Source organism: Aethalodelphis obliquidens, unplaced genomic scaffold, assembly GCF_003676395.1.
Source record: "Aethalodelphis obliquidens isolate GAN/ISIS:26980383/991018 unplaced genomic scaffold, ASM367639v1 scaffold43, whole genome shotgun sequence".
NCBI classification, from domain to species: domain Eukaryota; kingdom Metazoa; phylum Chordata; class Mammalia; order Artiodactyla; family Delphinidae; genus Aethalodelphis; species Aethalodelphis obliquidens.
Window position 1 is genome coordinate 15520176 of NW_020837987.1, and position 209201 is coordinate 15729376.

The following is a 209201-nucleotide window of genomic DNA, read 5'->3' on the forward strand; positions in this document are numbered from 1 at the left end:
AACAAAAAAAAAAAAAAAAAAAAAAAAAAAAAAAAGAAGTTCATGCATGTTCTTGGATGTTCAACAATGTTTATTTGCATCTTGGTACTTAAAAGACTTATTTATTGGAGGCGAACAATTATCTTTGTTATACTGAGCCTTCTCATTTAATAGACAATCTACTTCCTTTATTTTGGTCATCTTAAAGGTCTTTCAATAAAGTGATATAAATCTTTCAAATTCTCTCATAATTTTTATTGTGAATAGAGAACTTTTCAAAAGTGTTCTGATTATTGCTAGTGCCTGAAGTTGCAAGCAAGCATCTAGAGAATTCTACTAGATTCCTTTTATTTTTTTTTTCTTGAAGTATAGTTGATTTACAATGTTGACTTAATTTCTGCTGTACAGCAAATTGATTCAGTTGTGTATATATATATATATATATACACACACATATATATATATACATACATATATATACACATTCTTTTTTTATGTTCTTTTCCATTATGGTTTATGACAGGATATTGAATATAGTTCCCTGTGCTATACGGTGGACTCTCATTATTTTACATGGTTGTCTGTGGGTTCTCCTCTTTCCACATAGGCAATCACATCATCTGCAAATAATAAGTTTGTTTCCAATTTTAAACCCTTTAGTTGTTATTACTGTCATGCTGTGCTGGTTAAGACCTCCAGCAGAGTGTTAAGCAGGAATAGAGGCAGCAGACTTGTACCTCAATGGTGAACAACTAGGGAACGTCTTCAAACTTTCATCATTAAATATGATGTTAGCTATAAAGTTCTGGTAGCTAATATCTATTAAGTTAAAGAAGATATATTTGGGCTTCCCTGGTGGCGCAGTGGTTGAGAGTCTGCCTGCCAATGCAGGGGACACGGGTTCGTGCCCCGGTCCGGGAAGATCCCACATGCCGCGGAGCGGCTGGACCCTTGAGGCATGGCCGCTGAGCCTGCGTGTCTGGAGCCTGTGCTCCGCAATGGGAGAGGCCACAGCAGTGAGAGGTCCGCGTACCGCAAAAAAAAAAAAAGATATATTTACACCGGTTTTGCTGAGCAGGTTTTTTTTTGGTAAGCAACTTGATTTTTATCTGCATTTTGAGTGCAAAGTTTCTTGCAATGTTATTCTTTTCAAATATACTTTTATTGATGTAAAAATTCACAAAATATAAAATTAACCATTTCAAAGTATACAATTCTGTGACCACTTACTCTATTGACAATGTTATGCAACCACCACCTCTATCTAGTTTCAAAACATTTTCATTATTCTAAAAGAAAACTAGATATCCATTAATCATTCAGTCTCAATTTTTCCTTCCCCCCAGGTCCTGGTAACCACCAATTTGCTTTATGTCTCTATAGATTTACCTATTCTGCACATTTCATATAAATAGAAATACAATATGTGATCTCTTGTGTCTGGCTTCTTTCACTCAGTGTACTGTTTTTGAGGCTTATTCATGTTATAATGTATATCGATACTTCACTTGTATAGGTGATTAATATTCCATTATACATATATGTGTATGTATAGGTACATGTATATACACATACCACATTTTGTTTTTCCAATAACCACTGCTGGGCATCTGAGTTGTTTCCACCTTCTGGCTATTGTGAATAGTGCTGCTATGAATAACGTTATGCAAGTATTTAAGTACCTGTTTTCAATTTCATTGGGTATATACCCAAGAGTGGAATTCCTGGGTCATATAGTAATTCTATATTTAACTTTTTAGAGAGACCACCAACTTTTTTTTCCATAGCAATGGAACCATTTTATATGCCAGCAATGTGCAAGAGTTCCAATTTCTGCAATTATTCTTAATATTAGAATAATACCAGGCATTTTAGGAAATGCTAAGAGGAAAGGAAATGTTTGTAGTGCCCAAGGGCATGTTATAATAATGATTCCAAAGTTCCTGTTTGACACAGCAGTGGAAATACAATGCACTTGAACTCACCACACATAACCCTGTCTTCTTCCCTCCTTCAGTCTCATGTGCTGCTTGTTTTTTAGTATTTTATGTACATCTTTTATCATCTTTGGATATTTCAAAAATAAGGCTCTAGAAAAATGTAGGCTTTAAGAAGTGATGTATCATCACAGTTGGCAGAAATACTAAAAAAGACAGTAAAAATAAGGACAACAAACTTATGTGATGTAATTCTTTAGACTTATTAATGAGTCAAATTACATATTAAATTTTGATTTATAAGGAAGTAGAACATTTCTGTTTATATTAGATTATATTACTCAACATTCTATGCCTATGCTGGAAATTTATTAAACTCTAAAAATTACATTCTTCATGTAATTCCAAAAATAAAAATAAAATTAAATACATAAAGCCCATTTTATGTAGTATATAGTCTACAACATAACTCTTACAAACCTTGGTTGAAATCCAACTCATCCTTATGTTCTGATTTTTTTCTATATTCAAACAGCATTGTATTTGCAGTGAAAATACCTAATATTTGTAGTAGAATATTCTCTGGAATCCTTTCTAAAACAATTATATTAAACCCTTAGAAAATTATTTCATTCTATAGTTTCCAGATTTTACTTAATTACTCAAATCTAGAATGCCACCAAATGTAGAAAAGCCCTAACAATGAAATGATGACATTCCATCAACTATAACATGCATCACAGTTTAAGATACAGTCAGATGTGAAGAAATAAAACCATGAAATGCAAAAATAAAATATAATTTATCACTGATGCTTTTGCCACATTCATAAAGTCTCTGTGTGGAGCAAATTGTTTCTGTTTTCAAGAGCTCATGGTGCTTAATGATAGCCAGTCCTCCATAGGAAGCATTTTCAGTGACTATAATCACAGTTTTTCTGTAATGTATGAGCTTACTGAAGTAGAAGTTTACTGGAGTAGTATAGAAATATCATTCCTTAAGGATTTTATAACTTCATTGAATCTAGAAATTATCCCCCTGAGAATGGAGTCTTTCTGCTATATGAGTTAGTGGGCAATTAAGGAGCTCTGAATTGTAAATAAAGCATTTTGACAATCACTGCAATTCGCACCCTTTTGTGGCGAAAGGCAGACTTTAACTATATCCACTGGACTCTCTCCTGAATTAAGTAACTGGTGTTTAATATGTCACTTTCAAAAGCTTTCCACATTCCTTGTTTCAAAAAGATTTATCTCTTATATGAATCTGTGGATGATTAGCGAGCTTTGACATCTATATGAAGGATGTACTACATTAACAAGGCTTTCCTCCTATTTGGGTTTGTTGATGTAAGGAAGACATGCATTATCGGAAGATATGCATTAAGACTACCACATTCACTGCACCTACAGGATCTCTCTCCTGTACAAGATGTTCAAAGAGTTTTGAGTTTCTAGGGAATACTGTCATTATCACAACATTCCTGAAATTTCTATTTTTATGTACAATGAGATGTAATTTTTCTTAGCTTGGCTGCATTCACTGCAACTGTAGGGTCCCTCTCCTGAATGAATACCATAATGTCTAACAAATATGACTTGAAAAAGAATAATTTCCCACTTTCCCTGCATCCATAGGTTTTTACCTCCTAAATGCATAGGCTGTGACTTTCAAATAAAGTCTTTTGACAATTGCTGCCTTTATAATGTTTCTTTTTTGGTGAGATTCCCTATGGTATAATGAGGAGATGTCTTCAGGTGGAAGATGTACAACTTTCATTCCATATATAAGGTTTCTTTCCTACAGGAGTTCCAAAAGGGTCTATATAATCAGAGCGTTCATAGGCATTTCTATTCTGTATGAGTTCTCTAAGTAGATAAGATTAATCAAAAGAGATTTCTCACATTCCCACAGTCATTGCATAGAGGATTTTCCTCTATGCTGAGTTTGCTGATGATTAGCCAGGGCTGATTTCCGAAAGAAGGCCTTCTGACATTCATTGCACCTATAGGGTCTCTCTCCTGTGTGAGTTCTCCGGTGACCAATGAGAGTTGACAAAGTAGCAAACGTTTTCTTACAATTGCAGCATTCATATGGTCTCTCTCCTGTATGAATTCTCTGATGTACAGTAAGATAGGATTTAGCTGCGAAAGCTTTGTCACATACACTACATTTGAATGGTTTCTCACCTGTATGGGTTCTCTGATGTATAATGAGAGTTGACTTACAGGACAGAACCTTCCCACATTCACTGCATCCATACGACTTTACCCCAGAATGACAATTTTGTAGATGGTTAGTGAGACCTGACTTCTGGATGAAAGCTTGTTGACATTCATTACATCCATAAGGCCTCTCTCCTGTGTGAATTCGCTGATGAATCATGAGATGTGCCTTAGTGGAGAAGGCTTTCTCACAATTTAAGCATTCATATGGTCTCTCTCCTGTATGAATTCTCTCATGTACAGTGAGATGTGCCTTTGATGTGAAGGCTTTATCACATGCACTGCATTTGAAGGGTTTCTCACCTGTATGGCTTCTCTGATGTATAATGAGAGTTGACTTAGAGGACAAAACCTTCCCACATTCACTGCATTCATGGGATTTCCCTACTGCATGATGAGTTTTCTTATGATTACTGAGATCTGACTTCTGGATGAAGGCTTGTGGACATTCACTGCATCCATATGGTCTCTCTCCTGTGTGAATTCGCTGATGAATCAGGAGCTGAGCCTTTTTTGAGAAGGCTTTCTCACAATCTGAGCATTCATATGGTTTCTCTCCTGTGTGAGTTCTCTGATGTACAGTGAGATGTGTCCTAACCATGAAGGCTTTATCACATACTCTGCATCTGAAAGGTCTCTCTCCTGAATGAGTCCTCTGATGTAAAATGAGTTTTGACCTCCAAGGAAAAGCTTTCCCACATTTGTTGCATCCATAGGATTTCCCTTCTCTGTGACGGGTTTTCTGATGATAGATTAGTGCTGACTTTGTAACGAAGGATTTCTGACATTGACTACATCCAAATGGTCTCTCTCCTGTGTGAATTCGCTGATGAATCAGGAGCTGAGCCTTTACTGAGAAAGCTTTCTCACAATCTGAGCATTCATATTGTTTCTCTCCTGTGTGAGTTCTCTGATGTACAGTGAGATATGTCTTAACCATGAAGGCTTTATCACATACTCTGCATCTGAAAGGTCTCTCTCCTGAATGAGTCCTCTGATGTAAAGTGAGTTGTTTTGACTTCCAAGGGAAAGTTTTCCCACATTTGCTGCATCCATAGGATTTCCCTTCTCTGTGATGGGTCTTCTGATGATAGGTGAGCACTGACTTTGTAATGAAGACTTTCTGACGTTGATTGCATCCATATGTTTTCTCTCCTGTGTGAGTTTCCTGATGAGTGATTAGCTTTAACTTACTGGGAAAGGCTCTCTTACAATCACAGCATTCATGGGGTTTCTTTCCTGCATGAGTTCTCCAAGGCATGGTCATGAGTGGTTTACAAGTATTCACTGCACTTTTATTGCATCCATATAGTTTCTTGCCTAAAGAAGTTGAGTCATAATTAGCAAGCTCTGACGTCTAGATTAAAGCCAGAGTACCCATGGAAGAATGAGCAAGACAGCAAAAGAAGGTTTTTTTTATCATTTACTATAAAAAATATTAGTGAGACAATCAGTAGAATCTGAATAAACTCTGTAGATTGGATAATAGTTCTGTAACAATATTAATATTCTGATTTTGATAACTGTATTGTTTATGTTTTTAAAATGACCTTGTTTCTAGGAAATACTTAGGTATTTAGGGGTAAAGAGTTCAGGAAAAAAATATGTACCTCTGTGTGTGTGTGTGTGTGTGTGTGTGTGTGTGTATGTGTGTAATGACAGATAGACTATGATAAAGCAAATGTGGTTAAATTACCACTTAAGTATATCTGCAAAAACAATGTGCATAAAATTTGTGTATAATCTTGGGATTTCACATTAAGTCTAAACCATTTAGAAATAAATATTTTCAAAAAAATAAAGGAAGACATTTACATAAAACTATATAGAAGGGTTACTCATAAAGGCCTGAATGCAGAATGAATAAATTATTTTATATTCACACAATGGCATCCGGCACAGTACTCTGGTATTCTTGATCTAAATGCTCATTATACAGTGTGCTGATTATAAAAATTAACTATGTTATACTTCAAATATTTTTATACAAAGAAGTAAACAAAAATATAGTCAGTAGTCAGGAAATGCTCACGTATAGGAGGAACCTGGAAGGAATTTGGATATTATACTAATAGTAACAGGATGCCATTCAAGGTAATAGTAGGAGACAGATGTACTAGTTTTCACTTTAAAAATGTCATCCTGGACTTCCTTGGTGGTGCAGTGGTTAAGAATCTACCTGCCAATGCAGGGGACACGGGTTCGATCCCTGATCCAGGAAGATCCCACATGTGGTGAGCAACTAAGCCTGTGAGCCACAACTACTGAAGGCTGCACACCTAGAGCCTGTGCTCCACAACAAGAGAAGCCACAACAATGAGAAGCCCATAGGCCTCGCTCACCGTAACTAGAGAAAGCCTGTGCACAGCAACAGAGAACCAATGCAGCCAAAATAAATAAAAAAATAAAATTAAAATTCACCTTTTAAAAAAAATGTCATCCTTGGGCTTCCATGGTGGCGCAGTGCTTGAGAGTCCGCCTGCTGATGCAGGGGACACGGGTTCGTGCCCCGGTCTGGGAAGATCCCACATGCCGCGGAGTGGCTGGACCCGTGAGCCATGGCCGCTGAGCCTGCGTGTCCGGAGCCTGTGCTCCTTAACGGGAGAGGCCACAAAAGTGAGAGGCCCGTGTACCGCAAAAAAAAAAAAAAAAAAAAAAAAAAGTCATCCTTTGCGTATCTGTATCACAAGGTTTTAAATCTTGTGACATAAATACTTTTTTAGGTTTGTGGACTGTGGTTGTGAAAATTGGTAATGATCTGCTATGTCATATAGTATTTTTCTTAGATTATACGTTAGATCTTTCTCTCTACCCTTCCACTTGAAGACTGTTCTTTCTGTATGATGGTTTATCTTCCCATACCCCTTTTTTTCTTTCCAAGTAACTGTCAAAACCTTATGTCTTTAAAAATCCAGATGTTTCTGAAGTTTATGTTCATGACCTTTGGGGGAGAGTAGCCCAAAACACTGACTTTCCTTACTTACTATTTATAAATAAATAAAAATAGTAAAATTTAAAAAATCATCTGGTTATTACGTGGAGAATAGAGAGAAATACGATTAAAGAAATGAGAGTATCTTCAAGTAAACTATAAAAATTTTGGCAAAAAATACTGGATATTGAGGCTTGAGTGAAAACAATAGTTACAGGAAAGAGTGGAGGCCCTCAGGATATAATAAGGAGACAGGAAGATCAGACTTGGTAATGGATTAAATTTGTGGTGTGAGTGAAAAGAGGAACAAAAAGTGACATGAATTTGAGATAGATATTAGGTCTCCAAGTGCAGAAAGGAAGTATCCAGGTGACTATATGAGGATAAGGGAAGGTTTGGCCTGTAGACAGAAATTTGGGGGTCATCAGCATATAAATAGTATTGTTAAGGCCATGAAATTTAATGAAATTACACTGCTAACAAATAATAGAAATACACAAAGATGAGGCTTTATGCTTTCCAACTCTGAAGACTTTAGAAGATGCCCAGAGCATGGAGAAAGTCCATCCATCAGACACAACCAATGACTACAAAGGAAAGATGCCAACTAAAGTCTTGAAAAAATATCTGGGGGAAGCAGGTTAAAATAAAGGACCCTCAGCTTCTCACCTCAAGTGTAGTTATCCTATCCTACTGATTCTTTCTTCTCTAATTAATTCTGAAAGCAATAGCCAATGAACCTTCCCAAAGATTCAATATCATACTTAAGAGACCACCACTGTGGTCAACATTCCCACCTTCTAGCTTGCTCTGATACGTTCTCACATGGCCCACAGAAAGCCACCTGCACAGTGGGCCAAATCTCCTTACCCCAGGATAAAAGGTGTTGCTGTATTAACTAGAAGAATTGTTACATTTGACCAGGTAAAAGAAGTGAAAACAAGAGATGTGGAGAAAACAGGAACTGACATTGCCAAAGAGGAGGCAGAAGAAAAGGAGGAAGTCTGGATGCTGCAAAGAAAATAATGTTCTACTGAACACTGAAACAAACCAAAAGAGAGAAAAAGAGGCACATCTTCCTTGAAACAGCAAGCAAGAGAGCCTTGCCAATGATTTAGGTATTTGTAATGACCTTCAGAGTTTTAGCCTTGTTAAACACATATGGAAGGGTCAACACTTCATGGCTAAGTACTTTACTTTCAAGGTCTCCCATCTTGCTGCTTCTCAGTTGCTCACTCACTTGAAAAGTACTGACACTGCATTTCATCTTCTACTCTCCATGGCTCTTTTCCAGGTTTGAAATTAAGGATTATATCTGCTTTGGTAGCCTGATAGCCTGTTCATGGGCAATGACAAAGACTTGGACACTTACAATTGGACTTGGTGGGGGACGTCTAGGAAGAGTACAGAATGTTTCAGGAATGGACACACTTTGACCTTGGCATATTAAAAATCTAATGAAGGTGAAAGCACGTTAATTTCCACCTGGGAACAGAAGAGGGTCTGAGAATCTATTGTCTATAAACTCAAATTCAGTATCTTGAGGCCCTTTGAAACCTAGGGCAACTGAAAAAGGAAGGGCTATTATTGGCTGTGTGCTCCAAATGATAGGGCAATCATCTTTAACTAGTGTCACAGGTTACTAGAATTCTCCAACAACACATCCTGGTACAGGTTCTTCTGAGCAGAACCTAGTGGCTATCACTCCTCCCAGGTAAAGTCCACAGAAATATACTCAAATGATATTAATTCCTGTAGTTATTACACATTCTTCTTCCAATGTGTGGTGACAATTACTGATGAGAAAAAGACCTACAGGTATATGTTCTGGCTGTTTTCACCATAAGTTACAAAGGCTATATCTCTGTGTCATAGTTCTCACCAGTCATTATGGAAAGAAGTAAAATGCCATTTTATCTATCTTGCAATTGAACACTTAATTATCAACTAATCCAGTAAATCAGAAGTTTTTGAAAGGCATATTCACTATATCCTGCGGGTAAAATATCCCTAAAACAGTAATCTCTGTAAAATATTTTTAACATATATTTAAAAGGTGGAGAAGAACTAAGTGCTCATATAAACACAGCAAAAATCTGTCCTCAAGGAGCTTTTATCCTGAACACTTTTCAACAGATAGAACAATAGAATCAAATATGAAATGACTACACATGCAGGAATTATCAGCTCAGAATATTATGAATATTTATTTATTTATTTATTTATTTATTTATTTATTTATTTAGCGGTACACGGGCCTCTCACTGTTGTGCCTCTCCTGCTGCGGAGCACAGGCTCCGGACGCACAGGCTCAGCGGCCATGGCTCACGGGCCCAGCCGTTCCGCGGCACGTGGGATCCTCCCAGACTGGGGCACAAACCCGTGTCCCCTGCATCAGCAGGCAGACTCTCAACCACTGCGCCACCAGGGAAGCCCATGAATGTTTAATATAAAGCTTTAATATATTGAGAAATAAGATATCTAAAATATGGGGAAGGAATAAGATATTATTAAAATGGCCATTTAGATATATATAAACCAGCAGAAAAATTTAAAAATAAAATACAGTTGATCCTCATTATTCGTGGATTTATTGTGAATTCACCTACCTGCTAAAATTTCTTTCTGACTCAAAATCAATAATCACGGCACTTTCATGAACATTTGCAGACATGCATAGAATAGTTTGAGCAATGAATAATTTGAGTTGCCCAATGTGTATGTTCCCATTTAAGTCTGAACAAAATGATGTTCTGCCTTCTTATTTCAGCTCTGCTATTGTAAACAAGTGTCCTTTTCGTTGTCTACTTAGTGTCACGTTTTTCACATTTTTAAACTTTTTTTTTTGGTAATTTTGTTGTTTAAAATGGCCCCCGAGCACAGTGCTCAAGTACTGTCTAGTGTTTTTAGGTGCAAGAAGGCAGTGATGTACCTTACTGAGCAAATATATATGTTAGATAAGCTTTGCTCAGGCAAGAGTTATAGTGAGTTTAATGTCAATAAATGAATGATACATATTAAATAAGGTGTCTTTAAGCAGAAACACACATAAAACAAGGTTATCAATTGATTGACTGACACAAATGTAACCAGCGGCTTGCAGAAACCTAGTCCATAATCCCCCTAGGAGCAATGTTCAATATTTGCTAATTCAGTGTTCACAGTGATTTTACAGAATGTAAGTACAGTGAATAACAAGAATCAACTGGATACGGTAACTAAAATTAGAGACCAATTGACAAACTAATAACCATATAGATACGGCTGAAGAATTAGTATACTCGAATAAAGAATGCAAAGAGATAAAGTATATGAAAGAGAGGGTGAGAAATAATGGAGGTGAGTTCTAAAATTTAAATGGATGTACAAAAGACTTGAATAGCCAGGGCAACCTTGAAGAAGAAAAAAACTGGAGGGCATAACACTACCAGATTTCAGGGACTTATTTCAGTAAAAACCTACTGTAATTAGACAGTGTTGTATTATTAGTACAAGGATAGTAAATACAACAATGGAACAAAATACGAAGATCCTGGAAAAAGATTCAGTATACACTACCATCTAGTTTATGACACAATGCCAACGTAATTCAGTGGGAATAAAGAACAGTCTTTTCAATAAACTATACTAGTTCAACTGGATAACAATATGGAGAGAAAAAGAAGGAATTTTCATCCCATGCCTCACACACAGGGAAAAATAAATTCAAAATGGATCACAGATCTAAATATAAATAGTAAAATATTTAAATTTCTAGGGGAAAATTTACATGACTATCATGAGATATGCAAAGATTTCATAAACAAGATGCAAAAAACACTAACTAGGCAGGGAAATATTGACAATATTTTGTTATTAGCGGGCAAGACAGATCTTTACCAATTCTTGCAACCATGGTCCACTTTAAAAACATCATTCTGTGTGTGCTTGTCAGTTATACTGGTAAGATCTTATGTAACATAAATGTAGCCTACCACTGGTGTAGGCAAACTTTATCACTTTAACTGCTCGTATTAGAAAAAAGGGAAAGGTGTAAAATCAATAATCTAATTCTCACTTTACAAGGCTGGGGGGAAAAAAACAGCTTGAACCTTAAGTAGAATAAAAAAACTTAAACTGCTATATAAGGTTACTAAATTTGGTACATCCATAGCAAGACTGATTAAGAAAAAAGAGAGAAGACAAATTAAAACAAAGTGATGAAAAACTAATCAACACTACAATTCCTAAAGGCATTACAAGGACAACTTGGTTTCTATTTTTTAATGACAAAGCATATTTACACACGTCATAGTGAAATTGCTGAAAACCAAAGATAAAAAGTAAATCTTCAAAACAGCTAGAGAAAAAAAGACACATTAGATACAAGGAAAGAGTAATATGAATGATTGTTGACTTCTAACCAGAAACAATTCTGGGAGGCCAGAAGATACTAGATTCACACTTTTTAAATGATAGAGAAGCATTGTCAATTTAGAATTCTATCTCCAGGGAAAATATTATCTAAAAATGACTGTGAAATAAAGACATTTTAAAATAAACAAAATCTGAGAGAATTCACTACCAAAAGACCTGCAGAATCCCACAGTGAATTATAATTTCTATAATCCACTTGATGCAACCTTCTTGAGCATATGTAATATTTATAATAGCTGTTTTAACATCATTTTCTGCTAATTCTATCACCCGTGTCATTTCTGGGTCTCATTTATTTCTTATTTATCTTTATTCCTCTTTTTAAATTTTTTTTATTTTTTCATTTTTTATTGGTTTTAAATTTTTTGGTTTTTTTCTTTAAATTTTCTTCTTTTTTCTGGGTCTCTTTCTATCAACTTTCCTTCAGGTTTGTGGGTGCTATTTTCCTGCTTCTTGGCATACCAGGGTAGGTTCTAATTAGATTTCAGACTTTGTGAATTTTACATTACTGGTTGATGGACTGCTTCCTATTCCTTTTGAATACTATTGGGCTTTGTCCTGAGAAGCAGTAAATTACTTAGAAACAGTTTATTTTTTTAGTGGTTTGCATTATGCTTTGGTAAGAGAGTTCAGAGGAGCCTTTACTCTAGATCCAATTTGAGCCACCCACTGAGACAATGCTCTTCTGTAGTTCCACTGTGAGTCTCCAAATGTTAAGGAGGTGTTTCCATTCCAGTTGGTGGAAACACAAATTATTCCCAACTTTGTGCAAGCTCCAAGGATGGTTCGGCCTGTTCATTTCCAGTGGTTCTTTCTCCAGCCTAGGGAGTTTCTTCACATATATATGCCGATTACAACTTAAAAACTTGTGGAGGAACTCTAGAATTCTGACCTAGAAATTGCCCTCCTACTGCCCCTCCCCTGAGCTACTCAAACAAATAACCTAAAAACAATACTCACCATAGCCGTGCTTCTAATCTCATTATTGGCAATTAGCCTGGCCTATGAACAAACTCAAAAAGGACTAGAACGAGGGCTTCCCTGATGGTGCAGTGGTTGAGAGTCCGCCTGCCGATGCAGGGGACGTGGGCTTGTGCCCCAGTCTGGGAAGATCCCACATGCCATGGAGTGGCTGGGCCCGTGAGCCATAGCTGCTGAGCCTGCGCGTCCGGAGCCTGTGGTCCACAACGGGAGAGTCCACAACAGTGAGAGGCCCGTGTACCACAAAAAAAAAAAAAAAAAAAGGACTAGAATGAACTGAATATGGTATTTAGTTTAAAACAAATGATTTTGACTCATTAGACTATGACTAAATTCATAATTACCAAGTGCCTTTAGCATATATAATTATTATAGCTTTCACAGTATCTCTTGTAGGACTGCTAGAACTCTAGAACTCTCTCACTCTTTGGGCACAGCTCTCTCCTCTCCTGTCATCTGCCCCATGGATTGATTTCAGCCACACTGAATTCTACTAACTCTAAACTCTGTCTCAATTCAAGGAGACTGAGATCTTTTGGGGCTCCTCCTCCCTATGCTGTAGAATGGAAACTCTCTCCAGGCAGTAGGCTGGGGGGCAATCATAAGGCTTACTTCATTTGTTTTCTTTCTCTCAGAGATAGCTGTTCTGAGCTCCCTATTATCCAACATCTGAAGAAGTCCATTCACGTATTTTGTCTTTTCTTGTTATTTAAGGTGGGACGATATATACATCATACTGTTGAAGAAAAAGGTGTTGTTGGAGTTGGCTGTGAAAAATACTGGTCAGGATTTAGGTTCACTATGATATATGTGGATATATTAATTTGTGCAATTTCAGAATAGATACAAACGTATGTTTGGTAGTATTTCTAGCAGCATAAATCTCATATTCCTTTAGGACATTTAAGAGTTCTTTTCCAGTGCTGAGAATTTGATTTATACATTTCAAGAGCATTCCACGGTGTTCACATCTAACAATCAGCGTAAGATTCTATGATTAAAGAAAAAATGTTAATGTACTTAGATCATAATTACTTTAGATAATTATTTCTCTGGAAACATGTTTTTCCAAATTTACTTAAGGGCTAGGTAGGAATTTATCAAAGTGTAAATTCTCTGAAATCTAATGTTTTTGTGGTAGGCAAAATAATGGTAAATCCCACAGGTGTTCATGTCCTAATTCCTAGAAACTGTAAATATGTTACATTGCATGGTAAAGGGGAATTAAGGTAGAAGATGGAATTAAGTTATTTTAGGACCATATAAATCGTTTCTAGAGTTTTAAAGGTTCACATAGAGAAACCTCAGTATGGATTGTACCCAGAGCCTATCAACACTAGATTTAGAAGATGAAATTTGGCACTCCTGAGCTGATCAGTTTTAGGTTAGGTTTTGGATTCTGGGTTGGTCCCGTAATGGGCTGAGACATCTGGAGATGCTGGGATAGGATGAATCCATTTGCATGCAGGATAGACACGAATCACTGGGCACCAAAGGGTGGCCTCTGGTAGGTAGAATGATGGCCTCCCAAAGATGTCTACATCCTTATGTCTAGGACCTGTGAACATGTTATATTATAAGGCAAAGGGGACACAAGGTAGTAGATGGAGTTAAAGCTGCTAATTAGCTGACTTTAAGATAGGAGATTATCCTGGATTATCTGGGTGGGCCCAATGTAATCACAAGCATCCTTAAACGTGGAAGGAGGAGACAGAAGAATGAGTGTTGGAGGGTGAAAGAGTTGACCAGCCATTGCTGGCTCTGAGGAAGGAAAGGGGCCGCAAGCCATGGAATTTGGGCAGCTTCTAGAAGCTGGAAAAGCAAAGAAACAGATTCTCCTCTAGAGCCTCCAAGAAGAAATGCAACCCTGTGAACAACCTTGCTTTTGGCCCAGAGATGCATTCTGGACTTCAGAGCTCCAGGATAATAAATTGTGCTGTTATGAGACGCTGAGTTTGTGACAACTGGTTACAGCAGCCATAAGAAACTAATATAGCTGTCCTTCTACATTCATTATATTCTTAGGTTTTCACTGCACAATGCAATTCCTGGTGTTCAAGAAGATTTCCTTTATTTACAAAAGTCTTTCCCACTTTCCAAGGTAAAACTGTGATACATGACTTAGTTTGGTGATAGAATTTCCATTTTTTATTGCCTTTGGGGGATTTTTCTTCTCTATGAGTGCTCCCACATTTTACTAAACATGTCTTCCACCTTCAGTGCCTCTAGAGTTGTCTTTCTATGCTCCTCTGACAAGTGATAAGGTACAATTTATCATAAAAAACCATCACACTCTAAGGTTTTGGTCCTGTGGGAATTCTTTGATATCAACTGCAATATCACCTCTAGGAAAAGACTTCCCCACAAGAGCTGCATTTCTGCCCAATGTGATCTCACTGATATTTACTAAGCCTAACTTCTCACAGAGGTGTTCTCCACAACCACCCCATCCACAGCATTTCTGTCCTAAGCAAGCTCTGACACATAATGAATGTGGGGAGGATTCTTGCTCAAGACTTTTTCCCATCTCAGGTATCTGAGGATTTTTTTTTTTCCTACACAATATCTGTAACATATAAGACATAATTTATTACTGAAGGGGTTGTCACATTCACTGTATTTGCAAGGCTTAATCCCTGTGTAAATTCCCGATTTTCTACTGAGGCTTGACTTCTTGAAAAAGGCTGGTCCACAATCACTACATTTCTGTCCCCTAGGAACTCGCTGATGTTTAATAAGGGCTGGGTTCCCGTAAAAGACATTTCCACAGGCACTGCATTCATAGGGTTTTGCTCCTGTATGAGTTCACTTATGAATAAAGAGCTATGACTCACTGAGGAAGATTTCTCCAGCTTTGGGGAATCCACAGCTTTCTTTCTTTTATGAGTTTTCTTATGTTTGGTGAGGACTGACATGTGGGCAAAGGCTTTGCCACATTCACTGCAGGCATATGGTCTCTCTCCGGTGTGAGTCCGCTGGTGCTGAATGAGCTCTGACTTGCTTCTGAAGGCTTTTCCACAATCACTGCATTCATATGGTTTCTCTCCTGTATGAATTCTCTGATGCTTGGTAAGGTCTGACTTAAAAAAGAACGTTTTTCCACATTCCCTGCATTCGTAAGGCTTCTCTCCTGTGTGAAGTCTCTGATGTGCAATGGCGTATGACTTCTGGGAAAAGGCTTTCCCACACACATTGCAACCGTATAATTTCTCTCCAGTATGAGAGCGCTGATGTCTGTTGAGCCGGCACTTCCGGCTGAAGGCTTTTCCACATTCACTGCATCCGTAGGGTTTCTCTCCTGTATGAGTTCGCTGATGGACCATGAGCTGTGACTTCCTGGAAAAGGCTTTCTCACATTCATTACATTCATGGGGTTTCTCTCCTGTATGAGTTCTCTGATGTTCAGTGAGCTGAATCTTCCTCAAGAATTTTTTCCCACATTCATTGCATCCATGGGGTTTCTCTCCTCTTTCAGTTCTCTGATGTCTAACGAGCTCTGCCTTCCTGGAGAAGGCTTTCCCGCACTCACTGCATATATGTGGTTTCTTTCCTGGATAAATTTTTTGATGGTCATCGAGCTGTGACTTAGTGCTACTGGGTTTCACACAGCCATGGTATTTAATTCTGGTAAGAGTTCTATTATGCTGGAGGTAGAGAGATGATTTCCCATATCCACTGAACTCATCAGAATCCTTTCCTGCATATCTTCTATTCTCAATAACAAAACCTAAAGGTGATTTCAAACTTTTACAGTGTGGGCCAAAATTATTGTAACTTTGTGTTAAAGGAACAAGACTTTTGCATAAATCGAAATTATTTCCAAGTGCATAACTTTGCTGACATCTTTCCAAAGTTTTAATCCCGTTTTGGTTTTCTGTGTGCCATTGTATAGGGTGAATCTCCCATACTTCTTCTAGGAAAAAGAACAATGAAAACATCCATGATAATTTTAGGGGGTAAAAAACGGTACAAAAATGCCATGGTTTGGGCTAGCTCTGATAAGATCCCAGTCTAAGAGAAATGTCCACTATGGAAATGTATCCTATGCTCTGTGAAAAATGACAATATTGCATGCTGCAACTAAGGAGCTGGTGAGCTGCAAGTAAGGAACCTGCCTGTTGCATCTAAGATCTGGCGTAAATAAATAAATAAACATATATATATATATATATAGTGTGTGTGTGTGTGTGTGTGTGTGTGTGTGTGTGTGTGTGTGGTCTGTGGGCCTCTCACTGTTGTGGGCTCTCCCGTTGTGGAACACAGGCTCTGGACGCACAAGCTCAGCGGCCATGGTTCACGGGCCCAGCCGCTCTGTGGCATGTGGGATCTTCCTGGACCAGAGCATGAACCTGTGTCCCCTGCATCAGCAGGCGGACTCTCAACCACTGCGCCACCAGGGAAGCCCATAAATAAATATTTTTAAAAAAGAGACAATATTATAAAACAGTAAAAGGAAAAACAGCTATTTTAGAAACAAAGTTGGGCAACCTACAATGAATAAATATAATGTGGGCTGCTTTCCAAATAGAACCTCGCAAAATGGGGACAGAAGTAGAAATAGAACCACACTGTGACTGGAATACAAAAAAAGAAGATGGAAGGGATGGATCCATCCATCCAACAAACACTGAATGGGTTGGTGTTTGGGAATATACTAGAATATTAGAATAATATATTAGAATATTAGAATTAGTATGTTACTACAGTTTGACTAATATATTCTGTCTCCATGGAGCTGTCATTCTACTAACAAAAGAGAAAGAGAGCAAGAATCAAGAGGTAATCAAAGTAGTAAGAAAATTATAGAACATGAAAAATGGTATGAAGGAGGTGATAGAGTAGTGGAAGGTCAATCTTAGACAAAGTAGTCATCCTCGAGAGAAAAAAAAGTTAAGCTGACATCACAGGACTAGAATGAGCAATGTTATGCAAATAACTACATGAAGACTATTCCAAGAGGAAACAGGCAATGCAAAAACTCAAAGGCAAAAAAAACTTAGGCATGATAGAGAAACATAAGGGAGGCTGGCATACTTGGACTATTCTGAGCTTGAGGGAAGTAGAAATAGATAAGTTTGGAAAGGTCTGTAGAATTGAGAGTGTATAGATCTTGTAAACTGTTAAAAATTGGATTTTATGCTAAGAACAATAGCAAGAAGCAACCAAAAAATTTTTGACAGAAGTACAACAGGTTTTGAATTGATATTTCCAAAAGGTCACATGACTCATAGGAAGAATGAATTGGAGAAATAAAATTGTTGAGAAAACACACAGGAGGCTATGGTAGAGTTCCAGCAAGAGATAACAGTAGCCTCAGCATGGATGACTATCAAGGAGATGAAAAAATGTACAAAAACAAATTATGCATGATGGAAGAGGAAAAGATAAGTATAGAGGAAGGAAAGCTAAGACTCACCATCACAATGAACTCTGGAGGTAGAAAAGGGAAGAATCAAGGACAGGGCCTCAAGATGCGGCTGAAGCATCTGTTTAGGAGCTGGTGCCATTTAATAAGACGAGGAAGAATAAAGACATAGGTTAGGCATCTGTGGGATATCAAGTGCTCCATTTTGAGGTACACATCAGGTTTGAGATGACTAATACACACTCAAGAGAAAATATGATGTACTTGGCTGGATCTATGAGTGTGTAGAAAGTTTTAGACTTAAGATAAGAATTTTAAGTCATGAGTATACAAATATTATTTAAATATCTGGACTGCACGAAACTAAATGAGATAATTTAAGAAGAACGAGTAGAGAAAGGGGAGGACCCAGGACAAGGGCATTACTAGTTTTAGAGTTTGGGGAGAGGAATACGCAGAGAACATGAAAAGTCCATCCAGAGACATCAAACCGTATCTATGCTGATCAAACAAATAAGCAACATGGGTTTTAGTAACAAAGGGTTACAACTGGAAAATCAGAATGTAGGATCTACAGAGTGTGATTCCAAGAGCACTGAGGTAAAATATTCAATAATCGCCTTGTTACTAAATCGTTCCCCTCTCATTCTGACTGCACACCAAAATGAAACTTTTCTAAGACACCAATCACTTATTTAATAGGAATATTGTAGATAATACTCCAATTTTCTATTAGGTATGATACAACCTCACATGATCTAATATATCCAGACACACATATAACCATCTGAAATTTAAAAATAAGTCCTTGGGCCATCTACCCACATCCGATGTACTGACTGGTGGAAATACCACCTTCTTCAATCATAATGTAACTGTATATAGAGCTGCCCCATAAAAATTTCTGCAGTGATGGAAATATTCTGTATCTGTGTTTTCCAATATGGTAGCCACTAGCCATGTATGGCTGTTGAGCACTTGAATGTGGCTAGAGTTGACTACAGAAATAAATTTGTAATTTTACTGAATGTTAATTAAATTTAATTAAATGTTATATTTAAGTAGCCCACATGTGGCCAGTGCCCAACACACTGGACAGCACAGGTATAGACCATCATATCCTATATTTGCCATTATAATATGTTTAATATACTCATCTCCAAATTTTCTACTTTCCACTAATGCCAGATTCTTCCTTGATCTCTGTTCCTACATCATCTCTGACACCCGCCAATGAAGAGATTCTGAAGAATCATTCCCATCCAGGATGAAGAAAATATTCATCGTCCTTACCTTCCACTCATCCTAGAACTCCAAGCTATATTTTCCCATTGTTACAATTTTACCACCCAGCTATCAAGAAAGACTCTCTAGAACTAGCCAAAAAAGACAAGACAAAACCAAAATCACACTTTCTAAGCCAAATATTAACATAAAACCCAGAGTAATCAGCCATTTCTTTGCAGACAGTCTCCTATAGGCCAATCTATTAAGAATCTCCCACACTGCTTTCCTCATTTCCATCTCCAAAGTCTTCTTTTTACATTATTACTGACCGACAAGGCCTTCTGTCAACATTTTTACTTAAAACCCAGCTCTCTTTCTTGCAGAAATTATTTTATTATGCTTTCAAAAAGAAGCACACTTTATCCTCTCAACAACACTTTATCAAAGCTCAGTTTTCTCTGATTTTGTAAATCAATCCTTGTCTATACCTCATAATAAAATGCTAAAAATTTTAGAATTTTATGCACCTACATCAACCCTTTCCAACAGATTTTTACACTTGTCTTTTATTTCATCTGCATCTCCCTCGGAGCACATTAGAATTGTGGTTCTTCAATGACAGGGATCAAAGCAGAATTGCCTGGCAAGCCTTTCAAATACCTCATAGGCTCTGGTCACTCCCCACACCTAGCAAACCAGAAGCCGAATCTCAAGAGACAGAGCCTGTAGTTGGAAAAGGCTCCCACATGGTTCACACACATCCCTGATGAAAAGCAAAATTAAAACCAAAATGCAACAAAACCAAACCTGTTTTGGGGATTCCCTGGTGGTCCAGTGGTTAGGACTCCACGCTTTCACTGCCCAGGGTGCAGGTTCAACCCTTGGTTGGGGACCTAAGATCCGGCAAGCCATGCACCCAGGGGCAGGGTGGGGGACCACCAAACCTGCTTTCATGAAAGATGTGATAAATGGATGCAAGTGATACTGTCAGTGAATTATTCTGTGGTTACGCTAAGTAAGGAAGAATAAGATACAGACCCTTTCCTCTATATGGAAAAAGCCTCATACCAACCAGTAAAACAATACAATAAAATATACGATCAGGACTGAGTTAGTGTGGTGTAGATATGAAAACATATAGGAAGTCAGGAAAGAGGGAGTTTTGAGTGTGCACTTGAACTTCACGGACAGAAAAAGAGAACTCAGTTAAAGAAGGCGGCATCTGGATGTAAAAATGCAATATAATCAAATGCGCAGATGCCAGTCTTTGGGTTATTTGACATAATCTGTGGCATTCAGTAAAATAGATCACTTCCTCCTCTTTGGAGTAATTTTGTCACTTGTTTCCAGGACATCTTCTGACCCTGCTTCTACCACAGCCCAATGCTTTTCTTTTTATTTGGCTGGGTTTTTATCTTCTCAACTTTAAAAAATAAATGTGGACCTCTTGTTTTCTCAACCAACTCTCACTCTTCATGTTTTCTCATCAAGTCCCACTGCTTTCATGCCCCCTATCCACAGAGAAATACAACCAGAACCTCAAAGGGAGCTAAAAGAAAAACTGAAGTCAACCTATATATGTAGGAATTGGAACAAAGCAAGTCTATATCATCATGGCCATCAGGGGACCTGAGAGGGTGGAATTTCCAAAATGCATTTTGAAAACAAAATTCAATAGGAACAGCAGAGACCTTCAGAAATATAGAGCAGAGTAAATAGGAAAGACTCAAGGCAACTCAAAGGTGACCGGGCACCAGGGTGTAGAGCAGTACGGGAGAACCTAAATAAAATGCACATGGAGGAAAAGGATTCACCAGGAGGAAAAATGATCTCATTCCTGAAGGTGAAGGAAAAAGGATTTCACAGGACGGATATCTTGGGTGCAGGCAAAATATAGAATGAGAGGGCAGATCAGACTATAGAAAGAGAGGTGGGAATACCTGTTAGAGTGCAGAGAGGTTAAATCTTCCGTATATACGAATACACACTCTGATGGTGAAGACATTATCTGGGAGAAAGGAGGGCTCTGGTTTCACATACAGGAAGTAGAACATCATAGGGCAGAGGCCCTGGTGCCTGGCAACACACAGATGATTAGAGTGCAGGTCATATATTAGCAGGAGTCAGTGTGGGACTCTCCAGCAGAGAACAGAAATCTTAGGCCTTAAGAATGAATTAAACTTTTAACAGAAGATTAAAAAAAAACTAAAAAAAACAGAATCTGAAAACTTGGGAAGCAGAGGGTGAATTAGTAGACAGAGGTGCCCTGGGATACGAGGGGTGTGTGGTTTTCAGATGAATGAAGCTGAGGTGGATTGTCACGGAAGGATATTAATCAGCCTTTTCAAAAGGGATGGGGATATTGCAGAGGTAGGGAGCAGCGCTAAGTGCAAAGCAATGTGAACAGGTAGTGAGATGTATCTCATAGCAGGCAAGGTGAAGAACAGGAAGTGAGGCCCCTGAAGACAAAGAAAAGGAGGCGGCATGAGGGGGCATGCTGGGAGGAATGGAATCAGGTTAAGACCTCAAGGTCCTGGATGAGACAAACTGCAGTCAGATCCAGAAAGCTGAAAAAAAAGAAGACATCATCCTTTAGTGGCAGGCAAAGAAGAACAGCCCTGACAAAGAACATGCAGGACTTCCCTGGCGTTCCAGTTGTTGAGACTCCAAGCTTCCACTGCAGGGGGACGGGCTAGAACCCTGGGAGGGGAACTAAGATCCCACATGCTGCGCAGCATGGCCAAATAAAAAAAGAACATGCAGAAAGGTGTTAGGCTTATGGGCCACCAACTGGTGTAAGGAAAGTTCTCTAGACAGCACTTCAGAAGTATCAACCCTTCACTGACCAACTGGAATTTCCATGTCGTTTCTCCCCATCTTCTTGGTTGCCACTCACTCACCTGGACAAGTTTGACTCTGGCCTGCTCCCTCTACCGTCCATGGGGGTTCTCCTTGTTCCAACTGGAAGAGTGAATCTGGTTTGGGAGTCTGATATCCTGTAAATAGGAAATCACGGAACGCTTGGCACCAAGCATTTGAGCCTGGGGAAACTAGAAAACTGGAGACAGTTCTATTTCAAGGACCGCACCCTTCATACTTTGGTAAAGTAAAAACCTTTAACTTGGAAAGGGAAAGAATACACTCTAGAACATATGATGCTTTAGTCCAAACCATGAAATATTCCAGGAACCCTACAGATTTCACTAAATGAGAAAGAAAAGGCAACTGACTATGATGCTGCCTGTTGGGCTGCACCCTGCAGGCCTACAAGACCGTACTTGCCCAGCTTCAAAACTGAAGAAAGAGCCTGGAGTCAGCGACAGAGACATCAATGGTTTCATGGATGGGGGAGCTTATGTGTCTGAAGCAAGGTCCTGGAGTGACACCCCACCGTGTGCGGTAGATGGCGGGCAGGACGTGGCGGCAGTCTTCGCTGGGGGTGGGGAGTGGGGGAGTGTTACCAGTTATAGGGGAAATTGACGTCAGGTTGGCTCATTGGTTACCAGGGAAACCAGCAGAAGGGCAGGTTCCTCACCACCCCTATGATAGCCTATCAGAGTAGAGATGTTCTGGTCTAAAGCTAGAGAGATCAGTAGCTGGGGCCTGGAGCAAGGATGCATGAAGGTCAGTCACGTGAGTTCAGGAGAAGCAGGCACTGGTCAAGCAGGGGATGGACAGAGAGCAAGAGAACAGCCATCTTGGGCGGCCTGACCATACACTGCCCTTACCTACTGACACTAGGTTGCAGTAGTTCTCCCACATGACATTTCTGTACAGGTCCTTCTGAGATGGGTCCAGTAACTGCCACTCTTCCCAGGTGAAATGCACAGCCACGTCCTCAAATGACAAAGATGCCTGTAATAACAAATTCCAGTGCAATCCGAGGTGGAATAATATGATGTGGAAAATAGGGACAGGAACACGTTCTGCTCATCTTCCCCATGATAAATTATGTGCACTGTGACTGTGACTATTTCACATACCATAGACCATGTGTCTTAGTCCGCCTGAGCTGCTATAACAAAATACCACAGACTGGGTAGCTTATAAAAACAAATTTATTGGGACTTCCCTGGTAGTCCAGTGGTTGAGACTCCACGCTCCCAATGCAGGGGGCCTGGGTTTGATTCATGGTCAGGGAACTAGATCCTGCATGCCTCAACTAAGAGCCCACATGCCACACCTAAAGATCCCGCATGCTGCAACTACAGCTCCCGCAGGCCGCACTGAAGATCCTGCACATGGCAACGAGGATCCCACATGCTGCAACTAAGACCCAGCTCAGCCAAATAAATAATAAATAAATATTAAAAAATATGTATTTCTCACAGTAATGGAGGCTGGGAAGTTCTAGATCAAGGTGAATGCATGGCTGCATTCTGGTGAGGGCCTGCTCCCTGGTTTGTAGTGGGCACCTTCTCACTGTGTTCTCACATGGAAGGGCGAGGGATCTCTGTGCATTCTCTTATAAGGACACTAATCCCATTCGTGAAGGCCTCACCCTCATAACCTACACACCTCCCAAAGGTGCCACCTCCTAATACCATCATCTTTGGGGGTTTAAGATTTCAACATATGATTTTGGGGGGAACACAAACATTCAAACCACTGCCCCATGGAATTCTACAAGTTAGTCCTTTCCAGCCTAAAAAAGTACTAAAATAATATTTTCATAGAAATAAAAAACACTGTGCAGTAAGAATGTCTTTGTTTATAAGTATGAAAAATCTATCAATAATTTAGATATCCATCAGAGGCAGACAGGGTACACTATACCTCCATGCTATGAAATACTATGCAAACATTAAAATCAATGAGGTAGACTTATTTTTCATTTTTCTTTTTTAATTTATTTATTCAATTTATTCACTTTTGGCTTGTTGTGCCTTCATTGCTGCACGCAGGCTTTCTCTAGTTGTGGTGAGTGGGGGCTACTCTTCGCTGTGGTGCACGTGCTTCACATTGCAGTTGCTTCTCTTGTTGTGGAGCACGGGCTGTAGGCATGCAGGCTTCAGTAGTTGTGGCACGTGGGCTCAGTAGTTGTGGCACACGGGCTTAGCTGCTCTGCAGCATGTGGGATCTTCCCGGACCAGGGATCAAACCCGTCTCCCCTCCACTGGCAGGTGGATTCTTAACCACTGTGCCACCAGGTAAGTCCTCAATGAGGTAGTTTTAAATATACTGGTATCAATGACCTTCAATGAAAAAAATCAAGTCCCCAAATAGTATATACAGTATGATCCCAGACATGTGAAAAATCTTAATAATATATTCAGCTATATATGTATAAAGACACATTTCAGGCTGCTGTCAGAAATGATGATCTCCCAAGCCTGGAACCTTCTTCTATTACTGAAATGTTCCTTCTTCTTCTTCTATTAATGTAAATGTAAATATAGATATATTTTACCACACATCAATTATAGAAAGACACTGGTGGGAGACCCAAACTATTAATATTTGTTAACCTTTGGGTTGGGAGTTTGGCAAGAAAAGGTAAAACGGGATATTCTCTTTTGGTGCAGATACCTCTGTGTGCTTGAATCTCTTGCATGCAAATGTAGCCATGTATCATTTGAATAATTAAAATACAAAGACCAAACCAAGAATAATTGACTCTGACTTCATTTTTTGAACCTAGGGTTAAGAAGAAATAAAGGGAGAATTTTTGTCAATATCTGTTACACCAAGCTGCTCGCAAAGAATGGAACTTTCAGCTGTCTCCTGCCAAATCAATAACAAAAATCTGGTTGAGAGAATTCTTCTTCATGGAGGACAACTCAAAGGTCAAGCAGCCCATTAATTCTATTGGATAATCCAGGCTTTATTCCTGGGTAAAGCCAGACTATTAGAAGGCTCTATTGTCAAGGCACATTGCTTTAGAAGAATTTTGTCCAATTCAATTCTGCTCTGGCATGCCTAGTCCGAGGAGCACGATTAAGAAAAAGCCAGAGGAAACATCTTAGGCCTTTATTACAAAACTGATAATGAGAATTCTGTCTATCACAAAACGTCTCTGAAGAGCTAGCAAAAGAAATTTCTTAAGATTGAAGAGCGGACTTCGCTGGTGGTGCAGTGGTTAAGAATCCGTCTGTCAATGCAGGGGACACAGGTTTGATCCCTGGTCTGGGAAGATCCCACATGCCATGGAGCAAATAAGCCTGTGCATCACAACTACTGAGCCTGCGCTCTATAGCACATGAGCCACAACTACTGAGCCCACATGCCACAACTACTGAAACCCACACACCTAGAGCCCGTGCTCTGCAACGAGAAGCCACCACAATGAGAAGCCCACGCACCACAATGAAGAGTAGACCCCACTCGCTGCAACTGGAGAAAGTCTGTGCGTAGCAACAAAGACCCAATGCAGCCAAAAATAAATAAATAAATAAATTTATTTATTAAAAAAAAAAGATTGAAGAGTGGTGAAATGTGTACTTCCCCTAAAGAACTGGTGTGCCTTCTCCTCACAGACAATGCAAATCATGTAACGTTTCACATTTTTCTTGTTATAATGGCTGCCAAGAAAAGTAGACTCAAGTTCAAAACTAAGGCAACCCGAGGGTCTTACACAGTCACCTACCTATGCTCCAACATTAAGGACTTTGTACGAACTTAGAGCCCTCATATCTTGCTTCTGAACTTGCCTTGATTTTAAGATTACAGGCTAAATTTATTTTCCAACAGATCCTGATTTTTATCAACATATACTGTTCCTCATTTCACCAGACTTTTTTAGAAGCATCCACAAGTCCACCGGGAAACAAAGGATAAAAATCAATAAAACAAACCTCACCTGGACATTGATCATCTTCTCCAGTTCTTAAGAAAGGGTGTGTCGGGAATTCCCTGGCAGTCCAGGGGTTAGGACTCTTGCGCTTTCACTGCCGAGGGTGTGAGTTCAATCCCTTGTCGGGGAACTAAGATCCCACAAGCCGAGCGGCTCGGCCAAAAAAAAAAAAAAAAAAAAAGGCATGTAACTCTAGGGTGTGTTCTGGTGTTCTGTCTTCTGTCTCTGTGGGCCTGCCTGGAAGTTGTGGTCAGAGATCTCAGGTCAGGCTGCTGCCAGAAATGATGATCTCCCAAGCCTGGAACCTTCTTCTTCTTCTATTAGTGAAATATTCCTTCTTCTTCTTCTATTACTAGAACCTGTGAACTCAAGAGCAAATTCAATGATTGAGCCTGGGACCACAGCTCTCTCTCCCTTGCTATGTGGACTCACACTAAGAGAAGGCCCCAATATTTCATGTCTCTTTAACCTTCTGAAAGCTTTTACATCATGGGGCTGTGCCTCACAGGAAGATATGGAATGGGCGAGAGGAATGCCTTTTATTTTTGTAAAGTTGGAAGAGAGTGAATGTGGAAGAGGAGATGGGAAACAAAAACCAGCTCATGGTCTTGTCACATAGGTCCATTTCAGAAAAGATAAAGTACAAAAATGGTGGCTCTATAAACAACAAGGTCCTACTGTATAGCACAGGGAAATATATTCAATATCCTATGATAAACCATACTGGAAAAGAATACAAAAAAAATGGAACGTATATATATGTACGGCTGGATCACTTTGCTGTACAGCTGAAATTAACACAATATTGTAAAACAACTATACTTCAAAAAAAAATTTTAAAAAAAGGTGGCTCTGGAAACTGACTTAAAACCACCTGAGCCCACATACATCTAAATTTTCTGTTTACTGTACTGAGGCAATTATCCCAGTTTAAAGATCAATGTACTTAACAGATCACAAGCCATATCTTATGTAATCCTCAACACTGTTCTGTAAGGTCTTCATTATTATCTCCAATTTTAAACACCAGTAAGTTGAAACTTGGTCAGGTGAAGCGTGTTGCCCAAGTTAACACCCTTCCTCAGGAGCAATGTGGGAATCTGCATTCATATCTGCGCCTCTCCATTATGACACTTCCCTCTTCCAACAGCCTCACAATACAAACTTGTTCTCTTTCTCAGGCACTTTAAGAACTAAACTTCCCTGGTGTATCATACTGTGAGGGGGCCAAACAGTCACAGTTGCAAAAACAGGACCTTTGGAATCAGCTCTTGTCATATTCCCTGTGCACATCCAGACAGCTCCCTCCACACAAGGAATGCAAAGGAAGCCCCATCCGTGCCTCTGGTTCAATCCGTGGTTGGGGAACTAAGTCCCACATGCAGGAAAAAAAAAAAAAAAGAAAGAAAACAAAAGAAACTCACACTCTGAGGACACGAACACCATAAGGTCAATTTGAATTTTGCTTCCATCCCATGAGGCAGCGAATTATTCTTAAAGACTCTCTTGAGCTCTCCTGAATCCTCCACATCCAGAGAGCACGTCTCTGCCCATTCTCTGACCAATTACTGGTAAACATACTGGTGAACATGCACACCACCCCCATCTCCAATCCTGAGACCACTCTGTCCCAGCCCCAGCCCTTCAGTCTAGCGTCCCTGCAGTGCAGCCCAAAAAGAGATGGTACACATCTCAAGTGCAGAACTCCTTATGGATAGGAGAGAGGTAGGAAGAGGTGGTTAGGCTGGAATGGGTTGGAACTGAGATCTCTACTGTGGGAGGATGAAGGACCCAACGATTCCCAGAAGCTCCTTGCCTGACTTTCCCTCACACCCAGCAGATCAGAGCTGCACCAAATGCTCATGCCTGGAACACATCAGTGAAACTGAGAATAGCAATGGAACTACCCCCATTGGTAAGACTAATCTGCATTTCCTACCAAACTGAGGTTAAGGTCAAGTTCCCAGGTGGATGGTTACTGAAATAAAATAGGCATTTTCTTAACAAAGAGGGCAGGGATGTCAGGTTGGCAGCCAAGAGTAGCCAATAAATAATACGTTAGGGGGAAGAAGTCTAAATGGTATTGAAAAAACAGTTCATTAAATTTGGTACTGCTTTTGCTACAAACCCATAATAGGCTTGGAATGGAGTGGCTACTTTCCTTAGACTCGCTGGGGTCCAATAGATAGCCTGGGGAAATAGATAGCCGGCCTTTGTCCTGGGTTCCTGGCACACAGGTCCTAAAACCCTTGGAATCTCTGCAGTTACAAGAGTATCTTTTGTATGCTAATGAGATTATAGTGGCTGGCGCCCAGAACGACCAAGGCATGATTAAAGGGTTGAAATATTGAGCCCCATCACTGGCCCTCTGGGGAAGGGAGAGGGACTGGAGATCGAGCCTAACCATCAATGGCCAATGATTTAATCAAGCACGCCTATGTAATGGAACCTCCATTAAAATTCTTAAACCACAGGGTTTGGAGAGCTTCTGCGGTGCTGAACATTCTGAGGTGCCTGGAGGGTGGTCAACCCAAGTCCATGGAGCCAGAAGCTCCTATGATCAGGACTCATCTGGACCTTGCCCTGTGTACCTCTTCATCTGGCTGTTCTTCTGTATCCTTTATCTGGTAATATCCTTAACTGGTAATAGTAAAGTGTCTTCCTGAGTTCTGTGAGCTGTTCTGGTAAATTACTGAACTGGAGCGGGAGCATGGAAACCTCCAACTTATAGCCAGCTGGCCAGAATTACTGGTGGCACCCTGGGACTTGCATCTGACATCTGAAGTGGGGGCGGTCGTGTGGGACTGAACCCTTAACCTGTGGCGGAGGAGGTCTCTGCTGAATCCTGGTAGTGCCAGAACTGAGGTGAACTGTAGGACACCCAGTAGGACATCCAGGGAGTTGGAGAACAGGCCGGTGTGGGGGAAAAGTCAGGCACATTTGGTGTCAGTAACACTATGGAAAAAAAAACCCAACTCACTGATAAAAAAAACAATAATGAACAAAATCTCTGGTAAAAGGATATATAAAGTATAACATAACTTATGTAAACTTGTAAAACACACAAAAATATTACATATTGTTTGTACACACACACTTAAAAGTCCAAAAATAATCATAATGTAAAATTCCAAGTTAGTGGTTACATCTAGGGAGGAAGAGAAAGGAATGGAGTTGGGACCTGTAGTTGACATTTTAATTGTACATGTAACGCTTTATTTCTTTCCAAACTTAAAGAAGAAAAAAGGAAAAAGATTTAAAGCAAAACAAAACAAAGCAAACATTAAACACTTTATATGCTCAACTGAGAGCCAGTGACACTTTGTAAGCATTCCTCAGAGGGGGTGCAAGAATCACTGTTTTCATTCATCACTGGTCCGACCATGCTTCCAAATGCAATTAGAAAAAAGAATCAAATAGCAATTGTTAATCGTAGAAAAAAAGAGTTAAATAACCTTCTGCACAATATTACTATAGACCCAGAAAACCCAAGTAATTGAAATGGACAGTAATAAAAAATAAGAGTTTAGTTAGTGCTTGAAACTGACATGAAAAATGATAACACTCCTTTAGATAAATACTGTAAGTATTATATGATAGAATATTACTGGGGGATATTCCCACATTATATACTGAACATTTTCAAAATAAAATCGCTTCTGATCCAACATTCAGTTTTGGGGAATTTATGCAAAGAAAACAGTGGCAAAGTGAGCAAACATATATGTAAGGTTCGCAAAACATATGTAAGGTCCACTGAGAGACGATTAATTGAATGAATAGTTACAATCCAACTAATGGAAAACTCTGTAATAATTTAAAATTTTAACATACTTCGCGAAATTAAAAATGTCCATAATATACAACTCAGTGAACAAAGCACATTTCTACCCATTATGTATCATATGATTCTGTATTTCACAAAAGGAAATATAATAATGTTAAAATTATTATGGTAGGGGCTGCCCTGGTGGCTCAGTGGTTAAGAATCCGCCTGCCAATGCAGGGGACATGGGTTTGATCCCTGGTCCGGGAAGATCCCACATGCCACGGAGCAACTAAGCCCGTGTGCCACAACTACTGAGCCTGTGCTCTAGAGCCCGCATGCTACGACTACTGAGCCCGTGCACCACAACTTCTGAAGCCCACAAGCCTAGAGCCCATGCTCCACAACAAGAGAAGCCATCAAACGAGAAGCCTGCGCACCGCAATGAAGAGTAGCTCCCGTTCGCCACAACTAGAGAAAGCCCGCGCGCAGCAACAAAGACCCAACGCAGTCAAAAATAAATAAATAAAATTTTAAAAATTATATAAAAAATTATTATGGTTGGTCCAATAGATTAGGATGTGAATTTTACATCTTTTTCAATGAGCACAAAATATTTTAAATTGAAATAAAAAATTTAAATTTAAAAATTTTAAATTAAAAACATCCCCACTTGAAATAAAAGTAAAGATGTTGCCAAGTCATTATAAATCAATAACCATATATGCTTTGGAAGGAATGGAGGGAAGGCAGAAGGGAACAAGTCATTTGTCCCATAGGATATACTACCCTCTGGATTTGGCTGATTGCTTCCTTATCCTTCCTCACCTCCCCTACTCTCAATTTTTCCTATAAACTGGGTAGTTAAATTAGAGGTTTGATTATTTCTATATTTAACTTTTTAGGCAAGAATCCTTCATTAATGATGCTGTATGCTTCTTAGCACAACATACTGAGACATGAGGACAAAATAAAAAATGGAAGAGGGACTGTTATAGAATAAAAGGGATCTAATGGATAAACAACAAGCTCCTACTGTATAGCACAGGGAACTGTATTCAATATCCTGTAATAAAACATAATGGAAAGGAACATGAAAAAGAATATATATACATATAACTGAATCACTTTGCTAGACAGCAGAAATTAACACAACGTTGTAAATCAACTATACTTCAATAAGGTAAGTTTAAAATAAAATAAGATAAAATAAAAGGGACCTAAGAGATATAAGAAGCAAACGTAACACATGTACATTACTTGGATCATGATGCAAATAATCCAATGTTAAATTACAACTTTGAGATGATCATAAAAACACTGAATATGGACTGGATATTGGATGAAATAAAAGAATTGTTATTAACTTTGATACATTTGAAAACAACCTTCTGGTTATAAAATTTTTTAATGACCTTACAAGTTAGAGATGCATACTGGAAGATTTACAAGTTTAAGGACATGAAACCTTGGATTTGCTATGAAACGCTCCAAAGGAAAAACAAAAGTGGTGGCGGCACAGATGAGCATGATTGGCCACGCTGAAGCCGAGTGATGGGTACATATTATACTATTCTCTCTACTGTGAGTTTCCATGAAAAAAAGAAGAAAAAAGTCATTAGGGCTTTATGAGTTCTACCTAATCTGTACAGTACACATGATGCCAATATTATGTAAACTCTCACACATCACAGAAAACGATGAAAAGTTTCTCAACTAATTGTATGAAGCAGGCATTTCAAAATACTAATTGATAGATTAGAAGAAAGAGACCTATAGAGATAGATGTTTATTCATTGATTTTCATCCTTCCTTCTTTTCTAACATATGTATTTGAGGCTATAAATTCCCTCCACTGACTCCTTTAGTTGAATTCAACAAGAACTGACATGTAGGATTATTATTAAAATGCAATTCACTCAACTATATCTCAATTTTAAAAATGCAATTTCAGACATTTCCACTGTAATTATTTTTGATTTGTGGATGATTTAGATGGGTTATGGCATACTTGCCAAACAAATGGGGAAATTCTAGGTGTTGTTTTGGTATTGCTTTAGAGCTTAATTCCACTGCAGTTAAAGAAAATATTCTGTATGATTTCAATCCTTTGAAATTTGTTTAGACTTGCTTTATGGCCCACCATACAGTAACTTTTTAGAAATGTTCTATGTGCGTTTGAGAAAAACTGTTGAGTGGAGAGTTTTATATTGGTCAGTTTTTTAATCACGTTATTCTAATCTTTTAGGGGTCAGCACTGGTGGGCTGGTGACCTGTTTTTGTAAATAATGTTTTCTTAGAACACAGGCACACCCATTTTTTAATGTATTCTCAAAAGCTCCTTTCATGTTATGGTGGCGGAGTTGCATAGGTACAGACAGAGATCACTGAGCTTGTAGAGCTTAAAATATTTACTGTCTTACAGAAAAAGTTTGCTGGCCCATTAATCTATAGCCTTCTGGATTTTTGTCTCCTTGGTCTCTGTTACTGAGACAGGTATATTAATATGTACCTGTTACGACTGAGCATTTGTCATTTCTCCTTGTATCTAGCATACCTTATACTTCAGGAATTCTACTAAGTACATATCCAACAGCACCAAAATACATGTACAAAAATGTTCACATAAGCATTATTCATAATAGCCACGAGCCAGTAACAAGCCAAATGTCTATGAATAGCAGAATGGATAAATAAACTGGGGTATAGTCATAGAACGGAATACTATACAGCAATAGAAAGAAACAATCTACTGCTATATGCAATAACTTAGATGAATTTCACAACAAAATACTGAACAAAGGAAGCCAGACACAAAAGAACATGTACTGTATGATTCTACTCATAAAGTTAACAATCAGGCTATTTAATATGATGTTTTTAGGATAATAATTGCCTCTGGAGAGGAGGGAGGAGATAAGGATGAGGTGGGGGCTTCTAAGGTGCTGTAATATTCTATTCTTTAATTTTTCTCATTATACTTGAAAAAAACTTTTAAAGGAAAGTACAGATCAGTTTCACCTATAAATTTTCACAAAATTTTTTTTAAATTTCAAGCAAAAGATGGAACAGTATAATTAAACGTCATGTACAAAAAAAAAAAACCCAACAAAGAACAGTATAATCAAACTCCACACATCCATCATGTGACTTCAATAATTATCAACTCAAATCTAATTCTTTTTATCTACACCACCACTCACTTCCCCACAACCACTGGATTATTTCCCACCACACACATTATTTTTGAAGCAAATCCAAAACATCTTTTTATTTCTAGATGCAAAAATATTAAATAAAATATTAACAAATAGAATCCAGCCCATGTTAAAAAAACAAATCATTATGAACAAGTATGGTTTCTTCTAGGAATATAAGATATTGGGAAATCTAGCAACATAAATCAAAGAAAATTTTAAAGAGAAAGAAATTATGAATGAAAATAAAATTAAAAAGCCTTTGAGGAGAATCTAATATACAGCATAGTGATTACAGTTAATAATACTGTATTATATACTTGAAAGTTGTTTTTAAAAAAAGTAGATCCTTAATGTTCTCACCACGAAAAAGAAATGCTAATTATGTGACATGATGCAGATGTTAGCTAACTTATGGTGGTTTGTTTTGCAATATATAAGTGTATCAAATCAACACGTTGTACACCTTTAAACTTATAGAATGTTTTATGTCAATTACATCTCAATAAAGCTGGGGGTGGGGAAGCCCTGGAGAAAGAATAATAACTTGATAAAGTGCAGGTACCATTTATGTATCCAGACTATACCATGTGCCAGGCACTACACTTTGTACTTAAAGAACTTTTGCTCATTTAATCTTTCTAACAGCTATGAAGTGGGAACCATGACAACTTTCTTCACAACAGATGAAGCTTAACTCAGTGATTAACCTACCCAGGTCAGAGGCAGAAGCAGGTTCTTCTTACTCCAGTCCCATCACTTTCTACCTGGCCAACATTATTTGCAGATGACAAAAATGCTCAACTAGAAAAGATGAAGTAATCAATTTGAAGCTATCAGTAATAACATGAGTGGAATGAGGTGACAAAATCAGCATATCTTTTTAATTTTTTGTAGATTACATAAAAGAAACAAAAAAGAGGGAGCGGGGTCATATGGGGAAAAAATGACACCATTTACAGTTACAACAGAAGTGTAAACTACTTACAAATAAACATAATAAAACATGTCCAAGACACATACAAAAAAAATCACAGCTGGTCAAAGAAAAAACAAAAAAACTTGAGTTAGAGGAAATCCATCACGTGTTCCTGAAAGGGTAGTACCTAGATCTACATCAGTTCTACCTCAACCAAAACACCCAGGTGATGGAACATAACTGGAACAGTTTTTGTTTTTGTTTTTGCGGTACGTGGGCCTCTCACTGTTGTGGCCTCTCCCGTTGCGGAGCACAAGCTCCGGACGCGCAGGCTCAGCGGCCATGGCTCAAGAGCCCAGCCGCTCGTGAGCACGTGGGATCCTCCCGGACCGGGGCACGAACCCGTGTCCCCTGCATCGGCAGGCGGACTCTCAACCACTGCGCCACTGGGAAGCCCTGGAACAGTTTTTTCAAAAGAAAAGAAAGAAGAAAACTTCCAAAGAGTTTGTAATATGGAAATGGTTATGAGAGAAAGATAGATAAAAATATATAAAATTATACCAATACCTACACACCTGATCCCAACGCTAAAAATGAGATATACTAAATTTAAACAAGAGTTGTTTTCTGGAGGCGTATTTAGGAGGATGAGAATGTCATTACTTGGGTCGGGATGAACCCGAAAACCTATTTTCAATAGGAATGTACAGTAAACATGGACGCAAGAAGACCAGAAACCCCATTTCTAAATTAAATATGCGATAAGCTCCCCAAACGCTGTCCCCAACGCGGATACGACTCCCAATCCCCGCAACCTCAGCCACCCCAAACGCTACTCTCCAAAGAACCTCCTAAGTTCTCGTCCCAACACGGAACCCCGTGACCTCCCTTTCCATGGGGAACTCTCAACACGGATTCCCCGACTGATCCGCTAACACACAACACCCCAGCGAGGATCACCACTCGCTTCCCCCCAACACCGACCTCTACGTCTTTTGGAACAAAAACAGCAAAACACCCCAACGCGCTCTCCCTGGCCCCGAGACACGCCCAGAACAGGACACTGACCTGATGGATGAACCCCGTCTTCACCGTTGGAGGCAATCACGATACCGCTGTTCTAAACACTTGCCTCAATGTCTGCAGCCCGGCGACCAACCCACGCGGCGGACACGACCCTCAGAAGCTGAAAGGATGGTGGCTGACGAGGTCCAAAAACCGCAGTTCTAGAGACCCCGGAATCTGGCTCCTCCTGGTCCTTCTATGACGCAATATTTCCGCGCCGGTTTCGAGGGTCTTTACCGGGAGCCGCCATCTTCCCACGCACTGCCGAACGACGGGGGAGGTCTTCCTTTTCCTGCATTCCGCGGGAAGGTCAAAAAGGGTGAGAAGCAGTTGAAAACGACCTATTTCACCCCCTTTCCAGGTCACTTGATCCGTTGGGCCCCGACTTTGCAGCATTCGCCAGGGGCGCTGCACAAAAGCTTAGCTTCTCAGAAAGTCAAGCCTGCCCGGATCTCTGCAGGGAGCGCAGAGATGGTCGCGGACATGAAGGCACTTTGATTTAAAGGATAAAGAGAAGCTAACAAGCGCAACCATCTCAAAGAAATTTAGGGGCGGGGGGAGGGACCCAAGCCAAGCCTAACAACAATTGAAGGAGAACCGGCTAGTGGAATGCTGGGTGGAGGGGCTGTTGGAGGAAGCTGCATTTAAGGCCATTGTAGGGTTTAGAGAACCGCTGAGGAGGGCATTGGTCTGAGAGTGGGCAAAACGCAGGATTATACAGCTCTTGTTCTGACTGGTGTGGAGGGAAATGGGGAACACGGCATCAGGGGCTGGCAAAAGGGGCTGAGGCTGCGAAGAAGCGTGGTTCCCCCAACCACGGTGGGAAGAGCCAGGGCTTCCACAAAGATGGGAAATACTTTAAAGCAAAAGCTCTGAGAAAGGGACTTCCCTGGTGGCGCAGTGGTTAAGAATCCACCTGCCAATGCAGGGGACACCGGTTCGAGCCCTGGTCCAGGAAGAACCCACATGCCGCAGAGCAGCTAAGCCAGTGTGCCACAACTACTGAGCCTGCGCCCGGCAGCCACAACTGCTGAGCCCGTGTGGCACAACTACTGAAGCCTGGGCACCTAGAGCCCGTGCTTTGCAGCAAGAGAAGCCCCCGCACCGCAACGAATAGTACCCCCCCCCCCGCCGCCGCAATTAGAAAAAACCTGCGCGCAGCAATGAAGATCCAATGCAGCCAAAAATAAAATTAAATAAATAAATTTATTTTTTTTAAAAAAAAAAGCTCTGACAAAGGGAAGTGATTCTGTTAAGTATTGCAGCCCAACTGATTAAACCCCACTCCCTATAATTGTACAACCTGGCTCAGAGAACCTTCGAAGTAAAGAGGTTAATCATTCATTTATTGACCCAGCAGATGTTTATAAAATGCGTACTGTGTGGCAAACAGAGGTCTGGGTGCTGGAAATATGAAAGGTATAAAAGCAGACAAAAATAACACTTTTTTTTCGTGGAGCTGTACATTGTACTGTTACAGACCAGGGTTCTTGGACTCTTTAATCAATAGAAATTGGTAACAGGCCAGATAAGAAACTCAGGCAAGGCTTTATTGTGACTGGTGCTGCAGCAGGAGGGAGAGAAAACAAGTAACAGGTTCCCTTTCTTGCTGGGGGTAGGGGGGTGGGGAGTTGGTCCCTTAAATGGGATGAGGGTAAGGCGCAGGTCTAGGGGTGGGGCAGGAGGGTGGTTTAGGTAGTCTGCCCATCCCCTGTAGGGCTGTGTGCAGGGATTAAGCACAGGACCCTGGCTTTTGCTCTCAGTACCTCAGAAGTGGCAGTTGGATTTTGGTCTTGTATCTTGTTCATAATTGGCCCCAACTGTGCATGCACAGCAGTTATTTTTAGTCCCTTCTATTGTAGTTTCATTGTATTCTGTTGCGGGAGGAGACTTTTGTCCAGGTGCAAGCACTGCAGCAAAGTGTCCCAGATTCCAGCCTGTCTCACTACTGGTGTGCAGAATGGAAAAGTAAAGTTACTTGGTTTTATTTCCTCATTGTAGCGAGTGTTATGATTCCCACCTACAACTGTGACCTAAAATTCCTGGAGGGTAGAGCATTGAACAAAAGACTTTAGTCTGAAGCCTTAAGATCTAATGGAATTTTTTTCTCTAGGTTTTGGATTTGCGTGGGACATGTCACCCCTTTTTTCCTTACTATTTATCTCTCTTAGAATGGGAATATCTATCCCACCTCTGTCCCACCATTGTATTTTGGAAGCACATAACTTACCTGTTTTCAGGGGTCCAAAGCTGGAGAGGAGTTTTGCCTCACGGTGAATTGTACTTCAAGTCTTACACATATCTGACTTAGATGAGACTTCGGATATAGAGTTTTTTTTTTTTTTTAACATTGTATTTTATTTTATTTTGGCTGCATTGGGTTTTCGTTGCTGTGTGGGCTTTCTCTAGTTGCGGCGACTGGGGGCTACTCTTTGTTGCAGTGCATGGGTTTCTCATTGCTATGGTTTCTCTTGTTGCAGAGCATGGGCTCTAGGCGCACGGCTTCAGTAGTTGCGCTGATGGGCTTAGTTGCTCCACGGCATGTGGGATCTTCCCATCCCAGGGATCGAACCCATGTCCCCTGCACTGGCAGGCAGATTTCGACCACTGCGCCACCAGAGAAGGCCTGGATATAGATTTTAGAGTTAACGTTGGAATGAGTTAAGACTTTTGGGGCTGTTGGGATGGAATGTATGTATTTTGCATGCAAGAGGGACATGAAATGGAGGGGACAGGGCCAGTGGAGGAATATTATGGACTGAATGTTTGTGTCTCCTCAGATTCACATATTGAAGCCCTAAGACCCAGTGTGGCTTTAATCAGAGATGGGGCTCCTAAGGTAAGTAATTAAGGTTAAATGAGGTTGTAAGTGTGGGGCTCCAGGAAGTTTAGTGTCCTTATTTATAAGAAGAGAAACCAGAAAGCAGTGTCTCACCAGAAACTATATCTGCTGGAACCTAGATCTTGGACTTCTAGCCTCTGGAACTATGAGAAAATTAATTTCTGTTGTTTAAGCCACCTACTGTGGTATTTTGTTATGGCAACAAGAGCAGTCTAATACAGTGGTGAATTACATTGTTTATAAAATTAGACAACTTTTAACCGACTTTGCATTCTTTGGATAAACCCAATGTAGTCATGAAGTATTTATCTTTTTAAAATGTTGCTTAATGTGTTCAGTAGAAACCTGGGAAACATTTGTGGGGTCATGGTGGAAGGAATATGATTTTGGATCAAGTAAATTTAATATGGGCTTACTATGAATTGATTCTGGCTTTTATGTGTGAGCTCAGTGAGAATGGCTCTAACAGTTTGCTTGGTTGGTTGACTGAAACTTGACTTAAAGGTGAACTACATTAAAGTTTAAATGCCAGAAATTCCTTGTTCCATATTCTGTAAAGTATCCAAAAGTATATGGAGTTAGGAATGCTAATGTAGATTTATCATGTAAAACCAGCTTACCCATCCCCTAAATACATAACCCAGAAGCATCCAGAAGACAGTCTCTTCAATGAAATTAATCTGGCTACAGAAAATGGAAGTATACTATTATAAGATTCTGTCACTATACACGAAGAGGTATATATAATAATACTTATACTGACAAGTTATTGATACATGCTGTAAACTAAAGGAACCACTTAAGTAACAAAATTATGGGGAATTCCCTGGTGGTCTAGCAGTTAGACTCCGTGCTTCCACTGCTGGGGGCCCAGGGTTCAATCTCTGGTCGGGAAACTAAGATCCCACAAGCCGTGCATGGTGCAGCCATAAATAAATAAATAAATAGATAAATAAATAAAATAAGCCAACAAAGAAGATAAATCATAAGACATACTCAGTTACTCCAAAAGATGGTAGGAAAAGTGGAGCAAAGAATAGATGGGGGCTTCCCTGGTAGCACAGTGGTTAAGAATCTGCCTGCCAATGCAGGGTACACGGGTTTGAGCCCTGGCCCAGGAAGATCCCACATGCTGCGGAGCAACTAAGCCCGTGCACCACAGCTACTGAGCCTGCGTTTCACAACTACTGAGGCCTGTGTGCCAGGAGCCTGTGCTCTGCAACAGGAGAGGCCACCATAATGAGAAGCCCGTGCACCACAACAAAGAGTAGCCCCCGCTTGCTGCAACTAGAGGAAGCCCACACACAGCAACGAAGACCCAGCACAAGCCAAAAATAAATTAAAAAAAAAATAGGTGGGATGAATAGCAAATTGTACATTTTTAGTCTCAACCTAACTACATTCTCACATTAAACATAAATGATTTAAACACCCCAATAAAAAGACATATTGTCAACTCGATAAAAAAGCAAGGCCTAACTATATGTTACCTTCTAGAAAACCACTTTAAATATTAAGTGACGAATAGGTTAAAAGTAAACCATGTTAAATAGAGATGTGAAAGATATAAAAAGAAAGTCCCAAGTCAAATTTCTAGAGATTAAAAACTACAATTTGAAAGAAAACATACACTGATGGAATTAATGGCAATTAGACATGGCATAAGAAAAGATTAGTTAACTTGAAGACACAGCAATAGAAACTATCCAAAATGATACATGCATGCATGTATCATACATACATGCATACATACATGCATACATACATACATACATGCATACATACATGCATGCATGATACATACATGCATTAAAAAGCATGAGCAGTTTTTTAACCTATTAGGGTATGCAAAAGAAAAGACCAGTGAAGTTGATGACAAGGCAAAAGAAACTCACGTACAAAGAGAACAAAAGCTAATAAAAGCTTTTATTAAAAAGAGAAAAGCCTTGAGTTCTCAGCCAATGGGGTAAGAGGTATCATTGTGAGGAACACCAGGTGGAAATCTCTCAAACTGCCCTCCACTCTCTTCTCAAGATAGTGAATGAAGAAACAATATTATGGGAGGGCTTATAAAATATGAACATGTAACATATAAAATATTTTTAAACCCCATTACACATTGTTATAATTAACATGTTAATCACTTCTCTGACTTTTTGATCCAATGGAATACAGTTATAAATTTTTATACAGTTATCATACTGTCCTTGTTTGCTCAATCTAGCATCGTCAGTTTCCGGTCACTTCTGATTGGTTTTTCTCAATATTGGTCACACTTTCTGGCTTTTATGCATGCTTGGTAATTTTTGGTTGGATGACAAACATTGTTAATTAATGTGTTTGCACTCCTATAAATATTCTTGAGGTTTGTTTTGAGATACATTAAAGGTACTTGGAAACAGTTTGGTCCTTTCTGATCCTACTTTAGATCTTAGTTGAGCAAGACCAGATTGCTTATTGGATGAGACTCAGCCAATTAACAATGAGTGCCTACTCTGTCAGACATTCTAGACATCTGGTAATATAGGGGTTAACAGAAGGTTCCTAAACAGTAGAAGTACTTGTTACTTCTTCATGAAGCTTACAGTCTAAATTTTACAGACTATAACTTACATTCAAGACCTTATATTTGAGCACAAACTCAGGAAGATGATATTTGATATTTGTTATATTTCTGCTTTGTATTGAAACTGATATAGCAATGTTTATACATGATCTAAGATCCTCATATATTCCACATTAAAATCCTTAAGAAAACAATTGAGATGTTCTCTTCAAGTAATTCTAAGTTTTTACATCATGTGTTTTTTAAAAATCATTTACAATGCCATTAAGATACCTCATCTACTTACATGCCTCCACTCCTAGCTTCTCCCTAAGGGACCTGACCTCATGCTCTTCCTCAAATCCCAGTTTTCCAGCAGTAGACTTGGTCTGAACCTTAATGCTACATCAGTTTTATGCCAGTCCCTACTGACATTACTCCTGGCTACAGCTCAGTAATTATAGAGATTCTGAAAGTATTTGCCAGATTGGTTAAAGGCCTATAGTATTCCAGTCTAGAACCAGATTGAGCCCACACTTCCAGAGCTCCTTGACCTATTCCCAATCTGATTCAGTCGATCCAGCTCTGTGAAGTATGATACCAGGCCACAGTTGATTCTATTATGATCTACTTTTCTCTTCCTCATGTGACACTCAAACATGTAAGACTCGAGAGTCCCTTAGTTGAGAGGAAATGGAACCACCCCAACATTCTTCCTGACATCTATATCCATTCCATCAATGAGGCAAAGGGAAGGGTTGGGCAGGGAGCTATCTCCAGAGGGAAGAATGCAGCTGAATAGTTATCCAGTTTAGATTTTCATATTCCCAGGATTCTGAGAATAATTTGGATAGTCAGAGAAGAGAGAGCTAGGATGGAAGCAAGAAGAGTCATCTTAATTTGTGTTCAAATTGCCCATTTTATTTTCATGTTTTCAGGAAAACTACCAAGAGTTATGTTGGAATGTATTTTGTTAGTTAATTTATAGGTTTAAATTACTAATTGTCCTTGGGCTTTCAGTTCATTTTGCAAACCTGATTTCACTACCTTTTCAAGTCTAGAAAATTTTAAAAATCACATTTATAGTGACCTTTGTGGTATAATGCTTAGTCTTATTTATAAATTGAACTTAAGCTCATTCAAGGACATTAAGTTATATTTATGAATTTAATATTCATTTCTGTTGTGAGGGAATTCAGTTGTCTGAAATAATATTTAAATAAATTTAGAGCCTAAGAAATGCAGCAGCTAATCATATATTGGGTGGGCGTTGAAGATATTTTTTTTTTAAAAAAAGAAAAAGAATCCACAATTAGGAGAAATGAGTATAACATGATAACCTTAACCAGTGATGTGGGGTAGACTGTCTTTCTCCTTAAAATTATGGAATCATAAGCATAGTAACTAGGAATATTGTTCAAGGTTTCCTGTCCAAAAATATACATCAGGTATATTGTGTAATGTATTATGAAGTGGGAATTGGTACATAAAGCTCTCGAATGTTTCTCATTTTCACAGGCTTTGCTTCACAAGAACTTTAGTAAGATATTCCACAATTAGTGTGTTCACAGTGTTTTATTTGTATATGATTTCATCAGCTAATGGATGGGGCAGAAAACCCTGCCACATTCACTGCCTTCCAAATTTCTCTCCAGTATGTAATGACACCTATTGAGGGAAGGACTTTACCACTCTCATATTTTTACACACTATAAGCTCACTGATGACCTTGGTAATCACTGATAATAGGATCTGTCTTCCAAAACACAGCTTTCCTAACCTCTGCCTTCATAGGTTTGCTTTTTATACATAACCATATAATCAGCTATACATTATTGCTCAAGGCTTTTCCAAATAGAATGTACCAGTTTTTTCCTATGTGTTTTTTGTGACATAAAATAAGATATAATTGACCACTGAAGGCATAACCACATTCATTGCATTCATGAAGTTTCTCTCCTGCACAAACTCTCTGTTATCTCCTGAGGGTGCACCTCTGGCCTCTGGCTGTTCCATAAGGACTACATTCCTATCTGCTAGGAGCCCACTGATGTTTAATGATGTCTGAGGGGTTGCAGAAGGCATCTGCACAGTCACCATATTAACAGTGTTTTCCCCCTGCATGAGTTCACTAGTATCTAATAAGCTGTGACCCTTTGTGGAAGGATATTCCACCTTCACTGAATCTACTTGTTTCTCTCTTTTGTGTGTCCTCTTATGTTTAACCAAGCATGACATGTGGGAGAAAGCTTTCCCACACTCATTGCATCCATAGGGCCTCTCTCCCGTGTGAGTTCTTTGATGGACAATGAGCATTGTCTTTGTAGTGAAGGCTTTCCCACAGTCACTGCATGCATAGGGTTTCTCTCCTGTGTGAATTCTCTGATGTTTAATGAGTCCTGATTTCTGTGAACAAGATTTTCCACAGTCAGTACATACAAAGGGAGTCTTTCCTGTATGAAATCGCTGATGTGCTATGAGGCATGCCTTCTGGCTGAAGGCCTTACCACATTCAGTGCATCCATAGGGTTTCTCTCCAGTGTGAGTTCGTTGATGTATAATAAGATTGCCCTTCTGTATGAAACCTTTTCCACATTCACTGCATATATAAGATTTCTCTCCTGTATGAATTTTCTGGTGCAGAATGAGCTGTGATTTTCTGGAGAAACCTTTCCCACACTCATTGCATACATGGGGTTTTTCTCCTCTTTTGTTTCTCTGATGTATAACGAGCTCTGCCTTCCTAAAGAAGGCTTTGCCACATTCAGGACATTCATAGGGTTTCTCTCCTGTATGAGTTCTCTGGTGTTCAGTTAGCTTGAACTTTCTGTAGAATGCTTTCGCACATACACTGCATACATGGGGTTTATTTCCTGTATGAGTCTTCTGATGTTCAGTAAGCTGAAATTTCCTGAGGAAGGCTTTTCCACATTCACGGCACTCATGGGGTTTCTCTCCTTTGTGAGTTCGCTGATGTTCAGTGAGCTTGAACTTCTTGGAGAAGGTTTTCCCACAGACACTACATCTGTGGGGTTTCTTTCCTGTATGAATTCTCTTATGTTCATTGAGCCGAGACTTCTTGAGGAAGGCTTTCCCACATTCAGTACATTCGTGGGTGTTCTCTATTTTGTGTATGTCCCGATGTTTAATTTCAGTATGAGTTTGCTCATGATCAACATGGAGAAAGGATCTCCCATCTCCATTAAACTCAGCAGACTCTATTTTTTTGCAGCTTGTACTCAGGTTGATTACATCTAAATATGATTTCATAGTTTTCCCATGTAAATCAAATACATCATGATTTGGCCTCAAAGGAAAACAACTTTTGCTCTGATAAATAATATTCTCAAATGCATTCTGTTCATAACACTGTTCCAACATCTTCAGTATACTTTGGTTTTGCCAGTGTGGCTGCATATGATCATCCACTTTATCAATTTCTAGGAAAGAGAACAATTAACCCTTCCATGAGTATCATATGGAATAAAACTGCTTCAAAAATACCTTGGGGGACTTCCCTGGTGGTCCAGTGGTTAAGACTTCACCTTCCAATGCAGAGGGTGCAGGTTCGGTGCCTTGTTGGGGAGCTGGGATCCCGCATGCCTCATGGCCATAAAACCAAAACATAAAACAGAAGCAATATTGCAACAAATTCAATAAACACTTAAAAAAAATACCTTGGAGTGAGCTGGCTCTTTAATGGAAAACCTATGATATCAAATATAAAAGAAATTCCAAGTATAAAAGTACCTTATCTTTTTTTAAAAAAAAAACTTTTCACAATTGTTGTTAAATATATATAAGATAAATTTTACCATTTTTAAGTGTATATTTATGTGGCATTAAGTACCATCACATTGTTGTACAACCATCACGACCATTCATCTCTAGTTCTTTTTCATCTTCCCCAACTGAAAAACTCTGTATCCATTAAACACTAACTCCTGTCTCTTGGAAATTGTTAAAAACACAGTAATATAAAACACCAAACAACCCAAAAGATAACAGCCGTCAGGGTAAAAATTCTTTACTTTCACTGAAGCCATATTCTATGGGTGGAAAGGGAAACAATAAACAAATAAGATAAGGAATAAAGTAGGCAGTTCCAAGTGTGACAGTGGTTTGAAGAAGCAAAGGAAATAAGAAGTGGAAGATATCAGGATTTATTTGGAAGGAAGGATAAACAAGACTCACTAATGGATTTGATGTGAGGAGAGGTAACAAAAGAGGGAATCAAAGTGCACGCCTGAGTATTTGGCTTGACCCATTGGGTAGTTGGGTAGTGCCTTTTAACAAGATGAGGAATATTGCCGAACTTCAGAATGTGAGGGAAACCAAGTTCAGAATGTGAGGGAAACCAAGTACATTTTGAAACATATCATTTTTGAGATAATATCCAAGCACAGACACGGAAAAGCCAGTCAGGTGATAAGACTTGAGTAAGGTCTTGACTGAAAATAGCAATGTGGAAACATCAGTATGTAAATATTATTTAAGGGGACTTCCCTGGCAGTCCAGTGATTAGGACTCGGCACTTTCACTGCCATGGGCCCAGGTTCAATCCTGGTTGGGGAATTAAGATCCCGCAAGCTGCACGATGCAGCCAAAAAAAAAAAAAAAAAAAAAAAACCCAAAACAAAGAAATATATATTATTTAAGGTCAGAGTATTGTATGAGATCACTTTCTGAGAAACATGAAGACTGAAAAAAGATGAAGGCACAGACGAAAGCTTTAGTCAGTCAACATAGAGTTTTGGGATTCCTAGAGCCCTCTGAAGAGACCCTAAGATAACCACGCTGGTAGAGAAAGAAGAAGACGTGGGTGTTAGAACATATACATCAAAGAGGCAACTCAGAATGTTGGACATAGAGGTCATGATTTCAAGAAAATTCTAACAGACTCTTGGGTGCTCATCCTGTTGATAAAACTTGCCATTCTTCTTCATTAGGTAGACCATCATCAAATTCACTTTCCCAAAGCACCAATCTCACATTCTAACCTTGCATGGAGCTGTGACACATTCTCATACATTCCCACAGAAAGGGACATGATGATCCTGATGGACTTTCACAACAGGCTAATGGGGCACAGTCTTTTTTAGAAGCAGATCTGCTGCACCAGACATGGGAATGCTCACCTTCTTCACTATTCTGTACCTGTATGGATGTCATAGTGGAATTTTTCCCATTTCATTGTCCCTGATATACTAATCTCTCAACTTGCCAACAATAGCGTCTTCTTCCTTAATCATACAGTAATGTCTCTGCTGGCATTAATTAAAGGGTCTTATAGGACCACCTTCCTCCTGAATCAAGATGTGACAATTTTATCTTTAGTTTTTCTTAGAACATCTGGCTATACCTTATTATTTCTATAATGCTGCCACTGAGGTTAAAAATAAGACTATCTAGAGTTAGAATATACAAAACCTAACCTCCACCATGCCTCCTTTATTATTAACACATAAAAGTCACAACAGTAAGCCTGGTGATAAAAGTTTACATTACCGTGATGTACCCAGTTTATCTAAGTTTCCACTCCACTAGCTCCCCAACAAATACTTTCAAACATTGGTCTCCACATGGCTGGTTTCAGGCCAATCTTTTGACAGTCCCCACGTGGCCTTGCACATTTCCAGTTTCTTGCCATGTTTCCTTGTCATCTTAATTCAAAACTGAGCTATTTCTCTCACCTAAGATACTTTATGATACTATCACTCTTCATTCTCTCTATACCACTTTAGGCTACTTTTCTTCTAAATTTCTGAAATAGTCTCTATATTTACCATTTACTTGAATTTTGTACAGCCTTCAATGATAGCAGAAACATTTCACATGTTAAAAAGCTTAATTTGTAAATATTACATGAAGATTTGTCCTAGCTTTGCTCATAAAATCTTTGCTCTGAAAGACATTTCTTTGTTTCCCACTAAATTTAGTCTCTTCTATCAAAGATACTTAGCATCATCTTCCGTCTGTTTTTTTCCCCTCTCACACTCCATATTGTGGGTTGAATATGTCCCCCAAAGACATGTTTAAACCCTAACCCCTAGTAGCTATGAATGTGACCCTATTTGGAATCAGCGTCTTTGCATATGTAATCAAGTTAAGACCAGGTCAAAATGGATTGGAGTGAACCCTAATCCAATGACTGGGGTCCTTCTAAGGAGACAGAGATTTGGCTACAGACACAGAGACATACAGGAAGAAGGTCATGTAATAACAGAGGCAAAGACTGGAATGATGTGTCTACAATCTAAGGAACATCAAAGATTTCTGGCCACTACCAGAAGCGAGGAATAGACAAGAAAGGATTCATTCCTAGATCTTTGAAAGGGAGCATGGCTCTACCAATACCTTGATTTTCAAATTCTAGCATCTAAAACCGTGAGAATACATTTCTGTTGTTTCAAGTCACACAGTTTGTGGTAATTTGTTACCTAGGAAACAAACATACCCCATACCTACTTAAGTGGCAAATTCAGTCTTTATTGTTCCAGAATCTTCTCATACCATCCTCAAGCTGGGTTGAAGTCACCAACAACCAGGTCTCACATCTGGTTTTCTGCTTCAACACCTGCCTATTCCAGTCTATTTTCTACTGATAGCCAAGGTGATACCTCTAAAACATAAATTATATCCCGTCACTGCTATACCCTAATCCTTCTAAAGGTTTTCTCATTAGGAGGAAAATCAAGTGTTTGAAATGGATGACAAGGCCCTATGTGACCAAATGACCTATTGCAAACCCCCAGTTATGACCCCATTGACCTCATCTCTAGTCATTTTCCATGCTGATGGTTTGGTGTTTACAGTCGTTTTCACCACCAGACATAGTATCTGTGAATTTTTTCCCATTTATTTTTATTGTGATAAATTACACATAACACAAAATTTACCATCTTAATCATTTCTGAGTGTACAGTTCAGTGTATTAAAATGCATTCACAATGGTGTATAACCATCACCACTATCTCTCTCCATTAAATCTTTTCATCTTATAAAACTGAAACTCTCTTTTTGTTAAATTTCTGCCTCCTCTTTGAGAGTGGGGACTTAGGTGTTTGATAGAAGAGAAATTTCTATGTCATAGTAATATGGTCAACTGGGACTTAATGCCATCAGACTATGAGGAGGAAAAAGATAGCTTTAGGGAAAAGAATCCAGCAACATCTAAAGTTTAACTAAGAGAATGATTAATTAACAAATATGAAAAGGAACTACAGTAAGGTGGGCATGAGGTTTTATGATTTCGTTTAGGCTAGGAAATGAGAATGAGAAATTTTAGAAACGTCTTTCCTAATTACACAAAGAACAGGAACAGCAGAGGCATTAAATACAGGAGCCCAGAGGGTAGAGAAGATTCAAGGTAATGCCAGGATTTAAGATGTACAGAAGTACAAGAGAATCTCAATTTTAAAAAGGATGTTGGAAAGGGATTTTCTGGGAGGGAAGATGGTTCTAGTTTCTCACACAAAAAGAGTGAACTCATTGGGAATTGCCATGGAGACAGGTTAAAATATATGGTACCAGCAGGTATATTAGACAGTGTTAAGGGACATGTCAATTGCAAGTCTCCACAAAAAGCTTAACACATTTGAATAAAGTAAGGTTTTATAGCCTATGAGACAGAGCAGAGGGATGACAACAGAACCTTTGAAGAATCTCAGAGGGGGTAAAAAGAAAAGTCAAGCAAGCAGATGAATACACATTAAGAGACCACATTACTACAAGAGTAAAGCACCTGAGGTGCAGTTGGATGTCGTAAAGGGAAATAAATATTTCACAATGGAGCAGAAAGGTGTATGAGTCAGAAGACAATGATGAATTCAAAGTTTTGTCTGAGAAGAGAGACACGGAAGGAGGAATTTCATACCAAGAGATGTGAAAGGAACATAAAATCATACTCTAACAAGTGAAGAATGGGAGGATTTGAAAAACCAAGCAAGAATAATCCTAGGAGGGGGAAAGTTGACATCTAAGAAGAAATAAACAGGGATTCATTCCAAGATGAGATAAAGTGGTATACTTTCCTCTAAGTTCTTGCACAGAAAAAGAGCTCTCATATGAGGAAAGGGATACATGGAGGCTGTTTCTGTATCCTCAGACACCCTCACTACTGGGATGCCTTCTCTAAAGGACTAGAAAGTGATTTCCACAGCCTTCCCCCTCTTGCTGGTTCTGTCTCACTTACCTGGATGGGGGTGACTGTGAACTTCATCTTCTAAGGTCCATGGTGGTTCTCCTTGTTCCAACTTGGAGAGTATATCAGGTTTGTTAACTTGATACCCTGTTCGGGGGAAATAACAGAAGACTTAGGCTCATCAAATGGCACTAGGGATCTGTGATGCTATGAGAATGGTACACTTTAGGGACTGCACGGTCTGCATGTTTGGAAATTAAAGGCTTTTCTCTAAAACGCGGAGAGATTATACCTTCTCATCTGGGGCCGGGGGGGAAGAGACTGAAAATCTTCCACTTCAGAGCACCACAGACACAACAACTCTTTCAGAAGGTGAAGAAAGAAAAGTCACCATCCAAGGGACACAGGGGAGCCGTCCTCACCTACGGACACCAGGTTGCTATAGTTCTCCAGCATCACGTCCCTGTACAGGTCCTTCTGATCAGGGTCCAGGAGCTGCCACTCCTCCCATGTGAAGTCCACGGCCACATCCTTCAGTGTCAGCGATCCCTGTAACAACACAGTCCATGTGCCCTGTAACAACACAGTCCATGTGATAAGAGAGTTTCTCTCATTATTGAAATGGAAGGTGTGAAATAATAGAAAATATATATAATGTTCTATGTCCCTGGTTGCCGGCTTAACACTCCTAAAACCCTTGTAGTCTCCTAGGTGATAAAAGCACTAGGAGCATCTTTTGTCCTAACATTTGGTCTTTGAATTCAATCCTAATCTGACACTAACAACTCAGAGTTACCATCAGGCCCCACAGGCTAAAGAGCTCAGTCCCACAAGACTGCCTTCACTTCAGCCACCAGTCCAAAGTCCCAGATTCCAGGTTCCCTGCACTTGTGTCCAACTTAGCTACAAATTCGGGGGTTCTCATAAATTCCCTGCTAAGGTTTGATAATTTGTTAGAACCACTCACAGAACTCAGGAAATTATTATGCTTACTCTTATAGTTTATTATGAAGGACACAAATGAATGGTCACATGAAGAGGCTCATAGAGCCAAATCTAAAATGGTCCTGAGTGCAAGGGCCTCTGTCCCTGTTGAGTTGGGGTAAGTCACCATCCCAGAAAGTGGACTGTTTGCCTACTTGGAAGCTCTCTGAACCCCACTGGGATTTTTATGGACGTTCCATTACATAGGCATGACTGATTAAACCACTGCCTACAAGTGATAGAGCTCAATCTCCAGCCCCTCTCCTGTCTACGGAGATCAGAGGGTAGAGCCAGAAGTTCCAATCAAGGCTTGGTCTTTCTGGGGATCAGCTCCCACCCTGAAGCTCTCTAGGGGCCCATCCTGAGTCACCTAATTAGCACACATATGGCTCAAAGGGGCTTGTTATGGATAAAAAAAGACACTCCTATCTCTGAGGAAATTCCAAAGGTTTTAGGAACTCTGTGGCAGGAACCAGAGACAAAGACTATATATATAAAATTATACCACAACGAGTCATTTGTTTAATTAAAATAAAGGCAATTAAATAAATAAATAAAATAAAGGCAATAAGGAGGTGGGAGGTAACAACTAGATTCTTGGGGGGGTATTCTCTTTCATTTATCAAAATTTTATAAGCAATTGAACTTTTTCTGGTTAAATTTTCCTTATTACTTGATCAATTATTTCATTTTTAATAGCTCTATCAACTTGGGAATTTAAATTTAGTGTCAATACATAATAACCGTCATCACACACAAAAATACTGGTACCTCGTTGAATGGCACAGTAGCAGTACCACGATTAGATGTAATTGCTTTAAACTGACCAAACATCAATTTGATGATTATTATTTTGCTAGTTTCAATATTTAGATGAGTTCTTCTTTTCAATATAGTTCACTAATTTTATTCCAATTAAATATAACAACATCTAGTTCTTTCCTATCTACACAAAATATTTAACTTTTTTGGGCATGAAAAGTACAGTAATAACTAGATTTTGAACACATGGAAGGGCTCTGTATTTTCTGAGATAAGGTAAAGTTCTAAAGCAAACTGTGGATCTCAAATACCCAAGCCATTACCAAACAAGAATTTATAACTCCCTGTGGCCAAATCTGTACTGAAACACCCATTCTACAACCTGTTCACAGATGTCCTTTGATAACTGTGCAAACCTTACATTTTCCTGGGCACTTTAGGTTTTATTCAAGGATAAAACCAGCCCAAAACAAGTGTGGGTATATAAGTCACCAAGCTGTGGTCTTTTGAAAAACTGTGTGCACTGAATTCTACTTGGTCTAGTCCAGCAGAGGACTCAGAATAATCATATAAGAAACAGCCATACACAACCTGCTTGTATATCTACCAATATTAGAAGAATGCTATGAACACAATGAATGTTATCACCTCTAGAAAGAAACCATCAAAGAAATTTCCCAAGACTTAAGTACCATGAAATAGTGACATCTCCTGAGGAAATTATCTGCCTTCTCCTCAGATTCACTGCATATCAAATAACTTATCATGATTCTCTGGTTGCAGTGGCTGACAGATTACATGCAAGTTGATGGTTTATGTAACCAGGAGGGACCTGCAGAGTCATACATTATATACCAACATTGGTCATGTAGTACGAAATCTACGAACAATATATACCTGATTCTACTTCATCATGATTTTGAAGGTAGTTTATTTCTCCCCAGAGCCCATTTTTTCCCAATTAATACTTTTCATTTAATTGGACTGCTTTTTTTTTCCAGCCTTCTGGAAATCCATGAGGGAATCAAGAATAAAACAAACCAAAAGTCACCTGAGCCTTCATCATTTTCTTGTTTTGGGAAATGCCAAGTAACTAGGATGTTGTTTTTAGTCTCTTCTGGATCTGCCCTAAGTTTCTGTTCCAAAATCTCAGTCTCAGGTAACGGATGTCCCACGAAATGACCATATGCAACTCCAGGAACCTCCTCCTCATCCTTTACTTGATTTCTCTTGCTCCTCAAAGCCAGGACCTGTGGAGTGAAGAGTAAGTTCATTTGGGTGATATATTCCCTCTGGGCCCAGATGCTGTCACTGCTGTTGTTCACCCACCTTAAGTCAAGGCCAGTGCTTCTAACTGTCCCTTTATTTGATGCCCCTGAGGCAGTAAAACATAACAATCTAAATGGAGAGAGGTATGCCTTCTGTGAAGTATAAGTAGCATGAATGAGAAAGGGAATATGGGAAAGGAAAACCAGCACAGCACAAAGCCTGGCAGACGAATGGCAGAAGACTTCCCACACAGATCAGTTTTGGGAAAGAAGACATATAGAAGTGAGGCTCTGGACATTTTTTCCCCTTAAAATCACGTGTCCACATACTCCTTTGTAGTGGGTTCAATTGTGCCACCCCCCCCCCCCAAAGATATGTTCACATCGTAACCCCATGAACATGTGAATGTGATCTGATTTGGTAAAAGGGTCTTTGCAGATGTAATTATAGGGATCTCAAGATGAGAACATCCAGGATTATCCAGGCAGGCCCTAAAATCCAATGAGTGTCCTTATACCAGACACACTGAGAAGAAACACACAGGGAAGATGAGACCATGTGAAGACAGAGGCAGACATCAGTTATGCTGCCACAAGCCAAGGAATGTCTGGAGAATCTGGCAGAAAAGGAGAAGGAAGTGAATGGACGTTTGGCAGGTGTGCTGGAGGTCCCTAAGATGACGCCCAGATTCAGTGATTCCTTAGGACTCCCAAGATTTAGCACATAACTGATTTATTACCATGAAAGTATACAAGGCAAAATCAGCAAAGGGAAAAGGTGTGGCAAAGTCTGGGGGAAAACGAGGCACAAGTTTCCAAGAGTCCTGTCTCCATGAAGTCACAGAGGATATGCTCACTTCCCCAGCAACAAGTTGTAATAACTCATGTGAAATGTGTTAGCCTATTAGAGACTCAGTGCCCATGGCTTTTATGGGGGGCTATTCCTAGTACATATCCTAGTACATACCAAAATTCCAGAATCCCAGAGGAAAACACGTGTTCAAGACAAACCATATTGTTTGAAAGAAGAGTCTTGGCACAGTGAGCCACTCTCGATAGGGAAGAGTGGGAACCCTCCCAAAATCTAAGTTCCCAGATGCCAGCGGAAGGCATCTTGTCAGCAGGCCTTTCCAAGGAGAACAGTCTCAGGTCAGCTACGTCAATTCTGCACAGCAAGGAACCGAGGGTGTCTGCTACAATATATTAATAGATTAGAAAAGTCACATGATTGCCAAAATCGATGCTGAGAAAAATATTTCATAAAAATCCAACATCTAGGGCTTCCCTGGTGGCGCAGTGCTTGAGAGTCCACCTGCCAATGCAGGGGACATGGGTTCATGCCCCAGTCCGGGAGGATCCCACATGCCATGGAGCGGCTAGGTCCGTGAGCCATGGCCGCTGAGCCTGTGCGTCCGGAGCCTGTGCTGCACAACGGGAGAGGCCACAAGAGTGAGAGGCCCGTGTACAGCAAAAAAAAAAAAAAAAAAAAAAAAACCCAACATCTATTTCAAATATGAGCCCTGGGTATGTCAGGAATTCATTACTGCCTTAGCATGAAAAAACAAAACATGACCTATAAGTTTTTTTTTTAAATATATACTACCATCTCCATCTGTTTCTAAAACACAAAACAAGAGTATGTGTTGTTTGTGGATACATACACATCTAGTAAAAGTATGAAAATATGCATAATATATAACAAGATAGCAGTTATCCATGGGAAGAGAAGGGGAGAAATAGAAGATGATATGACTTAAGTTGTATCTGTATATCTTTCAAAAAGAAAAAGAACCATAATAAAAAAACAAAATTGAATAAATCCCACATATGTCCAGCTGAAAGCCAGAGATAAAAGCACTCATTAAAAAGACGGGTGGGTTTGTGTGTGTGTGTGTGCATGTGTTTGCGCATGCACGCACGTGCTAGTGCAACAATACCATTATTTTTCACCACTGTTCTGGAAACACTCCCAATGCAGTCTGATAAAAGAATCAAGTAAGAATTACTAACATTAAAAAAAAAAGTTACTAACAAAAGATGGAGGTCAACTTTAGTGAACACCAAAAATAAGAGTATTAAGTTAACTGACCAGTTATACTATCTATATGTAAAAATTGACAACTTCGTAGAGTGACATTAGCAAAAATGGTGGAGTAGATACCTCCAGGGGATTCCTCAGGAGCACTAAAAAAACTGACAAAAACTGTCAGAATCAACCTTACTGGAACTCTGGAAGACAGTCAATGGTTTACAGAAAAAAAGTGAACACCTGACCAGGAGAAAGGTCTCTAAAACAGGAGACTTTTTATGGCATTCTAAATTAGCCTTGCCCCCACAGCCATTGTGGCAGAGCGGCAGCCTGTATTCGTGGTGTGGATGGATACCTGGACCTGTAGGGAGCAAAGTAAATCTTGTCCCCAAGGAATTGTTTGTTTTGACCTATTTGTGGGTTCCCTAAAGGACTGACACAAGAGGCCTGCATACAACAGACACACGGAGAAGAACATGAGCTTTCACCTCTGTCTGGTACTCAGGCTCAGCAGAAGCAGGAAAAGAAGCCTAAGGCACTGTTATAAATGGCCTGGCTAAGTTTGAAGGATTGCCCCAAACGGAGCCAATATGCAAAGAACTTAAAATCACTTTCTTTTCTTTTTTAAACTCAAAGAGTTCTACAGTGAGACACATAAAGTTCAAACTATCAAAAGCCAAAGATAGAGAATCTTCAAAGCAGCAAGAACCAACTGTCATATGCAATGGATATGAAATAAGATGAACAGCTGATTTCTATCAGAAACCACAGAGATCAGAAGGCAGTGCGTTCCTGGGACTTCCCTGGTGGTGCAGTGGTTAAGAATCCACTTGTCAATGCAGGGGACACAGGTTTGAGCCCTGGTCCGGGAAGATCCCACATGCCACAGAGCAACTAAGCCCACGCACCACAACTACTGAGCCTGCCGTCTAGAGCCCACATGCCACAACTACTGAGCCTGCATGCCACAACTACTGAAGCCCACGCACCTAGAGCCTGTGTTCCACAACAAGAGAAGCCACTGCAATGAGAAGCCCACACACTGCAATGAAGAGTAGCCTCCTCTCGCCCCAACTAGAGAAAGCCAAAAATAAATAAATAAATTGATAAAAAGAAAAGAAAGAAAAAAAAAGGCAGCGCCTTCTTAAGTCAAAGTGCCAAAAGAAAAACGTAGGAGGTAAAACTATTAAACTCTTAGATGAAAACCTAGGCATAAATCGACCTGACCTCAAATTTGGGCAACAGAGCCTTAGATATGACACCAAAAAATACAAAGAACAAAACAAAATAAGACTTCATCAAAAAATCTTTTAAAATTTATTTTATTTATTTATTTTTGGCTGCATTGGGTCTTCGTTGCTGCGTGTGGGCTTTCTCTAGTTGTGGCGAGTGGGGGATACTCTGTTTTGGTGTACAGGCTTCTCACTGCGGTGGCTTCTCTTGTTGGGGAGCACGGGCTCTAGGTGCGCAGGCTTCAGTAGTTGTGGCTCGCAGCCTTAGAGCGCAGGCTCAGTAGTTGTGGCACACGGGCTTAGTTGCTCCGCGGCATATGGGATCTTCCCGGACCAGGGCTGAAACCCATGTCCCCTGCATTGGCAGGCGGATTCTTAACCACTGCACCACCAGGGAAGCGCCTAGACTTCATCAAAATTTAAAAGTAGTCTGTATAAGATGCTACCAAGAGAGTGAAAAGGAAACCCACAGAATGGGAGAAAATATTTGCAAATAATATAACTGATTAAGGGTCTAGTGAGCAGAATATATAAAGAACAATTACAATTCAATAACAAAAAGACAATTTAAACAGTGGACAAAGAGACTTGAATAGACATTTCTCCAAAGAACGTATAAAGATGGCACATCATTTGTCATTAGGGAAATAGAAATCAAAACCACAATGAGATACCACTTTACCACTTCATAACCAAAAGCATGGCCATAAAAATAAATAAAATAATAAGTGTTAGCAAGGATGTGGAGAATTAGATTCCTCATACATTGCTGGAGGCAATGTAAAGTGGTGCAGCCTCTGTGGAGTACGGTTTGGCAGTTACCCAAAAAGTTAAATACAGAATTACTATTGACTTAGCAATTCTGCTCTTAGGTATATGCCCAGTAGAACTGAAAACAGGTATTAAAACTTGTACTCAAATTTCGGAGCTGCTCTACTCATGATAGCCAAAAGGTGGAAACAACCCAAATGTCTATCAACAGATGAATGAATAAACAAAATGGGGTGTCTATCGACAGATGAATGAATAAACCAAATCCATAAAGTGAAATATTAGCCATAAAAAGGAATAAAGTACTCAAAGGAGCTACAACATGAACCTTGAAAACAGTATGTTACATGAAAGAAGTCAGAAGTAACAGGTGACATATTATATGATTCCATTAATATGAAATGTCCAGAATAGGCAAATCTATAGAGACAAAAAGGCATTTAGTGCTTGCCAGGAACTGGCGGGGGAGACAGGAATGGGAAGTGAGTACTTAATGGATGCATAGTTTCCATCTGGGATGATAAAACAGTTCTACAACTAGATAGTGATGATGTTTGTACAATGTTGTGACTGTACTTAATGTCACTGAATTATACACTTTAAAATGGTTAAAATGATAAATCTTATGTTAAGTGTGTTTTACCACAAAAAGAAATTGATAGAATTATATAAAAGAAAATTGATGTCTGTTACATGGCGGAACATTTTAGTGGAATATTTTAACACTGTATACTGAAAATTTCAAAATAGTTATCATTGGTAATGAAAACTTTTACTTCTAGAAATTTCTGCAAAGGAAATAATGGCATAAGCATGCAAAGATACATATTCCTATAAATGTGTGTATATATATACATAAATGTATACATAATATATTTATATTTATATACTTATACATAAATACTTTATGTATACATAAAGTATTATATAGATGCAGTGATAGAGGATTAACTGATTAGTATAAACTTTCAATGGAATACTGTGCAGCTATTTAAAACATTCTATATGTAGTGAAAAAATATGTAACTCAAAGTTATATGTAGCATAAATGTTTTTCTGCCATAATACAAAATGTGTAAAACATGTCTGAAGAAAAACGCACAACCTAAAAGTTGAGAGTTATGTGTTATTCAAAGACCTTACGGGGACTACAGCCTGGGAGGCAACCTCTCAGTAGCTGAGGAACTGCTGAGGTAAGGTAAGGAGGACCCAGGACATATACATAAGTTTTTGCTGAAAAAGAAATATGTAGCTGAATGTGAAAAGATAACTGCTAATCACAAAAAAACCGTATCTCAAGTTAATGATTTTAGTGGTTTTCTATGTATGGGAAGATGCAAGAGTCTGGGCTCGTTGAAATTATTCCTTAGATATGCATCTTAACAATCTAGGGCCAGTATCCTGTTTTTCCCCATCCTGAATTCCCCTCTGGGTGCACCATGGTTGGGGTGGGGGCGTGCTGATGCAGTGGCTGATGGCGGGCAACATTCCTTGTTTACTGGAATGGCAGGTGATATTTTTGTGTGCATATATTTATACAGACATACCAAAAAATACCGATACCAAAAAGTTAATGTGATTATACCTAGATATTATTAGATAGGTCATTTTATTTTCTTAATTATCTTTTCACAAGTATGTAAAATATGTGTAATAGAATATAAAATTATTGTTGCCTAATTATTACTGTAAGTTTATCATCTTTTAAGTTTTCATTACAAAAAAATGAGTAAATGACATGAGTGATAAATTTTACAAAGTATGAAAGTACAAACACAGAAAAATAGCAGCTGTTTATTTCTACCATGTATGTGCCACTAACCGTCACAATTTTATATATTTTAATTCCCTTAATTCTCAGCAAACTTGAGAGAGGGACTAAACTTTTATTTGCACAAATGAAGAACAAGACTCAGGTTCAGTAACTAAATAAGTGTTCTGGACCTGATTCCAAATTGTGGTGGAGGGAAGGGGGTCCCCCCCATACAACGAAGCAATTCTCCTGACACCAGCTGGGCATCCTACTTCAGTTCAGTTCTGACACTATCTGCCCAGAGACAGCATCAGATCCCACAGGTTAAGGGTTCAGTCACACAAGACTGCCTTCCCACCCCCCCTTCACCCACCCACCATCACATAAGATGCCATTCTCAAGTCCAGATTATTACCTGTACTTCTGACCAACTGGCTATAAATCACAGGTTCCCAAGATCTTCTCCTCAGGTTCAATTAATTTTCTAGAGTGGCTCAAAACTCAAATATTTTACATACTAGATTACTGGTTTATTATAAAAGAATATAACTCAGGAACAACAGGATGGAAGAGATGCAGTGGGGAAGGCATGAGGAAAGGGTATGGAGTTTCCATGCCCTCTCCAGGAAAGCCACTCTCCCAGTACCCCCACGAGTTCACCAACCGGAAGCTCTCTGAATCCCTTCCTTTTAGGTTTTTAAAGAGGCTTCATTATATAGGCATGATTGAGTAACTGGCTGGCCATTGGTGGTTGATTCAATCTCCAGCCGTTTCTCCTCCCAAGAAGTCAGGGAGTGGGACTGAAAGTTCTGACCCTCTAATCACATGGTTGGCAGTACAGACAACTAGCCCCATCCTTAGGTGCATTCCAAAAGTCACTCCATTAACATAACAAGAGACACCAAAATCACTCTCAAAACTTTGAAAAGTCCAAAGGTTTTAGGAGCTCTGTGCCAGAAACGGGACCAAGACGAAATATTTCTTATTGAAAATCACACTATCACAGTTATTCACCCAAGTCATCAGTAAGAGCAAGAATCCAGATTTTTAAAAGCCAGATTCATTTCATTCACAAATCCATACATTTGTCACTGGGACAATATTATTTGGAAATGCTCAGATCATCATTCACTTGGAAAATATAAAGGAATTACTTAAGCTATTGGAAGAACTGTAGTTGATAGAAACGCTTAAGTATTTAGGGGAAAGTATACTGATGTCTGCAGTTTACTTTGAAATGTACCAAAATTTTTTTTAAAAAAGAAAGAGGGACTTCCCTGGTGGTCCAGTGGGGAAGACTTCGAGCTTCCACTGAAGGGGGCACAGGTTCCATCCCTGGTCCGGGAACTAAGATCCCGCATGCCGCCCGGCGAGGCCAGAAAAATAAATAAATAAAAGTAATCAAAAAAAAAAAAAGAAAAACAAGATGAATTAATGAATGGAGGGATGGATAGATAACTGACAGAGCAAATATAGTAAAATGTTAATGGTACAATCTAAGTGGTGGGTATAGTACATGTGCACTGTAAAATTCATTCAACTTTGCTATGTTTGGAATTTTTCATAATAAAATGTTAAGTTCTTAATTTCATAATGAACTGTTGAGTTGGAAAAAGCTATTAGTAATCATAAAATTTCAGTGTAGTAACCAAAAAAGAAAGTATTTAATAATATATTTTTAAATTGTTTTACTATGTTAAAGAAATTGAAAGGAGATAAAAATTAGAAGAAAAAAAAAAAGACCCTAATTTCAATTGCAACAAAGGCAAAAAACCAAGAAGGAGATGTGGGTCAGGGAAACAAACCCTCGGGTAAATACCAAATCCTAATGTAATCCTAAAAGTAATAACTAAGAGAATTTGTATTATGGAAATGTTTAAAATATGAAATTAACTTTTTAAAAAGAGGCAAATTACACCTGTTTCCATAGTTTATCTGAATTATGAAAATTAAGAGAAAATAACAAGACAAAAATTGAAATATACTAACATTTGAATAAAAGTTGGGAAACAGAATTTGACGGACCAGAAGGGTTATTTTACTGGTGTCAAAAAGAATCTGAAGGGCTTCCCTGGTGGCGCAGTGGTTGAGGGTCCACCTGCCGATGCAGGGGACACGGGTTCGTGCCCCGGTCCGGGAAGATCCCACATGCCGCGGAGCGGCTGGGCCCGTGAGCCATGGCCACTGGGCCTGTGCTCCGCAACGGGAGAGGTCACAGCAGTGATGGGCCCGCGTACCGCAAAAAAAAAAAAAAAAAAAAAGAATCTGAAAAGAAATATTCAAGTAAACTCTCAGTAAGGAGGAAAGAAACCTCATCTTAGAAAGTTTACCACTTTAGATTTGCTTAATGCTTGATCTCCCTAAATTTCGTATCCGTGGGGACGAAAGGAGAAGGTGATGTAGCACCCTAAGGAGACTTCCAAAGCAGTCCTTGGAGAGGAAAGTGGGCTTCAAGGACTGAAGAGAATTGTAGCGTTCATCTGGTCTATCTCACCCCTGGCTACTCCGTCACTGAGCGCCAAATTAATTCAAACACCACCTACATTGACAAATACCAACCCCCCTCCCGTTCCCAATGACTGAGCCCTACTAACAAAGTGAACTGCAAAGACCCCAAACTCTGACCTCAGGACTCTGAGTCCTTGATTTCTATGGACCTTTAATGCACGACCACGAGAGCTCCCCCATGCCCGACAGCAAAGGCATCCCAACTTCAGACCCATGGTGCCAGACCACCAGCTCTCCCCGCGGACTCTGCGGCTCCTACCTACACGGACGCCCACAGATCCTCTCTCACCCCTTAACCTATCCCACGGAGAGAGTCACACACTGACCTGATTTCCTCTTGATCCCACTCCGATCTCCTAGCGGCTACACTTGTGAATCCTCTCATTTCGGGTTCTCTAAAGCCAGCTTCGGCACCGGACTACGGCGGCCGATGAGGGACTGAAACTTTTCTACGCAGCACGGACAATTGGACTTCCGGCTGCTTCTTAGAGGGTAATGTGTCTGCGCCCTCTGCGCCTCGCCTCCCTGGGGGCAGCCATCTTTGAGTATTTATCATTCAGAACAGAGATAGCTGTTTCTGCGCCACTAATCCGTATGGCTCGAGACCAGTAAAAGGCCCCTGAACTGTTCCCTCACCTGATACTTCATCCCCTGTGTGGCGAGGCTGGAAGAGTTGCGAACAACACTGCACAAGCTACATAGTTTCAAAGGCTCGAGCTTATACAAGGCAAACATGGCGCGGGCGCCGTCCACTTCAGCGGTCAAGAAAGAAACGCCCAATGAGCGCGGCCATGTCAGAGGAATTTCAGGTGTCCGTACAGCGGAGAACACTCCCCCTCTCCCCCCAAAGTGAACAGGAGGATGGCCCGCCAAGCTTGGGTAATAGAAGGGCCCATGACAAGTCCCTGCATCTCAGCTTGTGAGGTTAGACTTAGCAGGTGAGTGCGGGTCAAAGTGTGAATTCATTGTCGAGGTTGTCTTTTGTTTCAGGCCAGTTCGGAAAACACCAAGTGTTGAAATTTGAAATTGTGGTCTATGAATTAAGTGGATACAAAAGCTACTGTGATGCTGTCAGAGCATCAGCAATGCAGTGCCAATATTTTTTGAAGAAATTGCTGTTGAACACAAATTCGTGTGCTAAGCAAACCCAAATGTTGGACTTTGGAGCAGAGAGAGGTTTATTGCAGGGCCAAGAACGGAGAATACGTGGCTCGTGCTTAAAAAACCCGAGCTCCCTGATGGTTTGGGGGGAAGAGTTTTTAAAGGTAAAATTTGGGGTGAGGGCTGCAGGATATGTGACTTTCTTCTGATTGGTGGTGAGGTAATAGGGCGGTGTCCAGGAATCTTGCTCAGCCTGAAGTTACCATCCTCTGCTTGGGTGGGGGCCTTAGTTGCTACAGAACTCAAAGGTATATTGTTATGTGTATCCCTTGAGGAGGAACCAGAACCCTGCTTTACCGCGGCACTATTGTTTCTTGACTGTTTTTCCTTTGTTACTGCGTTCCTTACTTCCCTAATTAGAAGCTATTTGAATGTGCCCTTTGGAACTCATGGAATGTCTAGGAGGCTGAAGACTTTTTCCTACGAACAAGAAAGGGGGGACACAGAAAGGCTTTTATACCCGGGAGGACCCACAGAGTTCTGCTAGGTTTCAAAATTACACACAACCATTCTTTCTGGGACTATGTCATCAAGGTCTTAGCACCTCTGCTTGTATCTGAGATTATTGGGAGACGATTCTGGAGCATCTGTGTTCTGCTTTGTCACTTTTTTATGTCCAGCCCCTTCTCTCTGTTTACCCCTTACGCTATCTCTGCATCTTAGTCCAAGCTCCTTCCAGCTATAGCAGCAGTGAGCTATTGTTGCCGGAGAAGGGGGGGAGCAAGAGAATGGTCACATCCCAGGTCTCAAGAGACTCCTTGGCTTCTTGCAGGAAAGAATTCAAGAGCGAGCAATAATAAAGTGAAAGCTAGCTTATACGGAGAAGTACACATTCCATAGGCAGAAGGTGAGAGCTGCCCGAGTAACTTCATAGGCTAACAAGTGGGAGGATTATTGCAGCTGTTTGGGGGAAAGGGCAGGAATTTTCAGGAATTGGGCCACCACCCACTTTTTGGTCCTTCTTGTTCAGGCTTGGAACTGTCATGGCACTGGTGGGTGTGTCATTTAGCATGTTAATGTATTACAGTGAGTGTATAATGAGGTTCAAGGTCTATGGGAAGTCAAATCTTGGGCCTAGCAAGTTCTAACCAGTTTATATCATATCGTCAATGGCTATGTCATTCTTTCAATGGCTGTGCCCTGCCCCCTTCCTTCCTGTTTCACTAAGGCAGAGACAAATCAAGTATTCCTTACAAACTTTTAAGACATATAAGTCGGTCAACGGTAACTTTACAGATATGTCCCCCAAAGCTATTAAAACTATCCTATCAGGTAAGACTTGCTATAATTTTTTTTTTAAGTTGAAAGAAATAAAATCTGAGAACTGACCCTCCACAAATTGGCCTGCTTCCAGTTAAAAGTGAAGTTTAGTGTCTTTTCCTGTTAATTGGCTATTCAGAATCACCTCTTCCATGGATATTTGCCTATTGATTTTTACTCTGTTGTCATTTTCTTATTGATTTGTTGACTTAAAGACACACAACATAAGAGTTGTGAGTTGTAAGTTTTATTCAGGTTCTTACTGAGGATCATAGCCTGGGAGGCAGCCACTCAGTTCGTATAGCATATAGGTTAGGGGGTCCTTGGAGACAGAGAACCAGGAATGGCTTTCTTGACATGAGAGGACCCATTTTGGCCTAAGCCATTTTGTCATCTAAGCCTAGCCATAATTCTTGCCCTTGAACAGGTCTCAATAATCAATGATCTTAAGGGAACAAAGGAATGCTGGAACAGAGGAAAGGCAGTCAAACAATAGTGCAGTGATAAAGCAGAGTTCTAGTTCCTCCTCAAGGGATATACATAATAATGTATCTTTGAGTTGCACAGGAACTAAGGCCCTCACTTAGGTAGAGGAGAGAATGATGATCTTGACTCTTCTGACTTCAGTCAACTAAAGTTTGGACACTGTCAACTTTTGCCCCAGTTTTATGCTGAATTCTCCTCTGCTCAAGCCCCTTCTTGAATATGCATGTACCCTTAGCTTAGAACTTCCCCAGTTTTGCTGTTCCGGGGAGACACTGCTTTGGAAAATATCCATGGTGTTCTTCTTACTTACTACAAGTAATAAATCCTTCCTTCTCCCCATCTTTGGCTTGGTTGTGCCTGTTGGCTCGGCAGTCACCAAGAGATGAACCCAGTTTTGTGGTGACATTAGCTCTGAGGAAATCGCTCTGAAGAGGTAGGGGAGAAGCCCTTCTATATATGAGTTTTGGCTAGGAACTACATGCAGTCAGGCATACATCTTGGTAAAAGATTTATTGCTAATCATAAAGAAAAACATGTCTCAAGTTAATCTTTTTAGGGCTTATCTCTGTATGGGAAGATGTGAGAATCCAGTGTCATTAAAATTCTTCCTGAGATATTCATCTAACTACCTATGGGGCTTGCCTATTCATGTACATTCTAAGCCCAGAGTGCCTCATTCTGTTTTCTATTTAAATTCCTCTCAGAGTGCACTGTTGATCAGCAACTGCAGTGGATTACAACTTAACCCTTGTCAAACTGGATGTTGAGACTTTGTCTTAGTGATCCTAATTCTTCTGCATCCCCAGATTCATAAGAGCTCTTTTTACAGTCTAAGTTTTCGTCTTTTTCAGTTAAGTGTTGCGATATATGCTTCCAGTCTGCAGCTTGCTCTTACTGTTGTTGATGTCTGTGTTTTATTTTAAAGTAAAATGTTATGCTTGAAAAGGAAACCAAATCTTGTAAAGTTAAAGTCAAGCTCATTGTAACTTGAGTTTAATCCCCATTTCAGAAAAGAATTTGAGACTTTGCAGTTACATTCTAGAAAGGGATTAATAAAAACATATCTAAAGTTTGGCTTATGCTCTTTCAAAAGGAAGTACATCTTGTGCAATATGGGGGAAATAGGAGACCATTTTATTTGACCATAGGAACAAAACACATTATCCAATCAAGCAATACCAGGACTCAAGCTAATATTTAATTTTATCTTCTGATACCGGGGACTTTCGCTCAAACTGTTTAGAACTCAAATGGGGTATAAAACCTGTGAACAGTCATCATCTTCAAACCCTAAATATGTGGTTGGTTTAGAAGAAAGAAAATTATAAAGATGTTGACTTCTGCTGTATTTCATCCAATCTAAGATAACTTCGGTTGTATGATACACTACTATTTTATGTACCAAGTTCAAGTTCTCCATTTAAATATGTCAAGCCCATGTATGTACTGATGTGTATAAAATTGATGACTAATAAGAATCTGCAGTATAAAATAACAAACAAACAAAAAAGAAAAACAACTAACACTAAACTTTCTTTGGGTTATTTGTGTGGAAATATGTTAATATAAATGTTTCAGACATTACATGAAATTTCTAAAAATCTTATATGTTCTGGTATAATGTTATAAGTCACAATTCTAGTTATTACTTTAAAATGTATATCTCAGAAATAACTAAATTTCCTTGTCAGTTGCATGATCATGAACTTTCATCAAATCTTTTTTTTTTTTTTTTTTTTTTGTGGTACGCGGGCCTCTCACTGTTGTGGCCTCTCCCATTGTGGAGGACGCGCAGGCTCAGTGGCCATGGCTCACGGGCCCAGCCACTCCGCGGCATGTGGGATCTTCCTGGACTGGGGCAGGAACCCGCATCCCCTGCATCGTCAGGTGGACTCTTAACCACTGCGCCACCAGGGAAGTCCTTCATCAAATCTTTAACCATGGTCATTTTTAAGTCTTTTGTCATTTACAAACAGTTCTGGGTGTACTCTGATGCTTTCACAAAAATGTTCCTATAAAGGGGTTTCATCTTCAAGGAATTCATGGAAAAGACTCTGACAAGTACAGGTTTCTGGTAACTGACTATACTGCTGAACTGAATGAATAAGCATTTTCAGAACTCTAATGGAAAACCGATGAATTCATAAAAATGCTAACAAAAGATCAAGATGAAAAATAATTAATTACATGGGACTGAGTGAACTGATGAAGGTGATTATAATTTTCGTGACTTTCTGTTTGAATAAAAAAAAAATCCCACAAAAACTCAGAGGGAAAAAATATACAAATCAATTTTCACTGCAAAGTAGAGGGGCTGTTACAGTGGAGGATTACTGGACTGAATGTCAATATTATGACATAGTATGAGTGTGTTACGTGTTTGGTAATTGCAATCATTGTTGCTTTTGTTGTGGTCATCCATTTACAATGCTTGGTGTCAGTTTATTTATCTCTTGTAAAAATAAAATACAGTGTGTGTGTGTGTGTGAGTTGTGGAGAAAAAAAAAGAAATTCAGTTTGGGTTTTTAAAAATATCTTCTATGTTTCTACTTAACTTTTAAAATTTATGGATTACAGTTATAACTCTTTTAATGTCCTTGTCTACTAATGCTAACATTTGTGTCAACTCTGATAGATTTTTCTCCTCAGTTTAGATCATAGTTTCCTGTTTTTTGTAGGCTTGGTAATCTTTATTGGATTCTAGAAATTTTGAATTTTGTGGGTTCTGGGTATGCGGTATGTAATTTGTGGAGGTATACTGGCAAAAGAATCAGTGAAACCATCAAAACTTAAATATCATTTACATGCAGAATTTAGTAACACTTGCGTTCATCAAGAATATGTGTAATTTGCACATGATGGTGATAAGAAGGAAAAATTAGCATATTTTTTCAGCTTAGTTGCCATCAAACATAGTGAACTCTAAAATGTACAAAACTGTGGATAATTACACTGTCAAAAATATGGTTTGGAGTTAAAGTTTTTCATAGCAGTATCTTCTGATGGTTCAACTACAATGACAAAAATATTCTGCAGTAGTTACTCAGATTGTATGAATTTATATATTATATGTACACTTATTTATTTTTCAGATAAACATGTTGATATCACACTGTAAAAAAAAAATAGCCAATGGCCAATGATTTAATCAATCATGCCTATGTAACAAAGCCTCCAAATGAATGGGATTTGGAGAGCTTCTGGTTTGGTGATCATGTGGAGGTTCAGGAAGAGTCACATTTTAGGCAGAGCATGGAAGCTCTGCACCCTTTCCCCATACTTTGTCCTATGCCTCTCTTGTATCTGGCTGTTCCTGAGTTATACCCTTTTATAATAGACCAGTAATCCAGTAAGTAAAATGTTTCTGTGGGTTCTGTGAGCCTCTCTAGCAAATTATTGAATCTGTGGAGGGAGTCATCGGAACCTCCAATTTGTAGCCTGTTGGTGAGGAGCACAGGGGACAATCTGGACTTGCTATCCTCTGAAGTGGAGAGGAAGACAGCCATATAAGACTGAACCCTTAACCTATGGAATCTTATGCTATCTCTGGGTAGATAGGTCAGAATTGATTTGAATTGTAGGACAGCCAGGGTCTAAGAATTTCTTAGTGGCATAGGGAAACCTCCTCCCACTCTGCAACACATCAGAATTGGTAACCAGAAAAATAGCAGGTGAGACTTTTGTCCACAAATGGCCTTGTATCATTTAGGATCTGGTGTTTCAGAATTGTCCCTCCAGGTTAAGTATTTTCTATTTCTATATATTTCTATAAATATGTTCCTATATATATGCTATAAAATTTAAGATGTGTAAAATATACAAAAATTCCTTAAAGAAACCTAAATAAAATAATGTAATTGTAAAAAAAAAAAAAATTAATGTTGCGGCCTCAGCCCCATTCACACCTTGATGTAGTTTATAATAGAAAAAGCAGCAGTAAAATTAAAAATGTTGTTAACTTCCAATAAATAAATATGTCAAGCCATCAACTGTATGTTGTATTTTAACTTCAGAGTTATGAATACGTGGGAAAAATTTTGCATCTTAGAATCGATGAAAGAAAGTTTCACTCAAGAGAGACTCAAAAATTTCCAGGCCCACTTACTAATACCAGCATACAGTGGGGCATGGTAGAGGAGATGAGATATTCAGTGTTAAGATTTTTTTTTTTGGCTGAGTTGGGGCTTTGTTGCTGCATGCAGGCTTTCTCTAGTTGGGGCGAGCAGGGGCCGTTGAGGTGCGCAGGCTTCTCATTACAGTGGTTCTCTTGTTGCGGAGCACGGGCTCTAGGTGTGCAGGCTTCAGTAGTTGTGGCACATGGGCTCAGTAGTTCTGGCTTGTGGGCTCTAGAGCTCAGGCTCAGGAGTTGTGGCGCACAGGCTTAGTTGCTCCACGGCATGTGGGATCTTCCCGGCCCAGGGCTTGAACCCATGTCCCTTGCATTGGCAGGTGGATTCTTAACCACTGCACCACCAGGGAAGCCCTTAAGAGTTTTTACTAAAATAATGAACCATGTAGTTCAGTTACAATTTATGTAGCATTGTAATGATACAAAGACTCAGTGCAGATATTCTATGGTAAAGTTTTATGACATTTAAGCACATGGACTAGGAAGTCACAACTGTTAGGCTAACACACGCAATTCCCAAATACAAACAATCATTTTATAATAAAAATAGGTACAAAACACATATTCTCACATGGTTCTGATATAACTTTTGCTTTGTTTTCTGACTACTGTATTTATTTACATATTTAATACTTTCTATAGTGCTGTTTATTATGTCACAGTTACAGAAAATTAATTCCCTCATAAAATGATACCCATGAAAGCATGATTCCAAGATTCTTTAAAGCATAGACTTTCCCCCTGAATGTCAATTCTCTGATACCAATGTAGCTGAATTTCATAGCAACAACATCCCCACGATTAAAACATATGCAGAAGTTCCTATTTATTCTCTCTGGGCTACATTCAATTGACATTCATCGGGAAAGGTATTTCCTCCTGTCTGGCATTCTATGCAGTACCGTTCTCTGATAAGTAATAAGTTGTGATTCTGAAAAGAAAACAGGTCCACATCTGCTGCAGTCTTAAGGTTTCACTCCTATGTAAACTCTGGAGTGTAAGGAGCTATTTCCTTTCAATGACAACTTCTGGATATCGTTTGGATATTTCTTCACAATTTCTCTCTATGAGTTTTCTGATGTAAAATGAGGCTGAACTTGTGGGAGAAAGTTTTCCAACACTCACTGCATCCATAAGGTTTCTCACCCGTGTGAGTTCTTTGATGTATAATAAGATGTGACCTCTGGGCAAAAGATTTCTGACATTCGCTGCATTCGTGAAGTTTTTCTCCTGTATGTGTTTTCTGATGTAAAACGAGGCTAAACTTGATAGGGAAAGTTTTCCCACATTCACTGCATCCATAGGGTTTCTCTCCTGTATGGATTCTCTTATGAATGATGAGGCTAAACTTGTGACAGAAAGCTTTCCCACATTCATGGCATTCATAAAGTTTCTCTCCTGAGTGAATTCTCTGATGAATAAGGAGATATGACTTCCGGCTGAAAGCTTTGTGGCATTCACTGCACTCATAAGGTTTCTCTCCGGTGTGAGACCTCTGATGAATAGTGAGATGTGACTTTTGGGTGAAAGCTTTCTGACACTGACTGCATTCATAGGGTTTCTCACCTGTATGAGTTCTTTGGTGTAGGATGAGACTAAATTTGATGGAGAATGTTTTTCCACATTCACTGCATCCGTAGGGCTTCTCTCCTGTGTGAGTTCTCAAGTGAGTATTGAGGAGTGACTTTACACTAAAGCCTTTTCCACAGTCACTGCAATTATATGGTTTCTCTCCTGTGTGAGTTCTCTGATGTCTAATGAGCTCAGATCTCTGGATGAAGGCTTTCCCACATTCACTGCATCCATAAGGTTTTTCCCCTGTATGTGTTTTTTGATGTAAAATGAGGCTAAACTTAAGGGGAAATGTTTTCCCACACTCACTGCAACCGTAAGGTTTCTCTCCTGTGTGAGATCGCTGATGAATAATGAGCTGTGACTTATTGCTGAAGCTTTTCTGACATTCTTCACATCTGTAGGGTTTCTCTTCTGTGTGAGTTCTTTGATGTAAAGTGAGTTGTGACTTATCGCTGAAGCCTTTCTGACATACATGACACTCAAACCATTTCTCTCTTGTGTGAGTTCTCTGATGTTTATTAAGGCATGACTTATCAGTAAAGGCTTTCCCGCATTTGTTGCACTCATAGGGTTTCTCTCCTGTATGGGTTCTCTGGTGTAAAATGAGATGGGACTTCCGCCTGAAGGCTTTCTGACATCTACTGCATCCAAAGGATTTCTCTCCTGTGTGTGTTCTTTGATGCTTAATGAGGTCCGACTTCTGAGAAAAGGCTTTCCCACAGTCACTGCAGTTATAGTGTTTCTTTGCTGTTTGAGTTTTCCAGTATTTAATAAGCTGTGACTTATGGCTGAAAACTTTCATATGTTGATTATATTCATTGTATTTTTGTCCAGTATGAATTTTCTCATGCTTAGTGTAAAGAAATAATTTGCCATATTGAATAAATTCAACTTCATTTCTTGCATAGCTTTTATTCTGAGTAATACACTCTAGATTAGGTTTCAGATGTTTCCCAAGTATGTCAAGTGTATGAGATCTTTGTGCTAAGGAGATATCAAGGTTTAAGCTCAGAGAAGATATTTTTCCAAATGCATTATCTTTGTGGTAACTCTCCATAGTTTCCAGGTTGCCATGGCTTCCTTTGTGCCAGTCTCTATGATTATCAACTTGCCATGTGTCTTCTAGAAACAGACCAATGAATCCATAATGACCATGTAATAGAAGGAGTAGAATCTCAGCAAAGGCCAAAGAGAGAAGAGGAAAGGAGACTGTGGGTATATACCTAAAGTCTGTGACATTTATAAGTGAAAGGAGATAAAGAAAATGAAAAAGAAAAAACAAAGAAGGAATAAACTACAAGAGGCATGAGAGATACACAGAATGGGAAGAAGGGAGAATTTATGAATGCTTGAGTGTATAAGAAAAGAGAGCTATAACCATGGATTAGGGAGGTAGAGACAAGGAGAAGGCAGGTAAACTGAGGATAACAAGGAGAAAGATTATTTAGGAGAGCAAGTTCCAAGATGGACTAGAGAGGGATCTGATCAAAATATCTAAAATAAGGAAATGTGCTTTTTAAAACCAGGCAAAAGAGACCTAATACAGAGAGATTAGAAAATGGAGTCATGGCGTTTTCACTGCCGAGGGCCTGGGTTTGATCTCTGGTCAGGGAACCAAGATCCCGTAAGCTGCACAGTGCAGCCAAAAAAAAAAAAAAAAAAAAAAGTGGAGTCAATATTAATGTATATGGGAGCTCACGCCAGCTGTTCTGAGTCACATTCAAAGCTTAAAAATTTCAATATTTCTCCAGACATTTCAGAGGTACATCCCTCTTTCTGGCCAACTAGGATTTTAACTTCCTTTTATCCCACAGAGCTATTTTTTCACTCACCTGGGTGAATCTGACTCTGGCTTTCTTCCTCTATTATCCATGGTGTTTCTTGTTCCAACCGGTAGAATGCATCTGTTTTGGTAACTTGATACCCTACTCAAGGGGAATTACAGAGGACCCATGGACCCAAATACAAGCCCTCTGTAAACTAGAAAAGGTTACATTTAAAGGGCTGAACAAATTGCACCTCAGCCAAGTAAAGGACTTTTGCTTTGGAAGTGAGAGAAAAATACTGTTAGAGGCCACAGGGTACTGAAATCTATGATGTATGAAACTCAATTCTAAAAAAGTAAGGCAGTTGTAAGCCTCCACCCCTTTCATCCCTGAGAAAGAAAAGGCAATCCATTGCCTATATTACCCAGGGAACGCTCTTCTTACCCACTGATACCAAGTTGATATAATTTTCCAACATCACATCTTGATACAGGTTTTTCTGAACACGGTCCAGTAGCTGCCACTCCTCCCAGGTGAAAACCACAGCCACATCCTTGAATGATAGTGAGCCCTGTAATAGAACATTCCTATTCATCCTAAAGGGATCATCATTGGTTCATACTAGGAAGATAAATAGGAAATTCTTATTACTTTTCCCATGGTAAGCTATTTGACTTCTTTCTATGTAACTAGTTTTGCATTATACTTTGTAGGAAAACCAATTTTTTTTACTTAAAATATCCTATCTTTGTGCTTCCATCCAATCATTCACTGACTCACATGTTCATCCATTCACAAAAAAAGGAGTAGAATAGAGAACATGCTTAAGTCCTTTAATCTAGGAACCCACACAACCTGTGTGTATGCACCTATATGTCAGACAATATATCAAGCATTCCTTTGTAAATAAGTCTCACTTCTACCCTGAAGGAACACACTAGCTTGCAAAGAGAGAGATGTAAGTGCACAAGAGAACAATAGATTTATACATGTCAAGTAAGTATATATAAATATATACCCTGTGGGCATCAATGGGGAGGAGAAAAATTGTAAAGGGTAAACTTCACAGAGGTGAATCTGGAACTAATTCTTATGAGATCAAGTCTATGTTTTATGGTGAATTGCAGAGGGAAGAGGTGGCATGGCATTCCAGAAAGAAGTAATATGAATGATAGCACAGTGAAACCATGAGCATTCAAAACACTGAAAATACGTTTCCTCCTCAGTTGTGAAATTAAATGACTGAATTTAGAGCAGGTGGTGTACTCAAAACATTTTCACTTATTATTATTTGTTAGTTATACACTGATAATGGAGAGACTTCCAAATAAGTGGTTAAGTGTATATATGTTAAAAGAAAGTATATAAACTCTAACATTAATTATGACAATGTGTATATTTAGGTACTCTGTAGTAAAGCAGACCTGGGTTGCCCAAACCCTGTACATTCCAAAGAAAGACCTGTCCTTGATTTGCTCCTGGGAGATAACTTTGAACCCCTGAAATATCCAGCCTGATGAATGTTTTTATATTCCTGAGGTCTTGGGCTACACTATATCAGTGTTCTTTGTTTTTTGTGTTTTGATATATAGTTGATTTACAGTGTTGTGTCAGTTTCAGGTGTACAGCAAAGTAAGTCAGTTAAAAATATATATGTAGGGCTTCCCTGGTGGCGCAGTGGTTGAGAGTCCGCCTGCCGATGCAGGGGATATGGGTTCGTGTCCCGGTCCGGGAAGATCCCACATGCCGCGGAGCAGCTGGGCCCGTAAGCCATGGCCGCTGAGCCTGCACGTCCAGAGCCTGTGCTCCACAACGGGAGAGGCCACAACAGTGAGAGGCCCGTGTACAGCAAAAAACAAAACAAAACAAAACAAAACAAAAAATATATATATGTATGTGTGTACATATATACATATATATATTCTTTTTTAGATTCTTTTCCATTATAGGTTATTACAAGATATTGAATATAGTTCTCTGTGGTATACAGTAGGTCCTTGTTGGTTATCTATTTTCTATATAGTAGTGTGTATATTTTAACCCCAAACTCCTAATTTATCCCTGCCCCCCGCCTTTTCCCCTTTGGTAACACTAAATTTGTTTTCTATGTCTGTGAGTCTTTCTGTTTTGTAAGTAAGTTCATTTGTATCGTTTTTTAAAAATTCCAAACCTGGAAGCTCCTGCCTCTGTGTATCTTTTGCCTTTGCTGATTTTAATTTGCATCTTTTCACTTTAATAATCCATAACTGTGAGTATAACTGCTTTCTTGAGTCCAGTGAGTTCTTCTAGAGAATCATTGAGCTTGAGGGTGAGCCAGGGACCTCAACTCAAATTCATATGAATTCACATTTACATATGTAACTAGTGACATGGGTAGTCAGAATAATACACATAAACGTTTTTGGATTATTTATGTTGGTGGTAGAGAAAAAGGACTGATGGAAGACATAAGGGTTTAGCTCTACAAACTTCTAGACTATTTGAAACTTTGACACTGAGAATATTTTAAGCTTCACTAATATTGGATATTTTTAAAAGAAAGAGGTTAAGTATTAACTATGAACTGAGAGTTTACACTACATTTTTGGGTGTGAAGAGATCATGATGGGAATATTCTAAGACTTTGCTAGTAAAGGTAACTTGGAACTGTTTGTTAATTAATATAGACTGGGATTTCTTAACCTTGGCAGTATTGACATTTAGGGGTTGGATAATTCTCTGTTATGGAGACTTTTTTTTTTTTTGGAGGATTTGTGCATTGTAGGATGTTTAGCAGTGTCCCTGGCCTCTATCTACTAGATCCCATTAATATCCCTCCGCAGTCATGACAATCAAAAATGTCTCCAGATATTCTCAAATGTGCCCTGGGGGGACAAAATTATCCCCAGATGGGAACCACTGATTTAAATAAAAAACTGAATTTTGAGGACTGTTAGTGGAACACCATTTGATAGTCACAGAATCCATCCATTCTTCTTGATAATCTAGGTTTCACCCCAGGCCACCAGGAGGCCATGGATTTGGGCTACTCTGTTTTGAAACCCTGAAGCACTCTGATCACTCTGATTTTGGCTTTGGCAGGACACCACTGGCTTATCTGAGGACTGCTGAGAAATAACCAAACGAAACTTACCACTTTATCAGTGGCTTGCACTGAAGGCACTGAGCACCATATTATCAAAATAATAACCCATCAAAGAAATTTCTTCCTACTTAAGGGACATGAACTATTTCACTTTCCTAGAAGAGATTTCTCCTTAAAGCAAAAAAATCACCAACAATTTTTTCATTATGACCATGTGGTAAATTATATTTCCCAAAGAAGACCACAATAGTTTATCTCCCATTCCAAAAAACCTTCTGCAAACCTTCTTCCACTCCCCATCAAGAGGTGGACCCTATTCCCTTCCCCTTGAATCTAGCTGGTCTTAGTGACTTGCTCTTAACCAGTAGAGTGTAACAAAATGAAAATGCTAACTTCCAAGGGTAAGGCAGAAAAGGCAGTGTAGCTTCAGTCTGTTTCTCGCAGGATACAGCATCATACTGTGAGAAGTCCAAGCTACATGGAGAGGCCATGCATAAGTGCTCTGGTCAAAAACCTCAGCTAAGCCTAGCTTTTGAGTCAAGTGATCCTGGAAAACAGACATGGGAATGAAGAAGCCTCCAGATGATTCCAGTCTCCAACTATTTGAGTCTTCCCAGCTGAAGTTCCAGACACCATGGTGTGTAAGACAAGCTGTACAGTAAAGGATTAGCACAGAAAGTCTGTATTGTCCATATCCTGCACATGCCAAAGAAAGGTCTGGCTCTTGCCAGTTTATGGGAAGTAACCTCTAAGCCCTTGAAATATCTTTGTTTACACAGGAGCATTGGGCCACACCAAATAGTCTATTGCTATCAATGTGATTTATGGTGGAGGCCTTGGGCCACACTGTAGCAACTTGACTTCTGAAAGGGCTGGACACTAAGGTCAGCCATTGCCTATGTAATCAACCTCATATAAAAAGCCTAGACACTAATTAGCAATACCCAATATGTGTTGTTACAAATCATTGCTGGGAAAATAAAACAATGTCCACATGACTCCATCTGAGAGGGAACAACTGGAAGCTTCTGCCTGGTGTCTCCTGGACCTGGCCTTGTGCATCTTCCTCTTTTGCTGATTTTAATCTGTATCCTTTTGTTGTAATAATCCATAACTGTGATTATAACTGCATTGCTGAGTACTGTTGAGTTCTTCTTGTAAATCACTGAACCTGAGGATGGTCTTTGTAACCCAAAAACATAAAGCCATCACCATAGGGTCCTGTCTCACTTTCTGACCCACTGAATCCATGAGGATGATCAAAATAAACGTTTACCAATAGACTTTGGGGTGGCTTGTTAGGCAGCAATAGATAACTGGAACAGGGGATACTAGAGACAAGTTTGTGCTTAATTTTATTAAATATTTAGAGCTCACAGGCTATAATCTGTGTGTTAACTTTAAACAATTTGTATAAACATACGACTTACATATTCTCATTGTGTCCTTACTGTGAAGTTGATCTTTTGTCTCAGTCCTTTTTCCTGAATTCTGACACTTATCTTTTCATGCTGATCTGGTATAGTGTAGTCTTCGTAAATATTGAATAAACATGTATTTTAAATATATGTATTTAACCTCCTAAAATCCACTAGAAAGCCAAATGGAAAATAAATATACAAAAAAACCCAACTCACCTGGGACTTGGACATTTTCTGGAGCCCTTAGGAACAACCAGCAACTCTAATACCTGCTCTATTGTTGATTTTGGTTTCTTCCCTGAAGCTCCAGTACAGAGTCTCTGGCAAAGGATGTAATGTTGATCTTGGTACCTTCAGTTCCTTCCTTCATTGGAACTACTTCATCCCAGGAAGCCAAGACCTGGGGGATTACAGAAATTCACTGCTGTAATAAACTATAACTGGGAGCATAATATTTTTCTGAGTTGTGTGCGTCCTTGTTTGTATGTGTGTATGTATTTTAGATATACACACATATAAAAATCTAAAATTTAATTATGTTTTCTTCAGGTGGTTGGTTAATGTGATAAAGAAAAAAAGTAACATGTATTACTTGATGGTTTATTTTACAACAAACAACTATTTTATAATAAAGAAACATCAACAACAAAGCTATCTTCATTAAATTATGTAATTGTGCTAAAATTATTCAAAACTAGATCTACATTTAGAGAAGGACCATTATATAAAGAAATTTAAAAAAAGAAGAAAAATTTAAAAGCCTAAAATCCAGAGAAATTGTATATATATACTGGAATACTGCTTGCTAAAACGTGTCTTGGGTACTTACTATGTGCTAGGTACTCTAACTATATGAGTAGTTAGTACTGAGATTTTTTTTAAACAAATGGGAAAAGAATCACAGGTTGAGAAATGCCCAAGTTCACATAGTAAGTGGCAGAATATGGAGAAAAACCTAGGTCTGCCGAAATCCAAAGTCCCTATTCTTTTCTTGGAGTTAAACTTAACTGCAGCTGACTGCTTACCTGGAAAACCTGCAAGAATCACTTTAAACACATTAGTAATAATAAGAGTTCAGTAAGGAAATGAAAAAAAAATTTTTTTAATCATCTACTTTTATACCTATAAAATAAAAGTAATTCAAAGTTCAAGAAACCTGGTGATCCAGCGGTTAAGACTCCGCGCTCCCAATGCAGGGGGACCGGGTTCAATCTCTGGTGAGGGAACTAGATCCTGCATGCTGCAACTAAGAGCCTGCATGCCGCAACTTAAAAAGATCCCGCATGCCAAAATGAAGATCCCGCACGCCGCAGCTAAGACCTGGCACAGCCAAGTAAATAAATAAATATTAAAAAAAAAAAAAAAAAGTTAAAGGGAAAGAGAAGCTATTTGTAACGGCAGCAAATATAGATAAGATCTAGGAATAAACTTAACGAGCAATGTCCAGATCTATATGAATATTTTAAAGTCATGTCTATCCAAATTATTGCAAAGATTTAATATAACTTCAGTCAGTATTGCAACGAGATCCACATTATAGAATGCTGTGCAGCTATCAATAAGACTTTGTACCAAAAGTCAGTAATCTGGAACAATTTTATCGTATAAGGTTAACTTTCTTTTTTGAAGGTTAAGTTTCTTTAAAAAGACAAGTTATAAGCCATTTATGCAGTGTTATCACATCTTTGTAATAAAATGAGTAACAGAAAAGTTTGGAAAAGGAAACATATCAAAATTTTAACAACGTGTATTTCTGGCTATCAAGATTTTGGATGTGGGAATGTCCTCTCATGCATCAGAAGGTCCAAAAAGGGAGGATCCCAGAGACATATGCGGTAAATTTGAAAACTAGAGGGCCAGATACCACATCTTTCGTAAAAGCATTTTACCTTAGATTTTATTTAGATCTTGGTCATTACAAAGCACCGTGGAGACAGTGAGAGGAGGAGGTGATTTAGAGCAGCGGTCCCCAACCTTTTTGGCACGAGGGACCGGTTTCCTGGAAGACAATTTTTCCACGGAAGGGGGGTGTGGTTCAGGCGGTAATGTGAGCGATGGGGAGCGGCCGATGAAGCTTCGCTTGCTTGCCCGCCGCTCATCTCCTGCTGTGCGGCCCCGGGGGTTGGAGACGCTTGATTTAGGGGACAGAGGATGTTGGAAAGCAGGTTTTGAAGAAGGCACTAATGTAGTCTATGAGAAGTCAATGGGCTTTAAAACCCCCAAAGCCGTCTAAAATGCAGAGACTGCTCAAGCTCCAACTCCCATAAATCTCTCAGGTAACAATGCCTAACTACATCATACCCAAAATATGGGCCACATGGCTACTTCACAGTTCATGACTTCTAACAGATTATCATTAGCCTATCCAGACCCAAACACCCAGATCCCCATGACTCTCAGTGACCACTGGAGACCCTCAAAGACAAGAAACAAAGCTGCCCCAAGCACTAACCTCCCCACAAGGCCACCCCATTCACTGGCCTTGGGGTGATTTGGGGAAGGATACCCCAATCACCGACCCCCTCCCCTAAGTACATCACAACACTCACTAAGCAAAGGACATCAAACACGTTGAACTGCCAACCAAGTATGTCTCAATCACTGACCTCCCTTCATGGACACTCCCATTAGTGAACCTTCCCAAAGACGTCCCAATCACTGACTTATGTACCAAGGATTCCCCAGTCACTGACCCTCCTGGGATGCTCCAATCGCTGACATCCCTCTAAGGCTGTCCTAAGAACTGATCTTCCCCCAGAAGACCTTTTCAGGCTCTGACACACCCTCAAAGACACCCCAATCCTGACTTCCTTCAAGGGATACCCGATCACTGACCAGTCATTCACCCCCAATCAACCTTTCCCCGAAAGATGCCCCAATCACAGACTTGTCCCCTAAATGCATCCTAATCACTAGCCCACACCCTAAATCATGCCAAACACTGATTTGCCTCCAAGACCGCCCAGTCACTGACCTCTCCTATACATGCTAACCCCAAGCCATCCCAATCTTTCTGCATGCTACTCCAATACCCTGAGCATCCCCAGGGCTGCCCCATTTCCTACCATCCTACTCCCTCAATAACAGAATGCATCCCCTGCCCTACAAGGTCTTGCTCCTCCCACAGACTCCCCGTATCCCTCCCCTACCTCCGCAAAGCTCAACCTGATTCTGCTCCCAGAACGCGAAACTGAGACCCCTTAAGAGATCCTTCGCGCGCCAGCTGGGTCAGTCCATTACTTTCTTCAGATTCACGCGCCAGCTGGGTCAGTCCATTACTTTCTTCAGATTCACAAACCCGGCTGTTCCACCTCGCAGGTCAAGTTTATCCTCTGTAGCACCCGGATCTGCAGGCTGCCAACCATCACTCCGGGGCGTCCTTCCACCGGCCAAGAGGCCGTTTAACTTTCGCCTCTTTTAGACAAAGACACTATGACAGAGTATGGCGGCGCCCTGTTAGCTGATTTATGTGGGACCCGCCATCTTGGAAAACCAGCCGTACAACCACTTTTCCTGCCCCACAAAACTTGCCTGCGTTATGTCAATCGCTAGAGTCGCAAAGGGTAATACGCATGCTCTAGCCCATCTCCACCGGATTCAGGTCTCTTCCCGGTAAGGTGCCCCAAGCCCAAATATGTCTGCCTCCGCTTTGCAACTGGTACCTTACGAAGCTACATAACATCAGAGCGGGCGCAGCCATGCTGAAAAAGGTGCTCAAATCCGTAAGGGAAAAGGAGTCTTCCTTTAGGGAGTTGGGAGCAGGTTGAGCGACTTGCAGGAATGCTTCTGAAGAAAGGTTTAGGGTCTGGAGAAGCCAAGGTGGTAGAGGAAGGTAGCATGCCTCACTGTGGGCACAGAGTAAACAAATTTAGTTGAAGGAAAAGATCTTCTTCAGCCAAAATTGGTGGTGGAAGTTTGGTGACACCTCCAGAGTGAAAGGTGAGAGGGCTGTAGAGAGGGTGGAGCTAATAGTGAGGGAGGGGTTATGTTTCTGACTGAGGTGGAAGGTGGTGAAATTTCTGGTGGAAGACCAGAAATTGTTGGTAGAAATTTCTGTGCAGGCTTTCTGTCAATTCAAATGTTTTCATATAATTTTTCTCATGAAGAAATTAATAGAATTGGAATTGTTGAGTCAAAGAGAAGGACAATTTTTAATTGGATAGATTTTTCCAGATTGTTGTCCAAACATGTTTTGTTAGTGAATACACTTTACTGGCTGCTATCCAGCTTCTTCCAAGAACTCCAACTGAAAAGTAATAGCTAGTTTTTATTAAGTGTATATACATTTTTTTTGAATAGGGGACATGTTCATGCATAATAATTGCATTATCTTGCTTAATATTCTGAAAGCCATTGATGGTGGACATAAATATTACCCTCATTTTATATATGGGGAAAAGGGCTAATTCTATCAGAGTGCCTATTTTCTAACCACCTCATCAACCTTTTAATTTTGCCCAACCTAAGGGCGACTAAAAATATTATTTTATTTTATTAATTGTTTATTTACTGGTATTATTTTTTTCTGTTTTAGGTTGGTTATCTTTTTCTTAATCATATTGTGGATATTTATAACTATCAATTCAACTTCCATTCTCCCCATGTCTAAGCAACCACTAATTTACTTTCTGTCTCTATAGATTTACCTTTTCTGGACATAAGTTCAGTCATATAATATTTAGTCTCTGTAACTGGCTTCTTTCACTTAGCATAATGCTTTCAAGGTTCATCCATGTTGTAGCATGTTTCTGTACTTCATTCCTTTTTATATCTGAATAATATTCTGTTGTATGGATGCAGCACGTTTTATTTTTCCCTTCATCGGTTGATGGATATTTGAGTTGTTTCCACTTTTGGCTATTATAAATAATGCTGCTGTAAACATTTGTGTACAAGTTTCTGTGTGGACATGTGCTTTTATTTCTCTTGGATATAAACCTGGAGTGAAATTGCTGGATCATATGGTAAATATGTTTACTGTTCGGGGAACTGTAAGACTGTTTTCCAAAGTAGCTGCACAAAAGGAATACCAACTAAAGGAAAACTTTCTTCTACCCTAGGGTACTTCTCACAACAAAAGTTTGGTGGAGTTCATCCTACCAACTCCATTTTAAATGAGGTTTCTGTTTATTAATTTTCACGTGATGATAATGGAGTTTTCATTTGGGGGTACCGTCCTTGGTGTCCTGCAGGATGCTTCAAACACCTCTCCCTACAAACAGAAACAACCCTTTTCACACAAGCATTTCCTTTTTCCCATTCTTCCAATAGAGTTATATCTTAGTTATGGTTGGATCAGATTTAGTGTTTACATTATGATGACTATGTAAATACTACATATAGTTCAGCCACTAGTATACTATGATTACTTTTCCTTTCTTGTACAACTTTTTTTGTCCCTGGAGTTGTCTTATTTACTCCTTACATAATTTCTGGCCTTTTGGTTCTCAGAAAGCTCCGCGCTTGTTATTGGCTCCACTGCTGGCAGAAGGGAAGCGGGTTGTCACGTGTGAAAACCTCACCCCACCCCTGGATTCCCTCTTCCCATTGGCTCATGACTATTCTCTTCCCCTTCACTGGGCGGTAACCATGTTCCACCCCCAAATGTATGCTAGGTTTCTGCCAGTTGCTGTTTTTTTTTTTACTTTCTTTGACGGCGTTATGCTGTCCCCGTTACCGCGAGTGCTTCTCCAGACTCTTTTCTGTCCTCAAAGTCATCCTATCACCGTCCACACTGAGCCAGAAGCGTCCTCGGGGTATTTGCCTTTCGTCTTATATGTTTTCTCCTTTTCCTTTGGCTGTTTGTTGGTTTTTGTACGGAAACCTAACTTCTAAGATGGCTGTGCCCACTGTGTCGTTTCCCAATCTTCGTGCAAACTGGATTACTTTCCCCCCCCAGCCCGCTGAGGCGGACGTATCCTACCCCGTTTCCCTTGTGTGAGCTCGAGTTTCTGAAAATCCGTGCAGTTTGCGGCGCAGGGTTTAAGTGGGGGTACTTTGGATGGCTTTTATCCGTTCCGTGCCTTCCGTGGCTACTTGGACCAAAACTGCCACTTCGCTTTCTGTACGGCGAGTCCTGAAAGGTGGCGGCCCCGGGATCCGTGGCGAGATGGGCGCAGACATTATCTCCGTGCCTGCTCCGTACAAACGCTGCGTGGCCCTCGTCGGCCGCCGTAGTCCGGCGCGGAGGCTGGGCGAAGGCGCAACAGCAAAAGAATTCACGGAAGTGCGGATTCTAGGAGGTAGCGGCGGGATCAGGAGAAAATCGGGACCGTGTGTGGATCTCTGCGTGGAATAGGATGAGGGAAACGAGGTGTCCGTGGGCGTCTGGGTGGGGTGGAGCCGTGGGGTCCGTAGAGGGAGAGGAAGCAAGTGGGAGTCGGTGACTGGGGTATTTATGATTGGGGTGACGGAGTCAGTCCTGAAGGATTCTGGTGTTAGTGATTACAGGCCAGTCGAAATCTAGGATTGAAAGTCCGTAATCAGAGTTTTGTGTCTGTCTGCAGTGCTCTGTGATTGAGGACTGCGGTAGGGAATGATTTTTGTCAATGAAAGCGGTGTCTGGTTTGGAGTCGGGATTTAGTAGCGAGCTCAATGACAGGAGTGGGGGTCTCATGGTCAGCGAACCTGGGCATCTAGTCCAGGTTTCGGGATTATTCCGAGTGTATGTGACCAGTGGTTGCCGTGGGTGGTCCAGGTGTGTCAGTCGTTGAGAAGTTTGTGAGAGCTGAAGCTGGTCGGTGGGTGGGTGTTTTCAAACGTGACTTTCTCCTTCAGTTCCTCAAGTCCAAGGCCGCGTTTGCCAATCACCTTTGGCTTTCCACATCTTCTCTCGACCCCGTAGAAATGAAAGCGTTGTTGGAGATCGAGGATTAAGCACACGTAAAGTGGTAAGGTTTCTACTAAAGATGAGGATTTTGCCCTTCCTGCAAGTTTACTGCGTGTGTGCATACACACACTTGCAAATATTTCCTTTCAGAGTTTTTCTAGCACAAGTAAAATAACATCTCTATTACCCCAATTCTGTTCTCCAACGATAACGTTTGTTAAGTTTTCCATATAGTTCCTTTTAGTCTTCATTTTTCTATGCTTGATTTTCACAATTCCAATAAACTGCCGAAATTTTAGTATAATTTGCCTCATCATTTAATTTCCTATCATAAACATTACTAATAAATATATCATAAATTTTTTTCCTGTAAGTGTTGTTTTTTAAGAATTTCTACAGATACCAAGAGAAAAAACTGTTCCATTAATGACTGGAATCACTCAATATGTGCATTCATTTAGATAGAATTTAAATGCTTAAATATTCATTTATCACTTCTGAGAACAGGTTATGATTCTGCATTTACATAAGGGTGTGGTTCCCTGTCCCTCATCTCCACCATGATTTTTAATTTTTTTGCCATTGTGAATGGTGTCTTTCTACTTTCGATCTTTTTATTCACTTTTAATTTACTATGACACAGAAGAGTAATTACGTTGAAAAGATTTGTTTCTGCTCACCCTACTGATCTCATTATTACAAGCTTTCCCACCTCCCATGATTTTATTATGAAAAATTTCAAACATATAGCAAGGTTTAAAGAACTATACATTTGAGTTCCTGCCTGCTTGCCACGTGGATTTTATCATCATGATTTTATTGAGTTTCCTTTATCGTGTATGTATCCGTATATCACTCCTCTAATCATCATCAATCCACCTTTTTACATTTTTGAGGGTATGTTTTATTGTAAGTTGCAGATATTTATACATTTCCTGTAAATATTTTAGTAAGCATATAATTAGAGTTCTACTCATAGCTTTTTTCTAATAACAGCTTTTTTTTTATTCATACACCATACAATTCATCCACTTAAACATACAATTCAGTGGTTTTTTATTGTAATCACATTCCTTGAACTCGTTTTATATAATGCATGTTTTTATACTTTTACTAAATGTGTATATATCCACAAATAGTAATCTTTGTTGTATATGCTTTAATTTTTTCTCTTGGTTTTCCTTTGTTTGTTTCTTTCACATAATGACGATTAGTGAAGATGGTTCAATGACTTTAAACAGGTCCATGAGCACACATGGTTTCCAAGGAATAGCTGTCCAGGTCCTCACCTTTTATATGTTCTCTTTCCAAAAAATGGTCTGTGATAATTCCCCTGCTGCGGGAGCATCGTGTTGTGCTGGTTCTCCTTTCCCATCTCCCCTTTCATAGTCACCCCACTTCCACTTCACAGAAGGAAGAAATAGTACCCACACATTCACAATCTTCTATTTTATTGCTCCAGGGTGTAATAGCCTCTGGGACCCCAAATAAAGGAACAGATGGCTTTGAAATCAGGTGGGTGACAGTGGCAGTGACAACATCTGGGCCCAGAGGAAATTTACACTCAAAGTGAATTTATTTTTCAGCTCACAGGTCGTGGTTCCTGGAGCAAGATACATCACGTGATGTGAGAAGGTTTCACGACCTAGATATCATCATTTGTGGGGACATCACTGCCTGGAGACTAAGATTTCTAACCAGAAATTTAGGGCAGTTCAAGAAGAGGCTCAGGAGACATCCTAGCTTTGGCTGTTTCCCAATAACAGATGAAAATGATCAAGGACCAGGTGATTTTTAGTTTGTCTTATTCTTTCCTTCATTCTGTGATTGATTTCTGGGGGGACTTTAAAATGCAATTGAATTCAATAGAAATAACAAATTGGAAAACTAGAATTTGTGCAGAAATAAATTTAGATTTAAATTCAACATCAAGGCAAAGTAGCATCAGAAATATATTGTTTGTGGGACCTACACTAAATGACTAATGTTGGAATATCTTCTGTGATTGGAGTATCCAGTGGGTTACATGCACTGTCGACTCATGTCTAATAGCTCTGACGGTAATCACAGCCAGAGACTCCTGATGATGATGGGATAGGCATTGACTCTGAGGAGAAAGCTGACCAGTTCCTCAGAGGATGTCACTGTATATTTCATGGCACTCAGGTCTTGGGACTTTTCAAATGGTTCGTCCTAGAGGTGATATGGCAGACAGTGTCCTTAACTACAACCTTCTCATAAATGAAAAGCTGGTTCTCCAGAGACCCCTTTGGAAATAGACCAAGAAAACTCAGCGGGCACAGTGCTTCATGGGACCATAGCAAGGTGACCCATGGACCCAACCTTGTAGTGGTCAGGGTTAGCTTGGGAGTAAAACCTAGATGACATAAGAAAATGGAAGGGTTGCATGACTTTCCAAGGTCCCGTATGAACAGGTGATCGAACAGGTGTTTGAGTACAGATTTGGCAGGAGGGAGTTGAAAGTATCTGTGTCTGGTAAAGTTGTTGCGATCTCAGGGTTTGCTTTAGAACTTCCTGCTGTTAAACATAGAAAACAAACTTATGGTTACCAAAGAGGAAGGGGGCAAGGGGAGATAAACTAGGAATTTGGGATTAACAGATACACACTACTATATATAAAATACATGAACAATAAGGACCCACTCTGTAGCTATATTCAATATCTTATAATATAGGGAACTATATTCAATATATTATAATAACATATAATGGAAAAGAATCTGCAAAAGAATAGACATATTCAATATGTATATGTATAACTGAATCACTTTGCTGTACATCTGAGACATTGTAAATCAATGATACTTAAATTTAAAAAAAAAAGAACTTCCAGTTATTGAAGGTAGTCCACTTCCCCTCCCTGTGTTCAAAGCCAAGTCCTACTGCCTCATCTTTCATTACCTTTAAAAAATTTCATAATACAAATATGCGTGAATACACTTGTAAAACTCCAGTGATGACAAAGTACATCTAGTGAAAAAGTAAGAGTCCTCTTCATACGCTTCTTTCCTAATCCCCTGGTGTCGCTTAAAAAATGTGCAGGAGTGTGTACTTCCAGTCACTGAGCTGTGTGTACATCTGTGTCTGTATGGATGTTTGCGGGTGGATCTAACTCAGCTCTTAGGTCTTTGGGTAGTGCCTTACCATTACTGTATTTACTTTTTCATAAACTGAGCTGGGGAATGTGAGACCTCACTTTATCCTCTATATTTATTATTCTCTCTTTTATATTTTCCATCATTTTGAGTAATTTCTTCATATTTACCTTCCTGTTTATTATCTCTTCAATGTATCTGATATGTTGTGAACCTGACTAGAAATGTAAATGTAAATAATGTACCTATGTATATATGTACTTGTGTGTTTTTTGAAGGATGCTATTTATTTTCTTACTTTGAATAATGTTCTTTACTAGTCTCTCATTCTTTTAGTATGTTTTAGAAAGGTGTTTTTATTCTTCCTAACATATAAAACATACTTAATATGTTGTATCTTATTTTTTTTTTTTTTTTCTGCGGTATACGGGGCCTCTCACTGTTGTGGCCTCTCCCGTTGCGGAGCACAGGCTCCGGACGCGCAGGCTCAGCGGCTATGGCTCACGGGCCCAGCCGCTCCGCGGCATGTGGGATCTTCCCGGACCGGGGCACGAACCCGTGTCCCCTGCATCGGCAGGCGGACTCTCAACCACTGCACCACCAGGGAAGCCCCCCGTTGTATCTTTTAATTATAGCGTCTGGAGTTTCTTCATGGTTGATTCTGATAATGGTTATGAAGATTCCTGGTGAATGTAGGAATATGTTTTGTTTGTCCTGATGTCATTAGAATATACTTAATACCTGGCAAGTATGTACTTGCTACAAAAAAAAAATATATATATATATATATATATATATATATATATATATATATATACACACACAGAGCAAATGTTTTAAATATATATTGTATACACAGCAAATGTTTTAAATATATATTGTATATGTTTCTAGTTTAGCAAGAGGATTAATGACTACTTGTCACAGAAACTTCTGATTTGCTGAATGATGGTTGACTGTATAATTACAGAATATTTTGCAATACATAAGTTAGAACATGGATAGATTTTGCTTCTATGACAATGTAGTTTTAAAAAATCAGGGACATTCCCTGGTGGTCCAGTGGTTAAGACTTGGCACTTTCACTGCCAGGCACCTGGGTTCAACCCCTGATCAGGGAACTAAGATCCCCCAAGCCTCGCAGCACAGCCAAATTTTTTAAAAAATTAAAAAATAAAAATAAATAAAAATCAAAGCACCTCTGTATATAGATGTAGCCTAAATGGTGAAAAAGAGCAGAACAACTTCCTTCATTTGCCTTCCATTTCATTAACGAGAGAAACACTCATATTAAACAGGACCGTGTTGTTACAGGGATCGCTGACACTGGAGGATGTGGCCGTGGACTTCACGTGGGAGGAGTGGCAGCTCCTGGCCCCTGCTCAGAAGGACCTGTACCGGGACGTGATGCTGGAGAACTATAGCAACCTGCTGTCCGTTGGTGAGAACAGCTCCCCTTGGTCCCTCAGAGTCCCCAGTCAGTGGCCTCTCTTTCTTCAGCTTCTGAAAATTTTGCAGTGTCCATGGTGCCCTGAAGTGGTAGATGAGTCTTAGTTCCTTCTCTGGTCCCAGACTAGAGTATAACGTGCCCTCTCCTGAGAGATGAGCCTTTCCTTTGCTGAGCCACAAATTGCATAGTTTGTAAAATGTAACATTCTTCCATGTTGGCAGACCACAGCCCAATTCAAGAGTCTGTCTCTCTGTCGTTTCCCACGAACAGGGTATCAAGCCAGCAAGCCGGATGCTCTCTCCAGATTGGAACGAGGAGAACCGTGGCCAGTAGAAGATGAAATCCACAGTCGAATCTGTCCAGGTGAGTAAGAGAACCAGCATTGAGCGGCCAAGGGAGTCATATTCTAATCATTCAGAGATGTCACAGCTGTGTATGTCTGAGGACATGGAAGCATAGCCTCCACCGAAGAGCTCTTTTTCTTTTAGTGGTGTCGAGGAACATATCTCTTCTTGGATTTGATCCCTATTTATTTCACCTGGGTCTTGATTTTTTTTTTCCTCTAAGTTTCTTCTTAGAATTCTCAAATCTTCCTATCCTTCTTCCCCCAGCACTGTATCACTACCTGTTCCTTCTACTTGTCTTGCTATGAAATTCAACCTTCCACACCTCTCTCTAAAGAGAGATTTTTGTTTGTTTGTTTTGTTTTTTGTGGTACGCGGGCCTCTCACTGTTCTGGCCTCTTCCGTTGCGGAGCACAGGCTCCGGACGCGCAGGCTCAGCGGCCATGGCTCACGGGCCCAGCCGCTCCGTGGCATGTGGGATATTCCCGGACCGGGGCACGAACCCGTGTCCCCTGCATCGGCAGGCAGACTCTCAACCACTGCGCCACCAGGGAAGCCCCAAGAGAGATGTTTTGATTTCAGTGCTGTCTTCTGGCAATTGCACATTCTTGCCCCTTTGGATAATAATTGATTTCCATTCCTAACGTTCATGCCATCTTTGATTGGAGGTTAGGATTTCAACGTATAAATTGTGGGGGGAACATAAACGTTCAGTCTCTAGTACCTTCTGTTTCTTTCTTCATATATCCTGGCTGTGCTCGAGAAACCTCAGTCCTCCTCTTGTGTTTCTTCTTTGTTCTCACACCACTGCCACACTCACGGCACTTCTGACACCAGCAATTCTCTGTGACACCAGCTAAGTGTCTTACAGTTTAACTAAATTCTGACACTGTCTGCCTGGAGAAAGCATGAGATCCCACAGGTTAAGGGCTCCATCACACAAGACTTCCCTGACCTCCACTTCAGATGCCAAACACAAGTCCAAGTTGTTACCTGTGCTTCTGACCAACTGGCTGTAGACTGGAGCTTCCCAAGACTCCCTCCTCCTCAGGTTCAATTTATTTGCTAGAGTGGCACACAGAACTCAGAGAAACATTTTACTTACTAGATCACCAGTTTGTTATGAAAGTATTTAAGTCAGGAACAGCCAGGTGGAAGAGATGCACAGGGTACGGGGAAGGAGCGTGGAGCTTCCATGGCCTCTCTGGGTGTGATGCTCTCCCAACACCTCCTTCTGTTCAGCCACCTGTAGGCTCTCTGAACCCCGTAATTTTTAAAGGAGACCTTCTCGCCCTGGGCATTACTGATCATTAACTTCATTTCCAGCCCTTCCAGCAAATACAGCCATGTGTGTGGGGGCTACGTTGTGCTCTTGACAGCTAGGAATTTAGCTTAGGCCTCCTCATCTTACATCCTTTAGGAAAGGGAATGTCTCTGGTAAGATGCCTTAAAGCAGCTATATCAGCGATGTGGGTAGGTCCCTTGGGTGAATCGCATTCCATGAAGACAAAATAGCAAGGTCAGAAGCCTGAGGCAGGAGCATGTTTTAGGAATCTGGAGGAAGCCTGTATGAGTACAGTGGAGTGAGCGAGAGGGACAGTGGATGGAGAAAATACGGAGATGACGGCAGTAAGGCAGTAGGTGGAGTTTGGAGTAGACAGGTCATGTAGGACCTTTCAGGGCCACTTCAAGGACTTGATTTTTTTGTTTGTTTTTTAAAGATTTTTTTGATGTGGATCATTTTTAAAGTCGTTATTGAATTTGTTACAATATTGCTCCTGTTTTATGTTTTGGTTTTTTGGTCGTGAGGCATCTGTGATGTTAGCTCCCCGACCAGGGATTGAACCCCACGCCCTGCATTGGAAGGCGAAGTCTTAAAGCACTGGACTGCCAGGGAAGTCCATGATTTTTTTTTTAATTAATTAATTTTTTTGGCTGCACCGTGCAGCTTGCAAGATCTCAGTTCCCCAACCAAGGATTGAACCTGGGCCACAGCAGTGAGAGCCCCGAATCCTAACCAGCAGGCCACCAGGGAACTCCCAAGGACTTCATTTTTTAAAAACAATCAGATGAGAAAACAGTAGGGCATAATATAATTTATATTTTAAATGAACACTTTGTGGGACTTCCCTGGTGGTCCAGTGGTTAAGACTCCATACTTCCACTGCAGGGGGTGCAGGTTCGATCCTTGGTCGGGGAACTAAGATCCCACGTGCTGCGTGGTGCAGCCAAAAAAAAAAAAAAAATGATCACTTCGATATGAGAAAAGAATCTGAAAGAGAATATATATATATATATATACATATATATATATATGTATATATATATATATATATATATAACTGAATCACTTTACTGTACACCTGAAACTAACACAACATTGTAAATCAACTATACCCGCAATATAAAATAAAAAATTTAAAAAATAAAATGATCACTTTGACTACTTTGTAGAAGGGAAGTTGAAGCCTGAAATCCAGTCAGTGTAGCCCATTGCTGTAGTATAAGACAGAATGCTTGTCTTCAACCTGGGTAGAGGGGGTGAGGGTTAGTGAGCTTGGAAATATATTTATAAAGGAGAGAAGGCGTTTCCTATTGAAGTAGATAATGGGTTGAAAGAAAAATACAACTGAAGATTCTTGGCATGAGTCTGGGGAAGAGTGGAGTCGCCATTTATGAGATGAAGAAGGTGTATGGAGAAGGAGATGTGGGTTGAGAAATCAGGAGTTTTGTTTTGGACGTTGTAATTTAGACGTGTTTGTTCACATCACCTTGGATGCAAATGCTCTGTTGCATTTGGATCTACCCAAGGAATTCAGGGAGAGTTTAGGACTAGAGTTAGAAATGTGGACAGATTGAGATCTCCTATGGGATGAGTACAGATTAAGAAGAGACTTGGATTAAAAAAAAAAATTGTGGGCACTATACTCAATGTTTTGTAATAACCTATAAGGGAAAACAATCTGAAAAAGAATATATATATAAAAATAAGGAGGATTCATATAGATAAATATATTTACATAAGTAAATTTATATAAATATAACTAAATATGTAACTAAATATATTTATAGAAATGAACTTATATAAATATATAAATAAATATATTTATAGAAATTATATAAATATGTAAATAAATATATTTATAGAAATAAATTTCTATAAATATATTTATAGAAATAAATTTATATAAATATATTTATAGAAGTAAATTTATATAAATATATAAATAAATATATTTATAGAAATCCTATACTAAGGATTTATATATATATATATAAAAAACTGAATCCCTTTGCTGTACACCTGAAACTAGCACAATGTTGGAAATCAACTATACTTCAATAGAAAAATAATAAAAAATTAAAATTGAAAAATAAAAACAGATAGTAGAATTGAAAAAACTTGCTATATGTATACAAATATCAAATCATTATGTTGTACACCTGAAACTAATATAATGTCATATGTCAATTATACCTTGATTTGAAAAAAAAGACAGGAAGAAAGATTCTTTTGAGTAGAGATTACATACGTGCAAGGTAGAATTAAAAAAAAAAAAAAAAAGAAGAGCCTTGGACCACTAGCAGTCCGGAAGATGAGGATTTGTGAAATGCATGGTTTCCTAATACATGTACTAGGACCTCTTATTTTCAGAGTGTGTATTTTTGGTAGATTTGGGGTGGACGGCCTGGACTAGTCTATACATAATGTTGTAAGCAGGCCCTCTTGAACCGACTTGGTGAACCACAGCCTTAATGTGTGCTAGAGGAGATTAGTGAGAAATAAATCAGTACATTCTAGGAGTAAGATTTTAGTAACAAACAGAGGATAAATCTGCAGGTAATATGTGGAAGTTCCTCTTTTGAATGCAGCATCTTTGCTATAGTTCAGGGTTATGTGAACTAAATTGTCTAAATGAACAGTAAAGATGGGGACTACTTTAGAAATGTAGGGGAAACAGAGCTTACAGTGACATAGAATGATAGCGTGATATATAGGAGGCATATCTGGGATTTGAGTAAAGATGAGGAAGGGCAAGTAATGAAGGTGTGAATTTGGAAATGTGCAAGGCCTTGAGGAACTTGGTCAAAAGATTGGCCTGAAGCCACTTGAAGGCCAGTTTTAGAAGGTATTTGTAGAGGAATGAGTAGAGTGTGGACATGGATAAATGGAGTAAAAGTTGGTAATGTAACTTTTATTTCCAGGCTGTTCTGGACTTTGTTAGTATAGTTGACCCTTGAACAGCATGAGTTTGAACTGCATGGGTCCATTTATATGTGGATTTTTTTCAGTGACTACATACTGTAGTATTACACAATCCAAGGTTGGTTGAATCCTCAGATGCACAACCTTGGATACAGGGGGCCGACTATAAAGTTATACCTGGATTTTTGACCACATGGAGGGTCTGTACCCCTATCCCCCGCCTTGTTCAACCGTCACCTGTAATTGAGGTATAATGGTGTCATTGTGAATTTGATCTGTATTATCCTTGTATACGTAGTCTTTTGAACTGGGTGGCAGCAGTGTGAACTATAGTTAAGTACATCCAGTAGTTCTAAGACAAATGGCAGGCAAAACTGTCAAGAGTCTTGGTCCAGGATCAGAAGTGTGATCCTTTAGGACCCCTTAAATGGTAGAAACCAAGATGGGTATGCAGACTTTTGAAAGAAAATGCTATTAATGGCAGGATGTGGGTTTAGGGATCACTACAATGAAATGGGAACAATTTAAATGTTCCATATATACAAGTACAAAGGGTGAATGAAAAAGATGCCAGTTCCCTAGTATGATATTGTAATATAAGATATATATGTACTTGGTCTTTGGCCTGGTTTCTGGCATAGAGCTCCTAAAAGTCTTGTAGTTTCCTGAGTATAGGATCACTTATTTCCTTTATTAGTATTGGTATAGTCAATGTTTGGTGCTCCTCCATGGGCTTTTTAAAACCCAAAGTCTTAACGTTATAATAATTGTAAACTTGGTCACACGCCTTCATCTATTGATACTTTCAGTCTACACATTTTCCATCCTGTCCTCTATCCTTATATATATAACATTTATATACAAATGATTCCCACATTGTTATCTCCTTTCCCACATGGTTAAGACCTTTCTCAGGATCTTCATAGCCAATTGAATTCTTCGTGTCTGTTTTGGATATCCAAAACCCACCTGGAGGTTGATATGCTTTGAAATGCACACTTGATTTCCCCACATTGTGAACCTCAATAATAGTCCCCATCTCATTACAAACCACTACTCACCTATCCAGTGGCCTAGGTCACATAATTAGGAATAATACTTGATTCCTTGCATTTAAGGATTTATGCATGTATGAATGTGTCCCACAGCATTTGGAAAAAAATATCCCTTTGTCTTCTGTGGTCTAGTGCTCATAATAACTTGATTTTATTTTACTATCAGCATAATTTATAAGGTTACAATTACAAAGCAGCCAAATCTCTATTTGCTCATTTTGAATGCTCTAACCTCGTTTATGCCCTGTTTTTACCTTTTATTTTCTTTGTTTACATTATTGTATTTTACCCTTGTCCATGTGATAACAAACATATATTGGAGTTTCTTTTTTTTTTTTTTAGTTGAAGTATAGTTGATTTATACTGTTGTGTTAATTTCTGCTGTACAGCAAAGTGATTCAGATATATATACACACACACACACACACACACACACACACACACACACACACACACACGTTCTTTTTCATATTGTTTTCCATTATGGTTTATAGCAGCATATTGAATATACTTCCCTGTGCTATACAATAGGACCTTGTTGTTTATCCATCCTATATATAATAGCTTGCATCAGCTAATCCCAAACTCCCAGTCCATCCCTCCGCCACTCACCTCCCTTTTGGCAACCACAAGTCTGTTCTCTATGTCTGTGAGTCTGTTTCTGTTTCATAGATAAGTTCATTTGTGTCATATTTTAGATTCCACATGTAAGTTATATCATATGGTATTTGTCTGTCTCTTTCTGACTTACTTCACTTAGTATGATAATCTCTGGGTCCATCCACGTTGCTGCAAATAGCATTATTTCATTCTTTTTTATGGCTGAGTAGTATTCCATTGTATACATGTACCACATCTTGTTTATTCATTCATCTGTCAATGGACATTTAGGTTGTTTCCATGTCTTGGCTATTCTGAGCAGTGCTGCTATGAACACAGGGTGCATATATCTTTTTGAATTATAGTTTTGTCTGGATATATGCCTGGGAGTGGGATTGCTGGATCATATGGCAACTCTATTTTAAGGAGCCTCCATACTGTTTTCCAGGGTGGCTGCACCAATTTACATTCCCACCAATGGTGTAGGAGCGTTCCCTTTTCTACTTGGAGTTTCTTTAGATATATTTTTTTAATGCTTTTCTATTTTTTAAAATTAATTAATTTTATTTATTTATTTCTGGCTGCACTGGGTCTTTGTTTCTTCACACGGGCTTTCTCTAGTTGTGATGAGCAGGGGATACTGTTCGTTGGGGTGCGCGGGCTTCTCCTTGCAGTGGCTTCTCTTGTTGCGAAGCATGGGCTCTAGAGCGCAGGCTCAGTAGTTGTGGCACATGGGTTCAGTAGTTGTGGCTCACAGGCTCTAGAGCACAGGCTCAGTAGTTGTGGCTCGCGGGCTCTAGCGTGCAGGATCAGTAGTTGTGGCACATGGGCTTAGTTGCTCCGCGGCATGTGGGATCTTCCTGAACCAGTGCTCGAACCTGTGTCCCCTGCATTGGCAGGCAGATTCTTAACCACTGCGCCACCAGGGAAGCCTTGGAGTTTCTTTAAACTGAAGTCATAGTGTTGTCCATAAAGGGCCAGCCTACACAAAGGCGTTTGTTAAGTAGTTTCACTCTGTACCAAGCTATGGGAAGATTCATTCTTCTCTTCTTTCCTAGAAATGAGGAAAGATGACTGTCTTCTGCAGGAGGACTTGCAAAATCAAAGATGTCCAAAAAGAATGGAACAATGTCACGAACATAATGCACTTGGAAACATTGTTCATCAGAGCAAAAGTAACTTTCCTTTAAGGCAAAATCATGATATGTTGGACTTTCATGGGAAAACACTGAAATCAAATTTAAGTTTAGTCAACCAGAACAGAAGCTATGGAGTAAAGAACCCTCTTGGAGATGGGGAATCCTTCCTCCATGCAAAGCATGAGCAATTTCATAGTGAAATGAAATTTACTGAATGTGGAAGTTCTATGAACACAAATTCACAGTTCATTAAGCATCTAGGAACTCAGAAGATAAATAAACCCCACTTATGCACTGAATGTGGGAAAGCTTTCATTAAGAAGTCCCGCCTCATCGATCATCAGAGAGTGCACACAGGAGAAAAACCTCATGGATGCAGTATATGTGGGAAAGCCTTCTCCAGAAAGTCCAGGCTCACTGAACACCAGAAAACCCATATAGGAGAGAAACGGTATACATGCACTGAATGTGACAAAGCCTTCCCCAAGAAATCACGGCTGCTTATTCATCAGAAAACTCATACAGGAGAAAAACCCTACGTATGTGAGGAATGTGGAAAAGGCTTCATCAAGAAGTCTCGGCTCATTAATCATCAGAGAGTTCATACAGGAGAGAAACCTCATGGGTGCAGTCTATGCGACAAAGCATTCTCCAGGAAGTCCCGGCTCATCGAACATCAGAGAACTCATACGGGAGAAAAACCATATGAATGCACTGAATGTGACAAAGCCTTCCGCTGGAAATCACAGCTTAATGCACACCAGAAAACTCATACAGGAGAGAAATCATATATATGCAGTGATTGTGGAAAAGGCTTCATTCAGAAGGGCAATCTCATTGTACATCAGCGAACTCACACTGGAGAGAAACCCTATATGTGCAATGAATGTGGAAAAGGCTTCATCCAGAAGGGCAATCTCCTCATACATCAACGAACTCACACTGGAGAGAAACCCTATGTATGCACTGAATGTGGGAAAGGCTTCAGCCAGAAAACATGCCTCATCTCACATCAGAGATTTCACACTGGAAAGACTCCCTTTGTATGTACCGAATGTGGAAAATCGTGTTCACACAAGTCTGGCCTCATTAACCATCAGAGAATTCACACAGGAGAGAAACCCTACGCATGCAGTGACTGTGGGAAAGCCTTCAGGGATAAGTCGTGCCTCAATAGACATCGGAGAACTCATACAGGAGAGAGACCCTATGGATGCACTGACTGTGGGAAAGCCTTCTCCCACTTGTCATGCCTCGTGTACCACAAAGGGATGTTGCATGCAAGAGAGAAACGTGGAGATTCAGTCAAGTTGGAAAATTCTTTCTCAGAAAGTCCCAGCTCATCACGTTCGAGTGATATTGTACAGGGGAAAAACCCTGTTAATGTGGTGAGCGTGCACACACCTTCTGTGGCAGCTGAGACTCCATTCCACAGTGATGGGTTCCTAGCAGATAGGAATGTAGTAGCCCTTGTGGGACAGCCAGGTGCCACAGGTGCAGTGTCAACAGATAATAGCATTTGCACAGAAGAAAAACCTAATGAATGCAGTGAGTGTGGTAGCACCTTCAGTGATCAATTATGTCATATTTTACATCACAGAAAACACACAGAAATAAACTGTGATACAGTGAAGGTGGAAAACCCTTGAATAAAACCTTCTAGATCATCCTGTGGCTGGCGAGTGTATACTGAGACAAACAGTATAAACACAGAGACTGGGAAAGCCTTTTGTGGAAAGATAGACCCTATCAGGGCTTCATAAGTCACATACTGTCAGTGAGGACATAGTTGGTAGAAATGTAATGACCATGGAAAAATCCTTCCTCAGAAATAAGACTTCAGTTGGTATCAGAGAGTTTACACAGGAGAGAAATTGTTGGACCTCTGAAGGCAGTAACTGTGGCAGGGTTGTCAGTGGTACATTCTGCCTCATTGATTGGCAGGGGAAATCATATAGAAATAAAACTCTGAACACACCAACTATGGAATGTCTTTGGCAAAATATCAGAAAATTCATGAAGCAAATAAGCCCTGTGAAAGTGAATCTTTTAGAGATTTCTGTCACAATCCTAACATAATCATATATAAGATTATATACATAGTGTACATTTTAGGACAGTATACCTTGAATCAAATGCCTAATTGATACGTCAGTAATGCTTTAAATCAAAGGAGGGTGTCTGTGTTGCACATAATTGATTAAAGTTATAATGCAGTTCACCCCCCTCGTTTGGGGGACATGGGTCTTCTTTTCCCACCCAGGATCATTATATGGTTAACTCTTGGATTTCTTCAGTTCTAAATTTATTCAGTTTGTTATTTCAGTCTACCAAAAGTCCTTCAGAAGGAAACTGAATACATTTAATCTGATAATGTAACATAGCATGTTTGGATATGCTTAACTTTATAAATCTCACCTGGAGGAACAAAGCTCAAAATTCATGAATAACCTATTAGCCAAGCTCTTGCCCTAGAAGATAGTTCCCATCCTGTACACACACCACTCAGAAAAACTTTAACAACTGTTTCCTTGACCTGGTCCTGTCCTAGGACCTATAGATGATGTCAGTGATGAACTTAACAGAATGTCCTTGCCGCCTTTGAGCTGGAAATTTTTTTAAAGCTAGGTTTCATGTCTATAGCAATTTTACCCTCTGGCAAAGATAATCAAAGGATGTGTACACCTACATTTGTTGAAAAGGACATATAGTATAAGGAACAAAGTATCCTGATAATTTCCTGTTTAAGGGACATATCAGAGGGGGAAAGGGAAAGGATTTACTTAATTTTACATAGAAAAAGGTATGGATACTTTTTTAAAATTTTCACATCCACCTAGATTATAAATTCCTTGACAGTATATAGATAATTGTATATTCCCCAGCACATAGCAAAATAGGAAATGAATTATACGTAGATTTGAAAAATGAATGAAGGTGAATGAATGACCTCATGGACTAACCAATCAAATTTATTTTTGTCACTGAAGGAAAGGAGCTACTGGCAAGCAATTCTCAGGCTCAGTATTTTCCAAGAAACATTTGTTTCTTGAATAGAGGCTCCTGTCAGACTATAAAAAGGGCAGATCAAAGAAGGACTAGGATCCATAGAATAAGCCCAACTAATGGAAGAAAATAACGTCACTAAAAATGGAGGACTGGGGAGTTCCCTGGCAGTCCCAGTGTTTAGGAATTGGCAGTTTCAACTGTGGTGGCCCAGGTTTGAGCCCTGGTCAGGGAACTAAGTCCCACAAGCCATGCGGCATGGCCAAAAAATAAAATTAATTAAAATGGAGGTTGGTACGTGAGACAGGTGATGGTGAGATCCCTTTGACTGTTTTGGAGAACAACCTTACATTTGTCCACAGGCTTATCACCTTTTAGGGTTGCCGCCATTTCAAAGATCTAAGCTCCTCCGTAGCTCAACGAATTGAGACGTGATTTAGCCTCATCAATCATTCTCTCCTGGGACTGGGGCCCTTGTCCTCTATTTCTATTCCTAGGGTTCTTTCCCTTGATCCAATAATGATGTATACAGCTTAAAAACAGTCCTGCTTACAAGGAAGAAAAAAAAAAAAGTGGAAATTTGCCATGGAGTGGCTGTTCCATAATTGAATTTCCAAACTCTGGGTGTGTGAGTAACTCATTACAACAAATATATTTCTGAGCATTGGCACTGTTGTAGACACAGGATATGCTGGTGAACAAAACATGCAAAGTAGTGGCCTTTTCACAGGATGGATTCAGGACAGATGCTCCTCAGTAAAGCATCAGAAATGGATTCTTCTTCAACTCGGAGTGCAGCTCCCTTCCACTTCTTGTGAATTGCACGTCCTATCATGGCAGTCACGGCGTCTTTCCCAGTGAAATCGTCCGTCTGGGTTCCCGAATGGGCTGCCCAAGCCTGCCCTGAGGACCAGATGCTGAACTCACCTTTCAGAGGTTGGCATTCCAGGTAAATGAAAACGTTAATGGGATAGGGAATTCCTGGTCGCCCTCTTTAAGAAAGCCATACCAGCGTCTATCCTCTACTCCTCTACCCCTCACATTCATAAAAACTATAGCTAACAGTTATTAAGTGTGCTGTTTGCCAAACAGTCACCGTATCATTTATTTAGCACTCTCCAATGCTCCATCTTTGTGTATTTTAGGCAAACATTTGTATACGTTTGAAGGCTAATTCCTTTCTCCTTAGTACCACCTACTGTACGCAGTTGTACGTGTCTGTCAAATGAGAGTTCCAACATCAGGGTTTGGAGTCTTAGTGGGTTGCTCTACCTTGTGTGTCTCAGTGATGGAGAACTGGGGTCGGTGGTGGTTGTGTTAGTTGGCTGGGGCTGTCATAATAAAGTACCACAGACATTTTTTTTCCCACAGTTCTGGAGGCTGGAAGTCTGAGATCACAGTGTCAGCAGGGTTGATTTCTTCCAAGGTCTCTCCTCGGCTTGTAGATGGCCATCTTCTCCCCATGTCTTCACATTATACCAGTTATATTGGATTAGGACCCACTGTAATAACTTCACTTAAACTTAATTACCTCTTTGAAGACCTTATCTTCAAATACAGTCACATTCTGAAGTACTGGAGGTTATGACTTTAACATATGGATTTGGGGGGAACACAGTTAAGCCCGTAACAGTGGTATTTGTCAGTGAATGCCATTCAAGTTTATATTGGGCTAACTGATGGATCTGTCTCATCGTCAGTAAATGGTAGTGTCTTTTCCAGGTTTGACAGTTAACAAAGGGTCATATGGTCAGTATCTGGGGAGGCCCATGTGTGTCTGTGTTGAGAAGCTGGAGATTTGGAGGCCCAGGATCCCTGGGCCACTGGGACAGACAATGAATGTTACTTTATCTTCAGTCCTTCAAGTGAATCCCTCTTTAGGGAAATACATATATACATACACAGACACTATACACACAAACACATGTATTTTCTGTAAAAGTAGTTGCTCCCTTGGGGACAAAGATAAGAAATAGCCACTAGAGGCAAGAGGAGAGATTCCGTTTATGGAAAGTGCTTTAGGCTGAAAAATGAAGTAGAAGCTCTTCAGCTGTTCCTTCCTCAGTGGAGGATCATGGATGCTCGTTGGAAGAGTTGACTTTTGAAGGAATATACCCTGGATGCCTCTAAGAAGCTCCATTCACTCATTTCTGCCCCTGAGTAGCACTGCATTTGGGCTGTGCACATTTTCCTTTAATGGTGTTGCAAAGAGTCAGATATGAAGGTCCTGGGGCCTCAACCTCAAGTCCTGATATTTGAGATACAGGATGGGAGGTGAGGGGCCCTGTGAGCTTGGAGGATGCAGGAAAGTCACAGAAGCTCATCATCAGAGAATAATTTGTGGCCATGTTTGGTGGAAGATTAGATCAAGATGATCCAGGAAGTTGGTGACTTACCCCAGAAATCTTTCACCCAGGCTCCAGGGTTTGGGCTGTAGAAAGCTGTGGAAGTGCTAGCCTCAGATCTGCTGCTCTTGGGGCAATCATGGAGCCTGAGGTTTGTGTGTTTCTATCTTTAAAAAAATTTTTTAAATTGAGATATATTTGATGAACAGTATTATGTAAGTTTCAAATGTGCAGCATAGTGATTCACAATTTTTAAAGGTCAACTCCATTTATTGTTATTATAAAATATCGGCTCTATTCCCTGTGTTATACAATATATCCTTGTAGCTTATTTATTTTATACGTAGTAGTTTGTACCTCTTAATCTCCTACCCCTATCTTGCCCCTCCCCACTTCCCTCTCCCCACTGGTAACCACTAGTTTAGTCTCTGTATCTGTGAATCTGCTGCTTTTTTGTTATATTCGCTAGTTTTATTTCTTAGATTCCCCATATAAGTGATATACAGTATTTGTCTTTCTCTGACTTATTTCACTTAGCATAACACCCTCAAAGTCCATCCATGTTTTTGCAAATGGCAAAATTTCATTCTTTTTTATGGCTGAGTAGTATTCTATCATATATATATATACACACCAGATCTTCTTTATCCATTCATCTGTTGATGGACACTTAGTTTCCTTCCATATCTTGGCTATTATAAATAATGCTGCTGTGAACATAGGGGTACATGTATCCTTTTGAATTAGTGAGTTCATTTTTTAGATGTATACCCAGGAATGAAATTGCTGTGTCATATGGTAGTTCTATTATTAGTTTCTTTTTTTTTTAATTGAAGTATAGTTGATTTACAATGTTGTGTTAGTTTCAGATGTACAGCAAAGTGATTCAGTTCCGTATAGGAACTTTTCCATTATAGGTTATTACAAGATATTGAATATAGTTCCCTGTGCTATACAGTACATCCTTGTTGTGTTTCTGTTTTATATGTAGTAGTGTGTATCTGTTAATCCCAAACTCCTAATTTATTCCTTCCTCTCTCCCTGCTGTTTTTAGTTTTTTGAGAAATCTCCATACTGTTTTCCACAGTGGATGAACCAATTTGTTTGTGTTTCTATCTTTGTGGAAGAAAGTGGTTTCATGTACCACAGTGTTTTAAGGGATGATTTCAGAAGTTCAGGTTTTGTGTCTGTGACTACGTGGCCATCCTCCAAGGGAGCTCTGGGTAGTAAACTCCTTTAAGGAAGTAACAAGGAGAGGTAAGTTTTATTCTGAGGGTATCTGGTAAGGGAATACAACCATTGTTAAGGTCATGTGCTTGGAGAAAGGCAGACCTGGGTGCAGATTGTAGTTCTAACACATAGAGTATGTTCCTGAGCGAGATATTTAATCCCAAAGCCTTAATGAGAAATATATATATTTGGTCACTGCCTCTGGTTCCTGACACAGAGGTCATGAAACCCTTGTAATTTCCTGAGTGATGGGGGTGATAGGAGCATCTGACACTGAGCTGTTAAATCCCTTGAAATTTCCTGGGTGATAAGAGTGTCTTTTGTTCTAATAAAGTGACCCTGGGTAGGCTCCTGAATGGGGCTGGTCACAAGAAAGGCCAAATCATGATTAGAAGCGTGGAACTCTCCACCCCATCCCTTATACTATGGAGAAGGGAACGGGACTAGAGATTGAGTTAATAATCAATTATTCATTTAAATGAGATATATATATATATATATGTACATATATATGTAGTCATTTATCTTTAAAATGTATCCATGAGTCAAGTGGGTCATTTTTTTAAAAGTAAAGGCAGTATATTTTTAATAATATATTTAATTATATATATATATATATATATATATATATATATATATATATGTTTATCAAACGAGAACGTTCCCTTTTGTTTGGGGGTTCCCCAAGACGCCCCTCAGGTTTGATAATTTGCTAGAAGAACTCACAGAACTCAGAAATCTTGTTATCCTCCAGGTTACATTTATTATAGAAAGGATAGAGACTAAAATCAGCAAGGGAAAAAGGAAAAGCCACACCCACAATGTGATTTAAGGTGGAGGCTGTGGATCCCATGGTGTCAGTGGACCTCTGCAGGGACTGGAGACTGAAGTCAAGCACGTGGGTGTCCTACCAGGCTGATGTGACCGAGCCCCAGTTAAGCCTCTGGACATCGGGGCTCAGGGAGCTCCCCTGGTTGGTGGTACTCCCTGCCTGCTGTCACACATTTATGCTAAGAAAGTAATGCTCACTACTATATATAAAATAAATAACCCAACAAGGGCCTATGGTAAAGCACAGGGAACTATACTCAATATTTTATAATAACCTATAAGGGAAAAGAATCTGAAAAAGAATATATATATAAATATATGTATATGAATGTATAACTGAATCACTTTGCTGTACACCTGAAACTATGACAACATTGTAAATAAACTATATTTCAATTAAAAAATCAGTAAAGGGGAAAAAAAAAGTCACACTGCCCATGACTCCATTGTGGGAGGGCAGCTGGAAGTTCCATGTTTGCAATTTCCCTGGGCTCTGCCCTTCAGCCTCTTCCCTTGGCTGATGTTAATCTGTATCCTTTAACTGTAATGAACCCTCACTTTCGGCAGAACAGCTTTCAGTGAGTTCTGAACCCCTCTTGCAAATTATTGTGGTCTTATGGAATATTGTCCCTAACTGCAGTAGCTCTGTGCTGCCTTTTGGGTAATTTCTAGCTCACTAATTATCCCTTCAAGGCCTATACATAAGCTTTTAACTCGTGTGGACACATGCCACAGGCGTATGTTTCTTTACTTTTTTTCTCAAATCTGACCAATTTTCTCTTTATAGTTTCCTGTTCTTTTTTTTTTTCCCAAGGATTTTGACTTTATTATTGGGACTTCCCTGGCGGTCCAGTGGTTAAGACTTCGCCTTCCAATGCAGGGGTACAAGTTCAATCCCTGGTCAGGGAGCTAAGATCCCACATGCCTAGGGGCCGAAAAACCAAAACATAAAAGAACAGAAGCAATATTATAACAAGTTCAAGGAAGACTTTAAAAATGGTTCACATAAAAAAAAAAGGATTTTAACTTTATTATTAACTGTTGTATCTCTGGGCCAAGAATAGTGCTTGGCACACAGTGGATGCTCCATAAATACTTTTGAATGAATATGCAGTCAATATTTCTATGGGGTTTAGAGGTTTCTTATTTAATTCTTAATTTTCAAGGGAAGGATCATTTTAATCTCTATTTTATAAATGAAGAAAATGAGGTTTAAAAGCATTCATGTGTGTAGGGTTTAAGGCCCCCTATAGTTTCCTGTTCTGTAGACTTTTTTTTTTTTTTTTTTTGGCTGTGCTGTGCAACTTGCAGGATCTTAGTTCCCCAACCAAGGATAGAACCTGGGCCCTCTGCAGTGAGAACGCAGCGTTCTAACCACTGGACCGCCAGGGAATTCCCTAAAATATTTTATTCTTTATAACATTTATTAAACATGTCATCTCTTGTAATTCTGGCATCTCTTGTCTCTACATGGTGAATTCTGATCCACCAAGTCAGGGAAGGCCCTTGATGAATGTAATAATATGTTTTACTAATCTTGATATCACCCATATGTATATAGTGTTTGGCAAATAAGTACATATATGTAGAGTTATGTATATATAGTTCTTGGTTAGCAAGAGGATATAATGGCTACGCATTATACAAATTTCTCATTTGTTGAATAAATAGAATTATGAATGTATAATTGCAGAATATCCCAATAGTGTTTTCCTTCTACTACAAGGTGTTTTTTTAAAAAACTACTTGTATTAATGCAGCCTATTTGGTGAAAATAACAGAATAACTTCCTTTACATGCCTTCTTCCTTACATCAATAGAAGGGAAACACTTTATATTAAACGGGACCGTGTTGTGACAGGAATCCCCGACATATGACGACATGGCTATGAAGTTCACGTGGGAGGAGTGGCAGCTCCTGGACCCCAATCAGAAGGACCTGTACCCAGATGTGATGCTGGAGAACCATAGCAACCTGGTGTCTTGTGGGTGAGGACGTGTCCCCTGTGTCCCTCAGAGAATCTTCAGTCAGTGGCCATTTTTCTCAGCTGCTTAATGCTTCAGTGTCTACAATGCTCTCAAGGAGTAGATTCTCAGATCCTTCTCTGCTCCAGACAAGTGTATAATGTTCCCTCTCCTGAGAGAAAAGCCTCTCCTTTGCAGATGTGAAAACTTCCCTCAAAGGTAGCTTTCTCCCATCTTGACATCCAGCCCAATTTGATGTGTCTAAGTCTTCTGTCATTTCCCGTGGACAGGCTGTCAAGCCTGCAGACCAGATGCATCCTCCAAGTTGGAACGAGGGGAAGAACTGTGGCCAATAGAAGATGAAAACCGCAGTTGAACCTGTTCAGGTGTGTAGTTGATAACCAACAAGGTGGGTGGCCGGGGAAGTCATATTCTAGTCAGTAAGAGAAAGTCCCATGGCTGTGAGAGTGTTTGAGGATGTCTAAACAACTGCACCTTGTATCTATCTTCCCATATGAGAGCTTTTTCTTCACAGGTGTTTAAAGGGAAATAGACCCCCATTTCTTCCTCTGAGATCTGATCCCAGTGGTCCCTGTTTATTTTACATACATCTTGATTTTCTTTGTTGTTTACCTACTTTTCTTCTTAGGTTTCTTACATCTTCTCCTTTCTTGTCCTCTGTCACAGCATCTCTGCCTATTTCTTCCACCTGCCTTGCTACAAGATTCTACCTTCCTGTTCTTACTCCAAGATCATTGAAGGGACTTCCCTGGTGATGCAGTGGTTAAGAATCCTCCTGCCAGTGCAGGGGACACGGGTTCGAGCCCTGGTCCAGGAAGATCCCACATGCCACAAAGCAACTAAGCCCATGTGCCACAACTGCTGAGCCCACGGCCACAACTACTGAAGCCCGTGCACCTAGAGCCCGTGCTCAGCAACAAGAGAAGGCACCACAATGAAAGGCCTGTGCACCGCAATGAAGAGTAGCCCCTGCTCGCCGCAACTAGAGAAAGCCTGCACACAGCAATGAAGACCCACTGCAGCCAAAAATAAATTTATTTTTTTAAAAAAAGAAAAATGATCTTTGAATTCAGCAGCCTTCTAACTAGTGCATCTTCCTGCTTCGTTGGGAAATAGTGATTTCCCTTCCTGACATTTAACCCCACGTTAAATGCTGTACCCACATCATAACCTGATCTCTGTGTGTTTATATGGTTTCTTAGCTTCTTGCTATAGATTAAATGTTGGGGTCCCCCCAATCATGTGTTGAAACCCTAACCACAAGGTGATGGTATTAGGAGGTGGGATCTTTGAGAGGTGATTAGGTCATGAGGACCCAGATAGAGCTCTTGTCCCTTATCCCATGTGAAGTGGGGGCTAGAAGGCTCTGTCTATGAGGAAGCAGGCCCTCACCAGGCACCAAATCTACTAGCGTCTTGATCATGGACTTCTTAGCCTCTGGAACCATGAGAAGTAAATTTCTGTCGTTTATAAGCCACCCAGTCTATGGTATTTTTTATAGCAGCTCAAATGGACTAAGACTTCTCTTTGCCCCAGTCTGGAATTCTCCAGAGGTTCTGTTTTCTTTATTCCCTCTCCCACAATTTGAACTCATCAGGAAGCCGTGTCTCACTCTATCATATATCCTCATTTCCTCCACCTCTCTCCATCACCTTTGCTCCTTCAGACCACTTCTCATAGTTTGTAGCTTCTTCCTTTTTTTCTTTGCTTGATTGTTTTTTAAATTAATTTATTTATGGAAGTATAGTTAATTTACAGTGTTGTGTTACTTTCAAGTGTTCAGCAAAGTGATTCTTTTATATATATATATATTTCTTTTTCAGGTTCTTTTCCATTATAGGTTATTACAAGATGCTGAGTATAATTCTCTGTGCTGTATGGTAAGTCCTTTTTATTTATTTTATATATAGTAGTGTGTATATGTTAACCTGAAACTTCTAATTTATCCCTCCCCTGGCTTTTCCCTTTGGTAACCATAAGTTTGTTTTCTATGTCTGTGAGTCTATTTGTTTTGTAAATAAGTTCATTTGTATCATTTTTTTAGATTCCTCATATAAGTGATATGATATCTGTCTCTGACTTGCTTCACTTAATATGATAATCTATAGGTCCATCCATTTATTATTTATTTATTTATTATTATTTCATTTTTGCTAACCAGGATGTCAACACAAGTGAGAAGAAAGAATATGTTCGTGTGTCCCCAACACCAGCACTATGGCCAGTACATAATAGGCATTTAACAAGGATTTACTGAATGAAAGAAAGCAGCCCTTGTAATTTTTTATTTTTAAATATTTATTTATTTGGCTGTGCCGGGTCTTAGTTGTGGCACATGGGATCTTCATTGCCAAGTGCGCAATCTTTTAGTTGCAGCATGCGGGCTCTTAGTTACAGCATACAGGATGTAGTTCCCTGACCAGGGATCCAACCTTGGCCCCCTGCATTGGGAGTGCAGTGTCTTAATTACTGGACCAACAGGGAAGTCCCAGCCCTTGTAATTTTGGATCAGGTTTTCCTATCACCTCAATTTTCTCTTCTAACAGTGACTTTCTTGTTTTTTTTTTTAGTACATTTGCACATTTTGCAAGGCAGTATTTAGAAAGCAGCCAGATCTATATTTATTCATTGTGAATTACCTCAACTTGTTTGTACACTTTCTGCTTTTGCGACTTGATTTTTGTGTATTGTGGTTTTCCCAATGTCTAAGAAACAAGGAACATTTTTTTTATTTTATTGAAGTATAGTTGATTTACAATGTTGTGTTAATTTCTGCTGTACAGCAAAGTGATTCAGTTATACATGTATATGCATTCTTTTTCATATTCTTTTACATTATGGCTTATCACAGTATTATAAGGAACATTATTAAAGATTCTTTTGTACTGAGATCATGCAACCAACACTAAAGATTTGATCCACACCTAAGCATTCATGTTCTCATCTTTTCTAGAAGTCAAGCAAGTTGATGATCAACTGCAGGAACACTTGCATAACCAATGATGCCTAAAGCGGACGGAACAATGCCACGAACATCATGCCTTTGAAAATACTGTTCATCCAGCCCAAAAGCATTTTCCTTTAAGACAAAATCATGGAAATTCTGCAAATTTAAATGTAGTAAAATCAGAACAGAAGCTATGAAATAAAGAACCCTGTGGGGTGTAACAGAGATGGGAAATCCTCTCTTTATAAAGGATGAGCAAATTCATACTAAAACTGCCTGAAATTGGAAAACTCAGCAGCACTAAGGCTCTGTTCATTAAGCATCAGAGAGATCGCAGAGTTAAGAAATCCCATGTATGCAGTGAATATGGGAAATCCTTCATCAGGAAGTCTCGGCTCATTAAACATCAAAGAATTCACCTGGGAGAGAGACCCCCATGGATGCAGCATACGTGGGAAAGCACATACCACAAAGTCCAGGCTCACCAAACACCAGAAAATCCATACAGGAGAGAAACCTTACATATATGCTAAATGTGGCAAAGCCTTCCTCATTGAATCATGTATCATTTTACCTCAGAAAACTCAGACTGGAGAGAAACCCTCTACATGTAGATTGTGGAAATGGTTTCATCCCGAAGGTCAGTTTCATTGTACATTGGAACAAAGTATAGGAGATGAAAAGTGGTAAGATCCCCTTGGGATGTACTCGAGAAGAAACCTTGTATTTATTTGTTCACAGGCCTATCACCTTTGAGAGTTACCATCACTTCAAAGATTCCATCCCCCCCCCCAAAAAAAAGATTCCATCCCCTCTGTGACCTGTTCAATTAGACATGTGATTTTCCTTATCTTTTTCATTCCTTCTTACTCTTATGAGCAGAGCTCTTATCCCCTCTTCTTATCCAGAGTCTTTCCCTTGATCTATTAAACATATCCTGCTAAAAAATCTTGAGTCCTGCTTAAAGAACAAGAAATGGAAATTTGCTATGCAGTAGCTGTCCTACATTTCCATTGCAAACCCTGGATTATCGGGTAAATTTACTCCAACATAATATTTTTAAACACCTAAATTGGCCATCTAATATTTATTCAATCCTGTAATGTAGTCATTAGATAATTGAGAACAGGAAAATTTCATGATTGATTTGCATTTTACAAGGATCGCCTTGCCTGTTCTATGAAGATGAGATCATATGGGTCAAGGATATAAGCAGGGACAATTCTAGTATCTCAGGTGAGAGATTGGACCAGCATGGTAATGACGGTCCAGTGAGAGAAAATGAAACTGACTTCCTGCTTTGACCTTTCATTATATGACTTTTATCAGGTGCTTTCTGAGACTTACAAGGTCCTATGGAGTTGAACGTAATTGAAGAAAGTAGGTGAACTTTGCATCTGTGCCACAGCCTGTGTTCTCAAGATCTGTTTCCCCAGGGTGAATGAGCATTCTAGCTCAGGGCTGGGGTGAGAGGAGGAAGAGAATATGAGCTGGAGCAGGGCTAGAAATGGGTAGCAGGCCTGTAAATGTCTGGCAAAAACTTCTTGGTGACCTGATGAAGACACATAGGACTGTGGGAAAACCAGTTCTTTGAGGTCATTTTATTTTTTGCACACAAATGTTCGTAGAAGTTCCACTGGCAGTATCCAAAAAACTGGAAACAATGCAAAGGTTCACCAACTGGTGAATGATTAAATTTTGGAATATCCAACAATGAATACTAAAGCAGCAAAAAAGGAACGAACTATTGATACTTTTAAAATGATGAATTTCAGGACTTCCCTGGTGGCACAGTGGATAAGACTCAGCCCTCCCAATACAAGGGGCCCGCGTTCCATCCCTGGTCAGGGAACTAGATCCCACATGCATGTCACAACTAAGAGTTCGCATGACACAACTAAGGAGCCCGCCTGCCGCAACTAAGGAACCTGTGAGCCACAACCAAATAAATAAATATATTTTTTAAAAATGATGAATTTCAAAACAGTCGTGCTACGTGAAAGAAGCCATCACAGACACTACTAATTTTATGACAAGGACGCAGACTAATCTGTAGTGACAGAAGGCGGCCCAGTGCTGCCCAGGTTGGGCTGGGTAAGGAGCACGGGTGGGAAGAGGCTCACAACGTCCACCGTTTCCGCTCACTTTGTGATCGCTGCATCCCCCGTACTGTCACTTTTCCAAACCTTGGTCTTAACCAAACACTTCCATCTGCCAGTTCCACGCCGAGCTCCGCAGACAGCATTTGCCCCGCAGTACGGACACCGAATCTCCTCTAAGAGGGCGGCGTCCACGGTGCTCCTGCCCAACGGCTCAAACCCGAAACGGCTACAGCGCGCCGCCAGGGTTTTTTTTGCCAAGCACGCTTAAGTTTTCATACGGCCTCTAAATCTTTTCGCAATTAAACCAGTTATCGAGGTGTCCAGAAGCAATTTTAACTTCCCACGCAGCCGAGACGTCACAGCCGCTCAGAATGTACTGCGCCCTTTCGGTCTTGATGGGCTCCGGCCTTTGAAAAATTTGCGCCGTTCACCGTCCACAAGCGGGCCCTGTCCATTCAAATGAATTTACCCCCACGTCATGTTTGCTTTGTATGAGCTCGAGCCTCTTAAAATCTCCCCATTTTCCTTTAAGGGGCTGAGGTACCAGGAAATAGGAGAGTTTTCAGCCGTGGTCTCTCAGCGGCCGCCACGCCTTCTGTACGTCAGGTGCGCAAAGATGGCGACCCCAGGGCGCCGAGTCTGTGGTGGCGGCGCGGACGTATTACCTCATAAGGAAAAGCCGGAAACCCCCAATCCGTTCACCATAGAAACGCGGTAAAAACGCCGCTGACCCTTGTCGGTTGGTCTCGGGAGAGGGGGCTGGGCGAGGGGACCAGAAGTAAAAGGAGTTCGGGGAATAAAGTTAGGCCCTGAAGAGGTCGCTGCAGGTTCAGGAGAGAACCAGGTGGGTATGTGGGTCTGGCTGTAGAAAAGGCAGGGATGGGGGCGGTCTGTCGGCCTTTAGGTGGGCTGTGGCTCCTTTGAGTCTGGGAAGGTGGCGCAAGGGTGGATGGTGGTTTGGTTTTGTTTTTGAAGGGAGCATGGAGGAGTCAGTACAATGTCTATGATCGGGGTGTCTTTGGGGTCAATCATGGGGGGCTCTGGTCATCAGCGATTAAAGGTCTGAACAGATCAACTACCGAGAGTCCTGAGGTCAGGGTTTAAGGTCTTCGGGGGTGATTGACAACTGGTGGCGTGGGGTTCGTCAATGAATGCGGAGACTTGTTCGGGTTCTCGGATAATTTGGAGCTCAAAGGTCGAGGAACCGTTAATGGAGGTCAGTGTACGTGTGTATCTGACCTGGTTTGGTATTAATCCGGTGGGGTAATGGTCACTGTCTTTCGTGCAGGGATGTGTGACAGCAGAAGGCTCGGAGGCTCAGGAGCCCTGGTAGGTGCGTGTGTTGAGCCCAGACTTTGGCTGCTGGGACAGACTTGGTGAACGTTAGTTAACGTTCCCTGAAAGCTTCAGGTCCAAGTCCCTGCCCCACCACAAAATTTCTAATCCCTTTTGGCTCCCTACAGCACCCCTTCCTTTTGAACCCAAAGAAATGAAAGTTTGGGGGAAGAACAATTCAGCATATTTCAATTTAGTAATCTTTTAATTTAAGTTTTGTTTTTATCACTCCTCCTGCAGGTTGACTGCATATTTCTTTTCAGGTTCTATATGTGAATATTTAAAGACTGCTCCTTTCCCAGTATTTATATTTTTGAATTGTTTTTTAAATTTGTATTTATGGCTTATATTCCTTTTCTCTCTCTTCTTTTTTTGATGTGTTCATTGTCCCTCATATTAAAATGTGTATGTAAACAGGGGATATGAAGACTTTTTTTTTTTTTTTTTTGGTACGCGGGTCTCTCACTGTTGTGGCCTCTCCCGCTGCGGAGCACAGGCTCTGGACGCGCAGACTCAGCGGCCATGGCTCAGGGGCCCAGCCGCTCCGCGGCATGTGGGATCTTCCCGGACCAGGGCACGAACCCATGTCCCCTGCATCGGCAGGCGGACTCTCAAACACTGCGCCACCAGGGAAGGCCCTATATGAAGACTTTTAAAGAGGCTTGAGGGCATCAAAGTTTAAAGGAAATATTTACAATTTCTCACTGCCTAGATGGCCTCATTTCTATAATTGTCTGAAAATTACCTGCCACTGAAATATAGTACTGTGCTTATTCTCCTTTGCCACTTTCCCTTTCAATTTCTGCTACTTCCATATATTCAGGGAGTTAGGTTTCATTGGCCCAAGGTGTACAATTATCTGGGGAATCAAATGAAGAGACAGAAATATTGGGGACCACGTGTTAAGGTGAGTGCACAGGAAGAAGGAATACAATTCCAGAAGTAATTTTGCTTTTCAACCCACAGGTGCTAACAAGAGACAAGATATGAATGAAGAAAGAGGAGTTTCCAGGACCTAGATATTGTTATTTCTAGGGATACTTTGGCGACGGTTATATCTAACCAGAAATTTTGGTATATCCAGAAGAGACAAAGACAGAGCCTCTGCATTGCCAGCTATTTTCAGAGAACAGAAGAAAATGATCCAGGCCCAGGTGACTCATGTCTTGTTTTATTCTCTCCTTTATTCCTGAATGGATTTGTAGAGGCCTGTAAAAAAAAAAAAATCAGTTCAGTATCTAGAGAGAAATAAATTTTGTAGATAAACTCCAACGCCATGGCAAAGTAGGATCAAGAACATAGTGTTTATATGATTCCTAGTAAATGACTAGTGTTGGAACATAATGTGTAACTGTTACTGTCTCTGTGTGTGTGCCGTGCCTATTTATAAATGCATGTGGGTTCATGTACATATCTGTGTACATAAATACGTCTGTTATGTTTTGTGCATCAGTGGAATTATACTCTAAAGAACATCCCTTTGGCCTGAGATAGTATAATTTAAGCATCTAATAGAATAATGACTGCAACTGTTTTGTGAATATTAGCTGTATAAAATTCCATTCATCTATAATTGTACTCAAAGAAATAAGTCAAACTATGCAAAGCATTTAGATGAGTGTCTGTTACCAAAAGTCAGGTCTGGCTGCTTGCTGCTTGAACGCCAATAACTCGAGAGGCAAGGTTGGTGGAAAGGAAAGTTTGTTTTATTCCAGAGGCTGGCAACTGGGGGAAGAGGGTGTACTCGTGTCCAGAGGCCAACTCCCCACTGCCAGTCAGTGGGCCAGAGCTTTTAAAGGGGAGTTTCAGGGCTGTATAGGCAGAGGGAGGGGGCTACATGCAGAAACAGCATAGTCAACTCTGGCCGCCATCTTGAAATCGGTCATGCCATGGTCTGATCAGCGTCATCTTGATTGTGGTGAGTACAGTTCATCTTTAGTTCCACGGTCGGTTTGTTCCCATTCCTTGAAGCCAGTTCTCGGAACTTTGGCAGCTTATGTCATGGCTACAGTCTGGTCGTCATGTAGTTAACTTCTTCCAACTGGTGAGGGTTTCAGTATCTACAAAACAGCTCAAAGGATATGGCTTAGAATATTATCTATAGCCCTGGAAGAGGAACTAAAGGTCCTTGACTTTGTTTAATGACTAAGCTATTATTATTTGGTCTTGTTGGACTGTTTTCCTTTGTGTCTGCATTTTCTCACTTCTCTGATTAAATTTATTCTTTAAAGTTTTTCTGCAGACAAAAGGCAGGCTGAGGACATGGTGGTGTGTGGTGTGTGTGTGTGTGTGTGTGTGTGTGTGTCTATCTGTCCTGGGGAGGCCCCCTAGGGTCCTGCTCCTTTTCATGCCTGCTACATAGTAAGTGATGTGTGAGATCATCCATGCCTTAAATCTTTGCCAGTACTTAATAATAGGACATTATCAAATTGTATAATTTCATCAATCTGGATGGTCCAATGTTTATTCTTTTACCTTATTTTGCATTTACCTCATCATAGGTAAGGTTGAAATCCATGTTGTATATTTATTGGCCAGTTGGACTCTTTTTCTCTTGTGATATGCCTGTCCTTATCATTTTTACATTAACAAAATGATTTTTTTTCTTACTGATTAATAGGAGTCATGCCTATCCACTACATATTGATTCTTTCTTTTGTTTATAAAAAATATTTTCCCAGCTTGTCACTTTTCTTTCAGCTTTATCCACGGTAACTTTTTCAATGCAGACATTTTAATTTTTCCTCTTATAAAGTTTGCTACTTATTTTCTTTTATGGTTTTTGGTTTGTGACATGAACATAATTCATATTTGTCTCTATTCCTTTCACAGATTCTTTTGTTTTATGGCTAGGACTCTAAACAGGAGACAAACTATTTTTCTTTCTTTTTTTTTTTTTTTTTTTTTTTTTTTTGCGTTACTTGGGCCTCTCACTGTTGTGGCCTCTCCTGTTGCGGAGCACAGGCTCCGGACGCGCAGGCTCAGCGGCCATGGCTCACGGGCCCAGCCGCTCCGCGGCATGTGGGATCTTCCCAGATCGGGGCACGAACCCGTGTCCCCTGCATCGGCAGGCGGACTCTCAACCACTGCGCCACCAGGGAAGCCCGACAAACTATTTTTGAGTGTGAAATTAGGTAGGAACCTAAGGTTTTGTTTTTCCAAATGGATCTACATCTCACGTGAAAAAATTCAGAAGGTGGTAAGATCAGCAGTGTTAAGAATTTGCCACCTCTTTTAAAAAAGAAAAAGAAAATAATTTGCTCAACCAAGTAACTCTCTTCTCTATGATGTAATCTCTGCAAGAACACAGGGGTGGATTATCCCATCAGATTTCCCCTCATCTGGCAGCTCGGTTGACAAGCAGGTCTCATTTCATTCCCTGGTGGCATTTGGGCCTCGGCTGCATGGCCACAGGATCAGGACAATGAAGACATTCCACACTGCTGAACTGTAGTTATCCAGAACACTTCTAACACCAAATGTAGGGGTATTTTCCTCACACCTCCTAATTCTGTGACTCTCCAGACACCAACTGGGTGTCCTACAATTCAACTCAATCCTGCCACTAACTACCTGGAGTTAGCATCAGATCCCACAAGGTAAGAGCTCAGTCCCACAAGACTGCCCCCACTTTAGGTGCCTGTCAAGAGTCCCAGGCTGTTACCTAAGCTTCTGATGACGAGCTCTAAATCCGGGGGTACCCACAACCCCCTGCTGAGGTTTGGTAATTCACTAGAATGACTCACAGAACTCAGGAAAGCTCTTTACGTATATTCACTGGTTTATTCTAAAGGCTACAACTCAGGAATAGCCAGATGGAAGAGATGCATAGCACGAGGTATGGGGGAAGGGGCACGGAAGTTCCTCCCTGGGAGCACAACCCTGCCAGAACCTCTTATGTGTTCACCAACCCGGAAGCTCTCTGAACCTGATGTTTTAAGGGTTTTTATGGTGGTTTTCTGATGTAGGCACAAATTGATTAAATCACTGGCTATTAGGGACTGAACTCAACCCCCAATGCCAGTTCCCTCCCTGGAGGCTGGGGGTCTTTCTGGGGACCAGGCACCAGTCATCTCATGAGCACACAAAAGATACTCTTATCACCCTAGAGAGCCCACGGTTTTTTGGAACTGTGTTCCAGGAACCAGGGGCAAAGACCAAATATATATTCATCACAACATTTTTCTGGCTTCTGTTGTTTTCATTTCGTCAATTTTGTCTTTCTTTTGATGGTAATGAGTCTTCTCTTTTCTTTTTCTTTTTTTAATCCTTTCCTCATCATTTCTTTTTTTAAAATTTATTTAATTTATTTATTTTTGGTTGCATCAGGTCTTTATTGCTGCGCACGGGCTTTCTCTAGTTGCAGCGAGTGGGGGCTACTCTTCATTGCGGCACGCGGGCTTCTCATTGCAGTGCCTTCTCTTGTGGAGCACAGGCTCTAGGCGTGCAGGCTTCAGTAGGTGTAGCACGTGGGCTCAGTAGTTGTGGTTCGCGGGCTCTAGCGTGCAGGATCAGTAGTTGTGGCACACGGGCTTAGTTGCTCCACGGCATGTGGGATCTTCCTGGACCGGGGTTTGAACCCGTGTCCCCTGCATTGGCAGGCGGATTCTTAACCACTGCGCCACCAGGGAAGCCCGAGTCTTTTCTTTCTAGTTGGTTTCCGAATCTGACTTTTGCAAGTGATGTTCTATAGCTTCAGTCTCACTCATCTAGAAGCAGATTTCCTGCTTGGCTTTGCTGGCTGGCTAAGTCTGAGTTACAGGATGTTTAATCAGTTCTAAAATTTTCTTAATTCCTGAGATCTTCATATCACTTCTCTGTTTCTCTATAATCTCTTTCAAAAACTACGTAGAGGCCTATGTTAGACCTCAGTGTATTCTCCATATTTGGTAAACTCTCCTTTATATTTTCTGTCTCTTTCTGCATCTGCTTCATCTTTAGTTATTTTTTCAAATGCATATTCCAGTTCACTCGTTATATTTTCAGTGTATCTAATATGATGTTAGCCTTTTGTGAAATAATAAGAAATATACACATTGGTCTCTGCCCCTAGTTCCTGACATAGAGCTCCTAAAACCCTTATAAATAGGGGTGCTCTGAGAATCTTCTGGTCTTTGACCCCAATTCCTAGCACAGAGTCCCTAAAATCCTTGTAATTTCCTAAATAATAAGAGTACTACGAGCTCCCATACAACTTCACTTATATGTGGGATCTAAAATATGACACAAATGAACTTCTCTACAAAACAGAAACAGAATCACAGACATAGAGAACAGACTTATGGTTTCCAAGGGAGACTGGGGGTGATGGAGGGATGGAGTAGGAGTGTGGGATTAGCAGATGAAAACTATTCTATTTAGAATGGATAAACAACAAGGTCCTACTGTGTAGCACAGGGAACTATATTCAGTATCCTGTGATAAACCATAATGGAAAAGAATATGCAAAAGAATATATATATAACTGAATCACTTTGCTGTACAGCAGAAATTAACATGACATTGTAAATCAACTATATTTCAATAAAATTTTTTTAAAAAGAGTGCTAAGAGCATATTTTGTTGTAAAATTTGGTCTTTGATCCTGGTTTCTGATACAGAGTTCCTAAATCCCTTGGAATTTCCCGGGTGATAGAAGTGCCTTTCTTTCTAATGAGGCAACACTTGAAGGGCTCCTGAATGGGACCTGTTTACCAGAAAGACCAAGCCATGATCAGAAGCTTGGAACCTTCCATCTCATTCCGCATTATCCACAGAAGAGGGAGGGGCTAGAAATAGAGTTAATGATCAATCATGCCTACGTGATAAAGCCTCCATAAAAATCCCAAAGGTATGGGGTTTAGAGAGCTTCTGGGCTGGCGAACACATGGAGGTGCTGGAGGGGCACCAGGAGAGGGCACAGAAGCTCCAAGCTCCTTTCCACATACCTTGCCTTGAGCAGCTCTTGCATCTGGATGAAATCTGTATCCCTTATCATATGCTTTTATAATAAACTGGTGAACAGTAAGTAAACTCTTTTCCCGAGCTCTCTGGGCTGCTCCAGCAAGTTAATCAAACCCAAGGAGCATTGGAGGTTCACTGGAACCTCCAATCTATAGCTGGTTAGTCGGGAGCACAGGTGGCATCCTGGACTTGCATTTGGCATCTGGAGTGGGGTGGTGGTGAGGTCTCGCGGAACTGGACTCTTACCCTGTGGCATGTGATGCTCTCTTCAGGTCGATCATGTCAGAATTAAATTGTAGGACACACAGCTGGTGTCAGAGAATTTCTTGGTGATGTGTTTAAAGAAACACATCGGAATTGGTGTCAAAATCATAGAAATATGAGCGGGACAGCTTCTTTTATGTTCCTTATGAGTCAGTCAAAGAGAAACACTCGCATTAAACAGGACTCTGGTATTACAGGAAACCCTGTCATTCAAGGATGTGGCTGTGGACTTCACGTGGGAGGAGTGGCAGCTCCTGGCCCCTCCTCAGAAGGACCTGTACCGGGACGTGATGCTGGAGAACTATAGCAACCTGCTGTCTGTGGGTGAGGACGGCTCCCCTGGGTCCCTCAGTGGGTCTCCAGTCAGTGGCCTTTCCTTCCTCAGCTGCTTACACTTGGAAGTCACTGCAGTGCCCTAATGGCAGATTCTCAATCCCTCCTCTGGCTCCTGATAAGAGGGTGTATACACTGTGCCGTGAGTTGTTTTTACTACCAACACAGCTGACACCAAATGTGTGGGGGTTTTTCTATCCCCCAAACCAATTCTCCTACTCTCCAGGTATGGACTGGGTGTCCCGAAACTCAATCCTTTTCTGACACTAACCACCCAGAGTCAGCCTCAGATCCCACAGGCTTACGGACTCAGTCCTGCAGGACTGCCCTCACTTCAGACACTAGTCGAACGGATTGGGTACCCAGGGTACTCACACTTCTGTCCGACTTGACCTTAAATCGGGCATTCCCACTCTCCATCCCTCAGGTTTGGTAATTTGCTAGAACGGCTCACAGAACTCAGGAAAGCACTTTGCTTACCATTACCAGTTTATTATAAAGGATAATAGCCAAATGGAAGAGATGCCCAGGGTGAGGTATGGGGGAAGGAGTGTGGGCCTTCCATGCCCGCTCCAAGCGTGTCACCTTTGATGTGATCACCAACCCGGGAGCTCCCCCAACCTGGTTTTTTAGGAGTTTTTGTGGCGATTTCATTGTGTAAGCGTGATTTCTTAATTCATTTGCCATGGGTGATTAACTCAATCTCTAGCCCCTTCCCTCCCCATGGAGGGGTTAGGGAGTTAGAGCTGAAATTTCCAACCTTCTACTCATGCCTTGGTCTTTCTGGCAGCCAGCCTCCACCCTGAAGCTCTCTAGGGACCCCCAGCCACCAGTCATCTCATTAGCACACAGAAGACACCCATCACTCTGGACACCAAAGGTGCTAGAAGTTCTTGTGTCAGGAACTGGAACTTAAACCAAATGCTGTAACAGAAGAGGTTCCTGCCAGCCCGTCACATAGGAAATTACAAGGGCTTTATTTTATTTTTATTATTTATTTATTTTAAAATTTTATTTATTTTTGTTTGTGCTGGGTCTTTGTTGCTGCATGCGGGCTTTTCTCTAGTTGCGGCAAGCGGGGGCTACTCTTCGTTGCGGTGCCTGGGTTTCTCATTGCGGTGGCTTCTCTTGTTTTGGAGCACGGGCTCTAGGCACGCAGGCTTAGTAGTTGCACGTGGGCTCTAGGGCACATGGGCTTCAGTAGTTGTGGCTTGCAGGCTCAGTGGTTGTGGTTCATGGGCTCTAGAGGGCAGGCTCAGTAGTTGTGGCACGTGGGCTTAGTTGCTCAACAGCATGTGAGATCTTCCAGGACCAGGGCTCGAACCTGTGTCCCCTGCATTGGCAGGTGGATTCTTAACCACTGTGCCACCAGGGAAGTCCCTATTTTTATTTTTTGGTTGTGCCACGTGCCATATCAGTTCCCTGACCAGGGATCAAACCCACGCCCCCTGCAGTGGAAGTACAGAGTCTTAACCACTGGACCACCAGGGAAGTCCCCACAAGGGCTTTAGAAACTCTGTGCCAGGAACTGGGCGCGGAGACCAAATATATATTATTATATCACAATATCCCATGAGTCTCTCCTGAGTGAAAAACCTCCGCTTGGCAGATGTGAAAAACGGTCCCTCAAGTGTAACATTCTCCCGTCCCCACAGACCCCAGCCCAGTTCAGTGAGTCTCAGTCTTCTATCGTTTCCCATGAACAGGGTATCGGGTCAGCAAACCAGATGCAATGTCCAAGTTGGAACGAGGGGAAGAACCGTGGACAATAGAAGATGAAATCCACAGTCAAACCTGTCCAGGTGAGTGAGGATCAGCTGGGTAACTGCAGACATCATAGTCAGTCAGTGCGAGAAGCCTGGGAGGGCGTCTGAGGATACTGTGCCTCCATGTATCTCTTTCCCCATAAAAGAACTTTTAGGTCTTGAGAGGTAAGTATACCCCTTTTCTCTTCTGAGATCTGTTCCTTGCTGATTTTATTTTACATCTTGATTTTTGTTTGTTTGCCTCGTTTTCGTCTTCCTTGGATTCTGTAACCCTCTCCTTTGAACCCTGTCACAAATCCCTTCCACCTCCCTGGCTATGAAATTCCAGGCCTCGCTCCAAGGAGAGATCTCTGAATTCATCACTGTTTTCTGACTACCGCACTCTCCTGCCCCACTGAGAAAGACAGACTTCCCTTCCTGACATCCAACTGCACCTTGTATTTTGCTCCCTCACAGTAACCTAGTCTATGACTGTGCATCAAGCCGGCTCCTTAGTTTCTCCACCGCACTGCCCCCCACCACCATTCTGAGGTTCTTCAAAGGTATTGCTTTCCATTTTCTCAAAATTTTCCTTCAGTCTCATGAATTAAGCTCTATCTGTTTTCTGGCTGAGACTCCAAATTGCTATCTCCCTTACTATTGTCTATATTGTCTATACTTTGAATTCTAGATGTTCTACATCTTTTACTGGCCTAAGATTTCTGAGTTCCTGTATGAGGCATAGGAATCATCTTCTCTCCACAAAAAAAGCCCTTTCCACCATCCTATTTTAATGTTAGATTCTCTTTTAATATTGCACATCTTGTCCATGCTGGTATTATCTTGAATGTTATTCTCTGCCTATGGAGTTCTCATCTTAGAGGTCTCTGCTGTTGACTGTTTTAACTAGAAAAGACTGTTTTACATCTACATCAGTTCTGCCTAAGTCACAGCTTATGTCTCCTTCAGTTTACTTCCTTCATACATTTGCTATTTCTGATTTTCCTTTGGCTCATCTTAGGTGTTAGCACTGTATTCATTTCCCTAAATCATTTGTTTTTCCCATTATATTCTTGTTTTTTTTTAAGAGCTTTACTGAGATAATTCACATATGCTACAATTTGCCAACTTAAAGCATACAATTCATTGTTTTGTAGTATATTAAGAGAGTTATGTAACCATTACCAACAGCAACTTTGGAAGATTTTCATCACTTTATAAAAGTTTCCTCCTAAGCCTTCAGCCCTAGGCGAGCACTAATCTACTTTCTATCTCTGTAGATTTGCCTGTTCTGGATATTTAATATAAATAGAGTCATAAACTATGTGGTCTATTGTGAAAGACTTCTTTCATTTATCATAATGTTTTTGAAATTCTTCCATAGAAGTTCTAACATGTATCTGTAATTCATTCCTTTTTATTGCCAAATAATATTCCATTGTATGGATATACATTTTATTTACTCATTTATCTATTGATGGACATTTGGGTGGTATCCACTTTTTGGCTTTTTTGAATTATGCTGCTATGAACATTCATGTACAACTTTTTTGTGAACATATGTTTTCATTTTTCTTTGGTATATATCTAGGAGTGGAATTCTTAGGTCATATGGACTCTTGGAAGGGTCCAAATGTGGTGCTTCCAGACTCATGGTCGGCATTATGTCCTCCCAGCCATGATGTGTGATAATACACAGAGTATTGCCAACCAAAGGCTCAGCCTTTGGTATCCAGAGTTTTCATTGGGATTCAATCACGCATTTCGCACATGGAAATATGTCTTTCGCCCCTCCAGAAGTCAGGCTAATACCTATAGTCTCCATTTCCTCCAAAGGTTGTAACTGATATGGTGTGGCCCAAAGCCCATGTCATAAATCACATTGTTAGAGTGTCTGGTGGCCAAAGCCACCAGGCAAACAAAGACACTCCTATCAGGCAGGACATTCCAGGGGCCTAGAGATCACCTCCCAGTAGCCAAGGGCAAGGGCCAGACCTCTCTTTGAGTGAGGTTCAGTCTTCACTGAAGGTAACTGTACAAATGAACAATAAAGGGATTCCTTTAGAAAAACAGAGGAAATAGAGCTTATAGTAATACAGTCAGAGTGGGAATGACAGCATGATATGTACAAGGTTTATCTACATTTTGAATTAGGAAGATGATGCCATGAGTTAGGAATGAAGGCATGAAATAAGAAATGTGCAAGCCCATGGGATTGACTATCAAAAGAGTGGCCTGAAGTCAGGCAAATGAAAGCCAGTGTTAGAAGGTCTCTTCAGGAGGAGGAGTGGAGTGGAAACATGGAATATTCACGGTGATGTACACTTTTCTTGCCAGGATGACTGTTTGGATTTGCTATGTGAGTAATTGAGGTAGCATAGTGGAGGGTTGGTAGGTTTTGTATTTTTATAGCTCTAGCCTGTCTTACCTTTTACCTGGGTGGCAGTAGGATAGCAATAATAAGGAACAGTCAGATGTTCTTAAAAAAAACCTGAAGGTAAAGCTGACACAACCTGGTCTTAAAGGAGGAAGTTGGTCCTTTAGTACAACCTGTTGCCAACCTAGATGCAAATGTAGAATTACTGAAGTAGATGCTGCTGGTGGCAAGTGAAGAGTTTATTAGGGACGTTGACATGGGAAAAATTTGGATACGACCTCTCTACTGAATGCAGAAAGTGATTGAAAAAGGCGACAGTTTCCATATTCCATTAGCTTCCAAAGATGACTACATGGTACACGGCCAGTTACAAAATTTCCTAACAGTCATTGTTGCCCTGTTTCACTATGAATGGAACATAGGATAACGTGACACAGATAGACTAAAGGTTAGAGTTTTGATTATACAAGTTATCCACTAATATGTTTGATGTTTTTGGAAAGTTAGTTTGATGGTGGTCTACAGAAGCAAATTTAGGAACAGGATTACAATGCAAGAGATTATTTCAGTTTACAGTCCTTTACAGTTACTTGCCAGGTTACAAATACGTTTATTCTATACACCTTAGTATGCATAGTTCCCTGATTTCTGTAGTCAGAATTTGGATCCTCTAAGTGGGCTTAAAGAATCCCCAAACTCCTGAGTGTTGGAATGTCTTAAGACGTTGGTTCTGTACCATCATCATCTTTCATTCTACATGTCCTCCCAACACATCCAGTCCTCTTTTCTTGAATAGTATGCACATATTATTTCCACATTGTTTCCTCCACTTATACTTGCACTTGGCTTCTTGATTTCTGTACTACACATCTAATATCATCTCAAAGTTTAGGTTCCACAATGCACACTTTTTTTTCCTACATGTGGATTTCAGTAATCTTCCTCATCACAACTGGAGATGCTTTTGCCAAACCATTGGCTCAAGCCATACAGTTAGCAGAGTAATCCTGGGTTCCTCACTTTCAAAGACCACTCTCTGCACTGACCCCATCAGTTAACCTTGCTTTTTCTTTCTTTCTTTTTTTTTTTTTTAACATTTAAAAATTTTTTCTGGCTGTGTGCCATGCAGGATCTTAGTTCCCCTACCAGGGATGGAATCCACACCACCTGCAGTGGAAGCACTGGAAGTCTGGAGTCTTAACCACTGGACCGTCGGGGAAGCCCCAACCTTGCCTTTTCTTTATGCAAGTATTCAAAATATCCTCATTTCCTCCGCTTGCCACCATCTCCTTTGCTCCTTCAAACCACATTTAGCAATCTCCAACTCCCTACTTTTTTTCTTTTCTTCTTTTTCATTTGGGTTTCCCTAACAGGAATTATGAGAAGTGAAAGTAAGTAAGGCATATTTTATATATCCCAAACACCAACACAGTGCCTTTGTTCACTCCAAATAGTTTTGGAGTGAACAAATGCAAGCCTCATCATTTTGGATCAGTTGTCTCTTGCACCTCTGTGGTCTTGTGTCTTTTCAAGTTCTGTTCCTTCATACCCTCTCGTTTGCGCTAACCGTGACTTGCTCGGCAGTTCCCTGGTGGTCCAGTGGTTAAGACTCCATGCTTTCACTGCTGTGGGCCTGGGTTCAATCCCTACTCAGGGAGCCAAGATCCTGCAAGCCACACAGTGAGGCCAAAAAACAAACAAACAAACAAAAAAAAAAAACAAAAAAAAAAGACTTGCATGTATTTTACTACCTCTGCATGTTTTGCAATTTCTTATTTAGAGAGCAGCCAAGTCTACATAGATTGTCAACTGCCTAACCTTATTGGTACATTAACTGTTTTTTTCCTTTTGGTTCGTTTATATTACTGTGTTTTTACCATGTGTAAGAAATAAGGAATATTTATACATGGTGTTTCTTTTATACTGTTATCATAGGGTTGCCACTAAAGTGCCATTTTTTTAAAAAACCAAGGAATTTTTAAAACAATTTTATTCCAAACAATAATAAAAAGGGCTCATTGTTCTCTTCTTTCCTAGAAACTGGCAACGTTGGTAATCATCTTCAGGGTGACTGGGAAAATCAAAGAATGCTGAAAGGTATAGAACAATACCAGGAACATAATGCATTTGGAAATCCTGTTCCTCAAAGCAAAAGTCATTTCTCTTTCAGGCAAAATCATGATATGTTTGAGTTCTATATAAAAACTTTGAAATCACATTTAAGTTTAGTCAGCCAGGGCCAAAGCTATGAAATTAAGAACTCTACTAAATGTAATGGAGATGGGAAATCATTTCTGCATGGTAAGCCTGAAGAATTTCATTCTCCAGTTCAATGCCCTGTAAGTGCAAAATCCATCAGTAGTAAGTCCCAAGTCATTAAGCACCAAGGAACTCACAATGCAGAGAAAGCCCACATATGCAGTGAATGTGGGAAAGCCTTTGTTAAGAAGTCTCAGCTCACTGACCATCAGAGAGTTCATACAGGGGAGAAGCCTTATGGATGCAGTATGTGTGCAAAAGTATTCTCCCGAAAGTCCAGGCTCAATGAACATCAGAGAATTCACAAGAGAGAGAAATCCTTTATATGCGGTGATTGTGGAAAAGTCTTCACCATGAAGAGCCGTCTGATCGAACACCAGCGAACTCACACTGGAGAGAAACCTTACATATGCAGTGACTGTGGAAAAGGCTTCCCAGGGAAGCGTAACCTCATTGTACATCAGCGAAATCATACTGGAGAGAAATGCTACATATGTAATGAATGCGGAAAAGGCTTCACTGGGAAGAGCATGCTTACTATACACCAGCGAACTCATACAGGAGAGAAACCCTACATCTGCAGTGAATGTGGGAAAGGCTTTACCACAAAGCACTATGTCATCATACACCAACGAAACCATACAGGAGAGAAACCCTACATATGCAATGAATGTGGGAAAGGTTTCACCATGAAGAGTCGTCTGATTGAACATCAGCGAACTCATACAGGAGAAAAGCCGTATGTGTGCAATGAATGTGGAAAAGGCTTTCCCAGGAAGAATAATCTGATTGTACATCAGAGAAATCATACAGTAGAGAAATCCTACGTATGTGGTGAATGTGGAAAAGGCTTCACCGTGAAGAGCATGCTCATCATACATCAACGAACTCACACTGGAGAGAAACCCTACATCTGCAGTGAATGTGGGAAAGGCTTCCCATTGAAGAGTCGGCTTGTTGTGCATCAGCGAACGCATACGGGTGAGAAACCTTATAGATGCAGCGAATGTGGGAAAGGCTTCATCGTGAATAGTGGACTGATGTTACATCAGCGAACTCACACTGGAGAGAAACCCTATATATGCAATAAATGTGGAAAAGGGTTTGCCTTTAAGAGCAATCTTGTGGTACATCAGCGAACTCATACTGGAGAGAAACCCTTTACATGCAATGAGTGTGGAAAAGCCTTCACGATGAAACGCTATCTCATCATACACCAGCAAATTCATATGGGAGAGAAGTCCTATATATGCAGTGAATGTGGAAAAGGTTTTGTCATGGAAACAGAACTCATTTTACATCAGCAAATTCATACTGGAGAGAAACCTTATGCCTGCAATGAATGTGGCAGAGGCTTCACTGTGAAAAGCCGTCTAGTCGTTCATCAGCGAACTCATACAGGAGAGAAACCTTTTGTATGCAGTGAATGTGGAAAAGGCTTCTCCTCAAAGAGGAATCTCATTGTACATCAGAGAACTCATAATGGAAACAAATCTTAACAAAGCAATGAATATAGTCACACCTACAGGAAGAAAATATGCCTTGTCCAACATCAGAGGGTTTCACGCAGGATAAACTACCTTTATATGTACTGACTGTGGAAAATCCTATTCATAATTGGTATTGGTCTCATTACCCACCAGAAAATTTACACAGGAGACAAATTGTATGTATGCAATTAGTGTGAGAAAGCCTTCAACACAAATTCAGCACCCATTGTACATCAGAGAGCTCATAAAAGAGAGAGACTCTGTGGATTCAGCAATTGGGGGTAACCTTTCTCTCATTTGTTAAGCCTTGTTAATACACACGAGAAACGTATAGGTCAAGGTACATAATCCTTTGCAGTGACTCTGAACTCATTATATATAAGTGTACTTGTTCAGGGTACAAACCATGATAGTTCAGTGAACTCATTAAACATCAGTGTGCTCTACTTGACTGTGGTCAGTGTAGATTAGCCTGTTGCTAGATTTCACCCTTGGGAAACTATGGAATTTGCATAGGAGTGAAATTTAATGAATGCAGAGAATGTGCTAGTGCCTTCAGTGATAAGTTACCTCACACTATATGTCTAAATTAACATGTAGGAAAAAGCTCTGATACATACAATGCAGAAAAGGCTTCAGGAAACATTTCTAGGTAATTATATGTCTGAAAAGTATATACTAAGATAAATCTTATGAATGGAGAGACTAGGAAAGCCTTCTGTGGGAATAAAAACCCTATCTCATCAGTGATCATAACAGATCACCAGTGAGCTCATTCATAGTAGCAATATGATGATCGTAGAAATAAAACCTCAATAGTTGCCTCATATGCATGCTGGAGAAAAATTTTCAGATGACAATGAACATGGCAGGATTTCGGTGATACATTCTGCCTCATCGCTTCTCATGAATTCATACAGAAATAGAATAGTTTATGAACCCACTAAATGTGGAGTAACTTTAGCAAAATATCAGAGAATACTGAAGGAAAAAAGCCTCATGAAAATGACGTATATTTGAGTTTTCCCTCAGAAATCTAAACTTATTGTACACCTGATGTCCATTTTGGGACACAATACCTTGAACCATATTATCAATAATTCCATAATTTTAAAGTGGGCTCTTCTGAACACAAGCCCACCTTGTGTTTAGGGTTTTAATGTTATATACATTAAATTTTAATGTTATATACAATGCAGGAGTGTTCTGTGCCCACCTCATATCATTATATGATTCGCTCTTGCATTTCTTAGGCTCTAAATTCATCTCTTTCAGTCTGTGTATTTCAAAAGGAAAAGGAATATATTCATATATGTAATTCAACATGTTTGGATGTATTTATCCAAGTTTATAAGTAGCATTAAGTAGTTTACAAAAACACCTCAAAATGATTTTTCTAAAATTTGTTTTGAAATAGTTTTAGACTTACAAGAAATTGCAAAATATACAAAGTTCCAGAATACCCTTACTCAGCTTCTTCAGTGATATTATCTTACATAACCATAATACATCATCAAGACCAATAAAATGACATTGGTACAGTACTGTTAAGTAAACTATAGACCTTATTTGGATTTCAATAGTTTTTGCATGCACTAATTTTTATGAGTTTTGTTTTGTTTTGTTTTTTGATATATAGAGTTCTAAGAAATTTTATCTCAGATATAGATTTCTGTAAACACCACCACAATTGGGATGTGGCATTGTGCCAACACAACATCCTCCTGCTACACTCTCCCCCAACCCTGACCCATGCTGACCACTGATCACACTCCATCACTCCAACTTTGCTATTTTAAGAATGCTATTAAAGTGGAATCATACAGTGTGTATCCTTTGAGATAGGCTTTATTTCCCTCAGCAAATTGTCCTTAAGATCCATCCAATTTGTTGGGTGTATAAATAGTTTTACTTTTTGTTACTGACTAGAAATCTTTTGTATGGGTGTACCATGGGTTTGTTTATCTGTTCGCTGTTGACGGATGTCTGGGTTGTTTCTGGTGTTTCACTGTTTTGAATAAAAATCTATGAACATCTGTGTACCCAATTTTATGTGAACATAAGAATTTGTTTCTTTGGGATAAATACCCGGGAGTCATATGTATATGTTATGCTTGTGTTTAACTTTGTAAGAACCTGCCAACTTTTCCAGAGTGGCTGTACTAATTTACATTCCCACCAGCAGTGTATGAATGCTCTGGCTGTTTCATGTCTTTTCTAGCACTTGGCACTGTCATATTTGATTCCAGCCATCCTATCAGGGGTTTGGTAGTATATAATGATGGGTTTACTTTACAATTCCCTAACAGCAAATGATATTCGACACTTATATACAAATTGAGGACCATAGCAGGTAAACTTGTCATGTTTGCTTTCAACCATCCAACATAATTTTTAAAACTCAAAAGGAGAATAGCCTATTATATTTGATGATATATTCACCCTTTCCATTCCTTTTTCTTCATTCCTGATGTCGTATGTTTCATATGTTTCCTTCTGTTATTTCTTTTTTGTCAGAGTCTCCTTTATCAATTCTTTTTGAGAAGGTCTACTGGCAACAAATTCTTAGTTTTCCTAGCAGTAGGGCTCTTCTTCTCTTGTCTCTATCCAGAGTCATTTCTTTGATATAATAAGGATATTTAGTTCAGTTTACAAATGGTGAGTCCTGCTTTTGGGGAGGGGGGAGAAAAAGGACATCTGCCAGACAGTACTGTGGCAGTATTCAATCTATGTTGAATACTATACCAATTCTATGTTGAGTAATTCATTCCTTTAAAAATATTTTTTGAGAATCTAGACTGTGCCAGGCACTGTTTTTGTCACTGAAGACACATCAGTGAACAAAACAGGCAAAGCCATGGCCTTCATGGAACATACAGTCTAGTGAAAGTGACTGAGTAAAATAAATACACATCAGAATTTCAGTTCTGTTAAATGCTGTGGAGAAATATTAAGCCTAGTATATAGGCTGTAATGGAGGAGCTATTTTAGAAAGGGTTTCTAAGGAAGGCTATTCTGCACAAATGTAATTTGAAACAATACCTAAGTGTATTGAGGGGAGCCAGCCAGCATATTTATGAGCCAAGAACACTCCAGGCCTGTTTGCAAGTGTTTTCTCTGGGCTTCCTGCCTCACACCACGACCTAAGCCAGAACCTGTGGAACTGGGACCCAGGGCTCTGTCTTTATAAAGTGAGCTTTCTGATCTATATTTATTTATTTACTTGATCTATATTTAAATTTGAACATCTCTGCCCTAATTGCTGGGTTAGTGCTCCCACCCCCACCCCACACTGTCACAGGATGGATTCTGGGCAGATATTTTACAGCAAAGAATTAGACATGAGGGCCCCAGCAACCAGGCCCTCAGATGCTAGTATCTTGTCCTTCTGTGAACCTACACATGCTGCCATGGCAAGGCCAGAGCAGCTCATTCCTGAAACTGATCAGTCAGGATCCCAGAATGGGCTGCCCAGGCTGCCCTGAGTTTTCTGGACCACATGTGTAACTCTACTTTCAGAGCTTGACATATCAGGTGAATGCGGCTAAAATTTAATCCCTGAAGGGAATGTAATATTATTAAGAAATTATGAAAACAATTCTTAATGTATAGAAATTAGAAAACATATATAAACAATACAGAAATTTTAAATCACCCATATTGTACCTAAGAGCCAAATACTGTTAACAATATATTCTCCAAATTTCAAATGCATGTAAGTATATTTTTACAAAAGAAAAATGAGACTAGTCTCTTTATAGTTACTATATTATGAACATCTACATCATTCAGTATTCTTCTAAAACTTTTCTAAAATCGCTATTTTTATAATACTAAAGTAATACATAATTATTATACAAAGATATGTTAACAATGGAGAATTGCAAAAATTGGGAATGTGAAAACTTCTGATATGCTCTACCCATAAGTAAAAACCCTAAAGTAATCCAAGCTAAATATTTTATTTAACTAATCGCAATTTTCAAAAAGACAAGCACTTATGGTTTGTTCCCATAAGAGGATCATAATATATGTACTATCATGCAGATGCGTCTTATCCTCTGAAGAATATTTACCTTTCCTTATTTATACTGACAATCTTTCATTGTTATATACTGTTATGTTGAGTGGATGTTCCATAATTTACCAAAGTATTCATCTATCATTGTACATTTAGGTTTTTCTTTTTTATTACAAAAGCCTCTGTGGTTAATATTAAGAAAACTTTCACCAAATAAATGGGTGGAATACAATTGCTGGGTCAAAGAGAATGAAAAATTTAAATTGGATCCAGGTTGCCTTCTAATAGTCCTCTTTAACTTAAATCCTCTACAATGAAACCTCCCACACCTGCATAAAAACAACATTTTAAAGTGTGCTCTTTTTTTTTAATTTGTGAGCTATGCCAAGTATGATAATTGATTACCTCATAATTCTGTATTCTCAAATGTCCCACTGTCACCATTTATTTTTGGAAGGAAACATGTAGTTCACTCATTTGCACCTTCACTTCATCCCCTTACCCACTAGAGGTTGCTATGTATCGATCCCATGCAGGTATCAGCATTTTTATCGAACTCTGCCTTATTGGCTACACCTATACAAAAGGCTGTCTTAATTTCTTCTAAACTACAAAGGCCTTACCCACTCCACACACAACCGCTCTCTCCCCAAACCTAAGATATTAAGTGACGACTGCTTTTGTCAATTCCGTGGCCCCCGCCTCTCCAGCGATGTCTCGACTTCTACCTTTTTTTTTTTTTTGCGGTACGCGGGCCCCTCACTGTTTTCGCCTCTCCCGTTGCGGAGCACAGGCTCCGGACGCGCAGGCTCAGCGGCCATGGCTCACGGGCCCAGCCGCTCCGCGGCATGTGGGATCTTCCCGGACCGGGGCACGAACCCGTGTCCGCTGCATCGGCAGGCGGACTCTCAACCACTGCGCCACCAGGGAAGCCCCAACTTCTACCTTTTTTAATCTTCCCAAGCAACCGCGGGTCTAAGCCCTTTTCGGTCATAGGGACACCTGCCTTCTTCTAAGATGGCCGCGCCCATGACGCTCCAGAGTAACGAATCAGCTGTAAAGTGCATGAAGGGCGCCGCCATCTTTCTTTGTTCCTCAGCCGGCTGAACGCGCCATGTTGGCCTTGGATAGGCATCGGTCTCTGAAATCTTATGCAGTTAGCACAGCATTGTTGACCATCCCTCGCAACCGGCAGGTATTGATAAAAGCATTGAGGGGGCCAGGAATGATTTTGATGTCTTCCTACAGCCTTTATGGCCCCCGCCCCTCGGAAATGCCGAGGTGGGCGGGGCCATGTTACGTCATAGAGCGGAGCGCGCGGCCGGAATTCGGAAATCCCGCAGCGCTCCAAGGTCCTCGCCAGATTGCCTGGTCCTAGCCGGTCTGCGTCCCTAGAGACCACTCAGGAGGGCATCCGAATAGCAGGTGGGCTCAGCCTTTTGTCGCTGCCAGAGGTGTCTGGAGGGGTTTGGGATCAGGTGAGTCGGGTTGTGGGCTTGGATTCACGGCCTCTTGGGACTGTGAAACATGAGCGCGTGTGAAGGACCTTAGTTGGGATTTTATTTAGAATCATTCCCAGAGACGTCTGGACGTTAGTGATGGGGCTTTTGGCAATCAGTGATTAAGAGTCTGAAGAAATCATCGACCGAAAGTCCGACTCTGTCAGAGTTTGGAGTCCACTTGGATCACTCTGCTTGTGGGACTCAGGGGTTGAGAGCTGTGGTGGAAAGTTTGTATCGGTGAACGCGGTGTCTCGTCCGGGTTCGCGATTTAACCTGGGACTCAGTGTTAGAGAGGCCCGGGTTAGGGAGATGTCCCTGTTGGTTTCTTGGGCATGTTTGGAGTTTAGACTGATATTTAATATAGGACTCAGTCATAGAGACGCCTGGTGGGGGCTCTCAGTATTTGAGGACGTTCAGAGTCAAACCTTGAACGCCAGAAACAGACATGAAGGCTGCATTTCCCCAGTTAATCCAAGCACAGTTCACTCCTTCTAGTCTGTCCTCACGGACCTTACTAACAACTTTGTCTCCCCCCATCACCACTCTTCTCGCTGTCCTCACAAAATTCAATGTGGTTCGGAGTGATCTAGTGCTAAGTTTACTATTTTTAATGAAATTTAATGTAGTTTTCGTTCTTCTTATCTCCAAGTTTACTATACTTCTTTTGGATATTTGCATCTAGGGTCATTCTTACTCAAATAAAAGCATTTTCTTTACCCTATATTATGTTCCGCAGTGAGAACTTTTTTTTTAATGCTAGGGGTTTTTTTACATTTGGGATAATCTGTATAAACATAAGGACAGTTAATTGTATCACTTAATTTCTCCGATCTCAACATATTTGCATTTGAGATATTTATACTTTTTAAAAATAGTTTCAGGGACTTCCCTGGTGGCACAGTGGTTAAGAATCCGCCTGCCAACGCAGGGAACATGGGTTCAAGCCCTGGTCCGGGAAGATCCCACATGCCGCAGAGAAACTAACCCCCGGCGCCACAACTACTGAGCCTGTGCTCTAGAGCCAGAGAGCTGCAACTACTGAGCCTGCGTGCCACAACTACTGAAGCCCTGGTGCCTAGAGCCCGTACTCTGTGACAAGAGAACCATTGCAATGAGAAGCCCTTACACCACACCCCGCTCGCTGCAACTAGAGAGAGCCCGCGCTGCAACGAAAACCCAATACAGCCAAAAATTAATTAATTAATTAATTTAAAAAAATTGTTTCAATAGTATCAACACAGGTTGGTGAACCAGTGGTATGGTGTCTGGAATCAAATGTATTCATTAATGTAAGTAGTATTGACATACAGTATTTAAAAGTGTTCAGTTATAATTTCAGTAACACATTTTGACTTTCTGATTACTTTCTGATTCTACCACTCCACTTAAAAATTTATGGTACGTTTTTTGTTTTGTCCCAGAGATTTCTGGCTACCTTTATTTCTTGGTAAACTCTTTTCCTTGACCTTTTTTTTGCAATTTCAGTTGGTGGGGTTTTTTGTTTTGTTTTTTCGTACTGTAGAAAAGGAAATCTTTTTATTTATTTATTTATTTATGGCTGTGTTGGATCTTCGTTGCTGCACGTGGGCTTTCTCTAGTTGTGGCGAGTGGGGGCCACTCTTCATTGAGGTGCACCAGCTTCTCATTGTGGTGGCTTCTCCTGTTGCAGAGCACGGGCTCTAGGCGCGTGGGCTTCAGTAGTTGTGGCTCGCAGGCTTAGTTGCTCCTTGACATGTGGGATCTTCCCGGACCAGGGCTCGAACCCATGTCCCCTGCATTGGCAGCCTGACCCCCAATCACTGCGCCACCAGGGAGGTCCAGAAAAGGAAGTCTTTTTTGTTGTATTTTTATTTACTATAAAATTCACCAAGTAATTTTAACTGAGTTTCTAGGGTTGTGCAACCGTCAGCGCAATCCAACTTTAAAACATTTCCATCACCCCAGAAAGTTGTCTTGTTCCTCAGTGCACTCAGTTTCCACCCCTACCCGGAGCCACACACAACCACTGATCATCTTCCTGCCTCTATTGATTGCAATTTCTGGACATTTCATAGAAACAGAATCATAAAATACGTAGTCTTCTTGGGCTGTCTTTTTTTCATTTAACATAATGTATTTGAGGTCTATATATATTATAAGTATCAGTAAGTTTTCCTTTTTTTCCTCCAAGTGATCTATTGAGACAAAATTGATAGACAATAAGCTGCACATATTTAAATTGTACAGATTAGTAAGTTTGACATACATACTCATGAAACTATCACCACAATGAAGATAGTGAACATATCCATCACCTAAGAAGTTTCTTTGTGTCCCTTTTTAATCCATCCTTCTTATATTCCCCACACCTCCCCAAGCAACCACAAATCTTTTTTTCATTACTATAGGTTAGTTTATAGTTTTTAAAAGTTTTATGTGAATGGAATCATACAGTGTACACTCATTTTTATTCTGACTTGTTTCACTCAACATTAATATTTTGAGATTCATCCTTCTGTGTATCCATAGTTTCTTTTTATTGCTTTGTATTCCATTGTAGGAGCATTAGTTCATTCTGTAGAGTTTATTAATTCACCTTTTTAAAAAAATCATTTATTTATTTATTTGGCTGCGCCGGGTCTTAGTTGTGGCACGCGGTATCTTTGTTGCCGTATGCGGGATCTTCGTTTCAGCATACGAGGTATTTAGTTGTGGCATGTGGGATCTAGTTCCCCAACCAGGGATCAGACCCAGGCCTCCTGCAATGGGAGTGCAGAATCTCAACCACTGGACCACCAGGGAAGTCTCTAATTCACCTCTTGGTGGGTAGTTGTGTTTCCAGTTTTTAGCTCTTACGAATAAAGCTTCTGTGAACATTCATGTTCCAGTTACATGTGTTTTTCTTTCTCCTGTGTAAATCACCAGTATTTGAATGGCTAAATCATGTGGTAGGTGTATGTTTAACTTTTAAAGAAACTGCTAAACTGTTCCCCAAAGTGGTTGTACTTTATATCTAGGAGAAGCAGATGGGTGGCTGTTGGGTGGCTCCACATTTTGTATCGTCTTTCTTTTTTTTTTAATTAATTAATTAATTAATTAATTAATTTATGGCTGTGTTGTGTCTTCATTGCTACTCGCGGGCTTTCTCTAGTTGTGAGTGGGGGCCACTCTTCACTGCGGTGCGTGGGCTTCTCATTGCGGTGGCTTCTCTTGTTGCAGAGCATGGGCTCTAGGCCCACGGGTGTCAGTAGTTGTGGCACATGGGCTTAGTTGCTCAGCAGCATGTGGCATCTTCCTGGACCAGGGCTCGAACACATTTCCCCAGCATTGGCAGGCGGATTCTTAACCACTGTGCCACCAGGGAAGCTCTCGTCTTTCTTTTTTTTTTTTTTTTGTGGTACACGGGCCTCTCACTGTTGTGGCCTCTCCCGTTGCGGAGCACAGGCTCCGGACGCGCAGGCCCAGTGGCCATGGCTCACGGGTCCAGCCGCTCCGCGGCATGTGGGATCTTCCCGGACCTGGGCATGAACCTGTGTCCCCTGCATCGGCAGGCGGACTCTCAACCACTGCGCCTCCAGGGAAGCCCCTCGTCTTTCTTTTTTTTTTTTCTTTCTTTTTTTTTCTTTCTTTTTAATTGTAGGCATTCTAATAGGTATTCTAATAGCAGTATCTTGCGGTTTTAATTTGTATTTACCTAATGATGATTAATGATATTGAGCATCTTTTCACGTGCTTAGTTGCCATCCATATATCTTCCTTGGTGAAGTATCTGTTCAAGTCTTTTGCAGTTTTCTTGCTGATTTTTGAGAATTCATTTTATGTTCTAGCTACAAATCCTTCCTTTACCAGTTACATGCTTTACAAAGATTTTACAAAGATTTTCTCCTTTACAAAGTTACATGCTTTACAAAGATTTTCCTTTACCAGTTACATGCTTTACAAAGATTTTCTCCCAGTCTTTGACTTGCCTTTCAACATTCTCTTAACAATATGTTTTGAAGAGCAGAAGGATTTAGTTTTTATGAAGTCCAGTGTATGAACTTTTTTTAAAAAAAATAATCCTTTTGGTGTTGTACCTAAGAATCTTTGTCTAACTACAAGATCAGAGGATTTTTGCCAATTTTTTCTTCTAGAAGTTTCAGATTTTTTCTTTTTAGGTTTTTCATTTAGGTTTATTATCCATCTTGAATTATGTATATGGTGCAATGTGTGGATCCAAGTTCTTGTTTTAATTCTTTTTTCTTTTGATATTCATATCTACTTGTTCCGGCAACATTTGTTGAAAAGGCTTTCTTTTCTCCACTTTATTGCCTTTGCGCCTTTGTAAAATGTCAGTTGGCTATATGTATATATATGTGGGTCTTAATCTTATTCTGGACTCTATTCTGTTCCATTCATTTGTTTATGTTGACATGAATACCACCCTGTCTTGACTACTGTAGCTTGATATAAATTCTTGGAATCAGGTAGTGTCAACCCACCAACTTTGTTCTTTTCCACAGTTGTTTTGGCTATTCTAGACCTTTTGCATTGCTATCTGAATTTAAGGATCAGGTTGTCAAGTCGCTACAGAAAAACTTTCCTGGGATTATGAGTGAGATTTTATGACTCTATAGACTAATTGTGGAGACTGGTCTGTTTGGTTTATTTCAGAAAATAATTCTTTTTCTAACAAGCTACATCTCTCCATTTATTAAAGTCTTTACAGATTTCTCAGTGATATAGTTTTCACAATGTCTTTTACATTTTTTTGTAATTTTTCCCATAAGTATTTCACATTTTTAAAATTGTATTATAGATAGTATTATATTTTTTAAAACTAAATGACCTCATAGAATGAATTGGGAAATATTCTCTTCTCTTCAATTCTATTCCTGAATGATCCATTGGATGTATATAGTGAATTTTGTTTGTCAAATCCTAGTTTGAGACTTTGATGAATAATGTTGCTACATATATTCAGGTGCAAATTGGACATGTTTTCATTTCTGTTTGTTAAATTCCTCTGAGTGGAATGGCTGTTTCCTAAGATAAGTGTGTGTTTTACAAAGTTTCAAAAGTGCGTGTACCAGTTTACTATTATTGTATGAGAGTTCCAGTTTCTCCACATTCTCATCAACATTTGGAATTATTAGTTTTTTTAATTATATCTAGTTGCCGTATACTAGAATTTCACCATCATCTTAATTTCCCTAATGACAAATAATGTTGATCATCTTTTCATGTGTTTATAGATATTCAAGTCTTTTCCCATTTTCTAAATGGGTTCTTTGTCTTCGTAACAAATTGAGCTTTTTGAGTTCTTTATATATTCTGCATAGAAGTACTTTATCAGATATATGATTTGCAAATTTTTCTCCCGATTTGTAGCTTACCTTTTCCTTTAGCTTTATAGTGTTTTTTGATGTGCAAAATGTAATACAAGTCCAGTTTTCTTCTTTTATGGTTTGCTGGTTTGGTGACATGTCTTCTCTGCCTAACCCAAGGTCATGAGAAATGTCTTATATGTTTTCTGAAAGATAATGTGTGCATGTATAGATATAGATAGATAAGGATATGACTTTTTTTTTTTAGGAGCAGTTTTAGATTCACAGCAACGCTGAGTGGGAACTGCATAGAGATACCATATACCCCTGTTCCCTGACATGTGTAACCTTTCCCCACTGTCAACATCCTGCACCAGAGTGCTGAATTTGTTACAGTCAATTTACATATTGACACATTATTAACCAAAGTGAATAATTTGCATGAGGGTTCACTCTTGTGTTGTATGTTCTTTGGGTCTTGACAAATGAAAAATGACATATATCCACCATTTAGTATCATAGAGAACAGTTGCACTGCTCTAAAAATCCTCTGGATTCTGCCTATTCATCTTGCCCTCCCTCCAACTCCTGGCAACCACGGATCCTTTTACTGTCTCCTTAGCTTTGCCTTTTTCAGAATGTCATATAGTTGGAATTTTATAGTATATAGTCTTCCTAGATGGGCTTCTTTCACTTAATAATATGCATTTTAGGTTCCTCCTTGTCTTTTCATAGTTTGATAGCTCATTTCTTTTTTTTTTTTACATCTTTATTGGAGTATAATTGCTTTACAATGGTGTGTTAGTTTCTGCATTATAACAAAGTGAATCAGTTACACATATACATATGTTCCCATATCTCTTCCTTCTTGCGTTTCCCTCCCTCCCACCCTCCCTATCCCACCCCTCCAGGCAGTCACAAAGCACCGATCTGATCTCCCTGTGCTATGCGGCTGCTTCCCACTAGCTATCTACCTTACGTTTGGTAGTGTATATATGTCCATGCCTCTCTGTCGCTTTGTCACAGCTTACCCTTCCCCCTCCCCATATCCTCAAGTCCATTCTCTAGTAGGTCTGTGTCTTTATTCCCTTTCTTACCCCTAGGTTCTTCATGACTTTTTTTTTTTTTTTTTCAGTACGCAGGCCTTTCACTGCTGTGACCTCTCCCGTTGCGGAGCACAGGCTCCGGACGCGCAGGCTCAGCGGCCATGGCTCACGGGCCCAGCCGCTCCGCGGCATGTGGGATCTTCCCAGACCGGGGCACGAACCCGTGTCCCCTGCATCGGCAGGCGGACTCTCAACCACTGTGCCACCAGGGAAGCCCATGACATTTTTTTTTTCTTAAATTCCATATATATGTGTTAGCATACGGTATTTGTCTTTCTCTTTCTGACTTACTTCACTCTGTGTGACAGACTCTAGGTCCATCCACCTCACTACAAATAACTCAATTTCGTTTCTTTTTATGGCTGAGTAATATTCCATTGTATATATGCGCCACATCTTTATCCATTCATCTGATGATGGACACTTAGGTTGCTTCCATGTCCTGGCTATTGTAAATAGAGCTGCAATGAACATTTTGGTACATGACTCTTTTTGAATTATGGTTTTCTCAGGGTATATGCCCAGTAGTGGGATTGCTGGGTCATATGGTAGCTCTATTTGTAGTTTTTTAAGGAACCTCCATACTCTCCACAGTGGCTATATCAATTTACATTCCCACCAACAGTGCAAGAGGGTTCCCTTTTCTCCACACCCTCTCCAGCATTTATTGTTTCTAGATTTTTTGATGATGGCCATTCTGACTGGTGTGAGATGATATCTCATTGTAGTTTTGATTTGCATTTCTCTAATGATTAATGATGTTGAGCATTCTTTCATGTGTTTGTTAGCAGTCTGCATATCTTCTTTGGAGAAATGTCTATTTAGGTCTTCTGCCCAATTTTGGATTGGGTTGTTTGTTTTTTTGTTATTGAGCTGCATGGGCTGCTTATAAATTTTGGAGATTAATCTTTTGTCAGTTGCTTCATTTTCAAATATTTTCTCCCATTCTGAGGGTTGTCTTTTGGTCTTGTTTATGGTTTCCTTTGCTGTGCAAAAGCTTTGAAGTTTCATTAGGTCCCATTTGTTTATTTTTGTTTTTATTTTGCTTTCTGTAGGAGGTGTGTCTAAAAGGATCTTGCTGTGATTTATGTCATAGAGTGTTCTGCCTATGTTTTCCTCTAAGAGTTTAATAGTTTCTGCCCTTACATTTAGGTCTTTAATCCATTTTGAGCTTATTTTTGTGTATGGTGTTAGGGAGTGATCTAATCTCATAATTTTACATGTACCTGTCCAGTTTTCCCAGCACCACTTATTGAAGAGGCTGTCCTTTCTCCACTGTACATTCATGCCTCCTTTATCAAAGATAAGGTGACAGTATGTACATGGATTTATCTCTGGGCTTTCTATCCTGTTCCATTGATCTATATTTCTGTTTTTTGTGCCAGTACCATACTGTCTTGATTACTGTAGCTTTGTAGTATAGTCTGAAGTCAGGAAGCCTGATTCCTCCAGCTCCGTTTTTCATTCTCAAGATTGCTTTGGCTATTCGTGGTCTTTTGTGTTTCCATACAAATTGTGAAATTTTTTGTTCTAGTTCTGTGAAAAATGCCAGTGGTAGTTTGATAGGGATTGCATTGAATCTATAGATTGCTTTGGGTAGTAGAGTCATTTTCACAATGTTGATTCTTCCAATCCAAGAACATGGTATATCTCTCCATCTATTTGTATCATCTTTAATTTCTTTCATCAGTGTTTTATAATTTTTGGCATACAGGTCTTTTTTCTCCCTAGGTAGGTTTACTCCTAGATATTTTATTCTTTTTGTTGCGGTGGTAAATGGGAGTGTTTTCTTGATTTCACTTTCAGATTTTTCATCATTAGTGTATAGGAATGCCAGAGATTTCTGTGCTTTAATTTTGTATCCTGCTACTTTACCAAATTCATTGATTAGCTCTAGTAGTTTTCTGGTAGCATCTTTAGGATTCTCTATGTATAGTATCCTGTCATCTGCAAACAGTGACAGATTTACTTCTTGTTTTCTGATTTGGATTCCTTTTATTTCCTTTTCTTCTCTGATTGCTGTGGGTAAAACTTCCAAAACTATGTTGAATAAGAGTGGTGAGAGTGGGCAACCTTGTCTTGTTCCTGATCTTAGTGGAAATACTTTCAGTTTTTCACCATTCAGGACAATGTTGGCTGTGGGTTTGTCATATATGGCCTTAATTATGTTGAGGAAAGTTCCCTCTATGCCTACTTTCTGCAGCGTTTTTATCATAAATGGGTGTTGAATTTTGTCGAAAGCTTTCTCTGAATCTGTTGAGATGATCATATGGTTTTTCTCCTTCAACTTGTTAATATGGTGTAGCACGTTGATTGATTTGCATATATTGAAGAATTCTTGCATTCCTGGAATAAACCCCACTTGGTCATGGTGTATGATCCTTTTCATGTGCTGTTGGATTCTATTTGCTAGTATTTTGTTGAGGATTTTTGCATCTATGTTCATCAGTGATATTGGCCTGTAGTTTTCTTTCTTTGTGACATCCTTGTCTGGTTTTGGTATCAGTGTGATGGTGGCCTCATAGAATGAGTTTGGGAGTGTTCATCCCTCTGCTATATTTTGGAAGAGTTTGAGAAGGATAGGTGTTAGCTCTTCTCTAAGTGTTTGATAGAATTCGCCTGTGAAGCCATCTGGTCCTGGGCTTTTGTTTGTTGCAAGATTTTAAATCACAGTTTCAATTTCATTACTTGTGATTGGTCTGTTCATATTTTCTATTTCTTCCTGATTCAGTTTTGGCAGGTTGTGCATTTCTAAGAATTTGTCCATTTCTTCCAGGTTGTCCATTTTATTGGCACAGTGTTGCTTGTAGTAATCTCTCATGATCTTTTGTATTTCTGCAGTGTCAGTTGTTACTTCTTCTTTTTCATTTATAATTCTATTGATTTGAGTCTTCTCCCTTTTTTTCTTGATGAGTCTGGCTAATGGTTTATCAATTTTGTTTATCTTCTCAAAGAACCAGCTTTTAGTTTTATTGATCCTTGCTATCGTTTCCTTAATTTCTTTTTCATTTATTTCTGATCTGAGCTCATTTCTTTTTAGTGCTGAATAGTATTCATTCATTATCTGGATAGATGGAGCTGCTATAAATACCTGTGATCAGGTTTCTGTATGGACATAAATTTTAAACTGACTTTGGTCAATAGCAAGGAATGTGATTTTGGATCATGTGTGAAGAGTATATATAGTTTTTGGTGGGGTTTTTTTTGGCTGCGTTGGGTCTTCATTGCTGCATGCGGGCTTTCTCTAGTTGCAGCAAACGGGGGCTACTCTTCATTGTGGTGCACAGGCTTCTCATTGCATTGGCTTCTCTTGTTGCAGTACACAGGCCCTAGAATGCACAGGCTTCAGTAGTTGTGGTGCATGAGCTCAGTAGTTTTGGCTAGTGGGCTCTAGAGCACAGGCTCAGTAGTTGTGGCTCACGAGATTAGTTGCTCCATGGCATGAGGGATCTTCCCAGACCAGGGACCGAACCTGTGTCTGCTGCATTGACAGGTGGATTCTTAACCGCTCTGCCATGAGGGAAGTCCCAAGAGTATATATAGTTTTTTAAGAAACTGCCAAACTGTCTTCCAGAGTAGCTGTACCATTTTGCCTTCCCATCAGCAATAAATTAGAATTCCTGTTGCTTCATATCCTCTTCAGCGTTTGGTGTAGTCATTGTTTTGAATTTTGGTTATTCTAATAGGTGGGTGATGGTATCTCATTGTTTTTTTAATTTGTTATTTCCTAATTACATATGATGTAATTTCCTAATTACACATCTTTTCATTTGCTTATTTGCTATCTGTATATCTTCTTTGGTAAGGTGTCAGTTCAGGTCTTGCCCATTTTTCAGTTGGGTTGTGTTTCCTTATTGTTGAGTTTTTAAGAGTTCTTTGTATATTTTGGATAACAGTCCTTTATCAGGTATGTCTTTTGCAATTATTTTCTCCCAGCCTGTGCCTTGTCTTCTCAATTTCTTGAGGTAGTTTATATTTTTAGCTATTACATTTATTATCCATTTTAATTTAATTGGAAATGGATATTCAGTTGTTCCAGTATATTTGTTGGAAAGACCATCTGTTTCCTCATTGCTTTGTCTTGCACCTTTGTTGAAAATCAGCTGACCATACTTGAATTTATTTCTCAATTCTCAATTCTGTTGCACTGACTTATGTATCTATCATTATGTTAATACAGTACCTATTTTATTACTATGGGTTTAAAATAAACTTTGAAATAGATTAGTATAAGCACTCACCAACTTTATAATTCTATTTTACAATTGGTCTAGCTATTCTACATTCTTTATCTTTTAATGCAAATTTTAGTATCAGCTTCTCCATATTTATAAAATTCCTGGTGTACCTTTGACAGTGATTGCACTGCATCTGGGGAGAATTGCCATCACCATATTGAATCTTCCAATCTACAGGCTTGGAGTGTCTCTCCATTTATTTATATCTCTTTAAATTTGTCTCAGAAGTGTTTTATAGTTTTCAATATACAAGTCTTGCATTAGTTTTAATTTATTCTTAAGTATTTTTTTTCTTTTTGATGCTATTGTGTGTGGAATTGATTCCTTAATTTCCTTATTGGCTGGATCATTGCTAGTATAGAGATATGCAATTTTCTTTAATATATTGTTACTGTATCCTGTAACCTTGCTAAACCTATTTACTAGTTCTAATACTTTTTTTGCATGTATTTCTTAGGATTTTCTATATACAAAATCATATTGTCTATGAATAAGAACAGTTGCACTCTGTATTTCCAATACAGATACCTTTAAGTTTTTAAAATGTATTTATTTGTTTATTACCTATTGAACTGGCTGGAACCTTTAGTATAGTGATGGATAAAATGGGTTAAGGCAGCTATCCTTGCATTGTTCTCAATTCTAGGAGAAAAACATTCAGAATTTTATCATTAAGTATGATGTTGGTTTTGGTTTTTCATAGCTGCCCTTTATTAGTTTGAGTAACTTCCTTTCTGTTTCTAGTTTTTTGAAAGTTTTATTCATGAGTGGGTATTAAATGTGGTCACATATCTTTTCTGTATCCTTTGGGAAGAACATGTGGGTTTTGTCCTTTATTGTATTAATTTGGAGTAGTACATTACTTTATCTTCCCATGATAAACCAACCTGGCATTCCTGGGATAAATCCCCCTTAGCTGTTGTCTATAATCCTTTTTATATTATGCTGCATGTGTTTTGCTAATACATTGTTAACAATTTTTCACCTATATTCATGAAGAAGATTGCTCTATAGATTTTTTTTTTTTCTGTGATGTCTTTGTCTTGCTTTGGTATCTTAGTAATCCTGGCTTTATACAGTGAAGCCAGTTGAGAGTAGGCTTTTTTTGTGTGTGATGATTTTTAATTACTAATTCAATTTCTTTACTTGTTACATAGGTATTAAAAATTTTTTTTAAATCTTATTTCATTTTTGTTTCTTCCTAGGCATTTGTCCACTTCATCTAAGCCATATATACACACACACACACACACACACACACACACACACACACACACACACACCATTTTATACAATTTTTAAAGGTTACACTCCATTTACAGTTATTACAAAATATTGACCATATTCCCCATGTCGCATACCTTGTAACCTACCTTTATTTTGAATTTATTGACAGTTTTATACCCTAGTATATGGTCTTTCCTGGGGAATGTTCCATGTACTTTTGAAAAAATGTATATTTTGTTGCTGTTGAGTGTAGTGTTAAATAAATGTCACTTAAGTTGATTGATTATATTGTTCAAGTCTGCTATATCCTTGCTGGTTTTGTTTTTGTTTTATCATTATTGCCAACCAGGGAGAGCTCACCTAACTCTTAGTGTCCAGCGTTTTTACTGGGGCTCAGTGAACATAGACATGACTGGCTGAACTTAGTCTCCAGCCCCTCTAGAGGTCAAGCTGATACCATGTGGTCCAAGGGCCCTCACCATAAATTACATCATTAGCATAGACTATCTTGTATGGCCCAAGCCTCCCAGGTAAGCAAAGCCGTTCTTATCGGGTGGGGCATTCCAAGGGCTTATATGTTCCCTCTCAGGAACTGAGGGCAAAGCCAAACCTCTGTTGGGCAAGGTTAATCTTTTCATATACAAAGAGAAATAGACAATCTTAATGATTTGCTTAGTATGGTGGTCTTCAAAGTGAGGTATGGGGACTTCCCTGGCTGTCCAGTGGTTGGGACTTCACCTTCCAATGACGGGGGTGCTGGTTTGATCCCTGGTTGGGGAGCTAGGATCCCACATGCCTCGTGGCCAAAAAACCAAAACATAAAAATGGAAGCAGGGGTTTCCCCGGTGGTGCAGTGTTTAAGAATCTGCCTGCCAACGCAGGGGACAAGTGTTCGATCCCTGGTCTGGGAAGATCCTACATGCTGCGGAGCAACTAAGCCTGTGTGCCACAACCAGTGACCCTATGCTCTAGAGCCCGCGAGCCACAACTACTGAAACCCACACTCCCAGAGCCCGTGCTCCGCAACAAGAGGAGCCACCGCAATGAGAAGCCCGCACACTGCAAGGAAGAGTAGCCCCAGCTCGCCGCAACTAGAGAAAGCCCTGGCACAGCAACAAAGGCCCAACACAGATAAAAATTAATAAATAAATAAATTTAGTTTAAAAAAGAAGAAACAATATTGTAAAAAATTCAATAAAGACTTTAAAGAAAATGGTCCACATTATAAAAAACATTATTAAATATAATACTTAAAGAAAAAAAACTGCGGTGTGTGTACCTACTGAGCATATACTTTTGAATTGGTACCTGGGCACACATACTTTTTAAAGGCACAATGTCCAGATCCTTGGAAACTTCCATGTGACCTCTTCTGTAAACTTGATCTGTTTGAGCTTTCACCCGTGGCATCATGTTCTGCTGATTCCACTTTCCCGCCTTCCCTTTAATAGTCATGCCATTTCCTCTTCACAAAAGAAAGGCATACATTTCACACATTCAAAACCTTGTTTTATTGCCCCAGAGTATGAACGCCTCTGGGGCACCAAATAAAGGAACAGTTGGAAATATTGGGGTCCCTTATTTAAGGATAAGTGACAGCATCTGAGTCCATAGGGAATGTACACTCAAAGTCAATTTGCTCTCCAGCACACAGGTCCTGGCTCCCCAGGAGAAAGAGTGATCAAGTGAAGGAATGAGGGAAGAAAGAGGAGTTTCTTGGAGTTGGATATCATCATTTCTGAGGACATCTTTAACTGGACACCAAGATTTCTGTCTCTAAGAATTACATGGCAGATGCAGATGCAGAAGAAACAAAAGACAGAAGCCATGTTACTCACTATTTCCTGAGCATAGAAGAAGATGATCAAGGTCCAGGTGATTTTTGGTTTGTTATATCTTTCTTTTGTTGTCTAATGGATTTGTGGTGACCTGGAAAAAAAATCAGTTCAACTAAAAGAAGTATAAATTGGGGATAATGAGGTTCTAGGGAGAAATTAACTTAGACTCTGAATTCAAAATCAGGACAAAGTAGGTTCAGGAATATATCGTTCATAGGGGTCACATCAAGTGACTAATATTGGAAGATAATGTGTGACTGTGGTGGGCCCTGTGGGTTACATCAGCTGTCACTTTGCATTATCTCTGGCAGACGTCACAACCAGAGAAACACGAAAAGCTCCGTGGTATGTGTTGACTGAGGAAAAAGCAGACCAGCTTCTTGAGGGATTCAATGGTTTATGTCACTTAGGTGAATGGTATGATACTCCTAACAACATCGATAACTCTTAGGGGCTCCCCACTAGCCAGACTACCACTGGCCTGGAACCAGTTGAGCATCTAAAAGAAAGATGAGTGCAGCTGACTGAAGAACATCACCTATATAGCTATATAAAATTCCATGAGTTTATAGTCATACTCAAAAAAGCCAGCTACAAGATAAATAAGTACTAGGGATGTAATGTACAACATGGTGACTATAACTAACACTGCTATATGATATATAGGAAAGTTGTTAAGAGTAAATCCTAAGAGTTCTCAGCACAGGGAGAAAATCTTTTTCCTTTTTTTCTTTTCTTTTTATTGTATCTACATGAGAGAAGATGGATGCTAGCTGAACCTATTGTGGTAGTCATTTTGCAATATATGTAAATCACACCATCATGCTATATATCTAAAACTTATACAGTGATATATGTCAATTATTTCTCAATAAAACTGGAACAAAAAAACATTAGAGTTTGATAGAAATCAAATATTTGACGTTTGAAATGATGAAGTAACATAATCAAACCTATGTTTTGGGGAACAGTGGTGGAGATTCACTCTGAGTTTAAGAAATAGATTCAGTGTGAAATAATTCAAGCTTCACAGATAACAGATCAATACTCCTTGACCATGAATTACACTCATATATGAACCACCTCTGCAGGGTGAGCCACCATTTCATTTTTATGACATCCTCCAGCCTGTTTTCGGTGTACTGGAATTCTTTACATTTTGGTGTCTACAGGCCAGCTTACTTCTTTTTTACGTGATGCAATGAACACCAAATTATATATGTGTGATAATTTAATAATTCACATGCCGATGAATATTTAAATATTCTTGTTATTACAAACCATGTGGCATTAAACATTCTTGTTAATGGCTTTTTGTGAAATTGTATCTGTATTGCTTCAGAGTGGCCACAATCCCTTCCTCAGGTTTGATAATTTGCTCAAAAACTCACAGAACTCAGGAAACCACTTTTCTTAATTTACAGATTTATTTACTTACATTTACATGATACAACTCAGGAACAGTCAAATGGAAGAGACGCATAGAGCAAGGTATGGGGGTATGTCACCCTTCCAGTACCTCAGTGTGTTCACCAACTTGGAAACTTGTCAAACCTGTAGTTTTGGGTTTTTTTTTTTTAAGGTTTCATTACTTAGGCATGATTGATTAAATCATTGGCCATTGGTGATTGAACTCAGTCTCCAGCCCTTCTCCCCTCTCTGGAGGTTTTATCACATGGTTTGTTCCTCTAGCAACCAGCCCCCATCCCGAAGCTGTCTGGGTGCCCTCCCACTACCTGTCATGTCATTAGCATACAAAAAACACTTATCGGTGTGGAGATTCTAAGTGTTTTAGGAGCTAGGGTACCAGGAACCAGGGACAAAGACCAAATGTTTATTTTTGTATCATATCATTGCTGAGTACTTTGTTTCACAGTCTATCGTGTGGCTGCAATCAAGTTGTAAGCCCTAGGATGGGGTCTGATCTGAAGGTTCAAGTGGGGAAGGATGCACTTCTAAGCTCACTTACATGGTTGTTGGCAGAAGTCATTTCCAGAATTCAAATGAGATCCTCAGTTTCTACCTGTCTGCTCATGTAAGACCACTGAGTTCCTTGTCACATGGGCCCCCCTAACATGCCATCTTGTTTCATCAAAGTCATCAAAGGACAGATTCTGTTAGCAAGCTGGAAATCATATATAGCCTAATTTAAAAGGTGTATCTCATCACTTTTGCTCTATTCTTTTTTTTTTTTTTTAGAAACAATTCAGCCCATGCTCAAGGGAAGGGTACCTCACAGGGGCATGAATACCTAGTATGTAATAAGGAATTTGGCTGACTTTTATCTTTGATTCCTGGGAGGTAACTGCTAAACCCTTGGAATTACCCATGTGATAAGAGTGTCTTTGTTTTTCATCTTGGACCGCTGGGACCACACTTTATAGTTTATGCTATGAGATGACTCATGTGGGCCCTAGATGATTTGTGCTAATGAGCTAACTCAAGATGAGGACTGTCAATGCCAAAAAGACCAACCATGTGATTAGAGGGCTTGTGGCTTTCAGCCATATGTAACCAGTCTAGCCTCCAGGAAGGGGGAAGGACCTGCATTCAGCCATGTGGTCAGCGATTCAATAAATTATGCATATATAATGAAGCTTCAATAAAATCTCTGGACACTGAAGTTCAGGCGAGCTTCCTTGATTGGCAGTGCTCCTGAGGACTGTCACACAATGTGGCTGGGAGAAGATAATGCTGTCCAGGACTCCATGATGAGAGTCATGTGTTTCAATACCAATTGGCCTTCATGTCTGACCTTTCTGGCACAAAAATCAGAACTTTGAAGATAATATTCCTTTTTTTTTCTGAGTTCTATTGTTTCTGTTGTAGGTAATCTGTCTTTTGTCTCTGGATGCTTTTATAGTTTCCCTTCATATTTTGTGTATTATAGTTTTAGTCTGATGTGCCTATGTATAGACTTCATGCTTGGAATTTGTTGGGATACCTGAGTCTGAAGTTCAGAGTGTTTAATCAGTCTTGAAATTTTCACCTTTAGATCTTTGGATACTGCTTCTCCATTACTATATTTTCTCTTTGTTTTTGTTTTCAAATCTTCCTAATCAACTTTAATGGTCTTTTTTTTTTTTTTGCTGTGGATGTATCTTGTATAGTTTCTGGGTTTTTTTTTTTACATTTATTAAAAACACTCTTGTAAATTCTGGATGTGGAGGCTGTTCATGGTTGATTCTCATATTGGCTGTGAAGTTTCATGGTAATGTAGGAACACTTTATTTGTCCTGATATCATTTGCATATTTTTAGTATGCAAATGGAAATAGGTGCTAAAATATATAGATAGAAAGATAGGATTTTTCTTCTACTGAAATGTATTTGAGAAAAGTATATAGATGCAGGCTATACAGTGAAAATTAGAACAACTTCTCTCATGCTTCTTCCATATTGATAAAAAAAATTCCCATCATATTAAACTGGACTCTATTATTACAGGAATTGCTGACACTGGAGGATGTGGCTGTGGAGTTTAACTGGGAGGAGTGGCAGCTCCTGGATGCTGCCCAGAAAGACCTATACCGGGATGTGATGTTGGAGAACTTTAACAATTTGGTGTCACTGGGTAAGGACAGCTCCCTGTGTCACTTAGAGGTGCCCAGTCACTGGCCTTTTCTCCATCACCTGATGAAAGCTTTGCAGTCACTGTGGTCTTCCAAAGAGTTAGATTTTCAGTCCCCTGTCTGGCCCCAAACAAAAGGGTATAAATCTCCTGTATGCTGAAGGAGAACTCTTACTTTGCATACAAGAAATTTTGTCTCTAAAATGCAGTATTTTCCCATCTTGACATACTGTACCCCAGTCCCTGTATCTAAGTCTTCTATCATTTCTCATGAACAGGGTATCAAGCTACCAAACCAGAATCACTCTCCAAGTTGGAACATGGAAAAGAACCATGTATAATAGAAAACAAAATCCAGAATAGAACCCATCCAGGTGAGTGAGGGAGAACCAGCAAGGGGAGTGGTCAGGGAGGTCATATTCTAGTCATTAAGAGAAGGAGTCACAGCTGTGATGGTGACCGAGGCCCCCACAACAGCTGCTCCATATATTCATCTCCCCAGATGAGCACTCTTTCTTTGTGGGTATTTAGCTTTAAATATATTCCTTGTCTCTTCTTGGATCTGATATTTATTTCCTCTTACATCTTTATAATTTTGTACTGGGATCATATGGTAGACAATAAAAATCCAATCCCCCCACTATATATCATCTTTTAAGCACTTTCATTCCATTTTTCCTAGGAATCAGGAAAGTTGACAGTCATCTGCCAGAGCACTCTCAAGACCAAAGATTTCCAAAGAGCCTGCAACAATACAGTGAACAGAATGCATTTAGAAAGAGTGTTCATCTGAGCAAAACTCGTTTAGCCCTAACACAAAATCATACGTTTGACTTATGTAAAAAAGCTTGGAAATCAAGCTTATGTTTAGTTAACCAGAAGAGAAGATATGAAATAAAGAACCCTGTGGAGTTTAATGGAGATAAGAAATTCTTTCTACATGGTGATCGTGAACAGTTGTATTCTGGAATTGAATTTCCTGAAAGTATAAAACACATCATTGCCAAGTTCCAAGTCCTTAAGCATCAGAGGACTCACAAAATAGAGAAATCCCAGGCCTGCGTTGGAAGTGAGAAAACATGCATCAGGAAATCTCAGCTTATTTCTCAGGAGAGCATTCATATAGGAGACAAACTCCATCAGTGTGATCTGTGTGAGAAATCCTTCTCCAGAAATGTCATGTTCACTAAACATCAGAAACCTCAAACACGAGACAAACCCCATTTAACCAGTGGATGCAGAAAAGTCTCTACTGTGAAGAGCAGTCCCACTGTACATCAGCAAACCCAAACAGGAGAGAAATCTTATATGTGCAGTGAGTGTGGAAAAGGCTTCACAGTGAGGCGCTATCTGATTGCACATCAGCGAACTCACAGTGGAGAGAAACCTTATGTGTGCAGTGAATGTGGAAAAGGCTTCACTGTGAAGAGCAATCTCATTGTGCATCAGCGCACTCACACAGGGGAGAAACCCTATGTATGCAGTGAGTGTGCGAAAGGCTTCACCATGAAGCGCTATCTTGTTGTACACCAGCGAACTCATACTGGAGAGAAACCATATTTGTGCAGTGAATGTGGGAAAGGCTTCACCGTGAAGAGTAATCTCATCGTACATCAGCGATCTCATACAGGGGAGAAATCTTACATATGCAGTGAATGTGGGAAAGGCTTCACTGTGAAACGCACTCTCATTATACATCAGCGAACTCACACGGGAGAGAAATCTTACCTATGTAATGAATGCGGGAAAGGCTTCACCACAAAGCGCACTCTTGTTATACATCAGCGAACTCACACGGGAGAGAAACCCTATGAATGCAATGAGTGTGGTAAAGCCTTCAGCCAGAAGATATGCCTCATACAACATGAGAGGTGTCATACAGGAAAGACGCCCTTTGTATGTACTGAGTGTGGAAAATCCTATTCCCACAAGTATGGTCTCATTACCCATCAGAGAATTCACACAGGAGAGAAACCCTATGAGTGCAGTGAATGTGGAAAAGCCTTCACCACGAAGTCAGTACTCAATGTACATCAAAGAACTCACACAGGAGAAAGACCATATGGATGCAGTGATTGTGAGAAAGCCTTCTCCCACTTGTCAAACCTTGTTAAACATAAGAAAATGCACATAAGAGAAATGAGTAGATTCGGTCAAGTTGGAAATTCCTTTAACAGAGAGTCACAGCTCATTACTTACGATTGAACAAGAGCCCCATTAATGCAGTGACTGGAGAAATGCCTTCTGTGGCAGCTAAGACTTTGTTTAAACACCAGTGTTTCTAGCAGAGCAGAACAGTACTACCTGTTACCAGATGTGTGCCCTGAGGAGATGAAAGGATTTGCGCAGGAGATAAACCTGGTGAATATAGTGAATGTGGTAGTGCCTTTAGTGATCCTTACCTCACATTTTCTGTCAATGAAAACATGTTGGAAAAACTCTGATACATTCAGTGCAGAGATGCCTTGGGCAAAACTTTCTGACTTCATTATATGTCTGAAAAGTATATACTCTATATTCTCTGACAAATTCTGTGAATGCAGAGACTAGGAAAGTCTTCAGTGGGAAGACAGACTTTCTTATCAGGGATCTTCATTGATCATCAGTGAGTTCATTGTTCATAGAAATATGATTTAAAAAAAAAAAAAAGGAGATATGATGACCACGGGAATGTCTTTCCCCCAGAAAGAAGACCTCAGTGAGTGTCAGAGTTCACACTGGAGAAAAACTTTTAAGAGGATAGTATATATGGCAGGATTTCAGTCATACATTCTGCCTCATCATTTGTCAGGAAATCATATAGAAATTAAAACCTTTATGAACATGCTAAAGATAGAGCATCTTTAGTTAAATATCAGAGGACTTAAAAAGGAATGAAGTTCTGTGAAAATGATAAATGTTTGAGTGCTTTTTGTTACAAATCTAACCTCATCATATATCAGATAATGCACCTGACTATCCTTTCTGGCCTTGTCAGTAATTCCATAGTTTTAAAAAGAAGTCTGCTTTTCTCATCACTGATTTTTATTGTTATATATGATGCAAGAGTGTTCTATGCCTACCCTCATATGTGATTAGCTCTTACTTTTCTTCAGCTATAAACATAATTGTAAATTTAGCATACTGAACTTCTTTGAAAGGAAACTGAATATGAACATGTACTTGCACTTGCTTAACTATGTTTATAAATATGACCAAATAGTTTACAAAACCACCTTCAAAGTTATTTTTATAAAATTTATAATTTGAAATCATTTTAACTTATAAGAAAATGCAAAAGTAGTCCAGAGAATTCCCTAGTATCCTTTCTGCAACTTCTTCTAGTAAAAACATTTTATGTAACCATATTTTAATATTGAACCCAGAAAAATGATATTGGTAGTATACTGTTAACTCCTAACCTTTGGAGTTTAGATTCCACTAGATTTTACATGAATTTTTTAATCATTTTTTTGGTAATTCTAAGGTGCTTTATTACATATATAGATTTCATTGTAACTGTCATCTCCAGGACGTACAACTGTTTTATCAACACAGACACCCTCATGCTACCTTTTTATGCTCACGTCCTCTATCCAAACCTACCTCTGGTAACCACTTGTCTGTTTTCCATCAATATAATTTTGTCATTTATGAATGTTATCAAAACAATTTTTATAACTGGATTTTATATAAATAAGTTATATTTATTTATACAAATTTACAATTTCTTATTAATGAGGAACATGTAAGCTTTTTGGTTTTTTTTTTTTGGTCCCTCAGCAAATTGCCATTAAGACTTATTTGAGTTGTATTGTTTTATTTTTATTAGTGAGTAGTATACATACTGGATGTATTAGTTTATCAATTCACTCTTCAGAGAAGTTTGTTTTGTTTCCTGGTTTCAACTGTTATAGGGAAAGATGCTGTAAATTGGCATCTGGGGTTTTGTGTGAACATAAATTTTCATTCCTCTATAATAAATATTCAGGTGTGTGCTTATTAGGACATATGGTAAGTTGTGTTTAGCTTTAAAGGGAACTACCAAACTCTCTTCCAGAGTGGCTATACCATTCGACATTCTCACCAGCAGTATATGAAATCCACTTGTTCCACATCCTCTCCAGCACTTGGTATTTTCAGTATGTTTTATTTTAGCCAGTCTACTAGCAATAGATGAAAGATTCAATTGCTCTTCATCCTTGTCAGCACTTGGTATTGTCCTATCTTACATTACTCATTCTATTAGGTTTGTGGTCGTATCTGATCTTGAGCTTAACCTGCATTTCCCTCATGGCTAACAACGCTGTTATTGTTATTATCATTATCATCATCATTTTTGGACTTACTTATAACTGGAAATTTGTACCTTTTGACCACCTTCACAATTTCCACTATTCCACCCCGTTCCAGCCTCTGGCAACCACAATCTGTTCTTTATTATCTACAAGTTTGGGGGGTTCTGGATTCTACAAATAAGAGAGATCATACAATATTCGTCTTTCTTGGCCTGATGTATTTCACTTAGCAAAATGCCCTCAATGTCGCAAATGGCAAGATTTCCTTCTTTTTATGGTTGGATAATATTCCATTGCATAAATACCACGTTTTCTTTATCCATTCATCTGTCAATAGACATTTAGGCTTTCCATGTCATGGCTATTGTAAATAGTGCTGCTGTGAACATTTGGGCTGCACGTTATCTTTTAAAATTAGAGTTTTCAAAAAAAATTAGAGTTTTCTTTTTTTTCTGGATATATATACCCAAGAGTAGACTTGCTGAATCATATGGTACTTCTATTTTTAATTTTTTGAGGAACCTGTATACTGTTTTTCATAGTAGCTGTACCAATAACAATCTTCACTCTTTTTATGTCTCCATAGTGTTTATGAAGAGACATCCCATGATTTATTTAACCCATCACCTACTAATGTACAGTCATATTGGTATTAGTTACCTTTGACTGCATTACAAACCTACCTCTCTAAAACTTAATGTCTAAAGACAACAAACATTAATTATAATAAATATTAATTGTTATGTGGGTTGACGGTTGGACTGTCTGGTGTACGCTGTCCTGACTGGGGGCTACATGCTCTAGGTGGCTTTTTTGATGTATCTGAGCCTCCCCTGGAATGGTTGAGGCCACTTTTCACATAGTCTCTCATCCCAAGGCTAACCTGGGCTGTATTACAATGTGTCAGAAGAGCTCCAAGAGACAAACAGAACATACCTCAGTGGGCAAGTCTATTTCTATCCTCGGTGTCAAGCTTGCTATTATCCCATTGGACACATTGGTCACAGTTACTGTGCAGGAGCACTATCCAGAGGTGTGAATGCAAGATGCAATAAGTTTTTGTAACAATCACAAGATTATTTATTTCCTTAAAATTGTCAAAATTGATGCCATGAATATCCTTGTACATGTTTGTTCTCACAAAAATAATTTCTACTGAATTTCAATTCTTAAAATTGATTGGTGGCTCTAAGACAAAAGTTTAAATTGGGTAATTGCAAGTTGTACTCCAAAAACATTTTATTAATTTTTATACTCTAGACTCAATCCTGCCCCCCTAAAAAACATACCAAACGTCTAGCACCTAAAATTTATTGGTGTGCATTTTTTGAACTAGAACTATGACAAGCTTGATAATAACATCAATTCATTCAAAGCTGTATGTGGTGGACACCTCTTATCTACTGTGCAGATGAGAGATGAAATCCAATAGAATGAATATTATTCATCATTCACTCTTCAATGAATTTGAATATTAGTAAGACTGATATTATAAAAATTAAGTATTGCGATTTTTAAAAATAAGTGGCCAGTATATTATTTAGCTATTAAAATTTTTAGGTTGGCCTGGACTTCCCCAGGCCAGTGGCGCAGTGGTTAAGAATCCTCCTGCCAATGCAGGGAACATGGGTTCAAGCCCTGGTCCTGGAAGATCCCACATGCCGCAGAGCAGCTAAGCCCATGCGCCACAGCTACTGAGCCTGCGCTCTAGAGCCTGCCAGCCACAGCTACCAAGCCCACGCGCGGCAACTACTGAAGTCCGCACACCTAGAGCCTGTGATTCACAACAAGAGGAGCCACTGCAATGAGAAGCCAGCGCACCGCAATGAAGAGCAGCCCCCACTCGCCACAAGTAGAAGAAAGCCTGCGCGCAGCAACGAAGACCCAACGCAGCCAAAAATTAAAAAATATTTAAAAAGTAAAAAAAAATTTTAGGTTGGTCATCTTTTTCTTATTCCTTTTAAAATCTCTTTATAACAAATCCTAGTGAGGAATCAGAGAAAGTGGATCTCATATATCGATGGTGGGAATGTAAAATGATCCCTTGAGTCTGGAGTAGTTTAGACATTTCTGTTTCAATACACTCATATCTATCTCACACACACACACACACACACACACACACACACACACACACACGGCATTTCCTTTCCTTTTCCTCCATTCTTCCAACGGGTTTATTTGGAACCACAGTTACGGTGTTACATTACTATGACTTTGTAATGCTATTTGCAACTGACTCACGTAGTGTAACATGATTACTCTCTTTTTTTTACACAACATTTTATTCTCCTTGAAGTCATATTTCCCTAATTTTTGACCCTTGGTCTTCTGAGCCCTGCATTTGTCTTTGGACCCCAAAGGGAAAGCTTCCCCCCTCTGTCATAGGTACCGCCCTTCACATTGGGCCCACCTTCAATGGCCTTTCCCCCATACATACGAACAGCTTTAGCACGTTCCAGCTGTTTGTATTTCCTAACCTATGGCCGCCATCCCTGTAACGTCAGAGCTTCTCCAAGCCCTGTGCCGTTCAAAAGTCCCTTCAGGCCAATTTCTCTAGAATCTTGGCCCAGATATCCTCTACCGGACGGTTCACCTTTTCCCAAACGCGAGTTGTGCTGTACGGATTCCTCCACTTCCTGTAAGATGGCTGCCCCCACTGGGCCGTTTCCTAACTTCCGTACAAAGTGGATCAACCTCACTGCCATTTAAATTTTCTTGCCAGCTCGCAGAAAGGGATTTACCCCCATGCCTTTCTTGTTTGCTGCAAGCTCGAGCTTATGCGCATATGTCCTTTTTTATTAAGGGTTCAGGTGCCCCAGAATTGACAGTTTCGGTGACCTTCCGTCTTCCCAGTCTTCCCCGCGGACGAGCGCAAAACGGGGCTCTTCGCTCTTCAGACGCCCGATGCCCAAACATGGCCGCGCCCACTGGGCCACGCTAGAGGGCGCGGCCAAGTTACCTCTGAAGAGAAGTCGGAAATTCAGTTGTCTTTTTGCGGCAGAAACGTCTCAGACCCTCGTTGGCCACCGTACCGCGGTGATGAGGGAAGCGACGAAGTTCCGCGAAGTAAGTTCAGCCGTGGATGGGTCGCGATCGTCCCTGGAGGAAGTCAAGTTAGTGGCTGGGTCTCTTCGTGTACAGTGGGGAGGGACGGCGGGCCTGTCAGCGTCCGCGTTGGGTGATGCGTGTGGAATACAAGCGGGAGGACAGCGTGAATGCGTGTTCTTTTCCAGGGGAGTCCTAAAGTGTGGGTAACAGTGTATGTGTGGTTGGGGTACTTCTGGCTTCAGTCAGGAGATTCTCTTGTGGTTAGTGGTTAAAGATCCCTAGAGGTCAGCGATTTAGTCGCGAGGGCACGTGTTGGGGTCTTTGCCGTTTACTCTCTGTAGGGCTCAGTGACTGCGAACTGGAGAGTGGTGTTTTTCAGTGAATGCTGTTTATGGTTCGGGTTTTGTTTGGGGCTAAAAGATGGAGTATCTGTTTCGGGGTTAATGGACGGGAGTCTCTGAGATTAACCCGGGTGGTGGTAGTAATCGTTTGGGGTACAGATGCGTGTATGGGCTGATACTTTGGAGGCCCGAGTACTTTGGCCGCTGCGTGTTGCGTGTTTTGAGCTCCAACCTCGGCCTCTGTAACAGATGTGATGGACATTAACGTTACCCTTCTGCCGTTTAGGTCGGTCCGAGTCCTTTCTTCACCACTAGTTTTAAAATCCTCTTTGGCACCCAACATCACCCCTTACTCTTAAACTCTCAGAAATAAAGGTTTTGGGCGAGATGAATGATCCAGAGATCCACCAGATGAATATCTAATAGCAGTATGTTTTACGATATGTAAGATGCAGCTTTTATCCTTTGTCCTACAAGACTCCTGCACATTCCTCTTGGATATTTCTTTTCAGATTCTGTCTAAAACCAGTAAAATAACATCTCTGTCACCGTGAGTTCTGTTCCCAAAGGAAAATGCTTATAAAATTTTAGTGTATTTCAGTTTTAGGCGTTTATATTATGGCCTTAATATTCATAATTCAGATAAATTGTGTAAATGGTACTATGATTTTCTCTTTCACTTTATTTCATGGAATATAGATTTACAAATTATTTTAAATGCGTGAACTGGTGGTATTATAAGTAGGTTTATATTCAGTGATTGCATACATCTATATAGAGGTGAAATATTTAAAATACTTAGGTGTCATTTTTTGGAACATTTTATGATTATGCATTTACCTATGGATTTGTTCCCTTGCCTTTCATCTCCAGCCTAGACTACTTATTTTTATTGCAATTGTAAACGTATTATTATTTGCTAACTCCCGTTTCCTTATAATTTTTTACAACATAAAAGAGCAGTTGACTTTATTTATTCATTTATTTTTGGCTGATTTTTAAAAAATTGAAGTATAGTTGATATACAATATCGTGTTTCACGTGTGCAGCACATTGATTCAGTTATATATGTATATATAGATATCTTTTTCAGATTCTTTTCCCTTCTAGGTTATTACAAAATACTGAGTATAGCTCCCTGTGCTATACAGTAGGTCCTTGTTGCTTATCTATATTACATACAGTAGTGTGTGTGTGTTAATCCCATCCTCCTAATTTAACCTCTCCCCACGCCCCCCAGCAACTAACTTTTTTTTTTTTTTTTTTTTTTTGGCGGTACGCCGGCCTCTCACTGCCGCGGAGCACAGGCTCCGGACGCGCAGGCCCAGCGGCCATGGCTCACGGGCCCAGCCGCTCCGCGGCATGTGGGATCTTCCCGGACCTTCCCAGACCGGGGCACGAACCCGCCTACCCCGCATCGGCAGGCGGACCCCCAACCACTGCGCCACCAGGGAAGCCCATAACTTTAAATATTTATGTTTGGTCATCTTACTAAATTCTTAAATCTACAACATCTTTCTTTCCACCCAACATTTTAGTGTGAAAATTTTCAAACATACAGAAATATTGAAAGGATTTTATATTAACCACCCATGTACCTACCACTTAGGTTTTATTATTAATAGTACTAGACTTGCTCTACCAGTTAGTTACCTAACCCTCTGTCCATCCTTCTGTTCATGTATCAGTCTTTTGTTGTTGTTGGTTTTGGTATATTTCCAAGTAAGTTGCAGACCTCTACCATTACTTTAAATACTTATTCAATCACATGATTAAAGTTCTACTAACAGCCTTTTACTTGTTTCCTTTCTTTATGTAATGAACAGACATCTTATTTACAAATAATTTTGGCCTGGTGTGGAGTGAAAATTAATTTCGGAGCGAGATGAATCTGGTTTTTCAATCCAAATTCTGCCTCCTGCTCATTGTGCAGTTTGTGTGACCTCTTGTCTGTTTCCGTCTTAGAAAAAAAGAAAAGAAAAGCGATTAAAATCTCTCCCTTAGAGTTATTTTGAAGATTCAAAATACCTTAAATAATGAACTGTGATGGCAGATGCATAGCATATCTGAGTAAAAAAGCTGCTAATTTCCCCATATTTGTGGCTTTGTGTTTTGTAAAATTTGTATTTATAACTCATTTTCTCTCTCCCTGCTTTCCTTCTTGTTTTCCCTCTCTATTTTTTTGGAAATAAAACTTCGAAAGCCATGAACTTATATTAATGACCATGCTACAGCAATTTTATTTAAAGTGTAGAATCCTGATATTTCTCTGATTTTTTTTTTTTTTCTTCTTTTTTGGCTGCATCAGGTCTTAGTTGTGGCGCAGGCTCTTCGTTGCAGCGTGCAGGATTCTCTCTAGTTGCGGCCTGCGGTTTTTCTCTAGTTGTGGTGCGCAGGCTCCAGGGCGCCTGGGCTCTGCAGTCTGTGGCACGCGTACTCTAGTTGAGGTGCACGAGCTCAGTAGTTGTGGCGCGCCGGTTTAGTTGCTCCGCGACATGTGGGATCTTAGTTCTCTGACCAGGGATTGACTCTACATCCCCTGCATTGGAAGGCGGAATCTTTACCACTGGACCACCAGAGAAGTCCCCTCTCTGATTTTTAAAATATACATGCTCTTATGAAAATATAGTGAAGAAAGTAAAAATGACCTGTCAAATATCACACCTTTGCCAATATTTCCCTTTCAGAGATTCTTAGAAATGGATTTTTAGGTTACCAGTTGATAGTTTCATTGATCATTTTCGCTTGAATGTTAAATTATTCCCAGGAAACGTTCTTTTTAAACAGACACTTGACCTGTGTGTCCTTTGAATCGTATAGAATTTTTCCATTTTAATTTTGTAACCAGCCTCCTGACTAAACAGAGGTATAGACATATTAGGCAAATACAATTTGCCTCTCCTTATATTCAAAACTCACCTTTTATTATTATTTTTTCAAATTGCATTGCAGTGGGCAATGTATCCAAACTCAGATTCTCAACCCTGCTATTATAGTGTAAAAACAGCCTAAGACAATAGTCAACAGATGCGTCTGGCTGTGTTCCCATAAACCTTGATTTGTAATAACAGGTGGTCCAGGCCCTGGAGAGTCTGTTACTGACTCTTGATTTAGATGATCATATGGCTTTTCTGCTCCAGTTCAGGGTTGGACACCTGGAGCCCATGGATTAACTCTGGCCCAGTGCCTGTTTTTGTTAATAAAGTTTTATTGGAACCTAGCACACTTATTTTTTTGTTTTTTAAATATGGCTGTTTTTTGGTCACATTGCTTGGCATGTGGAACTTGCCCATCCAGGGATGGAACCCATGCCCCCTGCAGTGGAAGCATGGACTAATAACCACTGGACCACCAGGGAAGTCCAAAAGTATGACTGCTTTTGAGCTACAATGGTAGAGTTGAGTAATTACCACAGAAGCCATGTACATTACATTTTCTGTCTCTTTTAACATAGAAATTATGTATGTTTTTAAAAGTTATTAGTTTTATTCTGACACCAGAGATTACAAATAATATACAGCCTTTATTTGTCAAAGTATTACTGTAATTAGTACGTTTATACTCTATCTATACAGAGATCTTAGAACACTCATTCATTTACCCACCTCATAATTTATATGCTATCATGGTAAATTTTAACTCTATTTTTTAAAATTAAATTTATTTATTTATTTATTAATTTTGCCTGCATTGGATCTTCATTGCTACTCGCGGGCTTTCTCTAGTTGTGGCGAGTGGGGGCTACTCTTCCTGCAGTGCGTGGGCTTCTCACTGTGGTGGTTTCTCTTGTTGTGCAGCACAGGCTCTAGCCGCGTGAGCCCAGTAGTTGTGGCACACGGGCTCAGTAGTTGTGGTGCACAGGCTTAGTTGCTCTGCGGCATGTGGGATCTTCCCGGACCAGGGCTCGAACCTGTGTCCCATGCATTGGCAGGTGGATTCTTAACCACTGTGCCACCAGGGAAGTGGTGATTAACTGTCTATATTTTTAAAACCTCCTGAGATATGATCATTTTCCCAGCTGGTACTAATTTAGACTTAACTGCTTATTTACCAGTTTAGTTCCTTTTCATTCCTTGGTCCTCTGCTAACATTGGAGGACCCTTTCCTTTTGCTTGAAGAACATGTGCATTTGCTGTATTACAGGTCTTCTGATGAAGAATTCTCCCTGGTTTTGCCTGAAAATGTTTTTTTTTAATTGAAGTACAGTTGATTTACAATGTTGTGTTAGTTTCAGGTGTACAGCAAAGTGATTCAGTTGTACGTACATATATATCTATTTTTTTTCAGATTCTTTTCTCCTACAGTTTATTACAAAATATTGAATATAGTTCCCTGTGGTATACAGTACGTCCTTGTTGGTTATCTGTTTTATATATAGTTGTGTGTATATGATAATCCCAAACTCCTAATTTATCCTTCTCCCCCCCCGACCCCTGAAAATGTTTTTATTTCAGTTTTATTCCTAAAGGATTTTTCGCTGAGTATCCTTTATAGGTTTATGCTTATAATACTCTTATCGAGGATCAAGAAGTGGATGGTAATGAGAAATTACGTGACGGTGCTTCTTGTTTGCTTAACATGATGTTCTTCAAATTTGAGTGTGCGAACCCTGGGATGTAAAAAGACTTCTGAAGAGGTACGTGGACGCACGTGGTTTAAAAGAAGAAAAATGTGTATATCCTGTCTGTGTGTCCTCTTTCCTAAAGTTGATCTACCTGTGGATTTCCCTGCCAGTGGGGCACTGTGCTGTGCTGGTTCTCCTTCCCACATCCCCTTTCACAGTCTTACCGCTTCCACTTTACAAGAGAAAGATGTACTTCCCAAATATTCGGAATGTTGTGTTTTATTGGCCCAGATGTAAAAGCTTCGTATTAAAAGGACCAATCGATCTTTGGGGGCCTTAATTTAAGATGAGTGGCCAGCAACACTGACAGCATCTAGGCCGAAAGAGAATGTACCACTCAGAGTAAGTTGCTCTTCAGCCCACAGGTGCTGGCTCCCCAGGAACAAGAGGGATCAAAGGAAAGAAGGAGGAAAAGACTCTGAGACTTAAGTACTGTCAGTTCTGGAGACATCCTTGATTGGAGACTGAGATTTTTGAACAGAAATTTACAGCTGATCCAGAAGAGCTAAAGACAGCATCCCAGTTTGCCGCCATTTCCCAAAGTCAGAAGAAAATGATCCAGGCCCAGGTGACTTTTGGTTTCTTTATTCTTTCTTTATTCCCCAGTGGCTTTGCCTGTAAAAGTCCGTGCAGTTAAGTAGAAAAGTTTAAATGGATCCTAGCAGGATCTGGAGAAATCTTGGTAAAGTTAGATCAGGAACGTATTATTCATAGGATTCATATGCTGTGACTCGCATTGGGATATAACATGTGATGTGCAAAATCCTGTGAGTTATATTAGCTGTCAATTTGTGTCTAATGTCTCTGACAGCCATCACAAAAGAGTCATAAGTTACATGATAGGCAGTACTACAAACTGTTTCTACTCCCAGCACTTCTGGCACCAAATGTGTGGGTCTTTCCAGACCAACAATCCCTTCTCCAAACCTCTAGATACCAGCTGAGCGTCTACAATTTAATTCAATTACGACATTAACTACTGCACTTACTGTCAGTCTCCACAGGTTTAAGGGCTCAATCCCACAGGACTGCCCTCACTTTGGATGCCAAGTATTGGCTTCCCACAGTACCTATACTTCTGACTTGGCTGCACATCGGGGGTTCCTGAAATCCCTTCCTCAGGTTCCATAATTTACTGCAACGGTTCACATAACTCAGGAAAAGACTTTGCTTACCTATACTGGTTCATTATGAAGGATACAGCTTGGGAAGAGCCAAATGGAAAGATACTTAGGCAAGATGTGAGGGAAGGGACAAGGACCTTGCATGCCCTCTATAGGAGTGTCACACCCCCAGCACCTAGATGTGTTCACCATCCCGGAAATGCTCTGAGCCCTGTAGTTTAGGGGGATTTTTATGGAGGTCTGATTGGGTAGGTGTGGTAGATTAAATCAGTGGCCATTGTTGATTGGCTCAGTTTCCAGTCCCTCCCCCCTCCCTGGAGGGCTAGAAGTGGGGCTGAAAGTTCCAACCCTCTAATCACAAGGTTTGTTCCCTGGGCAACCAACCCCCATCCTGAAACTCTCTAGAGGTCCACCAAGACTCACTTTGCTAGTATAAACTCAGGTATGTTTGAAAGGGACTTGTTATAAATAACACAGAATGCCCCGTACTTCTATTACTTAAAAAACTCCAAGGGTTTAGGAGAAATTGTGTTAGAAACTGGGGCTGAAGACCAAATACATGTTTCTTATTATATCACATAACATAGGGATCAACTGTGAGGGAAAAGCAGACCAGTTCCTTGAGGGATGTTAATGTTTCATGGCACATGGGTCTCAAGTTCACATAGGACTTTGACGGTTCTCCATAGAGGTGATGTGCTGGGTCCTTAACTGCAGTCCTTGACTGTCCTAACTTCTTTTCTTTTTGAATAAATTTATTTATTTTTGTTTATTTATTTTTGGCTGTGTTGGGTCTTCGTTGCCATGCACAGGCTTTCTCTAGTTGCAGCGAGTGGGGGCTACTCTTTATTGCGGTGCACCTGCTTCTCACTGCGGTGGCTTCTTTTGTTGTGGGGCACGGGCTCTAGGGCTTCAGTAGTTGTAGTTTGCGGGCTGTAGAGCACAGGCTCAGTAGTTGTAGCACATGGGCTTAGTTGCTCCACAGCATGTGAGATCTTCCCGGATCAGGGATCGAACGTGCGTCCCCTGCATTGGCAGGCATATTCTTAACCACTGTGCTATTGGGGAAGTCCCTGTCCTTTCTTCTTATAAATGTAAAAACGTGTTTCCTACAGCTGTTTCCTCATTTCATCTAATATGGTATTAACCCCGCCTAATGATATACACACATATATGTGCATTGTCTCTGTCTATATATATATATATTCTTTAAAGAATAGTCTTCTTATAAATTTGATCATCTAATAATCTTTTTTTTGGACTTTTTATTCTTTTTTTGTTTTTTAAATTTTTTATTGAAGTATAGTTGATTTACAATGTTCTGTTAGTTTCTGGTGTATAGCAAAGTAATTCAGTTATATGTATTCATATTCTTTTTCATTATGGTTTATTAGAGGATATTTAATAAAGTTCCTGATCATCTAATAATCTTTTATGCTTTATACATGTTTTGTACAGTTTTTTTTTCTTTTCTTTCTTTACTTTTATTTATTTATTTATTTTTGGCCACTTGGCTTGTGGGATCTTAGTTCCCCAACCAGGCATTGAACGCGGGCCACCACAGTGAAAGTGAAAGCACCGAGTCCTAACCACTGGACTGCCAGGGAGTTTCCTGTACAGTTTCTCTTATTTTGTTTAGTATGTTGACCACTGAAATTAGTATGTATTGTCTTCATCTACTTGTAAGTAGCATATAGTTTGATATTAGTGAATGCTTGTGAGAGATCAGAAAATATGTATTGGTCTCTGCCCCCTGTTCCTGGCACAGAGCTCCTAAAACCCTTGTGATTCCCTAAGTGAAAAGAACACTAGGAACATCTCCTGTTCTAATATTGGTCTTTGACCTCTGTTCCTGACACAGGGCTCCTGAAACTCTTGTCATTTCCTTGGTGACAGGAGTGACTTTGTTCTACCGAGGTGACTCTGAGTGAGCTCCTGGATGAGGGCTGGTAACAGGAAAGACCAAGCCATGATGAGAAGCTTGGCATTTTTAACCCTGCCTTACGCATCTATTCCATCTGGAAGACTGTACCATAACATAGTATTTTACTAGGATTCTTATTTTATCACAGCATAAGAAGTAAAAACCCCACCAATTTCCTATATGGCAAAAGTGAACAGAATAATTTCCTTTACATTTTTCCATGTCACCCAAAGAACATCACTTGGCCAAACGTGACTGTGTTATGACAGGAATCCCTGACGTATGACGACGTGGCTATGAAGTTCACATGGGAGGAGTGGCAGCTCCTGGACCCTGATCAGAAGGACCTGTACCGGGATGTGATGCTGGAGAACTATAGCAACCTGCTGTCCATAGGTGAGGATGGCTCCCCTGGGTCCCTCAGAGGGTGCCTGTCAGTGGCCGTTCCATTCTCAGCCTCTTAACTCTTCAGACTAACTGCATTCCTCTGCAATGGTCGAGTCTCAGATCCTTCTCTTGCCCCAGACTAGAGGGTATAATAGCCCCTCTCCTGAGAGAAAAGCCTTGAGGTTACAGATGTGAAACCTGTTTATTCCCTCCATGTACCATTATCCCTTCCTGCCGTATCCCAGCCCAGTTCGGTATGTCTAAGTCTTCTATCATTTTTCATGAACAGGGTATCGAGCCAGCAAACCAGATGCTCTCTCCAGTTTGGAACGAGGAGAACAACTGTGGCCAGTAGAAGATGACAGCCATGGTCGAATCTGTCCAGGTGAGTGGGTGAGACCCAGCAAGGTGGGCAGCCACGGAAGTCGTACTCTGGTCAGGAGAGAAGGCGTCAGAGCTGTGATAGTGTCTGAGGAAACATAAGCAGCCCTACCACGTACCTCTCTTCCAGTGTAAGAACTCTTTTTCTTTGTGGAAGTTAAGAGGAAAATATATCCCTTTGTTTTCTTCTGAGATCTGATCCCTGCTTATTTCTAAACCATGAGTGTTGTTTTTTTTTAATTGTGTCTTTATTATTTATTTATTTATTTTCAGTTTTAAATTTTTGGCTGCGTCGGGTCTTAGTTGCGGCACGCAGGATCTTCCTTGTGGCGCACGGGCTCTTCGTTGTGGTGCGCAGCCTTCTCTCTAGTTGTGGCGTGTGGGTTTTCTCTTCTCTATTTGTGGCGCGCAGGCTACAGGGCATGTGCACTCTGTAATTGTGGTGTGCGGGCTCCAGAGTGAGTGGGCTCTGTAGTTTGTGGCACGCGGGCTCTAGCTGAGGTGTGCAAGCTCAATAGCTGTGGCACTCGGGCTTAGTTGCCCCATGGAACATGAGATCTTAGTTCCCTGACCAGGGATCGAACCTGCTTCCCCTGCAATATAAGGTGCATTCTTTACCACTGGACCACCGGGGAAGTCCCTGATCCCCGCTTATTTCATATGCATCTTATTTTTGTTTGTTTGTGTAGTTTTCTTCTTGCTTGGATTTTCAAATCTTCCTCTCCTTCGTTTACCATCACAAGATCTCTGTCTGTGTTACCGCCTCTCTTGCTGTGAAATCCCACTTTCCAGGCCTCTCTGGAAAGAGAACTTTGAGTTCATCATACTCTTCTTACCACTGTACCTTCTTCCTGCCGTATGAGGAAATAACAATTTCCCACCAAAACATGCAGCCCCACCTTGGATGCTGTGTCCCCATGATAACCTGGTTTCTGCTGTACATTTCTGTGGTTCTTTGGTCCCCACCCCCTTCCAGGTTTTCCATACTTTCATTTCCATTTTCTTCTCAGTTCTCATAAGTCTTAAAAGTTTCTTCCATTCCCATGAGTTAAGCTCTTTCTGTTCTCTGAAAGAGACGCCCCAAATTGACTTCTCTCTTAATATTGTCTAATGTACAATTTCTTTCTATGTATTTTATTCTTCATCATGGCAGCTGGCCTGTGACTTCCTAGTTTGTGTGTGAGAACAGAAATCTTCTCTCCATCCTTTTAAAAATTGAGGTTCTCTTTCAGTTCTACACATTTAAAAGAAAAACATGTCTTAGTGTAAAAATTGCTGTAAGGAAAATTAAAGCAGCTAATGGAAGAGTGGGTGTTGGGGCTTGGAACTGCCCTTTTGGAATGGGAGTGGCTCTCTCATAAGGTGCCTTTGAGCACATAGCTGAGGGATATGAGTAATCTTCCTGGGTGAGGAGTTTTCCAAATGTGAGACAGTGGGAAGTTGAAAGACCTGAATCTGGAATGTGTTTGAGGAACTTTGGGGAAACTTACATGGGTAGAAGGGAGTGAACAAGAGGGAAAGTGACTAGAGTTAAGGGTAACAGGGTAGTAGCTGCGGGTTTTGGTACATAGGTCACAAACTGCCTATCAAGGGCATTCAAGACCTTGATTCTTTTCTGAATAATTTGAGAAAACAGGATTTTGAGTAGAAGAGTGGCATTATACAATTTTTAAAGTGGATCACTTTGCCTACTTTATAGATGGTAGATATTATTGGGGAGGGGAATGTACTTTTATACTCTTGGTTACAATGTGTGACAATAAAATGATACAGATCAAAGTCATCAAAGATCAAATTATGCATGGGAAAGACTCCAGGAGAGGCTGCACACAAGGTTCCCGGTTGTCCTCTACCAGTGGAGTCATGTGAACAGTGCTGAATTTTCCCAGCAATGATGTTTGAATGTTTGACAACATGTGTGAAGTGCTGCCAACCAGGGAAGCTCACCCAAGCCTGGTGCCTCTAGACCCCAGAATCAGAATGTTACAGTGTTGTCCAAAGTCCCAGGCATACAAAAACGGACATCTACCACAAATCACATTGTTAGCATAAACTCTATGATATGTCCTAAAATCTCATACCTACAAAGACATTCTCATCAGGTGGGATATTCCAAGGACTCAGAGGTATCCTCTAGGGCCAGTCCTTTCTTTGCAATGTTCAGGGATGGAGTAACTGCATATCATCATTCCCTTTTTGTGTAGGAACATAGGAGAGTATGTTCCAAGTAGAGTATTAGTTGGGAGTGTTGGTTACAGAAGATTTTATCTGTATTTGATGTTAGTGTTAGTGCTTTGCTAGAGTTAGCTAAATGGTGGTCTGCAGAATGAAGAAGAGGGCAAGTTGTTGGAATATGATAAACCTCAATAGTTTGTCACATTTACCTTGAAATCAGATGCTAAGGAGACACATTCTTATTTGGCATTGTATTTGTTCTATACACCTGGGTCTGCAAGTTTGCACCTGATCACAATTGTCAATGTTTGGTTCTCTTCAATGGGCTTGATTGAATTTTCAAACTCTACATGTTGAAATGGCTAAAGCCTTGGCCCTGTGCCTTGAGCTTTTATGATACATGTTTCCAAACATAGTCTTATCCAGTACTCTTTGAATACTCTGGTTTTAAAAAAAAATTTATTTTATATTGGAGTACAGTCGATTTACAATGTTGTGTTAGTTTCAGGTGTACAGCAAAGTGAATCAGTTATATATATATATATACATATATATATCTGTTCTTCTTCAATAATCCGTCAATGTTGATGATATCCACATTGCTATTTTCAGATAAGACCTTTTGAAACATTTATATATTCAACCCACTTCTTCATGTTTTGTATGCAGACAAGTAATAACCTCCTTAAGCTTTGTTTCACAATGTGTGCTAGATTTTCTTCTCATTCTGGCCTTCAGTAATAGTCCTCACATTATTAAGAGGCATTCCACCTACCCAGTGGCTGAAACCACATAATTCTTGGAATAATCCTTGAGTCTTAACCTCTTCCGTGCTTCTCCCATTAAGTCCATCAGTGAACCTTGTCTTTTCTTTGAACATATCCTGATTTCCTCCACCTCCTACATATTCATTGCTCCTTTAACCGTGATTCACAGACTGCAACTGCCTTCTTTATTCCTTTGCTTCAGTTGTCTATGCCCAGAATTAAACCTGGGTGTCCTACAAATTTAACTCATTTCTGATACTATCTATGTGGAAATAGTGTCAGACCCTACAAGTTAAGGGTTCAGTCCCACAAGATTGTCCCCATGTCAGATGTCAGTTGCAACTCCAGATTGTTACCTGTGCTTCTGACCAACTGGCTATAAATTGAAGGTTCTCATGACCCTCTTCTTTGGTTCAATTAATTTGCCAGGGTGGCTCACAGAACTCAAAGAAACATTTACTTATGTTTACCAGTTTACTATAAAGGATACAGATGAATAGCCAGAGGAAGAGATACATAGGGCAAGGTCTGAAGGATTTCTGACAGAAGCAGAAGCTTCTGTCCCCATGGAACTGGGGAGCATCACCCTCCTCGCACATGGATGTGTTCACCCATCCAAAGGTTGAGCAAATCTTGTTAAGAGTTTTTATAGAGTTTTAATCTCTAGGCCCTCTCTCCTTTCCCAGAGGCTGCAGGGTGGAGCTGAAAGTTCCAACCTTCTAATCACTTAGTCTTTTTGGTGATCAGGCCCATCCTGAGGTTATGTAGGAACGCTATGCTAAGTCATCTCATTAGCATAAACTCAGTATTGAAAGATACTCCTGTCACTTAGGAAATTACAAGGCTTTAGGAGCTGTGTGGAGGAAGACCAAATATATTTCTTATCATATCACACATAGAATTGTCACTAAATAGTTACTTCACATGAAAGCATTTTTTGAAACAGTTTTCTTCCAAATTAAGATTATGAGAGATTGCGGAATGATTCCTTGTTCTCTTCTTTCCTAGAAATCAGGAAAGTTGATGACGCTCTGCAGCATCACTTGCCAAATCACAGCATTCAAAATATTGTGGAACAATGCTGCGAACATAATACACTTGCAAATATTGTTAATCAGAGCAAAAGTCATTTCCTGTTAAAGCAAAATTGTGATATGTTTGACTTATCTGAAAAACCTTTAAATTCAAATTTAAGTTTTGAAAACCAGAAGAGAACCTGTAACTTAGACAACTCTGCTGATTTTAATGGAGATGGGAAATCCCTTCTCCATGCTAACCACGAGCTATCTTTTACTGAAATTAAATTTCCTGTAAGTGCAAAACCCATCAGCAATAACTCCCTGTCTAGTAAGCAACAGAGAACTCACAACATAGAGAAAGCCCATGTATGCAGTGAGTGTGGGAAAGCCTTCTTCAAGATGTCTCAGCTCTTTGATCATCAGAGAGTTCATACTAGAGAAAAACCTCATGGATGCAGTCTGTGTGGGAAAGCCTTCTCCAGAAAATCCAGGCTCACTGAACATCAGAGAACTCATACAGGACTGAAACATTATGAGTGCACTGAATGCGATAAAACCTTCTTCGAGAAATCGCAGTTCAACATACATCAGAAAAGTCATATGGGAGAGAAACCTTACACATGTAGTGAATGTGGGAAAGCATTCACCAAAAAGTGTCGGCTCATTTATCATCAGCGAACTCATACGGGAGAGAAGCCCCATGGATGCAGTCTGTGTGGAAAAGCCTTCTCTACAAAGTTCAGTCTCACTACACATCAGAAAACTCATACAGGAGAGAAACCTTACATATGCAGTGAATGTGGAAAAGGATTCATCGAGAAGAGGCGTCTTATTGCACACCATCGAACTCATACAGGTGAGAAACCCTTTATATGCAATGTATGTGGGAAAAGTTTCACCTTGAAGAACAGTCTTATCACTCATCAGCAAACTCACAGAGAAGAGAAACTGTATATGTGCAGTGAATGTGGGAAAGTCTTTTCAATGAAGCACTGCCTCATTGTACATCAGCGAACTCATACTGGAGAGAAACCCTATACATGCAATGAGTGTGGAAAAGGCTTCACCTTGAAGAGCCCTCTCATCAGACATCAGCGGACTCATACAGGGGAGAAACCCTATGTATGTAGTGTGTGTGGAAAAGGCTTCACCATGAAGAGTGATCTTATTGTACATCAGCGAACTCATACTGCAGAGAAACCCTATGTATGTAGTGACTGTGGGAAAGGCTTCACTGTGAAAAGCCGCCTGATTGTACACCAGCGAACTCATACAGGGGAGAAACCCTACGTGTGCAGTGAATGCGGAAAAGGCTTTCCAGCCAAGATCCGGCTGATAGGACATCAGCGAATTCATACAGGAGAGAAACCATATGTATGCAGTGAATGTGGTAAAGGCTTCACAGAGAAGAGTCATCTCAATGTACACCAGCGCACTCACACAGGAGAGAAACCTTATGTATGCAGTGAATGTGGCAAAGGCTTAACTGGGAAAAGCATGCTCATCGCACATCTGCGAACTCATACTGGAGAGAAACCATATGTATGCAATGAATGTGGCAAAGGCTTCACCATGAAGAGTACTCTGGGTACACATCAGCAAACTCACACTGCAGAGAAACCGTACAAATGCAACGAGTGTGGTAAAGCCTTTAGGAAGAAGACATGCCTCATACAACATCAGAGAGTTCACTCAGGAAAAACTTCCTTTGCATGTACTGAATGTGGAAAATTCTCTTTGCGCAAAAATGATCTCATTACCCATCAGAGAATTCACACAGGAGAGAAGCCACATGAATGCAGTGAATGTGGGAAAACCTTCACCACAAAGTCAGGGCTCAATGTTCATCAAAGAAAACATACAGGAGAGAGGCCCTATGGATGCAGCGAGTGTGGGAAAGCTTTTGCCCACTTGTCAATCCTTGTTAAACATAAGAGAATTCACAGGTAGTCACTCTGGGGAAGCCTGTTGCCAGTTGTACTCAAGATAATAGTATGCAGAGAAGAATCACAATGCAAAGAATGTGGTGTTATCTTTAGTGATCAATTACCTCATATTTTATGTTGATGAAAAAATTTACAAGAAAACTCAGACACAATCAGCCATGGTGAAAATGTTTTAGGACATTTTATTGTCTAAAAAGTGTATGCTAAGGGCTTGCCTGGTGGCGCAGTGGTTAAGAGTCCACCTGCCAATGCAGGGAACATGGGTTCGAGCCTTGGTCTGGGAGGATCCCAAATGCTGTGGAGCAACTAAGCCCGTGCACCACAACTACTGCGCCTGCATTCTAGAGCCTGCGAGCCACAACTACTGAGCCTGCGTGCCTAGAGCCCATGCTCCACAGCAAGAGAAGCCACCACAATGAGAAGCCCGTGCACTGCAATGAAGAGCAGCCCCCGTTCTCTGCAGCTAGAGAAAGCCCACGCACAGCAACGAAGATCCAACGCAGCCAAAAATAAATAAAAATTTTTTAAAAAGTGTATACTGAGATAAAGCCTAAAATGCGAAAGACTAGGAAAGACTTCATTGGTAATAGACTCTATCATATGTGGTCATCATAGATCATGAGTGAATGAATATTTCTAACTGGTAGAAATATAATTGTGGGAAAGCCTTTGCCCAGAAGTAACACCTCAAGAGATGTCAGTTAACACTAGAGAAATACTTTTTTTATGGTGATGAATATGGTAGGGTTTGCAGTAATAAATATTGCCTCATCATTTGCCAGGAAATCTGTGCAATAACACATTTAGTATGGTGGCCTTTAACAAAATATCAGACAACTTAATGAAGGAAAGAAGCCTTGGAGAAATGATGAATGAGAACATTGTGTTACAGGTCTAAACTTAAGGGGTAATACACCTCACAAACAACTGGGGAAAGGATACCTTCAGCCATATTTCTAGATGCCTTGTCATTGATCTTATAAATTTTACATAGTGGCAGTTACTCTCATCGTGGATTAAATTTTAGTATATACAGTGCAGGAGTGTTCAATTATTTAATTAATTTTTGCATTTCTTTGGTTCCACGTTTAAATGTTATTTCAGAATATTTGAAGTACTTCAAAATGAAGAAATATATTCATTTCATAAGTATAAGTCAACATATTTGGTGTGTTTAACCAAGTTTATAAGTAGCAGCAGGGGGTTATAAAATTAATATAAATGTGATGTTTTTATAACTTTTAATTTTGAAGTAAGTTTAGAATCACAAAAACTGAAATATTCCAGAGATTTCCTAAATCACCTTCAGTCCATTATTCCCAAAGGTAAAACCTTATATAACCACACAGTTTACTATCAAATAGAGGAAAGTGAAATTGTTACATTGCTGTTAACTACAGGGTTTATTTCTATTGCACCAGTTTTAACGTGGTTTTTAAATACCGCCTTAAACTTTATCACATATGTAGGTTCCTGTAACCAACACCCCAGTGCTTTGTCAAAACAAACTCCCTCATGCTACATCCTCATTGTCACATCCTTTCTCCAACACTAGTCCTATAATTTTATCATTTATAGAATATTAGAAAAATAGAATCGTTTAGGATGTATCCTTTTGAGATTGACTATTTGAGCTTGTGAAATTGTAGAAAATAGACATATTGGTCTCTGCCCCCGGTTTCTGGCACAGAGCTTCTGAAACCCTTGTAAATTCCTGCATGATAAGAGCATGTGGAGCATCTCTTGTCCTATTGATGGGACTCTGGGTGGGCTCATGAATGGCTCCTGGATGGGTGCTTGTCACCAAAAAAGACTTGGAATTTTCAGCCCACTCCCCATCCTCCAGAGAGGGGAGAGGGGCTAGAAATGGAGTTACTAATTGATCATGCCTAATGTGAGGAAGCTTCCATAAAATCCCAACAATAGTAGGGGCTATGGAGAGCTTCCAGAAGGGTGAACACATTGAAGTACAGGGAGTGTTAACACACCCCCAGCTCTATGGGGACAGAAGCTCCTGTGCTTAGAACACTCCCAGATCTCACTCTGTTTCTCCTCAGCTTGTTGTTCATTTCTGTCCTTTAATAAACTAATAAACACAGATAAGTGTTTCCCTGAGTTCTGTGAGATAAATCAAACTCTAGCAGATTAATCAAACCCGACAAGGGGCTCACGCAAACCTCCAATTTGGAGGCAAGTCAGACAAGTTGTAGGTAACTTGGGGACCAGCTATTTGCGATTAGTATCTGAGGTGCGGTGGGAGCAGTTGTGGGACTGAGCTCTTAACTGGTGGGATCTGGCACTATCTCCAAGTAGATAGTGTTAGAATTGAGTTAAAATGTAGGACCCAGCTGACAGGAATTGCTTGGTGTGTGGGAAACCCACACATTTGGTGACCAGAAGTGTTGAAAGTGTGTGTGTGGCAACAGGGTGAGAGTAAAGGAGAAAGACAGGAGGAAGGCTGACTGTAGCTTTTCCCAATACAGACTTCAAGTAACTTCAACCTTAGATCCAACTAGAAACTCTGGGCATCTTCTCTGCCACAGAATATCAGACTGTAATAGAGGCGGGGCAGGTGCGTAGCTGTTAGTGCATGACTGGTAGCCGTCCCACTCAGCCATTGACTGGCATCGCAGTGGGTCCCTTCTCCTTCCCTTCCTCTGTGTAAGCGGAGCCCACATTCATACTGAGGGAAGATGGTTTTTTTGAGACACTAGTCTGCCATCTCGGTCGGCTGGCTTTCCGATTAAAGTCGTTACTCCTTGCCTCAACAGGTCATCTTCCGATTTATTGGCCTGACCTGCGGCAAGCAGAGCAAGTTTGGGCTCTGTCCGTAATAAGACTCCAGGCAAACTAGTAGTACCCAAGGTGTTCCTGCCTAACTGCACAAGGTCACCATCATCTTGTCACTTTTGCCCAAAGTGATGACTGGAATGCATCTCACACCACGTTGGCCTTGGATTTGTGCTGGCCTCTGAAAACTTAAATTAGCTCTGTGACTGAGACTATCTCTTGCAAAGAGAGGAAGGCACTGGGGTGCCCAGAAGACATTTCCATGTCTTCTCACCCAGCAGTCTTAGCAGCTTTTATGGCCACTCCTGTTGGAAGCGCCAGAACCTCTAGGAGGTCACAGTGCTGTGTGTCCTCATAGAACCTGTGCAAGTCTTCTGGAACTGAACAAGAGCCCTCAGTGCCCCTAGCAACAGCCAAGGAGGCATTGCGGGGAGAGCGCATCAAAATCAGAAATGGTTTTGGACCAGGTTCAGCCTTTGGCAACTACTGGAGGAGTCTTCAGAGACTCAATATCTGCTGAGCCTGATTCTGGGCAAGGATCCCCAGTGAGGGGCCTGTGGGGTCAGTGAAGAGGGAATGTGTGTCAGTGACGGCATTTGGGGTTTTATTTGGCTTCAGTCACTGAGGAATCTGGGCGTTAGTGATGGGCCTTTGATTGAGGCTTAACCTGTAGAGATTAATGATCGAAGGTCTTGTTGGTCAGGGTTTAGGGTCTATATGTTAGGTCTGCAAGACTCGGTAATTGAAAACTGGATGGAAGTGTGAAACCAATGAGCACTGCTTCTCCCCTAGGTTAGCAATTTAACGTCCAGCTTATGATCTGGAGAAGCCTGGAATTGGGGGAGGAGTGTCAATGGGCAAGAATGTCTGTGGTAAATTTCAGATTGAATTTGAGGTCAGTGTTATGTAGGGAGTGCAGAGTTTGTCTGTGTTTGAGAGCACAGAAGTCTGGAAGTTTTGAGACCCATAGTCCCAGGCTAGTGGTGTTTAGAGACTTGACCTTTGGATGCTGGAAACATTTCTTTTCAGGTTGTCCAGTCCAAGTCCTTTCTCAAAGTTCTTATTAAAAATTTGTCTCGGACTTCCCTGGCAGTGCAGTGGTTGAGAGTCCGCCTGCCGATGCAGGGGACACGGGTTCGTGCATCGGTCCGGGAAGATCCCGCATGCCGCGGAGCGGCTGGGCCCGTGAGCCATGACCGCTGAGCCTGCGCGTCCGGAGCCTGTGCTCCGCAACGGGAGAGGCCACAACGGTGAGAGGCCCGCGTACGGCAAAAAAAAAAAAAAATTTGTCTCCTACATACACTCTTATCATTGCCTGCACAAAAATCAGAATAATTCACCGTGGTCAAGTGGTGTGTATAGGAATAAAGACAGGATTTCTGTTCATCTTACTGCAAAGTTTAGTCTTGGATATTTCCTTTCAGATTTCTTTGACACAAGTAAGAACAACAATTTTCCTGAGTTCTACTCCTCAGTGAGAGCCATCTCATTAAAAAAACTTTTTTTCAGGCTACCTTTCTAAAACTTGGGATCATCTGTACGAACATACATTCAAGAATCTGCCTATCGTCTAACATGGCTGTATTTCTTCTGCATTGTCTCTGGCAAATAATCGAAATTCCTGTTACTCCACATTATCACCAGCATTTCATATTTTCAGTTTTTGGATTTCAGCAAGTCTAATACCTGGGTATTTGTATCACACTGCTGCTTTTTAAAAATTATTAGCATTATTCACATTGCTGTTTTAATTTGCATCTCCCTAACAACAAATGATGCAGACCATCTTTTCATATGCTTGTTTGCCATCTGTTATCTTTGATCAAGTGTCTGTTCAAGGTTTGCCTATTTTTTAAATAGGAGTTTCTTGTTGACTTTTCAGAATTTTTTCTATGTTCTGGATACAAGTCCTTTACCAAGTATAGGACTTATAGGATGAATGTGTTGAGATTCTTTTTTTTTTTTTTTTTCTGAACAAAGTGTAAAGGTTTTTTTTTTTATTATGTGTAACATAGGCAAAATTATTTAAGTCAATAAATTTTTAAGGAATTTCACATGTTCTGATTCTTTCCACTGCCAATCACCTTAGTTCCTCCAAAGTCATAATCTTCAAGATGAGATAGCCCTTTCAAAAAAGAAGTTTTGCTCAATCCACACAATTCTTTTAGTTGAGCTTCTTTGATCTCCAGTAGAATACAGACACACTTCAAAATTCTCCACCTGTAATCTTTGGGATCCAATTTCCTCAAGCAGTTTACTTTAGGACCATGTTTAGAGTCAGGAGATAGATCTGCCCGCTTCAGAGTTTGACACCCTCTAAAAATGTATTAAGTTCAAATCATATTCACTCCTAAGCTATCACACCCTAGAACAGTACAGATCATTGGGATATGCCAATACCTTTTTAAAATCCTGACACTGTGTTCTCAAGATAAAAGCCTAAAAAAAGAAGCCATCTTTGTTTCATGTCAACATTAGAGTATGAACTCGATATAGCTGATAATTTAAAAACTTAATATATAAGGGAAATTATCAGCTCTATAGTCCTGGAAGCAATCTTTATGTTTATCAATACACCCCCATCACTTGAATCTGTTTTAGGTATCATGTCCCTTCTTCCCTGTACCAAAACTCATACTAAACAATGAGTTCTGGGTTGCAAAAGAGGATTTTTGCACCTGTCTATAAGGAGAGTCTTTTGAGATTTTTTTTCTCTTTGTTTTTGTTTGTTTTTTGCCTGTGGACTTCCAAATGTTCCAGCAGCATCTGCTGAAAAAGTCTATATTTCTCCATTGAATAACCTTTGTATATCTATCAAACGCTTGAGTATACTTGGCTCATGTGGGTCTTTTTCTGGGATCTTTGCTCTGTTCCATTGATCTATGTGTCCTTTCACCAATAATACTAAAGGTTTATGAGTCTTGAAATCTCTTGGTGTGAGCCCTGTATAATGGTTCTTTTTGGTCAGAAGTTGTTTTGCTATTTTCAGTGGAGAAACCTGGCAAATAATACCTTTGCCAGTAGATCAGTGTTGTCATTTTGATATTCTATACCCATAAACATGTGGTGTCTTTTCCAAAATGCATAAATCCCTGTTTAATGAGGAAAACATACCAACCTAAAAGAAGGTCAATATACAACATACCTGATCAGTACTCCTCAAAATAATTGAGGACATGAAAAAAAGACTGAGGAATGGTCATGGAACAGAGCAATTCAAGGAAACATGATGTCTAAAGGCAGCATTCTTCCCTGGGTTGAATCCTAAGACAGAAAAAGGACAGTAGTGGAAAAATTTGTGAAATCCAAATAGAATCTGTAATTTAGTTGAGTGTCATACCAATGTTAATTTCTAAGTTTGACAAATGTACCATGGTTACATAAAATATTCGCATGAGAGGAAGTCAAATGAAGGTATATGTGCACTCTTTGTAGTACTTTGTCACTTTCGTGTAAATCTAAAATTTCCCCAAAATAAAAATTTATTTAAAATAGGTATAATCTATGTCAGTTATATCTCGGTAAGTCTGTAAAAAAAAAAATACGTAATCTAATTTTATCACTTACATTCTCATAAACATTTCCATATTATAAAATGTTTTGTATATCTCTATATAATTAATATTAAGTGGCTGTAATAATATCATGGGTGAACTAGTAGAATGGTAACTTGAGTCACATATAAAAGGTATGCATTGAAGTGGGGTATGCTTGAAAAACATAACATATTCAACTATGTTCACTTTTTATTATGATCCTCTCATTATTGAAATTCTCACTCCAAGATTTGTTGTACTGTTTTTCTTATAAGTCCCAGACATCTCCATTTACTTTTAATCCTAGATAGTTTATAATTTTGCAATTATATTTGATGTCTTTAAAAAAATCCATATGCTATAAATTTTGTACACAACAGAAATTCATTTTAACAGCTTTATGGTCATAATTTACATATAACATTTACCAGTAGTAAGCATACAACTCAGTGACATTTAGCAAGTTCATAGAGTTGTGCCACTATCACCACGATGCAATATTTAGAAAATTTCATAACCCACAAGAAGTAACTGGATAGTTGTTTTGTCATTAAGTTTTTGAGAACTCTTGATATATTCTGAATACAAGTCTTTATCAATAGATGTTAAATGTGTCAATATTTTCTCCCAGTCTCTGGCTCTACTCAATACTTTATTAAAGCTGTGCTTAGATATACAAAAGTATTTAATTTTAATAAAGTCCAATTTATTATTTTTCCTTTTATGGCTCATACTTTGTCTTGTCACAGAACTCTTTGGCTAACTTAGGTTCCTCTTCGCTTCTCTAAGTTTCATACTTCTTCTACCTCTTAAATTTAGGTCTGTGATCTATTTCGAGTTAATTTTGTATATGGTTAGAGTTATGGGTCTTAATTTATGTTTTTGCAAATAGGTATACAATTTTTCCAGCATAATTTGCTGAAACAACTGACCCCATGGAATTATCTTAGTGTCTTGACCAAATAGATATTGACCTTAATACTTTTGGACTCCATTCTGGTTGTGCCTTTCTCATTGGTTCCAGACCTTTACTGGCCTCATTTTTAAAGTGGCCTTTCCCCGAGGCTCCAATCCCAATCAAAATTTAGGCTTCATCCCTGCTGCTCTTTTCCTCTTGAACGTGATGGCCTGTTTCACACTGTGCCAGTTTCTCGAAATCTTATTCGGTCCTTAAAAGCCGCTTCCTGCGAGAAATGTTCCTCCGAAGTTTTTGGGGGGATGTCCGATTACCGGATGTACTGCCGTTTCTCATTCCAGGAGTTCGTTCTCTGCTGCTATACCGACACCTGAACCCTTGGTCCTTTTCGAAACCCGCCCCCCTCCTTTTTTAATAAAGGCCTCGGCGATGTTACTCGTCTCCCCAGTCCGTCGAACGCCGTTTAGGTAGCTCCATATTTGCCTCGCAAACCTCGAGTCTCTGAAAATCTGCTAATTTTCTGAAGAATTGAAGTGACAGGTAATGAAATAATTTCAGTGGCTTCTCACCTCCCGGACCATCCAGGGCTCCTGGCCCCAAACCCGCCCCTTGGCCTTCTGTACGTCAGGTGTCCCAACATGGCCGCCCCGTGGGGCCGCGGAGAGCTGGGCGCGGACATATTGCCTTTCAAGGTAATACCAGAAATCCAGTCCGCGTTTCTTCAAATGCTTCAGACCGTCTTCGGCCGCCGTAGACCGACGAAAAATCTGGGCGACAGGGGCAGAAGTAGAAGCGGTTCGTGGAAGTGTTACGTTTTAGGTTCTGCTTGTGGACTGGAGAAAATCGGGTCAGTGTGTGCATTTGGTCCTTGAAGTTTTGTGGTTTTGTCCCATAGGAGGTTTGTCCCTGTGGACGTGTCGTCCACAGGGTGGAATGGTGTAGTGTGGACTTAACGGAATTATTGAGGGTCTGGTGGGAAGTGCTGATGTGGAGGTATTTGAGAGGAACCAGGAGCGTTTGTGACGCGCGTACCTGTCGTTGCGGTACTTTGGGAGCTGTTCGTTAGAACGATTAAGAATCTGTAGAGGGAATTCCCTGGCGGATTCGGCGCTTTCACTGTAGTGGCCCGGGTTCACTCCCTGGTCAGGGAACTAAGATCCCGCAAGCCACGCGGCGCCCCCCCCCCCCCAAAATCTGTAGAGATCAACGGTCGTGACTGGACCGGCCTGATATGGGGGTCTTTGCGGCTCACTCTATTTCTAAAGGATGCAGGTGGTATTTACGATGGTAAGAGATTCAGATTACGGGAATTAATATGGCGCTCAGAGATGTTGGGGCCTGGCTGGATGGTCATCATATGAGGGTATCTGGCCCAGGCTTCGGATTAATAAGGAAGTGTGTAGTCAGTGTCTGTGGTACAGAGAGTCTTGTGAGGGCTGAGGCTTTGGTCCCCTAGGAGGCCTGGCTGGTGGCTGCGTCGAGATTCCAACCTAGTAGGCTGGGAAGGAAGGTGGTGCAGCCCGGGACGGTAGTGTAGTTCTAAACCTTCTGCTCTTTAGGCTTTTATCTGCAGACCGAGGGACTAACCCAGCCTCCTCTATGTGTTGTGTATTGTGTATCACTGTTTTCGCACTGCAAAGGCAGAATTGAGTCCTTGTGACAGATCTGAACCCTCAAAGCAGAAATGTATAGTATCTATCCCTTTGTTACAGACCAGGGCTCTTGGCCTCCTTGGTCCATAGAAGTTGATCAAAGGCCAGATAAGAAATTCAGGCCAGGCTTTATTGTGGTCCCTACTGCAGCAGGGGGGAGCGAGAACAAGTAAGAGGTTCCCTTGCTTGTTCGCTCTCTGAGGTGGGGTTGGGGGGGGCATCTTGTTCCTTATATGTGGTGAGGGTAGGTGTATGTCCGGGGGTTGGGCCGGAGGGACGGCTTAGATGGTTTGCCCGTGCTTTACGTGGTGTTGTGTGCAAGGGGCATGGCAGTACCTGCTTTTGCTCCGGATCCCCTGCTTTTGCTCTTGGTTCTTCAGAAGTGGCGGTTGGGTTTCTTGATTTCTTTGTATCTTGTTGTCCAGAATTTGACTCCTCTGTGCATACACAAAGTTATTTTTAGTCCCTTATAGTTTCTTTGTATTTTGTTGCTGGAGGAGAGGTGTGTCCAGATGCAAGCACTGCAGCAAAGTGTTCCAGGTCCCAGCCTGTCTCACCTTTGCAGAAAATGTTTGTCGAGGCTTGCTCTCACCAGCGGCAGTGGACACTTGCATTTTTGTCTGACATGCGTTCCCACTTTCTTCTTTGCTAACAGAACCGCCGTTTTGTTTAGTTATCCATCCTTCTGACAGGGTGACCCATATCCCAATACTGGTTGGTCTTAGTTAATCCTGGTGGTTCCAGCTCCCGTTGCTAGTGATTGAATTAGTACGAAATGAGCTTAGGCACGTGGTGCAGTTCTAGCCAGCAATATATGTGAAAATCTGCTTGGGGGTTTCTGAGTGAAAAATTTTAAATAAGTATTATAATTCTTTGAATCTCTCTTTCCATGTCAAGGATGATATTGTCTGAATATAACCTTAATTTTCTGTCCAGTTTCTAATGTTTATAATTCATTCTTTTTTTTTTAATTAGAAAAAAAATTTTTTGTCTGCCACCTAATAGCGTGCAGGAAACTTAGTTTCCCCACCAGGGATTTATCCTGTGCCCCCTGCAGTGGAAGCCTGGAGTCCTAACCACTGGACTCCCAGGGAATTCCCTTGCTGTATATGTTTCAAGGCTATATTGTTAGGTACCTAGAAATGGCAAATTTCTTAAAATGTGGTGAGTTGAACCTCTTACTAGTAAGCTTTGTTTCTCTTCTCTGTAGTAATTTTTGGGCTTTCTGGTGCATTTTTTCAGAGAATATAGATTATCTGTGGTTACTCTCCATGGTTTATCTTTTTCTAACCTTTTATTCTCCAGCTGTCCATATCACTATGTTTCAGGCATGTCACCTAGAGTAGCATGTTCTTGGGTTTTATTTTATTTTTTTATTATTATCATTGTTTTGGCCACACTGGACAGCATGTGGGATCTTAGTTCCCTGACCAGGGATCAAACCCAGGCCCCCTGTATTGGAAGTGTGGAGTCTTAACCACTGGACTGCCGGTGAAGTCCTGGGTTTTAAATTTTAATCCAGTCTGACAGTTTTGAGGCATTTGTATTTGATGTAATTAACTGGAATCTTTGTTCTGTTTATACTGAATATAATTCATTTAAAAAATTTGTTTTATTGGAGTATAGTTGATTTAATATACTTAATATAATTCTTAGTGTTTTGTTTTAAAACAGTCATATAAGTGCACGGTATTTGCCCCACTTGTTCTCTATTCCTTATTCTCTTTTTTGCCATGTTTTGAATGAATTTCTTCTTATTCTGTTTCCCCCTTCTGTTAGGATGGAAATTATATACTTTAAGATAATTGTTAGTTTTCATCATGACACTAGAGATTACATACAGTATGGAAGCTTTCTTTGTCAAATTCTTATGTTAGTACTTTTACACTCTTCTCTAACATTACAGGCGTCTTAGAGCATCTCAACTCAATTTACCACTTTCCAATTTATTTACAATATTGTGTGCTTTAAAAAATGTATTTAAAACCTAAGATATTATCGTTATTGTTTATAAGACAGTGCTTCTGGTTCGCCCAGTATATTGGTTTTCAAACTGAAGTGTGTGTACTCACAGGGTGTATAAAAACGCTTGAGGAGGTTCCTGAGCGCACACGGTTTAAAGGAAAGCAGTGCCCAGCGCCTCTCCTCCCATACGGTCCCTTTTGTATAATTGAGCTGCCTGAGAGTCTCCTGCTGCTGAGGCCTGCTGCGGGGATGGATCTCATTTCTCTCACCTCCTTTTTTTTTTTTTAATCTTAGACTATTTTTTTAAATTAATTTATTTATTTTGGCTGTATTGGGTGTTCATTGCTGCACGCGGGCATTCTCTAGTTGCAGCGAGCGGAGGCTACTCTTCGTTGTGGTGCGTGGGCTTCTCATTGCGGTGGCTTCCCTTGTTGTGGAGTACGGGGTCTAGGCACGCAGGCTTCAGTAGTTGTGGCACGTGGGCTCAGTAGTTGTGGCTTGCAGGCTCTAGAGCGCAGGATCAGTAGTTGTGGTGCACGGGCTTAGTTGCTCTGTGGCGTGTGGGATCTTCCTGGACCAGGGCTCGAAGCCACGTCCCTTGCATTGGCAGGTGGATTCTTAACCACTGCGCCACCAGGGAAGTCTCCTTCAACTCCTTTGACAGTCACCCCACTTCAACTTCACGGAATAAAGGAATACCCCCACCACAGTCAGAATCTTAGCCTTTTTGGCCAGAGGAATAAAGTCGTCTGGGGTAAAAATGGGACACTCGGCAATGCTGTGGGCATTGGGCTAAGGTGAGCGCCCAGGAGCAGCGTTAGCATCTGGGCCCAGAGGAAATGTACCCTCAGCTTGAATTTTCGCCTCAACCCACAGGTCCTGACTCCCCAGGAGCAAAAGAATCAGTAGAAGGAGGAAGAAGTTACAGGATTTGGTATCAGCATTACTGGGGACATGCTTGATTGAAGACAGGTATCAGAACAGAAATTTAGAGCAGATCCAGAAGTCACAGCGACAGAGCCTCCTTACTGCCAGCTGTTTTTAGAGGACGGAAAAAAATGATCCAGGCCCAGGTGACTTTTGGTTTGTTTTATTCTTTTCTTTGTTCCCGAATGGGTTTGTTAGTTGTCTGAGTCATTCTAGCTAATTATTGCATGTAAGAGTGTCTTGGGGACTCCGGGTGTCTTTGTAGCCTGCTTCTGAAGTGAGGGTGATCCAGGGGACCCCAGAAATTGCAGCCGGTGTCTGAAGCGAGGGCAGTTCTATGGGGACTGTTTCCTCAGGCTTTGCAATGTGACTGACTCTTGGTTTCCATGTTCAAATCTGGATTCTTAATCTACCTTTTTTCTTATATTGCTTTTATTTTTGTTCATTACACAGCTGACTTAAGGATATATTTAAAGGCTGAAATCATAACAAAGTACACATATCAAAAAATAAGTTTCTTCTTCATACACTTTAAACATGCTTATTAAACTTTTAGTTTCTTATAATTCTGGCTTCTTGAGTCACTTCCCAGAAGATTCTGATTAACTGGCTATAAAGATTTAGTCATCCCAATTTCATTGACTTATGTGTTATATATATATATATATATATATATATATATATATATATATATGTATATGTATATGTATATGTATATATATATATGAATGTGGTGTTTCTAGGTTAACAAGAAGGTTTAACTTTTATACGTTATAGAACGTCTAATGATAAATGGATGGATGACTGACTGCACAATTATATTTAGTTGGATCCTTGTATTTTATTAGGCTTTTGCTTGTTCCCTGTGCGTTAAAAACAAACAACCCGGGGCTTCCCTGGTGGCGCAGTGGTTAACAATCCGCCTGCCAATGCAGGGGACACGGGTTCGTTCCCTGGTCTGGGAAGATCCCACATGCCGTGGAGCAGCTAAGCCCGTGCACCACAGCTACTGAGCCCGCGTGCCACAACTGTGAGACCCGTGTGCCTGGAGCCCATGCTCTGCAACAGGATAGGCCACCGCAATGAGAAGCCCGCGCACCACAATGAAGAATAACCCCTGCTCGCCGCAACTAGAGGAAGCCTGTGCACAGCAGTGAAGACCCAACGCAGCCAATCAATCAATCAATCAATAAACAACAACAACAAAAACAACCCCCTAGATATATAGATCCAGCCTATAAAGTAGAAATGAGAAGAAAAACTTTTAACATTTCTTCCATATCATCAAAAGGACATCACTTCATTAAACACCACTGTTACTATAGGAAACCCTGACGTTTGACGATGTGACTGTGGACTTCACGTGGGAGGAGTGGCAGCTCCTGACCCCTCCTCAGAAGGACCTGTACCAAGAGGTGATGCTGGAGAACTATAGCAACCTGCTGTCTGTGGGTGAGGACGGCTCCCCTGTGCCCTTCAGAGGGTCCCCAGTCAGTGGTGTTTCCTTTCTCGGCTTCTGAAAGCTCTGGAGTGTCTATGATGCTCTGAAGTGGTAGATTTTCAGTCCCCTCTCTGGTCCATGAGAAATGGGTATTCTCCCTTCTCCTGAGAGCACAGCATTTACTCTGTAGGTCGTGAAATTGTTTTGTCCTCAGCTGTAGTATTCTGTCTTCACAGACCCCAAGCCCAATTCACTGGGTCTAAATATTCTATCATTTCTGGTGAATAGGTTATCAAGCCAGAAAGCCAGACGTACTCTCTAATTTGGATCACGGAGAACCATGGATGATGGAAGATGAAATCCACTGTCGAACCCATTCAGGTGAGTGAGAGACCAGCAAGGTGACACGCGTGGAAATCACACTATAGTTGGTCAGAGAAGAGTCACAGCTGTGAGGGGTTTGGACGCTGGGTGAGCAGTGCCTCTGTGCATCTCTCTCCCGATGTCAGACCTCTTTTTCTTTGTAGGAGTTTAGAGAAAAATATGTCCCTTCTTAGGGAAGCCTCTTGTCTTTTCCGGGATCTGTTTCTTCTTTATTTTACCCCCATCTTGATTTTTGTTTACATAGTTTTCTTTTTCCTTGGATTCTCATATCTTTTCCTTCTTCTTCATACACTTCCACCTCCTTTTCTATGAAACTCCACCTTCCAAGGCCTCTCTCCAAAGAGAAAACTTTGAATTCCTCACTGTGTTCTAGCTGCTGCACCTTTCTGTCCCACTGGTAATGTTGATTTCCTTTGTCACATTCACCCCATGTTGGCTGCCGGCCCCAAAAGTAAACTGGTCTTCACTGTGCCTTGTCCCCACTCTGAGGTTCTCCAAAGGTTTTGTTTTCCATTTTCTCCAATGATCTTCTAACCTTCAAAGTTTTCTTCATTGTCATAAGCTAAGCTCCTTAGGGTCACTGGAGAAGACTCCCAAATTCATCTCTCCCCAGTGTGCTCCACCACAGACTTGGGACCTATATAACTTACTCACGTTGATGGCAGCTCTCCTGGGTTCTGAATAACTGCCAGGACCCAGGATCATCTTCCCTCCCAGAAAACCACTATAAGTTTACATTCTCCCTTACTCTTATGCAGTAATGCCTGGCCATTCAGGCATTACCTCATATGTTCCCCATCTGCAGAGCTGTCTTACGTAAATGCGTCTGCTGTTCATGATGAATTTTTAACTAGAGACGTTATCTTAACATCCTACGTTCTCAGTTCCGGTCTCAACCTGATCATAACTCTTCCTTATTTCAAATTAATTCCTTTGTGTATTTATTAGTTTTGAACTTTCTTCTCGTTGATTGTAGACCTTACTGTCTTCATTTCCCTAAAATTTTCATTTTTCTTTCCATTGTATTCTGATGACATTTATCCCAGCTAATCAAACTACTTGGCAGTTAAAGTTCTTCTTCTGTCCATGAACTCCATGATATTGACATCATCATGCTCACAAAGAGATATATTTCCACCCTCTTTCTTAAATTCTCCCTAATGTGTTCCATATATGTGATTGATATTTTGATTCATTCCTCTACATTTTTTTGATAGCCTGTTGTATGCTGGAAGGTAAGACCAGTGAAAAACAGTATACATATAGGTCACAAGTTTTTAGTCTAAGAGAAAGGAGTCAAGAAATTAATCAAGTGTTTTGGGGGCTGGTGGTGTGAGATAAAAAAGAATAAAAATAAGCAAATAATATATCTAATGGGTGAAAAGTGCTGTGATAAAGATTAAGTAACATAAATTGTTAGAGAAATGCAAATCAAAACTACAGTTAGGTACCACCTCACACCTGTCAGAATGGCCATGATGAAAAAGTCTACAGGGAGTTCCCTGGCAGTCCAGTGATTAGGACTCCATGCTCTCACCGCCAAGGCCCCGGGTTCAATCCCTGGTCGGGGAACTAAGATCTCACAAGCTTGTGGGGTGGCCAAAAAAAAAAAGAAAAAAGAAAAAATGTCTACAAATGACAAACGCTGGAGGAGGTGTGGAGAAAAGGGAACCCTTCTACGCCGTTGGTGGGAGTGTAAATTGGTGCAGCCACTATGGAGAACAGTATGGAAGTTCCTCAAAAAACTAAAAACAGAGTCACCATATGATACAGCAATCCCACTCCTGGGCATATATCCAGACAAAACTATAATTCAAAAAGATACATGCACTCCTATGTTCATAGCAGCACTGTTCACAATAGCTAGGACATGGAAACAACCTAAATGTCCATTGAGAGATGAATGAATAAACAAGATGTGGTACATATACACAGTGGAATACTACTCAGCCACAAAGAAAGAATGAAATAGTGCTATTTGCAGCAAAGTGGATGGACCTAGAGATTATCATACTAAGTGAAGTAAGTCAAAGAGAAAGGCAAATACCATATTATATCACTTATAGGTGAAATCTAAAATACGACACAAATCAGCATATCTACAAAGCAGAAACAGACTCACAGACATAGAGAACAGACTTGTGGTTGCCAAGGGGGAGGAGTGGTGGGGGAGGGATGGAATGGGAGATTGGGGTTAGCATATGTAACCTATTACATGTGAAATGGGTAAACAACAGGGTCCTACTGTGTAGCACAGAGAACTATATTCAATATCTGTGATAAACCATAATGCGAAAGAACATGAATAAGAATATATACGTATACCTGAATCACTTTGCTACACAGAAGAAATTAGCACAACATTGTATATCAACTATATTTCTGTAAAATTTAAAGAAACAAAACTTTAGTCAGCATAACAGACGAGTAGGTGCTGGGGCTCCTCTTTAGGCTGGGGACACCTCTCAGATAAGGTGCCTCTGAGCCAAGAAATGCGGGAAGTTAGTAGGCTGCTGGGTTAGGAGTTTTCCAAGTAGAGAGGCTAGCGGGTTTAAAAGGCTGAGCCACGAATGAGTTTGAGAAACATTAAGGAGCCTGTGTGGACAGAGCAGAGTGTGCTTTCTGGAAAGTGATGGGTATAAGGCCAAAGAGGCAGTAGCAGTGGGGGCGGGGTGGGGGTGGGGGTAAGATTGGTCACGTATTCCATTTCAAGGAAGCATGATTTTACTCCCTAATAAGATGAGAAAACACGAGGAGAGGACTTCCCTGGTGGTACAGTGGTTAAGAATCCACCTGCCAATGCAGGGGACACAGGTCCGAGCCCTGGTCCAGGAAGATCCCACATGCCATGGAGCAAATAAACCCGTGCGCCACAACTACTGAGCCTGCGTTCTAGAGCCCACAAGCCACAACTACGGAAGCCCACGTGCCTAGAGTCCATGCTCCACAACAAGAGAAGCCACCGCAATGAGAAGCCCGCGCACCACAAGGAAGAATAGCCCCTGCTCGCCGCAACTAGAGGAAGCCTGCATGCAGCAACAAAGACCCAACGCACCCCAAAATAAATAAATTAATTGATTAATTAAAAAAAAACACGAGGAGTTCTTGAGTACTGGAATGACATGAAATAATTTACATTTTTCAAGGAATCCCTTTGGCTTCTGTGTAAAAAGCAGACAGTAGTGGGCAGGGCGGCAAATAGGAAAGCCTTGTAGGAGGCTATTGCAAAAAACATGGTGACAGGGAGAATGGTTGACTGCAGCATGTGTGGAGGGTTCAGAGTTGGTGAGGTTCTGGATATGCTGCATGTAGAGGGCAAATGAGATTTGACATTACGTAAATACAGGCTGGGAGAGGAAAAAATGGATGAAGATTGTTGGTAAGGTTGATACTGAATGCAAGACCGTGTGCCTGAAGCACAGAGAGGTCAAATACTGAAACGTCGGAGTTGGGAGCAGAGAAGGGTTTACTGCCTGACCGTGCCAGGAGTCAGGTGGCTCGTGCCTTAAAAAGTCTGGAACTCCTTGAAGGCTTTCAGCAAAGCCTTTTAAAGGCAAGGTGAGGGAGGGACCTGGGTAGTTATTGCGCACTTCTTGGTGGTGTTGGATTCTTTGTTCTTGCAGCTGTCATGTAAGTCAGGTCATGGTCAGTTCACCATGTTTTTATAAACTTTGAACAAGACAAATGTTATTCTCTGTTCAGGTCAGGTCACGGATGTTCTTGTATATTTCAAGCTATAGACAGCATTCTTTTACAAAATGTACAGAGCCAGCATGACTAAGTACAGGCAACAGAGCACGACGGTTAAAGTGAGGTTAAAGTAAAAGGAACAGATCTGATATGGAGTCAGTTTTGTTCTTCCCTATTACAAAAGCAGAGCAGTTCCTCAAGGGATGTTAACGTTTCATGGCACATGGGTCTCAAGTTCATCTGGGTCTCAAGTTCACATAGGACTTTGATGGTTCTCCGTAGAGGCGATGTGGTGAGTGAGGTCCTTAACTGCAGTCCCTAACTGTCCTTCTCATAAATGTAAAAACATGTTTCCTGCAGCTGTTTCTTCATTTTATCTAATATGATATTAATCCTGCCTAATCTACACACATGCATCAGTCGGTGTCCATATGTGTCCATATATATTCTTTAAAGAATAATTTCCTTACAGATTTGATCATCTAATAACCTATTGTGCTCTATACATGTTTTATACAGTTTCTTTTGTTTCATTTAGTATATTAACTACTGAAATTAGCATGTATTGTGATTCTGCATCTGGAATCTCTTCATTACTGGTTTTGGTATTGGCTCAACTGCTAATGGTGAATTTAGGAATCTGTATTATTCACATACTTATAAGAATCATAGAGTTCAGTATTAGTAAATAGATGCTTATGAGGTAATAGAAAATATGTATTGGTCTCTGCCCCCTGTTTCTAGCACAGAGCTCCTAAAACCCTTGTGATTCCCTAAGTGATTAGAACGCTAGGAACATCTCTGGTTTTAATATTGGCCTTTGACCTCTGTTCCTGACACAGGGCTCCTGAAACTCTTGTCATTTCCTGGGTGACAGGAGTAACTTTGTTCTAGCAAGGTGACTCTGAGTGGGCTACTGGATGAGGGCTGGTCACCAGAATGACCAAGCCATGGTGAGAAGCTTGTCCTTTTTATCCCCACCCCCTGTTCTCTTGAGAAGGGAGAAGGGTTGAAAATGGAGTTAATGATTGATCATGCTTACATGATGAAGACTCCATGAAATCCCCAAACTATGATGTTCAGAGGACTTCTGGGTTGGTGAACATGTGGACGTGCCCTAAGATGGTGTGGAAGCATGGCATCCCTTCCCACATATCCTTCCCTACACATCTCTTCCATCTAGATATTCACCCATATCCTTTATCATAGCCTTTAATAAAGTGGTAAACATAAATTCTCCAGAGTTCTGTGAGCCCCTCTAGCAAGTGAATTGAACCCGAGGAGGGGGTTATTGGAACCTCTGATCTATAGCTGGGTGGTCAGAAGCACAGGTGACAACCTGGATTTGTGATTGGTGTCTGAAGTGGGGGTCGCGAAGTCTTACGGAACTGAGCCCATAACCTGTGGGATCTGACGCTATCTCTGGGTAGATAGTGTCAGAATTGATTTAAATTATAGGATACCCAGCTGGTAGGGCAGAGAATTGCTTGTTCTGGGGAAAAAGTCTCCACACATTTGGTGACCAGAAGGGTCAGAAACGAAATGTTCTGTGTGGGTAATAAAGGAGACTCGCAGGGACGAAGCACACAGTGGAGAAGAACTGGGTTTTTCACTGCACAGGAAGGAAACGAAACTGGGTTTTTCCTTTACAAATGCTCACACATATAGAGATTGCACATGTTTTTACATCAGCTAGAGGAATTAACGGTACATTACCGAAACTTCTTTGAATTTTCAACTTTAGTTGAATGAATGGAAGACTGCACAGTAATGTAATATCTTACTAGCATTCTTACTCTATCACACCGTGTGAAGGGAAAAAACCCACTAATTTCCCATATGGCAAAAGTGAGCAGAATAATTTCCTTTACATTTTTCCATATTACCCAAAGGACATCACTTCGCTAAATAAGACCATGTTATGACAGGAATCCCAGACATGATGACGTGGCTATGAAGTTCACATGGGAGGAGTGGCAGCTCCTGGACCCTGATCAGAAGGACCTGTGCCGGGATGTGATGCTGGATAACTATAGCAACCTGCTGTCCGTGGGTGAGGACGGCTCCCCTGGGTCCCTCAGAGGGTGCCCGTCAGTGGCCGTTCCATTCTCAGTCTCTTAACTCTTCAGACTAACTGCATTCCTCTGCAATGGTCGAGTCTCAGATCCTTCTCTTACCCCAGACTAGAGGGTATAATAGCCCCTCTCCTGAGAGAAAAGCCTTGAGGTTACAGATGTGAAACCTGTTTATTCCCTCCATGTACCATTATCCCTTCCTGCCGTATCCCAGCCCAGTTCGGTATGTCTAAGTCTTCTATCATTTTTCATGAACAGGGTATCAAGCCAGCAAACCAGATGTTGTCTCCAGGTTGGAACGAGGAAGATGGCCAGTAGAAGATGACTGCCACAGTCGAATCTGTCCAGGTGAGTGGGTGAGACCCAGCAAGGTGGGCAGCCAGGGAAGTCGTACTCTGGTCAGGAGAGAAGGCGTCAGAGATGTGATACTGTCTGAGGAAACATAAGCAGCCCTACCACGTACCTCTCTTCCGGTGTAAGAACTCTTTTTCCTTGTAGAAGTTAAGAGGAAAATATATCACTTTGTTCTCTTTTGAGATCTGATCCCTGTTTATTTCATATGCATCTTGTTTTTCTTTAAATAGTTTTCCTCTTCCTAGGATTTTCAAATCTCCCTCTTCTTCATTCACCATCACAGGATCTCTGTGTTACCACTTGTCTTGCTGTGAAATTCCACTTTCCAGGCCTCTCTGGAAAGAGCAAACTTTGAATTTATCACTCTTCTTACTACTGTACCTTCTTCCTGCCCAGCTAGGAAATAATGATTTCCCACCATAACATCCAACCCCACCTTGGATGCTAGAAAAGATGTTTTTACCATGCTACATGTTAGAACTAGGTCATAACTTCTGTCTGCTTCAAATAACTTCCTTCATAGTTTTGCTAATTCAGATTCTCCTGTAGTTCTTAGATGTTATCATTGTATTTATTTTCCTAAAGCTTCTGTTTTCACTTTATATTTTTTAACAGTTTTATTTAGATTTAATTCATATAATATCAAACAATTTATCCATTTAAGTTATATAATTCAGTGGTGTTTTATCATATTCACATAGTTGTGCAACCATCACCACCATCAGTTTTGGAGTATTTTATATGTATATATCCTTCTAGTAGCCTTTATTATTATAGCTTTGCAGTAAGCTTTGAAATTGGAAAATGTAAATCCTCCAACTTTTTCAAGCCTATTTTGAGTATTGTGGAGCCTTTGAATTTCCATCTGAATTTTCGAATCAGCTTGTGAAATTCTGCAGAAAAAAAAATTTGCCTGGGATTTTGATAGGGATTATATTGAACTGTATGTCAATTTGGGGAGTCATTCCATCTTAACCATATTTAGCATTCTGTTCCATGATCATTGAATCTTTTTAAATCTAATTAGGCCTTTAATGTCTTCCACAATGTTTTTTTAACTTTCAGAATATAAGTTTTGTATTTCCTTTCTTAAATTTATTCCTAAATAAATTGGTATTCTTTTATATTATAGTAAACGGAATTGTTTCTTGATTGCATTTTTAGATTATTCATTGCTAGAATGTAGAAATAAAATTGATTAATTTCTTGTCATATTCTGATGACACTTAGTCCCAGTTAACCCTGTTTCCTGCCATATGTGATTACACTTTCTCTTTCAATGATCCCGTGATATGATATCATCTTGATTATAAAGAGTAAAGAGTTTTTGTCCTCTCCTTTTTTTTTTTTTTTTTTGGCTGCGTTGGTTCGTAGCTGCGGCATGCAGGATTTTCCTTAAGGCATGTGGATCTTTCATTGCGGCACATGGCTTCTCTCTAGTTGTGGTGTGCAGGTTTTCTCTTCTCTGGTTGTGGCACGTGGGCTCCAGAGCATGTGGGCTCTGTAGTTTGTGGCACGCGTGCTCTCTAGTTGTGGCGCTTGAGCTCAGTAGTTGTGGTGCGTGGGCTTAGTTGCATGTGGGATCTTAGTTCCCCGACCATGGATCGAACCCGCGTCCCCTGTATTAGAAGGTGGATTCTTTACCACTGGACCACCAAGGAAGTCCCCTAAGTATTCTTAATATGTTCCATACATATGATTGCCTTCTGCAATTGATGTGCTAGCTTTACTCCTTTAAAACTTGCATTTCGAGAGCCTAATAGCATAATAGTTTTGAAGCTAATAGCAATACAAAAGAGGAAAAAAATATATATCTTGTCCCTTCACACAGAGTACGTTCTAAATTGAAATACTCTATAATGAATAATAAACAAATGCGTAACTAACATGTCTTAGTGTAAAAATTGCTGTAAGGAAAATTAAAGCAGCTAATGGAAGAGTGGGTGTTGGGGCTTGGAACTGACCTTTTAGGAATGGGAGTGGCAATCTGATAAGGTGCCTTTGAGCACACTGATGAGGGATATGAGTAATCTTCCTGGGTGAGGAGTTTTCCAAATGTGAGACAGTGGGAAGTTGAAAGACCTGAATCTGGAATGTGTTTGAGGAACTTCGGGGAAACTTACATGGGTAGAAGGGAGTGAACAAGAGGGAAAATGACTAGAGTTAAGGGTAACAGGGTAGTAGCTGCGGGTTTTGGTACATAGGTCACAAACTGCCTATCAAGGGCATTCAAGACCTTGATTCTTTTCTGAATAATTTGAGAAAACAGGATTTTGAGTAGAAGAGTGGCATTATACAATTTTTATAGTGGATCACTTTGCCTACTTTATAGAAGGTAGGCATTATTTGGGAGGGGAATGTACTTTTATACTCTTGGTTACAATGTGTGACAATAAAATAATACAGATTAAAGTCATCAAAGATCAAATGTGCATGGGAAAGACTCCAGGAGAGGCTGCACACAAGGTTCCCGGTTGTCCTCTACCAGTGGAGTCATGTGAACAGTGCTGAATTTTCCCAGCAATGATGTTTGAATGTTTGACAACACGTGTGAAGTGTTGCCTACCAGGGAAGCTCACCCAAGCCTGCTGTCTCTAGACCCCAGAATCAGAATGTTAGTGTTGTCCAAAGCCTCAGGCATACAAAAAACGGGCATCTACCACAAATCACATTGTTAGTATAAACTGTATGTTATGGCTTCAGACCTCATGTCAAAAAAGATACTCATATTAGGCAGCATATCAGGGACTCAGAGGTTATCTTCCAGTCATCAGTCATGGCCACTCATTTCTTTGCAAGATGCAGGGATGGAGTAACTGCATACCAACGTTCCTTTTTTACATAGGAACATAGGGTATGTTCCAGCTAGACTATTAGTTGGAATCTTTGTTACAGAAGCTTTCTTCTAAATTTGAGGTTAGTTGGGATTAGCAGATGTAAACTATTTTATGTAGAATTGAATAAACAATACAGAAGCTTTCTTCTAAATTTGAGGTTAGTTGGGATTAGCAGATGCAAACTATTTTATGTAGAATTGAATAAACAATACAGCACAGGGAATTATATTCAGTATCCTGTAGTAAACCATAATGGATAAGAATATAAATATATATATTTATGTATGTATAAATGAATGACTTTGCTGTACACCAGAAACTAATACAATATTTTAAATCAGCTACACTTCAATAAGAGAAATTCTAAAATATTCAAATTAGTGCTTTGGTAGAGTTAGGTGAATGGTGGTCTACAGAATGAAGAAGGATGGCAAGATGTTAGACTATGATAACCAGTCTTTCAGTAGTCTGTCACACTTACCTTGAAATCAGATGCTGAGGATCCACATCTTACTCATCATTGTATTTTGTTCTATATACCTGGATCTTCAGGGGACCCGTGATCACAATACTCAATGTTTGGTTCTCTTAGGTGGGCTTAATTGGATTCCAAACTCTACATGTTGGAATGGCTAAAGCCTTGGCCCTGTGCCTTCACCTTTATTCTACATGTTTCTAAACACAGTCTCATCCAGTTCTCTATCTTTGAATAATGTATATTGATGATATCCACATTGCTATTTTCAGATAAAACCTTTTTAAAGATTTATATATTCAACCTGTTCATGTTTATATAGTACTTGGGTATGTAATAGTCATCTTTTTTTTTAAATTAATTTATTTATTTTTGGCTGTGTTGGGTCTTCATTGCTGCATGTGGGCTTTCTGTAGTTGCAGAAAGCGGGGTCCACTCTTCCCTGCGGTGCACGGGCCTCTTTTGTTGTGGAGCAGAGGCTATAGGCACATGCTTCAGTAGTTGTGGCACATGGGCTTAGTTGCTCTGTGGCATTCGGATCTTCCCAGACCAGGACTTGAACCCATGTTTCCTGCATTGGCAGGTGGATTCTTAACCACTGCACCCCCAAGGAAGTCCCTGTAATAGTCATCTTAAACTTTGTTTCACAATGCGTGCTAGATTTTCCTCTCATTCTGGACTTCAGTAATATTCCTCACATTATTAAGAGGCATTCCACCTACCCAGTGGCTGAAACCACATAATTCGTGGAATAATCCTTGAGTCTTAACCTCTTCCATGCTTCTCCCATTAAGTCCATCAGTGAACCTTGTCTTTTCTTTGAACATATCCAGATTTCCTCCACCTCTTACATATTCATTGCTCCTTTAACCATGATTCACAGACTGCAATTGCCTTCTTTATTCCTTTGCTTCGGTGGTCTGTACCTAGAATTAAACCTGGGTGTCCTAAATTTTGACTCATTTCTGATACTATCTATGTGGAAATAGTGTCAGATTCTACAAGTTAAGGGTTCAGTCCCACATGGTTGTCCCAATGTCAGATGTCAATTGGAACTGCAGATTGTTACCTGTGCTTCTGACCAACTGGCTGTAAGTTGGAGGTTCCCATGACCCGCTTCTTGGGTTCAGTTAATTTCCAAGGGTGGCTCTGAGAACTGAGAAACATTTACTTATGTTTATAACCAAGTGAAGAGGTACAAGGTCCGAAATGAAGAGGTACAAGAAGGCAAGGTCTGAAGGATTCCTGAATGCGGGAGCTTCTTTCCCCAGAACTGGGGTGCACCACCCTCCAGGCACATGGATGTGTTCACCCATCCAAAGGTTGAGCAAATTTTGTTAAGAGTTCTTATAGAGCTTTAATATCTAGGCCCTCTCTCCTTTCTCAGAGGCCAGTGGGTGGAGCTGAAAGTTCCAACCTTCTAATCACTTAGTCTTTCTGGTGGTCAGTCCCATCCTGAGGTTATGTAGGAACCCTATGCTAAGTCACCTCATTAGCATCCTAAACACTTAGGAAATTACAAGGCTTTAGGAGCTCTGTGGAGGAAGACCAAATATATTTCTTTTTATACCACACATAGAATTGTCACTAAATAGTTACTTCACATGAAGGCAATATTTGAAACAGTTTTCTTCCAAATTAAGATTATGAGAGATTGCGGAATGATTCCTTGTTCTCTTCTTTCCTAGAAATCAGGAAAGTTGATGACCTTCTGCAGCATCACTTGACAAATCACAGCATTCAAAATACTGTGGAACAATGCTGCGAACATAATACATTTGCAAATATTGTTAATCAGAGCGAAAGTCATTTCCTGTTAAAGCAAAATTGTGATATGTTTGACTTAACTGAAAAACCTTTAAAATCAAATATAAGTTTTGAAAACCAGAAGAGAAGCTGTAACATAAAGAACTCTGCTGAGTTTAATGGAGATGGGAAATCCCTTCTCCATGCTAACCATGAGCAATCTTTTACTGAAATTAAATTTCCTGTAAGTGCAAAACCCATCAGCAATAACTCCCTGTCTAGTAAGCAACAGAGAACTCACAACATAGAGAAAGCCCATGTATGCAGTGAGTGTGGGAAAGCCTTCTTCAAGATGTCTCAGCTCTTTGATCATCAGAGAGTTCATACTAGAGAAAAACCTCATGGATGCAGTCTGTGTGGGAAAGCCTTCTCCAGAAAAGCCAGGCTCACTGAACATCAAAGAACTCATACCGGACTGAAACATTATGAGTGCACTGAATGCAATAAAACCTTCTTCAAGAAATCGCAGTTCAATAAACATCAGAAAAGTCATATGGGAGAGAAACCTTACACATGTAGTGAATGTGGGAAAGCATTCACCACAAAGTGTCTGCTCATTTATCATCAGCGAACTCATACAGGGGAGAAGCCCCATGGATGCAGTCTGTGTGGAAAAGCCTTCTCTACAAAGTTCAGTCTCACTACACATCAGAAAACTCATACAGGAGAGAAACCTTACATATGCAGTGAATGTGGAAAAGGCTTCATCGAGAAGAGGCGTCTTATTGCACACTGTCGAACTCATACTGGTGAGAAACCCTTTGTATGCAGTGAATGTGGGAAAAGTTTCACCTTGAAGAAGAGTCTTATTCCACATCAGCGAACTCATACTGGAGAGAAACCCTATACATGCAATGATTGTGGAAAAGGCTTCACCTTGAAGAACCCTCTCATCAGACATCAGCGAACTCATACAGGAGAGAAACCCTATGTATGTAGTGTATGTGGAAAAGGCTTCACCATGAAGGGTGATCTCGTTGTACATCAGCGAACTCATATTGCAGAGAAGCCATTTATATGCAGTGACTGTGGGAAAGGCTTCACTGTGAAGAGCCAACTGATTGTACATGAGCGAACTCATACCGGAGAGAAACCTTACGTGTGCAGTGAATGCGGAAAAGGCTTTCCAGCCAAGGCCCGGCTGATTGGACATCAGCGAACACACACAGGAGAGAAACCCTATGTATGCAGTGATTGTGGAAAAGGCTTCATTCAGAAGGGCAATCTCATTGTACATCAGCGAACTCACACAGGAGAGAAACCCTATGTATGCAATGAATGTGGCAAAGGCTTATCCGCGAAAAGGAAGCTCGTTGCACATCTGCGAACTCATACTGGAGAGAAACCATATATATGCAGTGAATGTGGCAAGGGCTTCACCGTGAAGAGTACTCTGGGTACACATCAGCAAACTCACACTGGAGAGAAACTGTACAAATGCAACGAGTGTGGTAAAGCCTTTAGGAAGAAGACATGCCTCATACGACATGAGAGATTTCACTCAGGAAAGACTTCTTTGCATGTACTGAATGTGGAAAATTCTCTTTGTGCAAAAATAATCTCATTACCCATCAGAGAATTCACACAGGAGAGAAGCCATATGAATGCAGTGAATGTGGGAAAACCTTCACCACAAAGTCAGGGCTCAGTGTTCACCAAAGAAAACATACAGGAGAGAGGCCCTATGGATGCAGTGAGTGTGAGAAAGCTTTTGCCCACTTGTCAATCCTTGATAAACATAAGAGAATTCACAGGTAGTCACTTTGGGGAAGCCTGTTGCCGGTTGTAGACCCTCAAAATAATAGTATGCAGAGAAGAATCACAATGCAAAGAATGTGGTATTATCTTTAGTGATCAAGTACCTCATATTTTATATTGATGAAAAAATTTACAAAACTACTTGGATACAATCAGCCTTGGTGAAAATATTTTAGGACATTCTATGTCTAAAAAGTATATACTGAGATAAAGCCTATGAGTGTGAAAGACTAGGAAAGCCTTCAGTGGAAATAAACCCTATCATATGTGATCATCATAGAACATGAATGAATGAATGTTTCTAATTGGTAGAAGTATAATTGTGGAAAAGCCTTTGCCCAGAAGTAATACCTCAACAGATGTCAGTTATCACTAGAGAAATACTTTCCTGTGGCAATGAATATAGCAGGGTTTGCAGCAGTAAATATTGCTTTATCATTTGCCAGGAAATCCATGCAGAAACCCATTCTATATGGTGGACGTTAACAAAATATCAGACAACTTAATGAAGGAAAGAAGCCTTGGGGAAATGATGAATGAGAGCATTCTGTTACAAGTCTTAAGGGATACTACACCTCACAAGCAACTGAAGGATACCTTCAGCCATATTTCTAGTTTCCTTGTCATTGATCTTATAAATTTTACATAGTGGCAGTTACTCTCAACATGGATTGAATTTGCATTATTTAAATTTTGCATTTCTTTGGTTCCAAGTTTGTGTTATTTCAGAATATTTGAAGTACTTCAAAATGAAAAATGTACTCGTTTCTTAAGTATAACAACAGATCTGGATGTGTTTAACCAAGTTTGTAAGTACCATCAGCGGGTTTATAAAATTAATATAAATGTGATGTTTTTATAACTTTTAATTTTGAAGTAAGTTTAGAATCACAAAAACAAATATTCCAGAGATTTCCTAAATGCCCTTCAGCCCACTACTCCCAAAGGTAAAATCTTATAATAACCACACAGTTTACTGTGTGGTTATATAAGGTCAAATAGAGGAAAGTGAAATTGTTACAGTGCTGTTAACTACAGGGTTTATTTCGATTGCACCAGTTTTAACATGTAGTAGTTTTTGTTTGGTTTTTATATATCTCCTTAAGAAATTTCATCACATATGTAGGTTCCTGTAACCAACACCCCAGTAAAAATTTAGAATGCTTTGTCAACACAAACTCCCTCATGCTACATCCTCATAGTCACATCCTTTCCCTGACACTAACCCTTGGCATCACAGATCTTTTTGTATCCATAATTTTGTCATTTATAGAATATTAGAAAAATAGGGCCTCCCTGGTAGCGCAGTGGTTGAGAGTCCGCCTGCTGATGCAGGGGACACGGATTCATGCCCCATTCCGGGAAGATCCCACATGCCGCGGAGCAGCTGGGCCCGTGAGCCATGGCCACTGAGCCTGCGCATCCGGAGCCTGTGCTCCACAACGGGAGAGGCCACAGCAGTGAGAGGCCCGCATACAGCAAAAAAAAAAAAAAAAAAAAAAAAAATCATTTAGGATATATCCTTTTGAGGTTGACTGTTTGACCTTGTGAAATTGTAGAAAACAGACATATTGGTCTCTGCCCCCAGTTTCTGGCACAGAGCTTCTAAAACCCTTGTAAATTTCTACATAAGAGTGTGTGGAGCATCTCTTATTCTATTGATGTGATTCTGGGTGGGCTCCTGGATGGGGGTTGGTCAACAGAGAGATCCAGCCATGATTAGAAGCTTGGAATTTTCAGCCCACTCCCCATCTTCCAGAGAAGGGAGAGGGGCTAGAACTGGAGTTACTAATTAATCATGCCTATGTAAGGAAGTCTCCATAAAATCCCAATAGTAGGAATTTTGGAGAGCTTCTACATCGGTGAACACATTCAGGTATGGGGAGAGTAACACACCACAGCACAGGGACAGAAGCTCCTGTGCTTGGGACCCTCCCACATCTCGCCCTATTTTTGTCATTTAGCTGTTCATCTGTATCCTTTATCATATACTTTAATAAACTGATAAACGCAAGTGTTTCCCTGAGTTCTGTGAGCCATTTAGCAAAACTAATTGAACCCAAAGAAGAGGTTGTGGGAATCTCCGGTTTGTAGCCAAATCAGACAAGTTGTAGGTAACTTGGGCACCTGCTGCGTGTGATTGACATCTGAAGTGGGGTGGAAGCAGTCTTATGGGATTGAGCCCTTAACCTGTGGGATCTGACACTATCTCCAAGTAGACAGTGTTAGAACTGAGTCACAGTTAAGGATCCAGTTGGTGTAGTGAAGAATTGCTTGGTGTGGTTAAACGCCCCACCCCCGATATTTGGTGACAGACGTGTCAGAAGTGTTGCGAGTGTGGCAGTAGCACGAGTAAAAGAAATACAACTATGGATTTTTCCACTATAGACCTCGAGTAAATTCAACCTTGGATCCATCCAGAAGGTCTCTGCACATCCTTTCTGCCACAAGAATATCAGAGTTCATGCAACTGGCCGTACCCAAGGTATTCCTGCCTAAGGGTTCAAGGGCACCATCAGTTTGCTGGTTTTGCCCAAACTGATGACTGAAATGCATCTCATACCACGTTGGCCTTGGATAGGTGCCGGCCCCTGAAAATTTAATTTAGCTCTATGCCTGTGACCATTTCTTGCAAAGACAGGAAGGCAGTGGGGTGCCCATAAGACATTTCTGTGTCTTCCCACCCAGCCAAGTGATAGCAGCCGTTAAAGCTGCTCCCGTCCTAAATGCCAAAACCTCTGTGAGGTCATGGAGCCATGTGATGTCATAGGACCTGTGCACGGCCAGAACTCGGACTTCTGAAGCTAACCCAGAGCCCTCGCCAGACACACTCCTCCCAGGCGCTTGGCTTCCCTAGCAACAGCTACAGAAGCACTTCAGAGAGAACACATCACAATCAGAAGTGGTTTTAGACCGGGTTCAGCCTTTGGCAGCTTCCAGAGGAGTATTCAGAGGCTCAAGATATGCTGAGCCTGATTCTGGGTGAGGATCCCAAGTGAGGGGCCTTTGGGGTCGGTGAAGAGGAATGCGTGTCAATGACTGTGTTTGGGGTCTATTTGGGTTGAGTCACTGAGGAATCTGGGCGTTAGTGATGGAGCCTTAAATTAAGGCTTAATATGAAGTGTTTAATGATTGAAGGTCCTGTTGGTCAGGGTTTAGGGTCTATATGTTAGGTCTGCAAGATTCGTTAATTGAAAACTGGATGGAAGGTGTGAAACCAATGAGCACTGCCTCTCCCCTAGGTTAGCGATTTAATATCCAGCTCATGATCTGGAGAAGCCTGGAATTGGGGGAGGAGTGTCAATGGGAAAGAGTGTCTGTGGTAAATTTCAGATTCAATTTGAGGTTAGTGTTGTTTAGGGAGTACAGAGTTTGTCTGTGTTTGAGAGCATAGGAGTCGGGAAGTTTTGAGACCCATAGTCCCAGGCTAGTGGGTGTTTAGAGGCTCAACCTTTGGATCCTTCCCCAAGGTTCCTGTTAAAAATTTGTCTCCTGGGCTTCCCTGGTGGCGCAGTGGTTGAGAGTCCGCCTGCCGATGCAGGGGACACGGGTTCGTGCCCCGGTCTGGGAAGATCCCACATGCCACGGAGCGGCTGGGCCCGTGAGCCATGGCCACTGAGCCTGCGCGTCCGGAGCCTGTGCTCCGCAACGGGAGAGGCCACAACAGTGAGAGGCCTGCGTAATGCAAAAAAAAAAAAAAAAAAAAAAAAAAAAAAATTTGTCTCCTACATACACTCTTCTCATTGTCCCCACAAAAATCAGAATAATGCACCGTGGTCAAGTGGTGTGTATAGGAATAAAGACAGGATATTTGTTCATTTTACTGCAAATTTACTCTTGGGCATTTCCTTTCAGATTTCTTTGACACAAGTAAGAACAACCATTTTCCTGAATTCTACTCCTCAATGAGAGCCATTTCATTGAAAAAAAATTTTTTTCAGACTACTGTTCTAAAACTTGGGATCATCTGTATAAACATACATTCAAGAATCTCGCTATCTTCTAGGCTGTATTTTTTGCATTGTGTCTTGCAAATAATAAAAGTTCACGTTATTTCATCTTATAACCAGTATTTCATATTTTCAGGTTTTTGAATTTCAGCAAGTCTGATAATTGGGTACTTGTATCATATAGCTGTTTTTTTGTTTGTTTTGTTTTGTTTTTTGCGGTACGCAGGCCTCTCACTGTTGTGGCCTCTCCCGTTGCGGAGCACAGGCTCCGGATGCGCAGGCTCAGTGGCCATGGCTCACAGGCCTAGCTGCTCCGCGGCATGTGGGATCTTCCCAGACCGGGGCACGAACCCATGTACTCTGCATTGGCAGGTGGACTCTCAACCACTGCACCACCAGGGAAGCCCTCATATAGCTGTTTTAATTTGCATCTCCCTAATAACAAATGATGTAGACCATTTTTTCATATGTTTGTTTGCCATCTGTTATCTTTGATCAAGTGTCTGTTCAAAGTCTTTGCCCATTTTTAAAATTGGAGTTTCTTATTGTTGACTTTTTAAAAATAAATTTATTTATTTATTTTTAATTTATTTTTGGCTGGGTTGGGTCTTCGTTGCTGCACGCAGGCTTTCTCTAGTTGAGATGAGCAGGGGCTACTCTTCGTGTGTGGGCTTCTCATTGCAGTGGCATTTCTTGTTGTGGGGCATGGGCTCTAGGAGTGCAGGCTTCAGGAGTTGTGGCACGTGGGCTCAGGATTTGTGGCTCGTGGGCTCTAGAGCACAGGCTCGGTAGTTGTGGCGCATGGACTTAGTTGCTCCGCAGCATGTGGGATCTTCCCGGACAAGGGCTCAAACCCATGTCTCTGCATTGGCAGGCAGATGCTTAACCACTGCGCTACCAGGGAAGTCCCTTATTTTTGACTTTTAAGGATTCTTTCTATGTTCTGGGTATCAGTCCTTTACCAGTATAGGACTTACGGGATGAAAGTGTTGAGATACTTTTGAGATCCTTTTTTTTTTTTTGCCAATGGACCACTAAGTGTTCCAGCAACATTTGTTGAAAAGTCTATTTTTAAATTTATTTTTGGCTGAGTCAGGTATTAGTTGTGGCGTGTGGGCTCTTTGTTGTGGGCACGGGCTTCAGAGCATGTACGCTCTGTAGTTTGGAGCACGCAGGCTCTCTAGTTGAGGCGTGTGGGCTTAGTTGCCCCATGGCATGTGGTATCTTAGTTCCCCAACCAGGGATCAAACCCACGTCTGCTGCATTGGAAGGCGGGTTCTTAAGCACTGGACCACCAGGGAAGTCCCTGAAAAGTCTATCTTTCTCCTTTGAATAACCCTTGTACCTCCATCAAACACTTGAATATACTTGACGTATGTGGGTCTTTTTCTGGGATCTCTGTTCTGTTCCATTGATCTATGTGTTTGTCCTTTCACCAATACTATTAAAGGTCTATAAGTCTTCAAATCTGTTGATATTAGTTAGCTCTATATGATGGTTCTTTTTGGTCAGAAATTGTTTTGCTATTTTCAGTGGAGATACCTGGCAAATATTACCTTTTCCAGTAGAACAATTTTGTCACTTTGATTTTCTATACCCCTCGATATGATATTAGAAAGGGACTTCAATTCAGAGGTGTCTTTTCCAAAATGCATAACCCCTGTTTAATGAGGAAGAGAAGGTCAATATACAAAATACCTGGGACTTCCCTGGTGGCGCAGTGGTTGGGAATCTGCCTGCCAATGCAGGGGACACGGGTTCAATCCCTGGTCCAGGAAGACCCCACATGCCACGAAGCAACTAAGCCCGTGCACCACAACTACTGAGCCTGCGCTCTAGAGCCCGTGAGCCACAACTACTGAGCTCACGAGCCACAACTACTGAGCCCACGTGCCATATCTTCTAAAAAAGCCTGCGTGCCGCAACTACTGAGTCAGTGTGCTGCAACTACTGAAGCCCACGTGCCTAGAGCCTGTGCTCCGCAATAAGAGAAGCCACCAAAATAAGAAGCCTGCCCCCCACAACCAAGAGTAGGCCCCGCTCGCCATAACTAGAGAAAGCCCATGCACACCAATGAAGACCCAACGCAGCCAAAAAAAAAAAAAAAAAAAAAAAAAAACCTGACCAGTATTCCTCAAAATAATTGAGGACATGAAAAAGAAAAGACTGAGGAATGGTCATGGAGCAGAAGAATTCAAAGAAACCTGATTTCTAAAGGCAGTATTCTTCCCTGGTTTGAATCCTGAGACAGAAAAAGGACAGTAGTGGAAAACTTTGTGAAATCCAAATAGAATCTGTAATTTAGTTGTGTCATACCAATGTTAATATCTCAATTTGACAAATGTACCATGGTTATATAAAATATTCACATGAGAGGAAGTCAAATGAAGGTATATGTGCACTCTTTGTAGTACTTTGTGACTTTTGTGAAAATCTAATATTTTCTCCAAATAAAAGTTTATTTAAAATAGGTATAATCAGGACTTCCTTGGTGGTCCAGTGGTAAAGAATCCACCTTCCAATGCAGGGGACATGGGTTCAATTCCTGGTAGGGGAACTAAGATCCCACATGCCACGGGGCAACTAAGCCCACGTGCCACAACTAGAGAGAGAAAACCCACATGCCACAACTAGAGAGAAGCCTGCGCGCCACAACAAAATGTCCCACATGCCTCAACAAAGATTCCGCATGGCACAGCTAAGACCCGATTCAACCCCCCCGAAAAAGAAAATTAAAGAAAATAAATATTTAAAAAATAAAATACGTATAATCTATATCAATTATATCTCAGTAAAGCTGGAAAAAAATAGGTTTGATCTAGGGACTTCCCTTGCAGTCCAGTGGTTAAGACTCTGTCCTTCCAATACAGGGGTTTTGGGTTTGCTCCCTGGTCCAGGAACTAGCGCCCCAGCCAGTAAATTAAAAAAAAAAAAAAAAGGTTTGATCTAGTTTCATCACTTAATCTCTTATTATAAACATTTCCATATTATAAAATGTTCTTGTATATATATAATTAATATTACGTGGCTGTAATAATATCACAGGTGTAATAATATGGCTGTAATAGTATAATAGGATGGTAACTGGAGTCACATATAAATGTTATGCATTAAAATGGGTATACTTGAAAAATGTAACTGATTCAGTTATGTTCAGTTTATATTATGATCCTCTTATTATCCAGATTCTTACATTATCACTCCAAGATTTGTTGTACTGTTTTTCTTGTATGTCCCAGATATCTCCATTTATTTTTAATCCAGGTTGCTTATAATTTTGCAATTTTAGTTGTTGTGTTTTAAAGAATATTCATACCCTATAAATTTTGTAGTATAAAACAGCAATTCATTTTAACAGCTTTATGGTCGTAATTTACATATAACACTTACCAGTAGTAAGGGTATATAATACAATGACATTTAGCAAGTTTATAGAGTTGTGCCATCACCATGATCCAATATTTAGAAATTTTCATAACCCCAAAAAGTAAACTGGGTATAATGAGAATTTACCGTATAGCATAGGGAACTCTATTCAATGCTCTGTGGTGACCAAAATGAGAAGGAAATCCAAAAAACGGGATATATGTATACATATAGCTGATTCACCTTGCTGTACAGTGTAAACACGATACTGTAAAGCAACTATACTCCAATTAAAATTAAAATAAGATAAAATAAAATTCTATATAAAAAGAAAAGTAACTGGATAGTTGATTTGTTGAGTTTTGAGAACTCTATTCTGAATATAAGTCCTTTTATCACATGTTAAATGTGTCAATATTTTCTCCCAATCTCTGGCTCCACTCATTAGTTTTCTTAAAGTTGTGCTTAAAAATACAAAAGTTTTTCATTTTAATTAAGTCCAATTTATTAGTTTCTCTTTTATGTCTCAACCTTTATCGTCTTGCTGCAGAACTCTTTGGCTAACTTAAACTTAGGTTCATGGAGATTGTCTCCTAAGTTTCATAATTTTACCTCTTATATTTAGGTCTGTGATCTATTTCCAGTTAACTTTTGTGTATGCTTAGAGTTATGGGTCTTAAGTTATTTTTCTGCAAATAGGTATACAATTATCCCAGCCTCTTTTGTTGAGAAGACTTACCCCCATGGAAGTATCTTAGTGTCTTGACCAAATAGCTATTGATCTTAACACTTTTGGACGCTCAATTGTGGTTGTGCCTTTTTCATTGGCTCCAGACCTTTACTGGCCTCATTTTTAGTGGCCTTTCCCCGAGGCTCTAATCCCAGTCAAAATTTAGGCTTCATCCCAGCAGCTCGTTTCTTCTGGACCTGATGGCCTGTGCCATACTGTGCCGGTTTCTCGAAATCGTATTCTGTCCTAAAAGCCACTTCCTGCAAGAAATGTTCCTCCAAAGCTTTCTGGGGGTGTCCGATTACTGGATGTATTGCCGTTTCTCTTTCCGGGAATTCGTTCTCTGCTGCTATACCGACAGCGGAACTCTTGGTCCATTTGGAAACCCGTCCCCCTACTTTTTTAATACAAGGTGTAAAATAAAGGCCGCGGCAATATTACTTTCCTGCCCAGTCCATCGAACGCAGTTTAGGTAGCTCCATATTTGCCTCGCAGACCTCGAGTCTCTGAAAATCTGCGAGTTTTCTGAAGAGTCGAAGTGCCAGGAAATGAGATATCATCAGTGGCTCCTCACCTCCCGGACCATCCAGGGCTCCCGGCCCCAAACCCGCCCCTTGGCCTTCTGTACGTCAGGTGTCCCAACATGGCCGCCCCGTGGGGCCGCGGAGAGCTGGGCGCAGACATATTGCCTCTCTGGGAAATACCGGAATCCGCTCATCCGCCTTTCTTGAAACGCCTCAGACCGTCTTCGGCCGCCGTAGGCAGGCGAAAAATCTGGGCGACGGGTCCAGAAGTAGAAGCGGTTCGCGGAAGGTTACGTTTAGACTCTCCTTGTGGGCTGGGGAAAATCGGGTCAGTGTGTGCATTTGTCCCTTGAAGTTTTGTGTGTGTGTGTGTGTGTGTGTGTGTGTGTTCTCATGAGAGGTGTGTCTATGACAGCGTGACGTGACTCCTACAGGGTGCAAATGGTGTAGTGTGGACTCACGGAATTATTGGAGGGTCTGGTGGGAAACGCCAAGGTGGAGGTATTTGGGAGGAACCAGCAGAGTCTGGCACGTCTATCTGTGGTTGGGATACTTTGGTGGGGAGTCGTTAAAACGGTTAAGAATCTGTAGAGATCAGCGACCGTGTCCTGACTGGCAAGGTATGGGGTCTTTGCGGATCATTCTGTAAAGGATGCAGGTGGTATTTACGATGGTAACAGCTTCAGGTTTGGGAATTAATATGAGGCTCAGTGATTTGAGGCCAGGGTGGACGGGCATCATGTGGGGATGTCTGGTCCAGGTTTCGGATTAATTAAGAAGTGTGTAGTGTCTGTGGTACAAAGAGGCTGTGAGGGCTGAAGCTCTGGACGCCTGGCTGGTGGTTTCGTTGAGGTTCCAGCCTCCACCGCTGGGAAGGAAGGTGGTGCAGCCCAGGACAGGAGTTCGAAACCTTCTGCTTTTTAGGCTTTTATCCAGGGGGATGAGTAACTGCAGATCGAGGGACTAATCCAGCCACACCCGTCTGTTAAGTATCGTCTATGGCTGCTTTCGCAATGAGAAGGCAGAATTGAAACGTTGTGACAGATCTTAACCTTCAAAGTAGAAATGTATAGTATCTATCACTTTGTAGAAAATGTTTGCCAACGCCTGCACTCACCACTTAATATATAGCAGTGGACACTGTTGCTTTTTTGCCTGACAAACATTCCCTCCTTCTTTGCTAATAGAATCTCTGTTTTTAGTTATCCATCCTTCTGGTAGGGTGACCCATATGCCAGTACTGGTTGGTCTTAGTTAATCATGGTGGTTTCAGTTCCCGTTTCTAGTGATCAATTAGTATGAAATGAGCTTGGGTATATAGTGCAGTTCTAGCCAGCAGTATATGTGAAAATCTGCTTGGGATTTATGGGGGGAACGTTTTGTCTTTTACATAAGTAATTCCTTGTGTCTCTTTTTCCATGTCGATGATGATGTTGTCTGAATATAACCTTAATTTTCTGTCCAGTTTCTAATGTTTATAATTCATTCTTATCTCAATGCATTGTCTCTACTCTCCAGTACAAAGGAGGAAAGTGAATGGGGTGGTAGTGGACATCTGTGTCCTTTCTGTTCCCTGCCCTAAAATTCACCTGCTAGATGGTCTGGAGTTAACATGTTTCCAGGATGGAAGGATCATAAAATTATGAGTTCATCCAGGATTTCAAATTTAATGAAATAAAAATATTCATTATATTCTTTCAGGGCAAAAAAAAATGTCTATTTTATCTCAGTTATGTCCCCTATTAATTCCTTATATTTTTTTATTAGCACCAGGTTTCTTTCTATCTCACTACAAATGGATATATGTTGTTGGTCTTTTTAAAGAACAGGCTTTTTCAAAAAGTTTATTTTATTGAAGTGTAATTGATTTACAATGTGTTAATTTCTGCTGTACAGCAAAGTGATTCAGTGATACATATATATACATTCTTTTTCATATTCTTTTCCATTATGGTTTATCACAGGATATTGAATATAGTCCCCTGTGCTATACAGCAGCATCTTGTTGTTTATTCATTCTATGTATAATAGTTGGCATTTGCTAATTCCAAACTCCCAATCCATCCCTCTTCTAGTTCCCCTCTTCTAGGGCAACCACAAATCTGTTCCCTGTGTAAAGAACAGGCTTTTTCAACTCTTCCATTTATATATTTTTTAATACTTATTTATTTTGGTTGCACTGGGTCTTAGTTGCAGCAGGTGGGCTCGTTAGTTGTGGCTCACGGGCTCCTTAGTTGTGGCATGTGGGCTCCTTAGTTGCGGCTCACCAGCTCCTTAGTTGCAACTCGCTGGCTCCTTAGTTGTGGCATGCAAACTCTTAGTTGCAGCATCCGTGTAGGATCTAGTTCCCTGAACAGGGATGGAACCCAGGCCCCCTGCATTGGGAGCACAGAATCTTAAACACTGCACCACCAGGGAAGTCCTCACTTATTTGTTAATTTAAAAGATCTACAAGTTAATCAGTATAAAATTATTGCCCAGCTTGAGAAACAGAACACTGCCAGCACCCCAGTGGTGTTCTGTGAGCCACTTCGCAATTATATTACATCTTCATACTCAAAGGTAATTACCATCCAGTTCGAGATACCAAGCAGTTTAAGTGTTTTCTTTATAGTTGTATCATATAAAAAATTAATCATTCCTAATCATTATATTTTATTTAGTTGTGCCTATTTTTAACTACATGTCAGTGTTACTATACAGATTTTTTTAACTGTCAGTCTTCTTTTACTCAATATTTTAAAGAATTATTCATGCTTTTGCACAGAGGATTTTTTGTGGTTTTGTTTTTTGCTTTTGTTTGGTTTTTTTTTTTCCCCTCTGTAACAAGGGTCAGGCAAACATATTGTATGAATATCTATACAGTAAACATTTTAGGAGTTGCAGGACACAGAAGGTCTCTCACGTTGCTTTTTGGTTTTGTTTTACAGTTCTTTGAAAATGTAGAAAGTATTCTTAGCTTGCAAGCTGGGTAAAGGTTGTTTTTTAATAGCATTCCATAGTTTGAATATATGTCAGTTTTTTCTACTATTAATTAAAATTGTAGTGCTTGCAGTTTGGGTTGTTATGAATAATGTTGCTGTGAAAATTCTTGTACATATCTTCTGGTTCAAATGTGTCCTTACTTTAGTGGGGGACAGATGTATAACTTAGATGTATACTCAGAGTGAGATTTCTGTGTCTTAGGATGTGTATAACTTCAGCCTAAATGGATGATGCCAAAATGTTTTCCAAAGTGACTATCCAGTTCCTCCAGCGGAAGGAATATATAATTTGCATTATGGTGTCCTTCATTTTTTTTTTTTTTTTGAATGAGAACTCTTTTTTTTTTTTTTTTTTTTTTTTTGCGGTACGCGGGCCTCTCACTGCTGTGGCCTCTCCCGTTGCGGAGCACAGGCTCCGGACGCGCAGGCTCATCGGCCATGGCTCACGGGCCCAGCCGCTCCGCGGCATGTGGGATCCTCCCGGACCGGGGCACGAACCCGTGTCTCCTGCATCGGCAGGCGGACTCTCAACCACTGCGCCACCAGGGGAGCCCCCGAGAACTCTTTAAAAAAAAAAAAATTTACTTATTTAGCTGCTCGGGGTCTTAGTTGCGGCATGTAGTATCTAGTTCCCTGACCAGGGATCGAACCCGGGCCCCCTGCATTGGGAGTGCGGAGTCTTAGCCAGTGGACCACCAGGGAAGTCCCTATGGTGTGCTTCATATATAGCTTGTTTAAAATATCTTTCCATACCCTAATATCATTGAGAGATTCTCCTATATTATCCCCTAAAGGTTCTTATTAATTTGCCTCTCCCACTGAAATTGACAGTTCTCCCCCCAAATGATTTTTGTGTATATTGTGAGATGGCGTTCACCATTGTTCTCTGAATCCCCCAACCCCCAGCATGAATATCTGATTGTCCCAGCACCATTTTTTTTTTTGGGGGGGGGTTTGCGGGCCTCCCTCTGTTGTGGCCTCTCCCGTTGTGGAGCACAGGCTCCGGACACGCAGACTCAGTAGCCATTGGCTCACGGGCCCAGCCGCTCCGCGGCACGCGGGATCCTCCCGGACCGGGGCACGAATCCGCGTCCCCTGCATCGGCAGGCGGACTCCCAACCACTGCGCCACCAGGGAAGCCCCCCCAGCACCATTTTTAAAAAGAGACATCCTTATCCTCTTCTCTGTAATGCTACTTTTGTTATCTAGTCTCTGTATATGCATCTCTGTTTATAAGCATTTGATTCTGTTCCATTTGTCCATCATTGTACTAATATTGTACTGTCATAACTAAAGTAATTTTAAGTCCTCATAATTGATAGATGGATATAGTTATCAGCTTAGGATTTTGATTGAGGTTTCATTGGATTTATATATATATATGGGAAACATGACATCTTTATTTTTTAAAAAGTTTTATTGGAGTACAGTTGATTTACAATATTGTATTAGTTTCAGGGGTACAACAAAGTGATTCAGTTATACATATACATATATTCATCCTTTTTCAGATTCTTTTCCCATATAGATTATCACAGAATACTGAGTTGAGTTCCCTGTGCTATGCAGTAGGTCCTTGTTGGTTATCTATTTTACGTATAGTAGCGTGTGTATGTTAATCCCAAGCTCCTAATTTATCCCTCCCCTCTACGTTTCTCCTTTGGTAACCATAAATTTGTTTTCAAAATCTGTGAGTGTGTTTCTGTTTTGTAAATAAGTTCATTTGTATCATTTTTAAAAAATTAGATTCACATGAGTGATATAATATCGTATTTGTCTTTCTCTGTCTGCCTTACTTCACTTAGTATGATAATCTCTAAGTCCATCCATGTCGCTGCAAATGGCATTATTTCCTTCTTTTTCATGGCTTAGTACTATTCCATTGTATCTATGTACCACATCTTTATGCGTGCCACTGTCAATGGACATTTGGGTTGCTTCTATGTCTTGGGTATTGTAAATAGTGCTGCAATGAACATTGGGGTGCGTGTATCTTTTTGTATTATGGTTTTTTCTGGATATATGCCCAGGAGTGGGATTGCTGGGTCACATGGTTGTTCTCTTAAAAAAATCTAAAAAGAGAACATACTGTTGTTCTCCATAGTGGTTGTACCAATTTACATTACCACCAACAGTGTAGGAGGGTTCCCTTTTCACCACACCCTCTCCAGCTTTTATTGTTTGTAGAATTTTTGATGATGGCCATTCTGACCAGTATGAGGTGATACCTCATAGTAGTTTTGATTTGCATTTCTCTGATAACTAGTGATGTTGTGCATCTTTTCATGTGCTTTTTGGCCATCTGTATGTCTTCTTTGGAGAAATGTCTATTTAGATCTTCTGCCCATTTTTTAAAAATACATTGATTTTTTTAAAAACGTATTTATTTATTTTTGGTCGCGTTGGGTCTTCATTGCTGTGCACAGGCTTTCTCTGGTTGCAGTGAGCGGTGCAGTGAGCAGTGGCTACTCTTTGTTGTGGTGCACGGGCTTCTCATTGCAGTGGCTTCTCTTCTTGTGGAGCACAGGTCTAGGTGTGTGGGCTTCAGTAGTTGTGGCACACAGACTCAGTAGTTGTGACTCACGGGCTCTAGGGCGCAGGCTTAGTAGTTCTGGTGCACGGGCTTAGTTGCTCCGCAGCACGTGGGATCTTCCCAGACCAGGGATCAAACCTGTGTCCCCTAAACTGGCAGGTGGATTCTTAACCACTGCACCACCAGGGAAGTCCCATTCTGCCCTTTTTTTTTTTTTTTTTTTTTTTTTTTTGGGACGCGGGCCTCTCAC

The 209201-nt window shown here is 40.3% G+C and overlaps 6 protein-coding genes, 1 long non-coding RNA gene and 1 other non-coding gene across 17 annotated transcripts; 4 read left to right on the forward strand and 4 right to left on the reverse strand.

Annotated features, from left to right (window-relative positions):
- Positions 1-2438: 2438 nt before the first annotated feature.
- LOC113605700 (zinc finger protein 268-like) lies at positions 2439-5545 on the reverse strand. The gene has a single exon (XM_027079240.1). The coding sequence runs from the start codon at positions 5406-5408 to the stop codon at positions 3831-3833; it is 1578 nt and encodes a 525-aa protein (XP_026935041.1). The 5' UTR covers positions 5409-5545; the 3' UTR covers positions 2439-3830.
- A 7166-nt stretch (positions 5546-12711) lies between these two features.
- Positions 12712-60087, reverse strand: LOC113605691 (zinc finger protein 577-like). Of its 4 annotated transcripts, none has more exons than XM_027079218.1 (5): positions 51130-52616; positions 48755-48881; positions 48384-48479; positions 42394-43629; positions 12712-16023 (listed from the first exon to the last, which is right to left on the reverse strand). In XM_027079218.1, the coding sequence occupies exons 1-5, from the start codon at positions 51142-51144 to the stop codon at positions 15026-15028; spliced, it is 2472 nt and encodes an 823-aa protein (XP_026935019.1). In that variant the 5' UTR covers positions 51145-52616; the 3' UTR covers positions 12712-15025. The 4 variants fall into 4 exon arrangements, with proteins under 4 accessions (XP_026935019.1, XP_026935018.1, XP_026935017.1 ...); XM_027079217.1 differs by lacking the exons at positions 42394-43629; positions 48384-48479; positions 48755-48881; positions 51130-52616 and adding exons at positions 21963-22058; positions 22791-22917; positions 25862-26214; positions 34806-35274 and having other exon boundaries at positions 14527-16383; XM_027079216.1 differs by lacking the exon at positions 12712-16023 and adding an exon at positions 59966-60087 and having other exon boundaries at positions 39553-43629; positions 51130-51328.
- Positions 60088-67118: 7031 nt separating this feature from the next.
- LOC113605690 (zinc finger protein 84-like) lies at positions 67119-77765 on the reverse strand. Of its 2 annotated transcripts, XM_027079214.1 has the most exons (5): positions 76412-77765; positions 74739-74922; positions 70461-70587; positions 70083-70175; positions 67119-69372 (listed from the first exon to the last, which is right to left on the reverse strand). In XM_027079214.1, the coding sequence occupies exons 2-5, from the start codon at positions 74751-74753 to the stop codon at positions 67727-67729; spliced, it is 1881 nt and encodes a 626-aa protein (XP_026935015.1). In that variant the 5' UTR covers positions 74754-74922; positions 76412-77765; the 3' UTR covers positions 67119-67726. The 2 variants fall into 2 exon arrangements, with proteins under 2 accessions (XP_026935015.1, XP_026935014.1); XM_027079213.1 differs by lacking the exons at positions 74739-74922; positions 76412-77765 and having other exon boundaries at positions 70461-71673.
- A 2528-nt stretch (positions 77766-80293) lies between these two features.
- On the forward strand, positions 80294-94929 carry LOC113605689 (zinc finger protein 613-like). Its single transcript, XM_027079212.1, is given in 7 exon segments — positions 80294-80835; positions 81300-81412; positions 82938-83138; positions 85782-85908; positions 86188-86280; positions 93182-94775; positions 94777-94929. Coding segments are annotated over 5 exon segments (1938 nt in total). The 5' UTR covers positions 80294-80835; positions 81300-81412; positions 82938-83117; the 3' UTR covers positions 94880-94929.
- Positions 94930-108180: 13251 nt separating this feature from the next.
- ZNF432 (zinc finger protein 432) lies at positions 108181-150229 on the forward strand. Its single transcript, XM_027079253.1, is given in 7 exon segments — positions 108181-108553; positions 110011-110198; positions 115449-115575; positions 117291-117386; positions 121744-123446; positions 147533-148386; positions 148388-150229. Coding segments are annotated over 6 exon segments (2871 nt in total). The 5' UTR covers positions 108181-108553; positions 110011-110183; the 3' UTR covers positions 148464-150229.
- On the forward strand, positions 128678-142710 carry LOC113605717 (uncharacterized). Its single transcript, XR_003427315.1, has 2 exons — positions 128678-128954; positions 142482-142710. It is a non-coding gene; the product is annotated as an uncharacterized LOC113605717 (long non-coding RNA).
- Positions 150230-152752: 2523 nt separating the features above from the next.
- On the forward strand, positions 152753-195715 carry ZNF615 (zinc finger protein 615). 6 transcript variants are annotated; one of them, XM_027079209.1, is made up of 7 exons: positions 152753-153635; positions 158366-158547; positions 158894-159103; positions 161853-161979; positions 162260-162355; positions 166302-168235; positions 193738-195715. In XM_027079209.1, exons 3-7 carry the CDS (start codon positions 159089-159091, stop codon positions 194893-194895), a joined length of 3330 nt encoding a protein of 1109 aa, XP_026935010.1. In that variant the 5' UTR covers positions 152753-153635; positions 158366-158547; positions 158894-159088; the 3' UTR covers positions 194896-195715. The 6 variants fall into 6 exon arrangements, with proteins under 6 accessions (XP_026935010.1, XP_026935009.1, XP_026935008.1 ...); XM_027079208.1 differs by lacking the exon at positions 193738-195715 and having other exon boundaries at positions 152758-153635; positions 161817-161979; positions 166302-168560; XM_027079207.1 differs by lacking the exons at positions 152753-153635; positions 193738-195715 and adding an exon at positions 153711-153769 and having other exon boundaries at positions 166302-168560.
- LOC113606301 (small nucleolar RNA SNORA40) lies at positions 173654-173740 on the reverse strand. Its single transcript, XR_003427488.1, has one exon. It is a non-coding gene; the product is annotated as a small nucleolar RNA SNORA40 (small nucleolar RNA).
- Positions 195716-209201: the final 13486 nt, after the last annotated feature.

Bases quoted from the DNA above. Each gene is read 5' to 3' on its own strand.
- LOC113605700 (XM_027079240.1), bottom strand. From the start codon at position 5,408: ATGACCATGCCTTGGAGAACTCATGCAGGAAAGAAACCCCATGAATGC.
- LOC113605691 (XM_027079218.1), bottom strand. The intron at 43,630-48,383 runs GTAAGTGAGACA...TCTCTTTCCTAG, and splicing joins TCACAGTCACCCCCATCCAG to AAATTGATAAAGTGGATGAT. The intron at 16,024-42,393 runs AAAGAGAGAAAC...AAAAAATTTATC, and splicing joins TAAACATAAGAGGACACACA to CAGGAAAGAAACCACATATA.
- LOC113605690 (XM_027079213.1), bottom strand. From the start codon at position 70,611: ATGAATAGGAATGTTCTATTACAGGGCTCACTATCATTCAAGGATGTG. The intron at 70,176-70,460 runs GTAAGAAGAGCG...CCCCTTGAGTAG, and splicing joins TATCAACTTGGTATCAGTGG to GGTATCAAGTTACCAAAACA. The intron at 69,373-70,082 runs GTGAGTGAAAAA...GTCTGTTTCTAG, and splicing joins CCAGAGTCAGATTCACCCAG to AAGACACATGGCAAGTTGAT.
- ZNF615 (XM_027079209.1), top strand. The intron at 161,980-162,259 runs GTGAGGATGGCT...TTTCATGAACAG, and splicing joins TAGCAACCTGCTGTCCATAG to GGTATCGAGCCAGCAAACCA. The intron at 162,356-166,301 runs GTGAGTGGGTGA...CTTCTTTCCTAG, and splicing joins CCATGGTCGAATCTGTCCAG to AAATCAGGAAAGTTGATGAC.